At 37.2% G+C, this 288,358-nt stretch overlaps 1 protein-coding gene and 1 pseudogene across 1 annotated transcript; one reads left to right on the top strand and one right to left on the bottom strand.

Moving 5' to 3' along the window:
- Positions 1 to 9,216: 9,216 nt before the first annotated feature.
- Positions 9,217 to 15,134, bottom strand: LOC119540433 (annotated as a pseudogene).
- A 14,088-nt stretch (positions 15,135 to 29,222) lies between these two features.
- COL12A1 (collagen type XII alpha 1 chain) lies at positions 29,223 to 167,389 on the top strand. Its single transcript, XM_037844017.1, is given in 67 exon segments — positions 29,223 to 29,346; positions 34,059 to 34,166; positions 41,091 to 41,207; positions 43,146 to 43,289; positions 43,732 to 43,791; positions 47,393 to 47,656; positions 47,829 to 47,993; positions 48,648 to 48,821; positions 50,836 to 51,126; positions 51,330 to 51,932; positions 54,693 to 54,965; positions 57,970 to 58,242; positions 59,849 to 60,121; positions 68,411 to 68,683; positions 73,580 to 73,846; positions 74,267 to 74,459; positions 75,560 to 75,681; positions 77,439 to 77,588; positions 77,671 to 77,790; positions 77,891 to 78,055; positions 78,627 to 78,773; positions 80,976 to 81,115; positions 81,666 to 81,795; positions 83,254 to 83,396; positions 83,736 to 83,865; positions 85,803 to 85,939; positions 87,057 to 87,186; positions 89,469 to 89,608; positions 89,852 to 89,984; positions 90,091 to 90,117; positions 90,445 to 90,587; positions 93,087 to 93,119; positions 93,121 to 93,217; positions 93,647 to 93,786; positions 94,185 to 94,314; positions 117,874 to 118,016; positions 119,082 to 119,211; positions 119,826 to 119,968; positions 121,487 to 121,616; positions 123,435 to 123,554; positions 124,687 to 124,833; positions 125,590 to 125,706; positions 125,855 to 126,001; positions 127,950 to 128,024; positions 130,003 to 130,142; positions 132,117 to 132,240; positions 132,414 to 132,557; positions 134,008 to 134,172; positions 135,493 to 135,531; positions 135,629 to 135,767; positions 137,833 to 137,975; positions 138,266 to 138,375; positions 142,148 to 142,297; positions 143,675 to 143,752; positions 144,910 to 144,996; positions 146,413 to 146,466; positions 147,512 to 147,607; positions 148,858 to 148,911; positions 149,272 to 149,325; positions 155,665 to 155,718; positions 157,140 to 157,211; positions 160,407 to 160,442; positions 160,558 to 160,624; positions 161,707 to 161,895; positions 162,855 to 162,923; positions 163,948 to 164,118; positions 166,329 to 167,389. Coding segments are annotated over 66 exon segments (9,363 nt in total). The 5' UTR covers positions 29,223 to 29,346; positions 34,059 to 34,093; the 3' UTR covers positions 166,505 to 167,389.
- The last annotated feature ends 120,969 nt before the right edge of the window (positions 167,390 to 288,358 follow it).

Here is a 288,358-nt window from a genome sequence, read left to right on the forward strand (position 1 = left end):
CACAGATTTTAACCTTTGCAAATGAGAAATTAAGTCACACAAAGTTGCTGTTGTTAGAAGCAGAACTAACTAAGCATATTTGACAAGCAACCTCCACAGAAGTTTTAACGAAAGTCTAGAGATGGAAGTTAATGGAATAAAAATATTTTTAAAAGAAAACACAAATCTGCCAAAAGACTAATTTCATAAATATCTTGCTAAATGTTATTTGCATTTGTATAGCATTATTCCACCAAGTATCTCCCCTGATTTTTAACAAGCCTGCCAAGACGCTAAGTGAGTGTGTGTGTGTGTGTGTGAGTGTGTGTGTGTGTGTATGTTTGAGTGTATGAGGAGGGTGGTGGAGATTAGACCAAATCATCTCCTTTGTAGCTATAAGATTCTATGGCTTCATTACAAACCATAAACATAATTGTTAATATTTATCTAACACTCTATGGATTTCCCTATTCTGGATATTTCATATAAATGGAATTATGTGTCTTGCTTCTTTCACTTAGCATGCTGTTTTCAAGGTTCATCCATATTGTAGTATGTATCACTACTTCATTCATTTTTATTGCTGAATAACATTCTAACAACTACATTTTGTTTAGCCATTCATCTGTTGATGGACATTTGGGTTATTTTCACCTTTTGGCTATTGTGAATAGTGTTGCATTTGGTTGGGTCCCTGTTTTCAATTCTTTTGTGTATATATCAAGGAATGGAATTTCTGGGTCATATGGTAATTTTTCGTGTAACTTTTTGAGGAACCATAAAGTGTGCCCATTTCATACTGAATGAAAAAAATAGTTTGAATTCAGGAAAAAATTTTGACAAATTCTAGAGTTCATGTTTTAACTAGAAAATGCATTATGTCTATGGCCTCAGTATCTGAGGGATCAGGGGATTCTCATCTTTGACTCTGGGACTCCTGGCTTTTCCACAGCACACTTGCTTTCCTTTTCCAGCAGCTGATCATGGGACTGCTTGGAATAAAGACTACATTTCCCAGCCTCCCTTGTAGCAGGGTATGGACATGGGAGTAAGTTCTGGCCAAGAGGGTGGAAGCAGAAGTATTGTGAAATAACTTGCAGGAACCTGCTATATGTGACAATATATGTGCTTTAATAAGATAATAACAAAGGTGGGCACTCTTTTTTTTTTTTTTTTTGCCTCTTTGAGAAAGGAATTTGTACGATGAAGTAACATTTATACTAAATGATTTATGCATGTCCCAGGATGATACACCATGGCAGCCAGCCAGCCAGGTTTTTGCATGCTCTATTTTTTTTTAAAGCTGAAAACAATCAAAAGAAGGAAGTTGAAGTCATTGAATCAAGGAATAAGAGTAAGCAGAGAGAATATGAAGTTGTAGTATAGTAGATATCAGAAATGGAGTAGGTCAGTAGGGTCTTGTTGATCTTCGGCTATTTGAAGAATTAACTGGACACTATGTTAAATCAAGGAACTCATGTTCTTAATATGTAACTGTGCTGTTCATTTATGAACTTGGTTTTCAGGATTCTGATCACTTACCACTTCCTTGGAAAGAGAGTCACATTTCAATATGTCTCACTGTCATAGAATTTATTTTCTGACATATTACTTGAATTTTCTCCTTTTCATTCTTTACAGGATGAAAAGTTATTGGTTTTAGAAATTCTCAAAACTAGAGAATTCACAAAACTAAACTAGTTGATTCACAGAAACTTTCTCTACCTCTGTTCTTGCGTTTTTTTTTACTTCCTTAGCTAAGGACATCCTTTTCTCTTATCTGACTGACTCCTGCAGCACTATGGCTCAGCTCAAGCATCTCTCTTTCTGGGAATCAATCATGTCTAGAAATCTGATTTAGATGCCCCACTATGTGCCCCTAACCCCCACAGATACCTCTGCCAATGCTCTTATCTCCAATGTTGTGGTTTTGTTGGCTCCTCTCTCTTCTCCACTGGATTGTAAGCTCCTTAAAATCATGGACTAGATCTCTCACTTCTGTATTCCTAGATCCCAGCAAAGAGCTTGCCTCATAGCAAATATTCAATACATTCCTTCTCCCCCCTTTACACATTTTTCTCAGATATATGATCAGAAAATTTCAAAACCACATTTTTGTTTAATATACTTTTAAAGTCAGGTTTATTGAGGAGCAATCCACATACAATAACATGAACACTTCTAAAGTGTATATAGTTCAATGAATTTTGGCAAATGTATACAATCCCGGAACTACTACCACTATCATGACATCAGACATTTCCATCACCCATTCCCAAATGTTCCATTGTGCTCCTTTGCAGCCCTCCCCTCCCTCATTCTCAGCTCCTGGAAACTGCAGATTTCTCTCTCTGTAGTTTTGCCTGTTGTAGGCTGTCATATAAATGGAATCATATGGTATATAGTCATTTGTGTTTGACTTTTTTCACTTGACATAATGTGTTTGGGTTCCACCCATGTTGCATGTATCAGAAGTTTATTCCTTTTCATGGCTAAGTAGTATCCATTGTATGCTTGCTGTTCCTGATTGTGATTGCTGCTGTTATGCAAAATACCAGAAATGGATTGGCTTTTATAAAGGGGAATTATTAGGTTACAAGTTTACAGGTCTAAGGCCTTGAAAGTGTCAAAATTAAGGCATCAACAAGAGGATACCTTCTCTGAAGAATGGCCAATGACATCCAGAACACCTCTGTCAGCTGGGAAGGCATGTGGCTGGCATCTGCTGGTTCTTTGCTCCCAGGTTGCATTTCAAAATGACTTTCTCCTAAATGTCTCTGGGCCTCTGTTTTTCTCCAAAATGTCTCTGGACATGTTTCTCTTAACCTCTCTCAGCTCTCTGCTTGTTTCTCCTGGAGTGTTTCTCTCTAAGCATCTGGGAGTCCTCTCTTAGCTTCTCTGGGGGCAAACTCTGGGCTTTATCTCTTAGTTTAGCATCTCCAAACATCCTTCTGTCTACATCTTCCAGCGTCTCCAAGTTCCAACTCTTGAACTCTCTTAAGTAATCCAGTGACCCAATCAAGACCCACCCTGCATGGTGGGGTCCACACCTCCATGGAAATAATTTAATCAAAGGTGTCACCCACAGTTGGGTGAGCCACATCTCCATGGAAACACTCAATCGAGAGGTTCTACTCAACATGATTGGGTTAAAAGATCATGACTTTTGTGGGAGACATAATATATCCAAACTAGCACACTTACTCTAAATCTGATTATCTATTTGATGAACATTAAAATTGCTTACACTTTTTGGTTGTTATGGACAATGCTGCTATATGCATTCAAATATAGGTGCTAATAGGATACGTATTGTCATTTCCCTTGGGTAAATATACTAAACTGTCATTTCTGGGTTGTATGGCAAGTATGTGCTTAGCTTTATAATAAAATGCTGAAATTTTCCAAAGTGATTGTACAAATAAACACTTTTACCAACAGTATATACAATTTCCAGTTAATAAGTGCTTTTAAAATGAATATCCTAAATATATTCATAGTTGAGTTTTTGTTTCATGTTTGTTAGTTCTGAGGTTTTTTTTTTTTTTTTTTTTTTTTTAACATACAAAACTAATTTATATAAAAGAGCTGGCTTTCTGTCTTTGCCCCACTCTTACATTTTTATCAGAATTTTGTTCTTGGCAGATAGGACAAGTTGAGGATAATTACTTAATATGAGAGTTAAAACTTTCTAGTTCTGAGGTTTTATTTCATGTTTGTCAGACATTACTAAGTTATTTTAAAAATCAATGTATAAAAAAAATAAATGGATAGCTATTCTGAGGCCTAGCTTTAATTTTTTTTTATTAGAGAAGTTGTAGGTTTACAGAAGTCATGCAGACAATACAAGGTTCCCATATACCTCCCTCACACACACAGGTTTCCCCCTTAACACTTTGCATTACTGTGGTACCTTTGTTACAATTGATGAAAAAATATTATCATTATACTATTGACTACAGTCCATAGTTTATTAGGTTTCACTGTTTATGTTGTACATCCTATGTTGTTGTTTTATTCTAGTAACTTCTCTGCAACTTAAAATTCCCCTTTTAACTATATCCAGATATATAATTCAGTGGTGTTAATTACATTGACAATGTTGTGCTACAGTCACTATTGTCTATTATCAAAACTTTTCCATCTTTTTTTTTTTTTTTTTATTTGCTTGCCAGAGTAGAAAGATGTTGTATAGGATCCATTCCTCCTCAAATATCTCCTCCATTGTTTTAGTCAGTATTCCAGTTTGCTAAAACTGCTGGAATGCAATATACCAGAAATATATCGGCTTTCACAATGGGTATTTATTAGTTTCAAATTTACAGTTCTAAAGCCCTGATCATGTCCCAGTTATGGCATCAACAGGACGATACCTTCTCTGAAGGCATCTGGGGTTCCTCTGTCACATGGGAAGGCACATGGCCAGTATCTGCTGGTCCTTCTCTCCCAGGTTTCATTGCTTTCAGGTTCTGGTTCCTACAGTTTCTGTGTGTCCTTGCTTGCTTCTTCCAGGGCCCTTCCCTCCAAGCTCTCTCAGTGTTTTTCTGTCCTTTATCCTCTCATAAAGGATTAACACCTACCTTAATGGGCCAGGTCACATCTCAGTTGAAATAACCTAATCAAAAGTTCCCACCCAAAATATATCTGCACCCACAGGAATGGATCAAAAGAACATGGGCTTTTCTGGGGTACATAACACGTTCAAGCCTGCACAGCAGTGATACTTGAAATTCCATCACTGCAGGGTCATTAAAATTTTTTTTCAAGTAACTTTTTCTGGAAATACTTTGTTTGAATTCACAGTCCCCAGGCAAGATCAATACAGTAAGCTGGTTATCTGACATTTTCACTCCATCAAGGTTTTTCAAGAGCATTTTCCAAAGGCCCAGCTGAGGGTTGGGTGGGAGAATCATTCAGAGCATGTCCAGGGAAAGGAGGTTGGAAGAGGACCCAGAGTGGGGAGCTGAGGATGGGAAAAAAGGGCCCCACGATGAGGGAGAAGTACAGCAAGTGACCAACCACCAACCTGGAAGGACGCTGGAACAAGTTACCATTTTACTTCTCTGCCAGCTGTGGCATAGAAGATCTGGGTTTAAGAATTAGCTGTACCACTTTCTAATTATGTTTCTTTAAGTGAATCTTGTAACCTCCTATTTAAACATTAGTTTTTTTCCATCTGGGATGCTAAGGAAATAAAACTCCATCTGCATCAAAGAAATTTTGGGGGCATTACATTATGCACATTGTTTATTAAAATGTTAAAGACAATATGTATTCCATGAGTGTCTTTTATTTTTTCAATTTAACCCCCACCCCCACGTAATCTTCTTCTGTTTAACTTTTGACTTTTACTCTGTACTTGCCTTATAAATAGCTTTCCATTCTCACCTTCATTTTATCTCTTTTCCTGCTCTTTTAAATATACTACACACTTTACAACAGGTAATCTGTGGTACTTCCATAAATTTCTTTCCACCATGGCCCATCTCAGATTCAGAGGACAAAATTCTGAGGGTTTAAATGTGACTGGGATGTGCCTTTCAGTTTCAAGTTCTGTGATATGTCAACAAATACTCAAAACACATTTCAATCCCACTTGAAGGGAGATTCAAATTGACCTGAGATACTGGTAGGAGTCTCCTTAATTTCTGAAGAAGTATAAGTGTTCTTCTGTGACTTTTTTGTTGTCTATAAGACAAGTATAAGAGCAGTTCAGTCACAGTCATTTAAAACACATCTTTAGGCAAGATGGCAGAGTGGTGATCTGTGGGTTTTAGTTACTCCTCTGGGGCAGCTGGTAGATATCCAGGAACTGTGTGGAATGGACACCACAGAGGAATCTGACTTTGGACACACATCATATAACACTCATGAGCATGTGGAGCAGCTGAGATCAGTGAAATATGTAAGTTCTCTTGGCCAGGGGGCCTGCACACCTCCCTGCCAGGCACAATCCTGAGGGAGGAGGGGCCATCGGTGCTGGGAACCAGGAGGGAGAACTGCAGTTGCAGAACTGATTAACAAACTCAGACTGCTGAACAAAAACTCCAACGATAGACAACTGAGACTAGACACTCAGACTCTGGGAGCAGTCAGCCTGACAGAGAGGAGATAGGGCTACAAAAACAGCAAAAACAACAACAACAAAAATAAACAAAAATAAAAACAGAGACTTTTGGAGTTGGGGGTGAACACAATATGGAGAAGGGCTGGGCTCAAACAGAATCAGGCACATATGCAAACCCAGGGGGCCAGGGCCCTTCTCTGAAAAGCTATTTTTTCTGGTTTCTTGATTGTTCCTCAATTGTTCTCCAACTCCTTGTCTTTTTGCATTTCAATAGCCCATCAGAACTGCAAGGACTGAATTAAAGAGCTTTTCTTTAAATAGTCTATACTGGGCCCTTCTTTTTCTTTTGTCGTTTTTAAATCTTTTTCTCTTTTTTTTAAAATAACTATTCTAAGTAGCCCAGTACAGAAAACCTCAAAGACTTGCAATTGGGGCCCAGGCAAGAGCAGAGCTAAGATAGCTCTGAGAGACACAGCAATAAGTCTAGTGGGGGAGAAAATTCACTAAAGTCCATAACTTCCCAAGAAAAGGGGGGCGTGGCCCAGCTCCAGTGGCAGCCCTCCTTTGGGGAACTCAGACCCCAGGGGCTGGAAATCAGAAACTAGATTCAGTCAGCCACACCCCCAACAGGGTCAGGGTCACTGGGAGAACTAAAGGCTCCATACCTCCTCACACTGGTGTGGGAGCTGCAGGCTGGCAAGCACCACCTGCTGGTCAGCACAGGAAACTCACAGAGTCTAAAGGCCTCACAGGAGGGTCTCATTATCAAGGAAACTCCATAGCCTCTTCCTGAGACCTGGGTCTCTCTGGACTGGGAAAACCTGACCAGGGTTGACCATATCTGAGGAGACGCTCACATAAAAAGGCTGCATACAGGCAGGGCAAGAAACAGAAAAACAAGAGGTAAAAAACTCTGATCAACTAAGTAGAACCTAAGTTAGAGGCCTAGAATAAGCTGAACTGAACACCAAAGGTTAGAGAACAAAGCCAACCAACAAGAAAACCCTAAGTAGAAGACTGAAAACAAGCTCCAGAATAAACTAATCAAGAAAGTCAGATGCCTAGACAGCTCAAGATAATGAACCATACTAGGAAACATGAAAATATTGACCAGCCAAAGGAACAAACTAATAGTTCTACCAAGATGCAGGAGTTGAGGCAACTAATGCTAAATCATTTCAATGAACTCAAGGAAGAACTAATTAAAGATGTTCAAGCAAATCTCCTAAATCAATTAAAAAATCAAGTCAATGACCTGAGGGAAGATATAGCAAAAGAGAAGAAGGCTATAAGGGAGACACTGGATGACCATAAAGAAGAAATCATAAACTTGAAAAACAAATGGCAGAACTTATGGGAATGAAGGGCATAATTGAGGAGAGAAAAAGACAATGGAGGGATACAACAGTAGATTTGAACAGGCAGAAGAAAGGATCAGAGAATTGGAAGACCAGACATTTGAATTCATATGCACAAAAGAACAGATGGTGAAAAGAATGGAAAAATACAAGCAGGATCTTAGGGAGATGAGTGACAACATGAAGCACAAAAATATACATGTTATGGGTGTCTCTGAGGGAGAAAAGAGGGGAAAGGGGGCAGAAAAAATAATAGAAGAAATATTCACTGAAAACTTCCCAACTCTTATGAGAAAAATTATAGATTCAAGAAGTACTGCATACCAGGACAGACCACCCTGGCTCACATGGTAACATGGAGTGAGGAGAACAGCAGAACAATTTATTGTACAAAAGGCAATTCAGTGCAAACGAAGAAACTCCACTTGGTCAATAGTTTCAAGATTTCTTATTGCCCTTGAGCAACTGAAAGTTTTTCTAAACATTTGATATTCAAATTGGGAGCTATAATGGAGAGCAAATGTATATAAAAGGCAAACACTCCATTTGAAACATTCTAACATTAGTTTTTTTCCCCTTCCTCTCATGGATGTGACAGGATTCCACTAAGAATGAAAAAACTGGTCATTACAAAGTGACTTTCCTGAATTAAAATATATACATCATTTAGACAGCAGATCCAAAAAGGTTATCAGGCATAATCAAGTTTCTTCTATGGCTTTTTACATCACTGAGGTACTATATGATAATCATCACTTCTGATATTTATATGTTTAACTGCTTTCCTATGAAAGCCATATTCAAAAGTGATCCTACTCCATTAGTCTGTAAACGTAACAGACAATCTAAGGAAACCACCTGAGGGGTTGCTACAAAGGACCACAATGGAAATGCTTGGGCCTTGACATCTATTAGAAAAAGGCAAAGCAATTAGTTTCAAATACTGAGAGACTCCAGAAGAATGGAAGCTCCTCTGGATAAACTGAAGAGATCCTCCCAGTTTAACCAAGAGGTTTAGCAGCAAGAAAACTGGGACTATGTACACCAAGTCAGGAATGGCTTGGAGGGATGGTGGCCAGTGGAGCAGGTAGAGGAAAGCCCTGGAGTGTCAGCCAATGAATAATGGCAGTATGGCTGGTTAGCCTACCACCCTCACATGAACTGATACACTCTATGAAGGAGGAAGGGTGGTCTAAAACTTTAGGATGAGTGATACAGGTGGAATTTCCCCAGTTTTTCTACAGGCAAGAGGACCTAGAAAGGAAAAATACCATAAAAGATTTGTTTAAACAAATGCCTTACATCTTGATACCTCTATTTGAATCTTTTAATTCATCATACAAATATGCAGCAAGCTGAACTTGCTCCTAAATGAAATGGGTTATAGAAAAAATTACTATTCCCAATGATTGGATAAATTGTGCTGGCACAGAAAGGATCTGAAGAAAGTATCATATCCAAGACGATCTTAGCAAAGTTCTTTCTAGTAGTACACCAGCCACTGCAGGCTCTGTATAATACTTATGCATCACCAGAAAACAGCCACAATCCTATTATGGGTCAAGTAGTAGCTCCTTTCAATTAGTAACACTAAAGATATGGTTTTAATTGCATAGTCTTTCATGACCGTGAAAAAAAAAAAGAAATGAGAACAAGCTCTTTTCCTGAAGGCCCAGGTTTACTCCAATGCAGCACTGGGCTAAGGACACTGCCAGCATGAAGCTTCAGCATGACACACTACCCAGAGATCAAATGTGTTTGATTACTGTCCCAGTCTTCAACATTCTTTTTTACAGTAACTGTAAAAATAAGTCACACATCCCCTAGATCCACAAACTCATCTTCTCGTTTGGCCAAGTCTTCTTCATCTCCCAAAGCTTTCCAACCGCTGGTAGGTAAGACAGGCTTGGAGGAATGTTGCTGGAGCAAAGCAAAAGGAAACAAGGAGGACAGGCGGACAGAATTCCTCAGCAGGGTGGGGGCCTCTGCCTGGAGGGCCACTACCCTGTGGTGTCACTCATCTATTTTCTCTTGTAAGCTCTGAACTTCCTCCATCATTTCCAAGAGTTTGCTCATAGTGGCCACTCTGCCACCACCTAGGATATGGGCTTCAGGAATCCAACACAAGTACCGCTGGGCCCAGACTTTGATTTCTGGTCCCTCTATGTGAGGCAACAACAAACTGTGGTAGTCAGCAGGTTTGCTGTGCCAGCTGTCATAGAACTCTCGAAGGTTATCGTGCAGCGCATCCGAAGACTTAATAAGTTTGCTTATTCTCTTGCCTAGGTTTTTTTTTTTTTTTTTTTGTGCCAGCCCCATTCATTAAATATAACTTTACTTCCCCACTGATCTGTAGCACCAGCACCATCAGAAAATTCCATATTTGTATGAGTCTGTTTCTGGACTCTTTATGCTGTTTCATCGGTCATTTCGTCTGTCCTTGCACAATTACCTCACTATCTTAGTTATCGGGGCTTTATCATAAGCCTTGATATCTTATTCTTTTCAGAAGCATTTTTACTATTCTTCTTTCAAACTTCACATACAATAAAATTCACTCTTTTGGTTTACAGTTCTGTGAGTTTTGCCAATCATGTAATCACCATCACAATCAAGATACAGAACAGTTCCATCACCTGCCCCCCCAAAACTTCCTTGAGTTGCCCCTTTCTGTTCTTTTTTTTTTATTTTGAAATTCAAAGTTATAGGAACAGTTGCAAAAACAATACTAACCCCATACAAAGAATTCCATCATACCCTGCCCCCCTCCCCTGATAGCTCAATCCACCAACTTTAACATGCTGTCACATTGCTATTTCTTTCCCTCCCTCCCTATCATCCATCATCTATTGCTCTGTCTTCTGAACATATGAAAGCTAGCTGCACACATCCTTGAACATACACTATAATTCACATATACACTTCCCATGAACAAGAACATTCTTTTATGCAATCCCATTAAACGCAGCTAAGAAGTACAAGAGATTCAACAATGATACAAAGCTTACATTCTATATTTCCTTTTCCTTATGTCTCAACTGTGTCCCTTTGAGCCACCTGTCCTCCATCCTCCAATCCCATCCAAGTTCATCCTTGGCATTCAATTGTCATCTGTTTAGACTTTTTTTTTTTTTCCAGTTGTGGAAACATATACAACCTAAATCTTCCCATTCCACCCCCTCCCTAGCCTTCCATTAGTGGGATTAATCACATTTAGAATGTTGTAATGCTCTTTCCCACTATCCATTACTAGAAATTTCCCTTCACCTCAAACAGCAACCCTATACTCATTTCTTAACTCCCCATTGCCCCTTCCCCCATTTCTCTTAAACCATACTCTACTTTTCATCTCTATGGTTATATTCTCTGATAATTTCTTTGTGTTTACTGTGGGGCTTAAAATTAACCTCTTAAATCCATAACAATCTTGTTTTTCTTTGATACCACCTTGACTTCAATAGGACACATAAACTATGTTCCTATACTCCTCCATTCCCCCACCTTTATATAGTTGTCTAAAATTACGTATTTTACATTGAGTTAAAAACCACTGATTTGTCATTAGAGTTTGTGTATTTTATATCATGTAGGAAGTAAATAGTGGAGTTACAGTTCAAAAATTATTGACTTCTATTTGTATTCCGTTGTGGTTGGAGAATGTGCTTTGAGTATATTCAATTTTTTTTTTAATTTCTTGAGGCTTGTTTTATGTCCCAGCTTATGGTCCCTTCTGGAGAAAGATCCGTGACCACTAGAGAAAAATGAGTGTCCTGGTGATTTGGGATGTAAGGTACTATATACGTCTGTTAAAATTTTCTATATCTCTTTCTCCTTTCTTTGTTTCTCTGTTGGTAGGGCTCCCTTTAGTATCTGAAATAAGGCAGGTCTTTTATTGGCAAAGTCTCTCGGCATTTGTTTGTCTGTGAAAAATTTAAGCTCTCCCTCAAATTTGAAGGAGAGTTTTGCTGGATAAAGTATTCTTGGTTGGAAATTTTTCTCTCTCAGAATTTTAAATATGTCATGCCACTGCCTTCTCGCCTCCATGGTGGCCGCTGAGTAGTCACAACTTAGTCTTATGTTGTTTCCTTTGTATGTGGTGAATTGCTTTTCTCTTGCTGCTTTCAGAACTTGCTCCTTCTCTTCAATATTTGACAGTCTGATCAGAATATGTCTCGGAGTGGGTTTATTTGGATTTATTCTATTTGGGGTTCCCTGGGCATTTATACTTTGTGTATTTATATTGTGTATAAGGTTGGGGAAGTTTTCCCCAACAATTTCTTTGAATACTCTTTCTAGACCTTTGCCCTTCTCTTCCCCTTCTGGGACACCAATGAGTCTTAAGTTTGGACATTTTATTTTATCTATTATATCCCTGAGATCCATTTCGATTTTTTCAATTTTTTTCTCCATTCTTTCTTTTGTTCTTTCATTTTCTTTTCTGTGGACTTCTAGGATATTGAGACATTGTTCAGCTTCCTCTAGTCTTGTATTGTGAATATCCAGAGTCCTTTTAATTTGGCCAACAGTTTCTTTTATTTCCAAAAGATCTTTTTTTTTAATTTACTATTGCAATGTCTTCTTTATGCTCTTCTAGGGTCTTCTTTATGTTGCTTATATCCTGGGCCATGGTCTTCTTGATGTCCTTTAAATCCTTTGCCATGTTTTCATTCCTTGATTGTAGTTCTTTGATTAATTTTGCCAGGTACTGTGTCTCTTCAGATATCTTGATTTGTGTGTTTGGAGTTGGATTCTCCATATCATCTGGTTTTATCATATGCATTAAGATTTTCTGTTGTTTTTGGCCTCTTGGCATTTGCTTTGCTTGATAGGGTTCTTTCAAGTTGTAAAAAAAAAATACCGATCTAATTTTTCAGAAACAGTTTGGTGGCGTACACTTTCTCTAACTAACCAGCAGATGGCGTCTGTGAATCACTATACCCCTCAAGGCAGTTCTCCACCTTGTCCCCGCAGTGTGCGGGGAAATGATTCTTGTGGGGTTCAGTTGGAGAACTCAGTTTGGGTGTGTTGCTGGAGCCGTCCACCCTGAATGTGAGGTGTATGTACGGATGGCCAGGGAGGAAGGACAGTTTTAATATTCAAATCCCCCAGGTTCCCGGAGATTCAAGGCCGCCGCAAGAGTCTAAGCCCTCATTTCATTTCAGCCCCAGACCGTCTATCTCACTGTCCCACAAACCACTGGACTTGGCGTAGTGTCCCTGGGTTCTCCGAGCAGGTCCCCCCTCCCAGCTGCAATCTTCCAGGGCCTCTGCCAAGAGGATGCCATGCTACATCACCAGTGCATGCTGTCCTTCTAGGGAAGCCCCGGGCCACCGGGCCGTGGAGGGGCACTTTCAGCCTGATGCAAAAATGGCAGAACGGGGTGTCTCAACACCCCCATCCTCGCACAGTTCTTCCTTCCCAGCTCCAGGACAACTGGCAGGGCTCTGGGCTGTGGGCACAGCCCCGGGCAGGAGTTTATCCAGCCCTGTGGGGAGCCAGCTGCAAGCTGCGGGGTTTCTTTCTGCTTCCGGCTCTTCCCTCCATTTCCCCAGCCCCGAGGGTATCTGCAGTGGGTTATCTTCCAGGCCAGACACCGAGAGGCCAGTCCAGCCCCCTCTTGCTGTGTTTTACTGCATGGTTCCCACTATCGCAACTGCAGCCACTCCTGGGTTTTTCCCTTGTTTTTTTTTCTTTTTTAAAAGAGCCCATCGGTCTCCAAACACCAAACCCTGGCTTCCCCAGATCTCCACGTTGCTGTGGGTCTTCCAGCCAGCTTACCCACTTGTTTCAGAATTCAGACTCCCGGTTTCACCAAGTATACGGCCCCTCTGGAACTAGGAGACCTTGTCCAGCTGGCGCATCACTGTAACCAGAATTCTGGGTCACTTTCTGGTTTTTATCTAGTGTTTTTCACGGAGGTATTTTTTTGCCCTGTCTCACCTAGCCGCCATCTTAGTTTTTCCCTAGAAGGATTTTAATTAAATGATCTGTTTCTTCCCTGAAAAACCCTCTTTCGGGAGATGCTTTAGATTGGGTGAGTGGCAGAGAAAGTTGTCATTGATGTTTGAAATGCCTTCCTTTTCGCTGGCCTCTGTCCAGTTTTGGCTTTTCCACATAAAGAGGGGTTTTGAGCAATGTCTGGGCTTTGGGTTCAGACTGTACAGACCAATCCCAAATGGTGAGCAGATTCAAAGGCTTGCTTTGTGTATCCTGGCTTTCCCTACTCATGTCATCATCTTTTTGATGGGGTGAATTGAAGAAGGTGCTAAAAATTGGTATGCATAGGCTATCTGACAAAACAGGTAAGTCTCTGTGAATTCAAATGCTGGGGGATACTGGTGCACCAGCTGCCACACACAATCTAAGAAAAGCAGGAACACGGGAACCTCTTCTTTGTCACTTTGGCGTAGATGGTTGCAGCGATCTAAGAAACAGTGCCCACCCACAATCCACTCCTTCTGGATGAGGCTCTGGAAACCAAGTCTGGTTCTACAGTGTTTGTCCATCATCACTTGCACCAGGGAGGAAACGACACAGCAGAGGTCAGAAGCATTCTCCTCTAAGAGAAGAACATTCATGTTTTGTGCTTCCATATATTCTGTAATCTCTATTGCTTTTTTTAGACAACGTCTGATTATGTCAAGCCAGCTGCTACTTTCCAAGAGAGAAAACCATTTTATATCTGTGTCCCAAAATTCAGTACTATTATCTATCAGAACTAGCTGCTTAAATTTAGAGTATGCAGTCTGGATTTCCTGCAGGGATAGGAAGTTGCTTGTTGGGTCTTCTGTTTTAACAATTTCATAGGGTGGCCTGTGGATGGTCTTGTAAATTCCATCTAAGAAGCTTTTTGGATTTATAAATTGCCATCATCCTGTTCTTTGGGCAGTGCTGACATTTTCAAAAGGGCACATCCATTGTGGCAAGACCAACACCACATTGGCATTCCATGACCATGAAAGCATGGAATATCCTCTTCAGGAAGAGGGATGGGGACAACAAAGTATGCTGGCAACCTTTCAGACTATATAGCCTTCATTGATGCTCACTGCCCTGTACTTCACGATGCCTTTGGTCCCCTCTAATTCCCAACACCAGTCCTTAAAGGTGTCAAACATTACAGTATGGTTCTTGGGATCTGTGGCTATACTGTTTTGTGCAGCAGTTGCATAGGAAAACAGAAACAAATGTTTAAGCAGTTTAGGAGCCTGGGTATGATGAATTATGCCACTGACAATCCTTTTGACTTCCTCTTCCTTTGTATACCTCAGACAAAAGTGGAATACTTGGAGGTCTTTGCAGTGGATGATGAGTTTCTCAGGATATTTCTTTAGTTGTCCAGAGAGAGTTTTTTTTTTTTCGCATCAAACACTCCATAAAACTGATCAACACAGTGAAGTGTAATGTCATTTTCTCCTATAACCTTATTCTTAAATTGAGTCTCATCATTATCCAGTGCAGATCCATCATTGCTCAAGAAAGCAGTCTTGAAGTCTGTGCAGACAAGTTTCCCAGCAGATCCCATGCTGACACAAATCTTCCTGGACATACCTGAGTACTGTGTTGGCTTCACAAAGCAGCTGTTCTCCTGGCAACAAGTGAAGAGTTACTTCCTTTTCTGTTATTTCCTTTTCATTTGTGTGAATCTCCTCCGGGTGCATGTACGACATGAAGGAGGGCTTGGGCGCCTTGGTGCCACCACCACCGCTGACTACCCCTTTCCCCAGCATACCGCCACCCTGGGAAACAGCGACCTGCAGGAGTAGACAAGGCGGCAGTTTGGGCTTTGGTAACAGCAGCGGCGGTAGCCACCAGCACCAACAGCTGGGGCTCCGCCCATCCCCAGGGCAGCTGTGACCAGGATGCCCTCAACATCCTTTCTTGATGAAAACACTTCAAAGGATAGGAATAGGAGGGAACTTTCTCAATATGATAAAGGCAATATACAAAAAACCCACAGCCAACATTGTACTCAATGGGGAAAGACTGAAAGCTTTCCCTCTAAGATCAGGAACAAGACTGGGATGCCCACTGTCACCATTGTTATTCAGCATTGTGTTAGAAGTGCTAGCTAGACCAATTAGGCAAGAAAAAGAAATAAAAAGCATCCAAATTGGAGAGGAAGAAGTAAAACTTTCACTGCTTGCAGATGATATGATTCTATATGTAGAAATCCAGAAAAATCTACGGCAAAGCTATTAGAGCTAATCAATGAATACAGCAAAGTGGCAGGCCACAAGATCAACATGCAAAAACCTGTAGTGTTCTCATACACAAGTAATGTGCAACAAGCGGAGGAAATCAAGAAAAAAATGCCATTTACAATAGCAACCAAAAGAATCAAGTATTTAGGAATAAACTTAACCAAGGCCACAAAAGACCTATACAAAGAAAACTACAAGAAACTGCTAAAAGAAATTGAACAGGACCTTAAAAAATGAAAGAACATACTGTGTTCTTGGATTGGAAGACTAAATATAATTAATATTTCAATTCTACCAAAACTGCTTTATAGATTCAATGCAATACCAATTAAAATCCCAATGACTTACTTTGCAGAAATAGAAAAACCAATAACCAAATTTATTTGGAAGGGCAACGTGCCCTGAATAGCCAAAAATATCTTGAGAAAGAGGAATGAGGTTGGAGGTCTCATACCACCTGACTTTGAAGCATATTACAAAGCTACAGTGCTCAAAACAACATGGTACTGGCATAAGGATAGATATACTGACCAATGGAATTGAACAGAGTGTTCAGAAATAGACTCTCACATCTATGGACAATTGGTCTTTGATAAGGCAATCAAGCCAAAGCAACTGGGACAGAGCAGCCTCTTTAATAAACGATGTCTGGAGAACTGGATATCCATTTCCAAAAGAATGAAAGAGGACCCCTGTCTTGCACCTTATGCAAAAATTAACTCAAAATGGATCAAAGATCTAAACATTAGTGCTAAGACCATAAAAGATTTTTAGAAGAAAATGTAGGGCAATTTCTTAAAGATCTTGTGATAGGAGGTGGTTTCCTAGACTTCACACCTAAAGCATGAGCAACCAAAGAACAAATAGACAAATGGGATCTCCTCAGAATTAAACACTTTTGTACATCAAAGGACTTTGTCCAAAAAATAAAAAGGCAGCCTACACAATGGGAGACAATATTTGGAAACCACATATCAGATAAGGGTTTAATATCCTGAATATATAAAGCAATCCTACAACTCAACAACAGAAAGACAAACAACCCAATTAAAAAATGGGCAAAAGACATGGACAGACACAATGGCCACTATCCAAAAAATAAAAAATTACAAGTGCTGGAGAGGATGTGGAGAAAGATGTACACTTACTCACTGTTGGTGGGAATGTAGAATGCTGCAACCACTCTGGAAGACAGTGTGGCAGTTCTTCAGGATGTTAAGTATACATTTGCCATATGACTCAGCTATTCTGTTACTAGGTGTGATGGTTAGGTTCATGTGTCAACTTGGCCAGGTAATGGTACCCAGGTGTCTGGTCAAGAAAGCACTGGCCTAACTGTTGCTGCGAGGACGAGATGTTTGTGGCTGGTTAATAAACCAACAGGCTGGTTTATTAAATCATCAGTCAACTGGCTGCAGCTGTGACTGATGATGTCAATGAAGGGCACGTCTTCCACAATGAGACAATGCAGTCAGTTGAAGACTTTTAAGTGAGACAGAGGACCTTCACTTCTTCTTCAGCTGACCAACGAAGTGTTTCCTGAGGAGTTTGTTGAAGTTGCCAGTTCGTTGCCTGAGGAGTTCATTGAACATCTTCATTGGAGTTGCCAGTTTGCTGCCTGCCCAATGGAATTTGGACTCATGCATACCCACAGTTGTGTGAGACACTTTTATAGATCTTATATTTATAGATATCTCTTGTTGATTCTGTTTCACTAGAGAACCCTAATTAATACCCTAGGTATATACTCAGAGGAACTGAAAATTAAGACATGAACACACATTTGTAAACCGATGTTTATCGCGGCATTATTCACAATGGCCAAAAGATGGAAATGGACCAAATGTCCATCAATGGAGGAGTGGATAAACAAACCGTGTTATCTCCACATGATGGAATATTAATGCAGCTGTAAGACAGAACAAAGACACGGAACATATAATAATGTGGATGAAACTTAAAGACATTATGTTGAGCGAAGGTAGCCAGAAACAAAAGGACAAATACTGTATGGTCTCACTAATATGAACTAACATTAAGGAGCAAACTTTGAGAGTTAAAAGCTGATAACATGGGCTACCAGGAGACAGAAAGATAGTAGAGTTCGGGCATTTCATGCTAAAGGACTACAGAACGTTCAGCAGGCTTGACTGTATAGACCCTAGAATAGATAGCATAATACTGTGTGATGGTAGCACAATATTGTAACTACACTGAACAAAGATGTCCATGAGTAAAGCTGAAAGAGGTGGGCTAGGAGCATGTATGACACCTCAGGTAAAGATAGAAGATAACGACTGTGACTGTTTAACTTAGCAAAAACTGGAGTGGTCAATGATTGTGACTAAATGTATAAATATAAAACTGTTCTTGCTTGTGGGAGAACAAATGAATGTCAGTCATACAGAGTGTTGGAAAGGGGATGGTAGTGGGGAAAAAGTATAATCAAAGCCAACTGGAGTCTATGGTCATCAATAACATTGTAATATGGTTCCATTAAATGTAACAAAGGCAATACACCAAAGCTAAATGTGTATGAGGGGGATATAAGGGAGGGATATGGAATTCTTGGTAGTGGGGTTGTTCACTGACCCTACTATTATATTGTATTGCTTGATATTTTATTTTTTCTTTTTATTATATTTTTTATTATTTGTTAAAAAAACTTTTTTTTTCATAGTAATCAATATGTTCAGGTACTGGCTGTGGTGATAAATGATGATACCGTGAACAACTGATTGTATACTGTGGATAATTATATGTATGTGAATATAGCTCTATAAAATTGTATGGAAAAATATAAACAGGAATAAAAGTGCTGGAGAAAACATGGAGAGAGGGATGTACATATTTACTGTTGGTGAGGAGGCAGAATGTTACAGACTTTCTGGAGGTCAGTGGGGTGGTTCCACAAGAAGCTAAGTATATGGGTGCCTATGAGGTACTGCAGCCTCACAAGGGGGCATTTACTTGGAGAATCTGAGAGCATTTGCACACTGGTGTCTATGGAGAGAGTAAGCATGATTTGCAATGGGTGGAGGTGGCCTAAGGGTACATTGACTGAGGAACAGAATGGTGAACTGTTGTGTGTGCATATAATGAAATATTGAACTACTGGGAGAAGGAGTGAAGCTGTGAGACATGCAACGAGGTGAACTATGCCAGAAAGGAAGGCAAACACTATAATGCCTCACCAATATGGACTAACTACAATGCATAAACACAGAATTGAACCTTAGAGCACAGCCTATCAGGAGAACACTTATTGTAATGGTCCCTAGATTGTAAGCTCTTACAGCAGTTACATCAATTCTTGAATTGTAATGGCTATCTCCAGATTCCGAGATGCTGTTCGATCCCTGGAGCTTTGAGTATCTGTGTGACACCTGAAACTCAGAGCTAGAACTCAGTGGATAAGAATGTCAGTATTAGCACATATAGCAACTGTCAAAAAAGCTGAAAAAGAGTTCAGACTTCAACTAGAGATATGAATGAAGCAGATTTGGTTAGCACTAGGGTAAATCGGGCCAAAGGGTAAAGGACAATACTGACTGCATTTTAAAACTGCAAATTCCATGTGAGACCAAGGGAAAGGTTGTTTAGTTGGTGCAAGATCTATATTCCTAAACAATTTAACTCACCATAATTACATGGAGCTTTTAATAGGAAGTGAGACCTGGTAGGTTTGCATAGGTTAGTGTGAAATAGTGACATATCCCAAAGCAATTTGGACAGAGAATAAAAATATATATGCAGGGCTTCCCTGAGGAGCTGGGGGAAAATGCAGAGGTGTTGGACTACCTCGTCTGGATTGTTGCTGATGTTCTCACAAACATTGAGGACTGGCAGTTTGGTGTGCTGAGCCCTCTATCTCAGGACTTGCCCTTATGAAGCTCATCACTGTAATGGAAAGGCTAAACCTGATTATAATTGTGCCTAAGAATCTCCCCCTGAGTACCTCTTTGTTGCTCAGATGTTGATGTGGCCCTCTCTCACTAGCTAAGCCAACTCAGTGAGTGAACTCACTGCCTTCCCCCCTGCGTGGGATCTGACTCTCAGGGGTGTAAATCTCCCTGGCAACACAGGATATGACTCCCAGGGATAAATCTGGACCTGACATTGTGGGATTGGGAACATCTTCTTGACCAAAAGGGGGATGCGAAATGAAACAAAATAGTTTCAGTGGCAGAGAGATTTCAAATGGAGATGAGAGGTCACTCTGGTGGGCATTCTTATGTACTATATAGATAACCCTTTTCAGGTTTTAATGTACTGGAATAGCTAGAAGTAAATACCTGAAACTAACAAACTGCAACCCAGTTGCCTTGACTCTTGAAGATGACTGTATAGCAATGTAGCTTGCAAGAGGCGACAGTGTGATTGTGAAAGCCTTATGGATCACACTCTCTTTAACCAGTATATGGATGGATGAGTAGAAAAATTGGGACAAAAAACTAGATGAAAAATAGGGTGGTGGGGTGTTTAGGGTGTTCTTCTTTACTTTTATTTTTATTCTTATTTTCACTTTTTTCTGGTACAAGGAAAATGTTTAAAAAATAGATTGGGGTGATGAACGCACAACTATATGATGGTACTGTGAACAATTGATTATACACTTTGGATGATTTTATGGTATGTGAATGTATCTCAATAAATTTGAATTAAAAAAAATAGAGGGTCAAAGTGAAGCAGGAGAAAAAACAAAAAAACCACACCTACATTTCCCTGGAAGCCTACATTCATTTCTATTTTTAACCATATTTGTTTTGCCTTCTTAGCCTCCCAGCAGAATGTTTTTTTTTCTAAAAAGGAAAGATGAAATGAAATTTGTTATTAATTTTTAATGGAGTAAATGACTTACAAGAGAAAACATATGTCTATGTAACGACAGATCAGTGATGACACCATGACCCCATTGTTCCCTGGGTACCTGCTGTTTCCACACATGGTTTAGCTCACAGGATGGCTTTGTGTTTAAGTGAGGCCAATCTCAAAACTATGCCAAGAGTGAGGGCCAGGAGTTAAAGAATCTGTTAGAGATGGTAACATGAAGGAGATTCTGCTGAGCTTGGGTGCTGGTTTTCCAGACTGAATGGAATGAGTCAAACTTTCAATTAGTCTTGTTAAATCATATGCCAAAAACCAGGATTATTCAACACCTTAATTCGGTCTTGAGTCAGGCTGCTTTTGAACTACAAAGTGCCCAGCACAGAAAACCAAGAAGGTGACCAATATTTGCAGAAGGAAGGGATCCATGAGAATGTTTTGTCAATCAAATTCATAATGTAAACATGAAGCATTTACTTTCTTAAAGGGAAAAGGTTTCTAAGGGCTTTTTGTGGATTTATTTACTCACTAGAAATGTAGGCTGAACTAGTATTCAATATGCATATAACAAATAATTTTCTATCAGTTCTTTATATTGGTACCTCCACTATGTAAACTTTATCAGCATCAGTTTGAATTCTGGTATGCATTTGAAATGAATAAAACCATATTCCTTTAATTATAGTGTATAATTCAGATTTAATAATTCAGAATCACTTTTCTCCAATCACCCTGAATCAATAACATCTTTTCTGCATCACCCCAAAGCAATTTGAACATTTTGCTTTTCATATGGTGGTACGGATGTTTACTATTGGATTGCTTTCTATAGGTGATAGAGTCTTCTGGTTGTCACCCATGATTCCTTCTCTCCTTCTTCCCTAGCAATAGAATCTCATATCTTTACAAGGGTACATGAGAGGCCAGAATAAGGTACATTTCGAAGCCCCCCTTGCAGCTAGATGTGGCCATATGACTAAGTTCTGGAAAATGAGATATAATCACAATTGTCAAATTGTAGCTTGTGGGAATTTTCTTCAGAAGACAATAGAGATTGCTGTTTGGTACACCATCCCCAACAATTTTTGTCCTGTGTGTCTTCCTTCTGCTAAAATACACATGTTTAAAAGTCTTCAGTTAGAGTGGCTATCTTGGACTATGGGGTACACTGAAATAGAGGCCTCAAATGTGGAGTAATAAGAGAGAAGGAGCTGGGTGTCTGAGGATTTTATGGAACAAAGCCACCACATCAGCTGTTGACTGCCTACCTCTTGTCGTTCATGAGTATGTTAGTCCCTGTTATTTCTGTTCTTTGTTACTAGCAGCAGAACCCTTCTGATGCAGTAGAGTGCTTGTTGTGGCACTCTTGGGAGAGGAGTAATTAAAAGTGGGTGAGGCAATGTTCTCACCCATTCCCAAAGGTAAACTTGCAAGAGTGCAGACACTGCCTGTCACAGGAAACAAACCTACTGTATTGGGTCCAGTCCTTTCACCTACACTCAGTGAACATTTGGACAATGATCTGGTCCTGTTTTATCATTTGCAGCAACTGGACACTGGAGCCACCTCCCCCTCTTGCTTGCTTTGAAGCAGGATTTAATGGCACTGAGATATCTGGTCTCCTTGTTAGCAACTCTGTCAGCTGTACTGGTAGAGCTGGGTGGGCCAACTCTATTTACCAAGTTGCATATGTCACTGCCTATTTGTGGCATGTTTTGTTTTGCTTTAACTTTAAAAGATTGCAGATGTAGATATGTTGAGATAGGTGGCAGCCTTCCACCGCTCTATTCCAACCCCATTCTTGAGACAGTGAGACAATGAGTTCTAACATGTTTTGCAAAATTAATGACACACCCAGGAATAGGGTATTTGGAATAGTGGAAAGAAGACCAACCAGGTAGCCGGCACCTGGATGATAGTCCAGGAACTGCTGATAGAGACCTGACTTTGAGCAAGTGACTTAACTCCTCTAGTTCTGAAGTTTTGTAAATAAGGGGTTACATGATTTCCAAGATCTTTATAGTTCCATCACTCTTTGATAATTCCTTTTGTCATTAGATGAGGCCCATCATATGGTTTCATTTCTTTCTTTAAAAATATGATGCAACTAATGTGTTGTGAATAAATAGAGTAAAAAATTATCAGTGTTTTCAATAGAAGAAAGTAAATTTTTCTCTTCTTTGGATATATTTTAGCATCAACATATTGAGAGCAAGAAATATCATTCTGAGTGCCCTTTGGCAAATGAAACTGTTCCATTTTTTTTTTTTTTTGTCTGACTTAAAACTTTAAAGAAATGACAACAGTGAACCGATTCCCTCCTTGTACTCACCATCAGATCTAGTAGGAAAGTGGGAGGGTTCGAAGCTTGTGACCCAGGTGGGCCTCAGGTTTTGATTCTGGCTGCTCTGCTTAGCTATTCTGTAACTGTGGCCAATCAGCTTTCTTTCTTAGTTCATTCTGGCTTCTTCATAATAATTTTCTGAACAGCTTCTGGCTAGACTGAACCCAAATGTAAAATACTTACCTGGATGATTGATTTGGGGACCAACTCTATAGGCAATTAGTCCTTCTTATCTGATTATTTCTAGATTATATCTAGATTATTCTCTCCCTCTTCCAGAAAACACTTGAGCTTCCAGCAAGGCTCAGCAGGAACTTCATGAGTAGCAAAGGGGGCTTGGTTTAGACGGGTGGGTGTCAATCCTTATTGGGCATCAAAATTACCCAGGCAATTTAAAAAATATACAGCTGGGCAGGCCCCACCCCTGAGGATTCAGACTTAATTGGTCTGAGGGTGGGGCTCAGGCATCAAGCACAGAATGTTTTCAGTCTCCCCTTGTGTTTCTATTGCACAGTCAGGGTTGAGACCCACTGGCTTAGCCCTCTCAGGGCCACCCAAGCCACAGGTGCCCTTGCAGTGGGACAAGCAGTGGGAGACTGAGACAACCACAAAGCCCACACAATGACCGCATGGCAAAAGGCCATGTTGGCTTGCTGGGACCCGTACCTTAGCACCCATATAAAAAATATGAATGAACATCAGGCACTGCTAGAAAATGCAAGACCAGGCATTTCAATTTCATTTTTATAGACAGTAATAAAAATAAAAAAGGCACAAGACTTCATTTCATAAAAGTGTTCACAAAAACATGAGCATGATGTTAATAAAAACATGAGCTAGCAGTACTTCCTTGTAAACACAGCCCTCAGTGTTCCTAATATCAAAGATCGGGCTCTTTTATTTTGGGGGCAGTTAGTGATTGTGTTCCAAAGCTACTGCTACCAGGTAAAAAAACAAAAAACACAAGGAAACAGTCATTCAGTATGTAAAACCACACATTTTTCCTTGAAAAACCAAACCATGAGACTTTGGAAGTGATTTTCTTAACTTAAACAATGAGTGAAAACTTTATGTGCTTTCAGCTTGATGAGCTGAACACTTGGGTAGCAGATAGGCAGAGGGAGGGTGGAGAAAACTGTTTAAGCATTTCCCAGATGCTTCTTGTATCACAGTGTTACATATTCAGCCACCCATGAACAAGCTTGCTGGAGAGCCAAGGGACAACAATGGCTTCGTTTTCCTTTGGAATAAGTATGTCTGTTGCACAGAGTGCAAACGTGTCTCTTGAATACTTTTTCATGGTTTGCAAAATCCTGAAGAAAAGAAAAGGATACATCTCTTGTCAAAAACCTCCCTATTTGAATCTGAGATACTATCCTAATTTTATTAACATACTAGGAAGGTGCCAATAAACTTTCTTTGTTAGGAAAACAATCCAAGGATTTTGATCCTATATAAAGTATGGATAAGGCCATTTTACCATGTCTCCTTAAAACTGGCCCACCTGCCACATTTTACATACATTCTCTAATGTTCCCATGGCATCATCATCATCCTTTCAACCACCTGGCTTTGCTTGGATATTTTCCCATCCTTACTTCCTAATGCCAATCATTATAATTCGCTAATGCTTTCTCTTTCCATCCCACTGTTGTGAGCTCCAGAATGCAGGCCTCAGCATCTCTTTCCTGGACTCTGGCACACCCCCCACCCCTCCTGCTGTCTTCTTGCTGGCAGGCTGTCCTCCCGGCAATTTACTCTTACTTCTGTTGCCAGAATAAGCTTTTTGCTACAAGATTTTGATCATATCATTCCTAAGTTTAACAACCATTCATGATGATACAATGGAAAGGCCATGGACTTAGATGCCAGAGAGCTCTGAGTTCAGATCCTGATTCAAAGCTTATAAGCAAGTCACTTGACTCATGTGAGTCTCAATTCTTTCTCTATACCATAAGGATAATAATTAAATTTAAATTGTATGTAAAATGCTCTGTGTAGTGTCTGGAATAGAATGGGTACTTTGTAAATTATAGTTATAATGGATTAAATTCCATATTCTCAGCTACTTCCAAAACCTACTATTACTCTAATTATGTTCAGAAACTTTCTGCTAAAACCACTTTGCTTTAATTTTGCCCAAGACATTTCTTGCCCTTTGCCATTTTTTCATCTTTCCATTTTGAATCTTGTGCTTAGAGTGCCCACTCCTAGTCCTTTAAAATTTTCTTCCTCTGGAAATTCTTCAGTAACCACTTCAACCCACAGTGCTTTCTCCCTCCCACAAACTCCGAACAATTATTATTATTGGGAGACATTGCTCCTTGGGTCGTCCACGTTTCTGCATATTTTTTGAGCAAAGGCACCGGTTGACCTTGCTCCAGATTATCTCTTCAAGATGGCCTGTGAAGTGAAGAGCCTTGGAAGACAGAGATAATTCCTCCCTCCAGAGCAAAGGGCAGATTTGTTCACTGACCAGTATGACAAAGATAATGTGTCCCTCAAAGGCAAAGGCCAGGCAGGCTTACTGACTTTATAAAATACTCCAGTTCCTTAAACTCAGATTCTGTTCCTTTAATGCAACTCACCACATGTGCAGTGTCACCTGCCCTCTTCGCATTGCCCTGTGGGAACTGGGGCTTGGGGAACTGATGGAAATGATGATACTCTAGCTATTGATATAAGTAATAAAGCCCTTTGTCTCAGACTCAAGTTTCCGTACGTTCTGCCAACATCCACGAAACTGGGGCAAGTAATGCATTAGCTTCCAAGTAGGGTAAAATCTCAGGCCCTTCAAAGTTGATGTAAATTATTATTATTTGGTTGTACTAGTTCTTAACTATATATATATATATTTTTACCTACTCATTTTTCCCTTTGTTCTTGTCATTGGTTTGTGGAGAAACTGAGTCATTTTTTTCTATGGACTATTCCACATTCTGGTTTGAGCTGTTTGTTTCTAGATGATGCCATTTATCTTGTTCCTCTATCCCATGTTTTCCCCAATAAATATTTTAAGCATGGTCCTTTAGCTTTCAATTGCTCACTGTCTCTGCATGTCCTTGAATCATATTTGACTTTTACACATGTTTATTTCTGGTCTCCATTACTACATTTGCATTTCTTAGGGGCAGGATTATTTTGTTTTGCTATTTTAAAATGTCCCAAAATTCCTAGTGGCCATTTCTAGTAGAATAACATCATTTGTAGAATTAATGCTCATGATAAAAATGATTAAATGGAGTCCAATCAGACAATGGTCAGCTCTTTCCTCTTTTCCACCAGAGGGCGCATTCCACATTAGATTGTAAGTAAGCCACAGCCTGGGATCCTCTCTGCTTTGACTACGGGGAAAGGGATGCTCCATAAATGCAGCTGAATGAATTAGTTAATGCATAAAAATGCATTGACAAGTGTAGCCTTGGTCTAGTTATACTCCCCTGTGTACAGTAGTTCTGAGAGCAAAGATACCTCTTTTGTCTATATTATCATTACTACATTTCAGTCTGATAGTTTGAAGGCCAAAATTAAATATTGAAAATGGTTTCCTATGATATTGCATATTTTTCGCCAACTTGAGAGTATATGTGAGTGTACACACCGACCTCCTACACTAGGACGTTGTGTAGGAAGACTAGAAATTCTGGACCTTATGCTACCTTGATAGTTACAAAATAGATTCCAAATCCCTTGCAGTATAAGGATGGCTTGAACAATACTAAACCTTATGGAGACAAAGGAGAAAGTAGCAGAGGGTTGCTTTCTTAACTCTTATTTCATTTTCTCTTGGACACTTTTGCCCAGAAAGGTCAGAGCTAAGTGAATAATCATCTTCCAGAAGTACCTGGCTTTTATTAAATCTAAATGGTTCATCCTTTAGAAGGTACTGTATGTGAATACAATGGTCTTTGAAGCTTCATAGCTTTTCATTCAATCACAACACTCTCAGATCACATGAGGTTGGAGCTAGTCACTTTGTGTATTAAGATAAATATGATGCTGTCTCTGTTTTTGCTGCAAAGTTGCTCACACTCTGGTGGGAGGTTGTTTCAGTACTGGTGAGAAGGTCACACACAAAATCTGTGGACTCCACTGAAACAGCCCTTTGTAAAGAAGCAAAACCTGTCAAAAAGATGGAAGGAGTGAAGCCGGTGCCTTGCTCCTTCCTTTAAGGATGGCATTGGTTTTGGGAGTTCTAAGCTTTGCTAGTGTAAGAGAGAGGTAGTTATTGCTTCAAAGTTTTAATGTTGAAACATCTTGAGGGCACAATCTCCTGGGAGGTGTAAGCAGTTGCTTAAGGTTGCCTCAAGTGTCCCAGAAGTTAGTTACTTGACAGTCAATCTTGAGGACAAGGTCTTCTTTTAGTTATCTTTATATCCACTGTAGAGGTACATGGTGGATGCTCATTAAAGGTATGTTCTCTTGAGTCGCACACAGGAATCTAAAGGAGAAGACTCAGATGCCTCATTTCAGATTCTTCCTGGTCAGGCTGCCTTTCTGAGAATCTGCAGGTGGCGCACTATGCGTCTCTTCACACTCTTCACCTCCAGAGGCCTGTGGGGGCTTTCTTCACCCAAGAACTTTAAAGACAGCGCGAGCTTCTTCCCAGGTTACCCCTCCTCTCCCCTCAAGGTAAATCTTGCAATGGAAACACTCGGAAAAATGTCCTATCTGCCGCCAGCAATGCTGGCCAAGTTAACCAGGAGCAAATCAACGATGCTGCTGCTTTGCCTTTTTACGAGTTAAGGGCGGCGCCAGGATCTTAACTGGTTCCTGGAATCTGCACTTCTGTCTTCTGCACTTCGAAGACAACTGACTGGAACCTCGCAGCTCCCCGGGCAAGAATTTCTGTAGGTGGCCAATTAATGAGCACGAAGAAAGTTTATGACTTCGTTCGCTCTTCCATCCTGCCGCCCCTCAGTCAATCCTTGAAATCAGGTCGATGAAACACATATTTTTCAAAAACCTATCTCACGACTTGTAAGACTCAGCAATTTCCCGGCTTTCTGCGTTTTTTGAACCTTGACTTCCTAAGCCAGGGTTCAAGTTGACCGCTAGGGCGCGCTGTCGGACAAGAAATATGAAGGTCCCGAACCGCCAGGAACCCTGGAGTCAAAGGGAGAAGAGGTGGGAGCAGAAGAGAGGGGACAGAGAGAAAAGGGAGATCCCAGGATATAACGTGAGGAACAAGAACCAAAGGAAGCAACCAAACTGAATAAATCCAACCAGATCTACCTCAGTCGATAAATACCATCAAGTTGTTGCAAACCTTAACGGATTCCAAGGAGTCTCAAGAACTGGACCTAACAGTGAAGGTTGTAGGTTAGAAAGGCGTCTACAACGGTTTATAACCGTCTATCTGCTTACCATCCTGGAAATCTAGTTTTAAAGCACCAGGAGGTCAAACACTGCAGACGTTCTGCTGCGAAACCCCCAAGGCACCACCCCTTTGGGTATATTTGAATTGCACTCGAGTTCCCTGGGGATAGATGCGCTTGAATGAATTTGTATATACAATTCCTGTGCAGCCCACCCGGGTGTGTTCTCCTCTCATACTCCTGCGGAACTTTTGCGTCGAGATCCTTTTTATGAGATAGGGCATTTGCGGCTGATAGTTTGTGTTACCTATCCTCCTTTGAAGCAACTACTCTCAAAATGCATTAAAATCTAAGTATGTAAGCAAGAATACTTCGAGCAAGAAAGGATGCCCATGTGGGCACCGAGCACGCCGCTCTGGAGTGGAGAGCGTTGCAATGTGCACGCTCTCTGGGGCAGCCTCCCCTTCCACCCAGCCTGCGGCTTCCAGCCTTAGGAAGAGGAAGCCGGCGACTGCCTTCGGCTCTTCGGAGGATGACTGTTCGGTTTCCCGACAGACAGATGCTTTTGCAATTCTGAGCCAAATCAACAGAACTCTTTTTTTAAACCAAGACAAACAACACCGAAAGTTATATGCTCCCCAGACAATAATAACACCGCCATCACAAATTTAAAAGTGCATAACGAAAAGCACACAGAGAAAACACCTGGGCCAAACGCAACCCCAACCAGGCTGGGCGTGCGCGCAACGCGGCAGTCTTCCTTTCCTAGACAGGGAGCATCAATGTTCCGGGGCTTCCCTGGGAGTTCCAGGCCTTCGGGCCAGCGAGCACATCCGCGGGCGCGGCTCAGCACGCCCGGGCGCCGCGGGACCTCCTTGTTCCGGGGCTGGGTCTTTGTGGCTGCCACCCGCCCCCGCGCGTCTCTGAGCTTGGGTTGGGCGGGGCTCCCAGACTTGCGCTTATGTGGGTGAAGGGCTGGCCCGGGTTCTGAGGCCCGGTCTCTTCAGGCTCGCAATCGGGGCTTGCTGGTACCGTGGCGATGTCTCCACAAGCCTGACTTGGCTGCATGGCAGCCCGCGCCCTGCAGTGCTCACGTCGGGTTAATCCACTACCAGGACACGCTCGCAAGCACTGGAGTTGTGAGGGTCTGGAGGGAAGAAAGCCTATGCAGTGAGCATGTGTGACCCCTTTGTGCAAGCTACCCAGCTGGACTTCGAGTGGGCCATATATGCTCCGGGAATGTGCAGAGGTGGAGATTCCTGTTTTTCATTTTTCTCCATTCTCTCCCTCTAGTGTTCCCTTTTGCTTCCTCTGGCTCTCGTTGGTGGGAACCTACGTATGGGGCGAAGTGCAGGGAGCAGGGGTGGGGTGGGGGTGGGGTGTTGCTCTACTGGTTCCTGTCCTTCTAAAGCCAAGTTCGGATGCCATTACTCCAGGTGGAGGGAAGGCCAAATTTGCAGATCTTGGACCAAAGAGGGAAGAGAGGTTTGCACTGGAGACAATACCTCCACTTCTACCATTGGGGGCGGTCAATTCCAGGGACCCGGTCCCACCCTAGCCTCGGTACCTCAACTTCGCAGGGATAACCCTGGGTTTCAAGACGCCATAGGGACCAGGGCCTGTGCTGAGCGCACGAATGTCTGTAATCGGAACCCTTCCGGGAGCGCTTTTATTATGCTATAGTGTATGTGCACCGCGCTTCCAAATCCGGTGCTCCCAGTACAGCTTGGCAACCCTGTTGCCAGGCTCTCTGCTCGTGGCCAACGCGCAGGGGAAGCGGTAAAAAGAGGCGACGGTGCTGGCAGGTCAGCCCCTCGTGGCGGCGGCGGGGGACTTGTCTTCGGCTCTCAAACCTACTCCCTTTCGTCCCCTTGGACTCTCGGGGCAGAGCCTTTTATCGGGCGACTCCTCCCGGACCAGGTTTTGCTTCGGCCCCAGTGAGAAATCTCTATGGTGGATGTAACTTGTTCCTAAACGGCTTCCTGTTCTGAAGACCCCGGCTTTCATAGTTTTTTTTCTCGCCCTCCCTTTTGGCTCAAACTAAGCTTCCAGATTCCATGTTGAAGCACCAGGGGAGCGAGACAGGACTGGGAAAGCCATTCCAGTACTGAGTCCCGCGCGGGCTGTTGACCGGGTTTCCAATCGCAGCTTTGAGATCGAAAAAGAAGGCGCGCCGCGTGCGCAGACAGTTAGTTAATGGAAACCCTGTAAATGGCTTTTAAGTGCACCCAGGACGGAGGGGGAGGAAGGTGGAGGTGGAGATGATGGGGGATAGGGTTAGGATAGGGTGCGGGATGTGGGGTTACACGTCCTCGCAGTTGTGAAAATGAGAGTCGCTCTCTTCACATTGTTCTTAATTTAGAAAAACAAATTCATTAAAGGAAATCGCACGGACACAGAAACCCGAGCTCCCGAGCCCGCCCCAAGCGGAGGAGTGTGCGGCTTCCCTTGGCAATGAACCCCGCTGCAGCAGTCCCCGTTTCCCGCCCTCTCCCCCCCTTCCCGTCCCCCGGCGGGGCACTGCTACTACGGCGATCGCCACCTCACGCTGAAGGAATGCTCGAAGTATGCACACGTTCCCAAAAGTAGACCTCCTTCACCGCCGGAGGAGCATACATCACCCTGTGGCAACCGTCCACCTTCTCAGGCGTTTCGTAACCGAGTAAACTGAGAGCTGGGAACAGCCCTCTCTCTATTAAGTAGCCCGCGGCGGGGAGCCTCTTTCCACTCAGCAAAGGCAAGCTGCCCCAGACGCGCCCGCGCGCCGGCAGCTGCCGTCTGGGACCTTCCGCGCCCGCCCAGTCGCGCCCGCCGTTCCTCCCGGGGTCTTCTTCCTCCTTCGCGGCCGCCCTGCCACTGCCCACCGCCCGGGTGCCGCCAGGTGCTCCTGGGCGCAGCGTCAATCCCCGGGGCGCGCGAGGGTCAAACCGAACGCGGGCTTCCCCCACACGGGAAAGCCGCTGCCGCCGACGCTACCTCTGTCACCACCGCCTCAGGTCGGTCCAGGTTCGAGCTCCTTTCTCCCCACCCCATCCTCCTAAAGATAACCAGGGAAACTTACTTCTCCTCGCTCCTTACTCCGCCTGAGCTGTTGGGCTTCTTGGGCAGGGACCGTTTGGACAGATAAGTGTGGAGACGTACATGCCTGAGTTTTGCTCTGGTGTATTAGGGTTTTGTGGTTCGTTTGGGTTATTGAGGGTGAAGGAAATTCGGCTTTTCTTAAAAGCTGATGTAGGGCGGCTGTGTGTGCATAACTAAGCCCTCTGTTTAATGTTTCCGTTTGTAGAGAAATTTCATCTATAGATGCTGTCGATTACAATGAAAAGGGTGCGCCGGTTTCTGTAGCCTGCCGTCCCTCATTATCTCGGGGCTGCAGCTTTGCCGGGGAGTGCCGGCGTGCAGCGAGGGTGCTGGGAAAGTATTCTGGGTGACGAACTCCGCGGAATTCTTTGGAGGGCCGACTGAGTACTCTGCAGCTCGTCGAGGCTGCGCGGGTGTGTGTGGCATCTCAAGACAGATTCCTAGTCGAGTATTCTGGCTCCTTCCTCCTCTGCTTTTCAAAGCATCCGAAGGGTTGGGTTAGGGAAACTGTAGAGGACACAGCCTTGGCCAAAAGTCTGCTTTCCTCAGCTCCCGGAGAAAACTGCCGCCCTTGACGCCTTCTGGGTGCATTGGTCGAGGCCCTACTCGGAGTCTGTGGGACCCGTGAGGCGGTTACCACCCTAAATCTTAGATGGTGAAGTTTCGGGTGCATTTACAGAGCGGGGACTCGGGGCGGGGGAGCGGAAGAGATGCTCCAAATCTGGACCCTCAGATGACTAGTTTGGGGCTTCCGGGACATCCTCTCCCCATTCCCCTTTCCCGGACTCTGCGACCTTCTTTCGTGCGCTTTGTAGGGAGAGATGCGAAAAGAAAGGAAACGAGCGCTAAGCTCGCCCTTGGCTAAGGTCAAGGTCTCAGTGGGGAGGAGAGGAGGTAGGAGACGCGCACGGGATTTTCAGGGACCCTGCCAGAGGGGATTACTATTACTATTTTTAAAAATTTGATGCGGGGGTTAAGAAATTGGCTTCTTCCCGCAGGGGGTGGGGGAAGGGCGAGTTGGCGGAAGAGGAATAGTTCCTCCCTCTCCCCCAACTGACTCATTTTCATTCATGAGGGTGAAGTGAGGGAATCCTCTCTGCCACGTAGGGGTGGCTGCTTTGAGATATTTATGTCTGAGAATGCTCAATGAAGTGTTGCTAAGCATTCAAATAAATGTTTTGGCTAAAAGGAGAGAAAACTTTTCATTTTGTAAAACATATCTGGACGGAATGCCTGGCTGGCTGGCGGGCTGAACTGTGCATTCTGCTACCCCGATGCAGGATAATTCATTCTTGCTGATGATTCAGGTAGTCAATAGGTGGCGCTCTAGACCCAGATAAAAGCGCTTCCAGTGCCCAGGTTTTTGTAGAGTTCAGCGGCTTAAGAAAAAAAAAAATCTGCACATAACTTTTGGTGGGTCGACCATCAGCCTTTAACTTTTCGCGAGCACGACTGCCAACTGAGTTGGAAATTATTATAGCGAACTTGAGGCCAGAAGACGGGAACAATGGGCCAGTCTTACCTCTTGCTTTTTACTGATATAGAAGAGGGTTAAAAATGTCAAAGAGTTGTTAATTAGGAAGAAAGAAATTGCTGGAGCCCTTGGATCCCCGGAGCAGAGCCAAAATTTTAATTTTGGCTTCAAGAAAAGGATCCTTGGGCAATTTGGCATGCCTGCTCATCAGACATTTAAAATGCAATTTACACTTAGGCCAGAGGAAAGCTGACCTAATACACTGTGCCAATAATTTGGAGAGACCTGGTTGGAGCTTGTCAGTTTCTTTTCTCAAAAAGGTCTGGAGCTTTGGCTTATTTTTGAATTCCCAAGTAAGACAGACCCCTCACCTCTGCATTTTCATGAGGCTTAGCCTGTTGCCTTACAATAATTTATGTACTTCAGGATCAACTTTCTTTTTATGTTTTGCCTTTGGAAGCTTCCCAGTTCAGTGCTTTGCTAGTAGCTTTTGTCTCTGGATTGGACCTTAGAAGATTTTAGAAGATCACATCCTCCCAACATGGATTAAGCACCTATTGTGCAAGGAATTAATCTAGTACAGAGTAAGAAAAAATCAGAATAGAATATATTCTCCACTGGAGCATATGTACCTGTAACTTTTCTGGATAAATGAACATGAAATGCAAACATTAATTGTGACTTAGAATTATGATAAAAAAAGTCTTGGGAAAACAGACAAGGGTGTTTCTCTTCTCCTTGTCTCTTTTCATTGTGTATTTTAGAGTTGTTTTCTCCTCGGTTTGAGTAAAGGATTTATCAGATGTGAAAACATCTTAGCTAGCAGCAGGGTCAGGTTTCAGCTGCGCCTTACATATTTCTGTATAATCCATTTCAGACCTTAAAGAGCTGCATATTTGTAGGCAAAACAAAAGAATAAAAAGAGAGTAAAGAGATTATACTTTTCCAAATGACCCTGAGATCATTAAAGTAGTTACCTAAAGAGTTCAGCAGCTGGGAAAAAGCAACCAAATAAAACCCCCAGATGGAGGAGACATTTAGTTGAGACACGGATAAAATGATCTCTGAATTAGCCATCACCCAGGCAGGATGAAGTCTTGTGGGACCTGGTAAGGCCTTCACCAGGATGTTAAGCAGGACCAGCCTTCAGGAAAACAGGACCCTCTTTAAAGTTGAACTCTCTCTCAGTGCCACTATCCAACTTCTGTTGATGAATTTGATTTTCACTTCTCCACAACAGGCCCATTATGTGCCAGGCTGGGCCCTGTGGTTATTAAGGCAGATCTGGCAGGATGCTGGGCCCACTCCAGACTCCAGTTCTAACCTGGTTCCACGCGAGGGCCTGACTGCCTGGCCCCAGGCCTGCCTCGGCCTGGTTCTGATGCGGTCACTGCTTCCTCCCGCAGGTCCCTTCATGCGGCTGTGAGCCCGGAGGCGGAGTATGAAGACCAGGCTTCCCCAAGCACTCGCCGCCCTGGGCGCGGCCCTGCTCCTGTCTTCCATTGAGGCAGAAGGTAAAAGGCTCTTCCTTTCTCCTCCCCCGGTGACAATATAGAATTTGAGAAAGGAAAAAAAAAAAAAAACCAAATCTTTCTTGCCTGCATTGCTTGTTCTGCTTTCCCTACGCTTCGTGTTTTCTCCGGTGGTTTCTCTCCTCCAGAGGAACGCCCCCTTCTCCTGAGGTTTGTCCATTTCCCAGCTCTCAAGTCCAGCTCTTTCGTGTTCTGCTTAGTCCATCCCGTACAGTGCTGTGTGGTCTTCTTGCACTTGTCTCTGCGGTGTGCTGTCCACACCGACGCCTACAATGTCGCCTTCGGAGAGGACCAGCCCCCTCTGGAGAGGGCGGCGGCGCACCTAGCTCTACGGACAGGACACCTCCGGGAGGCACCCAGAAGCGCCGGAGCGCGGCCGCGCCCGCTTGCGAGTCTGGTAATTACCTGGCTCCGGGCTGCGACCTCGGTGACAGCACGAAATAAAAGACTCCAACAGCGCCGGCTCTACACGTGTGTGTGTGTTTTGTGGGGAGCTCAGTCGGCTAGGCAGACGGTGCAGCAAACCAGCCAGCAGCCAGACTGCCCAGGGGATGGGTGGTGAGCAAAGATAGTGGGCCCGGGTGTGTTCGCGTGGTTCAGGGTCGCGGCTTACCCGGTTTGGTTTGCGGGGGTTCCGAGGTGCTTGGCCCAGGCCCAGGCCCAGCCCGGTGCAGATAGATTAGCTCTGAGCCCAGATTCCCAGTCCCCGAAGCAAGCTGGAGCCAGAAGAGCCGGGTCCTCCTTCCAGTACCCTCTGACCTGAGCGCGGAGGTGGTCAGGAGGTTGCAGATGGGTTTCTGGGCTCCTGCTCTACGGCGCGACTCCGTTTGGCCCCGTCCTCTAAGAAATGAAGGACTTTTGTCAGATTTTCAACTTCAGTTTATTCTTTTTGATTGTGAACTTGATGCCTTAATTTTTAATGCATTTTTTTAATTGTGAACTTTAACATATACGTAACTGATAACTTTCGAAGTACGGTTTAACAAGTAGAGAGCAAATTTCAAAGAATGCCATGGTTCACAGTTATACAACTTCATCTATTTCCATCATTGTAAAATACAACTTTTGTCAGATTTTCAACTACATTTTTTTCTTCTTCGTGTGTGAACTTGATGCTTTGATTTTTAGGTTAGAAATGTCTCAGTGTTCAGTATTCACTAATCAATCTACTTACATATATTAACCTATTGTGGGCTTCTGTGGTTCCTCAGTTATCATTGGAGACCTATCAAACCTGTCGAACTACATATATTATTATGCAAGGTAAATGGGGTGATGCCGTTAAAGACATCTTTTAACATTTTTTCCCCCTAAAGAATGTCCCCAGATAGAGTTAAGGGAAAAAATAAATAAATAAATACTCCTTCACATGACAGGTGTAGAAGTTCCAGGGTGGTTTGTGTTTTTTGAGAGGTTATGGAAAAGTAGGTTCTTTCATGTTTTTGGTTTCCCAGGTCCAGGCTGCAGGTACAAAAAATTAAGATTGGGAAAAGCTTACATGCCAAAATATATATGGAATGTTGAAAAAAGTGAGGGAAACAAGCCGATTCTTCCTATGTGATTAGTATTTTGGGAGTGTAGAAGCTCTTTAGAGTGGCCTCTGAAATAATATCCAGATGAGGTTGTCTTGAATATTACTTTCTATGTCATTGTTAGGAAGGAATTTTATTTGATGAATTTCTGGAAGCCCTAGTGAAGATATTTTTAGATAATTCACTGAAAGGGCCCATTTATTGCTCATTAAGAAAATAGTTATTTGAAAATCAGAACTATTTGAGAATTCTTGGGAAAGGAATTAGGTTGGAAATGATGTAAATGGAAAAAATCAATGCTGAATTGGATAGTGGCTGGTTAGTAAAGTGCAGTTATAAGGAACATTTTACTATAGACATTACTTTTCATATTTTATCTCTTTAATGTGTTTGTATTTCTAGATGGTACATATCTTTCTTTTGCTTTCTTAAACTGTATCCTTCCTTGTCTACCCTCACCTTTTCCTCAGGTCAGTATTTAATAAGTATATTTCCATAGGATTCATACTTTTGGCCTTATTCTCTAGTTTGACACCATCCAATAGAAATACAATGTGAACCACAAATGCAAGACATATACGTAGTTTAAAATTTTCTAGTAGCCACATTAAAAGAGAAAAAAGAAATAGGCAAAATTAATTTTTATACTATATTTTATTTAACCTCATATATCCACAATATTATCAACATGTAAATCAATATAAAAACCACTAAGGAGATAGTTTGCATTTCTGATAGTAAGTCTTTGAAATTGGGTGCATATTTTATACTTGTAGCACATCTCAATTTGGACTGGCCACATTTCAAGTGCTCAAGAGCCTCCTGTGACTATTGGCTACTGTACTGGATAGCACAGCTCTAAGTGGCCCCAGGAGCCCACAAAGAGTTAACAAAATTTGTAGCCAAAGACTTTCTGGGGACAGTGGGCTGGAAACAGAATCTCAGTGAAATTTATCTTTTGGGGGTATTTCAAAATTTCAAGTTGTACCCTGTTTCCTACAATGCCATTTTGATCTTTGATCTAAAGTAGCCATAGTTAATTTGCTTCCTCTTTGGCTACTCATATTTGTACTCTTGTACCTTACATATTTTTCTGACCATTTTCTATTTAATTTTTTTTATATGTGGAAAACCCAATATCTTAAAATATTATTTGAACGGTTTTGTCCTTCACTTTTTGCATTTCTTGTTTTTTATAGTGACACCACCTTCACCCTGTTGTTTTTCTCTGGCTATTTATTCCAGGAACTAAATTTTTCATAATAAGTTATTTTGTCCTAATGAAATAGGTGTGAAAATTATTATTTTTTGCCTTCAGTGTTTGTAATCTTTACTCACAGTGTAGATTTTATTGACCTTATAATTTGGCCAGTGCTCTGTATAATCCATAATGTATGGTTTATTTTTGGTCCATGTATCATACTGGATATTACCAATCATCAGTGAATTGAGGCATAAACTTTGCTTTTTGTGTAAGTTAAGAGCTAATTAATATATAGTTCTACAATCCTATATCTAACTAATGTTATAACTGAGATCTCAAACTAGAGGAGAATTTAGAGATCATCTCTTTTAATCCTCTCATTTTTTTCAAATAAGAAAATGAGGCCCAGAGAGGCTGAATAACTAGATCAGCTAATACAGTTACTTAGGAACAAAGCAACAATAAGATCCAGTTCTTTTATTACTACTACTTTAGTGCTGATTTGGCTACATGTGCTTCCTTCTTGCTTGACAAATAATCAACCCAGTAGTTTTAATGAGTGAATACATTTTGTAATGTGTGCAAAATAATCCATTGCTTGGTATCATGTAGACACAAATGAAATGAAAATTTCTATGTCATGTCAGAGATCATTAAATTTCTACTAACTTTGGATGGAAAATACATTATAAATTAATGCTGATCAAGTAGAATAAATTCACTACACTTTGAACATTTCTAAAGGTTTCCATAATATCTTTTCCAGTGTTGTTATCTTAAAGATCAAACTAAAGGTGTTACTTGTTCACCAATATAATGTTTTAGTAGTGTGTTGTAAGCTTTGCTTTATCTGTAGTACATCTTGAACACTTACTAGAACTTACTAGACTATTCTCCTCCCACCATTCATCGTTTCATCCATCAACTCTGCCATTGTTGGTAAGCTCTTGGATGTATCCATAATGGAAACATGCCATCATAGAGAAAAATTAATTGTTTTTTCTTAACTGTATATACAGGTAGACACTTTAGTTTTAAAATTTATTGAGCAAGTGTAAATTTAATATACCAAATTCTATCAATATCTAAATTGGAGACACTGAGTACCACATAGTTATTGCTGACCAGGCATCATTTGTTCTTCTGGTAAGAGAACAGAGAGTAGAGAAATACATATGTGTATAGAAACTAGGTATAAAATATTTGTTACTAAAGTTAATCTTTGACTCAAATACTTCTTCATTTTTACATTAAATCCAGTACAGTAGACCACTGTATTCTTTGGAGTCAGACCCTGGTATTGTTAGTCTTGCTCCTTATTGGCTCAGAGTTTTACTGAGTCACCCATATAATGGACAATTAGGCCCACCATGATGGGTTGCTCTGAGGAACAAAAGAGACAATCTGTGAAGTGATTGCCAATCTGGCTATAACATAGTAGACACTCAGCAAATGTTAGCTATTGTTATCATTCCTGAAATGTTCTAAATCCTGCCAATTTATGTAACAAAATCTCATCAGAATGTGACTTTTATAGTATTGTGTTTTGATAGTCAAAAAGCATTATTCATGAATATGAAATTAAATTACTAGAGTTCTGTATACTTAAAACTTTAATCTCTTCACTATCAGCATTCCAATTTTATAAATCTATATCTTTTTGTTATCTTATTTATATTTTAGTATTTATCTTGGTTCAGATTCTCATTTTATGCAGCTATGACTCTGCAATTCTAAGCCACATGTAGTTGGTTCATATTTGAAATATCCTAGCATCACCATTGTTTTAAGGAACACATAAGACACTGCTTGTCATGATGCAATGGTAGTTGTGAATTACTTTTAGATAAATGAAATAATTACATATAATTATATATAAAATTATATATAATTTTATTCAAAATTAATAAAAAACTTCACATTCATTCAAGTTGACATGGGTCACATGCTCATACCTGCTTTGTAATTTTTTTTTATGAAACAAAAAAGTGTAAATAAAATGGCAAGGCTAAATGGCGGTAGGTGTGATTAAATCAGGAAGAAGAACAGTTGAGTGGACTCTATTGTACACATGCTGGTCAGCCATTCTTTCCTATTTTCGATTGTCAAGTACCACATCTGAGTTTCTATGAACACCTTAAAAATCCGCTGAAATGTTAAAGGCTTTTCCCCACAGTCAATTTTTCAGTTTATCTGGAATCCTGGTCATTTGGAAATCAACAAGGTGGGCTGCTGCTGCCCTTCAGCAGTTTTAAGCTAATGTCTGCTGCATCAGGTCAATTTCCTTCCAAGGTTGGTAGTACTGTTTTTCCATGTACTGATATTTTTAAGCATGCTCAGGCCAGTTGTGTCTGCCTTTGCATTAAATTTGTCCTGAGCCATTGCTACTGGAACAATATTTTATAATGATATTCTCAATACCTATTGTCCTATTAACACCTGTTGCATGCTTGTTATACTAAGTGATGACAACAGCAAAACCTTGCAGTTTGGTTAATGACAGCAGAATGTTGAAAATTAAACTATGCATGTAGATTAATAGTCTAATCTCACTGCCTGTGTATGGATAGTAAGAAAATAACATTCATTCCAGTACTAGAATATACAATAAAAGTAAAAAGCCATATCCTACAGTTGGAAGCAGCAGTTCATTAAAGCAAATGTTTGCTCAATTTGTTTGATTTCCATTAAAATGTGCTATTAACATTACAAATCCCTAACCCCAGTTAAATTCTATGACTCATATCTCAAAGCTACTACTGCATTTCAATTGACCTCTATAAAAACCTAAAAGGAGATGGCAATCTCTCAAAACAGATGCAAAAATTCTGACTCACAAGGACTACGTTCAGACTAAAATATTTACAGAGAGTATGGCTGAAAGTCATCTTACTTTGTTGACCTGCTTAAAAAGTAATAATTTTTAATGCACTGACCATGCACTGACAGTGAGTCAGTACAATGCTGCATGATGAGGCATGAACATTGTAGAGAGAATATCATTATAAAATATTTCTGAAGCGTCTTTGTGTAATGACCATTGTACATGGAGGCTTTTGTTCATTGTGGGAAACTAAAAACAAGTCAGCATTTCATAGATACATGCATGATGCTGTACAGTTTTGTATGTAAACTATTCCTTTCTGTACTTTTCAGTTATTCCTGTCATTTACTTCTCCAAGTTTTTATGCGCAGTCATGTCTTCAGGTCACTGATTCTTCTTCACTGTTTTCTTTAAATTCTGAGAGTAAATGTCCATAAATAGACATTGACGTTGTCTTTTCATAATTAACCATTGTTTTGTAAAGGACCATACTGGCATTTTAATTTAAAATGCCACTTCTAGTATGGAGTACACATGCTGCAAGGAGAATAGTTGTGTTGGTTTACACCGTGGAAACATACAGTAAGTTGGTGTAAACAGGCAGAATATTAATTTTATATACATTTGCTTATCGCTGTTTATATAATTAGAAATTAATATCCCTTATTATTTTTGAATATTTGTCTATATGAATATACATTTAAATGTATATTTTCTTGTGAGATATCACAGTGCTAAGTTTCCCATGAGTCTCCTTTTTATTAAAATAATTTTTTCATCTCTGCCACAGATTGAGATTTATCAAAATACAATTAACAGAGCAGCAATGCAGAGACTGAACTAAAAATACCATTGATTGTTTTCCACATTATGGAAAAAAAGTATTATGTCAATGCTCCAAATTCACTTCTATGGTTGTTAAGCAGGTTGTGATTTGGCATGCTTGTTTGAAATGCACTCAGCATGCATTGAAATTCCTTTAATTGTTATGTGAATTGTTTGCATATGTGGTTATTAAATGTGATTTCATTGTACTTGTATGTACTTGTATCCAGATATGTTTCTACTTGCTTGATTTTGCTGGCCATTCTTGAATGACCTAGCAACTCAAGAATCAAAAGTGTTTTGTGCTGTCTTCTGTAATATGTATACTCTCTGATGTTTCGTCATATCTTGTCAGCTTTTAATTTTATTCTTATCCAACAAGATATCTTTTATATTTGTTGGAAACAAATTTATGCAAAGACAATTTTAGTATGCTTTGCTCAACACATTCTTTATTATTTAAATTCACTATTTTGTGATATTGGAAAATGTAATTAATACCATCGACTCTCTTTTTGCAGTTGACCCTCCTTCAGACTTGAATTTTAAAATTATAGATGAAAATACTGTTCACATGTCATGGGAAAAACCAGCTGATCCAATTGTGGGTTACAGAATAACAGTGGACCCTACAACGGGTAAGTTTCAGGATGATGGGGTTATAGAACAGAGATGTCAGAAATGATATAATCCAGTCTCCTCACTTCCTCCCATTTCATGAAGAAGCTGTGCTTTAGATAGCTCAAGGGATTTGGATATCACCAGATACTTGGTGCACCCAGGTTTCCAGGTTTCCATCCCAATACCCATTATTATACTTGGGTACTGTTGGGTTTTATTAACATGGTTTCCTATGCTAAGCTGATATTATTAAAAACATCCTTTTTAAAAAACCTGGTTAGAATATTGCACACAATCTTTGATATTATAAATTAGAATTCTCAATTCTTGTCATTCTTCTTGAATTATTTAAATTATTTAATGTTGAAAAACATTAAAGTGTCAAGTGATGAAGTGAGTTGTTATGCCTTACCCAGGGTCCTCCACGTTATTCTAGGATAATGGTGTGCTACCATGACAGAAGACAAGAATTTACACATTTCTGGAAACTACTGAACTTTGAAATCAGAGATTCAAATGGTCATTTGTCAGATTTCAGGCCTGCTAAACACTGATCCAAGACCTTAAAAAACATAATTTACTTTGGCTATATGGATTCTTTAGATCCTAGGCTAGGAGTCTTTGAATAAATAACTTGTTTTAGTTGTTCTCAAGAGTCGCATTTAGTGCTAATGTTGTTGCCTGGCTGTGCAGAACCAGTCTCTGTTAATTAACTTTTAGTTCTAACATGGACTGGGAAAGTTCAGTATATCCATTGGCACTGGCCAAGTGGTAGGAGGAAGTCTTGATTGTTTGGCTGAATGTAGAGGTGTAGATTTAGATGATGTCAACATAACTTATCAACAGAGCTGTGGTTATCTTATGGCCCTTAAAAATGCCAAGGATTTTAAATTCTGATTACTAGGGAATTGGAAAACTTAAAAAAAAATCATATCTGGGAACTTATAAAGGGGTCAAGAATTAATTTCTTCTCCCCCTTAAATCTTTTCTTCCCCAATATATTTGCAGTTAACTAATTTATTCCTTTCCAAAGCAGAATAGCAGTTGAAAAAGAATCCATCCAGTTTCCAGATGTTAAAAATTACTGATTCCCAATACTCCCACTGGGACCACCCCAGCCTACAGACTCCTGTGTCTTGGTGACCATAGTGGGAGCCCTAGTTGGTTTTGCAGTCTCCACATGTAAACCAGGCTTTCTATTTCTCAGGGTTCTATTACAACTGTTACCTTTTTTAAATTGTTTATATTTTGATGAAAATTTTTTATAATTAAAGACATTAATATGCATTTGGTCCCCAGGAATACTGTTTCCTGGTTAAATTAGGAATTAAAATAATCTAGAAGGAAGTACATAATTGTCAATATATAAGTGAACACTTGGTACACGGTACTTGAAATGTCTGCTACCTAGTTAAGACAATTCAGAGGATCACTGTTACCCATTCAGGTAATCCAGCCCCGTGAGTGTGGAGGGTGGATTGCTTCCACACAAATTGTGTCCCACTAGAAGTTGATTTGTGACTATGGGGTTTGTTTTCATTGAGTTGATTTTGTTTTCTCTATTTCTGCTCTCCTCCAATGTATCATTTCAAATTAAATTCTTTTCCACTTTATAGCTCATTTATAACATTTTGTCATCTACCATTAGTCATCCAAAAAAAAAAGAGAGGGTTTTTAAATTTGATATTCTGGTGTATTGTTAGAAGAATTCTTGATTTCTTAAACGAGTATTGAATATGATTGTAACAAGTCAAGACATTATCAGTCCATTTACTGAATTTCTTAAATACAAAATTTAAGTGTTGGGAGACAGTAAAAAATAATGTTTGGATGTTCTGAAAGAAATGAGTATTTCAGATTTTGGGAACATCTGAGAATTACATTGCATTGTGCTGCGTTAAATGTGAAAAGTGTTTTGTTATATTCATATTTTTCCTTTTTATATTGTTTTCCAGATGGGCCCACTAGAGAATTTACTCTTGCAGATGATATCACTGAAACTTTATTAACAGATCTTGTACCTGAAACAGAGTATGTGGTGACAATAAATTCATATGACAAATTTGAAGAAAGTGTACCAGTTATAGGCCAACTAACAAGTAAGCACACGGTTGAATTCAAGTACTTTTATAATACTTTTTATTTTGCAGAAGATTTCTCTGGCTTTCAGATTTAATCTGTTATTATATAGAGTTATTTATATCAGCAGTAACTACTCTTTCTATTCACCTAGGTATTAGTGGATGTGAATAATTTGTTTCTGATTTATAACCCTGGTCTCTGGAAGCAGCAGGAATGCTACGAATGTAAACTATTAAAAACATTAAGCTTTGTCAGACAACAATGTTAGTGTCTTTTGGAAATATAGCTAAAATTTTACAAAAACTAATTTATGTGAAAGGGAATGATTATTTGGTGGCATTCTCTGACCAGCTGGGCATGGACCATATGTTTGAAAGGCAAAGATACTGTATTTATTCTCTTTTTAGGAGATATTTGCCTGAGTTCATTTCCTTTTGTAATAATTAGGTTTTGATTCAGTTCAAACAGGTGGTCCGACGAAGCCAGGGAATAAGAAACGTGGAAAAGCGGAGATACAAAGTGAGTGTTTCACTTATTACTTTTGTTGGGATTTTTAGAAGTCATAAATATAGAATATAGGAAATATTCCAATTATATATATAGATCAAGTTTATTCCTATATTAATGTTTATAAGACTTATCTAGGAGAAGCACAGACGGTACAAGAGTGATGTATAACTAAGCAGTTCAGAATTCCTAAGTCCTGATATTCTAACCAATTTTCTATTCTCTTTACTTAATATCCTTCTTACTAGGAGCATTTTGAATTTAATGAGTGTGCAAACTTTTCTGTGGAATTTTGGTGACTGATAGGAATAAAAGCAGATCACTGGACTCAACTCATTTCTCACAGACAAACTGATAGAAATACGTGGTAGCATAGGGATGAATGAGTTATATAAGGGCTGGAGTATGATAGAGATTCCCTCACATTGTGTTTGAAGCAATTCAGTTGTGATGAAGATATATTTCTAAATCTACATGTGTGTCATGCTCAGTGCTAGAATATTTACATGGCCTTAGTTGATGGCAGCTCTAACCTTTTCCAGAGTCTCTCTAGGATCTTCCTAATAAATTGATGCATTTGTAATCAGATGAAAGCAATGTTATTTAGTCTAGATTTTCCAGTTATTAGCCTCCCTTTGTCTTATTCTGCTTTGTCTGACTTACTGGGATGGACCCAATAAGATGAAACCCCTTAAGACTACCCTCTTAAGGGGTTTCTTGGACTGCTAATTTTGACACCTTGTAAAAGTTGGATTTATGACCCAAGATGACAATAAAAAGATTATAAACACAAAGGACCCTTATCTGGGAATTTTTCCTCCAAGTAACTGTTTACTGTTCTTCTGAATTCTAAAAATTTGAAATGAAGTTTATAGTATCAGTTATAATGCTAATACAGCCCCCAAACCATCAATATTTCTTCTAAATCAAAGCATTATGCCAAATATTGGCTTTTTACGAGATTAAAATTTGCCCCCTTAAATAGTGTGCAAAAATTATTAGCTGTGCAATTTGTATTGTCTTGCAAAATTTCCAGGACCTTTTCCTCTTCTTTTCCTAGCCCAGTACTCCTTTATTATCCACCCAACTGCCTGCCAGGGCAAAAACATCTTCAGAAAATCCACTCCAGTCTTGCCTCACAAACACAGATTTTCATGAAAACCCAACTTGCCCCCCAAACACCAAAAGGATAGGAAGGATAATCCCATTCACCTGCATAAGTCAGTCATACTTGTTAGTAGTTAAAAATATCATATGGACTTTTACTTTTGAATTAAATGTTTTTCACCTCTTTGTTAGTAAAAGTTGGCTTTCATTGTCAAATTTAAATACAATTACAATTAGGACAACAAGATCTTTTGCCCTATTTTGATCCTATTTATGCTTTTTATTTCCCTTAGATGCCATTAAACACTCTGACCAACCCTAATGCAAACTTTAGACAATGTATAGTAAATGCAGGGGAATAGTGATGTTGCAATTATTTTGTATATATTTATTGATAAATACTAAGGAATGAAAATACTTTGTTTACATTTCTTTTGTATGTCTCCCAGATGTTTTATACAATTTTTACTGGCAGAGAAGAGTGAGGATATAGTTTATAAAAATAGATAGGTTGATAGCACAAATAAATTCTTGGATTGTATGTTCCTGCAGAGCAAGTCATATAATCTATTTATCTCTTCTCATGTAATGCCTTGTATGATAATTTAAAGGCATATGGTTATATAAATGCATCTTGATGAAGGCTTTAAAAAATGCTTCTATGTGTACTAGTGAAAATTTATATTCTTTTTGTGCATGTTTTGTGTGAATATGTTCTAATGAACAAAATGATTTAAGCAACCATTGCTTTTATTTTTTATTTTTATTTTTTTCCAGTTTTACTGATAACTTTATTTTAATTAGATGCAGATACTTCTATACTGAAAAAATACAAAACAAAAGCCACGCATTTCCTTGTGTAAAGTCATATTATATAGTAACTCGAATACTGTTCAGCACAGTGGCTTATAAACAGTATAACTATGTACAAAATTTAAACAATTTTTGACAAATATCTACAGCTGGATGTAGGATATATTTGAGCTCAACAACTTCTGTGAAATTTAAATGGCAAAGCATGAGCTTTAACATATTTGGTCAAAACTTCAATATATGCTAAGAACAAATGTACAGCACAATTAATACTTAATTTCTCATGAGAATAAAAAACATGCCACTATAAATATCGTACATCAGATTTCATCATCAAAAAGCATATTCAGTCCTTCTTTCTGAAATTGATATTGGTACTATTGCATCATATTGGACAAACAGCAGAGCACAAGATCAGCATATTATGTATGCTAAACCAGATATCAGAAGTTAAATGGAGCTCATATTTATCTTATGGAATGAGGTTTTTCTTCCTTTAACCATATCTACAAATACAGTATTTCATCAAGCCTGAGATTATTAGGGTTAAAGGTTGTAAGCTGCTGAAAGAGCATTTTAAAAGGTTGCCCTTTGAAAATGGCAAAACTAAACTGAGACCTTTTCTCCATGACAGTCTCCTACAATGTAACACTGATTAATTTAAAGGAGCCAGAATGCACCTTCAGGAGAGAATATTACTGCAAACTTTGGTGGAAAGAAGAGAATTGGGGATCATGACAAAATAATACACAGAATACCACACACACACACACACACACACACACACACATATCCGTTTCTTTAAAAAAAATTAATAATGTTGCTTTCTTCTTTATCATCTAATACCTCAGCCTCCTTAGAAGATAAACAAAATGAAAATGTAGGAATAATTGAAAGGAACTGAAATGCTCCCGTAACTGTAGGCACCTTAGTTCCCTAATCCTTAAAAAAAATTGTGTCATACACTTTAGGTGCAAATGAAACAATTCTAGGTTTTATTGAACTAAAAGAAATGGAATAAAATTACAAAATCTTCCTTTTATGCTTGAATATGCGACTATATGTTTTGTGCTGCAGAAAACGATATCTGAAAGTTGAGGTCTCCCACTGACCAAACAGGAATATCTAGGGCTCTCTCTACACTTTGTTGAGAACTTAAGTTAAGTCTGAAACTTAAGTTAAGTCTGAACTTGTCTGAAAGTTCAGGGCTCTTTGCTTGGGTTTATGCTCTATTTTGCATGTCAAAAGTCTTATCAAAACTACTTGTGATGATACTGAGAGGCTTATATGACACAACTTCAGACTCTTGCTTTGTTAAGTAACCAGCTAGCCTGCTTACTTACGTTGCATTACTTTTGAGACCCAAGTATTGTTTGTCTACATGTGAATACAGCTCATGCACCTAAACTGCTGGAAAAAACAAAACTCGAGTGTGTCATTCTTTTAACCAGCAATTAAAGAATTTCCAAAAGAGAAACTAAACATTAATATGCCTTTAGCTAAAACGGTAACATTTCATGACCCTAACAGCCAACTAAAAGCAAAACATAAAACATTGTGTTGCATTTAGTATTGCTTTGTTAGTTTGTTATTTCTAATATATTGTGATATGATACATGATAAAGTTAATATAATGTGTATGTGTAATAAAATTAATAATGGCATCGTTAAAAATATATCAAATATGTTTCAGAATGCTCTGTCAGTGCCTGGACTGATTTAGTTTTCCTCGTGGATGGTTCATGGAGTGTGGGAAGAAATAATTTCAAGTACATTTTAGACTTTATTGCTGCTCTTGTGTCTGCTTTTGACATTGGGGAAGAGAAGACAAGGGTTGGAGTTGTCCAGTACAGCACTGACACCAGGACTGAATTTAACTTAAATCAGTACTACCAAAGGGATGAGCTTCTTGCTGCAATTAAAAAAATCCCATACAAAGGTGGCAACACAATGACAGGTACGTTTTTCAGGTTTTGTTATTGTTTAAAACAAAAGAAATATCTGTTCAGGAAAGAAATTAAGCATTGCACAATTATCACATATTAAATAACTTTGAAATTAATCACATAGTTTTGACTTTGGCAATACTCTAGTGCAGAGTAAATGAACACTCTTGTTTTTCACTTCAGGGGATGCTATTGATTACTTAATTAAAAATACTTTTACGGAATCAGCTGGAGCAAGAGCTGGCTTTCCTAAAGTGGCAATTGTTATTACGGATGGCAAATCCCAGGATGAAGTGGAAATTCCAGCAAGAGAGCTTCGCAATATCGGGGTTGAAGTTTTCTCTTTGGGTAGGTTAAGTTTTTCCTTTTAGTACTACAAAACACTTAATGCTTAGGAAGATAAAGTATTGATTCTTCAAGGAAGGATGCTATTAGAAGTTTATGCTGCATTTTATAGTGTAGTATGAAGCCAAATATTCTTGGAGTAAAAATTTTGCTTATCTATTTCCCTTATGCATTTCCCTTATCGTATGCATTAAATGAAGCAGTATTCACATTCTTGACAAGCTCACTACTTTTCAAAAAATGCTGGGCCAATGACTTTAATAAACAGCCTCCTTGTATGATCATTAGGTGTTTTTTATGGATTTCCTAGCTTATGTAATACTTGAAGAATTCAGAGGCTGCAACACATTCAGAACTCTGGAAGAAAAAAGTATTATCTTTACAGATGGCAGGGACAAGTGTTGGCCTGGTCGGGATGAGAGCCCATTCTGTTTTACTAATCATTTGGTTTCCTATTTGGCTGGCCACTTGATGTGCACTTATAAAGTGCCTTTGTCATATGAACAGTTGCACATTGGTTATGAAGCAAAGCAATCCTGGTTTATGACTTAGTAAGGATTTGAAAATGTCTTTACTCGTGAAAGACTGAGAAAGCAAAGAACTTCCTCAAGTCAGCACGTTTCCCTTTTCTGTATACCCTTGTCTTTTGTTTTTAAGGCATTAAAGCTGCAGATGCAAAAGAACTGAAACAAATTGCCTCTATTCCTTCACTGAGTCATGTTTTCAATGTGGCCAACTTTGATGCAATTGTGGATATTCAGAATGAAATAATCTCCCAGGTGTGCTCAGGGGTTGATGAACAACTTGGTGAATTGGTTAGTGGAGAAGAAGGTAAGTGGATTGTTTGTTGTGTTCACCTGTGTTTAGATGACATTTATAGCTTTAGAGGTAGCCTACAAATAGATGTATTTACTCAAACATATCTTTCAGTGATTCTCCAATTGCATATTCCATTTGTATTGCTTTTCAGTAATTCAACTTTTAGATACCATTTGTATTTCCCCTCCTTCCCAGTAGAACATTCAATGTTTATATGACTCTGAAGTTCTTAAAAAATATTTTTTGGACAAGATTTTATTTGTTCTTTTCTCCAAGACCCTTTTGTGCACTTTGAGTGTCTGTCCATGATCATGGTGCTCTATTAATTGCTTTAATTATCCTGCACTCTGATTTAAACTTTGGCAGGGAAGACACTTATTTAGCTTTCTGCAACTTAAAATACCAGCATGTTTACATTAACCGGCTAAGGAAAAGGGTTTTCCATCATCATACTCTGTGTAATGTTTTCAAAGCTTTTAGGAATATTTCAAAAGATCAGTCAATTTGATCTTCCCAAAATCTGGGAAATTTTCCCATTTCTATCAGTTACTAATTCTAAATACATGTGAGGAAGAAAAGCCACATCCAAAGGCATTTCCTAAGCATCTTTTTGGGTGTTAAAAAGTCACTATTAGAAGCCCTTATATTTTTCCATGATTGTTCTTCTCTTAGCTTAGAATCAAGAAGTGATAAAAAATGTTCTAAACAGCTATGTCTTCAATCTTACAAACTTGTAAGTCTCCAATGCCCATATGTCTTGGCAATGTTCATTGTGCTAATGCTGTCTCAGAACTTTTTTGCTTTATTGCTTGATGTCTCACTTTTTGGCTCTTTATTTTTATATAGTCCATCACCTCACCGTTTCTCTGATTAGCCTCTCTTTACTCAGCCTTTTACAACATTCTGATTCATCCCATGTCTCCACTGGGGTGCACTTGCATGTATGCAAGGGTAGGCCAACCTTTTGTTCTGCCTTTCTGTTTGAACTCTACTTGTATGGAGAGCAGGGCCCTACACCACAGGTGTTCACACTTTTCTTCAAGCCTCCTCTCTTCCCCTGGCTTCAGCCTGAGGCTTCTGTTCCCTGTACTGCCTCCACATCACTCAAAAAGTTTGGCCAAACTTCCAGTTGGCACATCTGTTGCTTCTTTCCCATGAGTTTTCACTTCTTTAGATGTTTTTATACACTATATCTGATTTACTTGTAGAGGAGAGAGTAAACTTATAACTGCTTTTGAATCCACTTTTTGTAGGCTGACTTCTAAAACATTAGAAGTATATCTCCTGGGAATTTGATTCCATTGACAAATCTACAATTTTGAATATTTGATCAGAAATGTCTAAAAATACTTTATATTATCTGCTAAGTGCATGACTATGCTCCACACTGAGTAAGGATGGAAAAGTTTAGATTATCAATATTTACTTGTCAATATGCATTTTACAAACCATTGTTTTCACTTCTGTTTGGTTGTGCTATGAACATAGCTGAACTTTTTTCACCTTGAAATAAGTTGGCAGAAAATTGTTTAAAACTATAGAACCTGTTATTTAAAAACTGCTGAATGCTTTCTTTTTCTTCGCATATAATAAAGTTCTTTTAAAACTGTAGTTTTATGGTATTATTAAAAGAGAAAATCTCTTGGAAGAATTGAGCAATTGATGATTTAACAAATATTTATTGAGTGCCTATTTTGTGCCTGAGTACAAAGGTAATTCATAAAACACCCAAAACCAGAACTGAAAACATGGCCCTAGAGAAGAGTTAGGCATATTATGTCCAAAAATTAATTCTTCCAGGAGCTTCCTCTTTCCTGAAACTTCTCAGCTCCCCCACGGAAAATCAGACACCGAATCACTTTTGGTTTGATGGGTACAGGTGGATTTTGGGGTAGTCATCTCTTCTGGATGTAATCCCAATTAATCTGAATATGGAGAATGAAGACCCAAACCTAAACACTTTATTAATAGGGTTGCATCTCACTGTTTTTCATAACTTCTCTGCTCATTTTTTTTTTTTTTTAAGTTATTGAGCCTCCTTCAAACTTGATGGCTTTGGAAGTCTCATCAAAATACATTAAGCTGAATTGGGATCCATCTCCTAGCCCTGTGAGTGGCTACAAAGTCCTCTTCACTCCAATGAGACCTGGAAGCAGACAGCATGCTCTGAGTGTGGGCCCTCAGACGACCACACTCAGTGTAAGAGACCTCTCAGCAGACACGGAGTACCAGATCAGTGTTTCTGCCTTGAAGGGACTGACATCCAGTGAACCTGTTTCAATAATGGAGAAGACTCAGCCAATGAAAGTTCAAGTGGGTAAGTTAATAGATGTATTGTTAAGTTTGGAATATTGAATGTCCAGTTGACAGTATGCCTTGTTGTTTCAGACTTAGTTTTAAATAAAATATTTGCAATAGATTTTTTTTTAAGAAGCATGCTTTCAAAGAAAAACATTTATCTATGTTTTAATGATTCATTCATATCTGTTGGACTTTAATGGGCTGTCTTTCTCTTTACAGAATGCTCACGTGGTGTGGATATAAAAGCTGATATTGTGTTTTTGGTTGATGGTTCCTACAGCATTGGGATTGCAAACTTTGTTAAAGTTAGAGCTTTTTTGGAAGTTCTCATAAAAAGTTTTGAGATTTCTCCAAATAGGGTACAGATAAGTCTTGTCCAGTATAGTCGGGATCCTCATACTGAGTTCACTTTGAAAAAATTCACCAAAGTTGAAGACATAATTGAAGCAGTAAACACCTTCCCATACAGAGGAGGATCTACTAACACTGGAAAAGCAATGACTTACGTCAGAGAGAAAATATTTGTGCCCAGCAAGGGTTCAAGAAGCAACGTACCGAAGGTCATGATTCTTATCACTGATGGGAAATCATCAGATGCTTTCAGAGATCCTGCTATAAAACTGAGGAACTCAGATGTTGAGATCTTTGCAGTTGGTGTGAAGGATGCCGTTCGCTCTGAATTAGAAGCAATTGCCTCTCCTCCTGTTGAGACCCATGTGTTTACAGTGGAAGATTTTGATGCTTTTCAGAGGATATCTTTTGAACTCACACAGTCTATCTGTCTTAGAATTGAGCAAGAATTGGCAGCCATAAAGAAAAAAAGTAAGTATATTTTGCATATGTTATCTCTCCATGAACAAAGCATTTTTAGTTGTAAAATTGTAAAGAGTATACTTCTTCAATTCCTTTAATATACAGGAAAAAGTGACTCTCCTATGTTATAAAAAACTACTGATCCTGGTTTATTTAGTTCTGACGTGACTCCTTATCAATAAATAAATGATCCATAGAGATTGCATGATCTCTAGTAATCTCTACTGCTCTTTAATTTACTGGTGAAAAAGCTGGGCCCCATAAGGTTCATGAGCACTTTCTGATCCTAGAACCTTAAGCAGAGTTAGGAACCAGTTTTATCACACTTATGGTCATATCCAATTCAACAACCATTTATTGAGTTTCTACTGTGTGCTGGATGCTGAGCTAGGTCCTGGGAATTAAAGGTGACTATGACATAGTCTTGGACTTTTTTTTTAATTATGAACTTTAACATATATGCATAATAATGGTAACTTTCAAAGTACGATTCAACAAGTAGTTAGAGAGCAAATTTCAAAAAATGTCACGGGTCACAGTTCCACAACTTCAGCTATTTCCATTATTGTAAAATGTATCATACATGCAAAAAGGTTTTAACTTTCAATGTGCAGCTTGACAAGCAGTTATATAGGTAATTAAAAAAATTGTGGATTGCAGTTCCATAGTCTCAGTTCTTTCCCCATTATGCAATATAAGGTATATACAGAAAGACGAAGGCTTTCAAAGCACAATTCAATGAGTAGCTATAGAGCAAATTTCAAAGGATGTTACAGGTTATAGTTCCACCATGTCATTTATCTCCTTCCAGCCATTCCAACACCCCAGCATCTAAATATATATGTGTGTGTGTGTGTGTGTGTGTATAAAGTTTCACTATTCATGGACCTTTGCTAAATCTTATCTTGTTTGTTGCTACCCCTTCCTCTCACGTAAATCTCTTTCTTCATCTTCAGGGGTATCTAGGCAGTGAGGACCCTAACTTGTTCATATTGAAAGAATGTGTAGACAATATGTGGAAGGGGGCTGCATCTGATTGTTGATCTTAGAGGCTATTGCCTTTGGGTTTTAGGACTTATCTGGCATAGGAACACTTTGTAGATTTAAGTTTCTGAGAGATAAAACTTAGCAAGTATACCTTTTGTAGAATCTCAGGTAGGGACCTAGGTATTTGGGGACTACTTTTGGTAAGGGCAATGGCATACTGTGGCCATTTGGGATGTCTAGCTGGAGCTTGCATAAGAGAAACCTCCAGGATAGCCTCTCGACTCTATTTGGGATCTCTCAGCCACTGTGACCTTGGCTTGTTACCTCTCTTTTGTTCCCCTTTTGGTCAAGTAGGCATTTTCAATCCCTTGCTGCCAGGACCTGGCTCATTCCTGGGAGTCATGTCACACATCTCCAGGGAGATTCATTCCCCTGGGAGTCATGGAGCTCGTTTGGGAGGAGGGGGGTTTAATATATTTATTTGCCAAGTTGGGCTTAGAGAGAGAAAGGCCACATCTGAGCAACAGAAGAGGTTCCCTGGAAATGCCTCTTAGGCATAATTATAGGAGAGATCAGCCTCCCTTTTACAGCCCTAAATTTCACAAGAGAAAGCCTCAAGCTGAGCACTTGATTTATTAAGTAGTGGGTTCCTAATTTCACTTAGTATATATTCTATACCAAGATAAAAAGTCAGTTTCTTACATTATCTTCACTTAGTAGTACAATCGTCATCACTCTCAGCTTTAAACAATTATAACATAAAACATCCCAGAGCTCTAATCAGCTGCTAATTATTCTTCTCTAGTATTAGTGTAGTGTTGGTAAGATATTCCTATTAAACATAGTCTTTAATATTAATGGGTAGTTTTTCCATACCACTCTGTTGTTAACCCTGTGCACCAGTGTCATACCTTGTAAGTATATCACGCTAACCCTTATTTAGGTTTGTGGTGCTACTCTGCGGGTTACATGCCTTTAAACAACCATTTATGAGCATGTCTTGGACTTTTGAAATCTCTTTTTGCACTCTCATTCCTGTATTATTTTTGGGTATCATTCTTTACATCTGGAATTTCCTATATTATTTTAATTTTCCAAATTCTATTTTTCAAGGTCCAGATAAAAGCCCCATCCCTTCCATCAGTCCTTCCTTACCTGTTCTAGTGCTTTTACTCGTTTAACATTCAATTTGTTTTGTTAATACCTTTGTACTCTCCTCTTGCTCCAATTTGATTGTTAAGTCCTCTGAAGACATGCAATGTGTCTTTAACATCGTCTCTTCTTATGGTTTAGTTTAATGCATACTTAGTTTAAAAGTTATTATTTTGGTAAGAAAAATTCCATAATTATTACCTTGAAATATTCTTCTACCATCAAAGGTTATTATCCAAAGGATGGGATTAATGGGAAAACTTTCATGGTTCATTTTAGTTTTGCTGCTGTTTAAATATTCTCATTTTTGGCAGGGTCGCTCCATTCCTGCTTTATCTTAAGAAGGTAAAATTTGAGTTAAATTTTGATTAGTAATATAAATAGCATAATTTGGTATGGTGAATGGCTAAGGCAAAATGATCAAGACCTCTCATAAGTGAAGTAGCCTAAGTGAGAGGCCTGTAAGTGAGAAGCTTCCTCTCAGTGACTGTATGGGGACTGTTTATTCAGTACATTAGCTCAATGACCATTCCCCAGAAGTATATAAGCCATTCCAGAAACATATAATCATTAGATCTACTATTGTCAGATTAAAAAATTTTACTTATGTTCTTTTTTTTTTCTTTGCAGCTTATGTGCCCCCAAGAGATCTTAGCTTTTCTAATGTGACCTCTTATGGTTTCAAAACCAACTGGTCTCCTGCTGGAGAAAATGTTTTTTCGTACCACATCACTTACAAGGAAGCTGCTGGGGATGACGAGGTGACGGTGGTGGAACCAGCCTTGAGCACCAGTGTTGTTCTCAGCAACCTGAAACCAGAGACTCTATACTTGGTCAATGTGACTGCAGAATATGAGGATGGCTTCAGTGTTCCCTTAGTGGGAGAGGAAACCACTGCAGAAGGTGTGACAAAGTTTCTTGTGCTATTTTTCCAAAAATTATCAATTTATTATAGAACAAAAATATAATTTGAAATCCCTTTCTGTTTAACAGTTCAGCATATGCCATTGTGTTCAGTGGATATAGTTTACTCACTATGCAGTGAAGAGTTCCGTGAATCCTTTTGTAAGATTCAGCAACTTTTAAAGACAGCTATTCATAAATCTTTTCAAAAAGAGAAAACTTTTCGTTAAATCAAAAAAAAAAAACTGATTTATTTTGATAATTTGAGGTCAGGATACATAGAAAGCTGTTAGTTATTATAAAATTAACTCATGAAATATTGCTTATCTATCGTTTTCTGCCCCATATTTCATCAGTTATATTTTAAATACTTTGAAATTACCTTGCTCTATCTATAAGCTGATGGTAAATATATATTGCCAGAATGAATGTTTTAAGCAGTATTTTATTTAGTTGTGCCCTCTTTACTGGATGTATCTGAGTACCTTTTGGCACGTCACATATTTGACATTTAAAGGGCACTATTGTACCTAATTAGGAGAAGACTAAGAGAAGACAATTACTCTTTGAGTAGAAACATAGTGAATATTACAAGAGATGTCAATTGTTCCTTATTTTCACTGAGGATAGGAAGGCAAGGGGTTGAAACAGCAGTGCAAGAAGATTTAGGACGGTATTCTAGTTTGCTAATGCTGCCAGAATGCAAAACACCAGAGATCGATTGGCTTTCACAAAAGGGGGTTTATTTGGTCACACAGTTACAGTCTTAAGGCCATAAAGTGTCCAAGATAATGCATCAACAATCAGGTACCTTCACCAGAGGATGGCCAATGGTGTCTGGAAAACCTCTGTTAGCTGGGAAGGGGATGTGGCTGGCGTCTACTCTGGAATTCTGGTTTCAAAATGGCTTTCTCCCAGGACGTTCCTCTCTAGGCTTCAGCTTCTCTCCAAAATGTCATTCTCAGTTGCTCTTGGGGCATTTGTCCTCTCTTAGCTTCTCCGGAACTAAAGCCTGCTTTCAAGGGCCATCTCCAAAATGTCTCTGTAAACTGCAGTTACCTCTCTCAGCTCCTGGGCATTCTTCAAAATGTCCCTCTTGGCTGTAGCAAGCTTGCTCCTTCTGTCTGAGCTTATATAGTACTCCAGTAATTTAATTCAGACCAACCCTGAATGGCTAGGGCAACACCTCCATGGAAATTATCTAACCAAAGTTCTTGTTCACAGTTGATTGAATCACATCTCTATGGAAACACCCAAAGGATTCCAAAATTTAATCAACACTAATAAGTCTGCCCACACAAGATTGCATCAAAGATAATGGTATTCTGGGGGACATAATACATGAAACTGGCACAGATGGTTACAAAGAAATATTTGTTTCTAATGATGGCCCTTGCTGATAGAGCTAGAGAATATTTTTCTCTGAAAGGTTTTTCAAATAAAGTTTATATTTTTCTGTCATGAGTGGTTTAGGTATATTTCTGACTGAAGGCCAGCAAAAAAAAATGAAAAGACCTAAGATATTTTGCCTTATGATTTTTGTGATTGTCTAACCTAGAAGTCTATACTTAGATATTTCTGCTTTCCTCTGATGATTTACTCTAATGCCCACATTTCTGCTTGCTGATCCTGGTCCTTTGTCTTCAAAATTTGGGGATAGGGATGGGAAATATGTCTCAAGAAGAAATTTAAGTCTAAAGGGTTTTTGAGTAGTCTCTGGCCACTGGGTTACTACAATACAATTTGGTAATGCCTTTCCAATTCTGTTGTCTGTAGTGGAATTTGAGATTTAAACTTTCTTTAGTCAATAAGGAATTTTCTGATTCTATTATCATCGATAAGCCAAAAATTATTGAGTTCTTGCCATGTGTTAGGCATTATGCTAAGTGTTTACTATGAATTCTTTCATTGAACCATTTCAAGAATCCTGTCATCACAGTTTACTGCTGGTTAATCTGAGGCTCAAAATTACATATCTATTAAGATTCAGAGCCAGAATTTAAACCCATCTATCCTGTCTCATTCATTCTGACTAGTTTAGTCTTTTACTTTGCCACACAAAATGAATCGTGAGTGTAAGTCTGTTAACTGCCATGCCTTTTTTTTTTTTTTTTTTTTTGAGAGCTGTCCTTCTTTGCCTCCTGGAGTGATCTATTGATGTGCTGGATATTTAAGTAAACTTCTAATTGTATGTGGATTACATGCAGACATGTGTTCTGTGGCTTCATCCCAGGGGTCTGAGAAGACAATGACCTTTAGTTCACCTTTCCTGAATGTGCTATCCCTATGGAGAGTTTACCCTCTTGAAAAATAGATCATTTAAAAATGTTTACTAAACACAAAGCCAAATGATGCTCTCATTTGGGCTTAATTAAAATTTCACTTAAGACTGTGAGTCTTTAGAGTATTACCTACATTGCAGTTTAACCTCAAGATGTAGATCCTACTAGTGTTCATTAAGCACCTATCATGTGCTTGGTTCATCACATGTATGGTCTAATTATTCTCCAAGTTAAATGACTGTACAGATAAAAAACTTAATTGTGGGACTGACTTGGTAAGACTTTTCAGTTAGTTGAGTAAATATGGTAGACCTGGGTGTTAGGCATTATTTTTCTACTTTTCTGAGAAAGTATAGTAAGAGTGAAAGCCTTGGTTACTTAAAGCCCAAGAAATAAATTGTTTTTATCCTTGAATTTTATGGCAGTACAAATTTACCATTTAACAGAGTATTTATGCTTTTAAAAGTTTACTATCATGTATCTCTTTATTTGATTAAAATTACATAACAGTGCTTAGGTTCTTTCCAGATATTGTATGACATTTGGTGCTATTTCAGAAACTGGTTAATCTCTGGCTAAATGAATGAGGTAACCAGGATATTTGTCCAAGAAATGCTCATGGATTTGTCTGGACAAATGCTGTAATTTAATGATCAAAAGCTAGTTTTGTATTTTTCATATAAAATCAGTCAACCTATTTTTGAATATTCTTTTTATTTCAGTGAAAGGAGTGCCTCGCAACCTAAAGGTGACAGATGAGACTACAGATAGCTTTAAAATTACCTGGACCCAAGCTCCAGGGAGAGTTTTAAGGTATCGGATTATATATAGACCAGTTCCTGGTGGAGAGAGCAAAGAAGTTACCACCCCAGCCAATCAGAGGAGGAAAACACTGGAGAACCTTACTCCAGATACAAAATATGAAGTATCTGTAATTCCTGAATATTTCTCAGGACCTGGCTCTCCATTGACTGGAAATGCAGCCACTGAAGAAGGTAGAGGAAATATGCTGACCATATGCTAACAACCAAAATCTTAGATGAATGGAAAAATTTAGACAGCTATCCAGATAATGCAGACTATATAGCACTTTGTCTCAATTATCTGAATATTTTAGACTATTGTCCTTGTAAGCTTGAATCATTCAAATTGTTTACTTACTCATAATATCATTTATTTGTGTCAAGAGAGTTTGATAATTTATGATCTAAATATTCTTTAAAAATAATATTATTAGATATTCTAATACAAGTTGTGGTATGCCTATCTAGGGATTAAAATTTAAACCACTATGCATCATTAAAACAGTATATTTTAATTCTTCAGAAAGATTTTAAACATTAACCTATTTTTATTTCAATGGGATTATTAGGCTCCCAGGATAGGCTCTGATATTTGTTGCAAAGTATTAATGTTCAATACATTATTTCATTAAGATTAATGCATGCATTATTTTCATTTTATTTTCTAAATTTAAGCTTTTTGTAACAATAATAATGCTAAAAACATGTAAGCAATAATGAACTATTATTGAGTACCTACGTGTGTCTGATTCTATGCTGAGAGCTTTATATATATTTTCTCAAATAATACTTGCATAGATTCTATTATGTTGTTATTATCATTAACCCAGTTTATAAGGAAATTGAGACCAAGGGAAATTAAATGATTAGCTCAGTCATGTAGCTAATAAGTGATGGATCTGGGTTTGTGGGCTTTTCTGCTGGACTATAGACACTCAAATGGAGTATCTATTATAGCTTAGCCCTTATCCCTCTACTTCCCTCCATTTATTGTCTAGCTAATTAGCTTTTCTTCATGAGACCCTTCCCTACTGCTGCTTTCTTCCCTCCCTCTTTCTTTGGGAAGCCACTATTTCACTTTTTCTCTTTCTTTTTGAGTATCTAGGGCTCTTTGTGCTAAGCACCATTAAATGACCTGGTAACTCTTCAACTTGATGTTTTCTGGAGTGAAACTGGGTGGCTATTTGTACCCAAGAAGAGTGCTACAGAATTAGATGCCTTGCAACTCAGAGATAACATGACAACTCAGCCAGGAAAGACATGAAATGTCAAAGGGACAGGCAGCCCCTGGGGAGCTGGACCCAATGCTAGGCCTCATTTGGGCTATTTCTTCTTATATTTTTTCCTAGGGACAGCTTCGCTTTTATCATGAGACAGCTCAGATTATTTCCTGGCTATTACCTTTAGATGCCCATAACATTGCACTGATGAACTCTTTTTACTAAAGATTTCTTAGAGGAGTAACAATCTACATTGTGTTTGCTAATTAACATGTAAACATTTTGTAGAGCTTTGTTCTATTTTTAAGGAAATACTGTGGTTATTTTATACAAAAGATTTTAACCTGTATAAACACAGAAAAGGAACTGGAAGTCTCTTGCTTTGTTTCTACTAACATGAAGGGACTGATTTAGAAATGCTAAAACACTGTTGGCTAGTCAACAGTTACAATTGCCGTAGTCTCACCCAGGATATAAATTTGATTTAACACTCATACCTATGTAAAGTATTAAAATGTTTTTCAAGTCATTTCATTAAATAATGGGTTTTGATATTGTTCTTTTTTAACCTAATGAAGTTAGAGGGAATCCGAGAGACTTACGTGTTTCTGACCCGACAACATCAACTATGAAATTGTCTTGGAGTGGGGCACCAGGAAAAGTAAAACAGTATCTCGTCACATACACCCCGGTGGCAGGAGGTGACACTCAAGAGGTCACTGTGAAGGGAGATACAACCAATACTGTGCTGAGAGGATTAAACCAAGGAACACAATATGCCTTATCTGTGACTGCCTTGTATGCCTCTGGGGCTGGAGATGCACTTTTTGGAGAAGGAACAACACTTGAAGGTAATTTCTGTCCTGTCAATGGGAATACTTGAGTTTGTTTGTGATTCTGCATTCAGGAAGCTTAAAATGTTTTCAGAAAATGAAATATAAGAATGAGCAACCATTCCTCTTAATATGAATTTGTGTTGAAAACAAAAGGCCATAGAGCTACCTCTTATTCAGAGATGTAGAATGTAAGCAACAGAGAGAATTAAAACTGATTGGGAAGCAGAAGTGTGCTGCGGAGTTGACTGCATTACAAGGCCATAGAAATGTGTTTATAGTGCCATGGGTTGGTTAAAAGGAGAATAAGTCTGACATCCAGAGCAGGAAGGGCCTCGGGATGAAGCATGTAGGGATGAAGCATCTGGGGATGAAGAAGCTGTGGCTCAGAGGGCTCAGATTGCCCAAGGCCACCCAGCTGGTTCCCTCCCTTGGGGACTCTCAGCCATGTTCTCTTCATTCAGCGTGCATTAAGACATCACAGTGGCTCGAAGAATATGAGAATCCAAGTGTTTCGTTTGCTTTCTAAAAGGAAACCTCTGAAATTCATTGCTTGCCATACATGTAAGAACCATCGACTAGACTGCAGCTGTTTCCTTGGTTCTCTGGAGTTAATTGCCAGAGGGCTTCGTATTTCATTAGCTCTTTTGAGAGATAATGGCAGCTTAGCATCTCACTACAACTACTAAGTAAGTAGTCGAAGACAGAAAAATACAAATTCAGTTTTAATCACTCTGAGAATGGAATGTAATATTTAAAAAATCAGTGGATAGTTACAATGATGTTGAATCAGAACTATAGTTGGGGGCTTAAATGGGAAATCAGGCAAAAACAAACAAACAGATAAAAAACTCCCCTTCCTTTTATCACAACATTTTCTATGATTTATTTTAAATGATTATAGAATAAAATGAGTCTGAAATATATTTTTTGATGTGAAGTTGTAGTGATGTTAGACAAAACACCCATCAAATTTGGTGGATCTAGGAACAACCCAGGATTCTAGACATTGTGGTAATGTTAGGAACAAGCCCTGTAATAGGTACTTCTGATTGGAAACTTCAAGAATTAGTCAAGAATTTAAAACAAACAAACCAAAATGTAAATTCTAATAAAAATAATGGTGGTGAAGAGTTTAATCCTAATATTCCATGAAATTTATTACAAAATTTAAATAAAAGATTAAATATGTTTGTAGTGATTACCAGAGGAATCCTTGCTTGGCTACTTAGCCATATGACCTTAAAGTAATTCCTAAATGCCCTGAGCCTCAGTTTACCCATCTGTAAAAGGGGAATAATAATCTCTCCTCCTTCTTCTCAGAGTTACTATGGAGATCAAATGGGAAAATGTAAGTGAAACCCTTTGGGAACTGAAAAATATTATATGTATATAAAATATATCAAGAGGAGATAGCAATAATTTTAGGACTGATATCTGAACATATAGCTTTAGTAAGTATTTCAGAGATAGTTGCTGGCTACATGAAAGTCTTGAAAATTATGAGTGGTAGAACCTGAAATTACCTTAACTACACAGGGAAAATTCAAACAATAAGAGCATGTGATCTTTACATCTGTAGAAACACCCAGAAACACATCTGTAGAAAGGTCTTTTGACCTTTTGAAATTCTCTTTCATATGTACTATCCAGAGTCTTTCAGCATAGATTTTCCATACTGTTTTTTAAAGAGTAAATGTTTGAATTTTTATTCTTCACAGAATAATTGTAGATAATTTTGATTTGTGAAAATTTCTCCTTTTTAAAGAGTATGTTGAAAATAGTTTACCTCTGGGTACACCTTTTCATCCTCTGGTGTGCATCTGCATTTTCTTGCTTTCAAAAAAAACTGTTCTACTTGTCAAAATGTTCTTGATTCTAAAAATTAAGGCAGTTTTGCTGAGAATAGTTTGTTAAAAAGTCTTTACACACAAAAAAATACACATTCTATTAGGCTGTGATTTTTTTGAGGCCAGGTGTGTAGTTCATAGCTTTGCACAGTGGTATAGAAAAGCTACCAGCTTGTATTCATACGTAAGTAAACACACACACACACTCACTTACGTACACAAGTATTTGATCAGAAATTATCTCTAAGCGAGATAACACAGGTAGTAAAATAAATTTTAAAAATTACTGTTTCCCATTTCCAGAGAAGGAGGAAAGCTAAACAATTCTCAAGTTTGCTTTAAAAATACAATTAAATTCATAACTAAATTGTAATGAGCAAAATTTTTATAGACTAAAGCTCTTTACTTCACTAAATAGAACATTGCCAGCCTGATTTTATTAACATATTTATCCCATTTCATTAAATGTGGTAAACTTGACAAATATGTGAAAGCATAGTTGTAGCTAAATTAAAATAATAGAAGATTTTTGCCCCTGGTTATTCCATTTCATTTTATTATATCACCTCTGCCAAATCTACATACCATATGCAGGAATAGGATATGATGGTAAATGCAGGGAGTGGAAAGCCCCAGAACAGAGCCAGGCGACTGCGCTTTTTAGGGCTGCTGTTTTTCTAATCTGTTTTCTCTTGAGAGAGGAGGTGGTAAGAGCAGATCTTGAAGGAATGTTTTTTCTATCCAGAGGCATGGATTCAGCCAGCAAGAGCATTCTGTAGGTTGGAAATTTTACAGATTACCTGAAGAGCATTGTAGCTTTCAATTCAAAAAGGACAAAAAAATTCTTTACAATATTTAGTGTAGTCTACAGTCATCTCTGACTTGAATCCATTTTCTAGTGCTGTTTTGAAATGCAGCCAGTGATCAGAAAATTCCTCTGTTGCTGGGTGTGAGATTTATTAGCATTGGAGTCGGGGAAGCTCATGGTTGGCTCTAGTACTATATGCAATAGAATAGCAAAGGCAGAGTTCATTACTATTTCAGATGCAAACTTCAGAGGAATCTGAGCACAAACTATTAGATTTGATTTACATCATTTTTTTCTTCTTGTTGTTAAAATAGATAGGCCTACTGTAATTACTAAACACTGCTGTATGTGCAATGCACTTTAAATCTTGACAAAACCTATGGCTGTGAATGGTAATCCTTAGAGGGAGGAAAAGTTGCTTTTTTTATCTTGTAAATAAATAAAGCCCATTTGTATTTAAGGATTTATCACAAATAAATGAAAATTCAGTTTGGAAATAATATGGTTTCTTTTGTTTTGAGCATTGTTTTTTGGCTACCGAAAACATGACTTTTAAGTTTCCTTTGTTTCAGTTGCTGTAGCAACCTGCCAATGTCTTTGACATGAATGGCTTCCTACAGACCAAACCAAGCTAACTCAGTTAACATTTTGTACAATGAGGTTTTTAGCGTATCACAGGAATTCTGCATGATGTTGAGTAACACGGGGTCTCTCAAAGATGAACTAAACAAGGCTCTCTGTGTTTTCCTAGCTTTGACTGCTGTCTCATGATTTGAAAAATTATACATTCTGGGTGTAACAACCCTGACATTTCCTGGGAATTTTAGCACAATCACCAAGCAGTAATTTGTATTTCCTTTTCTGTGAGCTAATCATTCATCAGAGAAAAATTTAAATGATATTGGAGAGTAACAATTATGGAAGAAATCTGTCTTTGCTCTCACAGGCTTTGAGTTGGAGGATATCAAAATTGTCAGGTGGTAATTTTAAAGAACTGTGTATTGCTTAAAGTAACTAAGTTAACTTATCAATAGTGAATGTTGTGCTTTGAAAGGTGGCTCTAATTTGGTGATTGTAAATCAAGTGCATTTCAACATGAGCATTATCCAAAAGTAGGTCTTCTGTATTGTGCTTTGGAAAATTGGATGACTTTTGTGCTGAGCTCTAAAGGAAAAGACAAATTGATTTAGAAGAGGGTTTACATTACATTTTCAATTTCACTTCTATTTCTGAAAGTGGTATGTGAAACTCAATGGAAGTTGGCTGGAACAATCTATAAGATGAGACATAGTTTCATTTCGTTATGATTAATTTTTCAGTTATAATCATTGGCTAATTCATGTTATAATTATATTTGAATTGGATGATAATTTGCTTTTCAGAAAGCAAATGGGAAAGGTCTAAGGAAACGTAGGAAATTTACTTAAGTGAGGCATTCATTCCTTGGCCCCATATATGGAAAAAAACTGTGTTGCAATCTGCCCCTGGTGGTCATGAGAAATGCACCTGTCTAAATTACTTCCCAAAGCAGCAGCATGAGATGAATACCTTTTCAATACATGTGAACAAGTTTTATAATCAGGACAGAAATATTGAGTGCCATGTTTTTAAAACCTGATAGAATTTTGCATGGTCAAATTTATGACAGAAGTGCGTTGTTATTCCTTTTACCTATATTGGTTCTATACTGGGAAGAACAGGCTATATGGTAAAACCATTAGAGATGAAATCAAAGAAATAAAAATGAAGTCATCATTACAAAAAATTGCCATAGATTCTATTACTGGAGATAAAAGTGTTATAGAAAGCACAGACATGTAGTCTAGAAAGGCAGAAAATAGATGCTGTGAAATTATGTATTTTTTACAATAATGCCATTTATGAAAAAACTTGAACAAACCCAACATCGTAAAGCTACTTATGTAAATTTTGGGAAAGAGGGACAGAAGAGATTTAAGGAAGAGGGGAGCCGTTAGATCAAGGGTGGAGCCAGGTTCAGGGACATGTAGTGACAAAGTGGCAAAAGGTCTCCTGGAGTTTGTTTATGTTCACTGCCACCATTTCTGTGTCTTCTCCTTTTGAGGAACAGTAGTCTTTCCTGTAGAGGGGCTACAGACTGGTTTTCTGACATCTTTACTTCTTTATCCCTCTCTGTTTCTTCCTTCCTCCCAGGTACCTTAAAAAGAACTTCTTTCCTAAATGCATTCTAACCAAACCAAATCAACACAAGATAAGTAATCTCTTCCTGTAGTTAATTGATGTCTGATGTTTCTTGGAGGACAAAAAGTACAATTCAGTATATCAACCCATGACACTTTGATTGAACCTCATTTATACAAAATGTGATCAACTCTTCAACTGTGCAGCATGAGTTGAGAGCCATTTCCTGTTGAGACAGTTTGGATGGGAGAAGAGAGTAGGGAGCATCCCATCTGTTATGAGATGGAAATGGTGTGATTGTAAGCTTAAATCAGCTTCTTTTTTCTCTGGGGGTCAATCTTGAGGTCATTCAGCTACCTAAAGGAGTGATTTGTCATGAATGGCCATATACCCATACAGTATACAAAGCATCAGGCAGTCCGGCACAGCATCACCATGTCCCATGACTTTGGCCAGTTTGGCTTTCACCACACCTGTCTTCATTATGAAGAAGACTCATTCCAAGGTGCAAAAGCCAGCATGAGGGTTCCTTGCAGGCAGAAAGAAGGTAAACGAAAGACATGGGGAAAAGAGTAAAGAATTGAAGAGGAATTAGAATTACAGGGGAGATTTAAAAGATTTTTACAAAGTTCCAAATGCTTAGGCACATCCCTAGATATTCTGGCTTAACTGTTTTGGCAGTACCTAGGCTTTGGCTCTCCAGGGGATTCTAGGTATCTGATAGGGTCCAGTCCAGCTTTTGCTGCTGAGGGATGCAGGATTGAGGAGTGAATGGCTTTCTGGTGCCTGCTCAGCTGATCTCACGCCTAGCCCCAAGGCCAGCTTGGCCATTTGTCAGCCCACTTCCTGCCAATTATACCACAGGGTGCAATCCAGTTGCTTCCTTTTTGGTAATCTAGTACTTGGCCAAGCCAAGATCCCATTTTTAAAAAGATCAAAGGTCACAGAAGTGATAAAATGTACTTTCATGAGTACATCTTATTGTCACCATTCTTAGATGTAATGCAAGCTGGAATCTTTAACCCCTCTGCTTTGTAAAGAAACAAAGTTTGTCAATGTGTTTGACAACAGTATAAACTTAATATTTAGAAATATTCTTATCTAATTGAATGCCTGACATGTAAGAAACCCTTGTGAAGCAGTTTATCTTTTCAGTCTTGGCTTCTGGATTGAGGCATCATTGTCTTTTCTTTGGATTCTGTATATCTGCGACACTAAGGAGGAATGTTGTAATGCCGGTGCCTGAAAATTGTGCCTTTGTGTGGTTACCAGCAGGAACTATTGTTTTTACAGGAGTTTTTCTGTAATTGAGAACTTATACAGTGTTCATTCAAATTAGTGTTGTCATGCAATCCTTTAGAACTCAGGAATATTTTTAATTTAATATTTCATTTGTATCATAAGAATCCTTTTGCAAGTTCTTTTTAGGACATTGATAAACTTTGCAAAGGTCTCTATTGCAATTTTACTAGTATTTAGTTCTGGCTTTGTATGTCCAAGAGTGTTAAAATAGTTTATTAAAATCATGGGGGAGACATATTTAATGATCTAGGTTTTTTTGTTTTCAGCCCACGAATGTCTTTGTGAATGTATTTTAGTTTCATCCACAATTCTCTTCTTATTTTTTTCTCACAGTGAAATCACTAGCCTGTGTTTGTGAGATTGATGTCTGTTGTCATGGAAATAAACAATGTCACAAACATAATACATTAGAAAGTAGGGGTAAAAATAGGCCAAGAGACACAACTTTTGCGAAAAGTAGAAACGGAAATTATTGTTTGTGAATTACTTTAGTGTTAATTTGAAAGAGAATTCCTATATTCTAATTAACTTCAGTTGTCTTTTCCTTTTTTGGGCTGTCATTAATGCAGTATTTATCTCATTTTAATTTAGTCATTTTCAAGTATGATCATTTCAGCAATTTCTGAGGCAACTTAAGAAATTTAAGAGAAGAGGCACATATGGGAAAAGGGTGAATATTAAGAAAAGGAAAAATATGTTGCATATTTGAAACTTAGAGACCAATTGTTGGGATATCAATTAGCAAAACAAAAACAAAAACAATGCTAGCAAACCAAACAAACTAACCAAACCAAACAAATAAACAAAATTGAAAGTTGCACTTTATTCCTGCAAGTAAAGAAAATATAAATAGCCAAACAGAGAGTTAAAAAAGTGCTTCAAATGAGAAATAGCCATAAATACTAAGAGGGAAAAGTCAATATGTTCTTGAAAATAAGTATTCTTGGTTGTAATGAAATATGTAACTGATTTCCCTCCAGAGATGAGATGCCCTGTCAGCAAAGTTATTTATAATGGAGTTACAATTTTCCATTTGGGCTTGAGGTCTGGTAGGATGGCCAGCTCCTGTTTTATTTATTTTCCCCTCTAAATTCAACCACATATGATAGGATTTTGTCTGCCCAGATTTCTTTTCCATTCATTGTTATCTTTACTTTTTGTGCTGAAATTTAATTGTTTAATTATATGTAGCTTTAAGATACTCATTTTCACTCTTGAAGTAAAATAACAATAGCCTTCAGAATTCTCGTAGAAGTATTGTGTATCATTTGTTTGCATATACTAATGTACTATTAATGATAAAATGTATGCTATGGAAGCAGATAGCTTTCTATATATGTCAGACTGTGGCAGTGACCTTTATATTTAACTTACATTTAAAACATGAAAAGGAAGGGTTTAGGGAGAAGACATTTGTACCTCATATTAAGTTGAGGTTTCCATATTTTTCCATTTGGGTTGTTTTTTTTTTTTTTTTGAGCAAACGAGCTAAAATTTAGTAGCAGACATTTTTGATCAGCTAGACAAGTGATGTGTTTTATTTTGATGACTAATTGCTTTTAAGTTTTCCAGAAGAATTGGTGATTTTTAGTTTCATTAGGGTTAGTCTACATTGAAAGTCTGCACTTCTGCCTTTTTAACTGCATGTGTGGATAAAGTTCTACCAAAAAATGATTGTTAGAATTAAGGTTGCAAGTGCTATGAGATTGTTGCAGTTATTGTAAATCTTAAGTGAAATTGAACTTATTTAATTAGAGAAGAAAAGACCATGGTAAAGAAATAACAATCTTTGTGGACAATGGACTATGTCATAAGACAGACTAAAATGGCAAAATGTTAGGATTTAGACACATTTATTTCTTTCGCTAATTATTTTTTTAGGTATGCTATTTTTTTAGGTATGTTCTCTTCTAAAATTTGGACATCATCCTTGTACCTTACAATCTGACTGGACATGTGGGGGCAAGGATGATAGGTAGGAACCAAATATAATTCTAAAGTTTTGTTCCATTGATCTGTTTCACTGACAGAACAGGGCAGTTCAAAAAACAGACATAGTTTAGGAATAGGCAATTATAGACAAGTTGAGTTTGACTCCAGCAAGTCAGTGTGTCTACCAGAAAGAATGAGTATTTATGTATTTAGTAGACATTTTTTCCAACAATTCCTCTTTCAATTATATTCTAGAACGTGGTTCACCTCAGGATTTAATTACTAAAGACATCACTGACACATCGATTGGGGCTTATTGGACGTCGGCTCCAGGAATGGTTCGTGGTTACAGAGTCTCATGGAAATCACTTTACGATGATATTGAGACTGGAGAGAAAAGTCTTCCTGGAGATGCAATTTATACTGTGATAGAGAATCTGCAGCCAGAGACCAAATACAAAATTTCAATATTTGCAACATACAGCAGTGGAGAAGGAGAACCTTTGAGTGGAGAAGCCACAACTGAATGTAGGTAACATCACGGGTGTGAATTGGGAGTTTTACTACCACTTGGTGTTACCTAATAACTGTCAGCTCAAGTGACACAGCTTTATGCAGTTATCCAATTGCATTTTTTTCTTTATGTGATAAATGAGACCTGAACAGTGAAGATCTTTAAGGAATGTGGTTTAAATTCAGGTTAGTTTAGTATCTAAAAATTATATCAAATTTTAAAATATTGAATACCTCCAACTACCTTTATTTATCTTTTTTTGTGTGTGGTGTAATGATTGACTAGACAGGAGTCCCAACTAGTGAAAAGATCAGGAGCCTTAGAGTCAAAGAGAGTTCAGCCTTGTTTATGGCTGTATGATCTTGGGCAAATTACATAACCTTCTTTGAGTCTCAGTTTCTTAATCTGTAGAATGAGGATAATAAATCTTATCTCCTCGAGTTGTCATGGGGATTGAAATAATGTGAACAGCACCAATTATAATGCTTAGCAATTTAGAGCTTATTGATAAATGATAGTAACTATTGAGACATGATTATTGGGCATCCAAGACTAATCCTAGATTCTTTACTAAATTCCTGTTATATTTAATAAGGAATATTGTGGTGGTTCAGATTTACCTCAATCTCATTTGCATATTTTCTTGTGAATACTTGCAAATGACATTTTTTCATTTATCTCCTGGCTGATGAAGGATCTGTCAATGTTTCTTCTCTTTTTAAAAATGTATTTGTTAAGCATGGGTATTTCTAAGAATTTATAGGAGAAAACTTTATTCCTTTTGGTTTGGGAGGATTTCAGGAAAAGAGGGAGAACACATAAGGAAAAAATGGGGCATTCTTTCATTGCCTTCAATTAGAAAGAAGTTGGGGAATTGGGTGATTTTTCTTGCGAAGAAAGAGAGATACGGAAGTTCCTTGAGAAACGTTAGTTAAATGCTGTACACTGGTTTCAAGTTGTCCTTAAACCAAAATCTTTTTGACTGAGTAGTCTGAAGAATTCATATTTTTATCGCTGGTGAGTTCAGTTGTATACGTCAAAGCTTAAATTTGTGCCAAATTTCATCAGATTAAATTTAAATTAAAAATTCAAACTCCTTAAAGGAAATATACATTTGTGAAAAGGCAGATTTCTAAGATATTCACATGATTGATTTCCATGGTAGTAAATGAAATTCTGTGTCTGGAGTATATTGGCTGATGTTTAAGAACCTAGACTTCTCTGTTTTTGGCAGAAAGTCATTTGCTGTAAAGAGAAGCCATGTTGTAAATTTAGGATGTATATGACCCTATATATGAATTTCTTTTATAGGAGTAAAGATCAGCTCAAGTAGTTGAGAAATGATAAAAGTATCTGCAGTTAGAGGGAAACTTTTTCTAGAAATTCTCCATGTGTCTATTTCCAAAAAGTTTGACCTTTCAGATAATTATTTGGGATTAAAAATCTCCATAAGGAATGTGTGTTAGGCAAAAAACAAGTATGTTAGCAAATTTAAATAAACGTTCATCTCTTAGATGCTGAGCATCTAAGACAATTTTAGATATTTCTTGGCCAACTGATTGATTTAAAGGTTGGTGAACAGAAGTCCTCTTTTGAGCTAGAAGCACACTTGTCAGGAATGGTATGTTCACGTTTTAGAGCAGATATGAAAACTGCTCAAACTTGTAAGTAAAAAAGAGAGAACACCTGAAAATTTATTTGTTCTACTACTATAAGTTGTAGTTGTATTTTGCTTTTCCTCTCAGTTGAATAAAGCAGTTTAGAGAAAGTACATTCAAAAATCTGAATCAAGTGTGATGTGTTGCTGGTAGACAAATCCTGAAGTGTGGATAACTTAGTAGACTCACTAGGTCATGCTTTTAGGTTTTCTTATACGTGTCCATTGGGACATTTTGGAAATGTTTTCAGGATTGCTTTCACCTGAAGCTCAGGGCTTTTGAATGTGGGTTGTTGAGATGATAAAAACCGTGAATTGTGCCCAGAAAGCCAGTCAATGGGAAATTTTCTGTTCTCCCTCCGATTTATTGCAGCCGGTTTAGTGGTGGTGTGGTGGGTATTTTTGAAAGGATCTTTTAAGAGTTACCGCACATGAAAAGAATTTACAATGTGAAAGGGTGCTATGGCATTTTATAGTATGTGGCATGCCTATCAATGAAGTGAAAAATCTTGATTTTTAGCTGTGGGAAGGCAACAAGGCTTTTTTTTTGTTTTCTTCCTAGCAACCCAAGTTTCCCATTAAAACTAGTAAGAAATATGCTGTACTCTATTTAACTTCATCCTTTATTTTAAAGAGTTAATTAAAAAGCAGCAATATAAAGTCTGGGTATCTAATTTTTGGGGGAACATAGGTTTCTTTTCAGTTCAGACTCATAAGATTTATATACCTATGTTAACATTTTTCTCAGACTCTGAGTTGTGTGAAATTGGTCTTAGCATTTTGTATAAGAGGGAGAAATTTCTTATATCATTGACTAAAAATTTAAGAGGTAGAAATAAGAGGCTTGAAACATATTTTAGCACAATACTTTCTAGGAACATGTTAGTCACACATCAATTTATTCAATATTTGTGACAATTGGTAATGATAATCCAAATAGAACAAATTCATCTCAATACTATTTTCAATACCTAAGTTAAATTGTATACATTTTTTTTCTTTGGAAATACACATATTTTTTCTTTTAGTAGTTCACACTCCTAGAGAATATAAATAGAGAAGTAAGGATTACTCTGAATAAATTTTAATATTTTCAGTGTATAATGAACTTGGTTGAGTGTTCTTTTAGGTTTTAAACATTAAAAAAAGAAAATTGCTCCACCAATTTACTTTTCTTTGAAATTATACTTTAAAATCTCTCACTTAGAAATGTAATTCATAACCATATCTTGCATTTTTTGCCATGTTATCATTTTTATTTTTGTCCTCTATACATAAAGCATCTTTTTAAAATCAAGATACTTTTAGGATTTTTTAATTATGGTTTTAAGCAATATGATTATGATATATCTTTGTGTAGCTTACTCTACATTTCTTGTGCTTGGGGTTTGTTGAGATTCTTCGATCTGTGAGTTTATACAACAAATTTGAAAATTTTAGGCCATTACTTCTTCTGTTACTTTTTTTCTATTACCTATCTCCCCACCCCCTTCAAGGTTTTCAGTTTCAAAAATATTAGTTTGCTTTAAGTTATTATAAAGCTCATTGATTCTCTACTCATTTTTTTCAGGTTTTTTTTTGTGTGTCCATGTGCTTCATTTCAGATATTTCCAATATCCCATGTTTTCAAGTCCACTAATCTTTTATTTTATAACTTCTAATCTACTGTTAATCCTGTTCTGTGTATTCTTCACTTTACACATTGTATTTTTTTAATCTCTAGAAGTTTGATTTGGGTTTTTTATATGACCTGTATCTTTACTTATCATGTTTAATCTTTCTTCTACCTTTTTTAACACACAGAATATAATCATAATAACTGTATTAATGTCTCCTTTGACCAATCCTATCATATGGGTCACTTCTAATTCCATCTCTATTAATTGATTTTTCTCCTTATCATGGATCATATTTTTATCCTTTGCATTCCTGGTATATTTTAGAGATGCCAGATATTATGAATTTTATTTTTTGTGTATCTCATATTTTATATGCCTATAAATATTCTTGAGCTTATTCTGGGTTGCAGTTAGGTTACTTGGAAATAGTGTGATCTTTTTGATATTTCCTTTTAAGCTCTTTTAGGCAAGACCTGAGCAACCTTTAGTCTAGGGCTAATTTTGCTCCATTTCTGAAACAGTACCCTCCTGAGTAGTTTACATGATGCCCCCCAAATTATAAGATTTTTCCACTCTGGCTGGAGGGGCATTTCAGGCCCTATGTGATCTTTAGGCATTGTTCCCGCCGTTCTTTTCAGGTGGTTCTTTCCCCAGCTTTAGGTAGTTTCCTAACACACATGTGCTGATTAATACTTGGCTGAGTCTTCTGGGGGGCTGCCTGCAGGCTTGTGGAGTTTTGTCCTCTGTGACACACTCTCCTCTAGAGTGCTCTGGCCCGCAACCTCTAGTGGCCTCAGACTCCCGAGAATCGAGATTCTCAACATTATCTCCTTATCTGAGGCACTGTCTAGGTTTCTCCTTCCTGTACTGGGGCCTGAAAACTCTCTTCAGGCAATAAATTGAGTTAGTCATAGGGCCACCCTCATTTGTTTCTCATTTTCCAGGGATCACTGTGCTGCATGATGGCCAATGCCTTAAAACTTTTCATATACTTAATTTTGAAATATTAGTGAAATATAATTTAATAAGTAATATGGATTTATTTACTGATCAAGCACTATTCACATATAGTACTTCCTAAAATTTTCATTTTATACCTATTTATCTTTAAAACCTTTGAGATATTTTTGTCTCTCAGCGTTTCCTATTCATATCTAGCCATTGTCTTTTATGCACATGGCAAGCACACAGATTAGCACTAATCAGAGTCATTCTAGCTAGTCATTATGGATTGAAACTTTTCCTGAAAAGGCCCAAGTAAAATTTTTAATCTTGCAGTCCCAGATTTTAGCATTCCTCATAACACTGTAGTTAGAAAAATTCTTTACAGATGGAAATAGAAAATTTTTAAAAGCTCATCTCCGGAAAAGGATATTTTCTTTTCTAAAGTCTCTAGAATGGAGAGGAAATACCTACAATATGAACTTTCATTTTTAAGTTATTAGGCAGATAAAGAGAAAACACCTTACTGAGCTTAAGCTCACATGCCATCACCATCATGAATTTACGAGAGAGTACAACCCTAAGCAAGAGAACAATGCTCATACTGAAGAAACAACAGATAATTCCTTGTCATATAAATGAGAGACAGACACATTTATGGTATATATTTTAGTCTTCCTTTTATCTTACAGTATCTCATGATTCCAAGACCTTGCAAGTGGATGAAGAAACAGAAAACACAATGAGAGTTACCTGGAAACCAGCACCTGGGAAAGTCATGAACTACCGTGTTGTCTACCGCCCGCGTGGGGGAGGGAGACAAATGGTTGCTAAAGTGCCACCCACCGTCACCTCAACAGTGTTGAAGCGACTTCAGCCCCAGACCACATATGACATCACAGTTCTCCCAGTTTACAAGAAAGGAGAAGGAAAGCTTAGGCAAGGATCAGGAACAACAGGTACGATGTAATTTTTGTTTATGAAAAGTGTGTAATGTATTAAAGGGAGACTTTAATATAGTATATCTACTTTAGTTGTGAATGTTTAAAACTGATTCTGTAATAAACTAAAATGTAATTAATAGAGAGAATGCCTATTTAATATATGCATAATAATGCATACCTCTGAATTGTGAAAATTATTTACATTTCCACTCAGGTGACATTCTGGTGTTAGGACTTTTATTGGGTACGGTGTCTTGTAATATGAGACTTAATCCTTATTGTAAATATTCATTTTAAGGGTAATATTTGTGATAAATCCCACATATATCACAGAACTTTTTTTATTTAGATTTATTGTTATAGGGGCTAGTATGAAATCCTAAAAGCCAGGCTAGTCTTTTGGGTAATTTTTCTCATATCTTTTTTTCTTTACAGTGTCTCGATTTAAGTCACCCAGAAACCTTAGAACATCTGACCCAACAATGTCAAGCTTCCGAGTGACTTGGGAGCCTGCTCCTGGGGAGGTGAAGGGTTATAAAGTCACATTCCACCCAACGGGAGATGACAGAAGCCTGGGGGAGTTAGTGGTTGGTCCATATGACAACACCGTTGTTTTGGAGGAACTTAGGTAGGCATTAACTGTATTCAGTTTGTGCTAAAAGATTGAACAACTTATGTAAATTATTAGGCCTTGGACAAATAATCACTCGTGTCTGTTTGCCATCAGACTGCTTAAAATCAGCTGATGTTGCTTTCTTAGTCTTGGTGCTGCAGAAGACAAGCTAAGGTTAGCAGAAGAATTTAGGCATGAACAAATTTATTTTTGTAATATTTTAATGATTTTATTATAAAGGATCAAGAATGACATCTTTTCAACAACATGCAGCTATTTATACATTAACATCCCTATTGCATAGTTTCATGAAAAGCCACTTGCAGCCAGCCAGCCATGTGGAAATGTGGTGGTTCCTGTCCTTCTGGAAGGGCCTGGTGACTCACGATGAGATCCTGAGTGTAAATCCTCCTCCAGTATGAGACATGGGAGAGACAAAGCAGGGCTTTATATTTGATGCCAGTTGGCAAGAGAGGGGAAGAGTGGGATGATTAAAGGTCTAGCTTCAGGCTGTGTGGTGGAAAACAAGGTCTAGCCAGAGTTCAAAGAGTGCCCCACATCCATTACTGCAAAAAAGAAGGGACTACTGTGTGTTACCTTTGGGGAAGTTTATTTGTCCAACCATTCATTCAACAATGTTACAATCTAAATAAATCCTTTACTATTTACTTTTACAAGAGTAGAGCAGATGAAATTTGTTGAGCCTACTATGTGCCAGGCATTGGGCTTGGTGCCTTCTGTTATCTTGCAAAGTACAGCATTTTGGTTATTTTCTTCAAGCCCATTACTTAGAAGCAGTAAGAGTAAAGAGCCTGATCCTTCCCTTACACACTTGGTGGCATGGCAGGGACTCTACATGTGATAATAAGGCTAGTAGAAACTGGTGCTGTGAACCCCTAGTATTCTTGGGAGAGCTTGCTGGGTAGTTTCCCTTGATACCTTGCACATTAAGCATAAGCTAGCATGCATTGGGAATTAATTTATTTGTCTTACAATGTTGTGCATTATAACTGTAAGTGAAAGGTGTTAAATTAAGATGAATGTCTATAAAGAAGCAAAAAATGTTATCGTTCGAGCCAAATTATCCATGCGTAGTATATATTTTAATATTTCAGGGCAGGTACCACCTATAAAGTAAATGTTTTTGGAGTGTTTGATGGAGGAGAAAGTTCACCACTCGTTGGACAAGAAATGACAACGCTTTCTGACACAACTGTAATGCCGATTTTATCCTCGGGTAAGAAATTGAATTATATTCCTGTAGGAAAACGTAACATTATGAAACTATTTCAAATGTGAACTGTTAGGGTAATCATACAGTGAAAAGCAACCACAAAAATTTTAAACTGAAATTGATTTAAATAATGTGTATACTTAAAGAAAATCTTCAACCATTTAGCCAAGCATACTTTTGACAGCATTTTTCAGGCTTCTCTCATTGGCATTGCATTAGTTACATAATGCTGTATTATTTAAAGATGAGTGTTTAGTAAGGGTAGATTGTGTACATTTTCTATCTTTTTAGTGACAGCAATGCAGTTTTCTTTTGTTAAAGCAATTGCAGAAATGATTTATTTGGGCCGGGTAAGCAGAGTTAGATTACATAAGTAGGTGAGAAAGCATGGTTTGAAAAGCGAAATGGTAACATAAGCCTCTTGGGTTTTCTGCCTTCTAGGATTATAGCCTTGTTGTGCATGAAGCTAGTTTTTAACATTCTTAGAGGTAGAAATGGTAGATAGAGTTTATTTCTAAATATTTTCCATCATTTGCTAAAAAAGAGTAGATCTGGGCAGAGGAGGAACAAGCTTGCAAAAGCTCAGGTGCTTGAAGAATATTTGGGAACCCAAAATCCTGATGGATTGTATAACACATGAATGACAACTTCTTAGTGCTATGAGCGCAACTTAATTTTAATTTTTCTCAGTGGGGGTTTTCTTTTTTTAAATAAAAAACTAAGATGCTAACATGGCAAGAAAAGGAATATAAATAGCTAGAAAATGAAGTGTTTTAAAAAGTGGATGTGGATAAAGAAATGAAAGAGTCAAATCTTGCTATTTTGCATTAATGCTCTATTGTTTCTCCTATGATGATATTAACTGACTTATATTTTTATTTTGTAGCTTGTGCACTGAGGATATTGGGATTATTTTCACTTTCCAAAGCACCTTTAGCTTTATATCAGTGTTTGTGTTTGTTGTCTCTACAGCTCTCAACTTTTATATTTGTTTGCATTTGTTTTTCTAAATTGTGTTCCTTCTGTCTTGATTTCTTAAATGTGCAAATTTCACCATTTGTATTTACCTGATTGTTGTTATACATAGTAGGTGAAAACTTAGACAATCAATAACTGATTAAGGAATAATACTGCATCTAGTTTTTAACAATATGACTTTACTTCAAAAAGGTCTAATTTTCAGAGTTATGCATAGAATCCTTCAATATGTATAATAGTTTTATGGTAATTTAATTATTTTTAAAAACATTTTTGGCTCTCTAAAACATTTTCTAATTTATACGTTTGTCAGTCCACCTCATAGTTGTCTGCTTGTTTGACCACTAAGTATTGCAGAAAAATGCAATATCTAATCTTTAGATCATATTAAAATTTTATTAAAATTATTAATACCTTGTACTCAAATGGCTGTACATTTTCACTAATTTATTTCAGCTCTTGAGTTTGTAAGCCCATCCTAATTTGCACCAATGTCTTAATTCAAATTCTCCAGGTTTGTGACTGTGTAAGGAAATAGTAAAGATGAAGGAGATTTGCCACAGAAATAATTGTTGGAGGAACTAATGATTCTTGTGACTTGTTTGAGATTAGTAAAGCATAAGGACATGTTTTCAGAGTCTTGTACTCCAAATCAACGAGCTACAGAACTGAAACAGTCAGGCAACACTTGAGTATCCAGGGGGTGGTAGAGTCACGGTTAGGAAGTAACCCTCCCAACAATTTGCTCCTTACTCTGTCCTGTCTCACGATTGCCGTGTCAGGAATGGAGTGCCTCACCAGAGCTGAAGCAGATATTGTGTTGCTGGTGGATGGATCGTGGAGCATTGGCCGGGCAAATTTTAAAACCGTGAGGAGTTTTATTTCTCGTATCGTGGAAGTCTTTGAGATTGGCCCCAAAAGAGTACAAATTGGTAGGTTCTGACAGTATTGAAGATATTTAGTCATTTTCGTTGTGCTCTTTTATGTATGCTAATGCCAATGGTGTTATTTTAGCCCTTGCTCAATATAGTGGGGACCCCAGAACCGAGTGGCAGTTAAATGCTCACAGAGACAAGAAGAGCTTGTTGCAAGCCGTGGCAAACTTACCATACAAAGGAGGCAATACTCTCACAGGTGAGTAAGGAGGGGCTGGTGGCTCTTTCAGTTCCTGCTTTTGGCTAAAGCATGTGGCTGAGTAGTGATGAAACTGATTCTCTTTTAAAAATCCCACTAGGCATGGCTTTGAATTTCATTCGCCAGCAAAACTTCAAGACTCAAGCTGGCATGAGGCTTCGAGCTCGCAAAATTGGTGTTCTCATCACTGATGGAAAATCACAAGATGATGTAGAAGCACCTTCAAAGAAACTCAAGGATGAAGGCGTGGAGCTATTTGCTGTTGGTAAGCACTGGAAAGTATACCAGTGCTCTGGGGTTACAGATGTGTTGAGAATATATTTGTAGCTGAAAATATTATGCAAAGCATGAAAAAATAAATGACCCACATTTCCCCTATCACATCATTTGTCATATCTCTTGTCAAGAAGTTAAATTCATTTTTTATCTTTTCTCCTCATAATGAGACAAAACTACATGGTTTCTTAGGAGAAAAGTAATGGATCAAGGGCAGAAATGTACTATTAACAGGATTCAGGAAAATTCCTGTTTGGTTTTCCACAGCACCATGTTTATTTTTAATATCCATTATAATGCTTTCCAGGAAAACACTGAAAACACTCTCTTTGGGGATAGGAAATTGGTGCTAGAAGCATTATAAGAAGCTAAGTTAGAATAGCCTTCAGTCTAAATTCTTTTTAATTTGTAACTATATATAGTCATTTATTATTGAGGAAAATAATAGATATGTTATAGTTAACATAGAATGCATAAGGGTAGCACCTAAATTATTTGTTTCATTATATTAATTGTTTTTATAAGACATGCTTTTAATTTGTATATATCCATATTTCAAGGTATTAAAAATGCTGATGAAGTTGAGTTAAAGATGATTGCAACGGATCCTGATGACACACATGCATACAATGTGGCAGATTTTGACTCACTTTCTCGGATAGTGGATGACCTTACCATTAACTTGTGTAACAGTGTCAAAGGTCCAGGTAAGTTTAGCCCAGAGTTTCTCACCCTTCACATTATTGACATTTTGGACCATATAAGATGACTTTGTAAGATGTTTAACAGCATCCCTGGCCTCTGCCTTTCGGATGCCAGTAGCACCCCCTAAGTTGTGACAACGAAAAATATCTCTAGATGGTGCCAAATGTTCCCTGGGGGGGCAAAATTTTCCATAGTTAAGAAACCACTAGTTTAGTTCCTGACTTTTTTCTGATTTGTTTCTTGGGATAGCACTAAACTAAAAATGACTTCTACCTTATTTGACAATATACTTAGTTCACATATGCCTGAACCACATACATATAGATACACAAATACACAAGGTACATACACACACTTGTATACATAAATACATGAGAGAAAAAAGAAAAAGGAGACACTCTCTATTTTGGTGTATATCTACTCTCTTGAAAAGTATATTTACTCTACGTAATTGCTAAGTTGCCATTAATTTGTTGCTCCCAGACTTTCGTTTTTTCCAGTTTTGTAACTTTCTGATTTCCCAATATGATTGGGAATGGAAGAGAGGCTTATATCTGATTTACTTTACTTTAACTATGAATGGTCAGATTTGATATTTTATACTTGTGACCCCTAACTATAAAGGGAAATTACAATCTTAGATTTGTATATTTAAGGAAGCACCTTATCTCCCTTTACCAGTGAAGAAACTGAGAGAGAAGTTGAAGTACTTATTAAAGGTTAAATGATTAAAGATATATTTAGGGGTCTTTTTAAAAAGTAGTTTTGGATAAGGAATTAGGATTGGAAAATAAAATTATTTGTGCATTTGTAGTGATAAAGGTGATACATAGTGAAGGCTTTTGAGAAATTAATGGTAAAATTGATAGTTCTTTTTACATGAAGAAGAAAATTCATTCTAAATATGTGTATATTATGATGAAACTGTCTTTCATTAATTTATTTTGTTTGGAACAGTTGAAATGAGTTTAACAAATAATGTTGTATAATATGCTTTGGGTTTGGGGGATACATTTATTTGAATGTTCCTTCTTGAGTTTCTCTCTCCAAAGTTTGCAGATTTTTAAATTTTTATTTATTTTTTTAATTTTAAACAACAGGCTGATCTTTTCCCTAGAGAAATAGACCAGCCAGGCAGCCAGATTTTGTAGGCTCTGGCTCTGGATTAAATGATAAAGTTGCAGTGTTATTCAATCAAAGAGAATTTTGAATAGGAATGAAACACCTTTTTTTTCTGTTTTCCTTTATTATTTTTTTTTATCAACTATGTAATGGTTGCATTCATTCTGTTTCCCCAGATGGAAAAATTGCTTGCTAATTTTGTAGGCTCGATTATGACCCAAGTACAATAAACATTAGGATACTAAGAATGGAAATGCTTTCCCTGTTATTGGCTTACAAAGAAAGTAGAAAAGTTTATATGAGAATGATTTGCCATGCTAATGGAGTCACTGGATTAATTCCTTTCTATTTAAACTATTATTTGGGACATCTTCCTAATGGTTATATTGAACTTAATATTTTTATTTTATAGATATTTAATCCAGATATTTTTCTCTACTAGTCATTTCAACTATGCCTACCCACAGAGAGCACAATCATGAGTGGTAGGGTATTTCTAAATTTTACAACACTTACTTGTTTTCATTATCTTATTCTTAGCTTCTCTTACCACTGAACTAGGTTTTGTAGGGGAACTAAATACAAATAAGAAAACCAATTCTGTACTTAGGGAGTTTAAACTTTCATTGAGGACGTAAGACATGAATTAAATAATCAAAATAAGTGGGCAGTGAACTTGGGTGGTGGTGATGGTGAGAGCACAATGGTGAAATTGTATTGTTAGAATTCAAATATTTATTGATTATATGGACAAGTTTAGAGAGAAGAGAGTATCCAAGGATGATTCAGAGGCTTTGAGTCTAGTTGACTGACAAAGTGGTGCTTCCATAGGGAAAAGGGAGACCAAGTATTAAGGGAAAGGAAATGAACTCAGTTTTGAATATTCTGAATCTGAAAGACCCTTTGACTACATATTCAGAGATATCTCAGGGACAAGCTTTATATTGATTTATTGTAGCTACTTAGTATGTGAAAGGAAGTGTAAACACTGGGATATGGAAAGTAATACCATGTCATTCTAATTTCAAATTTCATCACATCATTACAATAATGAAAAAATTTGCACTTTATTTCCATGTTAGGTGACTTGGAAGCACCTTCTAACCTAGTTACTTCTGAACGAACCCATCGTTCCTTTAGAGTTAGCTGGACACCTCCTACTGATAATGTGGATAGATATAAGGTGGAGTACTACCCGGTTTCTGGAGGGAAACATCAAGAAGTGAGTAGACAATAATTACAACTCACTATTTACTAATGTTGCCATTGGGTCCTCATTGGAGCTTTGGGGAAAATGTGGGGTGATAGACAAAACGGATGTAGGGAAAGGCTGAATTGAGTCAATAATGGTGCTTTCTAATCCTTGCTAGGCATACATTTCCATTTGGTTTGATTAAAGGGAAAGAGCTTTTTCCTAAATTCTTATGGATTTCTAGGAATTGCAGAGTATCAATATGATTTTTATTAAAATTTATTTAAAAGATGCTTGATTTATTCAGGAGTTCATACTAGAATCATAGATTTGGAAGAGAACATTAAAGTTGATCTAGTTTTACCCATTCATTTTACAAATAAGGAAAACAAAAACTGGGCAAATAATGTGAGTTTGTCCAAGATCTCATTGTAACCTAGTAGTTTCCAAAAACAAAAGAATAATGGCCTTATTCAAAAACAATTCCTAGGCTCACTGCAGTTAATTAGTTTATAAGTATAGTAGAAAAAAGGGATCTGATTTTAACATAGTTTTTATTAATTTTCACTTTTTTCCCTAGTTTTATGTAAGTCGACTGGAAACTAGCACAGTGCTGAAAGATCTGAAACCTGAAACTGAGTATGTTGTTAATGTGTATTCTGTGGTAGAAGATGAATATAGTGAGCCTCTGAAGGGCACAGAAAAAACCTGTAAGTCAAATTTGAAAGACTTCTCATTGTTTTTTTTTCCAAGATAAAGAATTGATGTTCTATGTGGGATTTTTGCCAGCCTTCTAAATCATCCCTTTATTCAATATCCATTCAATAAACATTTAGCAAGGGCCTTCTTTGTGCAGGTACCCCATAAATACTCAGTGTTTTTCTGATCTTACTAGCTGCCCCTGCCATCTTGGGACCCTACTGGTGGAATGGGAGGTTATGGCTATTAGTCAGAGATAATTTAGAGAGAAATATACTTCTAACAGGGTTCACATCATAGAATTTAAAAATTTTCTGATTTTAAGAATATCTCTTAAAATGCAAATATACTCTTCAGAGGGATAATAATTTAAACATTATTCTGGTTGTTACATGGTGAAATTTTATTGATGACCAGAGCTCTTCAGGAATAAGATACCAGGGAGGGTCCATGTGGGGAGCGGGACTAAGAATAGGAAAAGCTGCTATACAGAGGTGATGACCTATTTCAGTTATGCCGATGACCGTATCTCCCTGGTGACATTGAAATCTCCCCCTTTCTTTCTGGTCTCTGGACCCTGACTTTTAATAGAGAAGCTCTAATGGCTTTGACTTAGAATAGAGTCCTTGGGGGAGATGTTTCTTGCTCCTGTTCCTGGTAGGGTTTCCAAGACCATATGAAAAGAAAATACCCTTTCCTTCTTCCCTCCTCTCGTCTGGGGCTCCAGCATGAAGAGAGGCCACTTGTAAGGAAGGAGTGGGCATCTCACGCTCCAGAACAAGAACAGATTCCACTTACTGCTCAGTTTCTTAGGTCCTTATCTCTTCTCTTACATACCTTCATACTAGACGATAGGTGCCTAGAGATAATATATTTCAAAATTGCAAGGATTAACCTGATAATTCCTTAAAACTTTAAACTCAATCTTTGAATGAAAAATAGAAAGCTATATGATGTTATGTGAAGAAAATTTCACTTTTTATTCTGCTTCATGTGCTTGTCTTAAAAAGTCTATAAATCCCCTAAATTCCAGTTATTAATATATACTGCTTCCATTACAATTTTTTTTAAAAGAAATAAATACTGTTTTGACTACTTAGGAATGAAGTTCTATGGCTGAAGAATGAAAATGGTCAACTTAGAGATATTCCAGGAAAAGACTTAATGAGATCTCAGGAAGCTAATGTCTCTTCGGCTTCCAGATAGACTCACTGGAATGCCGTTTGAAATTTAAATTAAAAAAATTTTCCCTCTATGAAATAGTTGTAACATGCAGTCATGAATGATGAGGTGGCAATGAAAAATGAAGCTGGATTTTTTTGTGTGTGAAAAGATTGTGTTAGCTACCATTGATTTCTCACAGCAAACGATTCTCTAGCATATACCAATGTCAGTAATTAAGTAGGAGACGAAAATTTAAAAATGAGTGGAATTACAGAAATTAGATTGTTACTTTTATGTTCCAACAGTACCAGTCCCTATAGTCAGCCTGAACATCTACGATGTTGGACCGACCACCATGCACGTGCAGTGGCAGCCAGTGGGAGGAGCTACTGGCTACACCTTGTCATACGAACCTACCAACGCCACAGAACCAACGACAGCCAAAGAGGTGGGAGGCATTTGTTTCTTTATTGTTGGGTCTTCCTGAGATTACAGTTTTAAAGCGTCTTCACTAAACTCCAATTACATATGAACTCATATCTAACTTTACCCACAATGCAGAAAAATAGAAAATTAGATCTGTGGCCTATGACACGTTTCAGAAAACATAAGCATGAAAAAGGAAATGCAGTTCTTATAAATGAAAAATAAAGGCTGTTTTGTTATAATTCATTGGTTAAAAATAGGCTTCAATTGGCTATCTTCAGTAATTGTAAACGTTTGGTTTGAATGTCTTATTTCCCTTTGGCTTTACGAGAGCTAACTCCTGATGTATTTCCATGTGCAGGTACGTGTGGGGCCAGCAGTGAACGATGTGCCATTGACCAACCTCCTCCCCAACACAGAGTACGCTGTCACAGTCCAGGCCGTTCTGCATGACCTCACTAGTGAGCCTGTCACTGCTCGAGAAGTCACCTGTAAGATATTGCTAGTTTTCCCTCCCCTCTTATTGCTGGAAATGTAATGTTCACTAGGTTTTTTTCTTCTACTTGATGCTAATAATAGTTTGATAATTTGTGCATAAACTTATGGAGTTATTACTTGTGACTATCAAGTTTAAGAATAAATATCTTAATTCTGGACTTTGCCTAGCATATTAAATTGATTCTAGGATGCACAGTTTTTTCACATTTAACATTCCTGATGTTGGGGTGTTTCTTACAATCAATGGTGTCTTACAATTGCTCTTAGCCAGTGTCAAATAGGGCACAGAACTTAAAATAATCATGCATCTTTCAATGTACTTTGTTTTAGATCCATGAAATAGGGTATATAGCATTGATGAGAATGGTAATGTTGGCTCAAGAAGATGATAGGTTTAGGATCAAGATGTCCCAAGTTCTTGTTGAAGTAGAAGCTCTATGGCATGTATGAATAAGTCAGCTTCCAGTAAGTGAATTAATCAATTCACTCAATCCAAATAACATACTGAACATCTGTTACATGTCAGTCTCTATGCTAGTTGTTGGGAATACAAAAATGCCTTCAAGTGTATGAAACATCAATAAATAATACAAAACAGTGTAGTGTACAGGGTCACCTTCAAGGTTTGCTCTTTTCGAGTGTGTTGGTTAGCCTTTTTTTGGGCTTCAGGCTTCTTTCACTAGCTTTTAGGTCCTTTTTTGGGGGGAAAGTGACAATGATTGCATTTAGGACCCTTGCCTTACCTAGCTGGTAGTTTCGTTTTATGCTCAAAGAAGTGGGCCTGCTGGGGCAGAGGCCTTGGCTTACATTTAGTGAGTCCCAGCTAACATTTCTAAAGAAATAAAGAAGACGAAAGGAGTTCAAGGGAGTAAAAGGCACTGAGGCAATAGAAGCACACTGGGGCAGAGAAGAGAAAGAACTCTGGAGTGATCAGTATAAATACGTTGATTAACAAATACGTATTTATTAATCCACTTCTATGTGTTAGGCTGTGTCTGGAGCTGGTGATTCTGTAACAGTGGAGTAGTGAAGGATGAAAAGGGTGGGGAGCCAGCCAGGGGAGGAGGCGTGATTTGAGTGTGATGGGTGAGGAGAGCCAAGGTTCACAGTAGGGTGAAAGGCAAACTCAGTCACGGATTTGGATATGGTGTTGGGATGCATCAGTGGAGGAAGACGACGCAGAGAGACATAGGGAGACAGAAGTATTGAAGGGGTGGAGGTGTAGGAACATGGAAGTGGAGATGGAGATACAGGAAGAGAGATGTACAGATCCAAATGAGAGACAGGAAAATGGTCAACCAGCAGCTAGAGGGAGGGTGCTGCATCTCACATAAGAGAAAAACTCGCCATTCATTACCCCCTCTCTGCCTGTTTAAACTAAAGCTTTGTTTAACTTGATAGATTTATCATTTGGATTTTCTTCTAACCATTTAAACTTCTGTGGGCCTTCTTTTATAAGCTTACTGAATGTTTAGCTTTGGCCCATCTTTATTCCTCACTCTTTTAACCATTGTTTTTCTATCATGTTCTTAGGGGAGCTTAACTCTATGATTTTGTTTTCTATCTTAACTTATTTTAAATAGCTGATAAAAAAGAAACATTAGCTGTACATTTACAATAAAGAGGTATGGCTGAACAGCAAGTAAGAGCTTATTTAAATAGAGGGGAAGAAGGTTAAAATATAAATGAAGAGTTAGAGTTGCAATAACAAAATTTAAAGTTACCCTATATATTTTTTAAAAAGCTTCTTAAACAGAATTCAGCTGTATCTGGTAGAATTATGGTACTTTTATTGTTGTAACCATTTTTCAGTTGTTTGGCTGCACACCTGTAAGTTTTTCTTCCAACAACTTCTTGAAAGCGTATGTGGATGCTTTAGAGCTCTGTGGTTGAGAACCACATCTGGTCCTAATATCTTGTGCTTCTACAGTGCCTTTACCTGGGCCTCGAGACTTGAAACTCAGAGATGTGACTCATAGCACCATGAACATCTTTTGGGAACCAGCACCTGGAAAAGTACGTAAATATATCGTACAATACAAAACACCAGAAGAGGATGTCAAAGAGGTAAGTTGGAGATTAGAAAGGATTTGGAAATATTTGTTTTCCTAGTAGGTTTAACAAAAGAATTCTTTTGTTATAGATGAATCATGTTTTGAATACTTGTCACTTTATTAATATAGTTTTGAAAACTTGTGAGATTAATAAAGCCACTTTTTGAAAATCTGATGATATATTGGACTGTCTTGAATTTTAGTTTAGAAATGTTTTGCCGTGTGATATTAATCTCAGAAACATCATCCCTTAGGAGATAAAGAGTTATAAAATCTAAGTGGTATTTCCTTCTCATCCAGATGCCTTATATGGTGCTCTGCATTCTATGAATTACTGAAAAATGTTGTAATAATGTTTCTAAACATGAAAGATAGCAAGGGGAAGCAGGAAAGAAGAGGGGCCAGAGAATGGGAAGATAAGATCGTTGAACAGAACAGAGAAAAAGGACGAATGTATTGTTAGGCAAAAGTCCCTTTGGGAGTGAGCTTTTTTGAGATGAAGCTAGCTGTTTCCATGACAATCAGATTCAAAGTGGGAGCAAGTTGAGGGGCGTTTACTGGCTAATGAGCTTAAAATTTGTGTGTGCTTGGAGGGACATTAATGTCAGAACCTCAGAGGCATTTGTGGAACATCGAGATAGTTTCTCTAAGCACTCAGTTACTGATTCTGCTGGGTCATTTGTGGATTATGTGAAAGGAAATTTATACCTACATGCACACACATTCACTTCACGCTGTGTTTCAATTTCAAAAGGAGTGTAATGGCCAGTGGGTCTGACAGGTTTCTTGTGCATTGCAAATGAGAAAATGCACAAGAGAATATTTCTGAAGAAACATGATAATGATACATAGGGAAACCGGTGAAAATTTGTTGCCTTGTCTGAATCCATAAGCAGTCACCATTTACCATGCACTAGTGTAAGGTGTGAGCCTAGTATATGTATTTTTTCTATATTGGTAATATTTAAATTGCGTCCAGTTTGTGGATTTTTATGCAAATTGGAAAACATTACATTTTTTGGTATCACAGTTCTTATGCTCTTGTGCTAAAGGTATAATACATAAAGAACAAAGAGACGTCATTACTAAACCCTTTGTGAAAATAGTTCAGCACTCTGTTTGTGTTATAGATAGAGGTGGATAGATCACGGACCAGCATCACCCTCAAAGACCTCATTTCACAAACCCCGTACACAGTCAGTGTTTCTGCAGTATATGATGAGGGGTCATCTCCTCCAGTGACTGCTCAAGAAACTACCCGTGAGTTGTGATCTCATTTTATTTATCATTGGGAAACAACACTTTACATGCATGTGTAAGTGAACTTACTTGGTCATTTTAGTTCTTAATGCTATTTTTGTCATTGTTTAATAATGTTTGAATTTACAGATTGTTTTTTACTTGTTTTATTTGGAACAAAGTGTCCTATCTTCTTTGTATTGTTCCTTTTTTGATACTTATTTTTCTATTCTACGTTGTCACTAACTCATGTTCTAAATACTTAACTGGTGTGGGTGGGGTATGGAGCAGGGGGAAGTGCACATTGGACATTTTCTCTGGAAAAGATGTATTAATTATCACATATTTTTGAGCTGTTACTATAGGTAGAGTGCTGTCAGGGGAACTAAAATATAAACATCTTTGCCCTCACAGTTCGTGATTGAGTTATGAAGATATAAAAATTTAATTAACAATATAAGGAAGGTCAGGTTAGTGACTACTACGGTTTACTAAAGCTGCTGAAATGCAATATACCAGGAATGGATATTTAACAATGGCGACATTAGCTTACAAATTTACAGTTCTAAGCCCATGAAAATGTCCAAATTAAGGCATCAACAGGATGATAACCTTCTCTGAAGAAAGGCTGATGGCATCTGGGGTTCTTCTGTCAGCGGGGAAGGCACATGGCCTGCATCTGCTGCTCCTTTGCTCCCGTTTTCATTGCTTTCATCTCCTGGTTCCAGTGGCCTCCTCTCTGAGCTTCTGTGGGTCCTCTCTTAACATGTCCAGAGCTTTTCTCTCTAAAACCTCTCTCCAAACTTCTCTGGGTGTTTCTCTGTGAGCTCTCTCAGCTTTCTGTCCTTTATCCTCTCATAAAGGACACCAGTAAAAATAGTTAAGACCCACCTTGCTTTGAATGAATCTCAGTTGAAATAACCTATCCAAAAGTTCCCACCCGCAACAGGTCTGCTCCCATAGGAATGGATTAAAAGAACACGGCCGTTTCTGGGGTACATAACAGCTTCAAACCAGCAAAAGTGGCACTCAGATTGTGCGTTCTCGGATTTCAGAGGAGGGGGGACTGCCACAGTGGAATATTGGGAGAGACACAGGGCAGCCTGCCTGGGACCTTCCGTCTAATATCTAAATTTTAGAAATCCGAAAAGGACATCTTTAACAGTTGATTTGTTTTGCTGTTGTTCTTGTGAAAGTGGAGCTACTTTCTTAATCTCAATAGACCTTTTCATTGTAATTATTAGGAACAAATTTTCACTGGCTCTGGGTTTGTGTGGTTCACTCTGGTTACCAAGACAGAGAATTAATTGACAGTGAAAGCTCAGGACTGGTGTAAGATGTTCCAAATTGCTTGGGCTGAAAACCCACCGGAGTCAACTGAGGGGCACTTAATTGGGATTTCAGTTGTCATCAGTGCCTCCGGGGTTGTCCCTGTTCTCTGGTGAGATTCAGTGTGGTCTACTTTATATTGTGTTTGAAGTTAGAGTTCTGGAGGGAAGAGTTTTTGCATAGATTACTTAAAGCATTACATTTTCAAAGTATCTCTCCTGTGGTAAAACTCCCAGTCTGGAATTTACTGGATGTTTTAAGGCAGTTATGTTCTAATCAATCATCAAAACAATAATTTTAGCATTGTTTAAAGCAAGGTAGACATTCTCACTTTTAACCTGCAGTGATTTACTCTTTTTTTTAAAAATTAAAAATGAAGCTTTTCTTTTGGATATTAGAACAACAAATTCCCAAGTTTACATACAACAATATAACCATCTCCTTGCGTATCATCTTGAATGCAGAATGGTGCTACACATGTAGTTTATGTCATTCTTGGATAAGAAGCAGGGATTCTTAACGCAGGGTCCATGTATCTCCTTGTGGTCATTGATGGACTCAAGAAGGTCCATGAACTTTCTGATATTAAGTGCCAGACTTAGTGCTTATGTGCTTATGTGTATTGTTGTATGAAAAAGTCCATGACTTTCATTAGGTTCTCAAAAAATTTTAAGGCACAAAAATGTGAGGGACCACTGAGTTCAAAGAGCATTACTAAATGATATCTTTTAAAAAATCACCATTATAATGGGATAGAATTAATAACCTATTATATCCATGCAGTGCTCTGTGGTATTCAGAGCACTATCTTATATTTATTTTTCAAATGAACTGAATTGGTAAGATATTTGGTTCTAAGCAATATATTCAATCATTTTCCCATGTCCATTAGAATAAAACAATGCAGTTTTATTATATTAAATTAAGTTTGTAGACCACATTTAAAAACTTAGTCCCACCTTTTCTCATGATAGGAACTGTGCCAGCCCCAACAAACCTAAAGATTACTGAAGTAACACCTGAGAGTTTCAGGGGAACTTGGGATCATGGAGCTTCAGATGTGTCTCTCTACAGAATAACCTGGGCACCTTTTGGAAGTCCAGATAAGATGGAGGTAGAGTTTATTCTCTTTATTATTTCTTGTCACATCCCATTTCATATATACGGAATCTTGTTTGAAGCATGTGTTACCTCTGTTGCTGGTCAGCACCCTTTCTAACTAGTGATGTTTGAGCTCATGACATGCATTAAATCAGGAGGAACATCTGGCTAAATGATTTAAACAAAATGCCTTTGTGTGTGTTTGATATAGGTAGTGATAATTTTGCGTGGGTATGTTTTTTCCTCTTCCCCCAAGACAATCCTAAACGGAGATGAAAATACTTTGGTGTTTGAAAACCTGAACCCGAACACTCTCTATGACGTTACAATTACTGCCATCTATCCCGATGAGTCAGAAAGCGATGACCTGATTGGCAGTGAGCGCACATGTAGGTTTTCAGTTTTCAAATAGGGCATTGTAATTTTAAAGTTAATATAAAAAGGTAGAGCTATAGTCATATTAGTAACGTTTTCCCAAACTCTGTTTTCTTTTAGTACGTTTGATACCCTTAACAACACAAGGTGAGAATTTACTTTGCTGAACACTATGTACGAGTAAGTAATGAATGAATGAATGAAAAATACGGCAGTAGATTCCTTCAGGAACAGGACTTCTTTTAAATTGTAAGGTGTTGAATGGAGCCTCTTTTAAACAAGACTATCTTGAAAAGCTTTGCTTTGCTATACTACTTGTTGAGTTGTCATTTCAGGTTTACTGACCACTGTTTATGATGGGCTCAAATTTAATTCTAAACCTACAATCTCCATTGATTTCCTTGGGAACACTGCATATTTTTTTGGAGGTATTCTTCTATGTGCTTACTCTGTTTTTCAACAATCCTTTTACAGCTCCAAAAAGTGGCCCACGAAATCTTCAGGTATACAATGCAACCTCTAACAGCTTGACTGTTAAGTGGGATCCTGCTAGTGGTCGTGTGCAGAAATACAGAATCACTTACCAGCCTTCCACAGGGGAAGGCAATGAACAAACGGTAATTTACTTTGTAAAAATGATAAGAAGTTGGACAAAGTCTACCTTTTACCCTTATAACTCCTTTCACTCCCAATGTTTAGTTGGTCATTCTTATTTTTTAAGGGACTTGGATTTACCAAATTTAATGAAACTATTTGACTCAGTTTCCACTGATGGAGACTCAGTGGATGTTTTCATGAGATGCAATGGTTGCTCCTCATGGTAGCCTCAAAGCATCGTACATGGGCCTCATTGCATCCACATGTCTCTTAAAATCTATTAGTGTTGGATTATCTATAAAGGTATCAAGGCACTTTTTAAAGATGAGATTTTCGATCTACACGTCTTTAATTTAATCAGATGTCGAAAGTTTGAAATTATAAAGTTTAATTTCTTTTATTGATTATATTTTTTTCTGTTTTTTGCATGTTGTAGGGTATCTCCTAGATCTTGTGTTTCCAGATCTGGGAACCTGTTCACTTGGTTCTTGCTATTTATCATTTTTTAAATTATCCGAATGGAATTACCCTAGAAAGACAGTAGGACTGTAAACTCAGCCTTCATCTTTATCTGTCCGGGCTTCCTTTATTTAACAAGCCCCTTGTCAATTCCCCTTGCTTGCTTTTTTTGTCTGTCTTTGGACCTTCTTCACCTTTACCTTTTTTGAAGTGTATCACTAGAACTGCACATGTCATGCGAGATAAGGAAGCACCATAATTTTTACACAATTTCTCAAAAATGTTTCAATTTATTTTGAATATCTTTCTTGGTGAGGTCCAGAATTTTGTTGACTTTTTGTTACAGTGTTTCTTCAAATAGCTGTAGAGAGACATGCATTATTAACCTTTAATCATCTGACTTGTTGAGCTCCAGCAAATGGATCATGCCTCTTACCTCTTGAGAGGTCTTTGCAGAGGTATAAAGTGGCAGTGGTTAATGGAGTGTGAGAAGTTTCTGATAATACATGGTAAGCAGCCAAACGAGAAATCCTTCCGCCCCCAGAACAATTTTGGGGTTGGTGTTTTGAAGCTTCCATAGTCCAGTCTTAGGTAGTATGATGCATTTGAATTGAGAATTTTATCTATTTTAGTTAAATAGTTTTTCAACTATAAACTACACATCAACTATGAGCAATTGACTTGTATGTAAATAAGATAAAATAATTTAGATGAACTGATATTTTAATTTTAGAAACAGAATTTCTTATTTTCTGAGCCAGGTCAGATTTAGGTGAAACTATAAAGTAGGTGAAGTTCGTCTTTTGCATTTGCCTTCTTTGTGATACTCACCAATCAACTACTTCTCCTTCCTCTTTTATTGTCTCTCAGTTGTTTGTTATAATTAGAAAGAGTCTCATAAAAGTGTCTTCTGGAAAGTAGCAACTGATAATACCTTAAGGTTTATTATTCTTAGGGTTATTTCTGTTTTAATGCCAGTCCATGAAATAAGCAAAGCAATGAATCACTAATGCTAGAATTCTTTGGAGGGTAGAATGTCCCAGGGAGAAATTGGTAGGTACCTCTCTACTTATTCTTCTTCAAAATATATGCTTTCATATTTGTGAAGTATGAAATTTTTATAACAATGGCTTGTACTGATATTGATGCTTTTTTCTCATAACCTCAAATATTAAATTTATTGAAATTAGCCACTGTAGTTCAGTTTTCTCATCTTGAGGATGACTACAGTGATTCACTGAGGTTTTCCCTGAAACTCAGACCATTTGAGCAGATGGGTGCTAAGTTAGAAACATCTGGACTGGACCAGTGCATCCAGCTGTCCACATATGCTCTCATTGTGGGCAGCATGCCATTTTCATGTGATTTTAATTGGTATGGCATAAACATCTGAATTCAGTAGACTGTTAACAAATGTACAAATTTTCTTTCAACAAGATAGCTAGTTGGCCTTAAGCAATGAATGAAAAACTTCAAACTCTGTAATTGGAGGGAATTGCAATGCTTCATACCACAAGGCTGGTATCCCAGAGTTATTGGGAAGCCCTGCCTGAGTGTGGCCTGGCGAAGAGTCCGGCCACGTAGTTTACACAGCTAATGCTGTCAGAGTGGCAGTTTTTTGGGGGAAACACCAAGAGCTTTAGATCTTTTGCTGAATCATTTTAATGTGTTTCAAAACAAATAAAAAACATCTGTAAAAAATAATACTGAATGGTGTGGAGTCTAATATTATGCAGTTCTTTGGTATCTTAAAGTCCTTTGTAGCTCAGTTTTGATTAAAACATTTTTTTTTTTTTTTGGAAGAATTCTGTGAAGTGTGCTTTGGATGAAATCTTGCAGTGCTGGCGGTAGCAAGTTGAGATCATCAGTTTAAAACTTAGAATCCTTTTTATGATTTGAGGTGCATATTTAACATTTAAAATTATACCATAAGATATATTCTAAACCTTCAGTTGGTATTGTTTCTGCTTGGCAAAGGTCTCAAACAGCTTTGTAGAAAGAGATTTTCCTAACAGATAGTGGAGAGATCAAGGCTAACACTTGTCCCCGGTTTGCTCAAGACTACAATAGGGGACGGCAGAAACAGTGTGGTCCCTGCAGAAACTGAAGCCTGACACTCCTTACACAATCACTGTCTCCTCCCTGTATCCTGATGGTGAAGGAGGACGGATGACAGGAAGAGGCAAGACCAGTAAGTGAAACCAGAGTTCCTGTAGCCTCTTTAATAGTTACCTACAGAATGGAATTACATCTTTATCTAGAAACACTGGGGTGACACAAAGTTTTACTAATCTTTTAAAACGTTTTATAAAATTGGTATTAATTGTATTTAACATCCTTCAAGCATTCAGTCTCTGTATGAGGAAAAAGATGTTTATTGTCTTCTAGGATGAAAAAATATACTCAGAGCCAAAATGTTTCATGGTGGTGGAGAGACAAGATATGAGCAACTGATAATTACAGACATTCATTCATTTATTTTCTACTTCAACAGATAATTGTAGCATACTGGCTAAGGGTGGGCAGTGTTCTAGGGTAACTGGGAGACACCAGTGAATCTGTGTTTCATGCATGCTTGGTTGGCAGGATCGTACTATGATGTGATTTTTGTGCATTTCAGAACCTCTGAATACTGTAAGGAACCTGAGAGTGTATGACCCATCTACCAGCACCCTGAGTGTTCGCTGGGACCATGCAGAGGGAAATCCTCGTCAGTACAAGCTCTTCTATGCACCAACAGCAGGTGGTCCAGAGGAAATGGTAATCATTTATTGTAGTGAAAAATGCTAGTTTGTTTAAACTATGGCCAAATGATTTAAAAGTGGAACTAATGGAGCTAACCAATTTGCTTTAGAGCTGAAGAAACAGCTTTTATTCATCTAATAGAACTTGACATAAATATGTTGGTGCCTTAGTGCCTGAGTGGTAGGAGGGTTACATGATTGGGTAATTTCTAAAGGGGGAGCATAAGGTGAGAGTAGGGGGCTAGAGGAGTCTTTACCATCTCTTGTAACAGTTTACTTGGGGGTACAAAAATATATCCCAGTGTATTTTTTATTTGATCTTGAGTTACTATCTTGAGTATTATAGTGTTTGAAGTATGATTCCTTTTACAAGTTTTTCAAGTGAAGTGCTTTATGTTTTGTCAAAATCTTTAGGTACCAATCCCTGGGAATACCAATTATGCTATTCTTAGGAATCTGCAGCCTGATACCCCATACACTGTTACAGTAGTTCCTGTTTATACTGAAGGTGATGGGGGACGCACATCAGATACTGGAAGGACATGTAAGTGAAAAGGCAGAAAAATTTCATTTTTCATTATAAATTTTGTTTTTCATTATACAGGCACTATAAACCCATTAAAGAAAATTTGGAAAATTCAGAATGACAAAATAAAAACATAAAAATTATTGAGATTAAAAAAAAAAAAAAAAATTATTGAGAATTCAGCTCCAAAATGCCATCACTTATTGACATTTTGGCTGATGAAATAAATTCATAATGATATTCTTATTTTAAAATGATCATTTCAGGATCTAAAAGTTTGTATATAATCATAGTAAGCCACTTTAGTTACTCTCTTTCACTACAAAAATTCATTTAGCTTTGCTTTGTGCCTTATAAATTTGTGTGAAACAGTGTTTTATAAATGGCATTCATAGTGTGAATTGTTGAAATTTGTTCATCACATTTATTAATTTGCTGATTAAGTGCTTTGTGGCATTAAAAATCTGTATGCTTTTATTTGCCATTAACATCCTGAGAAAGTAATTTATAGCAGTTTTACTATTCTTTGTAAAACAGTTTAAAGACTTTTTAAAAGACCTTTTTAGCTTTTTTTTTTAGAGAAGTTGTAGGTTTAGAGAAATGTCATGCATAAACAACATAAAATGTTGAATTCCCATATACTACCGTATTATTAACACCTTGCATTAGTATGGCATATTTGTTACAATTCATGAAAGAACATTTTTATAATTGTACTATTAATTATAATTATATATTAACTATAGTTCATCATTTGCAGTAGGGGTCACTGTGTTGTACAGTTGTATGTTTTTAAAAAGTTTTTATTCTAGTAACATATGAAACCTAAAATTTCCCCTTTGAACCACATTTTCATATATAATTCAGTGCTATTAATTACATTCACAATGTTTTGCTACCATCACCCCTCCCCCCCATCCATTACCAAAACTTTACAATCAACCTAAATAGAAACTGTGTACAACTCGAGTAGTAACTCCCCGTTCCCTGCCACCAACCCAGCCCCTGGTATCTTATACTCCAGATTCTGACTCTATGAGATTGCTTATTCTAATTGTTTTGTATCAGTGAGATCATAAAAAATATTTGTCCATTTGTGTCTGGCTTATTTCATTCAACATGATGTCTTCGAGGTTCATCCATGTTGTTGCATATATCAGAATTTCATTCCTTTTTAGGGCTGAATAATATTCCATTGTATGTATATACCACATTTTATTTATCCCTTCATTGGACACTTGAGTTGCTCCCATCTTTTGACAATAGTAAATAATACTGCTGTGAACATCAGTATGAAAATACCTGTTCAGGTCCCTACCTTCAGGTATATGCCTAGAAGTGGAATTGCCAGGCCATATGGTATTTCTATGCTTAACTTTCTGAGGAACCACCAAACTGTCTTCCACAGAGACTGCAGCATTTTACATCCCCACCAGCAATGAATGAGTTTCCTATTTCTCTACATACTCTCCAACAGTTGTAATTTTCTGTTTATTTTTTGAATAGTAGCCATTCTAATGGGTGGGAAATGTTATCTCATTGTGGTTTTGATTTGCATTTCCCTAATAGCTAATGATGTGGAGCATTTGTATATCCTCTTTGAGAGAAGTCTCTTCAAGTCTTTTGTCCATTTTTAAATTGGGTTGTTCTGGAGGATTTCTTGATGCATTCTAGATATTAAACCCTTATTGGATATGTGGTTTTCAAATATTTTCTCCCATTGAGTGGGTTTCTTTTCACTTTCATGGTAAAGTCCTTTGATGCATGGAAGTTTTTAATATTGATGAGGTTCAATTTATTTATTTTTTTCTTTCATTGCTTGGGCTTTGGGTTTAAAGTCCAAGAAACCATTGTCTAACACAAGAACCTAAAGATGCTTCCTTATGCTTTTTTGTAGTTTTATAGTCCTGGTTCTTATGTGCAGGTCTTTGATCCATTTTGAGCTAATTTTTGCATATGGTTGTGGAGATAGGGGTCCATCTTTACTTTTGCATGTGGATATCCAGTTCCAGTTCTCCCAGCACCATCTGTTGAAGAGACTGTTCTTTCCAATTAAGTGGACTTTGCAGCCTTGTCAAAAATCAATTGGCCATAGATGTGAGGATCTATTCCTGAGCTCTCAATTCATCTTCATTGGTCTATATATATATCCTGTACCAGTACCATGCTGTTTTTACCACTGTAGCATTGTAATAAGTTTTAAAGTCAGGAAGCGTGAGTCCCCAACTTAGTTCTTTTTGTCAAGATGGTTTTGATAATTTGGGTCCCCTTACCCTTCCGAAAAAATTTGATGTTTGGCTTTTCCATTTCTGTAAAGAAGGCTGTTGGAATTTTGATTGGATTGCATTGTATCTGCAAACTGTTTTGGGTAGTACTGACATCTTAACAATATTTAGTCTTCTAATCCATGAGCATGGAATGTCCTTCTATTTATTTATCTCTTCTTTGATTTCCTTTAGCAAAGTTTTGTAGTTTCCTGGATATAAGTCCTTTACATTCTTGGTTAAATTAATTCGTAGATATTTGATTCTTTTAGTCGCTATTGTAAATGGATTTTTTAATTGATTTACTCAGATTGCTCATTACTAGTATATAGAAACGCAACTGATTTTTTGCATGTTGATCTTGAACACTGCCACTTTGCTGAATTTGTTTATTAGCTCTGGTAGTAGCTTTACTGTAGGTTTTTTTTTTTTTGAGATTTTCTATATATTGGATCAGGTCACCTGTAAACAGTGAAACTTTTAGTTCTTCCTTTCCAATTTGATGCCTTTTATTTCTTTTTGTTGCTTACTTGCTCTGGCTAGACCTTCCAGTACAATGTTGAATAACAGTGGTGGCAGTGGTCATGTTGTCTTGCCTCTGATCTTCAAGGGAAAGCTTTGAGTCTTTCACTATTGAGTATGATGTTAGCAGTGGGTTTTTCATATACGTCCTTTATCATGTTAAGGAAGTTTCCTTCTATTCCTATCTTTTGAAAAGGTTTTATCAAGAAAGGATGCTGGATTTTTTCAGATCTCTTTGTTGCATCAATTAAGATGATCATGTGTTTTTTTTTTTCTTCATTTTGTTAACGTTATATATTGCATTAATTGATTTTGTTTTGAACCGCCCTTGCATACATGGGATAAATCCCACTTTATCATGGTTTATAATTCTATTAATGTGCTGTTGGATTTGATTTGCAAGTATTTTGTTGAGGATTTTGGCATCTATATTCGTAAAAGAAATTGGTCTATAAGTTTCTTGTAGTAGCTTTGTTGGGCTTTGGTATTAGGGTGATGTTGGCTTCATAGAATGAGTTAGGTAGTGTTCCCTTCTCTTCAATTTTTTGTACAAATTTGAGCAGGACTGTTATTAATTATTCTTAGTATGTTTGGTAGAATTAACCTATGAAGTCATCTTGTACTGGGCTGTTCTTGGTTGGGAGGTTTTTGACGACCAATTCCATATTTTTACTTGTATTTGGTCTGTTGAAATCTTCTATTTCTTCTAGAGTCAATGAAGTTTGTGTGTTTCTAGGAATTTGCCCATTTCATCCCAGGTTGCCTAATTTTTTGGCATACAGTTGTTCCTAGTATACTTTTATGATCCTTTTTATTTCTGTGTGTTGAGTAGAATTGTTCCCCCTCTCATTTTTTTTAATTAAATTAAGTTTTATTGAAATACATTCACACACCATACAATCATCCATGGTATACAATCCACTGTCCACAGTATGATAACATAGTTATGCATTCATCACCACAATCTATCTCTGAACATTTTCCTTACATCAGAAAGAACCAGAACAAGAATAAAAAATAAAAGTGAGAAAAGAACACCCAAATCATCCCCCCATCCCACCCCATTTGTCCTTTAGTTTTTATCCCCATTTTTCTACTCATCCATACACTAGATAAAGGGGGTGTGATCCACAAGGCCTTCACAATCACACTGTCACCCCTTGTAATCTACGTTATTATATAATTGTCTTCAGGAGTCCAGACTGCTGGGTTGGAGTTTGGTAGTTTCAGGTATTTACTTCTAGCTATTCCAATACATTAAAACCTAAGAGATGTTATCTATATAGTGCATAAGAATGTCCACCAGAGTGACCTCTCGACTCCATTTGAAATCTCTCAGCCACTGAAACTATTTCGTCTCATTTTGCATCCCCCTTTTGGTCAAGAAGATATTCTCAGTCCCACGATGCCAGGTCCACATTCATCCCCGGGAGTCATATTCTGCATTGCCAGGGAGATTTACAACCCTGGGAGTCGGGTCCCACGTAGAGGGGAGGGCAGTGAGTTCACCTATCGAGATGGCTCAGTCAGAGAGAGAGAGGGCCACATCTGAGCAACAAAGAGGTACTCAGGGGGAGACTCTTAGGCACAATTACATGCAAGTTTAGACTCTCCTTTGCAGTAACGAGCTTCATAAGGGCCAGTCCCATGCTCGAGGGCTCAGCACATCAAACCACCAGTCCCAATGTTTGTGACAACATCAACACCAGTCCAGGTGAGGATGTCCAACACATCCTCACCTTCCCCCAGATCCTTGGGGCTGGGGAGGGGTTCCCCCTCTCATTTTAAATTTTATTTGTTTGCATCCTTCCTCTTTTTTAATTTGTCCCTCTAGCTTAATGTTTGTCAATCTTGGTAGTCTTTCCAAAGAACCAAATTTTGGTTTTGTGAATGCTCTTTATTGTTTTCTTAGTCTATATTTCATTTATTTCTTTTCTAATCTTTGTTATCTTTCCTTCTACTAGCTTTGGGTTTACTTTGCTGTTATTATTATTTTTTTTAATTTCCTCCAGGTGTGCAGTTAAGTCTTTGAATTTACTTCTTCCTATGTTTTTAATATAAGCATTTAGGGCTATAAATCTCAGCACTACCTTAGTTGATTCCCGTAAGTTTTGATATAGGGTGTTCTTGTTTTCATTCTTCACAAGACATTTACTGATTTCCCTTGTGATTTTGTCTTTGTTCCAGTGATTGTTTAAGAGTGTGTTATTTAACTTCTATGTTTTTGTGGATTTTCCAGTTTTTTGCCAGTTATTGATTTCCAGCTTCATTCAATTGTTGTTGGAGAAGATGCTTTGTATAATTTCAATTTATTAAGGCTGAGTTTGTGACACATCATGTGGTCTATCTTGGAGAATGATTCATAAGCACTTGAGGAGAATGTGTATCCTGTAGTTTGGGGGTGCAAAGTTCTGTATATCCTGTTAGGTCCAGTTCATTTATCATAATCTTCAAGTTCTCTGTTTCCTTATTTGACCTTCTGTCTAGATGTTCTATCTTTTGATTAGAGTGGTGTATTCAAGTCTCCAGCTATCATTGTAGAGGTGTCTATTTCTCCCTTCAGTTTTGCCAGTGTTTGCCTCCAGTATTTTGGGGGCACTGAGGTTAGGTGCATAAATACTTATGATTGTTATTTCTTCTTGGTGGATTGACCCTTTTATTAATACACAGTGTCTTTCTTTCTTTCTTATAACAAGCTTTTGACTTAAAATCTATTTTGTCCAATATTAGTTTAGCTATTCCAGCTCTCCTTTGGGTTACTATTTGCATGGATTATTATTATTTTTTTTTAATCATCATTTTATTGAGATATATTCACATACCACACAGTCATACAAAACAAATTGTACTTTCGATTGTTTACAGTACCATTACATAGTTGTACATTCATCACCTAAATCAATCCCTGACACCTTCATTAGCACACACACAAAAAATAACAAGAATAATAATTAGAGTGAAAAAGAGCAATTGAAGTAAAAAAGAACACTGGGTACCTTTGTCTGTTTGTTTCCTTCCCCTATTTTTCTACTCATCCATCCATAAACTAGACAAAGTGGAGTGTGGTCCTTATGGCTTTCCCAATCCCATTGTCACCCCTCATAAGCTACATTTTTATACAACTGTTTTCGAGATTCATGGGTTCTGGGTTGTAGTTTGATAGTTTCAGGTATCCACCACCAGCTACCCCAATTCTTTGGAACCTAAAAAGGGTTGTCTAAAGTGTGCGTAAGAGTGCCCTCCAGAGTGACCTCTCGGCTCATTTTGGAATCTCTCTGCCACTGAAGCTTATTTCATTTCCTTTCACATCCCCCTTTTGGTCAAGAAGATGTTCTCCGTCCCACGATGCTGGGTCTACATTCCTCCCCGGGAGTCATATTCTACGTTGCCAGGGATATTCACTCCCCTGGGTGTCTGATCCCACGTAGGGGGGAGGGCATTGATTTCACCTTTCAAGTTGGCTTAGCCAGAGAGAGAGGGCCACATCTGAGCAACAAAGAGGCATTCAGGAGGAGACTCTTAGGCACAAATATAGGGAGGCCTAGCCTCTCCTTTGCAGCAACCGTCTTCCCAAGGGTAAAACTTATGGTAGAGGGCTCAACCCATCAAACCACCAGTCCCCTATGTCTGTGGTCATGTTAGCAACCATGGAGGTGGGTTAGACGAATACCCCTGCACTCTCCACAGGCTCCTCAAGGGGGCACTACATCTTTTTTTTTTTCCTTGTTTTTCTTTCTTTTTTTTTTTTTTTTTTAACTTTCCCTTCTTTTTTAAATCAACTGTATGAAAAAAAAAGTTAAAAAGAAAACAAACATACAATAAAAGAACATTTCAAACAGACCATAACAAGGGAGTAAGAAAAAGACAACTAACCTAAGATAACTGCTTAACTTCCAACATGTTCCTACTTTACCCCAAGAAAGTTACATAATATAGCAACATTTCTGTGAACTTGTTCCTACTATATCCATCAGAAATTAACAGACCATAGTCATTTCTGGGCATCCCCAGAACGTTAAATAGCTTATCTGTTCTTCTTGGATTATTGTTCCCCTTCCTTAATTGCTCTCTACTGCTAGTTCCCCTACATTCTACATTATAAACCATTTGTTTTACATTTTTCAAAGTTCACATTAGTGGTAGCATATAATATTTCTCTTTTTGTGCCTGGCTTATTTCGCTCAGCATTATGTCCTCAAGGTTCATCCATTTTGTCATATGTTTCACGAGATCGTTCCTTCTTACTGCCGTGTAGTATTCCATCGTGTGTATATACCACATTTTATTTATCCACTCATCTGTTGAAGGACATTTGGGTTGTTTCCATCTCTTGGCAATTGTGAATAATGCTGCTATGAACATTGGCGTGCAGATATCTGTTCGTGTCACTGCTTTCCGATCTTCCGGGTATATACCGAGAAGTGCAATCGCTGGATCGAATGGTAGCTCTATATCTAGTTTTCTAAGGAACTGCCAGACTGACTTCCAGAGTGGCTGAACCATTATACAGTCCCACCAACAATGAATAAGAGTTCCAATTTCTCCACATCCCCTCCAGCATTTGTAGTTTCCTGTTTGTTTAATGGCAGCCATTCTAACCGGTGTTAGATGGTATCTCATTGTGGTTTTAATTTGCATCTCTCTAATAGCTAGTGAAGCTGAACATTTTTTCATGTTTTCTTGGCCATTTGTATTTCCTCTTCAGAGAACTGTCTTTTCATATCTTTTGCCCATTTTATAATTGGGCTGTCTGTACTATTGTCATTGAGTTGTAGGATTTCTTTGTATATGCAACATATCAGTCTTTTGTCAGATACATGGTTTCCAAAAATTTTTTCCCATTGAGTTGGCTGCCTCTTTACCTTTTTGAGAAATTCCTTTGAGGTGCAGAAACTTCTAAGCTTGAGGAGTTCCCATTTATCTATTTTCTCTTTTGTTGCTTGTGCTTTGGGTGTAAAGTCTAGGAAGTGGCCACCTAATACAAGGTCTTGAAGATGTTTTCCTACATTATCTTCTAGGAGTTTTATGGTACTTTCTTTTATATTGAGATCTTTGGTCCATTTTGAGTTAATTTTTGTGTAGGGGGTGAGGTAGGGGTCCTCTTTCATTCTTTCATTCTTTTGGATATGGATATCCAACTCTCCCAGCCCCATTTGTTGAAAAGACCATTATGGCTCAGTTCAGTGACTTTGGGGGCCTTATCAAAGATCAGTCGGCCATAGATCTGAGGTTCTATCTCTGAATTCTCAATTTGATTCCATTGTATCTATCATATGTCTATCTCTGTGCCAGTACCATGCTGTTTTGGCAACTGTGGCTTTGTAATAAGCTTCAAAGTCAGGGAGTGTAAGTCCTCCCACTTTTTTTTTTTAGAGTGTCTTTAGCAATTGAGGCATCTTCCCTTTCCAAATAAATTTGATAACTAGCTTTTCCAAGTCTGCAAAGTAGGTTGTTGGAATTTTGATTGGGATTGCATTGAATCTGTAGATGAGTTTGGGTAGAATTGACATCTTAATGACATTTAGCCTTCCTATCCATGAACATGGAATATTTTTCCATCTTTTAAGGTCCCCTTCTATTTCTTTTAGTAGAGTTATGTAGTTTTCTTTGTATAGGTCTTTAACATCTTTGGTTAAGTTTATTCCTAGGTACTTGATTTTTTTAGTTGCTATTGAAAATGGTATCTTTTTCTTGAGTGTCTCTTCAGTTTGTTCATTTCTAGCATATAGAAACATTACTGACTTATGTGCATTAATCTTGTATCCCGCTACTTTGCTAAATTTGTTTATTAGCTCTAGGCTGTATCGTCGATTTCTCAGGGTTTTCTAGATATAAGATCATATCATCTGCAAACAATGACAGTTTTACTTCTTTTCCAATTTGGATGCCTTTTATTTCTTTGTCTTGCCGGATTGCCCTGGCAAGCACTTCCAGCACAATGTTGAATAACAGTGGTGACAGCGGGCATCCTTGTCTTGTTCCTGATCATAGAGGGAAGGCTTTCAGTCTCTCACCATTGAGTACTATGCTGGCTGTGGGTTTTTCATATATGCTCTTTATCATGTTGAGGAAGTTTCCTTCAATTCCTACCTTTTGAAGTGTTTTTATCAAAAAGGGATGTTGGATTTTGTCAAATGCTTTTTCAGCATCTATTGAGATGATCAATTGATTTTTCCCTTTTGACTTGTTAATGTGTTGTAATACATTGATTGTTTTTCTTATGTTGAACCATCCTTGCATGCCTGGAATGAACCCCACTTGGTCATGGTGTATGATTTTTTTAATGTGTCTTTGGATTCGATTTGCAAGTATTTTGTTGAGGATTTTTGCATCTATATTCATTAGGGACATTGGCCGGTAGTTTTCCTTTTTTGTAGCATCTTTGCCTGGTTTTGGTATTAGATTGATGTTAGCTTCATAAAATGAATTAGGTAGTGTTCCCTTTTCTTCAATGTTTTGAAAGAGTTTGAGTAAGATTGGTGTCAGTTCTTTCTGGAAAGTTTGGTAGAATTCCCCTGTGAAGCCATCTGGCCCTGGGCATTTATTTGTGGGAAGCTTTTTGATGACTGATTGGATCTCTTTGCTTGTGATGGGTTGGTTGAGGTCTTCTATTTCTTCTCTGGTCAGTCTAGGTTGTTCATATGTTTCCAGGAAATTGTCCATTTCTTCTACATTGTCCAGTTTGTTGCCATACAGTTGTTCATAATATCCTCTTATAATTTTTTTAATTTCTTCAGGATCTGCAGTTATGTCACCTTTTCATTCATTATTTTGTTTATATGGGTCTTCTCTCTTTTTTTTTGTCAGTCTAGCTAGGGGCTTGTCAATCTTGTTGATCTTCTCAAAGAACCAACTTTTGGTGATATTTATCCTCTCTATTGTTTTTTTCTTCTCTATGTCATTTATTTCTGCTTTAATCCTTGTTATTTCTTTTCTTCTACTTGGTTTAGGATTGGTTTGCTGTTCATTTTCTAGCTTCTTCAGTTGATCCATTAGTTCTTTGATTTTGGCTCTTTCTTCCTTTTTAATATATGCGTTTAGTGCTATAAATTTCCCCCTTAGCACAGCTTTTGCTGCATCCCATAGGTTTTGGTATGTTGTGTTCTCATTTTCATTCGTCTCTATATATTTAGCAATTTCTCCTGCTATTTCTTCTTTAACCCACTGATTGTTTAGGAGTGTGTTGTTTAACCTCCAGGTATTTGTGAATTTTCTAAGTCTCTGATGGTTATTGACTTCTAATTGTATTCCATTGTGGTCAGAGAATGTGCTTTGAATAATTTCAATCTTTTTAAATTTATTGAGGCTTGTTTATGTCCCAGCATATGATCTATTCTGGAGAAAGTTCCGTGAGCACTAGAAAAGTATGTGTATCCTGGTGATTTGGGATGTAATGTCCTGTATATGTCTGTTAAATCTAATTCATTTATCAGATTGTTTAGGTTTTCAATTTCCTTATTGGTCTTCTGTCTGGTTGATGTATCTATAGGAGAGAGTGATGTGTTGAAGTCTCCCACAATTATTGTGGAAACATCAATTGCTTCCTTTAGTTTTGCCAGTGTTTCTCTCATGTATTTTGTGGCACCTTGATTGGGTGCATAGACATTTACGATTGTTATTTCTTCTTGCTGAATTGCCCGTTTTATTAGTATGTAGTGGCCTTCTTTGTCTCTCAAAACATCCCTGCATTTGAAGTCTATTTTATCTGAGATTAATATTGCTACATCTGCTTTCTTTTGGCTGTAGCTTGCATGAAATATTTTTTTCCATCCTTTCACTTTCAGTTTCTTTGTGTCCCTGTGTCTAAGATGAGTCTCTTGTATGCAACATATTGATGGTTCATTTTTTTTGATCCATTCTGCGAATCTATATCTTCTAATTGGGGAGTTTAATCCATTTACATTCAACATTATAACCGTGAAGGCATTTCTTGAATCGGCCATCTTATCCTTTGGTTTATGTTTGCCATATTTTTCCCTCTCTCTATTAATATCCTTTATTGTACCCATACCGAATCTCTTTAGTACTGAACCTTTCTCCAAGTCTCTCTGTCCTGTCTTTGTTTCTCTGTCTGTAGGGCTCCCTTTAGTATCTCCAGTAGGGCAGGTCTCTTGTTAGCAAATTCTCTCAGCATTTGTTTGTCTGTGAAAAATTTAAGCTCTCCCTCAAATTTGAAGGAGAGCTATGCTGGATAAAGTATTCTTGGCTGGAAATTTTTCTCACTCAGAATTTTAAATATATCGTGCCACTGCCTTCTCGCCTCCATGGTGGCTGCTGAGTAGTCACTACTTAGTCTTATGCTGTTTCCTTTGTATGTGGTGAATTGCTTTTCTCTTGCTGCTTTCAGAACTTGCTCCTTCTCTTCTGTGTTTGACAGTGTGGTCAGTATATGTCTCGGAGTGGGTTTATTTGGATTTATTCTATTTGGAGTTCGCTGAGCATTTATGATTTGTGTATTTATGTTGTTTAGAAGATTTGGGAAGTTTTCCCCAACAATTTCTTTGAATACTCTTCCTAGACCTTTACCCTTTTCTTCCCCTTCTGGGACACCAATAAGTCTTATATTTGGACGTTTCATATTATCTATCATATCCCTGAGGTCCATTTCGATTTTTTCGATTTTTTTCCCCATTCTTTCTTTTATGCTTTCATTTTCCATTCTGTCATCTTCCAGGTCACTGATTCGTTGTTCAACTTCCTCTAGTCTTGTACTATGAGTGTCCAGAATCTTTTTAATTTGGTCAACAGTTTCTTTAATTTCCATAAGATCATCCATTTTTTTATTTAGTCTTGCAATGTCTTCTTTATGCTCTTCTAGGGTCTTCTTGATTTCCTTTATCTCCCGTACTATGGTCTCATTGTTCATCTTTAGTTCTTTGAGTAGTTGCTCTAGGTGCTGTGTCTCTTCTGGTCTTTTGATTTGGGTGCTTGGGCTTGGGTTATCCATATCGTCTGGTTTTTTCATATGCTTTATAATTTTCTGTTGTTTTTGGCCTTGTGGCATTTGCTGAACTTGATAGGGTTCTTTTAGGATTTGTAGACCAATTGAAGTCCTTATCTCTAATTTATCAGATCTACAGCTTCGTGGAGTACACTTTCTCTAACAAACCAGCAGGTGGCGTCCACGAGCCACCTGTTCTCCACAAGCCAGTTCTCCCCTGCTTAGCTTTTTTGGTGCGTGGGGGAGTGAGTCTTGTGGGGCCCAATTGGTGTACCAAGCTTGCGTGTGTAGTTGGTGTTGCCTGCCCTGTATGTGGGGCGTGTTTCTGGGCAGTCGGGGAGGGGGGTGGCCCTAACAATCAAATCTCCCTGGTGATCCTAGAGTTTTAAAGCTGCTGCAATAGTCTAATCCTGCAGTTCAGTCCTGCCACAGTTTGTCTCTGCCATTGACCCACAAGTCCTTGGTATTGGCGTCTGGCTCCTGAGACTTGCAAGTGGGCCCCTGTTCCAGGCTGTGCACCCCGGGTCCTCTGTTGAGGGATGACTGTGCTATGTCACAGGTGAGTGCCGTCCCCCCAGGGCAGTTCTGGGCTGCTGGGCTGTGGAGGGAGGCTCCCAGTCTGCTCAAATGATGGCTGAGTGGGGCTTTGTTAATTCACACTGCTCCACCTTCCCAACTCCGGGACAATCAGCTGAGGTTGCAGGGAAGGCTAATGTCCACGCCCAGTTTTGTGGTGTGTGCCTGTTATTTGAAGCACTTCCGTCACACTGGGTTGTCTGGGGCAGCTCTGGGCTATGGGGCTGGCGATGGGCAGGAGTGTTTCCTGTCCACCAGGATGGTGGCTGTGAGCGGACACCCCCCTTTTCTTGGGAAGTTGTGGTGTTTAGTGAATTTTCTCAGCCACTGGATTATTGCTTTTTGTCTCAGAGCTCTCTTAGTTCTGCTCTTGACTTGACGTGCCCAAATTGCAATTCTTTGAAGCTTTCTGTATTGGGCTTCTTAGAGTAATTGTTTTAGAAAAAGAAAAAAGGATTAAAAAAAAAAAAAAAAAAGGGCCCTCCTCAGAGATCTAATGGGTTATTGAAATGCTAATAGACAAAGCAACCAGGGCCATTAAGGAAAGGTCCACAGGGCAGAGAGATCAGCTTTTCTTCGGGATTTGCATATGTGCCTCAAGGCCTGAGCTCCGCCCTTCCCCTTTCTATGTTCACCAGAACTCCAAAAATCCTCTGCTTTTATTTTGGAGTTTTTCGTGTTGTTTTTTTTTTTCTATGCCTGTCTCCTCTCTGCTGGGCTGGCTGCTCTCAGATTCTCTGGTGTCTGGTCTCAGTCTATCTATGGTTGGAGTCTGCATCAGTAGAATGAGTTTCCGATAAGGGCTGCCACTGCAGTTCTCCCTTCTCCTTCCCGGAGCTGACAGCCCCTCCTCCCACGGGACTGAGCCTGGCAGGGAGGGGCGCGGGTCCCCTGGCCACAAAAACTTACAGATTTCGCTAGTCTCAGCAGTTCGACATTTTCATGAGTGTTGTATGAAGTATGCCCAAAGACAGATTGCTCTGTGGTGTCCAGTCCACGCAGTTCCTGGCTTTCTACCTACTTTCCTGGAGGAGTAACTAAAACATACAGCTCACCAGTCTGCCATCTTGCCCCGCCTCCTGCATGGATTATTTTTTATCACCCCTTCAATTTCAACCTATTTGTGTCTTTGGGTATAAGGTGAATCTCTTATCAATGATCTATAGTTGAATAATGCTTTTAAATCTGTTCTGAAAATCTGTGTCCTTTGATTTGGAACTTTAATCCATTAACATTCAGTGTTATTACTGTTCTAGCAGTACTTCAGCCATTTTTTCCTTTGGTTTTTAGATGGCTTATATCTTGTTTGACTCCATTCCTTTTTTGCTCTCTCCTTTTCTGGAAAGTTGATCTTTTGTGAGGCATTTGACTGATCTCTTTCTCATCTCCGTTTCTGAATATTTTTCAGATACTTTCTTGGTGGTTACCATGGGATTTGTTTTCTTACACTACCTAAGTCTATAACCAACTAATTTGGAAAGACACCAATTTAGCTTCAATCGCATACACATTCTCTGCATTCGTATCCTTCCTTTTCCCCCTTTTATGTTGTTTGTGTCCCACATTACCTGTTTATATTTTGCCTGTGCCTTATTAGGAAATATGACTTTTTCTTATTCAATTGTATTCTGACTCTTACAGGAATTAAAGAGGAGTTATATATCGAGGATACAGTAATCTTGGGTTTTGAATTTACCCTTTATTACTCTTACTGAAGATGTTCACTTTTTTACAGTGATCCAAGCCTTTCTTTCCTGTACTTTCCTTTGAACCTGAAGAACTCCCGTTAGCAATTCTTGTAGGGTAGGTCTTTTGGTGATGAACTCTCTCAATTTCTGTTTGTTGTTTAAAACTCTCCATCATTTTTGAAAGGAAGTTTTGTCAGATAAAGATTTTTGCCAGCTGGCAGTTTTTCTCTTTCAGTATCTTAAATATATCATACTACTACCTTCTTGCTTCCATGGTTTTTGAAGAGAAATCAGCACTTACTTTTATTGAGAACTCCTTGTATCTGATCAAGTGCTTTTCTCTTGCTGCTTTCAGAATTCTCTCTTTATCTTTGGAATTTGACATGCTGATTAGTATGTATCTCAGAGTTGATCTGTTAGGATTTATTCTATTTGGAATATGTTGCACTTCTTAGACATGTATATTTTTGTCTATCGTAAGAGTTGGGAAATTTTCAGCCATTATTTCCTCAAATATTCCTTCTGTTCTTTTTCCCTTCTCTTCTTCTCTGGTACAACCATTGTTGGTATGATTCATGCTGTCACTCAAATCCCTGAGACAGGGCTCATTTTTTTTCTATTTTTTTCTCTATCTGTTGTTCTGACTGTATGATTTTGATTTTCCTGTCTTCTAGTTCACTGATTCTTTCTTCTGCCTGTCCAAATAGGTGATTTTATGCCTCTAGAGTATGTTTTTCTTTCACTTAGCATAACATTTTCTTAATTATTGTAATTTTTTTATTAGAGAAGTTGTAGGTTTGCATGAAAATCATGTAAACATTACTGCATTCCCATATACCTCCCTATTGCTGACATTTTGCATTGGTATGTTACCTTTATTACAATTGATTGAAAGAATATTAAAATATTACTAACCTTTGTCTATAGTTTATATTAGGTGTATTTTTCCTATATGCCACCCTATTATTAACACCTTGTAGTAGGAACATATAGTTGTTATAATTCATGAAAGAACATTCTTATGTTTGTACTATTAACCAGAGTAATCATCCACAACTGGGTTCACTGTGTTATACAGTCCTATGTTTTATCTTTTAACTTTCCTTTAAGTAACATACATGACCTAAAACTTCCCTTCTCAACCGCCTTTTAAAACATAATTTACTGGTGTTAATTAAGCTAACGATAATGTCATACCATCACCACTATCCATTTCCAAACATTTACAATCAACCTAAATAGAAATTCTGCACAAATTAAGCATCAGATCCCTGTTCTCTTCCCTCATTCTCCCCTGGTAACCTGTATTCTTGATTCTAACTCTGTGAGTTTACTTATTATAATTAGTTCATATCAATGAGATCATACAATATTTTTCTTTTTGTGTCTGGCTTATTTCACTCTACACACTGTCCTCGAGGTTCAATCCATGTTGTTGCATGTATCAGGACTTCATTCTTTTTTACAGCTGAATAATATCCCATTTTATGTATATATACTACATTTTATTTATCTGTTCATCAGTTGGTGACACTTGGGTTGCCTACATCTTTTGGAAATTGTGAATAACACCACTATGAATAGAGTCCCTGCTTTCAATTCTTCTGGGTATATACCTAGTAGTGGGATTGCCAGATCATATGGCAACTTTATACTTAGCTTCCTGAGGAGCTGCCAAATTGTCTTCCACAGCAACTGTACCATTTTACATTCCCAATAGCAATGAATGAGTGTTCCTATTTTTCCACATCCATTTCAACACTTGGAGTTTTCTGTTTTTTTAATAGTGGCAATTCTAGTAGGTGTAAATGATATCTCATTGTTTTGATTTCCATTTCCCTAATAGTAGTGCTATTGAGCATCTTTTATTGTACTTTTTAGCCATTCATATTTCCTCTTTAGAAAAAAATGTCTATTCCTGTCTTTTGCCCATTTTTAAATTATGCTGTTTGTCTTTTTATTGTTGAGTTGAAGGATTTCTTTATATATTCTGGATATCAGACCCTTATTGGATATATGGCTTCCAAATATTTTTTCCCATTGTGTAGATTGCCCTTCTTGACAAATTTCCTTGAAGTTCAAAAGTTTTTAATTTTGAGGAGTCCCGTTTATCTATTTTTTCTTTTGTTATTTGTACTTTGGGTGTAAAGTCTAAGAAACCATTGCCTACCTCAAGATTTTGGAGATGCTTCCCAACATTTTCCTCTAGGAATTTCATGGTCCTTGCTCTTATAGTTAGGTCTTTCATCCATTTTAAGGTAATTTTTGTATGTGGTGTGAAATGGGGTCCTGTTTCCTTCTTGTGTATATTGATATCCCAGTTCTCCCGGCACTGTTTGTTGAAGAGAGTATCATGTCCCAGTTGACTGTAATTGACAGCCTTGTCAAATATCAATTGGCCATAGATGTGAGGATCTATTTCTGTACTCTCAGTTTGATTCCATTTGTCAATTTATCTATCTTTGTGCCAGTACCTTGCTGTTTTGACCACTGTAGCTTTATAATATGCTTTAAAGTTAGGAAATGTGAGTCTTCCAATTTTGTTCTTTTTCACAATGTTTTTGGCTATTCCAGGCCCCTTCTCCTTCCAATAAATTTGATAATTGGCTTTTCCGATTCTGCAAAGTAGGCTGTTGGAACTTTGATTGGGATTGCTTTGAATATGTAAATAAATTTGCGTAGAACAGGCATCTTAATGATATTTAGTCTTCCAATCCATGAACATGGAATGTCCTTCCATTTATTTAGTTCTTCCTTTATTTCTTATAGCAATGTTTTGTAGATTGTGTACAGGTCCTGTCCATTACCGTAATAACAAAGCCAGATACTACAAGAAAGGAAAATTTCAGACTAAATTCTCTTATGATATAGATTCAAACATACTCAATAAAATACTTGAAAATCAAATCCAACAGCATATTAAAAATTTATACACCATGATCAAGTGGGTTTCATCCCAAGTATGCAAGATGGTTCATCATAAAAGAATCAGTTAACGTAATACACCACATTAACAAAATGAAGGGGAAAATCACATTATATCTGGATTAACACAGAAAAGTCATTTGAATAAAATCCAGCATCCTTTCTTGATAAAAACACTTCAAAAGATAAGAATAGAAGGAAACTTCCTCAATATGGTCAAGGGCATATATGAAAAACCCACAGCTAACATCATACTGAATTGTTAAAGGCTGAAAGCTTTCCATCTAAGATCTGGAACAAGACAAAGATGCCACTGTCACTACTTTTATGTGTGTTATGCTAGAAGTTCTAGCTAGAGCAGTTAGGCTCTTATGATCTGTTTTATTTCTGAACGGTCATTAGTACTATGTTCCTCCTCTCATTTCTGATTTTATTTATTTTCATTACCTCTTTTTTTTTTCTTTTTCAGTTTAGCTAAGGGTTTGTCAATTTTATTGACTTTTCTAAAAGAACCAAGTTTTGGTTTTGTTAATTCTCTTTATTATTTTTATTCTCAATTTCATTTATTTCTGCTCCTTCTGCTTGCTTTGGGATTAGTTTGCTGTTCTTTTTCTGGTTCCTCCACTTGTGGAGTTATGTCTTTGATTTTAGCTCTTTCTTCTCTTTTAATGTAGGCATTTAGGGGTAAAAATTTCCCTCACAACACTGCCTTCACTGCATCCCAGAATTTTTGGTATGTTTTGCTCTCATTTTCATCCATCTCATGATATTTAATGAATTCTCTTGTAGTTTCTTATTTGACCCACTGATTGTCTGAGTGTTTTGTTTTACTTCCATATATTTGTGAATTTTCTGGCTCTCTACCTGTTATTTATTTCCACATTCATTCTATTTTGGTTAGCAAAAATTGTTACTATAGTTTCAGTCTTTTTAAATTTATTGACACTTGTTTTGCGACCCACCATGTGATCTCTCCTGGAGAGTGATCCATGAGCACTTTAGAAGAATGTGTATCCTGTTGTTTTGGGGTGCAATGTTCTGTATATCCTGTTAGATGTAGTTCATTTATCATATCATTCAAGTATTCTGTTTCCTTATTGATCCTCTGTCTAGATAGTCTACCTGTTGATGAGAGTGGTATATTGAAGTCTCTAAATATTATTGTAGAGACATCTGTTTCTCCCTTCAGTTTTGCCGATGTTTGCCTCATGTATTTTGGGGAACGATGGTTAGGTGCATAAATATTTATGATTGTTATTTCTTTTTGGTGGATTGCCCCTTTTATTAATAGATGGTGTCCTTCTTTGTCTCTTATAACAGTTTTGCATTTAAAGTCTGTTTTGTCCAATATGAGGATAGCTACCCCAGCTCTTTTTTGGTTACTGTTTGTGTTGAATATGTTTTTCCTACCTTCCACTTTCAACCTATTTATGTCTTTGGGTCTAAGGTGAGTATCTTGTATATGGCATATAGTTGAATAATACTTTTTTAATCCATTCTGCAAATCTGTATCTTTTGATTGGTATGTTTAATCCATTAACATTCAATATTATTGCTGTAAAGGCAGTACTTATTTCAACCATTTTATCTTTTGGTTTTTATAATGTCATATCTTATTTTTGTCTCTCTACCCTTTTGGTTACACTTACTGATAATCTCTATTTTTACACTCTACTACAAAACTCTTTCTCCTGTGTTTCCTTTCAGCCTGCAGAAGTCCCTTTAGTATTTATTGTAGGGTAGGTCTCTTGTTGATGAACTCTCAGTTTCTGTTCATATGTGAATGTTTCCAAATATCCCTCATTTTTTTAAAAATTAAATTCAGTTTTATTGGAATATTTTCACATACCATACAGTCATCTATGGTGTACAATCAACTGTTCACAGTACCATCATATAGTCATGCATTCATCACCCCAATCTATTTTTGAACATTTTCCTTACAACAGAAAGAATCAGAATCAGAATAAAGAATAAAAGTAAAAAAGAACACCCCAATCCCCCCCCATCCCACCCTATTTTTCATTCAGTTTTTGTCCCCATTTTTCTACTCATCCATCCATACACTAGGTAAAGGGAGTGCGATCCACAAGGTTTTCACAATCACACTGTCACCCTTTGGAAGCTTCATTGTTGTACAATTGTCTTCAGGAGTCCAGACTACTGGGTTGGAGTTTGATAGTTTCAGGTATTTACTTTTAGCTATTCCAATACATTAAAACCTAAGAGGTGTTATCTATCTAGTGCATAGAATGTCCACCAGAGTGACCTCTTGACTCCACTTGAAATCTCTCAGCCACTGAAACTTTATTTCATTTCATTTTGCATCCCCCTTTTGGTCAAGGAGATATTCTCAATCCGATGATGCCAGGTCCAGGTTCATCCCCATCTCCCTCATTTTTGAAGGACAGTTTTGCCAGATGAATAATTTTTGGCTGGCAGTTTTACTCTTTCAGTACCTTAAATATATCATACCACTACCTTCTCACCTCCATGGTTCCTGATGAGAAATTGGCACTTTATTGCAGTTTCCATTTTTGTGTTGAATCTCTTTTCTCTGGTTGCTTTCAGGATTCTCTCTTTATCTTTGGCATTTGACATTCTGATTAGTATATGTCTCAGAGTAGGTTTATTAGGATTTATTCTGTTTGGAGTACATTGCACATCTTGGACATATTTATGTCTTTCATAAGTGTTGGGAAATTTTCAGCCATCATTTCCTCAAATATTCTTTCTGCCCCTTCTCCCTTCTCTTCTCCTTCTGATACACACATGATGCATTTGTTGGTATGCTTCATGTTGTCACTCAAGTCCATGAGACAGTGCTCAATTTTTTCTATTCTTTTCTCCATCTGTTATTCTGACTGTATGATTTTGTTTTTCTGTCTTCTAGTTCACTGAGTCTTTCTTCTGCCTGTTCAAATCTGCTATTGTATGCCTCTAGGATATTTTTGATCTCTTCCATTTTGCCTTTCATTTCCATAATTTCTTTTTTTTTTCATACTTTAAAATTTGTCTTTATATTCACCCAGTGTTTTCTTAATATCCATTATCTCTTTTTCTCTATTTTCCTTCATCTCCTTTAATTGATTTAGGAGATTTGTTTGAACACCTTTATTAATTTTTCCACATTCTGTGTCTCCTCTGATGTTTTAATTTGTTCCTTTGGGCCATGGTTTCCTATTTCTTAGTATGGCTTGTAATTTTTGCTGTTGTCTAGACTACTGATTATCTTGATGAGTTTATTCTGAAGGTCAGTTTCTCTCTATTGCCTAGTACTTTATTGTTTGACTTTGTGTTACATCTTTTCTTTGACACTTTGTTCAATTTATTCTTGACCTTTAGAATTACCTGTGTTTAGCTTATCAGATTTTTTCGTCTCTTCTTTATCATATTCTTACCCTGGATATGTGGTACAATTTTTAACATTGCAGTATTTGTGCATTTGTTTCACCCCCAGGAGAAAACTTCTTTTCCTCTGTTCCTTCTCCCATAATCTTGATCTGTACTCTTTGTTTTTGTTTTGCCTTTTACACTCCTTTTATTGCCTCTATCTGCTTTTCCCTGGATGGCAAATTCTAGGAGAGGGTTATTCTGGGGGAGGACTGGGGTGCAAACCAGCTCCAAAGAACCCTGGGGAGTTGGTCAGGAAAGACACCAAAAGCCTTTTTGATTTCTCCACAAAGCTGCACTCTTCTGGCCTGCCCAGAAGAAGGCACCCTTCAGCGAACTGTTCCCCAAGCCCTAAGGAGGTACTATGTTTTTAAACCTCCGCTGCCTCTGCCCTTGTCAAGAGTGGGGTTCAAACAATGGCCATGATGGTTCCTGTCCAGGGTGAGATAAGAGAGCATCTCAGAGTCAGACCTAGCAATCCAATTCACTGTTCAAAAGCTGTGATCAGTGTTTGGCTGGGACTCCCCCATTCTTGGGGAAGAGGACTTCCATGTCCCTCTCCATGTGCAGCAGCCAGGGACTGGACCCGAGGTGGCCTGCCTTGGGAGTGGGGGAGTGGTGCCGGCAGCTGTCCTACAGCCATCTACTCATGGTTCTTTGCCACGATTTCTCAGCCTCTTTCCCCCACTTTTCCCTGGATGCTCTGCAGTGCTCCCCTGGCCTCCAGAGCCCCAGAACAGTTGTTTCAGACAGTTCCTGCCTGTCCACCAGCTGCTTTTGTAGGAGGAGTCTGAAGCTCTGTACTCCAGCATCTTTCCTGGAAGTCCCTCTAGTGTATTTTGACTCTATTATTTTACCTTTCATTTGCATAGTTTCTGTTATGCTTCTTTTATACTTTCTAATTCTTCTTTTTGCTCACATGTTGTCTTCTTAGTATCCTTTGCTGTATATCCAACCTCAGTTCATTTCTATCCATATATTCCTTCCTATCCCTGAATTGATTTAGGAGATTTGTCTGACCTTCTGTGATTAGTTGTTTCACAGTCTGTGTCTCCTGTGAAGTTTTAATTTGTTCCTTTGGCTGAGCCACATCTTCATGTTTATTAGTATGGTCTGTAATGTTTTTGCCGAGTTTAGTCCTCTGATTATTTTGATATGCTAACTCTGCAGTTCAGTTTGCCCCTATTGCATAGAGTTTTGTTGTAGTTTGGTTATGTGCTAAGGCTCTTCCTTGATGCTTTGTCCAACTTATAGTAGACCTTTAGAGTAGCTCATGTTTAACTATTGAGAGTTTCTCAGGTATTCTGTACTTGATTCTTGCCCTGGATATTTGGTACAATTTTTATGATTGCTGTTTTATGTGCAATTATTTCATGTCCAGAAGAAGGCTTCCTTTCCTCTTTTCCTTCTGTGGGAATTCTGATCTGTTCTGTTTGTTTTTGTGCAGAATTGTTTCCCTGGCCCCTATGATTTGTTTCATTTCTCTCCCTCACACAGTGCTCCCTTTTATTATACTTTCCATTCTGGAACCCACCCTGCCTTACAGCAGTTCGGCCCCCTCCCCCCCTTTATTTTTCCCCTTAGGCTTTTCTGCTTCCAGTTACTTCCCCACTAGGGTATCCGGCCCAGGGAGACATATTGGGTCAATCCATAAAGGTTTGTGTTTTCTTTTTGGTGTTCCAGCGATCTGAGCCTGGGCTGAATGTGTTCATCTCTTGCCAACAGTTCTGCCATGGTCTCTTTTTACCCTGGGAGCAATTATGTGTGTGGCACTCCTTAGACGTTTATTTTCTGTCCTGGGTCTCTGTGGACTTGGGTACTTGTGTGTGGATATGTGTGGAATTCTAACTCACTGCTGTGAGCGGCTGCATTGTTTGCATCCAAGAGGTACCTGGGCTGTGCTTCTTTTGTGTAACAACCACACTTCTTGCAACTGAGTGAGGTCGATGGGTCTGGATTGGCAGTTCCATGTCATAGATCTAACTTTTCTGTTTCTTTTTCTTCAATTCAGCATTTGAGAATTCCTTTTGAAGTCTCTATTATCTTCCAGAGTTCCAAGCAAATGGGATTCATCCTTCTATTCATTGATTTTGATAGGAGTCTTTTCCAGGGGATGTCTTATGTCATTGTGTTGATGACATTACTCATGTTTAAATAATTTTGTGCATACTTATAAATATTTCTTTGGCTTTAAGATATACTTGCTGGTAGCTAAAGGGAAGCAAGCATGGACAGTTCCTTTTGATAAAAGATTAGTAATCTGGAAAGATGATGTTATTGGCTAAACTAGAGTTTCATGTTAATATTTGGATTTAATTTATATGGTTTTCTAGGTCTACTGGTTCAGTTAATTAACAACTGAGTGCATCTTTTATTTCTTCCCCCTTTTTTGCCTTTTTTCTATTCACAGAAGGCAATCAGTAACTATTTGTTGGGTGAAGAGTGAATGAAAGAAAAAATGACTGATTTTAACTAGCTGACTGAATTATGTGTCTCATAGCTGTTGTCAGGTTTTACTTAGAAGGCAAACACTGTAACATTCCTCTTCTCCTATCTTTCCATTATCCATGTTGGAAAATGAAATCTCCTTTTCCTGTTTCTTTTCTCTTGCTCCTTTCTTGGCAGTCCTGTTCTATTTTTAGTAAATTATTTTTAAACAACTTTTCTTCCATATAGACAAAGTTGGCTAACTTTGGCTAAATTTGGATTTGGAGAGTTTTACTCTGCTTTCCCATACAGACAATCGTAAGTTTAGAGAGGTGTTTGGTTTCCTTGAGAATTTACTAGTTCATGGTTTGGAGGTGAGGAAAAGTCCAAATCAAAGTGTCCTCAAAGAGATGCTTTCTTCCCAAAGACTGGCATTCTGGGGTTGGCTGCTGGTCATCCTTGTTCCTGAGATCCATATTCTCGGGCCTCCTCTTCTGGCCTCTCTCTTCTCTTCCTGGTTCTTTTAACCTTCAGCATCTTGCATCCCATGGTTTTTTTCTTTCTGTCTGAATCTCATTCTGTTTTTAAAAGACTCCAGTGATAAGATTAAGACCCATCCTGATTGAGTAACGTCATCAAAAAGACCTACTTACAATAGGTTCACACCCAAAGGAATGGATTTAGTTTAAGAACATGTTTTTCTGGGGTCCATTTAGCTCCAAACTACCACAGGAAGGTGGTATTATAGCTTATTACAGGTTGTATGTTCTGAAAAAGTGATAATAAAAGCTTGGCATGTATAAACAGACTTAAGAAATATACATTGGTTTCCTTTCCTCAGTGATGAGAGGACTGGCTAGAAATATCCAAGTGTACAATCCTACGCCTAACAGCCTTGATGTTCGCTGGGACCCTGCCCCTGGGCCTGTGCAGCAGTATCGCATTGTGTATTCTCCCAAGGCTGGCACGAGTCCTTCCAAATCTGTAAGTAATTTTATCTTTGTCAAGTCTCCTGCGCCTCCTGCCGTGGCTGCTGGCTAGGAACAATGAGCCGATTATTGATAGGGGACTACCTCTCATGGAAACTTCATTTCCTGATGAATGTAGTCTCGTGTTTGCATAATGTTTGGTAGCCTGTCAGAGTACAAACCACAAACATGCTGGATTCCATGAGTTTAATACTTAAACAGTTGTCTTTAATGAGTTAAGGGAGGTGTATTAATTATAGGCTTAGTTAACAAAACTGAAATTTGGGAAAATGCAAATTAGCTCTATGAGGTGAAAATGCAAATCATTGCTAAAGCTCATGAATACGGACTTTTATTGTAAAGCACACATGCTTCTGTTATGAAAATATCTTAAAAATTGCCTTCACTGGCTCTTAAAGTTGTCCAATCTGTATTCATTTCATAGTACTATTCCATTTTCTAGGTAAATAATAATTTAGAAATAAGAAATTAATAATTTGAATAAGTATAGCATCAGAACATCTCAGTGAAAGTAAATTTATAGACTAATTTAAATGCCAAGTCTTTACAAAGAGATACACTGATGATGAACAAAGATAAACAAATGATAAGCAATATGCTTGTTCTGTAGGAATATCAGTTTTCACGTGCCTGTGTATTGTTAAGACATATTCAGGCAACTTTTGCTCTCACATATTATATGGAGTTGCTTTCTGTTTTAATACAAAATCAGCTTCCAGTGTGTGAATCCCTTCTCTAATGTGTATCTAACATTCAAGATGTTCTTTTGGTAAATACCATGAGCAGAATATATAGTATTTGAGAATCTTTATAATAAACATAAATGGGAGAAAATTGAAGCTGCTTAGGGTCAAGTGTGCAGCAACCTTTTTGCAAAAAGAATTTCTACAAATAATTTGAATCTAATGGTGTAGTCTGGGCAGATCTCATGGGAAAGCACAGTTGGCTTCTGATGTGTCTGGGCTCAGCCTTTTAGTGTAAATATTATTGTGCTGACTAACCAAAGACTTCATGCGTATTTGGGTTGTTGTCAGGCAGAATTTGGCATTTCCCCCTCCAGATTGTAGTGCCAGGAAACACTCGCACGGTGCACCTGGAGCAGCTGATTCCTGACACACCCTATTCTTTGAACATTGTGGCTGTCTACTCGGACGGAGAGGGGAATCCCAGCCCCGGCCAGGGCCAAACACGTGAGGCGGAAATCCTCTCTCTACCCCATCCCCTTGTAACCAGGGTGGGGCTTCCCCAGGAGGTGGGTGCTGAGTGAGTGATTGGTGAGAGCTCTCTCCACCTTTGTGTCCAGACCAAAGCTCTGGGCCAGTAACTGCCCTCTTTGCCTAGTGAACTGCATTCAGTCATTTCTTTTTATTTGGGATGTAAAACTAAGTTAAGGAAGGGTTTCCTCCAAACATTTTCTGCCCTGCAAATTAGGTCTTGTAGCTGAGTGGGCACTTTGGCTTCTATGTTTCATTAAACAGGAGGTGGCTATAGAAGTTATGATAATCCCTTTCTTTCCCAGTCTGTGAATTTGTGTTGAAACCCACCTCTGTGTCACTGGAAGTCCAGTATGTAACCAGCTGGAACTCTGAAATGATGTAGCACTTTATACTTTTTATGATTTCACATTAAAATCATAGAATATGTGCATTTGATAATAAGGGAGTAAACATCATTGTAAATGGTGAAACAGCTGCAAGTAACTTCCTTAATTTGATTGGGTAAAATTCCTTGATATTCCTCACCCATCCCACATCCCCCTTGCTCATAGGCAAGCAACTAACCTTATTGTATTTTATTTATTAAGTACCACGAAGTGGACCAAGAAACCTGAGAGTCTTTGGGGAGACAACCAATAGCCTCTCTGTAAGCTGGGATCATGCTGATGGGACAGTTCATCAGTACAGAATTATTTATTCCCCTACTGTTGGTGACCCAATTGATGAATATGTAAGTCCAATACATATTTATTGGTGCATTTTATAACTTCTTACCTGGTTGCTGGAGGATGAAGTTAAATTTGTCCTTTAGGAGCATGCTATGATTAGAGACCTTGACTTTCGTGTGACAGTCACATTTATGGGACTGTGATTGGAAAACCCATCTTATTGCATGATCACCTGCCTATTTGTAACCACCCAGTTACACCATGGGAACGAAGTGTAGTGAAACATGATACCTTTTATTCTAGGATATTTAAATTAATGCTCAAGTGGTCATATTATCCAAATCCTACCATTTCTTCAAATCTAGTTCCTCTGCAAGATCTTCCTTAAATACTCTAGTGCTAATTGATCTCTTTTTTTCCCTAAATTTAATATTTTACAGTGTGCTTTCATTTTATAATGTAAGTACTCTTGTATTAGCTTAAAATTTTTGAGTGTCATATGTTGTCTCTCCAGAGCTAGATTCAAATTTCTTGTAGCTTTCTTATGACCCACACTATGCATATCCATTTGCTAAGCCTGGAAAAACTCACCACTTCATTTGAGATTTAAAGCAGTTAAGTCTGGGATTTGTTACCTTTTCACCACACACAACCCCTTTAATCATTCTGCCTCCATGAACTCTATGTGATGAAACATTTTATCTACTTGTACTTGATATATTAAGCTTTAGTTTAAGCCCTCATTTTTATTAATCACAAACCCATATAACTACCATTTAGAGTATCTTATCAAATTGAAATAAACAGTAATATAATAATTCGCTGATGTAGACTGAAGCTAAAGCAAAGAAGCTGTGTGTTTCAGTGTTTGTTTAGCCTTTCCATGGAAAAATATGCAATTTCCCTTGACTCTCTGAAAATATTAAATATATAATCTCCTCCCCCAATTTACCATTTGGAGTCAGTGGGCTCCAGGCTGGGAATCACTGGCCTGATGTATAACTGTTTTTTTTAGAAGCAAAGTATAGGGTGAAGGAGAGACTCTATGAATATAACGAAAGGTATATTCCCAATTTATGGAAGTAGTTGAATGTATTCTGCATTTCCTCTTTTCAGTCGTTTTAGCCTATTAATATCAGTCGAATTGACATTCTTTAAGGTAGAGCCTCAGTCCACTTTTGCTCACCAATGTATTCCCAGTAACTAGCACTGTCTTTAGCCCATAGTGGGAATGCAGTCCATATTTGTTGAAGGAATACATGAAAATGTAACACATAACAATGTGAGATAGAGACCAGCATATATGACTGAGTCCTGCAGTATTCAGTCATGCGTGTCTAAACCTTTAATTGACTTTAATCCTCACAACTTCCTTCAGAGATGATTGGCGTGTGACTTGAGCTCAGATCTGTCTGATTCTGCACAGACTGTATAGATGATTTGTATTGCCAAGAGTGTTGTGCAACAAAAAGAAAATATGAAGAAACTATTACTGTTTATGAGAAAACATAAAACGATATTGTCTTTGACCTAGCAGTCCTCTAGCTAAAAATAAATATATAATTTAATTTCTCATGTAGACCACAGTTCCAGGCAGAAGAAATAATGTAATTCTGCAACCTCTGCAATCTGATACTCCATATAAAGTTACTGTTGTAGCTGTTTATGAAGATGGAGATGGTGGCCATCTAACCGGAAATGGAAGAACTGGTAAATGTCTTATGCCTTTTATAATGTTTAAAGTTTTGTTTTTACTGATAAGTCTCAAATACTACATTAATACAGCACCAACATTTATATTAATGATTATATATGAACACAAATTTGTTTTTAACATTTTAAAGGTCGATTCTCAGAAGAAAAGGAGGTAAAAATCTATATATTTACTTTGCCTGAGATAGCTATATTTCTTCTTTGGAAACCACTGCATATTTTCTGAAAAATATTTTCATCGTGTGTTGTTGGTTAAGGCTGTAGCTGTTTACTCTGTCAATATAATATCAGTACCATACAATCTATGGTGATTAAATCATAAATAAACACAATGGTTAGTTACCGTTTTCTGTCTTACACATTTAGCTTTTTTACAGAAGTATTTTTTCTATTGTGTACCAATAGAAATTCACAAAGAATTACTGGTATTCAGGCCCCTTTTTTGACCTACTCTGGTGGGAGCAGTTTCTTACAGTTTAGAGCTAAAGTTCTCCAACTTGTCTGCTTATTGGAATCACCTAATGCTTTAAAAAAACATGCCTATGCCTGGGTGCTACTTCCAGAGATTCTGATGTAACAGTTTGAGATGCAGCAGACTGGACCTGGGGATGTTCTAATTTGCAGCCAAGGTTGTGAACCAGAAGGGCAGGCTGGGCTCTAGGCCCGAGTTCTGTTACTAGTAAGTACTGGCATTCTAGTTTTCCATTTCATTCTAGTTTTCCATTTCATTCAGCAAAAATCTACCAGGGTAACATGATTTTTAGATTCTCTGTTAGTACTCACTTTCCCAAACTGTCTTTGTGCTTAAATGATTCTGACAACATTACAGAATTTGGGAGAGGTAACATTTGAAAGCTCCTAAGATAATACAGGAGGAGAGTTGATTCACCTTAGTCCCTGAAGTCCAGGAATCTAAGTATTACTGATATTTATTGTCTGCAGGACCAAGGCAATGGACATTCAGTCTTGTCCTCAAGAACATTTTAATTTAACAACTTCCAATTTCTCTTCCTTAGATTTTAGAATATATTTAGGTACTTGGGAAATGTCATATTTCAGATATTTTAGATTATCAAAATAGAAAAAAATTTTTACTAGATCTTTAATTTTCCAGGAAGGGCCAAGGCCATTTCTCTTGTGAGAAAAGTTTTCCAGGTTGGATTTTTGTCTCTTAGCCTTTCTTTTTTTCTTATTTGTTTAATGCTATCAATAGTAACTTGGCAGCTACTTAACATGCTACCTTAATAGTGTTGATTTTTCAGGATGTGGGGTTGAGAGCAGCCCCCCTGGAGGCTTGACAATTTACTTGAGGTTATGTTGGTGGAAGATAGAGTAGTGCAGAGAAACAACAATGTATTTGCCACTACCTACCTGTGTGGCCTTTCACAGATCGTATCTTCTCATTTATGTGATCAGGTGGTTTGACTAGATGGTCTCTACATTTGCCTTGTGCTCCAAACATCTAAATTTATAACACTCCAAAATGGTCTGAGATCTCTTTTATTTTCTGTAATTCTGAGCCATATAACATACCAGCTCTGTATCTTGCCTTCTACTGAGGGGGCTGCTCTGGAAATCAGCAGTTTCTGAGTCCATCTGAGTTGCTATTTGACTCTGGAAAACTTCCAGTTGATCTGTTGAACACTTAAGTGCCCTTTTCTCTTTTTTCCAATGCCTTTTTTATCATGTGTTGGATAAAGACATTATGGAATATTATTAAAGTGCTCTCATGGGACTGCACTGTCAATTCTCATAAAGGTCTGTGCTCTCTTTGTGTGTCAATGGTCAGTAATGTGTGCCAATGTTTGTTTTCAGTGGGACTTCTTCCTCCTCAGAATATACACATCTCTGATGAATGGTATACGAGATTCAGGGTATCTTGGGATCCTTCACCATCTCCAGTTCTTGGATACAAAATTGTGTATAAGCCCGTGGGTAAGAAAGCACTCTTATCATCATAGGAATGCACTGGCGAGTGATTTGCATGTGGGGTGTTATCTTTTGCATCTGTTATGACTGGATTCTCCTGATAGTTCATTGATCACATGGAGTCCCCTCCACCAGAGGTAATGCTTCTGGATATAACCTTTTAAACCACTGACCTAAAGTATCCTTGTTACTATGGATGTAGTTAAGACTCTAATTATATTGCATGATTTCAAAAGTCAGATCTGGTCCATAAAAGTGCACAAATTAAAACTGTTTTCAGACATCCTATATGTTATTACAATCATGAAACAATGCATACTTAGTCAGCATCAACTTCCATATTTTTCACATTATGCACAGATATTATTGCATTTGGGGCATAGATTGTATGCATTTTAGTTTATTCATGACTGACTTGCTTTTAACTTTCCATTGACATTTTCACCTAACTTGACATCACCTTGATTAAATTATTTGCTGTCTTTGCTTCTGTGCTTTGTTAATATGCTTAGCAAAGTTGGAAGAAAAATGCTCTTTCTACCCAATTTGCTAGGGCATCTTCCATGTACCTAGGAAGGATATGAACTAGAAAAAAATAAAAGATAGAAGGCAAGAGAAGGGGAGTGTGAACCTGTGCCAGACATGGAGAAAGAACTTAAAGATGAGGTGGGAAGGGGGCAGGGATTGGCGTTTGTTTGTAATTGAGTAACTAAACTGTGTGGACTAAGGTCCAGGACAGAAGTGCTTAAATCATATCTACAGTAAAATGAAAAAAATTTTATTGTTTACCTACTATGTTCAAAACATTAAGCTGACAGAGTGGGGCCTGGAAAGGAGATTGGATAATCATGCATAGTTGACCATGTGATTGATTTATTCACTAAAAGAACCTTGATTACACACCCAACTACATTCTAGGCACTAGAATTAAAGGATGATGAATTCAGTCTCCACGTACAGTTTTGTATTTGCCATATAATGTAGTATGTATTTCAATGAACAAATGCCTAAGGGGCTATGGAAATTAAGGATGTTTGCAATATCATTTGACTATAAGTTAATATCTTTAATTTTATTAAATTTTGGAGCATTTGAAGTGATGGCATATTTCTGTGTATATTTGTGATTGTTATTAAAGGTTCCAGTGAGCCCATGGAAGCCTTTGTTGGGGAAGTGACATCATACACGTTACACAATCTCAATCCTAGTACCACCTATGATGTGAATGTTTATGCTCAGTATGATTCGGGAATCAGTGTCCCCCTGACTGATAAAGGCACTACATGTGAGTCATGGAGTTTTGATGCTTGTAAGAAAAAGTGTAGTATAATTTACCAGGCCAGCCTGTTTTAATTTTACTTCTTCTTAAGATATGCATGATTTCTCAGCTCTTAGTAAATAGGTCCTTTGGTATACAGTTGAACAAACCTTTCTGAACCCTTAAGCAATATAATTGAGTATGCAAAAATTGTTTAAGATGAGGAAGTGTTTATTTTCCATAAAATAAATTTTGAATTTTAAAAGATAAGAGCTAGAAATTGTCATTGCATGAATGAATGGTCCATAAAACTAGAGTTATGATACTATTTAGTTTTTCTTGACATTAAATGTGAAAACATATATTACTTAAATGCATTGACTTAATTTGAAGTTTTCACAGAAATGCCATGATTATTGACTTCAGCCTACCAGTAGATTTTGCCGTCAACAAATGCTTCGATAATTTAAAGACTTAGCAAATAGCCTTTCAGAAGTATTTCTTATTTTCCATGAGACATCTTTGACATTCATAGTGTTGAGAGGTAGTCCTTAAAAAGCAGTGATGGAAACAGTGGTCTGTTTTGCCTGTACCACATTTCCATGTATGTTTCATGATGTTTATTTCAAGGAAACGTAGTAAGATTTCAGACATTTTATTTTTCAGCCACAGTAGCAGTTTTAAAACTGTGTTGTGGTTAAAAGTATGTTTTTTTGCCTTTCATTTATAGAGTAAATCTATTTTTTCCTTTCTTTTGTTCTTTCTTCTTCTTTTCTTCTGTAGTGTATTTGAATGTAACAGATCTGAAAACTTACCAGGTAGGGTGGGATACGTTCTGTGTCAGATGGTCACCTCACCGGGCAGCCACCTCTTACAGACTCAAACTAAACCTTGCTGATGGTATGTACAAACAAACAAACCAAAAGAACTGTAGCAATATTTTAAATTTTGGTAAAGAGAATGTCATTTTGTTTATAAAAGGATATATAAAAATGTTTTAAAATATAATTAATGATGGATCAGCATTTTCCTTTGTTATCATAATCAGGAACCAGAGGACAAGAAATTACAGTGCGTGGATCAGAAACCAGTCACTGCTTCACTGGCCTTTCACCAGACACTGATTATGGAGTCACTGTTTTTGTGCAGACACCAAATCTCGAAGGACCGGGAGTCCCTGTCAAAGAACATACCAGTAAGTTTTTGAGTCCTCTGGAAAGCCTCTGTAGAGGCTTCTGACTAGAATGCTGTCAGTGTGGGAGACTTGAAAGACTCCTGTGCTGCCATCCCTCTGATGGAGAGCAGTAATGATGTAAAGAAGGTGGAATCTATGGCTGGTTTAGGACCTTTATCTGCAGCAGCTCCATGTTGTCCCTGTGAGGGAGCTGGTGTTATTTTAAGGAAAGGGCTAAAGGAGGGAGAGATGGTTCTAGTCAACAATGAGAAGGTGAATCTCCATCCCTATTAGTGAATTTTACTGACTTGACCTATCTGATGGCCTGAAGTTCTCCCTTTGAACCTTTCCTTTAATTTTTTAATACTTTTTCTTAATTGTGAAATTCAACATTTATACAGAATAGTGATAACTTTCAAGTATGACTTAACAAGTAGTTAGAAAGCAAATTTCAAAGAATGTTATGGGTTATAGTACCACAATTTCTGTTATTTCCTTATTGTGATATTTAACATGTGTACATTTATGTGATAATGTAACATATGTGATAACTTTCAAAGTACATTTTAACAAGTAACTATAGAGCAAATTTCAAAGAATGTTATGAGTTATAGTTCCACAGTTTCAGTTATTTTCTTATTGTGAAATATAAGACACATACAGAAAGGTAATAACTTTCAAAGTACATTTTAACAAGTAACTATAGAGCAAATTTCAAAGCATGTTATGGTTTACAGTTCTACAATTTCAGTTATTTCCTTCTAGCTCCTCTAATACCCTAGCATCTGAAAAAATTTATCTATATAAAGATTCAGTGTTCATAATCCGTTGTTAAATCCTGTCTTGTCTGTTGCTATCTATTCTTCTCACTTAATCACTTTCTCAATCTTCAGGGATGTCTAGGCAGTGACCACTTTAACTTGTTCATATCGAAAAGGGATGTTGACATTATGGGGAATGGGGCTGCATCTGGTTGATGTTCTTAAAGAGGCTGTTGCCTCTGGGTTTTAGGACTTGTCTGGCATAGGAACACTGGTGGATTTAAGTTTCTGAAAAATATACTTAGTGAGCGAAAGTTTTATAGAGTCTCAAATAGTGACCTAGGTATTTTGAGACTACTGTTGGGTAGGGCTTGGCATACTGTGGCCATTTGGGATATCTAGCTGGTGCTTGCATAAGAGAAACCTCCAAGATAACCTCTTGACTCCATTTGGAATCTCTTAGCCGCTGTGACCTTATTTTGTTATCTTTCTTTTCCCCACTTTGGTCAAGAAGGCATTTTCAATCCCTTGATGCCAGGGGGCCAGGCTCATTCCCGGGAGCTGTGTCCCACATCGCCATGGAGATTCACTCCTCTGAAGTCATGTCCTATGTAGGGGGGAGGTTAATGAATTTATTTGCAGAGTTGGGCTTAGAGAGACAAAGGCCACATCTGAGCAACAAAAGAGGTTTTCTGAATGTGCCTCTTAGGCAAAAATTATGGGAAGACTTAGCCTCCTTTTTACAGCCACAAGTTTCACAAGAGCAGGCCTCAAGATCGAGGACTTGACGTATTAAGTAGGGGGTTCCTCATTTCACATAGCATATATTCTGTCCAAGGTAAGCAATCAGTAGTTCACATTATCTTCACTTAGTTGTACAATCATCATCATTCTCAATGTTAAACAATTATCATAACACAAAACATCCCAAAGCTCTTATCAGCCCCTAATTATTCATCCCTAGTATTAGTGTATACTGGTAAGGTATTCCTTTCCATTATTTTTTGCAGCTGTAGTAGATGTTGAAATGGCTTCAATGATACCAAATTTGAATTGTGTAGAAGTCCTAGTATATCAGTGCCACTGAGACTGGATCCTTATAATAAGACTTGATTTGTGATTGAAGAATTAAATTGCCCTTAAACTTTATGTTCTGTGATATGAAATGTGCATGTTTTGTTTTTCTAATTACTGTTTTTTAATTCTAGCTGTGAAACCGACAGAAGCCCCTACAGAGCCACCCACACCTCCCCCGCCTCCTACCATTCCACCGGCACGGGATGGTAAGTTCAGCCAATTAGGCAATACATTAAGCAGATGGGGCTATATGGACTTCTTATTTATGCTACATATACATAATTTACGATATATATAGAACATTTCTGATTTATTGTTTCTGCTGGAGGGTTTTTAGATTTTTAAAAAATTGCTATTAATTTGTTCCTCCCTATCCCCTGGCACATTTTGGTGTGAATAAACTCAGTCATAAACAATTCTAGTTGTTCATTTGGGACTCTTTATTTCCTCAGCTTTGCAGATCATATTTGTTCTAGTTTGCTAATGCTGCCGCAATGCAAAACACCAGAAATGCACTGGCTTTTATAAAGGGGGTTTATTTGGTTACACAGTTACAGTCTTAAGGCCATAAAGTATACATCAACAAAGGGTATCTTGACTGGAGAAAAGCCATTGGCATCCGGAAAACCTCTGTTAGCTGGGAAGGCACGTGGCTGGCATCTGCTTGCTTCCAGGTTATGTTTCAAAATGGCCTTCTCCAGAATGTTGGCATCAGCTTCCAACGGCCGTCTTCAAAATGTCTCTCAGCTCCAGCTAGCTGTGGGCTCCTTCAGTCTGAGCTTATATAGTGCTCCAGTAAACTAAACAAGGCCCATGCTCAATGGGTGGGGCTATGCCTCCACAGAAATTGTCCAATCAGAGTTATCACCTGCAGATGGATGGGTCACATCTCCATGGACACTGAACCAACAGGTTCCAACCCAATCCACACTAATACGTCTGCCTCCACAAGAATGCATTAAAGTATATGGCTTTTTCTGGGGGACATCATATACACAAACTAGCACAATATTAATATCAAAATACTTTACATATTCTACAGTCACATGGTGGGCATTTATTTCTTCTGGCTCCTGGCATTGATAGTCACTGTGAAACTTTTTGGCTTTATCTGTGTCCTAACTCCTGAAGCCTTTGGTTTTGGAATTCTTGGTTTCTGACCTAAGTGCCCTGGTTACACAAAGCTAAAAAGTATTTTACATTTACCAAAGTTGGAGAAGTAATTGACCCTTGCAGTGAAGTACTAAAAAGACTTACTGAGCTAACAAGGCTGGTCTGTCAGTAATTTGGAACAATTCTTTAGTGCTTTATCAAATTAAATTTAAGCTTATTATCCATTGTTTTATTCTTTTCCCACATTCTGTTTCCAGGGTTTTACAGGAAGCTTTTCAGATTTTAAAAGTATTTTATTTCATTTTAGAAGGGTCTAGAATTTACAACTTCATTATACCTATTAAATGTGTCAAGCTAAAAAAAAACCAAAATTGTATTATTATAGGGTAAAATAATAATGGGTTTCTTTAAATTAGACAATTTAAAGAAATTTAAAGAAAATTAGAGCATTTCTAAATTAGAAATTTAGTAAATAATCTTGGTTTAAAAACATGCTAAGTTTCTGTACATTAAAATATTGTTTGAAAAAGCCTCCAAGTCTGGAGATTCAAATTAAAGATATTTATTTTCTCTTCCCATCCCCCCATATTATAATTCTAGTGGCCTAACATAAAATTTAAAATGTATTTTTGCACCAAATCATTGGTATTTATTATACAATCCAAACCCACTGGTGGCTCTTCTTAAACCCTGAACATCTTTCCCTTTCATTTACTTTCCCTTCATTTATTGTTTGAAGCCATCTGAACAGTTCAAGGAGGAAGGAGCCTTGCATAATGGATCTACATAGATGGAGTAATTCCAGAGCAGGAATTGAGAGTCAGTTAGAACAGCATTTCTCATACTTTTTTATTCATGTGAATCATCTGGGTATCTTATTATTGCTGGTTCTAATTCAGAAAGTCTGGACTAAGATTCTGCATTTCTAACAAGCTCCCAAGCGACGCTGTTGCTTCTGGGCCACACTTTGAGTAGCGAGCGGTTAGACTACATTTCTCAACTATGTAATTTCATTCGAATGAAAGAATTAATGAGATTTGGGACTACTTCTGGTTTTTTTTTTTTTCCTAGTATGCAAAGGCGCAAAGGCAGATATTGTGTTCCTGACTGATGCCTCTTGGAGCATTGGGGATGACAATTTTAACAAAGTTGTAAAATTCATTTTCAATACTGTGGGAGCCTTTGATGAAATCAGTCCTGCTGGAATTCAGGTGATTGTCATTCCACAATGGGCTCTTCATTTGTAATGTCTTGCTATTTATTTGTACTGTAGAATGATCTTTCAATATAAACTACATTTAATCTTCACTATTTGCTTATTCCTTTTATGCATGTATTGTTGGAAAGGTGTGGGCTGTATATGATAAATAAATAGAAAATTAAATATTCTCTAGTTACTGTCTTTGGAAAGATAATATTCCAGTTTGAGAATTTGGGGGATTTTTACTCTAACTTCCTGCTTAAAATTTCCAACAGTGATACATTCCTATGAAAGGTCATCCATTGCTCTGGAAATGAAATGCATTGATTACCAAACCCTATTAAGTCAGAAGAATCAGTGATGAATAGAATGGGTAATAAGTAGAACAGATGACTGGAATGGGTGTCTGGGACCATGCTGCTTTCTATATTATTACATTTCAGATATTACCTTTACCAGAAGAATGTTCATTAATGAGTCAAAGGGTATTTCATTTGTTTTCCTAAAACTATAACTGCCAGTTGTCTTACCATGGCAAGACTCCAAATTCATTTGTTTTATTAGAATAGAAACTTAGTTAGAAAAGTTTATACTTCTGACCCTAACCTACCTATAAAGCAAGAATCTCCTCCACCACATCCAAAATACTCCTGAACGGAACTGAACACCTAGATCCAGTGGCTCTAAACTATTTGGGGCGGGGGGGGGTGGGGGTGGGAAGTCTTTCCAGACCTCTCTGAAAATCTGATTAAAGCTATTATTAGCTCGGTGTCCTTTAAGACCCACTTCAAATTCCACCCCTTTTGGAGAGGCTCCCTTGATGGCTTTAGGCATTCCATGCTTCTGAAGTACTTTGTCTGTATTGCTATTATAGTACCACATTATACTGTCATTATTTATTTGTGGAACTGTCTTCTATTTAACATGTTGGTCCCTTAAAGCATGAGACTGTCTTATTTTAAAAAAATTCTCTCCAACTTTTCTTCCCTAGTCTTCTTGGTGAATTTTCTTTTTATTTTGGCAGTTTGTACCTCTTAATTGTATCATATTAGAGACATTATTAAAATAGATTTTTTCATAAACCACAAATAATTTCATACACAAATTATATTGGCCTTCCTTTTCATGGGATACTACTTTATTGAATTTACTTGATTTCACATCTCCAAATAATCCTGTGGACATTGTGCCAACCCAAGAAGAATAAAAATTCAGCCTAATTATATTCTTAATTTAATGGGTGAAAAATTAAGCCCTTTTAAATCCTTTTGAAAATTAAGTTTTCTAAGACACTAATAAAAAATACCTACCATATTTTATTAACTTCTGCCTACAAGTTAGTATACACAATTATTAGTCTTTAAAACAACTCTAGAAAGTAAGTGTAATTATTACCATTTTATTGATAGGAAACCTGAGTCCAGAGATTTAGGAAATTTCTCCAATGTTACATGGCTATTAATTGGCAGAGTCAGAATTTAAGCCCGTGAATCCTGACTATATGTCTGTAAACATTCCACTAAATAACACTGTCACTAAATTTGTGATGTGTTGATTATTATCACAGCATTTTTATATTACCATGAGAATGGACATGGTTAATGAGAAGGAGCAGTAAGTTGAGAACCAGAGCATTGAGTTCAAGGTGGTACATTCTCATTTCTAATCCCTGACATCATTGCTCTCCAGCTTTTCCCATGCCTTCCTACATCCCAGAGAAAGGCACCATATTAATACAGTGTATTTTAATTATCAATATCAATTATTGACATTTTCCTTTTTCATATTAGCATGGAAAACTTAGAAATTGGAGAATGTGATCAGACAAAAGCATTCAGTGTGATAATATTAGCTATAGAGAGTTATAATGTGTTGTCATGTTTGAGACATTTTATTCCCCATTCTACAGCTGGAGGAATCACTTGAAGATTGAAATACAAAAAGACATGACTTAAACTTATTGCCAAACCACATTTCCTTTCAGGTCTCATTTGTGCAGTACAGTGACGAGGTCAAGTCTGAATTTAAGCTGAACACGTACAACTACAAGGCCCAAGCCCTTGGAGCCCTCGAGAATATTAGGTACAGAGGAGGAAACACAAGAACAGGTAGTTAAACAGAGTATATATAGACCTTCACTTTCCAATGTGTTTGGAGCGGTAGAACTGAATGTGCCATCTCACACATTCAAATAGCCAAATTCTTACCATTGGGAGTGGCTAATGGCATTAGGACAGCTTTCTCTGAGGTGACACTAAAGCGTTCCATGCACTTTCTATAGGCAAGGCCCTGACATTTATCAAGGAGAAGGTCCTGACTTGGGAGAGTGGCATGAGGAAGAACGTCCCCAAGGTGCTGGTTGTGGTCACCGATGGTCGGTCGCAGGATGAGGTCAAGAAGGCAGCTTTGGTCATCCAGCAGTCAGGTAAACATGGGCATGATTTTAATGCCTAGTGATTTTGTTCATTATTTTAAAAGTTGTAAATGTTCAGGAATGGTTACAGTAGACCAAAATAGCTCACTCTATTTTACTGTTCCTGTTTTACTCTGTACTCTGTACCCTTGTTATATTAGTTTTTATTTAATTGTGGAATGGTTTGGTAATTTTGTTCATAAAGGATGTGGTGTACTCTTTTTATAAGAAGTAATACAGTGTCAATTAAGGGCAAACCAAATTTCCCCTGAAGCTACAGAAAGCAATAGTATAATCCCAGAGCAGGCTTCCTGATATAGCAGAAATGAATCTTGATGCCATTTCCTGGGCAAGGAGAGGAATAGGGAAGCCTTTAGCTTTAGCACATCCTTGCAGATACAGACCGAATGCAGATCTCTGAAAGGTCCGCTGTAGAGGGAGGTATCTCTGAGGCAGATCTTATAAACCAAACATCCTGAGAACCTACCAGCAATACTGCCCTTTGGATTGGTTATTTAGGACTAGAAGAGATGAAACTAGGTCTTTCCAGTATTCTCAGTAAATCACTCCTCCCCACCAATGCAGGCAGGGTCCAAGGTGGACTGACTTTAGAGAGAATTCTATGCTATACATGAACAATTGTAGTAAACTGTAAAAGTACTTTGTTACATGGAAATAGGTAAAATTATGGCTTGGAATGGAATTTAATACCAAGTCATGTTGTCTTCTTCCAACAGAGGTTTTCATTTGAGCTGATCTTTTCATAATTTGTTGCCATTATGTTAGTACTACACTTTGAGGAGATTTATGCATCTTTTGGCTCCTGTATGATTAAATTGGGGATTATGAATTGCTCAAGTTACTTCATTGATCTCTGATTATATCCCTAGTGCTTTTCTGTATGCCTTATTTTTTTCTGATGTTAAAATAAATTTTTTTTCTGATGTGCAATGAAACTTTATTTGCATTTTGCTAATAATGAACATTTATTTCCAGGGGGAGTTGTAGGTTCTATTTCAAAGGTGGCCAAAGTGCTGCTTTCAAGCTGAGGTAGTTGGGAAAATTCGTCTCAAGAACTCAGATTTAAAAATGAGCCCATTCTTGGTTTCTGAGTCACATAAGCTTAAAATATAAATGGTGCCCAAGAGAGCTGAAGAATTCTTGTGTATATTAGTGCTGTGGATCTGTGGAAGGAAATGTGCACCACATTGTCTTTCTGCTGTTAAAATCATCATCTTTTAATTGTTAGGATTGTATTTCAGGAAATACAATTAATTGAATTTCATAAGCCAGAAAATAAGAAAGAGTACATATTCATGAAGGAAAGTTTATGTCAAATAAAAGCACTTGTTGAACACATTCAGAAAATATAGCGCTATTCCCAAAAAGATTTTTTGAATTGTTCAGACAAGAAAGGAGGGTAAAAAGGGATATGCAAGTCACTGTGAATGCTACTCTGCAGGTTTCAGTGTCTTTGTAGTTGGTGTGGCTGATGTTGACTACAATGAGCTTGCCAACATTGCCAGCAAACCAAGTGAACGGCACGTGTTCATTGTGGATGACTTTGAATCTTTTGAGAAGATCGAAGACAACCTTATTACATTTGTTTGTGAAACTGCCACTTCAAGTAAGTCATGGTCAACATGGACCCAGAATCTCACTTACTTTGAAAAGTAATTACTTACTGAGCCGTTCTCTATACTATATGGGATCAAGTCTGTGCATAAATAGATCCTGGAAAATCATTTGGGAATCTGATAAATAATTTTTCCTCCTGAGATGTGTGCTTGTCAGGAGTCCATTTTTAGCCTTGAAGATGTAATATTCCTTGTATGGAAATAAAGTGTTTTCATATATCCTTTCCCACCATCCCCACATCCTGTGACCTTTGAATAAATTAATCTGCAGCTTAGAACTGCATATTTAGAAGCATTTCTGCAAGATAGTTTTGCCTGTTAGTAATCAGTTGGTATTTGATCTGTCAAAAAATGTCCTTCAAGAGAGCAATGAAAAACCTGACTTGTATATGTGCTCCATAGAAATTCAGGTGGTTCCCATTTGTTTTTCTGAATTTAGAGTTTTTTTCTGTTTTGTTTTGTTTTTGTTTTTTGTTTTTTAATTATACCAAACCCCTATTGGTATAAGTTCAGCTTATAACATACATTGAAGAACCAAAGGCTTAGGGTATTAGATTGTGGAGATAGTTAGGTGGCCAGTCTAGCTCCTGATTTTATGCAGGGCTTTGCTTTACAAGTATATTATTTCCCCCATTAAACACTATGTTAAAAACTCAGAACTCTGTTTAGAGGGAGTAGGAGTAAAGAACCCATTGTTCAAATGAAAATTTATGCTGAAGCCCAGAGTGGAGCTGCACTGGTGAAAGTGGGGAGGGGGCTGGAAGGGGGCCACATTAGTGAAAGTGCACAGAGGGTTGGAGTTGTCTCTTTTTCACCCCAGAGGGCCCTGGATGTGGCCCTCTGGGAACCTTGTGCTCTTGGGGGCATGAAAACTACCGTATACTTGTCACCAATGTGTGATATTTGGTAGCAGCCTGGAGGCTCCCGTGCTTGGCAGAGAAGAGGGTTGGATAGGGACAAACTCCTCCTTCCTCTGCATAAACCTAAAAGTTCCTGGGAGGGGAGTTCTTCAATCTGTTGAAAAGGTCTGAAAAATTTCCTCTTTAATTCTATTTTAATATTTGTATTAACATTGAAATATTCCAAATGGACTAGAGAATGTTTAGGAAACATTTGTCACACTGCTTAATAGTATAACTTCCCTTACAGTGAATTGCAAGAAATATATAACAGGTTAGATCGATAGGTTACTTTTTTTTATAAATGAATGAGCAGTCTCATTACTTGATATTCATAGCTGCTTTTTGTGTACATACAATGTTTGTATATTATGTCAGTGAATCATACTTAAAGAACACTGTACATTCCAGGTTGTCCCCTCATTTATTTGGATGGCTACACCTCACCAGGTAAGCATTTACACTCTTGGGCTAATTTATTTTAAGGTTTAAATAACAAAATAATTAAAATAAATTCATTTTTAATATCTTATTTTCTGATGTGAAGGTTTTAAGATGCTAGAAGCATACAACTTGACAGAAAAGAATTTTGCTTCTGTACAAGGAGTCTCTTTGGAATCAGGGTCTTTTCCCAGCTACTCAGCATACAGGCTTCAGAAAAATGCTTTTGTGAGTCAGCCTACAGCGTAAGTATGACAACAAGAGGTTCTTTGTCTTATAATGGGCAAGATGCTTCTTCGAGGTTCTTGGAATGTTTGTTGACTTTCCAGAACCCTAGAACTTTAGAATTGTCAGAAGACTCCTTATAGATGACCTAGTCTGGTTTCCTTAAACACAGTCACACAATCTTAGGCCCAGAGAGATTAAACGTCTTCTGTAAGTTCACATGGTGGTTCAGACTGGACATCTGGGCTTGTTATTCTCAGAGCCAAGACATCTAATCCTGACGCTGGAGTATTGTGGATTGCTGACCATGTTAGGAGTGTAGTTAGGCTTCTTCTAAGGGAGGCTGTTTAAACAGGAAGACAGCTTATCATTTGGAACATCTCTCCCTGTGGTGCAGAAGGACTGGCTGGAAGACATGCAGAATGACAGCAGGCATTCTTTTTAGTGTTTCAGACCTCCAGAAAACTAAAGTCTGTGATAGTTTTGCTTGTCCAGGATCAGACAGACAGTGGTTAGTGTTTGTTGGTCGATGCTACAGCAATCTGTTGGGTAGCTCTGGATGTTGTTATTTGTTTTTTTCCTGAAAGTTTGCAGCTGGGTACAAAAAACAAAATATGTATTTCTTATTCATTAAAATGAAAACCTTTTATGTTGAAAAAATATGTGTTTGGCAATTTATGGAGAGAAAAGAACAAGAAGAAATAAAGCTTTCAGAAACTTAGGACAGGGTGATAAAATATTTCTGAAAGTTGAAATGCTCTGGGAAAGCTGATGGAAAATTCAGAGTAAGACCAGTGCTAATCTCTTTTAAGGAAGCACAGATCACATTGTAGTTCGACCACACTGTTAGTTCCTAACTCTTTTATGGTTAACTACATTGGTTCATAGTTTAGATTTTTTAACTAACCACAATACTCAGTGTTTAACCCTTTTAGTCATCTCAAGATATGATTCCTACATTTTAACTCATGACAGCCTATTGTCCTCTCAAGAGTCAGAATTTGTGGTTGAAAGGGAAGAAGCATCGATGCAATTAAAAAAATTTTTTTTTTCGTGAGCACCAGTTAAAAAGGAAGAGTAAGAAAAATAGGCTAGGTGAGAGATGAGTTGATAGGGAAAAGTATGTTTTTAAAAAAATGGAATCTTATTAAGACAGTTTCTTCTTGAATATATAAAAAGTACTGCATCAGCTTACGCAAAGCATATGTTTTAAAAAGCAAGGCAGACTGATATTCCATAAGTCTTTCTTTATGGTATTAGCCATGTGGTACTAGCACATGGAACCTCAGGAGACATTCTGTTCTCTCTGCCAAAATTCATGAAGGAATAGCTCACAGTGGATCAAAGCCCTTTTCCTGCCTTCAGGGAGAAAAAGTTATTAAATGGTCTCAGACAGAAAACCATCAATTCTGCTTCAAAGATTCCCCCTGAGCAAGGATAGACTCAGCTCTTGAAGGACACATAGGACTGCAATTTTTGTCAAACAGAGCCAAGAAACATTTCCTTTTAATTGAATCACATCCCTTCATCATCATTAAATGTTTACACATGTACATGGCCATAACATTTATTATTATTTTTGTTTTGGGGAATATGTGAGCTTCTGGAGGTTAGTTGATTTATTTGATTTCAGGGAAGGAATTTGGAAGTGTAAAAATTATTAGAGCTAGGGAAGGAGAGATTAAAATTATAAACTGTTTTACATATGATCTCGTATCCTTGGCACTGGAAGTTAGTATTTAGGAAAATTCAGTGTCTCTAAATTACATCCACAGTTATAACGTTTATCACTCTAAAGTTATACAATTTCATAATCCTCTATGTATCTAGAAAAAATTATTTAAGAGTTGGATAAAAGATCATTTTGTAATTTCTCAGAATTTGTGACTTTATAAGATTTTTAAATAATCTTTTACCACTTACATAATGGGTCTTTAGTGTTTGTTCTTTTGAAGATTTCCTAAAATTTTCCAGAGTATAAATATTTCCTACTACTACCCATAATGAGGCTTTGGTCCCAGGATGAGAAATCCTTATTTATTTATTTATTTTGTTTGTTTGTTTGTTGTTTGCTTTATCCAACAGAGATCTACACCCAAATGGACTCCCCCCTTCATACACGATAATATTATTGTTTAAACTTCTCCCAGAAACTCCCAGCGACCCTTTTGCAATTTGGCAAATCACAGACAGAGACTACAGACCACAAGTTGGAGTGATTGTGGATCGTAAGGATTTTTATCTTATTTTAAGGCACAAGAGTGTATACTTTTGTGTTCTCCCTTTACCTTCCCTTTTCTCTTTAAAAGCCTTCTGAATATACTTACTTGATATATGCTTTTATATTTAAACTTTTCAAAACATAACACATAAGTAAATATTCTAGTTACATTTTATATCAACTGAAATTATTGAAATTTTTGAACTCTCTCTAGCAAGAATTATTTGCTAATATTAATATGTGCAATATAAGGTATACTGTGCATGTGATTTAATAACAATTTTATGTTGACTACAGCTTCTAGCAAGACATTATCATTCTTTAACAAGGATACAAGAGGGGAGGTGCAAACCATTACATTTGATACAGATGAAGTAAAGACATTATTTTATGGAAGTTTTCATAAGGTAAAAACATAAGATTACATGAGTCTTTTTTCTAGAAAAAAGAATATGACTTAGAAATTTAAATTATTTTCTTTTTATTATTTATCAAATGTCATGTTAAATGGTAGAACAACATAGCTGTCTTTTAAAAACAAAATCTTGTTCTAAAGAATTTGATTAATTCAAAGAAGAAAATTTAAAATAAAATCATAATTCCACTAATCAAGAGATAACTACTATTAACATTTTGATATATTTTCAATCCTTCTTTTGAAAATTTGAATCATATAGTATATACAGTATTTTGTTACCTACCATTTTATTGTAAACCTTTATGTTATTTAGTTTCAAAAGCTTACTTTTATTGGATTATATTTTAATTTAGAAAATATATTCTTTATTTTTTAACTTTTCAATTTTATAAAGCACATTAACCTTCTTCTGCTTGCTCTTTTATTGGAAAGTTACAGAAATTTCAGTGAAATGTAGAGTTAACATTTTATCAATCCAAAAGTTACCAACATCTACCAAAACAAGGCAAATGTTAATGAAATTATTGTTTATGTGAATACACATAGGGATTCTCTAAAAATATCATACTAAAAGTTCTAAGATGCATTCTTAGGGGATTGTCTAATTTTGGTGATCATAATTTTTTGTATGTCAAAGGATAGTAAGAGTACTGAAGTTGGGAGCATAAGAAATGAAAAGAAAATCTAGTTTAATAATGGACTTTTTGCACAAATAATCTAAAATTTCTCCAGTATGACAGACAGGAAGATTATCCCCTATACATAAAAGGTAAATATTTCCAGTTCAATCTGATTTTCAAGTGAAAATGAATACCCTGCCTCTACTTCAGTAGATTTAGCAGCATTTCTTGCTGTTTCTGCTTCTGAGGAATCTTGGCTTCTTTCCAGAATGTTTTCCTGTTCATGAATCAGATTGTTGATAAGGAAGGCAAAGTACTCTTTGTTGAACTCAAAGTTAATTCATTGTCACGTTAGGGAGAACCAAAAAACACATTGAAGAAAAAAAGATCTCTGAGTACAATAGTATATAATTCCTTAGCAATTGTCAGACTCTCATGGTAAGGTACAGCAAAATAAATGTTCAGTGGGAAAGGAAATTCCAGTTTGGTGAATATTATTGGCTTAAAGTTATCCTTACTCAGTAAAAGAAGTTGAATACAGCAAAGATCTTATGAAATTTTGGGGCTTATTAATATATCTATTAAGCTTACATTTGAGGATCTTGCTGAGAAGGACTATTTTTTCTTTCATATCCACTGAAGATATTAAGACTCTAATCTTCTAGTAATCAACATAGCCATTTAGTAACTGCTATTTCTTCATTTCCAGTTTTTGTGGAATGCTTCATTTTATTCTAATCCAAAAAGGCAGGATTTTACAGAAGTCCATAGTGACAGTCATTAGTTTTTATTGTATTCTTTTTATTTCTGATAGAAGATAAAAATCAGGTTAGAATTTTATTTGTGTCCAGTAATTAGGAAAAATGTTTCAAATGAAGAGACTTATTAAAGAATTAATTTTGTCTACCTGCTATGCCCTCTATTTTTCATCATATTTGTATTGTAACTTTTTTCTTTTAATTTTTTTCTTTATATTTTTCTATCTGTATCTTTTGTATTGAAACTTTTTTTAAGATTTACTTTCCCTATTCCTTTGTGCAGCAGGTACTCATTTTTTTTTTCAAATCAAGGCATTATTTTCTTGAAATTCCCTTTTTCATACCATTGAACTTTCAGTGAGATGTTTGTTTTCTTGGCCTTTATGTAATGCCTCTTCTGTCTTTTTTTTCTCCCTCATGTTTCTTCATGCTCTCTCTTCTCTCCCCAAATTCTCTACCTTCTTTTGTCATAATTCTGTTTTTTAGTTTCTCCTCCTCTTTTTCACTGTGCTGTTTTTTTTCCCTACCATTCTCCCACCCCAATTCTTTTAACCCATTCCCTTTACCCTATCAGTTTGAGTACCAGATTCAATCACTATCAGCCCTTTATATTCTTTACCTATCCAAGAATTCAAGTACTCACTTTCATTTTTCCATCTAATTCCTTCAGTCCTTCAGTCCATAGGATTAGAATGAACAGTACTCTGAGAGCAGAAAATTAGTGAAAAGGATAGGGAGGGTGCTCTTCGGAGAGAGGAGATAGGCTAAAAGAGCTCAAGCAAGGAATGGCAGACATTTTTCACTTCTGTGGCTTCTCTCTAAAATAGTGTGCATGTCCCTTCTATTCTAATAGTTGACATGGATCCAGCTGAGAAATTTTTATCAAGGGAAGGAAATGGAATAGATAAAAAAATAAAGTTTGAGGTTATGGTAGAAACTGGAAAGGGAGATGAGTGACAAGGGGGTCCCCACTTCTTTTACTGGTCAAATACTAACAATATCTGACAGTTGAGAAAAAGACTGGGTACCCTACATACTTGAGGCAATGGTTTACAGATGAAGAGCCCATTCTGAAATATAATTATGCATGTGTTTAAAAATGTGATAACACATTGAATAAATTGTGGCAAAACATGTTTTTAAGATGTGTCTCTTGATGGTTAGCATTGAATGACAAGTGTATTTGGAATAATTTTGATAAAAATTGGAATTTTGGATTTTTAAATAATTTTTATGTATACTATGGTTTTTCAAATATTTCATGAATATTTGCTTCAGTGATTGTCCATACAAAAGCCAACAAATGTTTTAGTTTTTGTAAGATAATAAATATCCTAGGAATGCTTGTATAATGTTCTTAAATTCAATATTAGATGATTGCCTAGGAGAATTTAAAGCCTTTAAATTTTTTAGTAAGCTGAATAGCTATTTTTATATAACAACAATATGTAACTTCTATTTACTAACTTATAGATGCATTAAACTAATGCTTTGATAGTAATTCCACGTGGGAAAAGAGAGGTTGTCTAGAGATTGTCTAGAGATTGTCCTTATGCCGATTGACTCAGAGCATTTAAGAGAATTCATGTTCCTTTTAACTTAGAGCCAAACTTTTCAAAGTAATCATCAAGTGCTTACTTGAGCTTTGTGCTGTGATAAGTGGAAACTAAGAGCGTAAATATAAACTCAAGGAGAACCCACAGACATTCTTTACATTGTTAAAATACAAATATTTTAATAATTATCTGTACTAATAGATTTCTTAAGATCCTGAGTGTCAGGCAAAAAAATCATGTAAACTTTTTTCCTTAAAAGGAAATTAAATCCTGAATTCTGTTGCTTTCTAGAGTTGACTCTCTGTAGAAGACATGTGATAACTCTTTACCATGTTAGATAGTTATAAGGTGTGCAAGTTATTTCTGGCTGAGATTGGAGAATAATGAATAAATTAATGAATTTAGCAAAATCAGTGGAAGATATTTAAGACTCTTTTGCTCTAAGTAATTATATATATATAATGTATATGTTTCATTAACCTCTATTTGAATAATGCTTCATAGTTTGCAAAGTCCTTTCATCTACCACTTCTTCTTTGGTCATCTAAGTTAGAGTACATTTTGGGAAAATAAGAAATTATGCATGTTTATGTGGATGAAGGAAACTGAGACCCAGAGAAGATAAGTGGCTTATCTAATTTCATATTTTTAATAAGTGACATCACTGACACTGCAGCCCATTTTTTAGATTTTTAGTCCAAGACTCTTGATTTGTGATGAAAATGGTTTTAAAAACATGTTTCTTTACCTGTGATTGAAATATGCAGAAGTCTGCCATTTTTTTTTTTTTGGTAGAAACATTATAATGGAAATGAATTATTTTTTAGGTTCATATTGTAGTGACCTCAAAGAGTGTTAAGATTTACATTGACTGCTATGAAATTATAGAAAAAGACATCAAGGAAGCTGGAAATATCACAACAGATGGTTATGAAATTCTTGGAAAACTACTTAAAGGGGAGAGGAAATCAGCCACAGTAAGTGACACATTTTTATTTTTCTTGATGCCTTGTGTTAAGATTATATTTCCTAAGTAACTCAGTGAGTTTTAAATTGTCAAATTTCTTGGTCAGATCTAAACATTAGAACAGTTACATGGAGTCAGTGCTACTGACAGAACTATATTATGTGCTTTAAAGCTAGAAAGTAAATAAGATATCAAAGCACCTGAGAACATCATGTAGTCATCCTGAAACAGGAGAGTATTACACAAATATTTGCCAAGATAACCTGTGAAATCTAAAATAATTCTTTTTTTTTTTTTATTCTTCAAAGATAATGACTGTTAATACAAATTTGTGCAATCAGGACATTAAGCATTTGTGGACACTAGCTGTGGCTTCAGTAAAGCCTCTGTCCCCTCACAGAGGAATCACTTGTCTTGTCTGTCTCGGAAGGAAAGCAGTGTAGAAGGGCACCAAACTGACCACATTACTCACATAGTTTTATTGATTTACGTTTGAGACAGGAGTATGCCAACCCTACTTACAAAGCTGCCTAGTAGTAAAATTTTAAATCTAACGTCATCATATCAAGCTAATTAATTTCATATTACATGTAATTAAATAAGTATATTGTTCCAAAAGCAAAGCTAGTATTTACACAAATAGATTTGGCTTCTATTTTTTAAAATGTCATTATTTATTAAAATAAACTTTCTTTGAGGGACAGGATTTTCTTCATCTAGATTCAAAAGTGAAATATTTTATTCTACAATATAGAAACAATTAGTGCAAATTTAATAAAATTGTGATAAAAATCCAGACTTCTTGTTGAATATTGGATTTGATGTTTAGATAGTACAAAAATAGTGAAACGGTAAATAGTAATAAAAACCACAACATTTTTAAATTAAAAAATAGTACAATTATATCAAATTTTTAAAAGAATGACTATGTCTGAACAACCTTTTTATTATTAGAAGAGCTTTATTTTTAAACTTTAGAAATATAAAATGGGTATGCTAGGTTGAATTAGTTGAGGGCTATTAGAAAAGTTAGTAGTCAACCCGTTAGTAAGAATTTCTGAAAAAAGAGTATCAATTTTAGAATAATTGAGAAATAATTTCTTTAATGTTACTTTTCTACATGGGTAATCTCTTTAAAGTTGATTTGAATGTGTGGAGTCTTCAAATTCATTTAAATATATTCACAAAAACATGTATTTCACTTTACTATCTTTCTCTTAGGCAAAGGTTATGTTCTTTCCTTATGAAGTAAGGATCATATTGCTCTCAAGGGCAGACACCATTGAGAGAGTCTGTGTGAGAAGCTGGAAAAGGTTAAAATGAGGAATTGTTAATATAAAATGTTTCCCATGCATCTTTAGCTGATGTTGCTGTTGGTTGTTTGCAGTTCCAAATCCAGAGTTTTGACATTGTCTGCAGTCCAGTGTGGACCAGTAGAGACAGATGCTGTGATATTCCCTCTAGGGTAAGTAAAACAGAACTGAATCCTGTTGTTGTTTTCATAGTCCCCCTGGAATAAATTCTTGTTCTGGGGGGTGGTCTCGGACAGGAAGTAGCACTCAGCAGCTGCATCTTCAGGGCGAAGCCAAAGGACACACAATATGCATGTGCTCATTAGGTACCACAGCTCAGCCAGGGTCTCTGTAACCCCTCCTTTGCAAGCTAGAAATGCACAAGACCATATTTGGAAATTCTTCCTGATAAGGAGCATTGTTGTGCATAGTCAGAAAAGTCCTACTGCATCAGTGTGTTTGGTCGACCTACATACTACAAAGTCCTCCTATTGCTTTTAAAATATTAGGTTTTTACGCTATAAACCATGACATCCTTGGATAGCTAAGGTTTTTTAGATGGTGGAAATAACCATATTTCTATGTGAGATGATGGCTTTCCCCATATTAGTTGTATAGTTAATAGTTGCAGAGTTGAATGCTGAGGATGAATTTGAAACTTTAGACAAGCAAAGAACCACAAACATTCACAAGATGACTGTGCATTACTTATTCAACAGATATTTATTGTGCACCTATTGTAAGTCCAGCACTATTCCAAGTGCCAGGATTACAACAGTGAAAAAAATGTATAATCAAGTGGGATCAGGAGAAAGAAACAAACAATTAAATATACACTATGTTATAAAGTGAAGAGTCCTGGATATAAAACAAATCAGGGCAAGGGGATGCCAAAGGTTAGCACCATCATCAACCCTCAGAGATATAGTGAGATTTAAACAAAGACCTGAATGAAGTGAGGGAGCAAACAATGTGATAACTGGAGGAAAGGCTTTCCATCTAGAGAGATCTGTAAATGCAAAGGCCCCAGGGCAAAGCGTGTTCTAAACATTTGAGAAACAGTAGGTAGATCAATGGGTCTAGAACAGAGTAAAAGCAAGGGAGGAAAGTGGTAGGCAATGAGATGGGGAGGGTGTGGGTACAGCCTTACAGATCACCTAGGGCCTTGCAGGCCATGGAGTGGGTTTTCAAGTTTATTATGGATGAAATGGGAGTCAGTTATCTGAGATATGCAGTGTTTCTCTAATATTAAAGAAATTTGTATTAAATGACCAGTGGGAAGTTGTTTTCCCCTTAAATTCATAGGTAAATATTCTTTTCAAAACTTTAGAGAGATGAAGCCAAATGCCCTGCACTTCCAAATGCTTGCACATGTACACAGGACAGTGTTGGACCTCCGGGACCACCAGGCCCTGCGGTAAGAAAACTGAAATAGTCCTTTGGTTTTTCTTTTGAAAGCTTTGGAGTGATCATCCTTTTGCCAGTATGGAGTCCATAAAATGCTTGCAGCCATCCATATTTTCTAGGATAGAATAAGCTGAATTGCAGACCATTTTTACAGTATGTTAGGGATCTGAAAAGGAATAAATCAAGAAGAAAGTTTGATTCTATATTTGAACAATTTCTCCAGCCACACAAGGATGATTTTACCAGGTAGTCTTTAAGAGTTTTTGTCTTAAAGATATGAACTTGTGTTTCCATGTGTAATTATATGATTCTGAAAATTCCTTATGTTGACTGAAAGCTTTTTGTATATACATTGTGGAGCAATGGTTTGGGCCTGACCCAAGAATAACTTGTTTAGAAACTAGGACATGTGCACCTTATGTAGCAGATATAGCCTTAGAATAACATACAGAGAGGGTAAATTTTACATATGTGATGATATCATAAATCCTGGTGAAAGTGGTGGGTTTTGGAATAACTTGACGAGAGGACTATCATCAAATCTGTTCATGCGGAGAGGGGAGAATAGGAAAATTCAAGGCAAACAGTGAAGATTGCATGAAACCCCTTGATTTGATCAATCTGATTTCTAACCTGGGCCAATTTTACTGAAAGGCTGTGACATCTCCAAGCCCTGTAGACCTCCTCATCTAAGAAAATGGGTAATTAACATAGGAACAGTTCAGGGATTCCAGAATATGAAATTTTACTATATTTGAGTTATAACAAATAATGTAAATTGATTTTAGGTTAGCTACAATCCAATTCCTCACACAGAATCAAAATGTCACTGGAATTAGTATCATTTATTTTTTATTCACAGTGACTTTTTACCTAATTTAAACTTGTAACCACAAAATTGTATACTAGCTGTTACTCAGATGGCTTTGAGATATAAGAATTTTTTTTTCTAATTATGAGGTAACATTGGTGTCACTGTCATATTTATTTCCTCTTTGTTCAGTGGTCTATGAATTCCCATTACTTAAGTACACATTCTGAGGTTCTGAGGGATTTAAGACACTCTTCCTTTTGTGTATTATTTTCCATGAAGAATGCAGTTCACTTAATTCCAAAACAGATTTTTCTCTTGCTGTATTCAAGTAATATTTGCTTTTTACAATAAACCTTAATTTAGGTTTAAAAAACTTGCTAATGATAAGTAAAAGTCAGAATATAAAAACCAGGCACTTAGAATGCACAGTTTTTCAATTCTCTGTCCCCACATATTTATATGACATGAAATATTTGCTTAATATTTTGCATGCAGCTGCAGAATTGTTGATTGTCTGAAGAATGTACTACTTCTTAAAGCAATTTTGATAGATTAATGTCTTCCTATTTCCCTCATGTTCACACTAAAATGTACTCTTAATATGTATTTTAGGGAGGACCAGGTGCTAAAGGTCCCCGAGGTGAAAGAGGTATCAGTGGGGCAGTTGTAAGTATATTTTAGAGTGCATTTAAATTTTCATTTATTTGTTGTCTGGTTGTTCAAATTTCCACTAAGTTTTGTGACCCTGAGCAAGTTAGCTCAGGTTTAGTGTGCTTTACATAAAATAATTACTTCTTGTCATGTCTCTGAATGTCAAAATGATGAATTAGACTAGTCAGAGAAAGAAATGTGTACATTACATCTTACAGCTCTAGGAATTAATTGTGCATGGGAAATCTGCGGAAGTACCTTGAGGGCTCTGCCAGAACATGGGGAAGCAAAGAAGATGACCCAGCCATCTACTGGAAGAGCCTACAGGGAGTGGAGTCCCCCTGGAGAGTGGGAGGTTGCTGGGCACTGTTCTGCTGCTCCTTTATTCATCTGCCTAAGAAAGTTTTGAGCGGTCAAAGATGCTTTCACTCAGGGGGTCTCTGGCTCCTTCTGCCGGTTCCACACTGATCTGGCATAAAAACGCAAAATTCTCAAAGGAGTATCTTGCGAAGAGAATGTGTAATTTTTGTCATAATATCACTAATGAGTAAATAACCCAGTTAGTAAGGAGGCTGGGATGCTGACCCAGGTCTGTCTGCAAATTTGTGCCCTTTCCACCTAAATACATTGCAAAGAAACCCCAGCATGGAGCATCTACTCAGTGGATATCTGTTCTTCACTTGCTTGATTTATGTATACTTTAGTCACAGACAGGCCAAAGACAAATCAGGACTAGCTTAATATAAATCAAATCCGATGAAATGTGTGCACGGATCTATATTCAATATATATCAGTTCTTTTTAATGCACTTCTACTAGGACTTTTTTATCAATGTAAGTGCTCTTCTGTGAATGTATTTCACTTTCCAATTGTTCTTCTAATGAGTAGTAAAGGGAAGAAAGAAATGACATTAATGAATGCTTTTATGTATGTACAGATTTCTAAAAATGTTTGCAAAGATATGATTGGTCTCTTAGAGTTATGTAGACCAGTTTCTGACTGGATATTAGCACAGGAAGGGCCTTATATGACTATGGTTGTCTTTCTTTCCTGTTTTAGGGGCCCCCTGGTCCTCGAGGAGATACAGGTCCACCAGGCCCCCAGGGTCCCCCAGGCCCTCAGGGACCCAATGGACTCTCTATTCCAGGAGAACAAGTAAGCACAAAGGCTCCCTATAGTAAATGAGGCTGGTAGGTTAACACTGAGTTTAATTGACACCGAGTTGAAATGAAACATTTTCCACTATTTTTTTGCCAAAATCTAATGTTTTCTCAGGGAACTCAACAAGGTTAGTCATTGAGATGACTTCCTTTTATGACTATAATTTCAGATACATAAATAGTGTATGTAATAATATATAACTCAGAGAAGCACTCTGTAGAAGAAATTATTGCAGCATATTTGACCTTTTCTTTTTAAAAATGCTTATATCTTTCAATGTTCTAAAAGTTTTAAAACTGTTTTCAGTCTGTGGCAGCCCTGGAGTCCTTTTCTAATATTTATGACCTAAAGACGAGTTTACATGAATTTACCTAGATCCTTACTTCTTTTAAAAAATCCTTTTGTGAAATGTTTCCCTTTTGTTCTAAATGCTAATATGAAGTTATAAAAGGTGTTTCATATTTTAAGGATCATGTTTTATTTTGCTACTAACTGTTTTCTATACTTTAAGATTGAACTAAATGAATATTTGACTAAGGACACAATATATACATAGTTCTTAAATTTAGGTGAGATGTGTTAATAAGGAGAGATTTCTTTTTATTTATTTTTTGGTATATAGAGGAAAGCATAAATAATCTATAGCAAATCTAGCTAGAAATGAGATATGTGAAGGAACAGTACTTCCTTGATCAAAAGGTTTGATGGGTTTAGAGGCTTTTCCTTTTTCTTACCACTACCATGAATAAATTAAGTTTATCAGTTTTAATTAATTTTGTTTTGCCATTGTAATAATAAATGTCTTCAAGTAGGTAGATATAAAAACCAAAATCATGTTATTTTGTTACAGTATTTTACTGAATATCCTTCCATTCAGAAACAGTACCAAATTAAAGATATTAAAGTGAACATTAGTTTTTCCCTTCATATCTTGTTTCTATGGAAATCTCTTGTTAAATTATGTTCTTTAAAAGATTGCTATACTATAGGTATATATAAAATTACCCCATAACATTATTGTAAGTAGAAATGATAATATAACATTTGAAGTTTAAAAGGTAGGATCAATCCAAAGAAATGATTTATATTCATTCATCCTCCTTCAGAAATACCCCATGTGCTCATCTTAAGACCTTTACATTGGATTTATGAAGTGATGGAGATTTCATAAATGACTCATGTCTTCCCTTTTCACTTAGTCTCTGAAAAATGCCTAAGAACTGTTTTCCCGTTGCTCGCTGTAGGGTCGCCAAGGGATGAAAGGTGATGCTGGAGAGCCAGGCCTTCCAGGCCGAACAGTGAGTTGGTCTTGAAGTTGCCTTTTCTTTTACTTGTCATATGTTATACTACTTTGTAGTGCCTCAAAAGGTGAACCAACGTTAAGCAGCAAAGCAGAAGCCTGGATATGTGCTCCATGTTATTTCCTTTACATTTGCTACTTTTAGTCTTCAAGTTTGTGCTGTTCAGTTCAGATATCCACTGGTTGACTGAGCATCTGCATGCATGCCTAGCTCTGATTTCCTGCTTCTTTTCAGAGTTCCTTGCACTTAAAAAAATTTAGGGAATAATAAATATCATTTCCCATCCAGAAAGTATATTAAATGTTATTTCCTTTGGGAGAACTTCCAGTGCTTCACTTGTTTGTTTATTTTGTATAGGGAACCCCCGGCATACCTGGCCCAGCAGGACCATTGGGACCTCCAGGAGACAGAGTAAGTTTCTTGAGCAGGCTGTAATGATATTGGAAATGATATCACACTTTGCCTATTAATTAAGAACCTCCATAATTCAATCTGCATGGCTGGAAATGCAGAGTTTGTATATCTTGTGGAAGACTGAAAAGCTAATATCAGTGGACTATCCAACACCAAACCAGTCTCAAGGCCTATAAAACAAAATGGTGGGGCTTTAAGTGAGTTCTCAAAATTTTAATTTTGGTAATTTTTTTATTTTTTTTATTTTATCAGATTCAGAAAAAGACAGCTGGGAAAAGAGTTCAGCTGTTTAGAAAGAGATTCAAGAATCCTATCAAAGGTTTTAAACCTTCATATTAGTTGTTGCTATGGATCAGCTTTTTTGTAACTAAATGCAGCCTTAACTTTTATGGTCTTGCTATGAAATCAGGACATCTTCTCCTCACTTTAAGACTCAGATAAAATTTCTGGGCCTTGAGGATGTGGCACACAGCTCATACTAAGTAGGGGCTTTGCCCATTGATGGAAACTTTCAGGTTTGCTCTTGACTTGGAATGGAAACTGCACAGGAGATCCAGTCTTTCCTAGGACAAGTAAATGAGAAGTACAGTGACCCTGGTGCTATGCTCTGTTCATCAAAGTTATGGAAACATCTGGTTCCATAGGAGACCACGAATGCTCTAATAAGAACCCAGAGATTTTTTACTTGATCAAAACAAAGGTTCAGACAATAGACTCAGAGTAGTCTATATCCTGACCAAACAATCAAGTTAAAATGTATGACTAGCAGCAGAATCTGAGAAGACTAGTGCTGCAACAGCTGTCACATCAATCTGTTGACCTTAGTACTTCCAAGATACCACTGTGCAAAAGAGGTGGGTCATTCAGATGGAGAAAAAAAATTTTCCTAGATAATACAAAATGGTGGATGATATGCCAGTGAACTTTATTTGCTTCCATGCCTACTTTTGAATTTGGGTGAGAGAAATACTCTTTGGGAGTCTGGGATCTGGAGGTGGTAATTATATCTACATTCTTCTGAATGTTTTGAGACTGGCACTTTAGTTTTTTTTTTTTTTTTTTTTTTTTTTTCCATTTTTATTGAGATTGTTCAGATACCATACAATTATCCAAAGATCCAAAGTGTACAATCACTTGCCCCTGGGTACCCTCATACAGCTGTGCATCCATCACACTTAATTTTTGTTCAGTTTTTACAAACTTTTCATTACTCCAGACAGGAAATAAAGTGAAAGATGAAAAAAGAAAAGGAAACTCTAAACCTCCCCTATCCCTAACCAACCCCCCTCAATTGTTGACTCCTAGTATTGATATAGTACATTTGTTACTGTTTATGAAAAAATGTTGAAATACTACTAACTGTAGTATATAGTTTGTAATAGGTATATAGTTCTTCCCTATATGCCCCTCTATTATTAACTTCTAATTGTATTGTCATACATTTGTTCTGGTTCATGGAAGCGATTTCTAGTATTTGTGCAGTTGATCATGGACATTGCCCACCATAGGATTCAGTTTTATACATTTCCATCTTTTGACCTCCAACTTTCCTTCTGGTGACATATGACTCTGAGCTTCCCCTTTCCACCTCATTCACACACCATTTGGCGCTGTTAGTTATTCTCACATCTTGCTACCAACACCCCTGTTCATTTCCAAACATTTAAGTTCATCCTAATTGAACATTCTGCTCATAATAAGCAAGAGCATCTACATTCCTTCCACAAGGCAGGAGGGAGAGTCAAAGAAGGTAGAGAGGAAAAAGAAAGAGGAAACAAAAAAAAAATGACAGCTAGGAAGCAGCAAAAGGAAAAATAACCTTAAATCAAAGTAGAATAAAGAATCAGACAATACCACCAATGTCAAGTGTCTGACATGCCTCCCCTATCCACCCCTCTTATCTGCATTTACCTTGGTGTATCACCTTTGTTACATTAAAAGAAGCATAATACAATGATTCTATTAGTTACAGTCTCTAGTTTATGCTGATTGTATCCTTCCCCCAATGCCTCCCCATTTTTAACACCTTGCAGGGTTGACATTTGCTTGTTCTCCCTCGTAAAAGAACATATTTGTACATTGATCACAATTGTTGAATACTCTAGATTTCACCAAGTTACACAGTCCCAGTTGTTATCTTTCCTCCTTTCTTGTGGTGTCTCACATGCTCCCCATCTTCCTCTCTCAGCCGCATTCATAGTTACCTTTGTTCAGTGTACTTACATTGTTGTGCTACCATCTCCCAAAATTGTGTTCCAAACCACACACTCCTGTCTTCTATCACCCTGTAGTGCTCCCTTTAGTATTTCCTGTAGGGCAGGTGTCTTGTTCACAAAGTCTCTCATTGTCTGTTTGTCAGAAAATATTTTGAGCTCTCCCTCATATTTGAAGGACAGCTTTGCTGGATACAGGATTCTTGGTTGGTGGTTTTTCTCTTTCAGTATCTTAAATATATCACACCACTTCCTTCTTGCCTCCATGGTTTCTTCCGAGAGATCCGCACATAGTCTTATTAAGCTTCCTTTGTATGTAATGGATAGCTTTTCTCTTGCTGCTTTCAGGATTCTCTCTCTGTCTTTGATATTTGATAATCTGATTATTAAGTGTCTTGGCGTAGGCCTATTCATATCTCTTCTGTTTGGAGTACGCTGCGCTTCTTGGATCTGTAATTTTATGTCTTTCATAAGAGATGGGAAGTTTTCATTAATTATTTCCTCTATTATTGCTTCTGCCCCCTTTCCCTTCTCTTCTCCTTCTGGGACACCAATGATACGTACATTATTGTACTTTGTTTCATCCTTGAGTTCCCGGAGACGTTGCTCATATTTTTTCATTCTTTTCTCCATCTGCTCCTTTGTGTGTAGGCTTTCAGGTGTTTTGTTCTCCAGTTCCTGAGTGTTTTCTTCTGCCTCTTGAGATCTGCTGTTGTATGTTTCCATTGTGTCTTTCATCTCTTGTGTTGTGCCTTTCATTTCCATAGATTCTACTAGCAGGTTTTTTGAACTTTTGATTTCTGCCGTATACATGTCCAGTTCTTCCTTTACAGCCTCTATCTCTTTTGCAATATCTTCTCTAAACTTTTTGAATTGATTTAGCATTAGTTGTTTAAATTCCTGTATCTCAGTTGAAGTGTACGTTTGTTCCTTTGACTGGGCCATAACTTTGTTTTTCTTAGTGTAGGTTGTAATTTTCTGTTGTCTAGGCATGGTTTCCTTGGTTATCCAAATCGGGTTTTCTCAGACCAGAACAGGCTCAGGTCCCAGAGGGAAGAAATATTCAGTATCTGGTTTCCCTGCGGGTGTGTCTTAGAAAATTGCTCCACCCTTTGATGCCTCAGGTCACTGTGCTTTTCTGCCCAGCAAGTGACGCCTGTTAACCTATAATTCTTGACTGGTATGAGGAGGTATGGCCGTGTTCCCCCAGGCTCTGGGGTCTGGTTCTGAATGGAAAGGGCCCCACCCCTTTCCTCCTAGGGAAGACAGACCCCTCAGGTGGAGGTCATTAGCATTTCAATGGTCTCGCTCTCTGCTTGTGGTGTCTCCACCCTTCCCAGAGTCACAGCCCTGGAGACTGAAAATGACTGGGGCTTTCTCCACTGAGCCAAAAAAGAAACAGATAGTCCCCTTCAGACCCAGTCCAAGGCAACCCTCCGGCTCTCCCAGGTCAGTCGTCACCCAAAGCCTCTGTCTGTTTTTTGGGGCTGCGTACCTGTAGTGAGCAGTTCACACTCGCTACTTAAAACCCCAGTTGGAGCTCAGCTGAGCTGTATTCGCTTGCTGGGAGAGAGCTTCTCTGTGGCACCACGCGGCTCCGCAGCTCGGGCTATGGGGGAGGGGGTCTCCCAACCTGGTTCCGCAGGTTTTACTTACAGATTTTATGCTGTGTTCTCAGGCATTCCTCCCAATTCAGGTTGGTGTATGATGAGTGGATGGTCTCGTTTGTCCCCCCGCAGTTATTCTGGATTATTTACTAGTTGTTTCTGGTTTTTTGTAGTTGTTCCAGGGGGACTACTTAGCTTCCACTCCTCTCTATGCCGCCATCTTGCCCCTGAAACCCCCACTTTAGTTTTTTTGAACTTTTATTCCACAAAAACACAAGTGAGATTGCAAATGTGACAAGTCAACTTGTCGATTACAAAATAAAACCCAAACCACTGCAATCAAGAAATGCTGATGGGCTGACTTACTTGCCCTGCTATCAATGAAGACTTAACAGGAGTTTGGGCTCATGCAGGTACTTGTGAGTTGTGAGTGCACTTGCCATCAGCATTCTCTCTCTGAACTGGCAGTCATGCAGCCATCACCACCATCACTGCTTCTCTGAAAAATGAGGGAGTAGGAGGGACTGTGCTTTTCCACTCTCAAATTCTAATTTGTGAATCCAGCTCTGTGGTGAGGACACAAAGGTCTCCTGGGATAAGGGCAAGGAAACTTTTCAGGAACTCATTCCCTTCTTCCTTTTCTAACTTCTTAACTCATCTATCATAGCCTTGTACATTTAGTTTCTTAATTTTGGAAAGTTACAGAGACTTTGAGAAGGGGGAAGGGGATGAAAAAAACTTGAACTCTGTGGAAGAGAAGAAAACACAACAGAACAAGCCCAAGGCCCATGATGAGGAAGGAAGACTTGTTGCCAGGATGCAGCTAGTACAAACAGGATGCATGGATTTTCGTCAGCATAATTGATTTTCAAAACACAAGAAGGCCATGCTTTGGGGACTGTTCCCAGGTAATAAAAGAAAACTATACAGGTATTTAGTGTAAAAACAACCAACGGTCTTCTCAGCCTTCCTCACGTGGGTGGAAGCAACAATAACTGCTGCAGCTTTGAAAATGAAGAATAAAATAAAATTATAGGCCAAAGTTCTGCAGATGTTACGGGAGGTTGTTCTTCTGAGAACACCAGAATAAAATCCTCATCACAACAAATGAAAATGGTTGATGAGGAAGTTTCTAGGCTGATTGAAGGATTGTTCAGAAATACAATATCCAAAAAATAAAAATACAAAAAGAGTGTCCTAATAGCAGTTGAAGAAATGTAGATGCCATTCAAAACTGCTCATGGAAATACTATCATAGCATTTTGCTTCTTAAGTGAGTCTCAGAGGCAATGTTGATGCTACATCAGATGAACTTGAGATCAGGTTTTTGTTAAGCAGATCTACCAGAAAGCAGTCTGACATCTTTATTCTTGTAAGTTTCTGAATTTTTTTTTTCCTGGAAGGTGGAATATTTTCTAAGACAATTTTAAAGAGGTAATTTAAACTGCTTCCATTTTAAGATCAGTGGATTAATAAGCATAGATAGTTCATGCAGGCAGTGATCTAAATGATCCTGATTTTTGCTAAAATCCAAGAATATGGATAAAATCGTCACTCTTATTTTCTGCAGAAAGTGAGACAAAAATCTCCTTTGACAGAGGAATACAACAAACATAAAAAACAACCTGACTCAGAACTCCTAGGCTGGATTTCAGAGATGTGCTGTTATGAAGGAGTGCTAACCGGGTAGTAAAGTGACTCATTCCAAGCAGAGGTCATTTAGCACTGTACGGAGAGAAAAAAAAGTGGGGTGCAAGAGCCAAAGAGTGAGGCTGCACAGAGCTGCACTCTGCTTCTGGGGCACATGTCTCCTTCCCAGTCAACCCATGGCTGCCGCAGTTCTGGCCTTATGCGTGCATTGAGGAGGGATGGGCTAATAAAACATTAACTACTTTTCATGAGAGTTAAGGGTTTCCTCTTTCTTGAGTGGAGGGCATTTAAGACAGCTTTGCCTCTTGTTACTTTTACTTGGAAGAAATTCTCCAGGAATAACAATATAAATAGTCCTGCCTTAACTGTCTGGCAGTTACTTAGGAAATGGGGAAGGGATTTCTCTAATTGGGTGGTCAGCCTCTCCATCTTTTATGACACTACGTTTTGTTTTCAGCAACATTTCTTTGATCCTACCTTGTTCCCACTTTTCCTGGGCAAGTTTGTGGTCATTGCCTTTTCGGTAGAAAGGGTCATACTTCCTTTTGACTTCTTACCTTTTACAGAAGTGAAAACCAATAAATTCACAAAAGGAATCTGTGTTCTTTGGTAAGTAGTTTAGTTTGAACTCTTGAAATGTTTTTAATTATAACTATGTAAATAACTGAGTATAGATATTAATTATTCCATAGTAAACATAGTTAAATTGGAAAGATTTTTTTTTGTCTTTATATTGACAGGTTTCTTGCCATTTAAACCGCAAATTGGGCTGTCTTTTTCTTCACCCTTAGCAACCTCTTTAGCATCTTTTCTCTTCAATTGCTCATTGTCTCACTAATCATTAATTAATTCCATCTTTACAATAGGGTTTCACTGGAAAAGATGGTGCGATGGGACCCAGGGGCCCACCTGGGCCACCGGTAAGAAATGAATGGGTTACATTATTGCTTCCCCCTTCCATTTTGCTGGAGAAGAACCAGGCAACCTTGCCTTTGAGGAACGTTCCACCTGTGCTGTGGGATATTTTATTTCTCTTTACCCAAATTAAAATGTGCTAGAAGAAACATGTCTTAAAATACAGAGTCTTGCTGTTTAATCAAAAATAGAAAAATATCCCAAACTGGTTAGTACTTGAGTCCTTTCATTCCCACAGGGAGGAGAGATGGGTTTTATGACCTTTCTGGATTCTTACTGCTCTAGAATTTTAAGAATCTGTGGCCTATGACTTTTGAATTTTAAGTAATTTATTACTGAGCAAACAGTTGCTCTGAGGAAGTAAGTTTTATATGTAATTAAAACAAAGGGTCTTTTTATTACAATCTTTGGAAACAACACTGAAACCAATGGTTTTGAACTTGCGTCTGTATACCTATGCCTAGGTGGGATCGCAATTAAATTATTTGAAGTGACAGATATTCTCCATGTCTATATGGCAGGATAGGAAGACTTAAGAGCATATATTAAAATAATTTTATTATTTATATTTAATGCATAAGTTCTCAGATATGGTTTTTTTTAAATGAATGGCAAACTTTTATTTCAAGAATTTATTACAGATTTTAACTTGCATAATTGATGAAGTAAGGGATTCATTGTTCTACAAAATCTGATGACTCCATTGTAAGGAAATTTTAAGCTCTGGAACATGATGAGTTGGCTCTATTAGATGTTATAAATATTTTGCTACAAATACAGCTAAAATGTTCTTGAAGCTGTGTTAAAAGTAACAGGGAGAAATTCTTCAGGTTGATGGGGTGAAGGGTGCTAATGTGGTCAAGGAGAATGGAAGTCTGTGGCAGATGCACCCCGGGAAACAATGGATTGCTGGGCTGAGAGCAGTTCCCAGAAAACAAGGAAAGACTCCACCACTACGGTGCCCAACTTAGCATTAAACTGGCCACCTTCTACTCCAGCCAAAGTTTGCAATTCTGTCTTTTGATGGAATTTCTGATTTTATAATAGAAAGAAGCAAAAAAATAGGAATTGTTTTCTGCAAATTCAAGTTATAACCAATTTACTGGGATTAGAGTCTGTTAATTGTGACACTGACTATATATATAAATAGATATACATAACTGATTTTGTATATATATAAACAATATAAATAGTTTTTTTTTTCAATTGGCCTCCAGATATATAACAATGGAGTACATAAAGATTGAACTGGAATTTTCAAGATTCTTTTTCCATGTTGTCTTAAAATCTGGTTTTACTCTTTCTTACTAGTGATTATGTGTTGTTTCTTTTTAAAACTTTAAAAACTGGCCACGCTTTGTTAGTTTACTTTAGACGGGATTTTTCCTTCATCACAACATCACCTTTCTTGTCCTTTGTATTGTAGGGAAGCCCAGGCTCTCCAGGAGTCGCCGGACCTAGTGGGAAACCAGGAAAACCTGGAGACCACGGCAGACCAGTAAGAGGATGATTTGCGATCTAGAGTCATTTCATTGTGGATGTAAATCATAAGGAGAACTGCAAGTCTTTGACGTATTTATATTATCTCTGCTGTAGTATGCTTGAAGCATTTGTTGAAACCATGATAAACCCATGGATTTAATTTGGTGCCAGTTCTAAAGATTTTCTCTCTGAGTTGTTATAATATTCTGGGAAGAAAACTGTGGTCATTGGTTTCTTTAAGGAGAATGGAATTATGAGCCAAGGCTCACATTTCTGCATTGTGTAAACACTCAGAGCTGGCTCAGCAGAATGACTATTTAGCAGGGGCATGCTGCTTAATTCAGAAAAATACATGATGATGGTGCGAGACACGTCCATTCTTTGCAGATGTTAACCCTTTGACAGCCTCATTCAGCCACTGCCATTTGTTCTTTACTCTTTCATGGAGAATGCTAGAACATTAGTACCAGAATGAAAAGAATTTACATACTTTGAACAGTTAGTTTACTTTTCTATACTGCCCTTTCCCAATTTACATCCATTTTAATTTTCTTTTAGTCATATATTTTGGTTAAAATAATAATTAAGATGTTATTATGCACATATTGTATTTGAAATTCCCAAAGTATCTGTAAATATTTGTAATGACTGCTAGGCATCATATTCTTCTTACAAGCTTTTCCTTATTTGTGTGCATGCAGTGTGAATTTATTTGTAAGCATTTCTTTTTTGTCTGATAGCCTTCTGAAATATAAAAATTTATCTTAAAGATAATTAAGTCCAACTATTAACAATGGAAAAAAAATATCAGGGCTGATGTCTGGACAGAGCTTCTCTTTTCTTAAACATTGCACAAGTTATATAAGCCCAAGTTTAAACTAAAATTTTTAATTTGGACAAACTTATGGTAGTACCTTTATGTAACATGGTCTGCCTTGTATGTTTGCTTAAAATTAAGCAAGTGGCATAAAGATGGAAGGACTCCTGAGATACCGAATAACCTGTGTGTGCACTAGCGCATGACCTTATTGCTCTCTTTTCTCCCATGGATTATGGCAGAAACTTCACAAGAGCAGTTAAAAGTACATAGAACTTTTGTACCCATCCAAAGTTGTATTGTTTATACTCTGACTTCAGTAGAGTCTTACATAAGAATATTATTGTTGGAATTGATAACTGTAGCTAGAACCATGAAAGGAAAGTCTCCTGCCCTTTACCAGAACCTGATCTCTAAATCCTGGCAATAAAGATGACTTCTACAAATTATACACATTAGAACAATCTCAGAGTGGCAGCATATTAAAAAACAAGCCAGAAGAATTCAAAGTAGAAGTAAATATAAAAAATGAAAAATACCTGAAATTTGCATAAAGCTCCAAATTCAATAATAGTAGTGTTTCTACAAAGGTCTAGTATTTTTATTGAAGGAAGAACCAAACTCCAGTTTTTGGTGTACTATATTGGACCCTCATCTACCCTCTTTTTCTTCATTTCTGTCATCCTTATTAAGGGGCAAATTTCCCTTCTTTTGCTTCTCCATTTTAACTTACCTTCCTCTAATTTCTCAAATAAAAGGAGCAGATGGGGTATATAGGTCTTAGCAGAGAGCTTGTCTCCCTAAATGTTAGCTATGCATTAGCTATTAAAACCAGTTGACATCTTCTTGCTAGCTTATAATACTTGATGTTGTATAGTAGTTGCTTGCAGGCACCGCCTGTGGAATCTTTTTATTCATTTCCTCAACACGTATTTGTTTACTGCCTACAGTGTGCCACTGAGTGTTCTTGGGTTTTTGGATACAACAGTGAGCAAGCCAACATCCTTTCCCTTATTCCAGTTATGGGTGGGTGGGGGGGGTATAAACAAAAAACAAGTAAATAAATAATATGGTTTCTGGTGATGATAAGTGATATGAAGAAAACTGAAACAGGCTAAAAGGTTAGAGAGAGAGTGCCTGTGGTGGTAGGAAGGTGGCTGTTTTACATATTGTAGCTAGGGGGAGCCTCTCTAAGGATGTGACGTTGGAATGAAGTGACAGAGCGAGCTGTTTAAGATCTGTGGGATGAGGGTCCCAGGCAGAGGGAACAGATGAGCTAAAGCCCTGAGTGAGGAATGAGTCTGGCATGTGAAAAGATCAGTAAGAAGGTCAGTGCACCTGACGTGGAGGGAGTGAAGGGGGGAGGGATAGAAGATGAAGTCAGATATGTGGGCTGAGGTGATAAGGAATTCTGCTTTTGTTCCATGTGTAATAGAAAGCCCTTGGGGATCTGGAAGCAAAGGAGTGTTACACGATCTAATTTTCCTTTTAAAAATATCTCTCTGGCTTCTATGTGGAGAATAGACTATAGAGGTGCAAAACTGGAAGCAAGGAGACTAGTTGGGAGGATATTGGAGGCTGTGATATCCTTGGAGATGGTGAGAAGTAGTATGATTTGGGATCTTATTTGAACATCCAGTGGTTTGGATATTCCTTTTCTGATAGCAGTTGACAGACTGGAGATATATTATTGAAAGACAAAAGCCACCTGCACTTTTCCAAGACTCTCTCATGGCCAGTATGAGGCCTTTGACAAAGTAGGAACAAATACTCTGTGGTTGTGTTTGGATATGGGACCATTTGATTTGTCATTTAACAAGGGAAACACCAAGTCTCTTTTATACCCAATGCACAGAGAATCACTGGAAGAGGTTAGAGATATATTTTTAGCTAAGTAGTTGACAAAAGCCCACTGGTTCTTACTGTAACAGAACTGAGGCTATCTTCATGGGCAGTCTACATTCCACAGTAGCCAGCTGAATTAACCAGCCAGGAAGAAAGTATAATGGTTCAAGCGTAATTTTTCTGCGTATTTCAGTTCTAAGCTATATTATGAATAGCATTCTAAAAGTGTGCATGGTACATAACTTTTAAATTTGTGACCAGATTCACCTCAGCACTGTTTTGGAGGACATGTTCTTCTCTGGCGGAGAGAGAAAGAGAGAGAGAGAGACAGAGAGAGAGGAGGGAGGGAGGGAGAAAGGGAGGGAGAGAAGTTGATTCTGTTTCTTTTTATGGAAAGCAAATAGTAACATGGATATAAATGTGATGTGGCATATTTACTAATTTATTAGAAAGCAGACCTCATTCTTTTCATTGTCATGTCCATTCATGCATTACTCTAGACCATATTTGTCGGTAGTTTCTAATGTATGTAATTCCTTATCTCTTCAGGGTTCATCTGGATTGAAAGGAGAGAAAGGCGATAGGGTATGTATTTCTTAAAATGTGATTTACATTTATTTTGTGTGTTAAACTTTGGAGTCTGAAGTTATAATACTATAAAAACAATATACTAACGATTCTCATTGATTTAATTAACAAGGGAGACATTGCTTCCCAGAACATGATGCGAGCAGTTGCAAGACAAGTCTGTGAACAAATGATAAGTGGTAAAATTTCTTTTCTTTTAAATCTAAGAATAGTTTTTTTTAATTAACTGCAAGGAAATGCATAGTTTGAGTCAGAGAGTTTCTAAGATATATGTTTGTATTTCATTTTTGATGAGCTTTTATTTTTATACATTTTCAGTTCAGTATTTGATTAGATAAAGCTACATTAAAGAGGATTATTAAGGTAAAATAATAGTCTTATCTTTTAGTCTAATACAAAATCATTTTAAAAGGACTTTTCAGTTTCTGCATTAGGATTCTTAATGAGCCTTGTCAGTGAATATCTGGAAGCAGCAAACTTCTGAAGTACTAAGTAGTTTGATCCTTCAAATTATGATCTTTAAGTTATTCTATGACCTTAGGGGTGGGGACCCAACAAGATTAATTTGATCATAGAAGATCCATTTTGGAAAGACCTTTTTCTTGTCCCCCTATTTTTCACATACCTCTTTTCATTCCTTGAGGCTCATTAAGTAATAAAACTCAGTGCCTGCAGTCTGAGTATGGACTTAAACCTTTCATCAGTCCTAAACAGTGTTTCTCGAAGTGTGGAACACCTGCTTTAGAATCACCTACCGTGCTTGTTAAAAATGTCGGTTCCTGGACCACATCCTAAACCGAGTAAATCACTGTTTTTGAAGATGAGGCTCAGACATCTCTATTGCTCAATATATCCCACAGGTGATTCATGTTTACACTAAGGCAGATTATCATTGTCTTAGGTGTACACAAAAATAGTTTAATTTCTTAATCTAAAAATGATTCTCTTTTGAGTGTTACCAGCTGGCAAACCTCAAGGCTTTATCAGAGCCATGTTAAACTTTTACAATTCTTTTATGTTCATAGTAATGCTTGTGGCTTATGAGTCAGCATTTCATGGAAACAGTTATTTATCAGGGATCATTTTGTACTGGGTGATTGGAATGTTTTATTTTTATTTTTAGGATTTTAATTTGAATGTTTTGGGGATGGTGGTGGCGGTGGTAGCACGGAATAGAGATGGGTTTCACTAGACACTAAGAGAAAACAGTTCTACCCTCTCATCCCTCTCTGATTGGATTTCTTATTATGTCTATTTGTAGGTCAGATGAACAGATTCAATCAAATGCTGAATCAGATTCCAAATGATTACCACTCTAATCGCAACCAGCCGGGCCCACCAGGTCCCCCAGGACCTCCTGGCAGTGAGGGAGCCAGAGGAGAACCAGGAGCTGGGGGGCAACCAGGTTTCCCAGGCACGCCAGGGATGCAGGGACCCCCTGGTGAACGAGGTGGGTGTTTCAGGATGTTGCACAGGGATAAAGGAAGGAATTTGCAAGTATGGAATCTGGGTCTAGTTGGAAAGCACGTGGAAGACTGAATCTGGCAAACCACTGTTGTCTTGTTTAGGCAGCCCCAGAAGAGCAGTTGTTCCAGGAACTTGTCTCCCTTTTCAGGCAATCCTCAGGCCATAGAGATCCATATCTTAGAAAAAGGATGGTTTTGTCAGGAGATCTCATTAAAGAGAATACTATTTTCTGATTTTTTTGTTGTTAATGGGAAAAACTGTATTTCAGCAAACTAAATCAGGCACTAAAACCTTATTAATTGTTATGACTGTGGCAAGAGCCGACCAGCAACTAGAATGTACTGTAAGCAGTCCTATAGTTTTAGGTCCAAATTCTTTTGCTGCCTTTATTCAGTATCTGGCATGTTTGTTTGACTTTAATTTCATGGTAGATAAGTATAATTGAAAGAAAGGAAGAAAAATAGGATTATCTGATTCCAAATGTTTCAGGACTCAAGAGTAACCACTTTTGTCAAACTAGTAGTTAAAAGTCCAGAGAAAACTTCAGTATTTCTATAAATCTGATGGTTTGATTGCTGAACTAAACAAGAATACTAAAGATAAGATACCTTTAAGATATTGTTCAATGGGTTTTAACTGTTTATTCAATATTTCTTTTCTTAATTACTAATCCTTTTAAAATTTTTAAATATATTAGACATGTTGGTTTCCTCAAATATTATTTCCCCTGACTTGTGGCCAGATTTGTTTCTTGGCCATGGATCTGGAATTACACACAAATGTCTAGAAAGAATTTGGCTTCAAGATTGAACTTCTGTGAAAAATTAGGTTTTGATTTCACTAAGGAGATGTACTATTTGAACCAAGTATTATTGGTTAAGATGAAAACTACATGTTTCCAGATAATTTTTCCAGGTGTTCCCTCTTTTTGTCCTCCCTTAGGTTTGCCAGGGGAGAAAGGTGAAAGAGGTATTGGATCTCCAGGACCTCGAGGGTTACCTGGTCCTCCAGGTAGGTTTGCTCATACATCAAATAAGGAAATGTTGTAAATATGAAAGAGTACACAGTCTCCAAGAGAGCCATAACTTCATTCTGTCAGCTTAGGACATGCATACAATCATGGTGTATGTTTTAGCAAGAAGTTAACTTGCATAACCTCTTCATTTTTATGTTCCCTTTGTTCGAAAAATGCTTGCATGTGTTCTATTAGGTACTGACTGTAATATCTGAGGGTGTGAAGTTTTAGTGATCTAGAGAGTTGGTTGCTATATTCCTTTTTTAGGGAAATTCTGTTTATTTTGTTTGCCCCCATAGTCTTCAAGGACAATTCCATTTCCTATTTTTTTTTCTAGTATCCTTCATGATGGAGCCATGAGACTGAGAATATATGTTCTTGCTAAAAGACCCATTGTAAAATTCCATTCACAGATGCTATACTGACGTTTTGGCAAGAAATAATATTTGTCCAGTTGTTTTCTACATTTTGTTTACTAGATTGAAAGTGATTTTTATTTTCATTGTCAGGTCCATCAGACATTTGGCAACTAAGGTCAGCCCTAGTGGTTAAATTTTTACATTTATATTAACCATAGTTCACTTGGTCCAAAATAGCATTGCTTCACATAGTCTGGAGCTGCAGAGCAGATACTCAGGCACTCCTGTGTTTTCACTGAAGTCCAGCGTGGCTGCCCAATATAGCCTTTTCCTTGAGGTGCTTGGATCTCCGTGAAAGCAGGAGCAAAGCAGGGAATTCATCAATGTCTTTAGTTTGGCTTAATTCTTGCTAAATCAGTTTTCCTTGAATAAAGTCACTGAAGTCGATGGATGGCTGGAGTTAATTCTTGATGAGTCGTGGGAAAGAAGCCTCCATCATACTTTTGGTTCATACTGGTGATTTCTTAAAGAAAATATTTTCTCACCATACATTGTGAATACTGGTTTCAAGGCAGTGGAGGTGCCGGTTAAAATATTGTTGGCTGCCTCAGGAGCAAGATCTAATAAGAGGGAAAACATATTTGTTTTAACCCCATACCAGGTCCACAAGGAGAGTCCAGAACGGGTCCACCGGGGTCCACAGGTTCAAGAGGTCCCCCTGGCCCCCCTGGTCGTCCTGGAAACTTAGGAATCCGGGGCCCCCCAGGTCCTCCTGGATATTGTGATTCTTCTCAGTGTGCCAGCATCCCATACAATGGACAAGGATATCCAGGTGGGTTACTGCCATTGTAGGAAATCAAATTCACCGAAATTAAAGAATATTATGGAAATGAAGTTCTCTGGGATTGAAGGGAGATTGATTTGAGGGTTTCTTGAGTTTATCAACTCTCTCTGTTGTGTGTTTTGATTATGCAAATAATAGGGCTGTCTCCTAAATTGTAAAACATTATTTCACTGTTAGGACTTCCATAATTATTTTCTCTTCCTTCCCATATTCCCACATTTACCAAATCACATCACATATCTCTGCTTATTTCCCTTGAAAGTACAAAGAATGCTACCCATTGACGATATTGTTTAACCTGAAGGTTGGGAACAGGGATTAGTGAATCCAATCATAGAATGCCAATAATATATGCCAAAAGTTTAACCTGGGAATCTAATTTGTAGGTAAACTATCTGACAACATGGTGCAGACAACTGAAACAAATTCACTGTCCCACCTGTTCATTGAATTGATACTCAACATCCAGAACTTAACACTTTTTTATAAAGGGCCAGTAGTGAAATTGTACTGTGTGACAATTTTAGTGAGCAGAAGTCTCTTATGCCTGATTTTGTGGGATGTAGGACTGGGGGAGATATATGCATATCTGGAAGTAAATTCACTCTGTGATCAACGGTGACCTTTTCATTAGTGCAACTTCAAGCATCTTGCAAGTTTTAAAAATGATACTGCTGTTTGGTATGGTTGGCTACTAGCAAATAGTGCATGAGTAGTTGAATTCTGATATCTATATATCTATATATTTATGTACATACTTATATATAACCAAAAGTAATATTTAATTTTAATGTATATTTCTCATGTAGCCCATTCACAAAATTATAATTTAATTCTTTATAAAATAAATGCAAATTACCTTGCCTTGTGGTATGTGTGTGAATAACTGAAAATATATGGATATATATATATGTATACTTTAACCATTACAAACTTAGATGGATGTGTATATATATTTTTGCATAGTAATTCAACTTTTAAAAACTATCATCTTTGACCTGTTTCAGGTTCCGGCTAACAAATTTTCTAAGTCGCCAGTGCTGCTTACAGTTTGAATACATGAAAATCCTGTTTCTGAGATGTTTGCGCACGTGCTTATTAGAAAATGAGTCTGTATGGAAATCTCACCACAGATATGGTTAACGAACCGGGTTGACATCATAAGGCGGGTGGAGACTCTTCATACTAACTTGAATGAGACAAAAGCAGTTTATAAGCCAGATGCATTTCAGTAATAATGTAGAAAAATATTTTTTAAAAGGTTCAGTCACAAGAGGCCTCATTTGTGAGAGAGGCACATAATAAAACTACTAACCAGCAGAGATGATGGCATTTTGAGAAAAAAACAATTAACCTGGTAAAAGAGAAATGTCTTATGTAAATAATAAACTAATTATGGCTTGTAAATGATTTGTATGTCATCCTGTCCACTAAAATCACTTAACAATTCTACAACAAGCTTCTGCATCCAAGCCTGCTGCTTGCTCAATGCCGGAATAACACCGAATGGAAGCTCCTCATTTCTTGCTTGTTAGCGATGTGTCTGATTCAGGGCTTGTGTCATTACTTCTTTTTTTGTACACATTCTCTCATTTGGGTTTTGTAATTGCCATTTTCAAACCAAAGTTTATAACCACATTTTTGTTTTTTTGTTTTGTTTTTTTTCTGTCTTGTTGTAGTTACTTGTGTTCCTTCCCCACCAGCTGTAACTCAGTCTGTGTGAGGGACAGTCACAGCAATTGTCATGTACTGTATATTACCTGGTGATAGCTTTTCACCTCCAGAGTTCAGTTTCTAGGAGCCAATAAACTTCCCTTCACCTCCTTATCTTTCCAAGTTGTTCTCTGAATTAAGGAGTTTGAAGTCATGAACAGTTACTTGGGGATTTGTGAAAATCCTACCTAAGTACTGCGTTTACAGTTCTTTGGCCCAGTCTCTGACCCTTCCCAGGTATTTGTGCAATGATTGTATTTACTGCTGGATCTTTGAAGGTTGTTTGTTTTTTGTTTTTCTTTCATTTCATTTCATTATTTGATCACCAAATTCTCTCTGCAAATGGAAGTAATCAAAACATTGTAACTTATCTATTTATAGTTATAAGATTAAGACTGGAGTGCCATCACCTAGGGTGATGATTTAGCTTTGGCTGTGTATGTGCCTTCTAAGTCATGCCATAACTGTAATGTTGAATCGGACAGAGCCCTACGTGCCCGAGGGCGGGGCCTACCTGCCTGAGCGCGAGCCCTTCGTCGTGCCGGTGGAACCCGAGCGGACGGCAGAGGAGTACGAGGACTACCGCGCGGACGAGCCCGCAGAGCAGCGCCCTCTCCACGCGCGCTGGCGGCGCGCCCTGCCCCGCGGTCTGGGGCTGTGAACCGTGGATGGCGCGCGCTGGGAGACGAAGCTGGGAGGGAGGTGTTGGGATTCTCATTTACAGATCAGAGAGAGCAGCGTACATCTTTTCTGCGGTGTGTCTTCCGGCGTTGCTTTATCCAAGAGCACTCTTTCTGACTGTAGAGAACCTTGTTTCTGCAAGAAGACAAGCTGGCATCTCTCAGTCTGTAGACACCTTTGCCTTTGCCCTTAAAATGCTTGCAAGATACTTTGTTCACAGAAGCTGCAAGGAGAGAACACGCCATGTGCCTTCAGTTAGCACAGCGGGCAGCCTCGGTGAAACTCTTAGGTTAAGCAGTAAGTCCTGGAGCCCAGAGCTACTGTATATTTTGAGAAGGCAGTTTATCTTTTCCAGTACTTATTTGCAATTCAATTACACCACGATTCAAGTAATCCCCCCCCCCAAAAAAAAACCAAAAGAGAGGGGAAAATCAACTCCATTGCAATTATATATCTTCCTCTTCTATCTTCTGTTATACATTAGGGCATAGAATACTCTTATCCATCTCCTTAAACAACCACAAAACCTAAGCCATGTAGCTGAAATTATTGTATCAACTGGATGCAGTTTCATATTGCCTTAAACCTCCTTGTTTTAGACACATTAACATTTATGCCAAATTGCAGATAATTCTGCAGAGATGGAATTGCATGTTTGTGTTGTATATTTAGTATGAACTTTTTTTTTTTTTTCCCAGAGCATAATGTTTCTTAGTTATCAAAAGCAGTTGGGAAATGTTTGCAAGACTATGAACATAGAATTGCTGCTTTTATATTTTAACTGCAGATTGTGAATTTCACTGCCTTATATTATTTATTTCTGAAACAAAAGAGGCATTTTTCAATAAAACTACTGAAAATTTGACATGGTATATTTATTCTTTGAAGGGCCTTTTGGACTGTTCAGGCGGTCGTTACAACAAACAAGTTCATATCCTTGGATACAATTACAAAATCTTGTTAATACTATTAAATTATGCTAAATAACTTTAGATTTTTAATGATATAGTGAGGTCATAGAAAGAATGGTTAGAGCCTTAAAAAGCCCAGCAGATTCCAAAAGCTTTATTAGGAATGCAGAGGATGTGTGGGTTGGTGGAAAAACAACTAGGTATCCTAGGAGACCCCAAACCAAATAATCTCTAACAATCCACGTGATTTCTTATGCACTCAATCGCTTTCCTATACTATACCCAATAGCATGTTTAATTGCAAAAAATTCCTTAATGCAAATTTTTACATTTAGCAGTACCTTCCTTTTGCACTTGTAAATGCAATTAAAACATTCTGAATATCTAAGAAAACTACATAAGTATTCATTTCAAAGAACCAACATCAACTGAAGAAAAAGGGATAGTGACAGGAAGTTTTCCACAGAACAAAACATCTGAGTTAAATGTTTCCTGGAGACCAAGACCAAAGGAATAGGTGATAAGTGGATAAATTGAGTTTAGGAGGCTTCAAGCAGAATACAAAACTCATTGCATTCACCTGTAAATCTCAACATATACATTTTTTAAGCTAGATGATACCACTGAGATGACCTCAGTCTAGCTCGTTTGTTTCACACATGAAAAAACAGACTCAGCTAGTTAGTATTAGATCAAGACTAAGACTCTAGGTTGTGTGATTCTTAACCCAATTTATCACTAGATGCTTCATCCCCCAAAACCCCATCCCCCAGCCCACCAACACTCTCTGGGCAGAAGCTCTCAGAACTCCAAGTTCTAAGAGTTTATTTGATTAATTTATAATTCATGAGTCTCTGTATTGGGAACCTGAAGATAGGTTCAGTCCTCCTGTCACTGATCGATCCTGGTCCCAGGGCCATGGATTAGACACAGTGGACTTCCACCTCTCACAGGCTAGATACAGGCTTGATTCTTGGTGCTGGCAATGGGATGATTCTCTCACAACATTCCATTCTGTGCCAAGAGAGGGGATGAGAGGCTAAGGAAATCCTAACCCAGGGATAAGCATAAAATTAATAACTCATTGAGGTACATGTGCTTATTATTTTCATAGTACATTTCCCTCTTAATCATGTTTGCTGAATCCTGTGTTAAAATTATTTTTGTGTTCTCTGATTGAGTGCACACTGACTAATCTGTAGGAAGAGGCTAGCTTCAGCCTGGGTTTAAAACTCATGGCAAAACCCCACAAAGTTTCTTTTTCTATGGGAAGCCTGTTTTTGCTCTTAATGCCTTCAACTGACTGGATGAGGCCCATGCACATATCAAGGGCAATCTTCTTTACTTTGTAGATGTTAATCACATCCAAAATACCTTCATAGCAACTTCTAGATTAGTGTTTGCTTAAATAACTAGGTATTATAACCTAGCCAAGTGACACATAAAACAAACTGTCACAGTCCACCCCTTGTCCACCTGGCACCCATACACAAACTCCTAAACCATACTTAATCTCCAAAAATCAAGAGAGTAATGAAGCCATACTTCTGCTTACATGATACAATTCTCCTGTGTTCAAATGAAAATGCACTAATGCTTTCCCCAGAAGAGGATGCAAAGGCCTTGGGTGATGTTCACTTTTCTCCCTTGATATCCTGTAGCTTAAATACTCTGATGTAATGTTGACAATACTTAAATACTGTGATGTAAAACCAATGCATCTATCATCTATGTTATATGATAAGGGGACAAGTGAGGGAAGAAAACAAACATATTCAAAACAAAATCAGGAAGAAATGCTCATAATGATTACAGTCCTCAGTCATCTCTGCAACTGGTCACATAGTTGTAACCGGGACTCATAATTACCTTCTTCCAATATCCATTCCACGTTCACTTTGCCCTCACCAAGTACCTCAACTTGTCATAGTTCCTTGCCTCATGGGGTGACCCAAACCCTCATTTCTGAAGGGTCTGGGTCATTAGTAGTCCTGCTTGATTGGGTTGCTGTAGTTTTCCTTTGACTGTAAGCACAGGGCATGGTAGTACTAAGAGGTACTCTAACAGATCTCTTGTCTCCAGACATACTTTTCATTACTTCCATTGTGTAATAGCAACTTCCCCTTGGTAATCAAGATCAATCACCCAAGCTAGTACAGTAACCCCCTTCTTTGACTGTTGAATCAGAAGCATGAAGAGCCCAAAGTGGCTGAATGGCAGTCTTAACTTCCAGTTCACTGGAAAAATTGTTAGGTCTCCTGGTGGAAGCACTGCTCCCTTTAGAACTAAGATCTCTAGCTCAGCAGGGAATAGGGTCATGGAGACAAGAAGCAAAAATTTTGCTAGTGAATCACTATGTCTAATAGTGATGCCACACCCCTCTCCACTCCTTGATTCCTGGACCCATGAACCTTACTATGGGAGAAAGAGCACTGTAGACTGGACACTGATTTAGAGCATATATACAGCCTCTTGGAGAACATTGCCACAGCTTTTCAATGTATTGGCCTCTAGTTGTGCTGTAACTGAGTCTTCACAATGGCATTTCACTGTTCTTCAGCTGCTTCAGGAACATAGCGAACATGGTAAGACCAGTGAATTCCTAGAGCATGGGCCCATTGTCACACTTCATTTGCTGTGAAGTGAGTTCCTTGATCAGAAGCAATGCTGTTTGGATTGATGATGGATAAGGCATTCTGTAAGTTCACAGATGGTAATTTTGGCAGAAGCATTGTGTGCAGGGAAGACAAAGCTATATCCAGAGTAAGTGTGTATTCCACTGAGAACAAAACACTGTCCTTTCTATGATGGAAGTGGTCCAATGTAATTAACCTGCCACCAGGTAACTGGCTGATCACCTCAGGGAATCATGTCATATCAGGGACTCAGTGTTGGTCTCTGCTGCTGGCACATTGGGCACCTCTGGGCATCATTTCTCCTTCCAAGGAAAATGAACAACCAGATGCACTGCTCAAAGTTCCATCCATTGTGAGGTTTCCCCTCACCACTGTCTGATGTTCCAGAAAGGAGCTGTAGTACTGCAACTGTCCACTTTTGGGTGGTGCCTGCATATTGTGCAGAACCATCTGTAAGCCAGACCTGAGTTTTCTCTTTCTCAGTCAACTCTTGTGGGGAACTCCCTATAAAGCCACAAGTGCCGGCTCGGAGAGAGAAGGCAATGTAGTAAACATGGAGACCAGGGCATTTGAGCCACTTTCTAAAATAACTTGTGCTTTCAGGGTCTGCTCAAGTCCCATCTCATATATACCATTTCCATTTGATGACTGAGTGCTCTCTGTACACCCAAATTTATGGCTTGGTGGGTTAGTCAATACCAAGTTCATAGTGGGCATCTTTGGTAGCATGGAAACTCAGTAGCCCATGGTTAAGTGTTCAGTCTCTACTAAAGCCCAGTAGAAAGCCAAAAGCTGTTTTTCAAAAGGAGAGTAGTTATTCACAGAGGATGGTAGGACTTTACTTTTGCTCCAAAATTATAAGGGTCTGTGTGGTGGTTCTCCTATAAGGGCCTGCCAAAGGCTCCAAACAGTATCTCTTTCTGCCACAGACACTTCAGGCACCATAGGATCTGCTTATCTGCTGGATCATATGGCCCAAGTAGTGGGGCAGCTTGCATGACGGACTGAACCTGTTGCAGGGCTTTCTCTTGTTCTTAGCGCCACTCAAAACTAGCAGCTTTTCAGGTCATTTAATAAATGGGCCAGAGTAGCACATCCAAATAAGGAATATGTTGCTTCCAAAATACAAAGAGGCCCACTAGGCATTGCTCTTTCACCTCCTTTTTGGTTGTAGGTGGGACTAGATGCAACAACTTATCTTTCACCTTAGAAGGGATATCTAGACATGCTCCACTCCACTGGACCCCCAGAAATTTCACTAAAGTGCAAAGCTCCTGAACTTTTGTTGGATTTATTTCCATTCTCTTACGCACAAATGTCTTCCTAATAAGTCTAGACTAGTTGCTAATTCTTGCTCACTAGGTCCAATCAGCATAATATCATCAGTGTAATGGACCAGTATGATGTATCATGGAAGGGAAAGTTCCCTGAGGACTAAATTATAGGGCTAGAGAGTTTGTATACAACTGAGAGGGGACAGTGAAGATGTATTTCTGGCCTTGCCAGGTGAAAGCACATTAATGGTGGTCTTAATTAACAAGTATCAAGAAAAAAAGCATTTACAAGATCAATAGTTTGATACCAGGTACCAGCAGATGTATTAATTTGCTCAAGCAATGAAACCATGTCTGTAACAGTAGCTGCAATTGGAGTCACCACCTGGTTAAGTTTATAGTCACCGTCATTCTCCAAGACCTATCTGCTTTATGCACAGGCCAAATAGGAGAGTTAATTGGGAATATCGTGGGAATCACCACTCCTGAATCCTTCAAAGAAGACTGTACTAATCTCTGCAATCCCTCCAGCAATGTGGTATTGCTTTTGGTTTACTGTTTTCCTAGATAGAGACAATTCTAATGGCTTCCACTTGGCTTTTTCTAACATGTTTGTGTTCACTCCACAGGTCTGGGAACCACTATGGGGATTGTGCCAGTTTCTGAGTATGTCTATTTCAATTATGCATTCCAGAACTTAGGCAATAACACAGGATAAGTTGGGAGATCCACTAGACCCACTATGAAATGGATCTGAGCTAAAACTCCATTGATCACCTAACCTCCATAAGTCACTACTCTGTTGGACCACAATGATATTTTGGGTCTCAAGGAATTAATATCACTTCAGAGCCAGTACCCAGTAATCCCTCAAAGCCTAAGTATTTCCTTTTCCCTAATGCATAGTTACCCTGGTAAAAGGCTGTAGGTCCCTTTGGAGGAGGCTGGGAGAAAGATTAACAGTATAAATTTTTGACAGTGTAGTGGGGCCCTCCTCAAAGACACCAGCCCACCCTTTATTCGGGTTCCTGGTCTATAAACTGGCTCAGTTTGGAAATTGATTGAGGGGTTTTAACTTTTTGTTTTTGTGATTAAAGTAATACTTCCATTCACTTTACCTGGAACTCTTCTGCTTACTCATGTCAAGTAAGAATTTAGTAGACTGTACACCTGTTTCTTTCCTAGGGACACTATACCAACTATAGCCTGTGCCATAAGCCTTGGTGAGTCAGACTATTGTGGTTATCGCTCTGACTCTGTTGTCCATTATGGTTATCATGCTTACCTTGCCTTGGTGATCAAGTGCTGCTATGTGTCCCCTGCTATCCCAGGATGCAATTATTTCCACTGCATTTAAGGATCCCCATTGTTTGGCAGCAGTTCCTACTGACCTACAAATATGAATTACCACAGAGTTCTTCAAGGATGCTGGGGCTGGCCTCACAAATTTATTCCTCACAGTTATGGTGAAAGACATGTCATCTGGACTCTGCCAGGGTGGGCGAGGAGGTCTTAAATGATAAATCCACCCTAACATTCCAATCTCTCTTAATATTTGAATACCTTCTTGTACAGCATACCAAGGCAGTACTGGTATTTCAACTGCATTTATAGTAGGCCACCTCTGGGTCCATGTTTCAGCCAATCAACCAAATCAACTGTTAGAGTCCTTTCTAACTCCTCAAGCTATAATACTGAATCCAGAATCTCTGCTTACTGGGCTCATATCAATAAATATGGCCTGATGCAACTTTGTGTTCATTCCACCATTATTCCACACTCTAAACATCCATTACTGTATATTCCCCAGGTTATATGGGGAATGTCTGTATAAATGGGAAAAATCATGGAGTTCTTTTGGAGTATAATGTGCTTCCTCATGGGTCACACTTTGCAGCTCACCTTTTGATGACTGCTGGGCTTTAAGTCTAGTTATAGTTCTAGAAGCAAAGAGGAGCAGTGCTGGTAGGTACTGAGGAGAATTAGCAGTGTCTCAGAAGGCAACAACCTCAGGCAAGGCCAATACAGTTTCCTTAGGCAATTAAGTGTTAACCTTTGTAGACAGGGTGGGAAGTCTGCTTCTTTTGGCAAGAAGACTCAGCAGAATTTATGGGTTCAATGTCCCTGGCTTCATCAGGATCTGCCAATTTGTCTATATTCCAATATTCAGGATCCCATTCTTTCCCAAGCAATGTCCTCACTCTAAAAGCAGGCACCCTGTGAAGATGGGAATCAAACTGTGTTGTAATTCATCCACTTGCAGAGTAGGTTTGGGTTTCAGAAATCTCAGGTCTGTGGCTACAGGAGAGAAAGTTTTCTTTCAGGGCAGACAGAAATTTTCAGGTCATTTACATGGTACTTGAGCAAGGAATTTGAAACCCTGCACGCATCCTTTTCTTTCTCCACTTTTCTGAACACAATTAGGAGCAAGCAGCCAATTTAATTATACTCATTAACTTGATAAAAATGTCCTAAGGTATCAAATACCTGGTGACCGAGTACCTTACATGTTTTTTTTTTTTTTTTTATTAGAGAAGTTTGGGTTTACAGAACAATTGTGCAAAAATTTTAGGACTGTGCAATGGTGATGCCTTGCATAGCTATATTGGCATATTACAACATGGAATATTGGTACCCTCTTTACCACTAAAAATAGAGTCATTAGTGTCTTTAAATCTAATCAGATTAGAGAATTAATCCCAGAAACTCCATAACTAATTCAAAAAACTCACATTTAAGATTCTGTTCCAGTGGAACTACTCTCTGTTATCAAAACCTGTATCAGTCAGGGTTCTGCAGGGAGCTATAACCAGTAGGATATATGTATACATATATTCGGAGATTTATTTTAGGGAATTGGCTCATGTGATTGTCGTGGCTGGCAAGTTTGAAATCAGTAGAGCAGGCTGGCAGGCTGCTAACACAGACAAGAGCTGATGTTGAGGTCTTAAGTCTGAAGTCTTTAGGACAGGCTGGCAGGTTGAAAAGTCAGGTAGAGTTTGATTTATAGTAATATTATTATCTTTTTTTGGTATTATAAAGTAGGAAATGGTTTATTTTCTTTAAAAAATGCATTGAATATAACTTTAATAAAAGCAATCTAATAATTGAAAGGAAAGTCAACATTCTCTTAAAGAGTTTACAAAACCACCATAGATTTTCTTTTTGTCAATTCAAATATTCAGAGGTCATCCATCCTGGCCTTTTGCCACAGTGCACCTGTAATTCCTTATTTTTAAATGGTAATTAACTATTTTTAAAAATGATAACATGTTTATTTTGTTGTTGTTTGTTCTTGTGTTTGTTTTTAAACTTTTTATCATAGTAACACATATGCAACTCAACATTTCCCATTTTACCACTTTCAATGGTATTAATTCCATTCCCAATATTGTACAACCAACACCAACATCCATCACCCTAAGTTTTTCATTTTACCTCAGACAGAAATGACAGTTTTTATATATTAGGCATGAGGTATTTTTTTTCTCTCTGAGGAGTTATAATTACATTTTTTAACAGTTTTATTCACACACCATCCAACCCCTCCAAGATGTACAATCAATGGTTCTTGGTGTAATCAGAGAGTTGTGCATTCATCATTGCAATCAACTTGAGAACATTCTCATTGCACCAAAAAAAAAAATCTCATGTCCCTTTTACCCTCCTATTATTGATGCTTAGCTTTGGTATAGTATCTTTGTTAAAATTAATGAAAGAGTATTACAATATTACCATTAACTATAGTCCTTAGTTTGCATTAATTGTATTTTTTCTCACATACCACCCTATTATTAACACCTTATAATAATGACATATATTTGTTCTAGTTCATTTAAGAACTTTCTTATATTTGTACAATAAACAGTCATTGTCTACAACAGCTTTTGCTATGTTACACAGTCCATGTTTTATCGTCTACCTTTCCTTCTAGTGACATACATGACCCTAGACTTCCCCTTTCAACCATATTCACACTCAGAATTGTTAATTACACTTACAGTATTGTGCTACTGTCCATTTCCAATGAAGGCTATAGTCTTGAGGATGAATTTATTCTTTTCTGGTAAGCTGCAGTTTTTGTTCTTAAGCCTTTCAACTGGTTGGAGGGGACCCAAGCGCATTATTGAAGGTAATCTCCTTTACTTAAGGGAAACCGATTATAAGATGTTAACTGCATATATTAGTCAGTGTTCTCCAGAGAAACAGAATTGACAGAATATATATACGTGTGTAAATTTGAGATTTATTTTAGGAATTGGCTCACTCAGTTGTGGGAACTGGCAAATTCGAATTCATAGGGCAGACCACAATTTGAGAACTCCGATGCAGGTTTTGATGAATTCCCCTGGAGAAGCTGGCTGACTGAAGTAGGGATAGAAATTCCTCTTTATGACTACTGAAATAAACAGTTATACCTTTAAGGTTTAACAACTTTATTGATTGGATGAGACTTCTCTTATTTCTGAACAGAAGCTCCTTTGTTGGTTGTTGATGTAATCAAACATGGATGCAATCAACTGATTAAGGATTTAAGTCCAGGAACTACCCCCATAGTAACAATTAGGCCAGCGCTTGCTTGACCAAACAAGCTGGAACCTTAACCTAGCCAAATTTACACATGAACTTAAACATTCTACCACATCTACAAAACACCTCCACAGCACATCTAGATGGGTGTTTGATCAAATAACTGAATACTATAGCCCAGTCAAGTTGACACATATAATTATCTAGCCCACTCTTCCACTGGACCATTTGGAATTCCTATTCCATTATTAACAAATTCCCCCAAATCCTTAGCCTCTTCAGTGAATAATCCCATCATCTCTTGTTTAAAAAAGAGATAATGGCAATTAATTGTAATACATGATACTGGATAGAATCTGGGAATGCAGGATAAAAGGCTCAAAAGCATATTATTGGGACATAAGAAAAAATTGGACTATGGAATGTAAGCTTTATATCAATGTTAAATTTCTTGAACTTGACAACTGCATATAAGGTGATTATGTAAGTGAATATCCTTGTTTGTAGGAAATGTACATGGAAGTATTATGCATTCAAGAAGTATGAAATGCACAACCTGCTCTCAAAAGCTCAGAAAATAGATAGATAGATAGATAGATAGATAGATAGATAGATAGATGATAGATAGATAGATGGATGGCAATGGTGGAAAAATGTTAAAATTGGTGTATCCAGCATCTGAAGGTGGTGGGGGTATGTTGAGTTTCTCTATATGTGTTTTGTATTATTCCTGTAAGCTTGAAATTATTACAAAATATAAAGTAAAACACAGAGAACTATTTACTTAAAGTGTGCTGGTTATTTTCCTTTCTCCCACCCTCCACTGACATTCCCCAGGTCTATTCTCCACTTTCTGGTCTCTGGAAGCTGATCCCTTGATGAGTACATCATTTCAGATCTTTTGCTGGTGGGCTCTGGGTTTGGTTCAGGCAATGAAAAGCAACAGCAGATCAAATGGAGAGGAGACACCTTGCCTTAGATGTCACATCTCTGGCAGTAGCTATGTCCTCCTACACCGTCCCTCCTGCTGGATGGCTTTCCCTCCTCAGATCCAGTTCTCTTTGAACTCTGACAACAATGTTTTCTCCCCATGCCTCTTCAGTGCTAGGGTCGGTAATGTCCTCCCACTAGAAATTTCCTGTTGCTAGTTTCTGGATGCTTCACCATTTCTTTTGTTTATTTTTAATTGCTTTTCTGAACTTCTATTTTGCTTTGTGTAAACAGGGCAGGAAATTATTCTCTGATTAGAAGTCAAATGTGGCATAAATAGCTGAAAGAAAGTGGAGGGTAGGGTTGAATGACAAGTGTTGTCGTTTTTAGATAGTGGAAATAGACACAAGCCCAAACAGGCTGCATTTTAAAGCACTTTGGGTGTTGCAGGGAAATTTTAACTTTACAAGAGAAAAATATCAAGGGAAAACATGTCTTTCAAGCCACATCCAGAGGCTGGATCTCCTCTAGATGATGAAAATGGACACAATGGCCCAGGTAGTTGGGGAGAAATGGAATTGTAAGAAGTACATGTGGGAAAAGGCAGCCTTTACCTTGATTCCAAATGATATAATTAAATCACCGACTAAATGTGAGTGGGTTGCCATCATTGCTTAACAACATATTCTGGGAGTTGTGGGCTGAAAATCCTGGAGTCTCTGTAGACTTTATCTTTTAGAAGGGACTCTAGATTCCCTTTTAGGAAAGTTCTTAGGCTTTGTCAGTTTCCACTTTGCCACCCCTATTGAATTCTTTTTTTAAATTTACTTTTACATTACTAGTTCTCAGAAAACATAAAAGAAGAATTGAAGTTGAAAACCATTCATTACTTTATATTATTTTTTATTGAAAAATCAGTTAAATTTTGAGTAAAACCAGATTTATTCATTAGGATTACAGAATTACGTTTCCCTGGAGGGCTCTAAAGTGCTATTAGGATGCTTTCAGAAGACACTAAAATGTCAAGTGTGAGGAAGGAAAAGAGAATAGTGAGGGAAATTAAGCAGAGAAAGACAAAAGAAACTGGTGGAAAAGGAAATGTGTGTGTGTGTGTGTGTGTGTGTGTGTGTGTGTGTGTACTATCTCAGTGACATCTCATTAACTTGGAAGTAAGAGCCCCCAAAGAAATGCTGATAATGATGACTTACAAAATGTAATATTCATGTAAACATTGAATGAAGGCACTTATGAAAAGGCTCAAGGATCGTTGTCGAAGACAATTTGGTAAATTTTGAAAATATGAAAAAATGGAATAATACCTACCTCTAGATTTTGGTCACTGTTTTCGATTCATCATGAGATAAGAAGAAGGTCAATTGAGATGATCATAGGTATTCTCTTTGAAAATGAGAACAATCATTTAATTGACGTCTAGACTTAGAACCTCTTCTCTAGTTGTAAGAATCCTTCAGCTTCCAAAGCTAAGGAATATTCTCATTATAGCTCCAGCACTACATGGTTTCCTTTTTAAAGTTCTCCCAGCTTTTATCAGTCATGTTTGATTTTATTTGAGGTATTATTTTTGTTTTTCCAACCAGTGTCATCTGTCCATTAAGGTTTCAGGAGATCTTGATTCTTTGATTCAAAAACAAAAACAACTTGAATCAATTCACCTCGAGCCAGACCCTCACATATCATTCTGCTATCATGTCATCTTTTGACATGTGTATTGTCATTACTCATGGCACTTTGTTCTGTAGTCATCTCCATTTTTTGTGTTGTCTTATCCATAGCTCATGTTATCCCTGTACAAAAATGCCAAGAAATTATCTTGTGAAAGCCAATAGAAGTCCTGATTTTTAGTACAGAAGCCATCAAAATCTGGGGGGTTAAGGAAGAAAAGTATTGGGAGAAACACAAAAGAAGAGATTGGTGGACCAATACTCTAACTTATGATGAGTATCATGAATGTTTGTTGTCTCCTATTTTTTATCATGGATTATAAGGAAATGCCAGTGATTCCTTATCTAGACAAAACACCAGCTCTGTTAACTAGTAGAATATAAATAATTTCTAGCCATTCTGGTGCTATGGTCATCTTTATAGAAATGATAAGTAATATGCAGGAGAATTGATCTGAAATGAATTTCTTGAATCATTTCAAGGGCCTCAGAAGCTTAAGTTATAGTTTCCAAAGACATTTAAAATGATAGGCTTTAATTACACTTTTCAAATGGCTTTTTACTTAAAAAAACTTTTGATGGCATTCGTTGACACTGATAAGCTTCTCAGCAATAGTGGCTTCAAATATGAGCTCACTTAATGAAATCCAATTCATAGTTAAGCTGAAAGTCAAATTGTACTCATCATTTGTCCAGTGTTAGTTATTTCTCTTGATGTTTTATCTGTGTTATTCTTGTTTTTATTAGGATTCTAATTGTCTATCAATTCAAAGCAGATTACTGAGGACAGAACTTCCCTATGAAAGACCAAAAGTAAAACCTTAGACTGAAACGTAGTCTCAGTTTGTAGGTGGCAAGAAAGACCAATGAGGCACTCTTTTTGGGGTTTTACACTTTTCTCAGAAGAGAACATCACAGCATAACAAAGAGACTTTAGTTTCATAGAGGAAAGTCTTTCCTGGAAGATGGAGCCACTAGTTAAAGGATGTGAGGGGCATGGAATGAAGAAAAGGGGTGGTGGGCAAACACAGGGATGGGTTAGGAGAGGGAAATGGGAATCAGATGGCAAATTAGATGGCAGCAGGGCTCAGAACCAGAGAGGAGAGGAGATAGGGCCACCAGGGTTCTTATAATTCCTTTCTTGCTTGGGGGATATTGACTATTTCCTAAGTCTGACAAAGAGACAAAACGTCCTTACAAAATTTCTATTAGATGACCTGCCAACATATTTGTTTGTATAGTGTCAACAGGCCAAATGGCAATAGCCCTTTCTCATTGTGTATCTGTTTCTGTGTTCTTTGCAGTGCTTAAGGCACATTTGAATCTCCTAGTCAATTCTGACTAAATGGAAACTCAAATTGTACAAATCCTGACGGAGGTATTATATTGCTATTAAGGGGTTTTTATTCTCTTGTTCCTCACTTTCGTTTTTCATCAGGATTTTATAGATGAAGACTTAACAAGTGCTCTCTTGAGTATACAGCTATGTTCACCGTTCAAACGGGCAATCATCCTTCTAAACCTGTCATACTCTTAAGGAAGGAGAGCAGAAATGAGGAGAGAATGAGAGAATGTGTTAAGATTGATGAACTGAATTATTTTCCCAGTGATTAATATTTTTAGAATATACTGAAAAGTCAGAGAAGTTGTCTGAAAAGCAATCAGATAATACGGAAAGTCATATTATACTTGCATTTTTATTGAAGCAAGTAGTAGGTGCTCAAATATGTGTTGAATAAATGATTGAACAAATATCCTCCTGAGAATTGAATGACTCACCTTGTAGATACATGATTTCTAGTGCAAAGACTAAGCTACTTGTATGTATCTCTCTGTGGGATTTTCACAGCTTTGGCCAGTTGTTTTGCTTGCTCCTATTTGCTGGATAATGAAAATTTGACGAAATCTGAGGCTTTTCATGTGCAATTAATCAATTTTGAGCCCTTTATTTCAACAGAGCATGCTTAAAATACGGCTTTTATCTTAATTACTTTATTTAGATATCCCGTGTCAGCCTCTTTGGATAAACTGTCCAACAAAACACTCCCTGCCCTTCCCAAGCTCTCAGTTTACAGTACAGGGTAATTTCTTAGGAAATACAAAAGTAACACTATTTGAAACACAGCCTAAATAGTAACCAATTAGCTATCTAACCTCTTTTATTGGAACAATTTCCAGAGAATTCTTGCATGTGGCACAATTTACTAGCTCCTTACAATCTACCTTTAAAATAATCATGCCTTCACCCACCTTATCCTGATCCTTCCTTTCACTGCCAGATTTTGTGACAAAGGAATCTTTGCTTGTTGTATCCAACTCTTCACTATCCACTCAAAACACAAGTCTCTGGAATGTGACCTGCCTTCCCATGATGGTTTTTAAGGGCTCTCAGCAAGGTCACAATTTGTTGACTATCTGAAGGCTTTTTTCTTTTTGTAATATTCTCTTTGATGTTTATAGCATAACCCATTTTGGGGTTTCCCCTCTTTCTTAAAACTCTCTCCCCTTGTGTTCCATGGCTTTGATGTGTTCCAGTTTTGTTATCTGAATGGCTGCTCTTTCTTACTTCTTTTAATAGATCTATTCTGCCTTGTTTCCTAAATATGTGGGTACCTGCAGGGTTTTCTTGCCTTGCACCCATTTTCCTTTCTTCTGCTCCTTGTACCTTGGTTTCCCTTTAGAGAACCACCTTTCACTTTATTCTTAGCCCATGTGAGCCTGGAGGCGCTGCCCTGAATTCCTGGTTCCAGGGCTCAGCACCTGGCCCAGGTTTGCATAATCAGCATGTTCCATCCCCATTTTCCACGTTTCACAGCAACTCTAGAGATTGGCTCAAGAATGGTCCCACCGTTTGCTGGAATGATTAGGAAAGAAAAGCTTTTTGTCTTTGGCAATGTTGAGCTCTAAAAATATAAGCCTGGAACTGCTGGTGACAATTTTGTCTCTACAAAGGGAAACATGGCAGGCATCCATACAGGGAGAAGGAAGGCAAGAAGGGGTGCCAGAGCCCAAGCATAGTGAAGATGGGGAGGCAGGGAAAGCAGCACCCTGATGCAGGCTATCAGGGTCAAAGCAGAGTTAAGAGAGTATCTTTTCAGGGCTGCAGTGTTCCAGAGTGGTGCGTTCAAGACCAAGTGGCAAGTTTGAGTCTTTGTTAGCTTTTTTTTTTATATATATATATACCTTTAATTGAGATTGTTCACATCCCATACAACTATCCAAAGATCGAAAGTGTATAGTCATTTGCCTATGGCAACACTATAAAGCTGTGCATCCATCAACACAATTAATTTATTTTCAATTTTTTAGAACATTTTCACTACTCCAGAAAAGAAATAAAGACAAAAAAAAAAGGAAACTCAGATCCTCCCATATCCCTAACCACACCCCCTCCATTATTGATTCATAGTTTTGGTGTAGTACATTTGTTACTGTTGATAAAAGAATGTTAAAATACTACTAACTTTAGTATATAGTTTGCAATAGGTATATATTTTTTTCCTATATACCTCTCTATTATTAACTTCTAGATATAGTGTCATACATTTGTTCTAGTTTGTGAGAGAAATTTCTAATATTTGCATTGTTAATCACAAACGTTCACCACAAGATTCACTGTTTTATACATTCCCATCTTTTAATCTCCAACTTTTCTTCTGGTGACATATGTGACCCTGAACTTACCCTTTCCACCACCTTTACACACCTTTCAGCACTGTTAGTTATTCTCACAACATGCTACCATCACCCCTGTCCATTTCCAAACATTTACGTTCACCCTAGTTGAACATTCTGCTCATAATAAACAACCGCTCCCCATTCTTTAGCCTCATTTCTATATCCTGGTAACTCATATTTCATGTCTATGAGTTTACATATTATAATTAGTTCATATCAGTGAGACCCTGCAATATTTGCCTTTATGTGTCTGTCTTATTTCACTCAATATAGTGCCCTCAAGTTTTCTTCATCAACTCCTTTCCTTTAAGATGGTTTTGTACACACACCATACATTCCGTCCTAAGTAAACAATCATTGGTTCCTTGTATAGTCACATATTTATGTATTCAGCACCATCGCCACTCTCTATATAAGGACATCTCCATTTCTTCCACAAAGATGGAGGAAGAGTCAAAGAAGGCTTAGAGGCAAAAGAAAAAGAAAAGATAAAGAGAATAACAAACAGACAAAAAAATACAAAACTTGATAGCTAGAAAGTGACAAAAGGAAAGATAGCATCAACCTAAAGTAGAATAAAGAGTCAGACAACATCACCAATGCCAGAAGTCCCATACCCTTCCCCTATTCTCTATCCTGCCATATGCATTTAGCTTTGGTATATTGCCTTTGTTATATTAAAAGCAGTATAATACAATGTTTCTAGTAATTATAGTCTCTAGTTTGCATTGATTTTATTTTCCCCTCAATCCCACCCTATTTTTAACACCTTGCAATGTTGATATTCATTTGTTCTACCTCATGTAAAAACATATTTGTAACTTTTATTACAATCATTGGGCACCCTAGGTTTCCCTGAGTTACGCAGTCCCAGTCTTTATCGTTCGTCTTTTGTTCTGGTGTCTTGTCCCACATGGTCCCAGCCTTCCTCTTTCAACTATATTCACAGTCATCTTTGTTCAGTGTACTTACATTGCTTTGCTACTATCTCCCAAAATTGTTTTCCAAACCTCTCACTCCTGTCTTTTCCTTTCTGTCTGCAGTGCTTCCTCTAATATTTCCTGTAGAGCAGGTATCCTGTTCACAAACTCTGTCATTGTCTGTTTGTCAGAGAATATTTTAAGCTTTACCTCATATCTGTTGGATAGTTTTGCCACATATAGGATTCTTGGTTGGTGGTTTTTCTCTTTCAGTATCTTAAATATATCACCCCACTTCTTTCTTGCCTCCATGGTTTCTACTCAGAAAATCCCACATAGTCTTATCAAGCTTCCTTTGTAAGTGATAGATTGCTTTTCTCTTGCTGCTTTCAGGATTCTCTCTTTATCTTTGACATTTGATAATCTGATTATCAAGTGTCTTGGTATAGGCCTATTCAGATCTATATTGTTTGGGGAATGCCATGCTTCTTGGATCTGTAATTTTATGTCTTTCATAAGAGATGGGAAATTTTCATTGATTATTTCCTCTATTATTTCTTCTGCCCCCTTTCCCTTCTCTTCTCCTTCTGGGACACCAATGACATGAACATTCTTGCTCTCTACTTTGTCCTTAAGTTCCCAGAGACATTGCTCATATTTTTCCATTCTTTTCTCTATCTATTCTTTTGTGTGTAGGCTTTCAAGGTACCTTGTTCCCCAGTTCCTGAGTGTTTTCTTCTGCCTCTTGAGATCTGCTGTTTTATGTTTCCATTGTGTCTTTCATCTCTTGTGTTGTGCCTTTCATTTCCATAGATTCTGCCAGTTGGTTTATCAAACATTCAGTTTCTACTTTATGTACATCCAGTGTTTTCATTATACAGTTCAGCTCTTTCACCATATCTTCCCTAAACTTTTTGAATTGACTTATTATTAGTTGTTTCAATTCCTGAATCTCAGTTGAGGTGTAAGTTTGTTCCTTTGACTGAGCCATAACTTCATTTTTCTCAGTGTATTTTGTAGTTTTCTGTTGACTAGGCATGGTTTCCTTGGTTACCCCAATCAGGTTTTCCCAGATCAGAATGGGCTCAGGCCCCAGAAGGAAGAAATACTGAGTATCCAGTTTCCCTGAGGGTATGTCTGGAAAATTGGTACACCCTGTGATGCCTCAGGTCACTGTGCTTTTCTGTCCAGCATATGGCACCTGTCAGCCTATAATTCCAGACTGGTATAAGAAGGTGTGGCCTGTGGCTATTTTTCCCCAGGTTCTTGGGTGTGGTTCTGAATGGAAGGCAGGTAGTAGAGCTGGGCCCACCCCTTTCCTCTTAGAGAAGACAGACCCCCTAGGGGGATGTCATTAGCATTTCAATGGTCTCTCTCTGCCTGTGCTATCTCCACCCTTGTCTAGGTCAGAGCACTGGGAACTGAAAATGGCTGAGGTATTCTCCACTTTGCAGAAAAAGGAGCAGAAAGTCCCCTTCAGGGCTAGTCCGTGGTGACCCTCTGGCTCTCCAAGGTTTAGTCACCAAAAGCTTCTGCTTTTTGGGGAATTGTAGATTGTAGTGAGCAGTTCACACTTGCTAATTAAAACCCCTGTTGCTCAGCTATATTTGCTTGCTGGGAGAGAGCTTCTCTCTAGCACCATGAGGCTTTGCAGCTTGGGCTGTGGGGGGAGGGGTCTCCCGGCTTGGATCCACAGTTTTTACTTACAGATTTTATGCTGTAATCTTCGGCATTCCTCCCAACTCAGGTTGGTTTATGATGAGTGGATGGTCACATTTGTCCCCCCCCAGTTATTCTGGATTATTTACTAGTTGTTTCTGTGTTTTTTTAGTTTTTAGTTGTTTTAGCTTCCACTCCTTTCTATGCTGCCAGCTTAGATCCTCCCCTGTTAGCTTTGTTTTTAATATAATTTATTTAATTGCACATTCATAAAAATTAGTTTTTAATAATGGCTCTGTTTTACAACTGACATTCAAAATTCCTGAAAATTCAACAATTGACTCTTGTGAGCCAGTATGAACTGGCTCTAGCACAACAATGCCTCTAGTTTTAATATCCATTGATGTTTCTTGGTGGTATTATTTATTACTAATTATGGCTGGCAAATAGTGATTTTTCTAATTCAATTATTTCTCCTATGCTTACCAGTTGGCCTTTGAGTCTAAGGAAAAGTTTTCTCTTCTCTTCATTTATTTATCCCTTCATTTATTTATATAAGTATGGACTTATCAATACTCATTTTTATTAAATGGCTTATAATTCTTTGATATCATTATTTATTTACTGGTAAAGGGGTCAATTCAAAAAGAAGACATAAAAATTATAAATATATATGCATCTAATGGCAGAGCCCCAAAATATAAGAAAGAAATGTTGACAGATTTGAAGGGCGAAATATACGTTAATGGTAGGAGTCTCCAAAACACCACTTTCAATAATGGATAGAACATCTAGACAGAAGATCAATAAGTAAATAGAAGACTAGAACAATACTATCAACCACCTAGATCTAACAGACATGTATAGAGCACTTCACCCAACAGCAGCAGAATACACATTCTTCTCTATTACACATGGATCATTCACCAGGAGTGAGCATATGTTAGGTCATAAAACAAGTCTCTATAAATTTAACAATATTGAAATCATACAATGTATCTTCCCCAACCACAATAGAATGAAGCTAGAAATCAATAACAGAGTGAGACCTGGAAAATTAACAAATATGTGGAAATTAAACAATGTACATTTAAACAACCAATGGATCAAAGAAGAAATCACAGGGAAATTAGGAAATATCTTGAGGTAAATGAAAACAAAACTATAATAATAGCAAAATTTATGGGATGCAGCAAAGGCAGTAGTGAGAGGGAAATTTATAGCTCTAAATGCTTACATCAAAAAAGAAGAGAGATCTCAAATCTGAGACCTAACTTCACAACTGAAGTATCTAGAAAAAGAAGATCAAACTAAACCCAAAGTGAACAAAGGGAAGGAAATAACAAAGATTAGAAAGGAGATAAATAAGACAGAGAATTAAAAAAACAGCAGATAGAAACAACAAAATCAAAGTTGGTTTTTTGAAAAAAATCAATAAAATTGACAAACTGTTAGAGAGACTGACAAGGAAGAAAAGAAAGGATTCAAATAACTAAAATCAGAAATGCAAGTGGGATGTTTCTACTGATCCCACAGAAATATAAAGATTATAAGAGGATACTATGAAGAACTGTATGCCAACAAAGTACATAACCTAAATAAAATGGACAAATTCATAGAAACCACAAACTACCTACACTGACTCAAGAAGAAATAGGTCTCAACAGAACAATACAATAAAAGAGATTGAATCAGTCATCAAAAATCTCCCAACAAAGAAAAACCCAAAAAACCAAAGAAGAGGAAACACTTTCCAAGTCATAATATGAGGCCAGCATCATGTACCAAACCCCAGATAAAGATATTTCAAGAAAATAAAATTACAGACAAATATCCCTTATGAATATAGATGCAAAAATCCTCCACAGATTCTACCAAATCGAATGAAACAGCACATTAAAATAATTATGCACCATGATCAATTGGGATTTTTCCTGGGCATGCAAGCATGGCTGAACATAAAAAAAAGAAATCAATTAATATATACACTACATTAATAGAACAAAAGAAAAAAGAAACATACTATAATTTTGACACAGAAAAGGCATTTGACAAAATCCAGTACCCTTCTTGATAAAAACACTTAGAAAGCTAGGAATAAATGGAAATTTCCTCAGCATGACAAAAAGCATATAAGAAAAACCTACAGTTGACATTATCCTCAATGATGAAAGGCTTAAAGCTTTCACGCTCAGATCAGGAACAAGACAAGGATGCCCACTGTAACCACTATTATTCAACATTGTACTGGAAGTTCTAGTCAGAAGAATTAGGCAAGAATATGAAATAAAAGGCATCCAAATTGTAAAGGAAGATGGAAAACTTTCCCTATTAGCAGAAACATGATCCTATATATAGAAAATCTAAAAAAATCTACACCAAAGCTACTAGAATTAATAAACAAATTCAGCATAGTGGTGGAGTACAACATAAAAAAAATCAGTATTGTCTTTATACACTAGAAATGAAAAATCTGAAGAGGAAATTAAGAAAACAATTCCACTTGCAATAACAGCTAAAGGAATCATATATTTAGGAATAATTAACCAAGGATGTAGAGGAGTTATTCGTGGAAAACTACAAACATTGCTAAAAGAAATTAGAGGAGATCTAAGTAAATGGAAGGAGAGTCCATGCTTATAGATTGGAAGACTAAATATGGCCAAGATGACAATTCTACCCAAAGTGATTTAAAGATTAAATGCAATCCTAATAAAAATTCCAACAGCTGTCTTTGAAGAAATAGAAAAGCCAAGCATCAAATTTATATGGAAAAGTAAGGGGCATTGAATAGCTAAAACCATCTTAAGATAGAAGTTTGAAATTGGAAGACTCTCATTTCCTGATTTTAAAATGTATTACAAAGGTGCAGAGGTCAAAACAGCATTGCACTGGCACAAGGTCAGTCTTAGAGACTAATGGAATCTAAATGAGAGTTCATAAATAGCCCTTCATATCTATGGCCAATTGATTTTTGCCAAGTCCACTCAATTGGGTAAGAATAGTCTCCAACAAATGCTGCCAGGAAAACTGGATATCCATATGTGAAAGAATGAAGATGGACCCCCGTCTCACATCATATTCAAAATTTAACTTAAAATGGAACAAAGATCTACATATGTTCTAATTTGCTAATGCTGCAGGAACACAAAACACCAGAAATGGATTGGTTTTCATAAAGGGGGTTTATTTGGTTACACAGTTACAGTCTTAAGGCCATAAAGTGTCCAAGGCAATGCATCAACAATCAGGTACCTTCACTGGAGAATGGCCAATGGTGTCTGGAAACCTCTGTTAGCTGGGAAGGCATGTGGCTGGCGTCTACTCAAGAGTTCTGGTTTCAAAATGGCTTTCTCCCAGGACGTTCCTTTCTAGGCTGCAGTTCCTCAAAAATGTCACTCTTGGTTGCTCTTGGGGTCTTTGTCCTCTCTTAGCTTCTCCGGTGCAAGAGTCTGCTTTCACTGGCCATCTGCATACTGTCTCTCATCTGCAGCTACTCTCTGAGTTCCTATGTGTTCTTCAGAGTGTCCCTTTGGCTATACAAAATGTCACTCTCAGCTGCACTGAGTTCCTTCTGTTTGTCAGCTCATTTATATGGCTCCAGTGATTTAATTTAAACCCACCCTGAATGGGTGGGGTAACACCTCCATGGAAATTATCCAATCAGAGTCATCACCCACAGTTGGGTGGGGCACATCTCCACAGAAACACTAAAAGAATTACAATCTAATCAACACTGATGTGTCTGTCTACACAAAATCACATCAAAGATAATGGCATTTTGGGGGACATAATACATTCAAACCGGAACAACATAAAAGAACCAAGATCATAAGACTCCTAGAAGAAAATATAGGGAAACATCTTTGGGACCTTTTGATAGGCAACAGTTACTTAGACTTTACATTAAAAGCATGAGCAACAAAGGAAAAAAAATAGATAAATGGAACCTCAACAAAATTAAAAACTTTTGTGCATCAAAGGGTTTTATCATGAAAGTAAAAAAGACAACTTTTACAGTGGGAGAAAATATTTGGAAACAATGTATCTGATAAGGGATTGAGAATTTATAAAGAAATCCTACAACTCAATAACAAAAAGACAAATAATCCAATTAAAAAATGGGCAAAAGACTTGAATAGACATTTCTCCCAAGAAGATACAGAAGACCAAAAAACATGTGAAAAGATGCTCAACATCATTAGCCATTAGGGAAATGCAAATCAAAACCACAATGGGATACCGTTTCACTCACTCGAATGGATACTATTAGAAAATGAAGAATAACAAAGTGTTGACAAGGATGTGGAGAATTGAACACTTGCTCATTATTTGTGGGAATGTAAAGTGGAGCAGCTGCTGTGGAAACAGTTTGGCAGTTCCTCTGAGAATTAAGTATAGGATTACCATATAACCCAGTAATCACATTTCTGGGTATATACAACAAAGAATGAAAGCAGGGACTCAAATAGATATTTGACACCGATGTGCATAGAAGCATTATTCACAATTGCCTAAGGATGGAAACAATCCAAGTGTTCATCAGCAGGTGAATGGATAAACAAAATGGGGTATAAACATACAGTGAAATTTTATTCAGCCATGAAAAGGAACAATGATCTGACACATGCTAAAGCATGAATGGACCTTGAAGACATCATGTTTAGTGAGGTAAGCCATACACAAAAGCAAAAATTGTATGATCTCACAGATAGGAAATAATTAGAATAAGTAAAATTCATAGGGTCAGAAACTAGAGTACAGGTGTTTCAGTTTGCTAAAGCTGCCAAAATGCAATATACCAGGAACAGACTGGCTTTTAACAGTGGGGATTTATTGACTTACAAATTTACAGTTCTACAGCTGTTGAAATGTCCAAATTAAGGCATCAAGAGGAAGACGACTTCTCTGAAAAAAAGCTGCTGGCATCTGGGGTTTCTCTGTCATATGGGAAGGCTCATGGCCAATGTCTACTGGTCCTTTACTTCTAGGTCTTGTTGCTTTCAGCTTCTGGCTCCAGTGGCTTTTTCTCTGGGCTTCTGTGGGTTCTCTCCTAGCATCTCTGGGGCTTTTCTCTCTTAGCTTTCTCCTAACTTCTCTGGGTGTTTCTCTTTCTGAGCTCTCTGAGCTTCATCTGTCTTTTATTCTCAAAGGACTAAGACCACCTTGAATGGGGCGGGTCACATCTCAGTTGAAACAACCTAATCCAAAGGTCCCAACCACAACAGGTCTGCACCCACAAGAGTGGATTAAAAGAACCTGGCAATTTCTGGGGTACATGAAGCCTCAAACCAGCACAGCAGGTTACCAGGGACCAGTGAGGGAGTAGGGGTGTTAATTTTAATTGATGCAGAGTTTCTGTCTCTGTTTGGGGTGATGAAAAAGTTTCGGTAATGTAGAGTGATAGTAAGATAACATTGTGAATGCGACTAACCCCACTGAATTATATATCTGAATATGATTAAAAGGGAAATTTTAGCTGTTATGTTTGTTTTTAGAAAACAAAAACAACCAGAGGATTCTACAACACAGTGAACCCCAATAATTATACTATTAACTATATGGGCTATAGTTAATAGTATAATTATAATAATACTCTCTCATCAGTTTTTAACAAAAGTACCACACTAATGCAAAATGTTAAAAATGGAGGCAGGTATATGGGAACTCTGTTTTCTTCATGATCTTTCTGTAAACCTCCAACTTCTCTAATAAAAGAATTACGATAAAAAACAAGGAGTGGTGTCTGGTGATGCCTTGGCAGCAAATCTTTCTCTGACCAACATTTTATTAAAAAAATGTTTTCAACCAAGAAACTGACTTCTCAAAGGGGATTTAAATTTTTTTATTTTTAGTACAGTACTAGCACCTCTCTAAAATTCATAGATGGAAGTGTGATCTCCTTAGCATAAGAAATCAGCCATGTTTTATTTTTCTAAGTTGAAAAACAATGCAAGAAAGTATTTAAGTAAAGCGTGTGTGTATATATATGTATACACCACGAAGATCTTGCAAATCGTAGTAAGCAGACATTATAAAAGATGTTATGGTATCCTTTTCATTGCAGAGGTGTTAAAGTATATGACACTCTTAGGTTAACATTTTGGACTCACCGTACATTAAAATGTTATAGTGACATATCATCTCCTATACATCCATTGAGATTGCCCTTGAAATATTCCAGTGAGAAGAAATTGATTCCAGGTCCTTCATACTGTGCTGATAATTTGCCAGTGGCATACCCAGGAAAATGAAACTTCTTGACACAAGGAAAGATTACTGGCTCAGTGGAAACCATCACAATACTCTTTCCTACACAGAGCCAGCAACATACCCTTGACCTATTGGAAACAAGTAGTATATGCATATATGGCCTATAATAATCTTAAAGACTTTCATTTTTCCTTTGTTCTCTGCCTTCCCAGTTCATTTTCTCTCCAAGCCAGGTGCTGTAATGAAGCTATTAAGGAAATGGGCTCACAGGTTTATACTGACTCTGCAATGTGTATGCTTTTGGTGCATTTGGTTCCTACAAACAGATTAGGAGATGCCAAGTCCACAATTAAGGATATTTTTGTTCTTGGGAAGGATTCCCTACTAGTGAATGAATCCCTGTCTTCTGATATTACTGCAAAAAGCATGTTTGTGCTGCTGGGTTTGTGATCTGAATAAGATATTTCTGTTCCATGGATTATGCCAAAAAAATACTGTATGTTTCCTCAAGCATCATCAGCCTAGCATGCCACAGGCATTGAGCTGTAAGACAGATGCTGTTCTAGATATCTTTCATCTGTTCCTTCAGAATCACTCTCCCTTATCTCCAACCTGCTGTGGCAACCAGGCTGGCATTCTTGCATTACATCAATGGTCTTCCTTACACTCTGGTTACAAGATGAGTTTGGTTACCGGGAGATTAGAGGGACAGAGGGCCCCTAGCTACTCTCCCCATCCTTACCATTGAGTTCTTTGCTGGCTGAATATCTTTCTCAATTGAGGGCAACAGCTGCTGTCATATGGCTTTCTTCACACAGCTCTCTCCTGGTGACTACTGCCTTCAGGCTAAGGAGTGTAACTAGAATTACCAGCCCTGAGGCTCTTGTCATTTCCTCACACTGTCCACATCTTTGTAAATAGTCTTTTTATTAAAGTTTTTTCAAATTTCCTTTATTTGAGCATGCCATCTCTTTCCTACTGGAAACTTGATTGATACAGAAAGATCATTGTAACAAATCTCTTTCCAATCTTTTTTATCTCTCTGATGCCATGCCATAATCCTTCTTAGCTTGGCTCCTATAGATTGAAATCAATTCATCAGAAAACCCCTGAGGGCTTTAAAAAAGCAGGAAAGTCTACCTTGTACTTCCAGTAGGCACTTTGTTCTGTATATCTGCAAAGTTAATTTAGTATAAGCTGGTTGAAGCTCTTTGCCCAAGAGTCTGTTCTGTAAGTTTTTGGAGTTTTCTGTATCTGTGATTAAAGATTATCCTAAAGCACTTTAATGTCATACTTGACTCTCACATTCTAAATAGAATGAACTTCTTTCTTTAAAGCTTGTTCCCAAAGAAGAATTAAAAGATGAGGAAGAGTCCTCCAAACTTCTGCATATGAGAACATCTAGATCAGATCTAAGGAAGTTTCAGCAGCAGTAATTATTGTGGTCAAAACAGGGTAAATATAATAGTTACAATGAAACTTTGCCCTCAATCTTACCTACCACATGGAAGCTCATGTCTGTTTTTTCATGTCCAGTTTTTCCCCTATCTTGCTCTGGTACATGGCATGATCTTTCTTACCTCGTATCTGTTAATGGTCTCTAAACCATGGGGCTTGTGGTTTGCTCCTGGGGAGTGGATGTCCAATGTCCATAGCAGTGCTGTGCAGATTCAAGGTCTATTCATGCCTCATTTTTCAGTGGTCAATGGGAATATTAATGGTTCTATTCTTATACTATTTACCTGCTTATTTATTACAGCCTTTTTGGTGTAGGATTTAGATTATGAAGTCCAAATTCATTGTTTGGCAGACAGCTCATTGTCCTTGAATCTATCTTGTCAACCCTAAATTGAGTGTACCTTCAGGAACATCTGTAGTCCTATCTATTAAAAGTCCCCTGGCTTCACTAGTTGTTTTGCCAGTCCTTGGACATTCTTAGTGAGACCAAGTTCAAGTTGGGACCTCTGCTACTCTGTAGGGAGGCTGTAGTCTCCCTAATGGCCAAGCCAATACCTGGGTGCATCCCTTTGTATAGGTTATTTGGAATCTCTAAGCCTCCACTTCTTCATTTGTAAAATGGGACTTATAATAATATTTACCTAATGGAATTGTTGTGATAATGAAATGAAATACGTATATGAAGCACTTAAAACAGTGTCTGGCACAAAGTAAGCATTAAATAAATGTTAGTAAATTTTTATATTACTACAAAAGTACTTAAGACTTTGAAAATTGTGAAAGTATTTGAAAAATGAGACTTTTATCAGTATTGTGTATAAAAATCCTCATATAGTTTTGAGTTATTACTGAGTGCCCTTTCCTTTCAAAATGAAAGCCTCCCTTTAGCATTTCTTGTAAGGTCTAGTGGTAATGGACTCCTTTAGCTTTTGTTTATCTGGAAATGTCTTAATGTCTTCCTCACTTTTGGGGGACAGTCCTGCTGGATTTTTATACTTTATCAACTTTTTTTTCTTTCAGCTGTTTAATATGCCATCCCACTGCCTTCTGGCTTTCATGGTTTCTAATGAGAAATTGGATGCTAGTATTACTAAGGATCCCTTGTACCCTTGTATGTGATAGGTTCTTCTCTCTTGTTCTTTCCATGTTTCTCTCTTTATTCTTTAGGTTTCGACAATTTCATTGTAATTTGTCTTAGTGTGGGTCTTTCTGAGTTTATCCTGCTTGGGGGTGGTTGAGCTTCTTGGATTTGTGTATTTGAATATATCATCAGATTTGGAAAGTTTTCAGCCATTTTTACTTCAAATATTCTTCTGTTTTAATTCTCTCTCTCCTCCTTCTGAGACTCCTATGATGCATATATTGGTTAACTTTATGATGCCCTAATGGTTGCTCAGACTCTGTTCATTTGTTTTAATAATTTTTTCTTTTTTTTCTTCAGACTGGGTAATTTCATTTGTCTTGTCTTCAAATTCACTGAGTCTCTCTTCTGCATGTCCCAGTATTCCAGTTATTGTACTTCTCATCTCCAGAATTTCTATTTGGTTCTTCTTTATAATTTCTATGTCATGATTGAAATTCTCATTTTGTTCATGTATTATTTTCCTGATTTCCTTTAGTTCTTTGTCTATTTTTCCTTGAGTCCATTAATCCTATTTAAGAGAGGTGATCTATTAGTATTTCCAGTAATTGGGATTCCTCTGGAATAGTTTCTGTTGAGTTATTTTTTTCCATATGACTAGTGCATACTTTCTTGTCTTCTTGTGTGTTCATAATATATTTTGTTGACAGCTTGAAATTCTGAGTATTATGTGTGGTCACTCTGGAAATCTAGTTCTCTTAACCCTCAGTCAGTCACTGATCAAGAAAAAGAAAAAAAGAGAGTAGGAAAAAAGGAAAGAAAGAGAGATTGAGAGAGAGAGAAAAAGGGGAAAAAATGCTAACAAAATACCCCCCAAAGGTGCACTGCCTCTCTAAGTCTCTTGTCAGTTGCTGATGGAAAGTGAGAAGCGGCTGATGTTGCAGCCAAAACTGAGACCAGCACTGGCACTGGTCCCTCAGGGATCTGCCGTACCAAACACACAGAAATAAAGAAAAATAAAGAAAACCAGCAAAGTATCCTGGTAGATGCTGGTGGGAGGCTGGACTCCTCACTGCTGAGAGGGCTAAAACAGAGCTTATCATCTATGCTGGTCCCTCAGGGATCCACCAGAACAAAAACACAGAAAAACAGAAGAAAGAGTAGGAAAGAAATCCAACCAAAAAAAAGGTGCACTAGCTCTTTACCTCCAGGTAGATGCTGATCAGAATGTGCTATTGCCAAGAAGGCTGAAACCAAAACTAGTCTCCACACTGAGCCCTTGGGGATTCACCAGACCAACAAACACTCACACACAAAATAAAACCAACTGGAAAAAAGATGTGCTGGCTCTTTACATGGTGGATACCGGTGGGAGGTCAAAACCAAGGCTAGCATCCATACTGGTCCCTCAGGACTCTCCCAGACTGACCTCAATTTTCCATTCCAATTTTGGAGGATGAAATTTCCTCTGCTCACCGTAGCCCCAGCCATCTGCTCCCTGAATCTGGACTGTGTTTTGGTAGCTGTCATCATTTCCATAGCCAAGGCTGTGGGACTGAGGAATGGAGGCTTGTTGCTGATTCATGCTCACTTTTTACTTACAAAAGCTGGACTCTTAGCAGCCTTTCCTTTCATCTGGAATTCTCGTGGTTGTTCTATATATCTAGTCTGGTTCCACAGTTACCATCTAACCAATTCCAAACTCTTTTTCAAGCTCATTCATTTTTGTGTTGCAGGGAGTATTTTAGTTTGCTAAGCTGCTCAAAGCAGATACCATAAAATGGGTTGGCTTTTAACAATGGGGATTTATTAGCTTGCAAGCTTATAGTTTTGAGGCCATGAAAATGTCCACATCAAGGTATCATCAAGATGACGTTTTCTTCCTGAAGGCTGGCTGCCAGTGATCCTGGACTCCTGGACTCTGTCACTTGGTGGTGTCTGCTGGTCTCTCCCTCTCTTTTGGGTTTCATTGCTTTTAGCTTCTTGCTTCTGTGGCTTCCTTTTTCTCTCTCTGTATTCACCCCATTTATAAAGGACTCCCTAAGAGGATTAAGATCCACCCTGGGCCACACCTTAACAGAAGTAACTTAATCAAAAAGTGCTACTTACAATAGGTTTGCACCCACAGGAATGGATAAGCTTTAAGATGATTTTTTGGGGGTGCATGCAGTTCCAAACCACCACAGAGAGTGATCTATAAAACTTTCTATTCATCTATTTTGCATTTGTGTTCTTTTCTGTCTCTAGCTTCTTAATTTTCTTTAAAAATTTCTTGGCAATTTCCATTTATTTTTCATTCATATACATTTTTATCACATGAAAAAAATATTTTTTTTTTTATCAATTTCAAATAATGTCCCATTGGGATTCTGATTGGAATTTCTCAAATTGTATTTTATTTTAAGGTAAAATTGTCATTTTAATCGTAGTAAATCCTCCCATCTGTAATATAGTATGTTCTTATTACTCACTTCAAATCTTGTTTTAAGACCTTTAAATATTACCCATGAAGTCATTGTAATATATAGTTATGATCCAGAAATGCATATAGAAAATTAGTCATCTTTCCTTTGTAATTAAAAAATGTTAGAAATAAGGATTGATATGGTTCTCTCAGAATGTTGTGGATTGGAGATTATTAGATGGCTGGGTATTCCTACATTGTCATATACTTAACTAAGTTGTTTTTCCAAAGTAATAGACCAGAAATGGAATTCATTTATCTGTAGAAATGCTCGCATCTCTGATTTTCAATGGAATGTTAGTTTTGCATAAGGATTATGGAATGCCATCTTTTGATGTATGTGTTTTGGAATCAATAAGGTTTTTTTTCTGTCTGTTTTTTTTTTGGGGGGGGGGTACATTTATTAAAAAACAGCATGCTCTCTTTATTTACCAGTTAATATTACTTTGGATACAAAGAATTTTTCCTGCAACTACTTATAGTTATTTTTTTCAAAGTTTGGAATTAAAAAGAAAAATGGTATAATTTGCTTCATGTAGCTTTTACACTTTTGCTTCCATTCATTTCTTCATCCGATTCATAAGAAGGTATAGAGACTGTGATGTACAAAGGTGATAGGAGTTCTCACAACCAGGAAAGGAAATGCTCCTGTAAGAGACTGGAAGAGTTATGCATAGATTTGTTCTTTTATTTTCTTGTCTGAAGTTGTAAGATGGAGAGAAATTTTTGAGTACTAAAGATTTTAGAGCAGCACTCATGATGTTTCTATTTATCTCAATTTATGAATTATTACCCCACATTGTGCACATCCCATATCTTTCCAAAGGATTCCTGAGTGAACTTTGTTTACTATCTGTAGACATATGGACTTATGTTGCCTTTTCAATCATATTTTTTTCAGGGTTTGTATGGAACAAACTGCACATGTAGAGTTTTATGGATTAATTTAAACAGTGTGAGGGAAATGCCCAGACCTTCCTAGTTATAGGACCTCATTTATTGTAATAGCAGCAGTAACCATCACTTTCATTGAAAACTCATTTTCTGCTCTCTAGGTCATGAGTTTGTCAGCAACTTTATTAGTGCCATTTTAATGTCCTTTTTTGGGGGGGGGGTTTAAAGAATTGAGGGCTGAAGTTAGTGGAGAATCTCTGTATTTAATTAAAATAGTTGTTTTATGAGACTGAGAAATTAAAGCTCGAGTGTTGTCTGGAGCCCTTAAGAGATTCCTTATAGATTTGTACAAGGCAAAAATCAGTTCAAGACATTTGTTTCCATTTTCTTGGGGGAGAATATTAACTTTTTCTTCTTAAAATTGATAGCCATAAACTGGAACCCCAAACCTCTTCTTAGTGAAGTACTTGTCTAAAAAAGCATTTATTATATTTTTATTCTTTATAAAATAATATTTAAGGAAGTATTTGGGCCTGAATATAGGCAGGTAACTCAGAGATTTCATAGGTTCATGCAGTCTGAATAAAGGGCCAGATTAAGAGGTATATTAAAAAATTCACTAAAACAAGTTAAAAACATGGTGCCAGTAAACTCAGGTTTCTACTCTGACTCATATATCTGATGAAACGTTAGTGGGTCCCGATACAGCATATAGTGACAGTGACTCACATAGAAATTAAAAATAAAACAATTTTCACTGACAGCTATCCATCTCTGTTAAGAATTTGAGAGAACTTCATGGAGCAATGCCAAGCCACCTCACCGAGAGACAAGAAAACTTCCCTCCTCTGGGGTTGTAAAGCAGTCTGTTGTTATTCTGAAACCAAATGATGTGTGACACAAGGCTCTTTCCCAATATGATTGGTTTGTTTTGTTATTTAATTTCATATGTCTCTGTTCTGGTTTGCTAATGCTGCCATTTTGCAAAACACCAGAAATGGATTGGCTTTTATAAAGGGGGTTTATTTGGTTACAAAGTTATAGTCTTAAGGCCATTAAGTGTCCAAGGTAAGGCATCAAAAATAGGATACCTCCACTGGAGAAAAGACATTGGCATTCGGAAAACCTCTGTTAGCTGCGAAGGCATGTGACTGACGTCTGCATGTTCCCAGGTTGCATTTCAAAATGGCACTCTCCAAAATGTCAGCATCAGCTTTCAGTGGCCATCTTCAAAATGTCTCTCTTGGCTGTAGCACTGAGCTCCTTCTGTCTGAGCTTTTATAGGGCTCCAGTGATTTAATTAAGACCCAGGCTGAATGGGCAGGGCCACACCTCCCTGGAAATAATCCAATCAGAGTTATCAACTACAGTTGGGTGGGTCACATCTCCACGGAAACAACCCAATCCAAAAGTTCCAACCTAATCAAGACTAAATATGTCTGCCCCTACAAGATTGTATCAAAGAACATGGCGTTTTGGGGTACATGATACATCCAAACCAGCACAGCCTCCCAAGGTGCTGACTGGCTCAGAAACACCTGAAGTAAATGCATTTAACAAATCCCTTGTTTTGAAAGTGAGGGGAGAACCTAAGTTTGAAGAAAAATCTGAATCTCTTTATCTGACTAAACAAAGGTTCAAAAGAGATTTACAAATTCATGGTTTGAAGGAGTGCTAAATGTTTAGCCTGTTCAGGGCACTCTTATGTTTCTGTCTGGTACTAACGTAAGTGGTTCCCCATCTTTAACTCATGGACTGGTCTTACTAGGCTGCAGAGAATCAATCCTACCCAGGATTTCTGCATCCAAATTTAACTTCAGGGAAACACAAAAAGTAATCTTCAGAGAACACTTGGTCTCTGCAGTTAAAAGGGAAAAGATGCATCAAGTAAAGACTATTCCAGGCATATAAATCAATTTTCCTGTCCTATTCATCTTTGTCCTGTAGTTCAATCCAACACCCATCAGGCAGGGAAAGATTTTATTCAGATGTGGCCACTGATTGAAACAAAAATGAGCACTTACTCATGTGTTTCCCTGGAGCAAAGAGTTGTGTCCACGCCTACTGATCTTATCTGATCAGATTTCATGTTGTAAAAATTTGAAATAACAGATGTAGTGGGAAGTAGATAGTTGAGCTTGAGATCACAGCATAGCAGTGGAGCTGGTGATCTTGTTAAACCACAGGCTTACACTTAACTACTGTGTGATTAAGAGAAGAAAGAAGGTGAAGGGATGAGTTAGAAGGAAGCCAGGGTGGGGAACCATTAGGGCTGAGAGTAAGCATGAGGTCTTACTGGGTCTTGACTCCTGGGCTTTCACGATGTCTGCCAGTGTCTGCTATCCTTTGGATCTGTGAGTGTCCCTTGTCATTTTAACTTGACTCAGTTTGGGAAGCTTCTGTATTTTGTAGCCCAAAGAGCCTTATCTGGAGCAAAGGTAAAAACATAAAATCTGAAAGAACCAAAGGTGGAGGGATAAAAATTTATGCTTTAGAAAGAATTTGGTCCAGGACCTTGGTTTGAGATCTACCATCCAACAGAATGGTCTTCAGAAAGAACTTTAATTTCTTGGTTTACAGTTTGTTCATCTGCAAAACGGGAATGGGTTTGGGTGGGTTGAATTACATCATCTGTGAGTTCTCCTTAAATGCTGACATTCTTGGAATCTCTTGATTTTGTTGAATTCCAACTGCTTGTTTGTTTGGGGTTGGGTACAATTATTTGATTGCTATGAGTTCTAGAGATTAGAGAAAGAAAGGCAAAGCAAGGAAGTGATTGAGGCATAGGAGTAGAAGCTTCTGGAATGAACATATAAGGACCCTCAATTTTGAATATAGCATTTAAAAGCAACCATCACCTGATAGAACTAAAGAATGTCCCTCTCCTCTGGGTACTTGTTCCACATTAGAGAAGAGACAGGCTGGAATAAGAAATGGAAGTTCCTGTGTGTTTCAGTTACCCAGTGCTGAAGTCCCTTCTTTGGGATGTGGAAACTTCTGCTCAATGTACCTTCTGTTCTCTGACTTCCGTGGCTACTAGAAGGTAAATTCTTCAGGTAAAGAAGTTGGAAGGGGATAGTTTCTGGCTAGGGATGGCTTTATGAAGATAGAGTGGGTTTTAAGAATACTTACAGGGAAGCTAGAGGGTTCTCTTTTTCCCCTTGCCCATAGCATACCCAACTTTTATAACCAAAATTCCATTAGAGGTGCTAAGCACTGCCCTCTAGACACCAGAGTCTTGAGATATCAATATAAAATTAAAATTCTCCCTGGGGATGGGGGAGTAGCAGATTTTTCCTTCTTTCTAATCATATTTTCCAAAATAATGATGAGGATTACAGATGTTAGGGAGCTAGAGGAAGGGGAAGAAATAGGCAATGGGGAGTGGTAGGGAGAAGAAATGGAAATAAGGAAGGCTGAAGACAAGTGCTCCTGTCTGCATAAGTGTACCAAAGGCTTGTGTAGTAGGCAGAATTATAACCCCCTAAAATGTCCTCACTCTAATCCCTGGAATTTGTACATATGTTACCTTACATGGCAAAAGGGACTTTGCAGATGTGATTAAGAGTACACACCTTGAGATGGGGAGATTATCCTGGATTATCCAGGTGAGCCCAATGTAATTGGATAAATCCTTAAAAGCAGGGAAACTTTCCTGGCTGTAGTGAGAGTGAGATATGAGACTATGTAAGAAGGGTTGGAAAGATGCAATGTTGTTCACGTTGAAGATGGAGAAAGGGGTCATGAGCCAAGGAATGTGGGCAGCCTCTAGAAGCTGGAGAGGCAAGGAAATGGATTCTTTCCTAGAGTCTCCAGAAAGAAATGCAGCTCTGTGACATCTTTATTTCAGTTCTGTGATACTCATGTTGGACTTCTAACTACAGAACCATAAGATAATAAATTTGTATTGTTTCAGGCCACAAAGGTCATGGAAGTTTGTTATAGCAGCAACAGAAAACTAATACAGCCTGCATGATTGTGAGCACTGCTGTGTATACCTTGTTATGAGAATCATAGTCCTCATTTCAGATGATCTAAATAAGCAGTCATTTGTGATATGTGGTCTGGAGCTCTTCCCACTGAACTAGACTAAAGAGCGTACAGTGGAAAGAGGCTCAGGCCAGAAGTTGAGCTATGTGGGTTCATGTACAGGCTCTGTCACTTGGTAATTATGTAATCTGGAATGAGTTACTTTAAACCTCTGATTCCAGTTTCCTCAAGTCTACAATGAGGAGTTGGACTAATTCCTATTAGTGCTGGCCGTTGATTTCTCTGAGTGCCTGTGTCACTGTCTAACATGGCCCTATCCACTAGGAAGTGGCATTTTAAGGAAGGTTTCATGAGTAAGAGTTCTATGTAGTTTTGCTTGTTTGGTGAAGGATGAGTGTTTAATATGTTCTATCCTAATTTTTATGATTCCTCAAGAGGGAGTGAGATTTGAGGACTATTTTGAGAAGAGGTAGCTTGAATCCAGGACAAATGCTTCCATTTTAATTTTCAGTGTAACATTTATTTTCTATTACAGTTATTGGAAGAAAAAAATAACTGATGATGCAAACTTTTTCATTATGAAATATAGATTCTTTACTAATATATCATCTTTTTCTTATTTTTACCTCCAGAGATTTGCCTTTGATGTTTGCATAGTAATTTTTCTTTTTCACTTAGAACAGTCCATTTATGTTTTTGACTTGATTATATTTGCTTTGTCTCAATATATTTATTTACCTCTTTTACTCATTTGATTACTTTCATTAACTTCTTACTCATAGATTTTTTTTAAGTCTATCAACAAAATCTACATCTTCCTTAAGTTCTTTTCAGTCGTTATGCCAATACCAATATATGTTAAATGGTTGTTTGTTTATTATATGTTGGATGGCTTTAGTTACTGAGGTAGAGAAAATATCTGTTTTAGTTTTAGAGTTATTTTATGTATTAATTATACAACGTTTCCTCTGAGAATTCTTGTTCTCCTTTATTGTCAGGCAAGTGAACATTAGGCTACTAAACATGTTAAAGAAGAACCTCACTTTTATTATTATTATGATTATTATGATTATTATTGCCAAAACTCAAGTGCACATTTTATTGTATGTAAATTGTACCCAATACAGGTGATGAATAAATGGAAATTCCCTCTGAACCAGTTCCTCTCAGCAGCCAAGCCCACATGGTGCCACTCCCATCCGACATTGTCTTCCTTCCCAAACGTCAGCACCCTACTTCTACTTTAATTATTTTTTTATCTAATAATCAAGAATTTGTATGAAATATACAAAACATACCTTAAAATCATGCTGAGATTAATTTAAATTGGTATATAATATTCAGGAACATATAATCCTAGAACATCAGAGATGGAAGAGACCCTAAGCTATAGTTATTATCATTATTATTATAGACATTTATTTCACATCATTTTGAATCAAACTAAACCTATTAAAATAATTAGATAAAAAATTAAATCCTAAGTATAAAATAAGCTTCAGAGTAGACAGTCTAGTGTATCTAAACAGTAAAAACAATTCTAAGAGAGTTTGTTTTTAATTTATTGCCCTCTTTCGACTTTGGTTTGCTGGTATTCCATGGTGTCCCCAATTCTAAAATAAACCAGGAAATTGACCATTTAGGGCCTGACTCACAGTGGGAATGACCTCAGGTGCTGAGCCCAAAGGCTGAGTTAAATGTCCTAGTTATATGTTCTTAGCTGTGCAATTTTATGTAAGTCCTTTCATTTCTCTTGTCCTTAGTTTTCTCATCCACCAAATAAGGCTATTATTGATCACTAGCTTAGAGCCTCATCAATAATAAATGATTTAGAAAGGAAGTTCCTGGAACACGGTAAGCATTCAATAGATAATTATGGTTTCTGCATATATATCATTTGGTTCCTAAAACACGTGCTTCTTTAGTACATTTCAAGAAAAGTGTCAGGTTTTATATGGAACAATCCTGAATCTTACGCAAACATTATATTCTGTGAGGCTTCATGCTTTATGTCACTTGATGGCCTGCATGTTAGAATATAATTTGAGTCGTGAATTACCTTACCTGCATTGCAGCACACCACTAATAACAAGGTAATCTATATAATAGTGCTCCAGATAGGAGGCTACCGCATTGTTTGCTAGAAATCTTAGATGCATTTTTGTTGTCCATCATTACCAAGTGACATAATGCAATTCATGACACACTTTTTATATTTTCTTCATTCTAGAGTTTAATTTTTCTTTTTTTCTACTTATTTTCAATTTATGCTATTTTGCTGAATTTCATATAACCTTGAATTATGCCATCACTACATTTCACAAGATAGAATACTAACAAATGCATGTGTGTATGTGTGTGTGTATATATGTATATATATATATATGTCAGCACACACACGTATGTTAGATGCGATTATTAGTTTTAAAACTTATACACCACAAAGAAAGAAGGAGTAAGATTTTACTTACCTGATTTGTCTATGGTGTATCTCAGATTGTCCTTGCCAGCTGGATGTATTAAGGGTTTAATTATGAAGAAGAATTCAATGTAGGCAGCAGTTTTCTTCCTTAAAAGCACTGTAGCCTTAGTTTGTGAAGGATTGAGCCAGTATTATCAATGTTCATAATTATGTGAATGAGGAAACTTGACCCTATAGGCCTTCCTGGGTCTTTCCAGTTCTCCCAGGCAAGGCATAATTCTCAAGCTCATTGTTTGGTTACATCTGAAATATGTTGCTACAGGAGAGCATGGGGATCTTACTGAAGTCTGGGTTTTAGGAGATATGACGTCTGAAGCAAATGATATTTGTTGCATCTTAATATTGACCCATTTATGAATTTGGGCCCAATGATACTTGCCAGATGATTATAGAACCCAAGGCTTCATTCTGAGTGGCTCTCCTCTTCCTGACCATTTTTTCTGTTTGCATTCAGAGTTTGTGACTGTGTGATGCTTGAAGGGATTGTTTTCCTCAGAATTATTTTAAGAGCCTTAGAATTTGTGCTATACTAGAATCTTAATTCTTAGGAATTGAAGAATCACTGAATAAACACAGAAGAGTCCAGGGTTTTAAGAATACTTTGTATTTAACAATTCCTTTGCATTTAAGATATTGCCAGATAACTGGCTTGGATGTTCTGTTGATTTGCGACTAATCTGGTGATTGGCACTGGTTTACAAAAAAGCAATTCAGTTATTGACTTTTCCATGAGTGGAACACTTTGGGCTTTAATTACTGAAGAATACATAAGTTAAACCAAATCAAACAGTATTTATGTCTGGTAAAGAAAGAAAATGTAAAAAAAAAAAGTTTATTTAAATTTAAATATTTACTTATTTTCCTAGATATCCTTAAGATGCTATAAAGTCTCTGTGATCAAATCAACAGATGTTAATATAAGAATAGAAGATAAGTAGAAGAAATAGCGTAGATAAAGCAGGAATAGATCCCATTATGTATGAGAAGTTAGCATATGATAAAGTTGGTATTTTAATTCCATGGAAAATTATGCCATTTAATAACTGCCTAGTCATATGGACGAGAATAAAATTGAACGCTTATCTTGCAGTGCACACACAAAAAATTCCAGATAGATTTGCAACTCAAAAATGAAAAATAAAATAAATAATTGCAGGAAAATCTGGGAGACACATGTGCTATCCAGGGGAAAGGGAAACCTTCTCAACCAAGACTAGAAACTAAGAAAGTATAAAAGAAAAGAGAGTTATTTGACTGCATAAAAATTAAAACCTGTTCTAGAGTTATGCTGCTGTTCTTCATTTCCACTCTTGAATTTAATCCAGGGTCATTTGATTAAGCTCCTTGGAAAACACACCACATTTGAAATGCAGCTCCCTGCAGAGAAAAATTGGTGGCTAAATGGCCAAGAAATGCTCTAAAATATTGACACATAGTAAAGGACACATTTTAATTGCTTTAGCTCAGTGGAAAGGAAAGGTCATTACAATGATTATTATAATGATTATTATATTCCCCATATTCCAAGTTCTCTTGCTCTACAAGGGAGCAGTATATGTCTAAGGAACAACACAAAAAGGAAATCAGGAGTCCTGAAAATCTCAGAAATTGTTCCAAAACAAAGCAAGGCAAAGAATGGAGAACAAGTATTAATTCCTATAATCAGAGGTGCTACCATTTTCCTGACAGAAGCATTGGTGACTTGGTCCTTCTTGGGATTGATGGAACTCTAAATTAAATTTTATTGAAATTATGGAAAGGAAGCCTTAAAATAAATAATTTATTTTGAGTAATTATTTTTTTTTCAAAATGAGTCACAACAAATAATATATTAAATTCTAAAGTATTTAAATAATATAGACATGTATTAGATATAATGCAAATTATCCTTCATTGATCTGCCCAGTTTTATTGTCCTCCCCAATGGTAACCACTCCTAACAATCTGCTGTGTATTCTTTCTGTGTTTTATCTATGCATTTGTATGCATACATATATGTATATATTTGTATATAGAAGTATATATATACCATGAACATTTTAAATACTTTTTATTGTAATAACAAATATACAACTCAGAATTTCCCATTTTAACCACATTCAGGTGTACAATTCAACAGTATTAATTACATTCACGTTATTGTGCTAACCTTCTTTTTCATCACCCTTCTTTTTTGTCACCTCAAGCCGAAACTCTTCACCCATTAAGGTATAACTCCTTCTTTCTGCTCCACCCTCAACTTTCCCCCACCCCAGCCTCTGGTAACCTATAAACTACTATCTGTCTCTAAAAAGTTTGCTTCTTATAGGTATTTCATACAAACAAGAATCCTACAATGTTTATCTTTTGTGTCTGGCTTATTTCACTCAATGTGATGTCTTCAAGATTCATCCATGTTGTAGTGTGCATTAGAACTTCATTCCTTTTTAAGCTAGGTAATATTCCAGTGAGTGTATATACCACATTTTGTTTGACCATTCATCTGTTGATTAACACTTGGGTTGCTTCCACCTTTTGGCTATTGTGAATAATGTTACTATAAATACTGGTGTACAAATATCTATTCAAGTCTCTGTTTCCAGTTCTTTTGAGCATATACCAAGAAGTGGGATTGCCATGTCATATGGTAATTCTATTTTCAACTTTCTGAGGAACTGCCAAACTGAATTCCATGGTGGCTGCACCAATCTATAGTGCCACCAGCAATGTTTAAGGGTCCCTATTTCTCCACATCCTTGCCAAAACTTATTATCTTATGTTGTTTGTTTTTTAAATAATAGCCATCCTAGAGGGCATGAAATGGTATCTCACTGTGGTTTTGATTTGCCTTTCCCTGATGACCATGTGTTTAGTGGCCATATGTATATCTTCTTTAAAGAAATATCTCCCCAAATCTTTTGCCCAATTTTAAATTAAGTTGTCTTTTTGTTGTTGAGTTATAACAGTTTCTTATATATTTGGGGTATTAAAACCTTATCAGATGTATGGTTCACAATTATTTTCTCCCATTTGGTAGATTGTCTTTTCACTTTCTTGATAGTGTTCTTTGATGCACAAAAGTTTTAAATTTTGAAAAGTTCCATTTTATCTATTTTTCTTTTGCTGTTTGTACTTTTGGTGTCATATTTAAGAAATCACTACCAAATTCAAGATTATAATGGTTCCCCACCATGTTTTCTTCTAGGAGTTTTATGGTTTAAGCTCTTATGCTTAGATCTTTGATCTATTTAGAGTTAATTTTTGCATATGGTATATAAAGTAGGGATCCAATTTCCTTTTTTGCAAGTGGCTATCCAGTTTCCCCATCCCTCCAGACAATTCTTTCCTCAATTAATATATGTGACACCTCTGTCAAAAATCATTTGGGTATGGAAGTATTGGTTTATTTCTGTACTCTCAATTCTATTCCATTAGTCTATTTGTCTGTCTTTATGCCAGAACACCACTGTTTTGTTTCTATGGCTTTATAGTGAATTTTGAAATTGGTGTATGTGAGATCTCCAAATTTTTTTATTCCTTTGCATTATTGATTTAGCGATTTAGAGTGCTTAAGACTCATATGAATTTGAGGATTGACTTTTCTGTTTCTGTAGAAAAGGTTGTTGGAATTTTGATAGGTATTGTGTTGCATCTGTAGATATCTCAATCAATCTGTCACTTCCATTTAGAGATTTCTAAAGGTATTAATCACAATCAGATGTAACGGAAAATGCAAAGGTTTTGGAGTCAGAAACCAAGTTTGAATCCTTGTTTTGCTATTTATTGACTTTTTAATAGTCCTTTTTGTTTCTTTGATGCACAGTTGCTTTATTTTCAAGAGAGTAATGCAACTACCCACTTGTCCAATTGTTGTGAAGATTAAACTGAACCTAAGTGAAATATAGAGACTGATAAGTAGTTTATATTCAGTAAATGAGAACTTCTATTTTCATTTCTGCCAATGACTCTGAGAAAACAGGTACTATGGGTTCCTTGTGCCCCTGATCTTGTGCCACTTAAACCTTATTGGAATAAAGGGGGGCACATTAGGGATAATGGTATCTCTCTAAGAGCCAAAATAGTCAAGCAAGATTCCTTTATACTGTATTTTAAAGGAACACCCAGGTTCACTGAGACATACAGAGTTTAGGGCAGTTTCCATGGGCTGCATTTGAAAAGGGGGAATAGCAATCTTTGTGGGAGGGGAGGATGAAGTGATGCAAAGATAATTGTTGAGGACTTACCAATCTTAACTCTTCCCTGAGGTCTGAAACCATCTCCTTCTTCAACAATATATATCACCACAACTCCCCACCATGGGTCCACATTTGTCTCCATCCAGAAGTCTGAGCTTCTGGGAGCACCCCCCTCCCCCACCCCTGCCACACCTACACCCACACCCACACACACACCACACTCTAAGTATTTAAGTAGGCATATATTCAGTGTAAATCATTTTGTCTTCTTTTAAACTTCAAAAGAGGTATTCATGACAATAATGAAAACTGAGAAGGTATTTCATGTTTCTTTTGCTTTCCTTAACCATAAATGAAATAAACATGTTAACAGAATATACCTGATTTGATGTTTTGTTTGAGTATATGTTATTTATTTTAATCCTATCAGAAAAATATATGTAACTTGTTGTGGTTTTCAGCTATGTTCCCCAGAAAAAAAACTCTCTTAAACTTAATCCATTCCTGTGAGTGTGAACCCATTTTAAGTAGGACCTTTTGATGAGGTTACTTCAGTTAAACTGTGGCACAACCTGATCTGGATGGGTCCTAATCCTATTACTGGAGTCCTTTATAAGCAGAATAAAATTCAGACAGAGAGAAAGCTACAGAGATAGCAGACAGAAGCAGAAATCAGTAGAACCTGGAAGAAAAGGGAGAGGCCAGGAGAGGCCGCCATGTGCATTGCTGGGTGACAGAGGAGCCCAGGACCAAGGATCACCAGCAGCCAGCCCCAGACTGCCACAGTCTTCAGGAGAAGGCCGCATCACTCAAAACCATGAGTTAATAAATTCCCATTGTTTAAGCCAATCCATTCCACGGTGTTAGCCAAGGAAACTAAAACATAACTGTAAGCACATTTTTGTTGGTGGATAATCTTTTTAAAAGTATTCCTTCTGTTTTCCTTCTTTCATTTTCCTAGTTTACATGCTACCCATTACATTGTCCTATTAATTGCATTTTAATTAATCTGGAAACTGCATTAAAATGACTAATTCAGAATGTTTATGGGACCCTGAGAACTTAAGGAACAGTTCCATTTTATGGGTTAGAAAAATAGCCTGTAGATGATGAGTGCTTACAATTTTAATCAATTTCAAGAAAGCCAGCATCCTCAGAGAGAGGCGGAATTCATACAATTTATTTTCTTTAACGTCTCTGAAAAGCTTCTTGATCCTTTGGCCTATTATAGCAAATTTCAAATATCAGTTTCCCCATGCCCTCCCCCAAAAGCGTGAGCTCTCATCACTGGAAATATTAAAGCAGAGACCAGATAACTATGTTAAGAATATAGATGATCTCTTGATATATATGTGTAAAAATATTTTGAATCTGTAAAGCATTAAGCAAAATAGTATTAAGAACATGAGTATAACTTTATTCTATTAGTTTGTATACCATGGTCCTTCTTAAGACCAAGATTCAATACTTGAGACTTTAGCCATTTTTTCTTCTTAATATGGATAGCTAAAAGTGCTTTCTATTCATAATGTCAGCCACCTCTGCCTCCTAACTAGAATTTATGTCTTAAATATTAAAATATCAAAATATGTGTGTCATGTTCCAATAAAAATATTTGAAATTTTAGGAAAGAGATATTGGAAGTCCTTTCGGATGCATAAATGAACAGGAAGACTAAGTTTATTTGTAACTTCCAATTTGGTTGAATGCCTGGGCAAATTCAATTCCTATTATGTATGAAGTAAAGCTTTGGGAGACTGATGGCGTCTTATTGGTTCAATTATTCTTGAAATTTCTTAATTTTTTATATATTAGAAATCATAAATCAGAAAAATATTTTCATGGAAATGAAGATAATGCAACAATGATAATAGCTAGTATGTAATGAGAAGTTGCTATTTGCAAAGCACTGTCCTAAGGACTTCCCATGTCCTATTTCATTTAATTTCTACAATGTTCCTGTAAGATTATTAATTTGATTACCTCCATTTTATTAATTAGAAATCTAACGCACAGAGAAGGGAATCAACTTACCTAAGATCATTTAGAAAGGGGACAGCCAGGATTCAAACACTGGCAGTCTTCAACTAGTATCTGTGCCATGCTACCTCCCATATAATTTGAACACAAAAGGACTTGTATTCACATCCTGGCTAGGTCACATATTAACTGAGAAACCTGTCATTTGTGAAATAGGGACAATAATGCCTAACCTACTGGGTTGCTCTGAAGATTAAATGAAATAATCTATATAAAGGTATATAGCAAATTACCTGGCACAAAGTAGACAGCAAACAAATGACAGGTCATTTTCCTTCCCGAATTGCAGTGTTGTGGTTTTTTTTTTTTAAATATTGTATAAACCCCACCCCCTATTTTTTTTTCAAATGCGGCCTCCACGAAACCCAGTTAAAGTATTTAACAGCAGATGGCTTACTCACTCTCCACATCCATTAAGAATATTGTAAAGAAAAAAGAAATGTTACCTGTGAGCATGGAAAATTATCTAATATCTTTTTCACCTTATGTTTCTTTTCCTTTTGTTTACTACTGCTTAACAGTGATGTTTTTATGGTAGAGTGAGGTGGGATTGGGAAAGAGGTTGAAGTAGCTGAATTTGTGGTTCTTTCTGGAATTTTAATTATAAGCTGAGAATGTTCCTTTGATTAAGTATTGTTATAAATTTTCTTGAAAAGAACTTTTCTGACTCTTGAGTGAAGAATTATATAACACACATTCCACCTCTTGTAACAAGCTAAAACCCTAGTGAAAATTACTCTAAGAAAAAAACCGTATATCAAGGATTTTGTGGTGGTATCTGGTGTGTGGAGGAGGGATCTATTTCTTAGCAGACATCGCTCAGCAATAGCTGGGCTTGTTTATTTAGATGAAGGGTTCAGGCATCTCTGATATCTAAATCTGAGGGCTGTGACTAGAGGAAAGAACAATCAACTTGGTGAACTTGAAACCACATTCCTCCGTCTGTTCAGTTCCCCAGCGTCAGGCTATGACAAGCCAATGCTGTGGTAAAAGGGGCAAAACAACAGATTGTTGAAAAATGTGCCCTTCTCCCTCTACTGCTGTCCTTTAGAACAGTTTAACTTGAACATCTTTAACATATAATACACTTATCTGGTATTGGATACATGGAAAAAACTCAGCCTTGTGCTTTGTGGGTCATGGGCTGTGGGTTTGGCAGTACATGTGCATGGATGGATTTCTGGGCCTCTCAAACCCACGTGAGTAATGGCAACTGAACCCCTTTTCCATTTCCCATCCATGCACATGTCTGCAGGAGAAAAAGACTAAACAAAATGTTCTTTTTTTATCCTAAATGAAAACAAATAGAAGTATGAGTGGGAGAATGATCTGGTTAAATTTGCCGTAAATGTCCCAGGAGAGAGGCCCTGTCACAGTAAATAAGAAATCCTTTGTCCCAGTTTTAAATGTGTATACTTTCAGTGAAAATTTAATCTGGAAGTTCTTCTCAATATAAATCATGTTCTTCCTGGATAACTCCCAGCTGCGATAGGTGCTGTGGGTAAACTGGGGTGGGAGGCTGGCCTTCAGAGAACTTAAAATTTCCTTTCACTTCTTTTGTTTCTAAGTTTTATATTTATCTTCTGGATAAACATAGAAGTAATTTAAGTGCTTATATCTGCTCTTCTTTAAAACCTTACTGAAATAAAGATAAGGGGACAGAAAAGGTGTACACCCAAAAAGATGAAGAGACAGAGGGAGGAGATGACAGCAGGTGAGAGAGGTAAACACATTTTTGGAAGGTAGAAAGTAGATGGAGGAATAGGATCTTAAAGAAAAATGCAGTTTAAGTGCCCACATAAGGGATACCTTAGAAAAACAAGCTAAGTTTTCCTACAGAACCTAGCAAAGACTCAGAAGTTGGAGGTGCCAAATTCTTCAAAAGGCAGGGGCTGAAAACAGGATGGTTAACAAAAAAATCTGCATAAGAAGTGATTAAATTCCTACATCTTTGCTTCTTCCTGGAGCACTGGAGATTACTTTTCCTCTATCCTTGCAGAAAATTGGAGATTAATTTCTTTGTAGAACCCAAATCAAATTGGCTCTTGATTTATGGAGAGAGGGATGCAAGAGTGAGTTGCTGGACTGAGAAAGGGAATTACGTGAAAGGCTTTATACTGAATGGTAAATCACTCTCCACCCACTGTCTGTCTCTCAGATTGACAACTCCCCCTGCCCCTCTCTCCATATTGCCCTTCTTCACCTAGTTCTGCAGGGAAAATATCTAAACACTGTTTTTATCTTCACACTTAAACATTAACTGATAGCTAAGAATCACCAATAAGTGTTTAATAACAGCCTCCTACATTTAATAGAGACTATGATAAACATAAAAAAGGAAATAACTACAATGAAGAGGATAGAAAAACTTTTCTTGTTGGTGGAGTTGGGAATAGTGGTCATGGTATAAAAGATTAGAATCCTGATTTTCCATTATAGGAAATACTGTTTAAAATTGATAAATCAAGTAATAGCAATAGAAGCACATTATTTAGCGTCACAGAGTTGAGTACTGTAAAATTTGCAAAAGGTGTGAAATTAGTTGCTTAAGGGGAAGGGAATTGGTTTTGGTAAGGGTGAGGCAAAAATTTTTTAAATAAGCTTTTTAGAGGAAAATTTTAAGCCATGTATCTGCATAAAATAAAAAATATATAAAAGAAAACATTTTATGTCATTTGTACTGTATCAGTCAGGATATGGTAGATTATACTGCAGTAACAAACAACTCTAAACTTTCAGTAGCTTAATGCAAGAAAAGTTTATTTCTTACATATGACTCATTCCAACATGGATTAGTAGGGGTCTATGATTTCTGTACTTCCGTATTAACTCAGGAACCCAAGGATGGAGGCTATACGTCAACTGTACTTTTGCAGTCATGACAGTAGTGGGAAGGAACTCTGGAGACAATTTAGTGCTTTGGCCCAGAAGTGTCACACATTACTCTGGCTCACAACTTATCTGCCAGAGCTTGCCACATGGCCCCACCCAACCACAGGAATGCTGGGAGTTCAGTGCTTCGTATGTGCAAAGGGTGAGGGGAACCAATATCAGTGGGCAGAATTAATGACTACCATGTGTGCTTTTCCATTTTGCTTCAGTCTTTTTTTGCCTCAATTTCTGTCCTTTCAATTTTCTAACCTCAAAACAAGTAATATGTGTTAATCTAGTGGCTACCTTTCTGCTCTTTGTTTTCATAAAAAAAAAAACAACCATTATATATATATATTCTTCAACTTGCTTTTCTTACTTAGCAACATATTATGAATGTTCTCTGTGGTCAGAACATTTTGATCTAACTGCTTCATAATATGGCATGAATGTACTACGATTTATTTAATCGATCTCCTACTAGTAGACATTTAGGATATTTCTAGTCTTTTGTCACAGCAAAAAGAACGACAGTGAACATTCTTTTTCATACATCCTTCCATATTAGAACTTTATTCTTTTATGATGATTCCCAGAAGTAGTATTGCTGGGTCAAAGGGTAAGGTGTTGTTTAAATTTTAGAGTTATCACCAACTTAACTTTCTTACGAGGTTGTAGGAATTCATATTCCTGCCAGCAATACAGATTAATATTTTCATGTCTCTTCACCAACACCATCTTATCTTTCTTTTCCCATTGTTCTAAACATATGGTTTACAATTTAATCAAAGAGATATGACAAACGTACTTGAAATTATTGGTGATTAAGAAAATGTGTTTACTAATGCTGAGGCAATAAGAGAAACTTCCAAGGGGAGGGTAGCTCTTGAATTATAAGGCAGTCAATGAACTTTGCCAAGTAGGAGAGCAACACAAAGAACCCTCCCAAGACAGGGATGCTGCTGCCAAGTTTGCTGAACAGAAGATAGTTTTGCCTAAAGTGAAAAACACATGCCGGAGAGTGGGAAGAAATTGTGTTGGCTTGCAGGTGAGAGAAGACTGTATTAGATCTCATGGTAGGGGAAAGACATTTTGACTTGCAATGGGAGGAAACAGTCAGTCAGGATAAATCCCAAGAGAAAAGTGACATGGTAAAAAGTGCTTAAAAAAAGAGCATTTCAGCAGGAGGCTGTAGATGGAACAAGGGAGTAGAGCTAGGTTGCTGTTATAATAATACAGATACAGTGTGGATTTTAAATGTCCACATTTTCCTGATATATAGCACATACGATCTTGCTAAAAGAAGGAATACAGGAACACTTAGCTAAACCATAATTTTTGTTTGTTTATTTTTAAATCCTTAAAATCTTTCAGAAAGGCAAAAATCAGAAGAGCATAAATATTGGAGAAATAGAGGCTATCAGAAAAAGTGAAGGAATGAAGAAGATTAATTCAGAACATGAGATCTGAGTAAAAAGAAAGCAACTTTAAACAGCAGAAATCAACAAATAATTTGGCAAGGACTTCCTCTGTACAAACACAGCTGTCACAGAACAGGGACCTAAAAGCAAAACTACCTCTGTAGATGAGTAATACAATACAGCAATTCCATGAAGGACAACTACAATGTAGGCTAAACATTTGAGTACATTTTTTGGCTTGTGAATACAATGCTACTATATTTCCTTCAAAATTTGAATTTTTTAGATAGTGTTTTATTGGCCTTTGTTTTAGATTGTTAGGAAAACAGAAATGCTGATTTTAGAAAGTGGAATGGGGTAGGAATGAAACAAGAAAAAAAAATACATGGTCTTCATTATGTAGGCTAATGGAAGGAAGAAGAGATGCAAATAATACACAGCTTTGTTTGTCAAGATGTATATTGCATGTATAGATACACACATAGACCCTTTCTAGGCCAATAAAGTAGCCAAGACATTCACAGACCAATAAAAGTTGAGTAAGTTTAGAAATGGAACATAAAGCAGCTTTCATTTTTTATTACGGATATGTAACTAACGACCTTCTGGAATTTCTGTTTTCTGTATCTCTTAAACAGTTAACATTTTAAGAACAAATTTTATGCCTCTTCAAAAGATTGTGCATTTTAATGTAGACTTTGTTCTTCTCCCCTTAATCAGCTAAAGCCCATGTGTAAAGGGGAGTTCTAGACCTTATTCTGGCAATGATGCAGGAAGAATAATTTTGACCTTCAATTTTTTCATTCCTGTCTGACACTGAGCTGTCGATTAAAATAGAATAGTGCATAATTAATTTTACCCAGTAATTCTGAAAGGGATTTAATTGAATACTTTGTTTCACTTTTTTTTCTTAGAAAGGCTAATGTAATGTTCATGATGAGGACTCCCAGTTTTCCTTTCTGCAGACAGATTTGGTGTACCTGGTGTAGGTTATGGTTGGATATTAGCTGTGAGGGATGTATGTAGCAAGTCATCTCTTTTCTCTAAGAGCCCACGTTCTTTGGGTCACACCCTCTCTCTGCGTGTTATAATATGTAGCATTCACAATCTTTCCCTACTCTGTCCTTCTGGATCAGTGCAAGATATTAAGGCGTTAACAAATGTCACGCTGGGGAAGTTCTGTCATTCAATCAGCTCATAATCTTAATTCTGACAGTGGCATAAAAGGGTATTTTGTGGAAAGTCATGGTTCCCTTCATGACACTGACATTAGGAGCTTAGAAGTCTTATCTCCAAAGCAAAGCTTCCCAAAATATCTTGGTTTCTAACATTGTTCCCTATAACTAAGTATCCATGGCTTTATATAAACAGTATATATAAACATCTTAAACTGCAAAGAGAAAAAAGGACAAAGTAGAAAGGAATTTAATTCCCTTTTACATCTCTTTTTCATTTCAGCATTCCAGAGTTAAGTGGATAATTCTTTTTTGCATGGTTAATTTCAGAACCAGTTGAACATTATAGGGAAATATTACATTCTGGTGTGGAAATCTGGGGTGGACAAGAATTTGTTTTTTAAAATTGTATCTTAATTCTACCTTCTAGATTAGTGCCTCTTGAACTATCTATGGTGAAGGACTAGCTTCTACCTGCCCCCCATCTTTGTAAAGATACAATGAAAACTTGTGATGGTTCATTTCATGTGTCAGCTTGGCAAGGTTAGGGTGTCCAGTTGTTTGGTCAAGCAAGCACTGGCCTGATTGTTACAGTAAGGGTATTTCTTGGATGGATTTGAATCATTAGTCAGTTGATTGCATGTAGGACTGATTACATCTATAATAAACAAAGGAGATTGCCTTCAGCAATGAGAGGAGTCTCCTTATCTGATTGGTTGAAGGCCTGGGAGGGAGACCTGAGGACTTCAGCAGTTAGAAAGAATTTCTATCTCTACTTCTGCCAGCCAGCATCTCCTGGAGAATTCAGCATCACCTTCATCGGAGTTTTCAACTTGTGGCCTGTCCTACAGAATTCAGATTGCTGATCCCCATTGTCATGTGAGCCAATTCCCATAATAAATCTCTTAATATTTACATATATATCTGCAGTTCTTTAGCTCTGGAGTATCCTAACACAAAATTAATAACAAAAATCAAAATAAAACCAAAATGAAAATATATTTAAGCCTGCAAATTTTAATGTTAAAGTCAACAAAGAAACAAAATTACTCTGTCAAGTTGCTCTACAAGTTTGTAAACATTAATTCTCAAGTCTGGACCTGATCTTATCATGGAGGGTAGCAAAAAGCTCAGAGATATGCACCATATGGCAGCAAACCACACTTGGGGGAGCACTACCCTTGACATTCACTTTTCCAGGAAAGCGTTCTCCCTGGTGTGGAGTTGAACATTGTCAAGAGAACAGAATTAAATGAAAACCAAAAGAGAGGAACAGCACATACTTGGTTCTGAGATATAGACATTTCTCAAAGCACCAAGACAGGAGGCATAATTAAGGACTGTTATAATATGGCTCAGGTGGTGTGAGAAGACTGAACTAAAGCCAAATGTAAATGGACCAAAAAACTTTTATGTATGGAATGTGATTTCTTATGCTTTCGTCTTGTAAGGAGGTGGATGATAATGTAGCCACCCAAACTGCTTCCTGAATTTTTCAGAAGAAAGCCCATGATAAGTCAGCTTGGAGTAGAAGATAATACCTTAAGAAACCAATAGTGAGTAGACTGTTCCATGTAGTACTGTGTAATCAGTAAAGTCTGCGAACTTTGGAGAATGTATCTGAGCTCTGACACTTATTAGATCTGTGAACCTGAAAATGCAACTTCTTTAAGTCTCTTTTTCTTTGCATGGAAAAAAGGGAATGATATAATAGTCTACCTGATAAGGTTGCTGGGAGGATTAAAAGTGAAGTGCTAAATATACATGACTTATTGTTACTATTATTAATAAATTATTTCATCAGTCAATGATGTTACTTCAGACTCTAAGGTTGTGGGGCAGGTGTACATTTAAGTACATTTACTTTGTACTACATATGATGGGATTCCCAAAATCTTGTACAGAAATTGTGTTCCACACAAAAAGGATTCTATAGCCTAATATCTGTGGGAAACTTTTCATGTTTTGAAATTTGCAAGACACATTATTATATCAAGGTCTCTGGGGAGTCCTGTGTAAATATGCCTGTTAGATTTGTTTAACATACTTCTTCCTAAACTTATTTGGTCATGCAATTTTTTTTAGAAAAGCACAATTGCTAAGAAAAATGAACATATATTACATGTTTATTGCACGTCAGGTTCAAACTCAGAATCATACTATCATACTACCCCTGCATCTTATCGATCCACTCACTTGCTGGGATCTAGTGCTGAATGAAGATACTTTAGAAAACGCTGATCTTAAACAATCTCTTGTTCAGGCTGGTGTACTGACAGTGGTCTGTGTGCACCAAGCCATCCACACCCCCAATCCTTTCCTTACACTGGGCCACTCATTCTTCTCTTTTTCCTTCTTCACATTCTGCACCTCATCTAAGGCTTTAGTCAAACCACATGTCCTTTCCATGCAGTCTTCCTTCTAGTTTCAGCCATAGCAGTCTCACTTTCTCTGAATTTCTAGACATTTACCAACTGTTTCATTCAATTCATACTTCATTATTGGACAGAGGTCCTACTGAACTCTGTATATGTCATTTTATGTGAATCTTGTCCTATTAACTAGTATGTAGATCTTTAAAAATGAGAACTATTTTTTTTTGGCTGGAAATTATAAGACTGTAACAGATATATGATGATTAAAATTTTTACTTAACATCTGGAGCTGTTTTAAGTTTACTTGGTATGTGTCCTGCATTCCCAACTGGAAGAAAAGGACTCCCTCTTTAGCTCTACAATGACCATACAAATTGGAAATGATCACCCTTGCTCTTTCATGGAAGTGAGTCACAATTTCAATTAAAAATGACAGTTTTGTAGTTGTAAATTATAGCAAATGATTAAGCATATAATCTTTAAATTGATAGCAAATGTCATTAAAATACCTATAGGGAACAGAAGGTACTTTCTTTTTTAACTTTTTTTTAAAATTGTGATTGTTCACATACCATCCAAAGATCCAAAGTGTCAGTTGCCCTTGGTACCATCATACAGCTGTGCATCCATCACCACAATTAATTTTTTTTCGATTTTTAGAACATTTTCATTACTCCAGAAAATAAAGACCAAAAAGAAAAAAGGAAACTCAAATCCTCCCATATCCCTAACCACCACCCCCATTGTTGACTCATAGTATTGTCATAGTACATTTCTTACTGTTTATGAAAGAAAGTTAAAATACTACTAACTGTAGTATATAGTTTGCAATAGGTATGTGTGTGTGTGTATATATATATACACACATATATATGTATACTATATACCCCTCTATTATTAACTTCTAGTTGTAGTGTCAAACATTTGTTCTGGTTCATGAAGGAGATTTCTAATATTTATACAGTTAATCTCGCACATTGCCTACCACAAGGTTCACTGTTTTATACATTCCCATCTTTTAACCTCCAACTTTCCTTCTGGTGACATATATGACTGAGCTTCCCCTTTCCACCACATTCACGCACCATTCAGCACTGTTAGTTATTCTCACAATGTGCTACTGTCACCTCTGTGCATTTCCAAACATTTAAGTTCAACCTAGTTGAACATTCTGCTCATAATAAGCAACTACTCCCCATTCTTTAGCCTCGTTCTAAATCCTGGTAACTTATATTTCATGTCTATGAGTTTACATTTTATAATTTGTTCCTATCAGTGAGACCCTGCAGTATTTGTCCTTATGTGTCTGGCTTATTTCATTCAGTATATGGCCCTCATTTTTTTTTTAAGGTGGTTTTGTTCACACCAAATACATTCCACCCTAAATAAACAATTGGTGGTTCTCTGTATAGTCACATATTTATGTATTTACTACCCTCACCACTATCTATATAAGGACATCTACATTTCTTCCACAAAGCAGGAGGAAGAGTCAAAGAAGGTAGAAAGGCAAAAGAAAATGAAGAAAGAGAGAGAGAAAACAAAACAAAACAACATGACAGCTAGGAAGCAGCAAAAGGAAAGATAACCTTAAATTAAAGTAGAATAAACAGTCAGACAACATTACCAATGCCAAGAGTCCCATACCCCTTCCTTAAGAAAAATGAATGTATGTTACATGCTTATTGCACATCAGGTACTCGTTCAAACTGAGAATCATACTATCATACTACCCCTGCAGCTTATCGATCCACTCACTTCCTGGGATCTAGTGCTGAATGAAGATACTTTAGAAAATGCTGATTTTAAACAATCTCTTGTCCAGGCTGGTGATTTATATGCATTTACCTTGGTATACTGCCTTTGTTAATTAAAGGAAGCATAATACAATGATTCTGTTATTATAGCTCTAGTTTACATTGATTGTATTTTTCCCCCAATACCTCCCTATTTTTAACACCTTGCAAGGTTGGCATTCATTTGTTCTCCTTCATGAAAAAACATATTTGTATATTTTATCACAATTGTGCAGAGAGATTAGAATTCATGCTTTTGTTGGATTGGACATGACCCATGTAAGGGTAATCTTTTTAGAACAGAAAACACTCTAGTCTTTCTCTACCCCTTAATTGTATCTTCAAATATCTGTTTGCTGTTATTTGGCCATTGCCTAAGAAATATCAGTATATGGTAGTGAAATTTTTATAAAAAATAATCTTAAATAGGCTATCAAACTAAAAGAAAAGGCCTGCAAAATCATAAATTTAATAAAATGAAAACCATTATATAATACTGAGTATGGAAGTGTTTGTAAAAATTCTTCAACAAATTAGTGGAACTAGTCCAATCCGATAAACCCAACTGGTGAGTTGCTCTGAATGCTTGAAAATGGGGTTTACCACGAAAATTCACTCATTACCCATAGTTTCATCAAATTCACACTTTAGTATTGGACAGGACAGATAGTTCTGAGATGGGCTACATTTGACCTGATGTAACTCTTTATATGTTCCAGAGGAAAGCCCTCATTGGTTTTGAGAAGCACATGCTTGTCCTTGGTGTGGAAGGCCATGCATGTCTCTTGCCTCATACTCCAGCAAGGATGTCCCTATACTTCCCAGCTGCCACATGCCCTGTTCAGCACTAATTTCCATTTGGAAGACCTGGATATCACAGTATTCAACTCAGTTGCAGCCAAAGCAAAATTTCCACATTGCTCTGAATTTGACCGTGATGTGTGCAGGGTTTGCATTTATACTCCCAGTACCAGATGCTGTAGATGTAGAGACAGACTGTGGCTGCTGCCCAAGGAGACTTACAGTCTGTCAACTGAGAGATGTAAAATACACAGTGACAGCAATGTGACAGGTGCTGCAATAATGCCCACAAAAAACTGGGGGAAGAGTCAGAAAAGGCTGCACGAAAGAGTTAGTTTTTGAGGTGGAGAAGAGCAGGTGGAGATGGGTAGGGCATCTTAGGAAGTGGAAACAGAATGAGCCAAGGCACCAGAACATGAAAGGTGTGCGCTCAAGGAAAGAGCAAGATGTGGGTAGAGGGGCATTAGTCAGAAGATGAAGTTGTAAAGACAGGCCAAGTTCCATTTTTGTGTTTCACCACTGTTTTCCTATATATTTTAATTAGTATTTGCTCTGTGCCTCCTATAAATCAGTGCAAGCCTAGAAAATAGAGAGAGATTCCTCCTTCATCTATAATTTCCTATCATTCACCAAAGAAGTATTTGTTGGGTGACTACTATCCATGCACTATCATGTTAAACTCAGATCAGTTGATAACAGGTTGCACATATGGGGGTTACATGAAAGAACCTCTGCCATTTTTTATGTCAATTAATTTTAAGATATGAAGACTCTGTAGCTCTTTAAATAGATTTTTATATAAGTAATTGAAGATACCCCATTGATAAAATGATACTATATGAATATTTATTTATTTATTTTTGTAATTTTCAATTGAAAATTTTTTTTGATTCACAGGGCAGGAAGTATCTATAATTTTAGAATATATCTTGTTACCCACCCTCATCATCACAATATCTGTTATAAAATTTATCATTGTTCAGACAATAAATAAATGTTATTCTTTGACTGTTTAATTATGTTTTCTTATGGAGACACTTAGCATACTACATATATATATTTCAGAAACATAAAAAGTCACAGATATTGTAAAACACAAGGGGAATAAGGTATTTAACAGATCTCTAGCTTGACTACTCTAGTAATGTGTCACTCTCCAATTGGCTTTTGTTGTAAATCTAGGTTTTTTACCCATCATTTGCACTCAATGGGTGGTTTATATCCTCTTTAAACAACATTCAAGAGATTTCTCATGACCTGGTGCATACCATCCTAAAACTTAGAAAAAAATCAAAGTGTTTTTAAGTCAGGTTGCCAATGAAATGTAAATTAATTTCATATTATCCAAAAGAAATAGAATGGAAATTGTTCAGATGCAGTTTTATTGATTTTTTTTTAAGGGATGAGTTCATAAAAGACCTTTGTCAACCCTGATGGAAGGATTTATTAAATAAGTGTTGTTATAGAAATGCAAAGGACAGTATTTTAACAATGACAAAAAGATTGGGCAGACTGAAACTTTCAAGAATTAAAGGATAGGAGAATCTGATTTATCCAGACACTGACTCTCAGCCCATTCGAGTCAGCAGCTTCCATTTAATCCAAAGTTTCTATCTTTAAAATGAGGAAATTTGCCAGCCCTCTGGTGGTTAGCCTGTGACTGCCAACGTAAACTCAGGCCCACTGTTGAGGCAGGAGCCAGGCAGGATGAAAGAATTGCAAAAATAAGTGTGAACTCCTTATACTCAACCTAATGACCGGCTAAATCTGAGGCTTAATTAGCCCATGTATTTATATTCCATTTTCACAAAATGGTAGCTGGAAACCTTTAGGTAAAAGCGGAACTACTTCCTGCAAATCCATCTGGAGATTGTTAAATAGAACATATTGACTTTTTCAATGAACATTTCTTCTTGTTCTTCCTCTTCCTTGGAAATATAAACATTTATGTATGGTCCCTGGCACTCTCATCACCATCAAACTCTTTCATTCTGCAACCGGTGTCCTATGCTAGTATTTTTAAAACTCCAAAAATTGAAAAGATATTTAAAGAAAATCAGCCAACACAGTATGCTTGCAAACCTGATATTAAAAAAAAAAAAAAAAAAAAAAAAAAAAAAGTCAGGTATGCACCACTTGAGAAACAGAAAATAATTTTTACCTATATTGAATAAAGGAAAATGTTGTTTAATAAGTGCATTGATAATAGTGCATTTTCAAAAAGCAATTTTATTTTTGTCTATGTCTTTCTTTTAAGCTCCATATTATTCCATATTATTGCTGTCGAATTTATTTCCTGAGTTTCTCTAGGCTCTTTGGGGAGTAATAGCTGCTTGAGCGATCCATTTGGTTTCCTGGATGTCACTGGGTGCCTTGTGAGAGCAGGGAGTTTTCCTTGTGGGAAAGTTTTTACTTGCAGGTTCAGGTTTTTTTTTGATAGATACATGAATATTCACATTTTCTTTTTCTTCTTGTGTTGTGTTTTTCTATTTCATCTAAATGGTCAAATTTATGAAATCTGGCATAAAGCTATTGAAAATATCTCTTATCTTTTTAACGTCTAAAGGATATGTAGTAGTATCTCCCCTTTTCATTCATGTTATTGACAATTTGTGCTTTCTTCCCCATTCTTTTTTTTGAACAGTCTTTTTAGGGGCTTTAGTCATCTTTCGAAGAACCAGTTTTTGTTTTTGCAGATTTTCTGCATTTTACTTTATCTATTTTATTATTTTTGGCTCCTGTCTTTCTATTTCCTTCCTTCTACTTTCTCTGGGCTTAATTTTCTGTTCTTTCTTTTAACTTTTTGAGACAAATACTTTGTAATTGATCTTCAGCCTTTCTTTTTTTTCTAATATATGCATTTAAATCTATAAATTTCCCTCTAGGGTTTAGCTGTATCTCACAAGTTTTGGTTGTATTTCCATTATCATTTATATTAAACATTTTTAAATTCCTACTGTGATTTCTTCTTGGACCCTGTTTTATTTAGCATTATATTGCTTATTGAATCAAGATTTATTTTAAATTTCATATTTCCCATTTATTAGCTTTTTATTACACATTCTTTTAGTTGTTAACCTATGTCAAAACATGTTTCCTTTAATTATTAGGTTCTAATTTAAATTAATACTTTTACAAGTTTCCATATAATGCCAAGACCTTAGAACTCCATTTACCAATTGCCAAGTTTTATGTTATTGCTGTTGTCTGTTATTTATTTTAATTCTGCATACAGTTTAAACCCCATTATTATTATTTTCTACAGTCATATTAATTTAGATTTAGTCCTTCCTGAATCATCATCCTACTTTTTTTTGATCAAAATGTTTTCTCTTTGCCTGAAAAGTCTAGTTAGTTTTTTTTTTTTTTTAATGTGGGTGTTCTGAGGATGAAATAACTCAGTTTTTGTTTGTCTAGATATTCTTCATTTTGACTTAATATTTGAAGGGTGTCTCATGTGCAGAATTTAAAGTTGGCAGCTATTTTTTTTGGCCGTTTAAAGTTGTGATTCCATCATCTTCTGGCTTGCATCATTTCTGTCAAGGAGTAAATTTAAAGTCCCCTTGTTTGCTTAAAATCTATGGCTGCTTTTAAGATTATCCTTTTTCAGCAGTTTTATTAAGTTGTGCATGGACATTGTTTTGTTTGTGTTCTGCTTCCTGTTTGTGGTGCTTTTCATTCTCTTTCTTACTGACTTTCATCAGTTTTGGAGAATTCTCAGCTGTTACCTCTTCAAATATTGCTTTTATCCTACTCACTATTTCTTTTGTTTTAACAGAGAAGTTGAATGTTTTATGTTATTATTAAATGGTTTCTTATTTTACTGCAAGACTGTTGCGTCAATGTATGAAAATAGCACCAGCAAACATGATACATTGCAAAATTAAGATAGTATTGTCCCTCATCTGACACTGTATAACTAACAAAAACTTATCTCTACTTCTAGTTATTTACAATGAAAATATCATTAAGTATTCTGACCCAAATCCAGGGATGGATGTAAGCAAGTTACACTGTAATATGAGGCTTAAGATAAATAACAATGTTACCCTTGAATTACATAATTTTTACAAGTAGTTTTTACCTCAGATAATTTCATAAATTCTGAATCTAATAACTTGATCCTAATCTAAATCACAGGATGATATGCAAAAGATGCATATTGTGTTTATCTGCTATCCTTAGAAAGTTATGGCATATTTTCTTTCAATAGCATAGCTGGAATGAGTAGTATCTGTTTTCCTATTGGTATCGCTAAAAGTTGCTATTATAAATCTTTACCTACCAGTAATTTAAAATATTGCTGGGTTAAGTTGTTTCAAACTAGTTTATTTAGGTGTTCCGTTTTCAGTCCTCAATAGATTTTATGTATTTCTCATATTCTTCACTCATTAGTTCATCTAGTTCTGAAGGTTAACTCATTGTCATCTTGATGGGCAAACCATCTTCATAACAAGATTGTTGACCAGTCCTGGATATTGGGCAAGAGCTTCATTACTTTCTTCTACTTCTCCTGACAAGAGGAGAATAAAGTTCACTAGCAGCTTTCACACTTTCCAAAGCACCAAACTCATCTTGTCTGTTCAATTTTGTCCCAACCTCGGGAAGACTACAGTAAACAACATTTCCCAAAGCTTCCTGTGCTAAATTGCTGATTCGCACTGTTCAAGTACCATTTTCTGTTGTTATCCATTCATGTTTGCGCAGCCGGGCAACTGCGCAGCGTCCAGGCAGCGCCGGCCCCCAGGTCCCAGGGCCGTGCGGGCAGGCTGGGCTGTCCGGGCAGGACGGGGCTGGCGCCAAGGCGCGCTCAGGCTGCAGACCGCGACCCGCAGGCTCCGCGCCGCCTGCGGCGCCTTGTTCGCCGGGGGAGGGGGGGTCGCCCTGCCCGGACTGACGCCTGGCCTGTGGGGACAGAGCGGGGACGGCCCCTACTCACCTGTCCTTCTTCTAAAATTCTAATTACGCACGCGTTAGGCTTTTTCATCTTGTGTCATGTATATCTTATTCTCTTTCGGTATTTCCCAACTTTTTTCCTCTCCATGTTTCAGTTTGCATAGTTTCTACGGAAACGATCTCCCTCCCATTTCTCCTCAAATCAATCCAATCTGTTTTTAAAGCCATCAATTGAATTATTAACTTTAATTATTATCCTTGAGTTGGAGAATATCCATTAGATTATTTTTCATATATTACAGTTTTATGGCAAATTCCTCTATGTTGTCGTTTACTCTAATAAATTGATCAGTTATTTCAAAGTCAAATATCCAATAATCCAGCAGATGATTTGTCTGTGGAGCTATTTCTATTGTTTATTTTCTTTAATGGTTCCAATTTAGGTTTTCCTGGTAATTTTTAATTTAATGCCTGATATTTGGTGTGAAAAATTATGGAAGCTCAGGAGACTATTATCTTATTCCTGAGAGGATTAACTTCCTTTTCTGTCAGATAGCTAGAATCATGGAAAATCATCTTCATACAAAGATAGAGTCATTTCCAGTATGGGTTTCAGTCTTTATTAGGCCTATCTATTTACAGTTTGTTTTTACTCTTTGGGTGTGGTCCTTCAAAAGTCTCAACAGAAAGTCTGGAGAGTTTACTAAGATCCTACACACCTTTTAACATTTGGTATTTGCCACTAGAGAAAAGGAGGCACAGAATGTCAGGCAAGGTTATTCCTATCTCTTTGGAATTTTTGCCTTCAAATTCTCCTGCCTCGGTAGCCTTGAACTCCAATTTTTGCCTCCTCAGTGTAGCCATACTATGGACAGCTGTTTCCTTTCTTGGTTTTTTGGTCACCTTACTTAACAGCAAACGTCTTATGGGAGAAAGCATTTGAAATGTTCGAGTCTCTTTAATGTGTTGTCCACTTCTCTAGGATCTTGACTCCTTAAGGCTTTGCTGTCATGATGTCTCTGTGATGTCTTCAAACATATATATTTTTCATATTATGCAGCTTTCCTGGTTGTTATGGTGAGTGGGCTTGTTTGCTGCAAGCTAGTTTATAATAGAAGTCCTCTGAAATTGCTTTTAAGTTAAACCTTCTCAACTTAATACAATATGATTTTAAACCCATCAGTTGAGTTATTATTTTTTTATCTTTATTTTATTGAGATATATTCACATACCACGCAGTCATACAAAACAAATCGTACATTCGATTGTTCACAGTACCATTACATAGTTGTACATTCATCACCTAAATCAATCCCTGACACCTTCATTAGCTCACACACAAAAATAACAAGAATAATAATTAGAGTGAAAAAGAGCAATTGAAGTAAAAAAGAACACTGGGTACCTTTGTCTGTTTGTTTGTTTGTTCCCTTCCCCTATTTTTCTACTCATCCATCCATAAACTAGACAAAGTGGAGTGTGGTCCTTATGGCTTTCCCAATCCCATTGTCACCCCTCATAAGCTACATTTTTATACAACTGTCTTCGAGATTCATGGGTTCTGGGTTGTAGTTTGATAGTTTCAGGTATCCACCACCAGCTACCCCAATTCTTTAGAATGTGAAGAGGGTTGTCTAAATTGTGCGTAAGAGTGCCCACCAACCTCTCGGCTCCTTTTGGAATCTCTCTGCCACTGAAGCTTATTTCATTTCCTTTCACATCCCCCTTTTGGTCAAGAAGATGTTCTCCGTCCCACGATGCCAGGTCTACATTCCTCCCTGGGAGTCATATTCCACGTTGCCAGAGAGATTCACTCCCCTGGGTGTCTGATCCCACGTAGGGGGGAGGGCAGTGATTTCACCTTTCAAGTTGGCTTAGCTAGAGAGAGAGGGCCACATCTGAGCAATGAAGAGGCATCCGGGAGGAGGCTCTTAGGCACAATTATAGGGAGGCCTAGCCTCTCCTTTGCAGCAACCGTCTTCCCAAGGGTAAAACCTATGGTAGAGGGCTCGACCCATCAAACCACCAGTCCCCTATGTCTGTGGTCATGTTAGCAACCATCGAGGTGGGGTAGGCCAATACCCCTGCATTCTCCACAGGCTTCTCAAGGGGGCACTACATATTTTTTTCCTTTTTTTTTTTTTTTTTAACTTTTTTTTCTTTTTTAAATCAAATGTATGAAAAAAAATTAAAAAACAAAACAAAACAAACATACAATAAAAGAACATTTCAAAGAGACCATAACAAGGGAGTAAGAAAAAGACAACTAACCTAAGATAACTGCTTTACTTCCAACCTGTTCCTACTTTACCCCAAGAAAGTTACCTAATATAGCAACATTTCTGTGAACTTGTTCCTACTATATCCATCAGAAATTAACAGACCATAGTCATTCCTGGGCATCCCCAGAACATTAAATAGCTTATCTGTTCTTCTCGGATTGTTGTTCCCCCTTCCTTAATTGCTCTCTATTGCTAGTTCCCCTACATTCTACATTATAAACCATTTGTTTTACATTTTTCAAAGTTCACATTAGTGGTAGCATATACTGTTTCTCTTTTTGTGCCTGGCTTATTTCGCTCAGCATTATGTCTTCAAGGTTCATCCATGTTGTCATATGTTTCACGAGATCGTTCCTTCTTATTGCCGTGTAGTATTCCACCGTGTGTATATACCACATTTATCCACTCATCTGTTGAAGGACATTTGGGTTGTTTCCATCTCTTGGCAATTGTGAATAATGCTGTTGTGAACATTGACGTGCAGATATCTGTTCGTGTCACTGCTTTCCGATCTTCTGGGTATATACCGAGAAGTGCAATCGCTGGATCGAATGGTAACTCTATATCTAGTTTTCTAAGGAACTGCCAGACTGACTTCCAGAGTGGCTGAACCATTATACAGTCCCACCAACAATGAATAAGAGTTCCAATTTCTCCACGTCCCCTCCAGCATTTGTAGTTTCCTGTTTGTTTAATGGCAGCCACTCTAATCGGTGTTAGATGGCATCTCATTGTGGTCTTAATTTGTATCTCTCTAGTAGCTAGTGAAGCTGAACATTTTTTCATGTGTTTCTTGGCCATTTGTATTTCCTCTTCAGAGAAATGTTTTTTCATGTCTTTTGCCCATTTTATAATTGGGCTGTCTGTACTATCGTCTTTGAGTTGTAGGATTTCTTTATATATGCAAGATACCAGTTTTTGTCAGAAAAATAGTTTCCAAAAATTTTTTCCCATTGAGTTGGCTGCCTCTTTACCTTTTTGAGAAATTCCTTTGAGGTACAGAAACTTCTAAGCTTGAGTTCCCATTTATCTATTTTTTGTTTTGTTGCTTGTGCTTTGGGTGTAAAGTCTAGGAAGTGGCCGCCTAATACAAGGTCTTGAAGATGTTTTCCTACATTATCTTCTAGGAGTTTTATGGTACTTTCTTTTATATTGAGATCTTTGGTCCATTTTGAGTTAATTTTTGTGTAGGGTGTGAGGTAGGGGTCCTCTTTCATTCTTTTGGATATGGATATCCAACTCTCCCAGCCCCATTTGTTGAAAAGACCATTATGACTCAGTTCAGTGACTTTGGGGGCCTTATCAAAGATCAGTCGGCCATAGATCTGAGGGTCTATCTCTGAATTCTCAATTTGATTCCATTGATCTATATGTCTATCTTTGTGCCAGTACCATGCTGTTTTGACAACTGTGGCTTTATAATAAGCTTCAAAGTCAAGGAGTGTAAGTCCTCCCACTTGGTTTTTCTTTTTTTAGAGTGTCTTTAGCAATTCGAGGCATCTTCCCTTTCCAAATAAATTTGATAACTAGCTTTTCCAAGTCTGCAAAGTAGGTTGTTGGAATTTTGATTGGGATTGCATTGAATCTGTAGATGAGTTTGGGTAGAATTGACATCTTAATGACATTTAGCCTTCCTATCCATGAACATGGAATATTTTTCCATCTTTTAAGGTCCCCTTCTATTTCTTTTAGTAGAGTTATGTAGTTTTCTTTGTATAGGTCTTTTACATCTTTGGTTAAGTTTATTCCTAGGTACTTGATTTTTTTAGTTGCTATTGAAAATGGTATCTTTTTCTTGAGTGTCTCTTCAGTTTGTTCATTTCTAGCATATAGAAACATTACTGACTTATGTGCATTAATCTTGTATCCCGCTACTTTGCTAAATTTGTTTATTAGCTCTAGTAGCTGTATTGTCGATTTCTCAGGGTTTTCTAGATATAAGATCATATCATCTGCAAACAATGACAGTTTTACTTCTTCTTTTCCAATTTGGATGCCTTTTATTTCTTTGTCTTGCCGGATTGCCCTGGCTAGCACTTCCAGCACAATGTTGAATAACAGTGGTGACAGCGGGCATCCTTGTCTTGTTCCTGATCTTAGAGGGAAGGCTTTCAGTCTCTCACCATTGAGTACTATGCTGGCTGTGGGTTTTTCATATATGCTCTTTATCATGTTGAGGAAGTTTCCTTCAATTCCTACCTTTTGAAGCATTTTTATCAAAAACGGATGTTGGATTTTGTCAAATGCTTTTTCAGCATCTATTGAGATGATCATTTGATTTTTCCTTTTCAAATTTTTAATGTGTTGTAATACATTGATTGATTTTCTTATGTTGAACCATCCTTGCATGCCTGGAATGAACCCCACTTGGTCATGGTGTATGATTTTTTTAATGTGTCTTTGGATTCGATTTGCAAGTATTTTGTTGAGGATTTTTGCATCTATATTCATTAGGGAGATTGGCCGGTAGTTTTCCTTTTTTTTGTAGCATCTTTGCCTGGTTTTGGTATTAGATTGATGTTAGTTTCATAAAATGAGTTAGGTAGTGTTCCATTTTCTTCAATGTTTTGAAAGAGTTTGAGTAAGATTGGTGTCAATTCTTTCTGGAAAGTTTGGTAGAATTCTCCTGTGAAGCCAACTGGCCCTGGGCATTTATTTGTGGGAAGATTTTTGATGACTGATTGGATCTCTTTGCTAGTGATGGGTTGATTGAGGTCTTCTATTTCTTCTCTGGTCAGTCTAGGTTGTTCATATGTTTCCAGGAAATTGTCCATTTCCTCTACATTATCCAGTTGGTTGGCATACAGTTGTTCATAGTATCCTCTTATAATTTTTTTAATTTCTTCAGGATCTGCAGTTATGTCACCTTTTTCATTCATTATTTTGTTTATATGGGTCTTCTCTCTTTTTGATTTTGTCAGTCTAGCTAGGGGCTTGTCAATCTTGTTGATCTTCTCAAAGAACCAACTTTTGGTGATATCTATCCTCTTTTTTGTTTTTTTGCTCTCTATGTCATTTATTTCTGCTTTAATCCTTGTTATTTCTTTTCTTGTACTTGGTTTAGGATTGGTTTGCTGTTCATTTTCTAGCTTCTTCAGTTGATCCATTAGTTCTTTGATTTTGGCTCTTTCTTCCTTTTTGATATATGCATTTAGTGCTATAAATTCCCCCCTCAGCACTGCTTTTGCTGCATCCCATAGGTTTTGGTATGTTGTGTTCTCATTTTCATTCGTCTCTATATATTTAGCAATTTATCTTGCTATTTCTTCTTTAACCCACTGATTGTTTAGGAGTGTGTTGTTTAACCTCCAGGTATTTGTGAGTTTTCTAAGTCTCTGATGGTTATTGACTTCTAACTGTATTTCATTGTGGTCAGAGAATGTGCTTTAAATAATTTCAATCTTTTTAAATTTATTGAGGCTTGTTTTATGTCCCAGCATATGATCTATTCTGGAGAAAGTTCTGTGAGCACTAGAAAAGTATGTGTATCCTGGTGATTTGGGATGTAATGTCCTGTATATGTCTGTTAAATCTAATTCATTTATCAGATTGTTTAGGTTTTCAATTTCCTTATTGGTCTTCTGTCTGGTTGATCTATCTATAGGAGAGAGTGATGTGTTGAAGTCTCCCACAATTATTGTGGAAACATCAATTGCTTCCTTTAGTTTTGCCAGTGTTTCTCTCATGTATTTTGTGGCACCTTGATTGGGTGCATAGACATTTATGATTGTTATTTCTTCTTGTTAAATTGCCCCTTTTATTAGTATGTAGTGGCCTTCTTTGTCTCTCAAAACATCCCTGCATTTAAAGTCTATTTTATCTGAGATTAATATTGCTACACCTGCTTTCTTTTGGCTGTAGCTTGCATGAAATATTTTTTTCCATCCTGTCACTTTCAATTTCTTTGTGTCCCTGTGTCTAAGATGAGTCTCTTGTATGCAACATATTGATGGTTCATTTTTTTTGATTCATTCTGCGAATCTATATCTTTTAATTGGGGAGTTTAATCCATTTACATTCAACGTTATAACCGTGAAGGCATTTCTTGAATCAGCCATCTTATCCTTTGGTTTATGTTTGTCATATATATTTTTCCCCTCTCTCTATTAATATCCTTTATTCTACCCATACCGAATCTCTTTAGTACTGAACCTTTCTCCAAGTCTCTCTGTCCTTTGTTTCTCTGTCTGTAGGGCTCCCTTTAGTATCTCCAGTAAGGCAGGTCTCTTGTTAGCAAATTCTCTCAGCATTTGTTTGTCTGTGAAAAATTTAAGCTCTCCCTCAAATTTGAAGGAGAGCTTTGCTGGATAAAGTATTCTTGGCTGGAAATTTTTCTCACTCAGAATTTTAAATATATCGTGCCACTGCCTTCTCGCCTCCATGGTGGCTGCTGAGTAGTCACTACTTAGTCTTATGATGGTTCCTTTGTATGTGGTGAATTGCATTTCTCTTGCTGCTTTCAGAACTTGCTCCTTCTCTTCTGTGTTTGACAGTGTGATCAGAATATGTCTCAGAGTGGGTTTATTTGGATTTATTCTATTTGGAGTTTGCTGAGCATTTATGATTTGTGTATTTATGGTGTTTAGAAGATTTGGGAAGTTTTCCCCAACAATTTCTTTGAATACTCTTCCTAGACCTTTACCCTTTTCTTTCCCTTGTGGAACACCAATGAGTCTTATATTCGGATGTTTTATATTATCTACCATATCCCTGAGGTCCATTTCGATTTTTTCAATTTTTTCCCCATTCTTTCTTTTATGCTTTCATTTTCCATTCTGTCATCTTCCAGGTCACTGATTCGTTGTTCAACTTCCTCTAGTCTTGTACTATGAGTGTCCAGAATCTTTTTAATTTGGTCAACAGTTTCTTTAATTTCCATAAGATCATCTATTTTTTCATTTAGTCTTGCAATGTCTTCTTTATGCTCTTCTAGGGTCTTCTTGATCTCCTTTGTATCCCGTACTATGGTCTCATTGTTCATCTTTAGTTCTTTGAGTAGCTGCTCTAGGTGCTGTGTCTGTTCTGATCTTTTGATTTGGGTGCTTGGGCTTGGGTTATCCAAATTCCCTGGTTTTTTCATATGCTTTATAATTTTCTGTTGTTTTTGGCCTCTTGGCATTTGCTGAACTTGATAGGGTTCTTTTAGGATGTGTAGACCAATTGAAGTCCTTATCTCTAATTTATCAGATCTACAGCTTTGTGGAGTACACTTTCTCTAACTAACCAGCAGGTGTCGTCCATGAGCCACCTGTTCTCCACAAGCCAGTTCTTCCCTGCTTTGCCTTTTTGGTGAGTGGGGGAGTGAGTCTTGTGGGGTCCAATTGGTGTACCAAGCTTGCGTGTGTAGTTGGTGTTGCCAGCCCTGTATATGGGGCATATTTCTGGGCGGTCAGGGAGGTGGGGGTGGCTCTAACAATCAAATCTCCCTGGTGATCCAGGAGTTTTAAAGTTGCTGCAATAGTCTAATCCTTCAGTTCAGTCCTGCCACAGTTTGTCTCTGCCACTGACCCACAAGTCCTTGGTATTGGTGTATGGCTCCTGATACTTGCGAGTGGGTCCCTCTTCCAGGCGGTGTACCCCGTGGTCCTCTGTTGAGGGATGACTGTGCTATGTTACAGGTGAGTGCCATCCCCCCAGGGTGGTTCTGGGCTTCTGGGCTGTGTAGGGAGGCTCCCAGTCTGCTGAAATGATGGCTGAATGGGGCTTTGTTAATTCACACTGCTCCACCTTCCCAACTCTGGGACAATCAGCTGAGGTTGTAGGGAAGGCTAATGTCCATGCCCAGTTTTGTGGTGTGTGCCTGTTATTTGAAGCACTTTTGTCACACTGGGTTGTCTGGGGCAGCTCTGGGCTATGGGGCTGGCGATGGGCAGGAGTGTTTCCTATCCACCAGGATTGTGGAAAGCCGCCTCCCGAATCGGGCCTAGCGTATGCGCTGCAGCCTGCTCTAGAGTTACCCCCGCCCATCGAGTGAGCCAAGATGGCGCCTGCATCCTGTTTCCGCATAGTGACGCATGTATCCGCCACCCGCTCCTACCAATCGAAATCCTGTATACGCGATACTAGCCTAGAAGCTTATTGGTTGTTAATTGTGTATAAAAGGTCTTACCCGGACGGGGTAGGGTGAGACAGCCCACAAGGAGCCGTGCCTGACGGCCACATCGAGGCTGCTCTCCCACGAGGCGCCGTGCCCCGTGTGGGAACCAGTAACACAGAATGTTCATCTAGCTGTAGTAAAGGGCTTGCTTTCACAACTGCCGTGTGGTTCGAGTCGTGATTCATGACCAGGTTAGTTCGCGCAGTCTGCATCTCTCTCTCTCCTTCCCTGTTTCCCCTCGCCGGCCGGGAACCGGGGACCGAGCGGGGCAGCGCCGGACACAGGATGATGGCTGTGAGTGGACACCCCCCTTTTCTTGGGAAGTTGTGGTGTTTAGTGAATTTTCTCAGCCAGTGGATTATTGCCTTTTGTCTCAGAGCTCTCAGTTCTGCTCTTGTCTTGACCTGCCCAAATTGCAAGTCTTTGAGGCTTTCTGTATTGGGCTTCTTAGAGTAATTGTTTTAGAAAAAGAAAAAAGGATTAAAAAAAAAAAAGGGGGCCCTCCTAACAGATCTAATGGGTTATTGAAATGCTAAGAGACAAAGCAGTTAGGGCCATTAAGGAAAGGTCCACAGGGCAGAGAGATCAGCTTTTCTTCGGGATTTGCATATGAGCCTCAGGGCCTGAGCTCTGCCCTTCCCCTTTCTATGTTCACCAGAACTCCAAAAATCCTCCGCTTTTATTTTGGAGTTTTTCGTGTTGTTTTTTTTTTTCTATGCCTGTCTCCTCTCTGCTGGGCTGGCTGCTCTCAAATGCTCTGGTGTCTGGTCTCAGTCTATCTATGGTTGGAGTTTGGATCAGTAGAATGAGTTTCCCATAAGGGCTGCCACTGCAGTTCTCCCTTCTCCTTCCTGGAGCTGACAGCCCCTCCTCGCAAGGGACTGAGCCTGGCAGGGAGGGGTGCGGGTCCCCTGGCCACAAAAACTTACAGATTTCGCTGATCTCAGCAGATCCACGTTTTCATGAGTGTTGTATGAAGTATGCCCAAAGTCAGATTGCTCTGTGGTGTCCAGTCCACTCAGTTCCTGGCTTTCTACCTATTTTCCTGGAGGAGTAACTAAAACATACAGCTCACCAGTCTGCCATCTTGCCCTGCCTCCGAGTTATTATTTTTAATTATTGTCATTGAATTGGAGAATTTTCATTACATACTTTTCTTCAAACCCCATCAACCCTAGAATTGAATTCCTTCAATTAATTTATTCCAAAACTTACCTTGCTATGTGTTGTGTAACTTGGGCACTTCTGTTGAAACTTCTAATTAGCACTCTGGTTGAATATTAATTGAACTACATCTTTATACGTTAAAATGCCACTAATGAACACTATTGGTTAATAATGGTTTAGACATCATATGAACAATAAAAGAATTTTTAAAAATTCAGGAGACACTTATGAGATTTTTTTTTTTAACAAAAGATAACTTTAATTTTAAGTTAGAATTTTTGGAAAGAGATAATAAAATTTAATTTTCTGATGTTGTGTGACTAAGTAATTTTAAGGACAATATATCTCATTCTGAGTCATCTCAAGAAATTTTAGTTGTAGAAAACTGAAAATAAAAAGGCATATTCTAAATGTAATGATATTTCCATAGCTATGAAGTTTGACAATACCATAAATAAATCTTGTTGTTGATACATTAGTGATAAGTATAATTATACAACTTCTCCAATGGAATTTTCTGAGTAATTTCACATTTGAGCTTTATCACATAGCAAAAATGAAAGCATTTTAATGAGAAATTTATAATAGACCAGAAAATACACTTGGGCAAAAAATTAAAAAGCATTTATGAAAGAATTCTGAATTTACAAACTGGATTTCTATGAACTAGTAAGAAAGACAAGACTCTTCAGTGTTTATTTGGCAAATGTTGGAAAATAAATTAAGGAAAATTATTAACCAGTATGGGTCATAGGGTTTGAAGGGAGACAGCCTGGCTATGCAGCCATTTGCAGAAAAGTTTAGAATTAATGAATGTATCAAATATTCAAAGATAATTTACATGTTTAAATACTTATAGCACTAGTATAACAAAAAAGTAGACTTCTCACCCCATTCCACTTTCAAGAGACAGCAAATTTTAATTCTCTCTGTTTTTCTTCAAGAATTTACCTCCATAATGTGCATAAGTCATGTGCATATTATAATGCTTTGTCTTGTTTCAGCACTTTTACACATTGTCTATTGAGTTTCTATTATGATACACAAAATCTTAATTCTGTTGCATCCCACTGTTCCAATATTTTCCCCAATAATTATATCACAATTTTAGGTAAATTTTTCATTATTATGAGACTAAATATCATTCACTGTTCAATCAAAAATGTACATGACTGTATTACCTTTTGTGCCTTTTTGGATGTATTATGGCCCCCCAAATGCCATTATCTTTGATGCAGTCTTGTGGGGGCAGATGCATTAGTGTTGATTAGGTTGGAACCTTTAGATTTGGTTGTTTCTATGGAGATGTGACCCACCCAACTGTAGGTGATAACTCTGATTAATTTCCATGGAGGTGTGGCCCCACCCATTCAACATGGGCCTTGATTAGTTCACTGGAACCCTAAAAAGCTCAGACAGAAGGAGCTCACAGCTAGCTGAAGCTGAGAGATATTTTTTGAAGATGGCTGTTGGAAGCTGACACTGACATTTTGGAGAATGCCATTTTGAAATGCAGCCTGGATCCAGCAGACACCAGCCACATGCCTTCCCAGCTAACAGAGGTTTTTGGTCGCCATTGGCCATCCTTCAGTGAAGGTGCCCTGTTGTTGATGCCTTACCTTGGACACTTTATGGCCTTAAGACTGAAACTATGTAACCAAATAAACCCCCTTTATAAAAAGGGGTTTATTTTTATAAAAGCCAATCCATTTCTGGTGTTTTGCAAAATGGCAGCATTAGCAAACTGGAACACCTTGCGTTTACTCTTTTTTGCATTTCCTGGAGTTAATTGTTGTCTCAATTATATTTTTCATTTGTTTAGTTTGCTTTGAATCTAAGACTGAGCTTCCCCACATTTTCCAATAGCTTTCTAGATTACCTGTCTTTACATTTTTTAGATGTTCAAACTGGAATGGCAATTTATAATTTGAATTTTTGTTCTCCTGGGGACTTCCCTTCTGGTGTTTTCCATACTACTGCTTCAATCTGGACTTGCTGCACTCTGTGTGGGATACCTAGTTATCATCCTGAGACTTTCCTTTGCAAACATCCCAGGAACTCCCCAGACCTTAATCCTGTGTTAGATTCTCAATTCCTGTTCCATATCATTCTTGTCCTTAGTTTATTTCCTCATTTTGGTGGAGCACATTTTCCAATAGCTTTCTGAAAAGTGATGCATAGAAAATAAATATTTAGACACATGCATTATCCATTTTACCCTTACACAATATTGATAGTTTGGACGTAAACTTCTAAGTAGAAAATTATTTTTCTTACTAATTTTGTAGGTGTTACTTCATTATTTTTTGGTTTCCAATGTTGTTGACAATTCCAGCACCATTCTTTTTTTTTTTTTTTAATTTTTTTTTTTTTGGTGGAAGTTTTTAGGATCTTTTCTTTCTCCCTAAAATATCATCATGGTGTGTCAAAATGAATATTTTTAAAAAATCGTCACTGTCTTTAATATTTTCAGTTGGGAGACTTGTGCTTCACAGTTTTATAAAATTGTCTTATATTATTTCTTCTGTGTGTTCTGAAAATCCTTATATTTTGGACATCCTGGATTGATTTGCTAATCCTATTATCTTCTTTTTCCTTTTGTCTATCTCTGTGTTTTAGTTTTAGAATGATTTCCTTTATATTTTCCAATTTATGTTTATAATTTTTACTTTAGCTATTATATGTTGTTTCTATGAGCTCTATCTTATTTTCTGAATGTCCCTTCAAAATAACCTCCTCTTCTTATTTCATAAATAGAATATACTCTCTCATCTTGCAGGGTGGATGGTATAATTTTGTTTTGTTTTCTATTGTTTTATTTTCTTCTGCTCCCTGCTCATCTCACTTTCTTTTAATTCCCTTACACAATCTCTCTTGTTAACATAAATGACTGTACAAAAATGTTTATTGGTGATTCCTGGCTGTTCATTCACAATTAAAAGTGAGGGGCAGGATAAATGATATTTCATTGCTGCTAAAACTGGCAACTTCCTCTGTGTCCTATTTTTTTTCTTAACTCCCAGTTTGCAAGTGGAAATCTGGATACAAGACCATACAGTAACAAATAAGAAATGCTATCTTATCTGAAACATGTAAATTGGGTAAAGTTCTACTCTTAAGAGAGTAGATTGAAGAGTGTGGCTAAAGATCTATATATGCAGTCTATTAAAAGAATTTAATTCAGTTAAAATGTCTTTTGATTTGATTGCAGGGCTTTTCCCTAATTATAAATTTTATTTTTCCTCATTGGCCTGTTTTTATCCTGGACCTAGAAGAGGTACACACTTAAAATTTGACAATCAACATTTCCCCACTCCCTTTTCTTCCTTACCCTTCATGTTGATTGTGGTATCTGATCTAAAAGACAGAGACTGAAGGCACACATGTTCCCTCCAAAAACTAGTATTGATACCACTGCAAAAGCAAGCAAGCAGCAAGACAGTATAGAGAGGTTGGTTTGCTTCCCTCACTACTACCTGCATGCTGAAAAATAAGCCTTAAATGATCTTAAACAGCTGTTAGATCAGTCATATACTGGGTTATTTTTTATATACATATACACACACAATGTTTCAAATTGAAAGCAACATCTCTTAGTGGAATCAAAACTATTAAATGCTGTTTTCTGAAACAGACTAGAAAATTTGTAATTGTAAAAATGAAACATGCACATATTGATATTTAAAATGCAAAATTAAGATCCCCCCAATCATCCACCCCCCCCCCCCAAAAAAAAAAAAACAAAGTGAGGGACTAATTCATTGTACAGCAAATGAGTAGTCATTCAAGTTTGAGGCTGAAACCTACATATCAGAATTTTTGGGCATTTCTTCTGAGTACGTTAAATTTCTCCAGCTTATCCAATCTGACAGAAGTTCCACAAACAGTACTGATACCAAACAGTATTGAGAGTGGCAGTCTCGATCTGTGCCAGAGAATGAGCACGGAGTAGTTTCATCGGCTATTCAGTGAAGACATTTTCACTTAATGAGCTTGCTTTCAGCCTAACACCCTACTCTACCCGCTTTTCTGCGTGTCCCTGAGTCCAGAACATCTCACTTTGGGGTGGAGATGGGAACTTGGAAATCTGATTGCTCCCTATATAGATTTTCAAACTTTCCCCTTGTTTTTGGTCTTTCTTCACTTGTGCCATCTGCCTTGCCTGATGTTTCCAACTCTAGTACTGCTTTGAATTCTGTGGCTTATGTCTAATTAGTGTCTGCTTCTCCAGCTATTTCACTTAGACCTCGCTTTCTTCTGCTAAGGAATTCACCAGTCTTCCATCTTCTTTTAGTCTGTATATTGAGGTTCAGTGTTTAAAATATCACTGTATTTAATTGAAAATGATGTTGTGTTTCTCATTGTTTTAGGGAAAGCTTCAACAGGATAGTAAATCTGGAAGGCCAGGCCACTATTTGAAGGTCAATATTCATTTGCCAGATGCAAGCGTAGGATTAAGTATATAAATCATATTTAAAAATAACTATCAGCCAACTCTCTAATTGCAGGACTCTCAGGCAAATAGGGTGCCTTTTACTCTTGAAATGCTAGTTTGCAATTGATTAAGGTTAAAAGTCTCTTATTAACATTTTTGATCCATTGTCTGGGATCCTGCTATGCTGAGTAACTTCCCAATGTTAGCTACTATGTTCTAGAGTGAATTTTTTGAGAAGTTGGTGATTCACATCCTTAATTAATTCAACAACGGATGTGTGGTTCTGTTTATTAAATTAAATGGTCTTTAAATTAGAAAGGTCTTTTATTTTTTTCAGAATTTTCTGGAGCTACACATCAATCTAATGGCTTCTTTCACCATAGTTTTTCTCAAACAGAGTTTTCATCCTGTCCACCAAATCAGTTATAAAGTTTGGAACACTATATATACATTTTTGTTTTGGAAATCCATTTCACCATGACATCTGTTGGATTTGGATACGTTCCTTTCTGGCAGCATATGAGGTCTCTTTGCTCGGAAATTACCCTAGTGCTTTAATCTCCCAATGAAGCTATAAACTTCTCAATAGACACTTTATGCATATTTGGCAGCTATGATTTTAAAAAGTGGAGTGGATAGCAAAAAATAGGAATTTAGAGTAGCAGCTTTTGGGTGATCCTAAAAATAATGCATGTATAGAATATTTCATGTGAGACAGTGGTTTAGGGAATATTACAAGCTGCACTGGGGCCCCCAAAAGATGTATTCAAGTCCTAACACCCAGTATCTCAGAACGTGACCTTATTTGGAAATAGGGCTGCTGCAGTTGGAATTAGTTAAGATGAGGTCATACTGGGGTAGGGTGGGCCCTTAATTCAGTATTCCTGCTGACCTTAGAAGAAGAGAGGAGATGCAGAGCAGAGACACACAGGAGAGAAGGCCAGAAGGCCATGTGGCAATGGAGACAGAGACTGCAGTTACGCAGCTGCAAGCATTGGAGTGGCAAGGATTGCTGGCCACCTCCAGAAGCTAAAAAGAGGCAGAATGCATCTTTATAGCCATTGGAGACAGCATGGCCCTGCTAACACCCTTGACTTTGAACTTCTGGCCTCCTAACTGTGAGAGAATACATTTCTGAGTCTTTAAAAAACTTTTTACTTTGAAATTCTTTCAAACTTATAGGACAGTTACAAAAAGAATACAAACCCCATACAAAGAACTCCAGCATACCCTTACTCTCCCAGATTCCCAGTTCTACCAATTTTAACATTTTTCCAAATTTACCATACCATTCCCCACTCCCTTCCTCCTTCCTTCTCCCTCCCTGCCCCCCACCTCTCCGTCTCCCTCTCCCTCTCCATTATCTATCCATTTTATGAACACTTGAGTGTAGGTTGTGTACATCATGCTCCTTGAACACTTAATATTGCCATGTATATTTACTTTTGTAACTACCTTAAAAGCAGTTATCAAGTTCAAGAAATTTAACACTGATATAAAGCTTACAGTCTATATTCCACTTTTTTTTTTTGTATGTCACAATGACGTCCCTTTCAGCCTTTTCCTCTTCCCTTGCTAGATTGCATTCAGGATCATATATTACATTTAATGCCATTGCTCTTTTGTTGCTCTCGCTTTCTTCTTCTTTTTATTTTTAATTGTGGGAACATATATACAAGCATAAACTCTCCCATCTCTTTTCTTGATTTCTTCTGATTGTTCATTACTAGTGTATAGAAACACTACTGATTTTTGGGTATTGATCTTGTACCCCACCACTTTGCCAAGTTCGTTTATTAGCTCTAGTAGTTTGTTGTGGATTTTTCATGATTTTCTATAAATAGGATCCTGTCATCTGCAAATAGGGAAAGTTTTACATCTTCTTTTCTAATTTGGATGACATTTATTTATTTTTCTTGCCTAACTGCTTTGGCTAGAACTTCCAGTTCAATGTTGAATAACAGTGGTGACAGTGGGCATCCTTGTCCTGTTCCTGATTTTAGAGGGAAAGCCTTCAGTCTTTCACCATTAACTATGAAATTAACTGTGGGTTTCTTGTATATGTCCTCTATCATGTTGAGGAACTTTCCTTTTAGACTTGGTTTCTAAGTGTTTTTATCAAGAAGAGTTACTGGATTTTGTCAAATGCTTTTTCTGCATCATTTGAGATGGTCATGTGTTTTTTTTTTCCCATTGTTCTGTTAATGTGATGCATTACATTAATAGATTTTCTTATATTGAGCCACCCTTGCATACCTAGGATAAATCTTACTTGATCATGGTGTATAATTCTTGTAAGGTGCTAGTATTTTAGGTATTTCATTTTCCTGCTAATCTGTGCCTCCCTGGGGCTATTTGATTTATTCTAGATATTGTAATTTTTACCTTGTTGGATGTTGGATATTTTTGTATTCCTGTAAATATTCTTGTGCTTTATTCTGGGAAGCAGAATAGTTTGGAGACAGTTTGGTTCTTTTATGTCTTGCTTTTAAGATATATTAGATGGGCCCAGTCTAGAGCTTATTATTCCCTGTCTCTGAGGCTACATTCTTCTTGAGTATTCTGCCCAGTGCTGACAGATTAGGTTGTTTTCCTTTCTGCCTGCAAAAACATGCACTATTTCCAGACATATGTGAGCACTGGTCACTTTTTATATAGTCCTCTTGGATGGTTCTTTCCCTGGCCAAGGGTAGTTTTCTCATATGCAAGTGTCAGTCATTGATCTGTTAACTTCTGAAGGGCAAACTCCTCTGTAGAACCCTCGAGTTCTTTTTCTGTACAGCCCTCTTCTTTCTAGCACCCTGTCTTGTAAAGTATAGCCACCTTAGTCTTCCTGGATTTTCAGTTCCATCTCCTCAACTCAGGGAATCTTTTGGGTTCAATTTGAGGTTCCTTTTCCCTGCACTGTTGCCTGGAAACTTGCCCAAGGAAGTCAGCACAACTATTGGCTCACCTCCTTTATTTTGTCTCTCAGGGAATATTGTCTGTTGTTGCCTGATAGCTAGTATCTTGAAAACTGTTTTTTCAAATATTTTGTTTGGATATTTTGTTAGGTTCAGGCAGTAGAGTAAATCTAGTCCATTTTACATTTGTCTAAATATCTCAACCAGATACGGTATCTTTAATTTCCAAACTCTCACAGTGCCTTGCATCTCTCTATGACACTGACATGTGCCTATCTTTATTATAATTACACATGCAATTATTTTATTTTCCCCAGTAAACAACAGGCTCCTTGAGAGCAGAGACTACTAGGGTACTTGTCTATGTTTTCTCTCTTTTCTACAGGTAGTTATTACCTATGAAGCTTCCAATAAATATACTTTGAATTGAATTAATGGAAAAGATACTGAATTGATAGACAAGAGGCCTTAGCCTCTTATTTCAGAAGATGAATTTTTAAACTCGTTAATTCTAAGTGTATATCTGGATTAGCGGTACCATAATTTTTCTTTTTATAAGTGGCAGAATAATGTAAGCTATTATGTTCATTTTATATATACATATATAAACATAATACATTTTGCCTGTATTAAATGTTGTATAGCAGCTAAGTTCTGGACATTGTTTGGAACTATTGTGGTTTTTAGAAATTAACTCAACTTTTAAGATAATGTTACAGATATCAGATTTACCAAGGGTGCCTTATATGTCTGATAAGTACATTGACATAGCTTTCACTAATATACAACATGAAAAGGGACCAGGGACATGGTTACGTCACAAGACATACTTTATTGATATTCTTCATGATTTAAATTTTTAGAAGTGCCCTTCTGTCCTTTACCAAACTCTGTGTGATTTTTTGACATCTTTATTAAATGTACGTGTCTCTGATGGTCTATTTGGCTTATTTTGCATGAGCTGTATTATTGTTATAAGAGAGGCCAGGGATAATAGAACCAACATCTGGAGTGAGGACCCATATTCAAGTCTTGACACTATCACTTAGTTGCAAAAAGCCTTTGAAAAATTAAATTAGGAATATTTAATTCTTTTAAATAATAAGGATAATAATGTGTTCTTCAGAGGGTTCCTGTGAGGATCCAATAAGAAAATTTTTTGTAAGGCATTAAACAAATCCTAGCTCCTATTGTCTTCTCAAGATTTCTGTACCTTGACTAGAGCTTGAGTTCTGAGGTCCTCAAAGTTGTATGCCACAGTGTTCATATGAGTTGATCTACTGGGAAGTGGGAAGAATGTTTTTGAAACTTGTTTTACATTTACTTTTAAAAAATTCCCTTTTTGGGGTGTTTGATTTGCAACATATGTGATGAATTTATCATAAATTGACACACATGCCCCCAATATTTTTTACTGTTCTGGGGTGTGTGGTCAAATTTCCAGCACCATTTAATACATGGGTGACATCTGTGAGCTGGTGGTAGAAAAGTATTAATCTTCTTGGATCTTCTTTGATAACAGATTTGTGTGTGTTTGTGTGCATGTATGAAGTTGGGTTTTCATAGATATAAATATAGAAATAAATAAATAAATATATAGTTCCATGAAAAAATAGTGGCTGAATTTTGATCTATAGCAATATTTTTCACACCAATACCTGATTTCTTCAAATGCCAGAAAAAACAACAAACACATTTCTTCGTCAAAGTAAATGGATGCCTCCTTTAAATCGGAAAGAGTTTTCAAGGAATTAAGTAATTAAGCTGCTGGTGGGCAGACTTGATGATTGAGAGGAAATATCTCAGTTCCCTTGCTAGGCTCCTTTCCACTTTAATGATATTTTTTTTCCAGTTATGATTTTATGTAATTTTATCTGAAAAAATGAGTTTTAATCAATAATTACGTTATTAATTGTGCTTACCAGATGAATATGTTCCTTTTCAAAGTTTAATGACACTTGAAATAGAAATTATTTAATTTTCTAAAAGTGATATAAAAATTTTGACTGGTGTCAACTGCCAACACATGTTTTTCATTTGATATAAAAATATAATATTGTGCATGGTATTATGCTCTTAAGCTTAATTCAACTTTAGATATTTATTTACTTTTCAATAGGTAAAAGATTGACAAATTAGAGGAAACTCATGGGCTCAGAGCCTGAAATAAATGCAGTCAATTAAATTTTGGGGGGTTACAAAGGACTTTTTATTAAAGTGGAAAAATGCCCCAGGACTATCTTTCAGGCGGTTCTGGGACTGAGGGTCAGACCACCTCCACATGATATACCTCACTGTGCCCTATCCCTGCCCCAGAATGCAAAAGGGCCAGAAGTACAGCTCACTCGAAGGGGCACAAGGTTTACATTCAATTCAATCACATTTTTCAGCAACCAATCTTTTTGGTGGTGGAAGCATAATTGCTTTAATAGTGAGAGGCTTTCAAAGAAGCTTGAAATTGTAAACATGTGGTGGAAAAATTGCAGATATGTCTACAACTGGAGCTGGGATGGAACTGCAAGCAGCATTGATCTTGTCTGTCCCATTATCAGCAATGAGCATTACTCCAAAATCTGACCTAACCATGACGTGATGGTGGCCTAAGTTATGTTCAGGCCTCAAATGTGTGTTAATTTCAACAGGTTGTATTATTCTAGCCACTTCAAGGTTCTCCCTTAAAAGGAAATGCTAATATTTTAGTAATTAATTAATTCAGAAATATGTATTGCACGACGACTATGCCCCAGGTAATGTTCTGGTGCTTAAGGTCAATCAATCAATCAATATAACAAAAATCTCTGCCTTCACACTTGAGAAGGATGAGAACACAACAAGCAATGGCCATAATAAATGAGTGAATGATACAGCTTATTAGAAGGTGATAAGTATTGTAAGAAGAGATTAAAATATAGCAAGATAAGGGGGATCAGGGGTGTGGGGTAGGTGGGTATTGAATCTTCGAATAAGGTTATTATGAAGGACTCACTGAGAAGGTGACAGTTAAACAAAGATGTGAAGAGTGGTTATTACGGGGCTTGTAGATATTTGGGGAGAGTATTTCAGGCATTGAGGAAGGCTGGTGCAAATGTCCTAAGATGGTGAGACACAAGGGGTGGGGCAGATCTCCGGGTAAGGACTCTACCCTTTACTCTCAGTGAGATGGGAGCCATTGAAGGATTTTGAGCAGAGGAGTGACATGACCTGATGTTTAAACAGAAGCTCTGCCTTTGGCTGCAATATCTGTGGTAAGCTGATCAATGGTTTATACCATTGAAACCACTTTGAAATATCAATTTTCAGCACAGTAGTTTGGTTAAATAATTTTCAATGATAGATTCACAAAATTTTTCAAACTGAAGGTTTTCGTCTCTGTGCTTAGTCATATTCCAGTGATGCCTTATAGGAAATCCTTGTGGTTGAAAATTACTATTCAAGCCAGATTTCGGAAGTGGAGTTAGGCCTGTGGTTGGTCCAGAGACCAGAAGACACTCTGGATGTGGGACCCCCCTCTGAATGGCAGGTTTATCAGCCTTTGATTCTGCCTTCACAGCTTAGGCTGTGAGATGGAGCCCCGGCCAGAAAACGTCAAATAGATGCAGCCAAGTGTTTGGCTCTCTCCTGACATTGAAAAAAAGGGAGATTTTTTTTTCTTTTTTCACTTACTCTCCTGCAAGAGTGTGAACTTGTTTTCTGCAGCCAAAACAAACAAGCTTGAAGATGATGATGCATGTCATACCCAACCACAAAAGGAGGGGTTTATCTGAATCAGAACAAATGGCTTTGGCATGGTCCCTGGTTTCTGCCTTTACACGAGCTGTACACACCTGATTAACTACAAAGATAGTCCTGCAAGCTGTGGACCGCTCTCTCTTTTTTTCTGTATGAATTTGGGTGTGGACAAAGTAATTCTAATTGGACAGCCCAAATAATGGGTCTGTATGAAGAGAGATTACAGGGGCCTGCACTTACATGCAAAGCCCTGGGGTGCAGGGAACCACCCCGTCTATTGCAGACAGAGCACAAATCCTGCAAGGAGTGAGCAATAACTTTTTGGCATGAATATTAGCCACATCCACATGCAATAAGTGTTAGTGATACCCATCAACACTCTATTTTTTTCTAAAGACAATGCATAAAACACATAGCCCTGTTTCAGAATTTTAATCAGAAAGATGATTATTTTATATCCTCTGAATGGAAGGTAATTGAGATTAATAGTTTCTTGTCTTATTGTGTTTGAAAAACCACAGTAGATATTTTTGCAATATGAATATCTTGAGCTGTAATGAATCCTATTCCTGAAGAAGCTATTAATGGGCCTTTACTCCCAAACAGGTATTTGAAGCAGGAGATCAATTTCTAGTATCCTCAGAGCATTCAAGGGCCCCTGACAAGCTCAATCTACCAAGCCATCACTCATCAGTTTGCAAGGACCATTGGAGAACTTTTATTTGTAAAATTGTGAAGTGAGTAATGTATCAATGAGAATAACCACTCTCCTGGCATTTTAGAATAAATTTTTAATGAAGTATAACATACACATATAAAAGCATACAATTTTTAAGTTTATATGTGGATAAATTTTCATAAAACGCACATACTTCTATAACCACTCTGCATCAAGAAGTTGAACATTGCAACCCTTATTTGTCCTCTCCCAATGAGGTAACCACTACTCTGATATGTAATACCTTTGGTTAATTTTACTTGTTTTGGAGGTTTATACAATGAAGACATACAGCATTTTTTTATGTTTGTAAGATTCATCCATGCTGATGTGTGAAATTTATTTTATCATTGCAGAATAGTACTCCATTGTAGTTGTGTGCCACAATTTTCCATTCTTCTGTTGATGGATATTTGCTTTTTCTAGTACTCTCTACCTTTTCATACATGGTTTTTGGTATACATAAGAATGCATTTCTGATGGGCATTATACCAAGGGGAGGAAATGCTGTTTCATAAGATATGCATATATATTCAGCTTTAGTAAATATGACCAAAGGGTTAGCACATATTTTTGCTTTCTGTTGCCCCTCAGCAGGACAGATTCTAGCACAATGCTTCTCAATACATGTAACACATACATGCATTCCATGTTTCCTTCTATGATTGTTTTCCTTCTGCCTCTTAGCAAAAAAATCAGTTTTTGTTTGCCTGAAAACATCTTTATTTCACCTTTATTTTAAATAACATATTTGCTAGGTATAGAATTCTAGGCAGTTTTATTACTTTCAGCATTTAAAGTTGTGATTACCTTCTCTTACCATTTCCATCCTTTCTGTTCGTAAGTGGCATGTCAGCCTTAATGTTGCTCCTTTAAATATAATGTATCATTTTAAAATGATTTAATGTAAGATTTTGTCTTTGTCTTTGGTTTTCAGTTGTTTTATGCTGAAAAACCATGTCTAAGTATAGTTTTCTTTATATTTATCTTCCTTGGGTTTTTTGAATCAATGACTTGATAGTTATGGAAATCTCTAAGTCATTCTATCTTAACGAATTCCTTAGGATTTTCTTTATGTAAGGTCATGACACTGGCAAATAGGGATAGTATTACTTGTTTCATTTTAATTCGGATGCTTTTAATTTCTTTTTCTTGCCTAATTTCCCTGGTTAGAACCTCCAGTACATTGTTGAATAGAAGTGGCGAGAACAAACATCCTTGTCTTGATTCTTTTTTAGGGGAAAAACATTCAGTCTTTTACCATTAAGTACAGTAGGTTTTCATGGATGGCCTTTATCATGTTGAGGAAGTTTTCCTCTATTCCTAATTTGTTGACTATTTCTATCATTAAAGGCCATTGGGTTTTGTCAAATGTTCTTTCTGTGCCTATCAAAATGATAATACTTTTTGTCTTTTATTTTATTAATATGGTGTATTATATTAATTTATTTTTAAATATTAAATCAGCTTTGTATTCCTGGTACATCCCACTTGGTCATGGTGTATAATACTTTATAGATTGCTGGGTTCATACTGGTAGAGTTTTTTGCATCTATATTCACAATGGTTGTTTGTGTGTAGTTATGTTTTTTCTTTTGAGGTCTGCCTAGTTTTGGCATCAGGGTAGTATACTGGCCTCATAGAATGAAATCCAATGACACATTTGTAGATATTTGCATTATGAGCCATATGTTTCTTTCTCATCCTGCTTCAGTTTCACAATTTTCTACTGACCTGTCTTGTAGTTCACTAATTCTTTTCCTAGCTAAAACTAATCTGCAGATTAAACTCATTTATTGTGTTCCTAATTTCAGTTATTTTTAAGTCCTAGAATTTCTATCTTATTTTTTGTTATCAATTTCAATTCTCTGGTTAACGTTGCCATTTGTCATCCATTTTCTTCAAGATATTTATCACAGTTATTTTAAAGTCCATATCTGATAACTCTAAAATATGAATCACCTGTGAGTCAGTTTTTAGTCTATTTATTCTCTTGGTCCTATTTCTTGGGAGAACTGGTAATTTTTGATTGGATGCCAGACACTGTGTACAAAAGAGTAGCGAAGTCTTGGGCAATATTATCTTATATGTCAAGGGAAGATTTACTCTATCCTCTGTCAGACAGCTGGAGCAAGGGCACTCCACTTCCATCCAATCCAGGAGTGGGGTCCCTTGATTTTGGGTCATTAAGTATAAAATAATGCATTTAGGAAACAAAAACCCTTTATTTTAAATGCAGTAGATTTTTATTTGCAAGAGACAATCCAGGAAATGAATCTTTGAAGATTGTACTTCAATATCCATGCTGTACGAAAGTCAACACAGTGTTGATTAAGAAGGATCAATAGAAAAGATTACTGTATACATTTTAAGTGATGAGGTACTTGAAACCGGAATACTGTAGAGCATTTTACTAATTGCCCTTCAGCAGGACAAGGTCTAGCAGAAGGTGCTAATTAATGCTTGTTCACTAAATTGGACATCAGACATGTTTGTTTTGAGGATAATAATATTATTGTAAAGATTATTATAAGGTTTAATTGCAGGACCAAGCAAACACTTAACAAATAGTCACATTTGATACCTAGAAAAAATTCACTCTTCTCCTTTATCTCTCCTTCCCCACACCTTCATTGTTGCCTGTCCCCTGGCTACTCTGGGCTCTGGGCACCCAGCTCTCCCCTTAGCTAACTTGTCCTACAGGTAGGTCAACTCATTCTATTAGCTGATGCTTCTACATTATAGCTGGCTTACCCCATTCAATACTTAACACTTTTCAGGCCACCGTGAATCTCTTGAAAGTTCTTATGTAAACTTCCAGCCTGAATGTTATTTGAGAAGAAACTATAGAAGTTTATTATTAAGCAAATGTCAAAGTCAGTTCAAACAAATTCCAAATAATTGCTGGTTTATCAGAAGTTTTGGACCAGTGATGTTGGCTTTTAAAGTGTGGCCTGATTAAACCTTAGGCATTAAACATGGTGACAAAGAAATGTTAAATATGGCTTTAAAGTTTCTCTTGCAATAAAATAGAATTGAAAATTAAATGATGAAAGGGAATTTTATCCCCTGCAAGCTTTGTGTTTTCTGAATAAACAGAAACTAAGTTCCCTCCAATGCTTTTGCAAATAAAATGAAGAGGAACACTGAATCCAATAAAATACTCACATATTTTTATTTTTGAATTTATGTCTTAGGATTGTTTATTGAAGCATCTTGAAACAGGGAGGCCATAAACTTCTATAATGAGCCAAAATTTTTGCTTTCTCCTTTCAGACACAGGGTTATTTTTCCAGGTTAAACAGTCTTAATGTTTTTAGATGGAAACAATCTCATTGTAATATAAATTCCTGAGTTTTCCTTACAAGAAAGCACTTTACTAAGCTGGTAGAGAATGCTGACATTGGATTGCACATGAATGGTTAGTCACTGATATGTTTAGACTGGATTAATTTAAGGGAAGAGAAATTTTAGATTGTGCACTAACCAATAAAGTCAAAGAAGTGACCTGGCAAGGTCTGAGCTTGCAATTTGCTGATATCCAGAAGACAATTTGCTCATGCTATGTCTTGATTAAAGAAACACATCCCCAACAAAATGGCTGTGAACGTTAATTTTTTTCTTCTCTTTTGGGAAACTGCTCGAGGCCCTTCTTTGGATCATTACCAACTTGAGTGAACTGCACATTTTCAGTAAATAACGATTGTGTTTCTGCTTCTTTCCAGGAAGAAATGATCTCCTAAATACAATTTACTCTGCCAAAGAAAGATTTCACTTGTGAGAATCAATCTGGAAAATGATTTGGAATCACTTTTTTAGGTGCTTTATACTAATTAAGGGAACTTAATTCAACAAGTTAAAAATAGTAATTAGTATAAACACAATGCAGCTTCTTATTTTCACAAGACCAATTAGCAGACTGAATATACCTTGTAGAACACTTTAATGAGGAGAAAGAAACAGTTGTCTTATTTAACTATATAAAATAGGAATAGACCGATTCCAAGACACTTAATAATCAGATTATCAAATGTCAAAGACAAAAGAATTCTGAAAGCATAAAGAGCAAAGTAATCCATCACATACAAGGGAAGCTCGATAAGGCTATGTGCAGATTTTTCAGTAGAAACCATGGATATAAGAAGGCAGTAGTATGCTATATTTAAGACACTGAAAGAGAAAAACTGCCAACCAAGAATTCTGTATCTGGCAAAGGTGTCCTTCAGAAATTAGGGAGAGACTTCATTCCTGGTGGACCCACTGGAGAAGGAGTCCATGTCTCTGGGACTACCTTTTGTTTCTGACTTACTTCACTCCACATAGTGTCCTCATGGTTCATTCACCTAGTTGCATGCCGTACGACTTCATTCCTTCCTGAAGCTGCTCAATATTCTGTCATATGAATACATCATAGTTTGCCCTTCCATTCTTCTGTCAGCGTACCCTTAGGCCACTTCAATCCATTGCAAATGGAAAATTCTCTGATACATAGAGGCTAAACAACTCATTATTAAACAACCAGTGTGTCAAGGAAGAAATTACATGAGAAATCAGTAAATATCTTGAGGCAAATGAAAATTTGAACCCAACATACCAAAACTTATGGGATGCTGCAAGGACAGTGCTGAGAGGGAAATTTATTGCCCTAAATTCCTATATTAAAAAAGAAGAAATAGCAAAAATTGAGGTCTTAACTGCTCACCTGGAGGAACTAGAGAAAAGAACAGCAAATTAACTCCAAAGCAAACAGAAGGAAAGAAATAGCAAAGAACAGAGCAGAAATAAATGAAATTGAGAACATGAAAACAATACAGAGAATCAACAAAACCAGAAGTTGGTTCTTGAGAAAATCAATAATATCAATGGACCCTTAGCTAGGCTGACAAAGAAAAATAGAGTATGCAAATAAATAAAATCAGAAGTGGAGGGGGTACATAACTACTGATCCCACAGAAATAAAGGATACTATGAGCAACTCTATGCTAACAAACGAGACAACTTAGAAGAAAGCATAAACTTCCTAGAAAAGCATGAACAAGCAACACTGACTCCAGAGGAAATAGAAGGCCTCAACAGACCAGCACAGATAAGGAGATTGAATCAGTCATCAAAAAACTCCCAAAAGAGAACATTTCAGGGCTAGACTTGTTTTTGATAAGGAGAAATTAAGTAAAAATTCTAGTGCATAACACCGTATAGGACATAATTTTATTGCCATTTCATTTAAAATCAAATTTAACATTTGAAAGGAATTCCAGGGCTTCCTTTTTAATTTGCTATTTTTCATTTATTTTTCTCTGAATATGGTGCCTTTTTATATGAAAAACAAATATGAGAAACAGGAGTTCATTTACATTTTAAACTATCAGTGTTTATATTCACTTGGATACATTAAATATGCTTTGTTTCAAAAGTAAACTGAATTCCTTTGAATAAAACAGCATGCAATGTTAAAAAAATGAGGGAGAGTTTAAAATATTTCCAGACAAACAGACACTGAGAGAGTTTGTGAACAAGATACCTGTTCTAAAAGAAATACTAAATAGCACTACAGGCAGATAGGAACAGATAGGAGAGAGAGGTTCAGAGAAGAGTGTAGAAATGAAGACTATTAGTTAGGTTAAAAAGAGAGAGAGAAAAAATAAAAGAAGATATGACATATAAAGTCCAAAAGACAAAATGGTAGACTGTAGGTATTACGTTGAGTGAAATTATCCGGAAACAAAAGACAAACATTGTGTGGTCTCACTAATATGAATTTATATTAATGAGTGAAACTTGAAAGTTAAAGTTGAGAACACAGGTTATCAGGAGATAGAAAGAGGGTAGAGATCAGGCATCTGAAGCTGAAGGAGTACAGAATGTTCAACAGGAGTGATTGTATAGATCCAGAAATAGTACAATACTGTGTGATGGTGGCACTACTTTGTAAGTACTCTGAACAAAGAGGACTGTGAGTATGGGTGAAAGAGGAAAGTTAGGGGCATGTGTGATACCAGAAAGAAAGATAGAAGATAAAGATTGGATTGTATAACTTAGTGAAACCTATAGTGGTCAATGATAGTGATTAAATGTATTGATGTAAGAATGTTTTTACGTGAGGGAGAACGAATGAATTTCAACACTGCAAGATGTTGAAAACTGGATGTTATAGGGGAAAAATACAATCAATGCAAACTAGAATCTATAGTTACCAGTAACATTGTAATATGCTTCCATTAATTGTAACAGAAGCAATATACCAAAGCTAAATGTCTATAAGAGGGAGGGGTATGGATTCTTGGCGGTGGTATTGTTGTATGACCTTTTCATTGTATTTTATTTTATTTTTTCTTCTATATTTTTTCTTTTTCATGTTTTTCTTTCTCCTTTTCCTCTTTCATTGCAGAAGAAATGGAAATATCCTCATATAGATTTTGGTGGTGAATGCATAACTATGTGATTATACCAGGAATCACTGATTGTTTACTTAGGATGGATTGTATGGTGTGTGAATAAAACTGCTTTAAAAAAAAATTGTTACAGTACCAGCACCAGCACCAGAATCAATAAACAGATGAATGGAGCAGAATAGAAAATATAGAAATATACATTAGTAGGTAGATAATACTTCCTTGTATTATCCATAAAGGTGGTACCACAAATCAGTAGTAGAGAGGATTATTGGATTTTTCTTCAATAAAATAGTGCTGTGATGACTGGGTAATATTTGGAAAATTTGAAATTCAAACGAACTCATTTTCTATACCAAAGTAAACACCTTCTAGATTAAAGAGTTAAAGATAAAATATAAAACCATGATTTAAAAGGAAAATACGAATAAAATCCATTGATCTAGATGGGGGAAAATATTTCTAAGAATAAAAGCCATGAAGAATTTCAAGTGTTTGAAGTACATTAGCATTCAGATGTGGAAAGTTAAACCATATAAAATTTTAGCAATGTAAGAATGTAAAACTCCATCGAAACTAAAAATCAAATAAATACGGCAGTGAAGGGTTGTGTTTAATATCTTTCTTAGAAGGAGAGCTATTAAAATCATTAAGAAAAACACCAAGGCTTTAATAAAATAATGGTCAAACAACACAAAAACAAGAAATTTAAATGGACAATTGTAATGGCGTAAAAGAAATTACATTTGGTGCCTCATCATCTTGCCTGGCTTAGTTGTGAGTTTCCTTATTGGTGACCACCCCAGTTAGCCCTGCCCTGGGAATAACTGCAACTAGCAGGGCCTGTACCTCCTTACGGTTTGGATGATAAGACCACTCTTAGCTTTTCCAAACGGCCCCTGCCAATTTTCTCCAAAGGACCCTTGTTTCTTCTTCTACAAATGGTCTCTTGCCCTTTCGTACCACTCAACTTACTAGAAAGGCCTGTAGTTCCATATGGCTTAGATGATAAGAGGTTGCCCTCAGCTTCTCCAAAGGACCCTTGCCCCTTCCCTCTGGGTCATAATAAAGGCAGGAGCCCAAGACCTACACGTACTTCTCCACCCCCACCCCCTCCACAGACCCTCCCAGGAGCCTAGGTTAGGTAAGCCCAGTGGGCCCCTCCACCACCCCATCATGCCCTCTTCCCCTCCAGGGTCTCTGATCTAACCGTGCTGCCCTTTCATGCATTTCTGGCTGGTTAGCTGCTATATTTGTGCCTCATCACCCAAAGAACTTGCATATAACATCCCAAACAACTGTACACATATGAAAAAGGTTCACATTCATTAGTAAATGAAAATGAAAAATGGCATTCATAAATCACATATCATATGAAAAATGATACTAGGAATGATGGAAAAGGTGGGTTTGGGAGATTGGTCCAATCCCACATCGCTGGTAGCAGTGTCAATTGTTAATAACTTCCTGGAAGATAATATAGCAATGTGCGTTTTCAGATGAGGAGCACGTAGAGGCTGTAATCTTCTTATGAATCCATTCGTAGGAAATTTGCCGACTTAGAATCAAATGCTGACAGACAAGGAGGTTTGTTGCAGCATTATTTATAGAGGCAAATACATTGGGAAAAAAACCCCATAAGTGTCCAACAAAAATAAAATTATTAAATAAAATAAGTGGAATATTATATAATTACTATAAATCATGCTTTTAAGGACATGGATAAATATTAATGGTATGATATCGAGTGAGACAAGACAGCATAGAAAGTTTGTATAGTGTATGCTATAAATTTTGCAAAAATATGCATGTGCATGTGTGTATGCTCACATGTACATGCAGGAAAAAACCTGGTTGTAAATACATTAAAATATCAACAATACTTATTTTTAGGTGATAAGATTACAAGAGATTTCAATTTTTTAATTTTTACAACTTGTAATTTTTACAGTTTCTATGTGAAGTTTGATTTAGTTTTATAATTAGAAAAAGACCATCTTTTAAAATTTAACATGGAACTTAGAAATGAATCAATTTACCTGGGATTTTTAAACCTGCGACGTCTCATGATGAGCTATGTAAAACTGACTAATGTCTTGATTAATATCTCTGACTCAAACTGTTAATACATTCCTTACAAGTTTTAGCAAGCGGGTGACATCTCTGCTATGCCCTCTCCATGTCTATCTCCTCACCTTTAATATGTGGCAAGAATAGTGGAACAATGGACGTCTTCAAGTAAATGGAGCAATGAAAAAAAAAATCAGACATTCCCCATAAGATGTTGTCACCTTTTTATTCTTGGCAAGACACTGGCAATTAACAAATAGAGAAAGTGGCTCCAGGGGACAAGCAATTCTTTCCTCCAGAAGGGAAACACTGAAGTGATTAGGAAACTAAACCCAGGAGAATTCTCTTTCTTCTCTTAACCTCCATTACACTTGGACCTGTCCATTCACTGCCAAATGTCTTGAGGGGCTGGTCTGTTCCTATGTCCTGATTTCCTCACCACTCCTTCAAGTTACTCCACTCCCAGAAATGTGACTTCTTTGTGTCCATTTCACTGAAACTGCACTCTCAAATATATCAGTGCCCAAACCCAAAGCCTTGACTCAGTTTTCTGTCTCCTTGACCTCTCCAAAACAGGTAAAACTAATCACTATTCCCCTTTACTTTGAAACAGTTTCTTCCTTTGCCCCTGCGACACCCTTGTTAATGGTGGGTCTCTCCAGCGTTTCACTGGTTCTATGAACTTCTCTCTTCTTAGTCTTGGAGGTGGGGATGGGGACAAAATTACATTTTCCTGATTTAAATATTGCTTCCATAAAGATTGCTAGTTCATTAATTTCTTCCAGAAATAGCATATACCATGTGCTTAACTGGAAACTGAAACTATAGAGCTGCTGCTGCTGAAGTAGGAGAAGAAGAGGAAGAAAAAGAGAAAAAGGAGGAAGAGGAGGTCATTCAAGGTGACTTAGTTGTATTAACTCATTTAGTTCCCCAATAATCTTATGAGGTAGATACTAGTATTTCCCTTATCTTTTCAAATGAGGAAATTGATGTGCAGAGAATTAATTAACTTAACCAAATCATGGAATTAGTAAAAGGTGGAGTTGGGATTCAAACCCAGGGAGTCTGTGATCTTAACACTCTGTTGCAATACTGTCCATACCCTTAAACAAATTCATACTCCAGTGGGAGAGACAGATAACTAACAAAAAGTGGAGAATGGTATGGTGATTTTCATAAGATACAGAAAAAATCCTGAAAGCACAAAGGAAGGGCATGGAAGCCATTCCAGGGATATAGGGAAGGCATCCAGGCATTGAGTGTATAACGTGAAGTTGGGAGAAAGGCAGAGGGGAGCACACCAGGCAGACAGAGCTGCATGTGCAAAGATATGTGAGAAGCAAGCAACACATTTTGAGGAACTGTACATCATTTGGTTTCTCTTTATGTAGTGGATTCTCCAGAACGGCAGAAATGAAACGAAAGAGAGAGAGAGGCAGTTTCCAGATAATGCAAAACATGGAAATCACTCTTAAAATTCTGGCTGCTTTTCTGAAAGGAATGGGGTGTTACTGATGGGTCCTAAACTGAGCAGGGACATGAACAGGCTTTCATTTTATAAAGGCTACCCTGGCAGCAATACAGAGGATGGAGCAGGCAGGCTGAGAGCATTGAGATGGCTGCAACCAAGACACCTGCACTTACAATGGAAGGGAGGGTCTGGCATGAACTTTGGGAGGTGGAATCCACAGAAGTGGATTTTGATTGTATGTGGGGAAAGATGAAAGGAAAGAATAGTAGTCAAAGATGAATTCTATGCTGCTAGACTGGTTGATTGCTGGAAGGTGATTCCATTTCCTAAGATGAGAAATGGTGAGTTATCGTAGGTGACTGAGTAGAAAGAAGATTGAAAAGAGAGCTGCAAATATAGATTTTGAGCTAGGGCAAGAATTCAGGGAATATAAAATACAGAGGCCAGGGAATATAGATTTTGGAGTCCTGAGTGTGTGAAAAAAAAATGGTAGATGAGTTCATTTTGTAGGAGAGAACAGAGAAGAGGAGCGGTCAGACAATGGATTTCCCAGAAAATATGGATATTTAAGCGGTGAGGGGAAGCAGAGAAGGCAGAGAAGGAATCAGATAAATAACTGCCAGAGAAGCTTTTCTGCAGTTTTGTTAAGTCCCTCCAAATTCATAAAGGGTTGCTCAATGGGTCTCCTGTTTACATAAAGGAAGTCTAAATTCCTTGGAGTCCTGTTGGGAAAGTGTGTCAGGGAAAGAAGTGCTGGAGGAGACTAGTTGGATTTCTTGCTTGTATTGTTTTCTAAATTGGAAAGAAAAGGACTTTCTCAAAGGATAAAGCAAAGTTTCCACCCTGTGATGTGTGGTAGTTCCACTGGGCTGAGCATTAGGAGGAGGAGAACTGAAAATGTAAAAATAAACGATGGACTTGCCTGAAAAGAGGATGACAGTTTGGGAGAGATTCTAGCTACTTTTTATTCTTTGATTCCATGTTTCCAAAATTTCTTTTCTTTGATCACCTTTCAATTTAGACTTTGCTATTAAAATCATAGAACCATATGACATAGTGATTCAACTCCAAGGTGTCTGATACTTAAGAGAAATGAAAGTATATGTCTATATGCAGGCTTGGAATGTGAATGTTAATGGCAGTGCTATTCAGAATAGTTTAAAACTGGAAGCAATCCAAATGTCTATCAGCTAGTGAATGGATAGACAAAATGTGGTATATTCATACAACATAATACTATTCAGCAATAAATAGGAACAAACTGGTGAAATATGATATAGCACAGATGAACCTCAAAAATTATGTTCTGAGAAAAAAGCCAGACACAAAAGACTGTGTATTGTATAATTCCATTTACATAAAATTTCTAGAAAATGCAAATTTATAGAAACAGAAATCAAAGCAGTGGTTGCCTGGGACTGGGCATTGGAACACAAATTTGCTGCAAATGAACTAAGGGAATTTTAGTGGTAATAAAAATGTTCCAACACTATATACTTAAAAAAACTTACTTAAAAAAATTATTGATCCCTATATACACTTAGAATGGGTGGGTTTTATGGTATGTAAATTATACCTCAACAAAGTTTTACATACCATTATTTTATAGCTGAAAGGAATCATCTACTCAACTCTTATTTTGTCTCAGATTCTTCCAGGGTTTCACCCCCTCTTTTTTCCAGTTAGTCCTCTTACTTCATTCACGAGCTTCTAGACACGGTTCTTGATTTAAACTGATGAGGAGACGGAATAGATCATAGACACTTATAACAGGTTGAAACCTTAAGTAATTTCCAAATGGCTAAATTGATTTGTTTGAATTTCATCTCCAATAGCACTTACAGGGTATGTGAACTAAACCAAATCAAATTTTCAAAGTTTGTGCACAACTAGGGAGTTGGGTGAGAGAAGGTTTATGCTTTGTTGATTTTCTCACTTCCTTCTTTGTGTAAATCTCAGTATTGCAGACTCATTAAGAAACTGAACTTAAAGAATTCTTACAGTTTTGTTATTCCTCTTTCAGACTTTTTCTTCCTACAAAGCTAAATCTCTTTCATTCTTGAAATGCAACGTATTTCTTGTGAATATTACAGATAGCAATTGTCAAAGGGAAGGTCCTTGAAAATTGAATGTATTGTGCAATACTCTTATTTCACCTATGAGTATTCTTAGTTTCCCAAAGTCTAACACTCATTAATAATAAATGTAGGCCCAGAGCTCAAGTATTGTTTTTAAATTCTCAAGTGGTTGATTATATTCTTCAAAGATTTTGCTCTAGTTACCTAAACCCACATCTCTTGACTTCTCTTCTGAGAGTCACACTCATTTATCTAAATTCTAATGGAAGAGGTTCATTTGGCTGACCCATGCACACCTGTCCTTCCAGAGATCTAAAACTGAAATCATTATCTTCTCTCTCAAAGTTGTTTGGAGCCAGATCGTTGCCTTTCAAGTCACAGCTCTGCTATGTAAATTTTGTGACCTTGGACAAGTAATTTAACTGTTATTAGTCTTTTCTATAAAATGAGGATTTTAATGGTACCAATTTCAATAGTTTGTGGTAATTAACAAGTGAAGTCTTTCATTAAAGTACTTTACATAGGGCTTCAACAACTGTAAGTATTCAATAAATATTATTTTTCTCCTCTTTCTTCTTTGTTTCCTACCTCAGTAAATGTCACCAGATTCTGTAAGTGAGAGCCTCCTGTTTGTGCCTCATTCTTCATATCCTAAATAGGATCAATTTCTGCTGTAATATATTTCCCCACATTTCTTATTCTTTATGCTCATTCCTTAATTAAGGCTCTTATCAGCAACCCTATCCCTTCCTATTTTTCTTGCCTCCAATTTCTAGCCACAGCAACCCATACGAAAAGCAAATCCATCTTCAATGGCTCCCCATTTCCTTCCATGTGCCCACTTCTCAGATGAGCCTTTCATGGCAGGAACCCATCCTCCTTCTCTTACCTCGTCACCTCCTCCTTTGGCTCCTAGATGCAAATCTTTTGCTTCAGGTTTCCACTAAGTTAACAAGGGGAGAAAAAAACAAACTCATTGCATATACTCTTCTCTCTGTCTAGAGCATTCTTTACCATTCCTCTTTTCTGGCTAACTGTACATATCTTAAATAATCAGTCTAAATATTACATCCTTTAAAAAGCCTGTACCCTGGTTTTACCTGCCCATTCCTCCAGCTGGACTAAGGATTTTTCTTAAGGTCCATGGCACCCTGTGCAAGGTCTAACTTCTCAATTGATGCAATGTATTGAAACGATTTCTTACTCCAGACTGTAAATATCTTGATGATAGAATCACATCTTACTCTCTTTCTCTTCAGTGCCTGGCCCAATGCTAGATTCAATAAATCTTCATTAAACCAAACTGAAATGAATTTGGATACCGTATTATAATATCTATTGCACTGTTACATTGTAAAAATGTGTCAACTTCAGACCGTTGGCTGACTTTCTCTCTCCTGCTCAGGAGGCTCTTTAATTGCTAGCCCATCTCACATCCCTCTCCCCAGGAAGACAACTTCCCTCTAATATTATGTTGCTTAGAACATTTAAGAGCATTTGGAAGAAAGAGCAGAGAATTTAAACTGAATGCAAGAGGAGGCTGGGGCATAGTAAAAGATAGTTAAGTTAATCTACATAAAATGAGAGCAGAGAGAGAGAGAGGTATAGGAAAGGAGAGAGGAAGAGATGGGGGTGGCGTGGGCTTTATGCACAATGAGAGTAAAAAGGAAAGTTGGGGTTGTGGAGTGGAAGTTTCCAGAGTCCAGTGTGTGATCATTGGCGAGGAGACTGAAAAGTGTTGCTGGATGTTAGGAACTGCATTCCTTTTTAATTTTGTGAGACAGAAGTAAATATTGTAATTTTCTAATTTTTTAAATAGCCATATTGCCCCACACCTGAGCCCCTAGTTCTAGGACTCTATTAGAGTTACAGTTGTATGCATTTTATTTAAAAATGACTACAAAAGGAAAGACTGCTAAAAGTGGGTGGGAGATACTTAATGAACTTTCAATTTTTCAGTACTCAATCTAAGAACTCAAGAAATATTTGATTACTGCCAAACTAATCCCAGGAGGATGAAGTACCCTTATCACTCATTAGCAGGCAGTTTGAAGATGAACAGGACATACTGTGAGTAAAAATCACTTTAAGTTTTTAAAAATAAAAATATTAAGAGAAAATACAACTTTTCTCAAAGGATAGCCTGAATCTTAATATTCATACAGCTTTAAAAATCACAATTTAAATTTCACATGAGACATGTCTAGGAGACAATGTCCTCTAAATATCCTTTGTCTCAACATATATACCTTTAGGGTCAATTTCTTGATGACATTGTTTCTTAGTAATACATAAAAAAACTTGGAAATACAAATTAAAAAGAGAAGGAAAATGAAATCACCCATAAGCCTACCACCCAGAAATAGTGACAGTTAATTTTGAAATATCTTCTCCCAGTCTTCAGTCAATAAATGTGTGCATGTGTCTGTGTGCAGGTGTGTGAGTGAGACAATTACTCACAATAAATTAAGATCACAGTAGTCATACTATTGAGTCACCTGGTTTTTTCATTTAGCAAGAAATGTGAGCATTTTCTCATTCTGAATATTTTTCAAAACATTATTTTGTGTGGACGAATGTGGATACATTTAAACCATTTTTTATTCCATATTTTCTTCCAAATCATTGGATTTTTGAATTGAGATGATAATAATTCGAGCGATTTTTTTTGAAGTTCAAATTTTTTTATCTTCCTGTCTTTGACATCTTATATATACCACGGGTTTTATTTGTGATAGGTTGTGTAATCTCTTTGTAGCTGTAAGCACAATTTGTCCAATTATAAGCAAATTTAATTAATTTGGTATAAATTATAGAGATAAAAATTCTGTATGACTTATAAGAAAGTCTGAATTGTAGACTATTTGAAAAGAAATTTAGCTTTTCATTTATAATAACCACATGCAGGTATAACTAGGATAATAAAAATACAGTTTCCAATTGTTCAAACTAGTGACAAGAAGAGAAAGGGGTAAAGGAAACTTTTCTGACTAAAGGCGGTGGAAGTAAGTGGCAGCCACATCCGGTTTTCTGTGCACCAGTGTCCAGCTGTGCTGCCATCAATGGGGTGAGCATGGGCCTAATGGTGGCTGTGGTGGCTTCACCAGAGCAGTTCTGAGCTTTGGTACTGGGTGTTGTTTCTGGCTGTAGCCTCTATTCTTGGTTCTTTAGCCATCTTAAAGATCCTGTGAGCTGGAAAGTATCCTTTAAAAAAAAATCCTCGACTTTTTTTTCTCAAATGGTTCCTGTTGCTTGTCATTAAAAACCCTGACTGATAGAGCTGTAGAACCCTTCCATCAAATGAAAGCTTACCTAGACATGGAAAAAAAAATCTGTCTATCATCTATCTATCTATCTGTCTATCTATCTAAATAACATATAAGAGTTCTTTAAAAATGAAATCCAAAGCCAGACAAGCTAATTAACTTGCAGAAAGTTGATACAAATTTTATGGCGATTTTGGGAAAGGTGTTTCGATGGCATGGAATTATGGAATCTGCCTAGGTATGTTGGCCCAACCTCTTTGGTCCTGAGTAATTGAGGTAGCTGTTGCCTTAGGGAAGTGGTAGAAAGAGAATAATTTTGCCCACTTTTTCATTTATCTGGGGGAAGGCCTCGTAGTCTGATATACAGACTTCACTGCGGTGCTCTGTGGGCTTTCTGTGTGGGACTATCCCTTTGTGGAAGGCATGGGAGGTGGAGGTGGTGAGGCCTGGTTAGGAGCTGATGCTGCAGTTTGTTAAGCCTTCCCAACTAGGTCATTCAAATAGAAAATATGTTTGTTTTCATGCTCTTAAAGACAGAAAAAGGCCCAGGGCTACAGGATTTAATAGGATAATTCAGGCGCCAGGCCAGTCTTAGTCTTTGGAAGGAGGGTACATATGGACCATGCCTTCTACATCACAGATTATTTGATAATTACCAATTGTAACTGGTTGCACTCCCCATCGCAGAGCAAGGGGACCTCTTTTGCCAAATTGTCCAGAAGTGTTCACCCACAGTCATGACAGGTGTTTTTATTTCTTTGAGAAAAACCCTTGGCATGAATAAATTCTTGGCATACAAGATTAACCTGAAGGGAGTTCCAAGTTGCAGAAAGCCTTTTCTTTGGCTAATAAAATTCCGCCATCTCTTTCATCACCAACCTCCTTCCTCTGCTTCCAAGAATTTCTTATTTTAAGAGGTCTCAGACTGGCTCACACCAGCATCTGAACACGGACAGCCTGATTCTGTTCCTTTGATGATTTTAGAGGCTGATACTGTGTATCCTCCCTTCCTCTCCCATATTAAATCCGTGCCATTCTCAGACTCTGGGTTCTCCCTGCTCTTGGTGGGCCTGCAAGTGGCCTGCAGATATTTATAGGACTTGCTTATCTGTGGAATACAGGTATTTATAGGATTTGCAAATCCATTGGCTTTGGTGCATTTATTTTAAAGTGTTTTTTACAAGTCTCTTGTTCCTCTGTTTGGTCACCGTTCCATTCCTGATGAGTTACTTCATTGTTTCTAGCTCCCTTTCAGGCTGCTTCTCTTTCTTTTCCCTCTGCATCCTCACCACTCTTCCGGGTGATGGAGCAGTGACTGTTTCACCTTGTCCCCCTTTCTATTATGATTTTTACACTCCCGTTAAATAAAAGCATAAATACATGTCAAGACCCGTAATAGAAGTGCCCGTGACCGTGAGCAGCGCAGTCCTCTCCTGAGAGCTCGAGTTCTGAGTAGCATTCACTGCTATGTCATGGGACCTGAGGGACTTTTCAATGGCCATCCCTTGCCTCAGGGCAGACTCTCATTGACCTCATCCCACACAAATCCTGTGCCAATGAGAATTCCAGAACCTCCTCTGTGTCTCAATGAGGTCTCTTAAGAAATTCTGCCTTCTGTTTAAACAGGCATATAGATATGAACTGATAAGACATCAGATCCTGTCTCTTCTTTCTGGAGGATAGTTTGATGATGAGATAAACTGGGATTTCCAGATTCAGCTCCAGGTCAAATTGGAGAGGATGGGTTGTTAACTCCTTAGGATTATTTTAAGCAAGCCCTTAATACCAAGATGGCTTTAGAAATGACCCCACCTACAGACTTTTTTACGCTGGGTATGCAAAGACTGCTATTTAACTTGAAGAAGTTGGCCTCAGTAAATATCCCTAAAGCTGGGACAGAATTTAAGTCATTTCTGGGGGTGGGAAAATACTATCCTTTCCTCAAAATCACCTTGGTTTTAGACTGCCATGAAAATTCATCTGTTTTTGTTTTTGTTTTCTATATTCAGAGAAAGGAGAATTACTAGTCAGAATTCTCTTTTTAATAGCAATTGATATGCTTAGTGGATGGATCAAGTTGTGGATATAACAGACATATAATTCTTATCACTTATCTGCTGAAAAGCCATTACATGCAGGGCCAATCTAGGCAAATTTTGAGGTTTTTGTTTCTCTAATCTCCCTACCCAGGCCTTGTCCTATCTTCTTTAGTATTCGTTAATATGAATTTCCACACTCTGCGTATACCCAGTGCATTCATATACTCCCTACTCTCCTTTTCAGAACTTGCCCTCAGGAAGAGATGAAGAAAGCATTCACACCATGTTAGCACTACCAGGACTATTCACACTTAGCAAGGCTAAATAAAAGCAATTATGAAACTTTCTGTGAAAATTTAATCAATGAGTGGTATGGGAAATATAATCCTGTGCAGTGGATTCTACTCCATGGAAATTAAACCACATAGGAACTTGGGTGATAATTTCTAACTTGAAACAATGCTAAATATTTTGATAAGTGCTTATGGGATGACAAAATAAGAAACAGTGATTGTCCTGGGAAAATCAAGACAGAAGATCATTGTGCACTGGAGCGGTATCCCATCATATCTTCATAAATTCTGCTTTTCCTGTATTAATTCTAAGTCTAAATCTTGCTTAACATGACCTCTCTCTCTCTCTCTCTCTCTCTCTCTCCCTCTCTCTTTCTCTCACCCTCTCTCTGTCTACTCTGAGTTTACAGTGGATCTAGACAATACCAATTCTGGAAATTTGTTAAACATGTTACATTGATGAAGAAGCTAAAATATTCTTAAAAATTCTTAGAATTTACTTTCATTTCAGTAAATAGTCATAATATAGGCCTTGGGTAAGTATACTTCAGGATATGATTACTGAATTTATTTGAAAAAGAATTTCAACAAACACAAAAAACCAACAGTCCTCTATAATATTTTTATGGAACTGCTTTCCTACAGGGAGTACATGGGAAGAAAGAGGAATAGTTAGTATTCACTTCTTGCCTGTAACAAATTTCTACTTTTCTTAAGTGTTTATGTAAGTGCTCATTTATGAAACTATTCTAGAAGAAACCTGATAAAATAAGTCTATTTGAAATGCAATCTTCTCAAAACTCCAATTTTGAGGCAAGAACACTTGATCTGAATTTAAATAATTGTTTTTCTTTTTGTACCTTCTGTTCCTCACTAATATTCAACTCTACTTTTCGTTATGGAATATTTATTTTCTTTTCAAGGGGAAAATGTATTTTCATATAAAGGATGGGCATATAAAAGACAGCTTTCATAGGACCACTCTAGTCCTGCAGACTTATATCTTAAATAATCTGTAAGATTTCCTATCTTTGAGGGTAGGAAAGGCATATCTTCAATGCCACCCAGAGTGTTCTGCCTAGAACACTACCTAACTCATTTTATGAAGCCAACATCTCTCTAATACCAAAATCAGATAAAGATGATACGAGAAAGGAACACTACAGGCCAATTTCCCTAATGAATATAAGTGCAAAAATTCTCAACAAAATGCTTGCAAATTGAATTCAAAGACACATTAAAAAAATTATACCCTGACCAAGTGGAGTTCATCCCAGGCATGCAAGGATGGTTCAACATAAGAAAATCCATAAGCGTAATACAACACATTAACAAATCAGAAGGGAAAGATCAAATGATCATCTCAATAGATGTTGAAAAAGCATTCAACAAATCCATCATCCTTTTATGATAAAAACACTTCAAAATTTAGGAATTGAAGGAAACTTCCTCAATATGATAAAGGGCATATATGAAAAACCCACAGCCAGTATAGTATTTAATGGTGAGAGACTGAAAGCCTTCCCTCTAAAATCAGGAACGAGACAAGGATTCCTGTTGTCATCACTATTATTCAACATTGTGCTAGAAGTTTTAGCCAGAGCAAGTCGGCAAGAAAAAGAAATAAACAGCATCCAAATTAGAAAGAAAGAGGCAAAACTCTCATTATTTGCAGATGATATAATCTTATAGCTGGAAAATCCTGAGAAATTTAACTCTTATTCATTGATGGTGGGACTGTATAATGGTTCAGCCACTCTGGAAGACAGTTTGGCCATTCCTTAGAAAACTAGGTCTTGAGTTACCCTACAATCCAACAATTTCACCTCTTGGCATTTACCCAGAAGACTTGAAAGCAGTGACACAAACAGATATTTGCACACCAATATTCATAGCAGCATTCTTCACAATTGTCAAGAGATGGAAACAACCTAAATGTCCTACATCTGATGAGTGGATAAACAAAACATGTTACATACGTGCTATGGAAAACTATACAGCAGTGAGAAGGAATGAGGTCGTGAAGCCTATGACAACATGGATGAAACTTGAGGACATAATATTGGGTGAAATAAATCAGTTACAAAAGGAGAGATACTGTATGTTACCACTAATGTGAACTCTGTGAAAAATGTAAAACAAGTTGTTCTGATTTGCTAATGTTGTCATTATGCAAAATACCAGAAATGGATTAGCTTTTATAAAGGGGGTTTATTTGGTTATAAAGTCAAAGTCATATGGCCATAAAAGTGTCCTAACAAAGACATCAACAATAGGCTACCTTCACTGAAGAATACCAATGGCATCCAGAAAACCTCTGTTAACTGGGAAGGCATGTGGCTGGTGTCTGCTTGCTCTCAGGTTGCATTTCAAAATGGTGTTCTCCAAAATGTCAGCGTCGGCTTTCAATGGCCATCTTCAAAATGCCTTGCTAAGCTGCAGCAGCACTGAGCTCCTTTCTCTGAGCTTTTTTAGGGCTCCGGTAAACTAATCAAGACCCACGCTGAATGGGCAGGGCCACACCTCCTTGGAAATAATGTATTCAAAGGTATTACCCACAGTTGGGCGGATCACATCCCCATGAAAACAACCTAATTCAATGATTCTAACCTAATCAACACTAACACGTCTGCCCCCCACAAGATTGCATTAAAGAACATGGCATTTTGGGGAACATAATACATCCAAACCAGCACACAAGTGTTTTATATTGTAGAATATAGGGGACCTATAGAGAGATAGAAGCTAGTGAAGGAGGAACAATAATCTAATAAGAACAGATCAGATATTGAGGATAATCTTTAATGATATGGGAATGCTCAGGCATGACTATGGTTCAGCAATTTTTTTTTGTGGTATAATAGGAGCATACTGGAAGTAATGAAGTTATTTTAGGATATGTGTTTTTCTTATTCCTTTGCTTTGTTTTGTTTTGCAATTTTTTTTTTTTACTTTTTTTGACAAATAAAGTTAATAAAAAAAGAGAGTAGATTCTCAGTAAATACTGGTTTAATGAACAGAAGCTAAAGCAAATGAATGACTAATTTAAAGGACAGAAAGACATTTTGCTTTGAAAAGGAGCACAAATGTATGGTTTAAGATGACATCTGCCTAAAAGGCCTTGATGCAACATTTTCCAACTACTTTTAAAATAGTTCAAAAAATTACTATGCAGTGGAGATCAAAAGGCAGTCCAAATGTAACCCATAGAGACAACCTACTGCAGAACCTTGGAGGAATTCCAAAGACAATAAGGTTGCCAATGTCTGGAATGATAACAAGACAGTTATTAGCTTAGCCTCATGGAACAAAATAAATCCCACCCACCTGAAACAATGGAAGATGTCTCCCGCACTTATTAGTTTCAGATTCAGAACCATGAGATGAAGAGGCTAGAAAACCTGGCAAGCTATTCTTCTATCCATGGTTTAGAAGGAGGCCAAAATATTGATCATCTGCTCCCATTTTTCTCCATGTTTAAAAAAAATGCGAAGTTATGGATGCTATGGATTGTAAATGCACCCTATCTTATAGGAATAGCACATATCTAGGGAGTGGGGTTTGAAGACAATTGCACCTAAGATTAGCTGTGCTACATGAAGGCCTGCAAGACACTGGGAATTGGGTTGGTAACAACTACACACATCATTCTGCCCCTTTGCAGTAAGTTTCCAGTGGAATTTTGACTGGCACCAAATTGAAGAATGAGCACAGCCAAGGACTGGCTGTTTCCCAAGGTTTTAGAAAATACCAGGTCTTCATAAGTATCTTGTCTGTGGACAAGTACACAGAACAAAACTTGCATAGAGCCAATAGCAATACAATAAAACTGTGGAATAACATAACTGAAGACCCATGGCAGGACATACTGATCAAAAATATTTACCTTTGAAGTCAGAGAAAAGCTTTATATGCTATTTGGCATCCGTGGTAGGGTGCAGAATGACCTGACCACTATGAAAAAGGAGCAGAAAATTATAGGTATTAAGAGGCTCAGATAAATGGAAAACTATGTAAAATAAAGAGATAAGAAGACAAGATAAAGAAGGGAGAAGAAAATAATTAAGATTAATAGACTAATAACAGATTGTTTTTCTACAGGTTGAACTTGTTGAAGAATAAACAAAGTTTTGAGTTATATTAAAGGATTTGTGACTTTAGAAGCAGTTTTTGTTTTAAATATGTCAGATCAGAGACAGAGAGCAGCTGTTTCAAACAGCATGTTTAGTTAGTTTCCAAGAACTAACACAATAGTTTTTATGATATTGGTGGAGATATGGAGAGGAAGACTAAAAAATTTTAAATTACATTTTAAGTAAACTTATGCCTTAATTAATCAGTAAAGTATATGAAATCTTATTTTTTCCGTTACTAGTTATGGTTTGTGAATTCCCACAATCACACAAAACATGTTGCAAGATTCTTTTTTCTTTTAAATATAAAATTTTTTTATCAAAGAAATTGTTGGTTTACAAAACAATCATGGAGAAAATACAGGATTTCCATACACCACTCCACCACCGACACCCTGCATTGGTGTGGAACATTTGTTAAAATTGATGATAGCACTTTTTTTTATAATTGTACTTTTTTTTTTAACAGTAGTTACCTTTGTTACAATTGATGAAAGATTATTAAAATCATACTACTATCATCTATAATTTACATTAGGTGTATTTTTCCCCATATACCACTCTATAATTAACACCTTGTATTAGTATCATACACCTGATGTAATTAATGAAAAACATTCTTATACTTGCACTATTAACTATAGTCCTTCATCTACAGTAGGATTCACTGTGTTGCACAATCCTGTTTTATCTTTTAGGTTTTATTCTAGTAATACACACTTCCTAAAGTTTCCCCTGTTAATCACATGCATTTCTATAGTTCAGAACTGTTGATTACACTCACAGTAATGTGCTACTATCACCACCACCCATTTCCAAATCTTTACCATCAACCTAAGTAGGAATTCTGTATAAGGTAAGCATCAATTCCTGATTCTCTAAACCCCAATATATCTCCTGATAACTGTATACTAGATTTTAATTCTGTGATTTCACTTATTATAATTAGTTCATATCAGTACAATCATACTATATTTTCTTTTGTGCCTGGTGTATTTCACTCGGCATAATGTCCTTAAGATTTATGCATATTGTTGCATTCATCAGGACTTCATTCTTACAGAGGAATAATATTCCATCAAATGTATATACAACATTTTGTTTATCCATTCATTGGTTTATGGACATTTGTGTTGCTTCCATCTTTTGGTCATTGGATATCTTTTGTTTATGAACATCAGTGTGCAAATATCTGTTTTGAGTATCTGCTTTCAATTCTTCTGGGTATATGCCTACTAGTGGCATTGCAGGGTCATATGATAAGGCTATATTTAGCTTCCTGAGGAACTGCCAAACTGCTTTGTACACTGCTACACCATTTGACATTCCTACCAGCAATGAATAAGTGTTCCTATTTCTCTACACTCTTTTCAACACTTGTAATTTTCTATTTTTTTAAAAATAGTATCATTTTAGTGGGTGTAAAATGATATCTCATTGTGGTTTTGATTTGCATTTCCCTAATAGCTAGTGATGTTCAGCATCTTTTCATGTGCTTTTTATCCATTTGTAATTCCTCTTTGGAGAAATGTCTATTTGAGATTTTTGCACATTTTTTAATTTGGGTTATTTGTCTTTTTATTGTTGAACTGTAGGATTTCTTTACATATTCTGGATATTAAACCCTTATTGGATATGTGGTTTCCAAATATTTTCTCCCATTGAGTTGGTTGTCTTTTTACTTTTGTGACAAAGTCCTTTGATACCCAAAAGTTTTTAATTTTGAGGAGGTCATATTTATCTATTTTTCTCTTTCATTGCTTGTGCTTTGAGTGTGATATCTAAGAAACCATTGCCTACCACAAAATCTTAAAGATGCTTCCCTGTGTTTTCTTCTAGGAGTTTTATAGTTCTGGTTCTTAATTTAGAGCGTTGATCCATTTAAAGTTAATTTTTGCATATGGTGTGAGATATGGGTCCTGTTTCATTCTTTTGCATATGAATACCCAGTTTCCCAACACCATTTGTTGAGGAGACTACTCTTTCTCAGTTGATTTGACTTGGTAGCCTTGTCAAATATCAATTGGCTATTATGCTGGTTTCACTCTGTTATGTATCCCAGAAAAGACTATATTCTTTCAATTCAATCTTGTGGGGGCAGCCCTATTGTGGATGGGACCTCTTGATTAGGATGTTTATATGGAGATGTGACCCTTCCCATTCAAGGTGGATATTAATCCCCTCACTCGAGTACTCTATGAGAAGATAAAAGGCAGAGACATTTTGGAGAGAGCTCAGAGAAGCCAAGAAAGAAAAATGCCCTGGGAGAAACCCATTTTGGAAACAGAACCTGGGAGAAGGACCAGCAGACATCACCATGTGACAGAGGAACCCTGGATGCCATTGGCCTTTCCTCAGAGAAGCTTAGCAAACTGAACAGCTATAGATGTGAGGATCTATTTCTGAACTCTCAACTCAATTCAATTGGTCAATATAGCTATCCCCATGCCAGGACCATGGTGTTTTGACCACTGTAGCTTTGTAATATGCTTTAAGTCAGGAAGTATGAATCCTCTAACTTTGTTCTTCTTTTTCATGATGTTTTTGGCTATTCAGGGCCCCTTACACTTCCAAATAAATTTGATAATTATCTTTTACATTTCTGCAAAGAAGGCTGTTGGAATTTTGATTGGGATTGCATTGAATCTGAAAATTAATTTGGGTAGAATTTATATCTTAACAGTATTTAGTCTTCCAATCCACGAACACAGAATGTCCTTCCATTTATTTAGGTCTTCTTTGATTTCTTTTAACATTGTTTTTTAGTTTTCTGTGCACAAATCCTTTATATCCTCGGTTAAATTTATTCCTAGATATTGATTCTTTTAGTTGCTGTTAAAAATGGATTTTTTTTTCTTGATTTCTTCCTCAAATTGCTCATTACTAGTGTATAGAAACACTACTGACTTTTGCATGTTGACCTTATATCTGGCCACTTTGCTGAACTGGTTATTAGCTCAAGTAGCTTCATTCTAGATTTCTTGGGACTTTCTCTATATAGGATCATGTCAGCTGCAAATAGTGAAAGATTTACTTCTTCCTTTCCAATTTGTATGCCTTTTACTTCTTTTTCTTGCCTAATTGCTCTGGCTAGAACTTCCAGCACAATGTTGAATCACAGTGGCAACAGTGGGCATCCTTGTCTTTTTCCAGATCTTAGAACAATTTCAGTCTTTCACCACTGAGTATGATATTAGCTATGTGATTTTCATATATACCCTTTATCATGTTGAAGATGTTTCCTTCTATTCCTATTTTTTGAAGTGTTTTTATCAAGAAATGATGCTGGATTTTGTCAGAGGCGTTTTTTTTTTTTTTTTCCCTCATTAGTTGAGATGATCATTTTGGTTTTCCCCTTCATTTTGTTAATGTGGTGTAGTTCATCAATTGGTTTTCTTATGTTGAACCACACTTGCATACCTGGGATGAAATCCACTTGATCAGGGTACATTATGATTTTAATGTGCTGCTGGATTCAATTTTCAAGTATTTTGTTGAGGATTTTGGCATCTATACCCATAAGGGAAAGTGGTCTGAAATTTTCTTTTCATGTAGTATCTTTATTGGCCTTTGGTATTAGTGTGATGTTGGCCTTGTAGAATGAGTTAGGTAGTGTTCCCTCCTCTTTAATTTTTTGGAAGAGTTGATTGGTATTCCTCTTGGAATGATTGTTAGAATTCATCTGTGAAGGGATCTGGTACTGGACTTTTCTCTGTTAGGAGGTTTTTGATGACTGATTCAATTTCTTTACCTGTAAATGACATGTTGATGTCTTCTACTTCTTCTAGAATCAGTATTGGTTGTTCATGTGTTTCTGGGAGTTTTTCCATTTCATCTAGGTTGTCTAATTTGTTGGCATACAGTTTTTCATATTATCCTCTTTTGATCCTCTTTATTTCTGTCTGGTCAGTAATCATGCTCCCCCTGTCATTTCTGATTTTATTTATTTGCATCTCCTCTCTTTTAGTCTTTGTCAGTCTACCTAACTCAGTCAATTTTATTGATCTCAAAGAAACAATTTTGGGTTTTATTTATTCTCTCTATTGTGGTTTCAGTTTCCAAATTCATTTATTTCTGTTCTAATTTTTGTTATTTCTTTCCTTCTGCTTGCTTTGGGATTAGTTTACTATTTTTTCAAGTTTCTCCAGGTGTACAGTTAGGTCTTTGATTTTAGCTCTTTCTTCCTTATTAATGTAAACATTTAGGGCTATAAATTTCCCTCTCACCATTGTCTTTGCTGCATATCATAGGTTTTGATATGTTGTGTTCTTGTTTTCATTCATCTCTAGATATTTACTGATTTCCCTTGCAATTTCTTCTTTGACCCACTGGTTGTTTAAGAGTCTCTTATTTAACTTCCATATATTTGTGAATTCTCCGGTTCTCTGCCTGTTATTGATTTCCAACTTTATTGCATTATGGTCAGGAAAAATGCCTAGTATAACTTCAACCTTTTAAAATTATTGGGACTTGTTTTGTGAACCAATATGTGGTCTATCCTGCATAATAATCCATGCAGCCTTGAGAAGAATGTGTATCCTGCTGTTTTGGTATAATATTCTATATATGTCTCTTAGGTCTTGTTCATTTATAATATCATTCAAATTCTCTGTTTCCTTATTTTTCCTCTGTCTAGAGGAAAAATATATTGTTGAGAGTGGTGTATTGAAGTCTTGAACTATTATTGTAGAGATGTTTATTTCAGCTTTGCCAGTGTCTGCCTCATGTATTTCTGGATGCCATGGTTAGGTGCATAAATATTTATAATTGTTGCTCTTTCTTGGTGGATTGTTCCTTTTATTAATATATAGTGGCCTTTGCCTCCTGTACCAGATTTGTATTTAAAGTTTGTATTTTTTTTTCTGATATTAGTATAGCTACCCCAACTCTTTTTTTCATTACTATTTGTATGGAATATCTTTTTCCAACCTTTCACTTTCAACTTATTTGTGTCTTTGGGTCTAAGGTGAGTCTCTTGTAGACAACATATAGTTGGATCTTGCTTTTTTTTTGTATCCATTTTGCCAATCTGTGTCTTGATTGGGGAGTTAAATCCATTAACGTTCAATGTTATTACTGTAAAGGTGGTACTTACTTCAAACATTTTATCTTTTTGTTTTTATATTTCATATCTTTTTTTGGTCTCTTTTTAACCCTTTTAGTTACCCTTACTGATAATCTTCATTTCCTCACACTACTTCAAGCCACTCTCTCTTGTCTTTTTCCTTTCAAACTGCAGAACTCCCTTCACTCTTTTTTCTGGGTAGGTCTCTTGTTGATGAACTCTCTCAATTTCTGTTCATTTGTGAGTATTTTAAACTGTCCCTCATTTTAGAAGGACAGTTTTTCTGAATAAAGAATTGACCGGCTATTTCTCTCTTCAATTCTTTAAATATATCATACCACTGCTTTCTTGCCACCATGGTTTCTGATAAGAAGTAGACACTTAGTCTTATTGTACAGCCCTTGTATGTAATGAATCACTTTTCTCTTGCTGCTTTTAGAATTCTCTTTGGTGTTTGACATTCTGATTAGTATATGACTTGGAGTAGGTCTATTAAGGTTTATTCTGTTTAGAATACATTGTAATTCTTGGACAGGTAAATTTATGTCTTTCATAATAGTTGGGAAATTTGGGGATATTATTTCCTCAAATATTCTTTCTGCCCTTTTCCCCTTCTCTTTTACTTTTGGGGCTCATGATGAGTATGTTTGTGTGCTTCATGCTGTCACTCTCGTCCCTGAGACACTGCTCTATTTTTTCTATTCTTTTCTCTATCTGTTCTTCTGTCTATGAAATTTTGATTGTCCTGTCTTCTAGCCACAGATTCTTTCTTCTGCCTGTTCAAATGTGCTATGGTATGCTTCTAGTGTATTTTTAATCTCTTCTATTGTGCCTTTCATCCCCATAATTTGTTATTTTTATATTTATACTTACAAATTCTTCTTTATGTTCACACAGTGTCTTCCTAATGTCTTGCCTAGGGTTTTATTGTTGATTGACTTTGTGTTAAGGCTCTTCTTTGATGCTTAGTCAGCCTTATTCTAGACTTTTAGAATAGCTCATGTTTAATTGATCAGATTTTTTCAGCTCTTCTTCATCTGATTCTTATACCCTGGATATGCAGTACAATTTTTGAGATTGAACTTTTTGTGTAATTATTTCACCTCCAGGAGAAAGCTTCCTTTCCTCTGTTCCTTCTCTGGTAATCTTAATCTGTTCTGTTTGTTTTTGTAGAGAATTTTCTCTCTGGTTCCTATGATTTGTTTAAATTCTCTCCCTTGCCCAGTTTCCTGTTTTCCTTGCACTTTTCAGTTCTAATAACCTCCTGTTTTACAGCGGTTCAGTTATCCCCTCCCTCCCTGTCTTTGTGGCTTTTTTTTTTTTTTTCTCCTTGAGGCTTTTCTGCCTTTGGTTTCTTCCTTGTTAGGGTATCCCACCCTGAGGAGCCTGATGGGGTCAATCTAGAAAGTTGGGTCCCTCCAGAAAAGTCCATTTTGTATTTAGGTGGTCCAGCCAAAAGAAACTGAATTGACTGAGTGCACCACTTTCTAGTAGCAGCTTCCTTTTCCTTTCATCCCTGGGGGCCCTTATGCATGCAGCACTCCCAGGCAGCTTGTGTTCCACCCTGGATCTCTGCAGACTTGCAACCTGGTATATGGGTTTCTAATATGCTCCTGCAAGTGGCTCTAACTAAAGTCTGTGACTGCAGGAGGAGGGTGGGATCCTGGCCTATCTCTGAGGGACTCCCAAGCTGCACAGGACCAAGTGAGGGGAGGCAATTTTCTACCTAGTATTTTTCTTTTTCTTAACTTCAGTGATTGTAGAGTGATTCTTCAGTGTCTACCATTTTTCAGAGTTTTAAGCAAGTGGGGTTTGTCCTTTTATCACTGAATCTTGAGGTTTTTTTTCAGGGGTTGTCTTACATTGGCCTGTTAATGATGTTACCTGTTTTCCTCTCAAGGGTCCTGATACTCATAAAAACATTTAGCTGTTTACAGCTCAGATGGCTAAAAATAGGTCCTTTTTTTAAAATAATTTAATAGTTGAAAATTCTTTTTTCTTTACATTTAATAGTGGGAAAACACAGAAGAAAATAATTTCAGTTAAATTAGATCATAGTTAATAAACAGTCACAAGCATTCTACCCCCTCTAGCTTCTCTCATGAGGAAAGAGAAGATATATACAACATAGTGCTGGAATAAAGAAAAGTTCTTTTAGCATCAGGTAAATGGCTTTACAGCTTCACTTTAATTAAAGCTGGCTCCTTTCTTAAAAGTAGATTCACATTCTTGTTTTTGTATTTTTTCTTTCTCCAAGTGGGAACTTAATTTCATTCAGAGTCTCCAGGTTGGATAAATGTAAGAAGTTCTACAACTAGATTTTAGAAAAGTTATTGTGCTAGAGAGAACTATTTAAACATAAAGTTAGATACAAATAATTCTCATAAACTTAGTTCTCTTAGAATTTAAGAGAAATTTCCTGGATAAAATAGTGAAATGAAGCTTCTTCATAGAATCTCTCCCTACTCCAATTCATAATGAAGTGAATAACATCAAAAACAAAAATAACAGCCCGCCCCCCCAAAAAATCCCCATCAGCAATAACAAAAGCAAACTAAACCCAGTGCTTCAAAGAGGTGCGGCTAAAGAAAGAAATGATTCTGGAATGGTAAGGCTAAACTCACTCCCACTCCCTAGGAGTCATACTGATGAGTTCATGAAATCCTGAGAATTTTCTTTAATACCCCCCAATATGGAAAGAAGCAACGTAAGTAGCAAACAGTGTATGAACAGTTTAGTTTGTAATGAAGTTATTTATTGTAAACTGGATATATCTGACAGAAATTGTGAAAAAGACATAAAATTTACTTCTTAAAAAAATACATGGAATAAAGACAATTAAAAATCTTCCACAAACTCATTAATTCCAATGAAATCTAGGTAGCAGCAATCACAAAATCTTGACAAGTGAATCACAACTTTGATGGGATTCAAAATGATAATTTCTAAGTGATGATTTTTAAATGAAAAATAACAACCTAATTTTACTATATTTTGCTGCAGATATTTTTCCTTCATGGCTCTATATTTTCTAGAAAATAAACATTATTTACATTATTTTACTATACTAATATAACTGGCTAGAATATACAAATTATTAGTTAGGCAAAACTTCCAATTTATAAGGGCAAAGAACTGTATTTTGAATAAGAGCAAGGTGACTAATATTTTTCACATATCAATTAAGGGAGCTTGGCTAGGACTCCTCATGTTCCTCTAGCTTCTGATTTCTAGATTGGAGTGAGTGTCACTTCCAGAGATTTACAAAATACAGGACCCCTTTACTTCTCTCTCTATCCCCTACCAATTGAAGTTGGGAGCTTCACATACATATTTACAAAAGTGTTTTTCACAAATGATTATGATATGCATACTTCGTTTTAACAAACACTGCTTTACAATAAGATTTGTTTTGTGAAAATGTGCTGTAAAATAAAAATATAACTTATCATCTTGTTAAATAAATTTAAATTACATAAGGTGAAACAAGTTTTAGTAGCACTTGAGTAAAAAGTAAATACATTTTGATTAAAAAAGGGAAACAAATTTCTTTCCTGGACAATTATATACAGATTTTAGTATACTAATGTGATTGTGAAATTCCAAACAGGGTTATTTTATTAGCAAAGTCTGGAAACAATTGAAAAAAAGGGCCATGCTGAATTCTTTATAAAGACTATTTCAGTGCAGCCCAAACTTTTATCTTCAGGTTCAGCAGGAAAATTGCAATCTATTAAATATGGTTATAATATGCCAGATCACAATATATCATAAGTAGCAAATGGTTATTCCTATTATGACTTAAAGAAAATCTGAGAGGATAAATGCAGTAATATTTTTAGCATGTAATTCTTTGTTCCTCTAATACTCTGCTTTTGCAGTAAGCAGAACCCGGATTTCCTCTGGGGAATTACTATTGTATATGGACTTGATGTGAAGGAGGTTCCCATTTTTTCCCCTCCCACTACAATATGGAAGGGGGCTCAGATGCTTCTATTTACCCTTGGTGCAGCCAGTGTGCAGGCTTGCAACCCACACCATGCCAATCAGAAGTTAATCTCAGGACTTTAGAGTGTGTTGTAAAATCTAAGGGATGGTTAGAATTCAGATCACTCTTCAAAGCTTCTAGAAAATTCATTGATTAATAATCAGCATTTTAGAAATTTGCAGAAGGTCTTATTATTCATGATGAGTTTTCCTAGATGAGGGATGGTTATTTTACTGAAGCCACTGACTCAATTTGGAAAGTCACGTGGTTCCCACTAGTGATTTCCTGTCAGCAGTGGGATGCCCCAGCTTAAAAACTGAGTCAACATAATTAGTGTGTAAAAGAAAGGACAATTAAGAATATGTGAAAAAAAAAAGGAAATAAAAGACTAAGTGCCCTGACCGAAGCTTATTTTGTGCAACGAACATTTTTCCAGAACCTATATTTGCACTTGGTACTCTGTCATATGAATTATTAGAAGCTTAACGATTTTTCTTTTCAAGAAATCTGCCTGATCCATTTATTTTTGAGATAAGAGTTAGACCCCAAGAGATTAAGGGTCTTCTCTAAGCTCACTAAGCTGGTTAGTGAAGAGCCACTATAGAAACTCGCTTATATCAGTGCCTGATTCAGGGCTGCTTCCTCTGCTGCTGTTTGGCTCTCCATGACGGGCTGCTCAGAAGCAGGCAGCCATCCTCTGTGTGCAGTGAAGACAAATGGAGAAGCAGTGATCAGAAATGCATGCTTAGACAGGATGTAAAATTGGACTTGACAGTAAGGGCTGTCAAACATTCCTGTGAGTTATTAAATCTCCTTTGGGAGGCATTCAAATATAAATATCATGGTCTATTTGCAGGTATTGGCAATGCTGTACCCAAATTTATAAAACAAGAGTGTTGACCTTGGGAAGTGCAGACTCTGCTCTCTGACTTCAAGAAGTCAGTGAACCTCAGTGAGTCTCAGACTTCTCACTTGTTAAAGGAGCAGCTTGAGCCAAGTTGTAGGAGGATGCCCTGGGTCAGCGCACAGCCTCTGTAGCCATATTATCTGAGTTCAAATCCTGGTTCTGTCACTTAACAGTCACATGGCCCTGATCATGTTATTTCTTAACTCTTCTTTGTTGTAAAATTAGGATAATAATAGGGCCTGGCATGTAGGATTTTTGTGAATATTAAGTAAGTAATAACTGAGGAGCTCTTAGTACAGTGACTGCCACATCTATTCACAATGTAAATGTTGGCTCTTATTATTACTTTAGGTCTGCTAAAGTCTCTTCAAGCTAAAAAAAAGTGCATCTATAATTTAGTGCTATATAAATTCATTAGAATTATTGGTTATAGTCTAAGAACAAGAACAAACACACCTGCAAATTGGCAGAGTCAATTTAGCTGTGTTTAAGGCACCTTACAGAGTGTCTATTACGTGCCTAGCATAGCTCTGAATGAATGAGCTAAATTTTTACCTGCAGTTGGGAAGAACAAGTAAAGTAACAGTGTCCTTTGATTTATGATGCCCATTTTTTTCTTTAATTTCACTGTAAAAGAACTATTTAGAAGGATAAAGGTATGGAAAATTCATGCTCTCAAATCCAAATTAGGAAAATGACAGGGTTAAGGTCTCCAGAACTGTCAGGGGAATCTGATGTTTCTTGTGGGAGGTCTGAGGTGTCCTTACCAGGCCAAATTACCCTCCTATTCTCATAGAAAAGAAAAGCAAACACATATTTGGCTTTAAGAACATATATGCTGTCGTAAATAGCATAACATGAGCATGAATTCTGCCTGAATTCCATTCCCCTTATCTGGGTCAGAAGTTGGAGAATGTTGAGTAACAAGATTTTCTCAGTTCTATGCTTGCCTCTTTGGATGAGCTGGCACACTTAGCCATCTTGATGAAAATTAATTATTGTACCCACTGAAAACTCCTTTGATTGTGCCAGGGTTGTTGAGAAATTTACCATGATTACTGTTGACGATTCTGTCCTAGGATGGATAGACTCCTGAGTGGAAGCTTATTTTTGTTTTAAATTTTAGTGTCAATATTTTCTTTGTTCAGAACCAATCGTCCCCAACCCCAGATGTTTAGATTTTTTTTTTAAAGTAACCTTGAAAGACTTCTACATAACACTTTGACTAAGCTTGAGTCACGGGTCTGTGACGCCACCCTGCGCTAAGGTTTTCTTGCCCTTGAGGTCTTTGGCAGCACACCCTCTGATATGAATACCATTTGTAGTTTGCCTACACTTTTAAGAAAACCTTCTTGCTAGAATCAGCATTGCTTTTTCCAAGTTGCTGCTTGCCCAAGAAAGCAATGCCCATAAGTGCCACCATATGAGCAAAGCTCTTGCTAAACTTGTGTCTTTGGTTTTGTTCACAGATACTGATGAAGAGATTTCTCCCCTAGGAACTAAAGTTATTCAGGCTAAGCTGAATTTTTTCTGAGTTGAAGCTTATTTTAAACTGTTTCTAAAGTTTCTTTCAGCAAGTACAGGGAAAGAAGTTTATGTAAATAAAAGTGAAATACATTTGTTTTAAGAAAAAAATCAAGGACAAATTTTCCTTGAATAATATTCCTCCTACAGCACTGCTAGGAAGAGGTTACACAAACAGAGTCCTTAGGGAAGTGATCAGAGGCTGAACATAGAATGGTGGGCGGGAAAACTTGTCTATTACAATCTAACCTGTCCAGCTGTCCGTCAATCCATTCTTCCTCATCTCTGCATTTCCCTCTTTCCCCTTGCCTCATGGGGCAGCTCCTCTTGCTGGGGAACCTCTAGTGATTGGGTCAGCACACAAATGCATACTCCAGCACTTGAGAAACGAGTGGGCCAGAATCACTCCAAATCCACCCATGTGACTAGAAGAATAATTCCAGATTATGTCAATACCATCTTTGATTACAAAACAAATGTCATTAATGTTTTCATGATAATTTATTTTTAAGACCCCTATATTTGGTTTGCATAATACCTTTTCCTCTTATTTTCAAAATGAAAAATGTTATATTATTTATTCTAATTGTAAAGATAAACTTAGCGCAACTTCTGTAGAGTGTCACATAGGGATCTGGGTATTCTTTAGGGTTTTCAGGACTACTGTTGACTTGGGCTTATCATACTGTGGTCATTTGGCCTATCTAGGTGAAGCTTGCATAGGAGTCACCTCCAGGACAGCCTCTTGACTCTATTTGAATTCTCTTAGCTACTGAAACCTTGTTTTGTTGCCTTTCTTTTCCCCCTTTTGGTCAAAAAAGGCATTCTCAATCCCTCAATGCCAGGATCAGGCTTGTTCCCGGAATCCATGTCCCATGCTGCCAGGGAGACTCACTCACCTGGCGGGTCCTGTCCTGCACTGGGGGGAGGGTGATGAATTCATTTGCAGATCTAGGGAGAAAGTCCACATCTGAGCTCTCTAACTACTTATTAAATTGCACATGGAAAGTTATCACTTCTATGTATATATGTTATATTCTACAATAAAAAATGTGATCTAAAAAAACTAAAAAAAAATGCTTATTGTTTAAAAAAAAATCCAGACATTAAAGGAAAATATTAACATAAATTAAAAGTTACCTAAATCTCAATAACCAGAGATAATCATTCCTACCATTTTGGTGAGTGTCCTTCAGAATGGTTTTCCATGCTAGATATCTCAAATTATACTCCAAAGAACCCTGGCTCCTTAGATTATATATTCCTTTTTAATGAAAAGAGTTTGGTTGCCAAGTAAGAGAGCAAAATTAAGCATTTTTCTCCATTGTAAGCCTCCTCAGAGGCTTTAATAAATGGTTGTGCTATAAACACATCTAGCAAAGGGTTAGGATTCAGTATTTCTTAAAATTAGAGATTGGAATTCCTTTTTGGAAACCAAAAAAGAATTTGAAAAATATTTCTCTTTGAGCACTTACCCATACATGTGCATACTTCATACAGATGGGATCACAAAACTCAAGTCAAATTATAACATGTTTTCATGTAAAGTTAACAGTGTGCCATGAACATGTGTCCATATCCATGAACAGAGATCTATGTTATCATTTTTAATGGCTGCATAATGCATATGTATTACCTTCCATCATGTATATATATTATCTTCTAGTGAACCAAATTCTCTGTTAGTAAACATTGGGGTTCTGAAGCAAAAATAAAGCACACACACTAAATTCACAAAAATAGTTGCAAAAGTTATATCAAAATTAGTAAGCAAAAAGATGATCATGTCATTAAGAAAATGATCAAAGGACACAGACGATTCACAGAAAGAAAAACAATAGGTCGACATACATATGAAATTACGTTCAACCTCACATCTATGGCATGCAAATAACATTTTGTTGATTAGGTTGGCAAAGATTAGAAAGAGTAACAAAATCCAGCATTGGTAGGGGTACACTATTGCCCTGTTGGTAAAAAGTGTAAATTGCCACCAACATTTTTGGTGGTAGTGTGGCCATACCCTTTAATATTTTCAACTAACATATCCTTGGAATCAGCAGGCCCACTTTAGATTAATTTTTGCCCCCTCCACTATCTCCTTTTATGAACATTCCCTTATTTAGGTGTTGATGAGTGCTGCACGCTGTGCTAGATGCTGTGGACAAGACAAATCCCTGTTCTCTACTTTTCCTGAAGAAACTTATGATATACACAAGTTGAGCAAATCATGCTCACTTAAAGAAACCACTGGGCTTTCAAACAAAAATTCTTGAATATACAGCAATAATAATACATATGACTAAAACCATGATTAGATGCTGAAATTAATCAAACTCTCTAAACAGAATTTTTCCACTTTCAGTAGTGATTAGAGAAAAATCATATTCCCAGAAACTGTTGGCAGAACTAGCGTATGGTACAACTGGAAATCCTTTGGGTGAGTATAAGCTAATGAAGGACAGGTTTCAAAAATCAGGATTTTATATTCTGAGACATGCTCACTATGTTTTCCTTCTTGCACGTAGTAACACATCTGTTCCCTTTCAGGTTTCTGTATTCCAGTCACTGAGTAGTAGCTTTTTCCTTCAGAAAAGTCAATTCTCTTGTACAGAGAGAAGTCAGCTGGAAGCTCACTGAAGGAGCAGACTGTGTCTTACTCATCCTAGTATCCTGAGCACAGATTACTGACCAGACTACTGAGGGAATACAGTAAATACTTGTTGACTGTATGTAGTTACGGATGAACCTTAGCAAAGGTGACACCAAAAATTTAGCCCCATGAAAGTGAGCTGTAGATGGAAAGCCTAGCCAAGATAGCCACTCGACATCCATGTACTCTTTAAAAATAGTATTTTGGGATAAAGAGAATAGAAACTTCTTGGAAAAATGAATGCTAGAGCAGAATTATAAAAAGCCAATATTTGTAAATGATCCTGTGTCTAAATAGACTGTATCATTAAGATGGAGTATCAAGGAATAGGTGATTCACTAAAAATATGAAAAAAAAATGGAAGGAAAAGGAAAGGGGATGAGTACAGATGAGTGTTAAGTACCTTAAGTATAGCTAGTGCCTTTATGTATATTTTGCATTTAACTATCCTTCTAATGCTGCAAGGTTAGAGATGAAGGCAGACTGGGTCTAAGGGTATAAATAATTTGCTAAAGACCACCCAGCTTATACATGGAATAAATTGGAAATAACTCTGCAAATCGTATTACAAGGAAAGACTGGCCATACACAATGAGGATAGCAAAATCAAAGGAACAGCACCAGAATTACCAGTTTGATAAGCTAGAGCAATTGTTCTCAAACTTAGCATGCATTAGAACCACTTGGGGGACTTGTTAAAACCAGCCTACTGGGTCCCACCTTCAGAATTTCTTATTCAATAGGTCTGGTGTGAGGCCATAAATCTGCATTTCTCACCAGTCCCCAGATGCTGCTGCTGCTTGCCCTGAGATCACACTTTGAGAACCACTGGATTAGAGGACTTTCATTGATACCATCTGTCTTGATTTTAACAAAGCATTTGGTAAGTTTTCTTTCATTATATGCTTTTGGTCAAGATTACTCCAATATTAATTCATAATTCATTTATTCATTCAGTAAGAAACTCATCCAGTAAAATATTTACTCAACAAAGGAAAAAATGCCAGAGATAGAACATGGGATTGCAGGTTAAAACCTGCTCCAAACCAACAGTAAAATGTGATTTAATAGGACTAAAAGCCAATGCCTGATCATAAAGTCAATAAATGATTAATGAGAAAAAGGAGCTCTGAAAAAATCCTCAGGTTACCTCATGGTATGTTAATTTAGGTATAATGTTACAATTATGGGAAGAACGTACTATTGTACCCTGGGTTGCAGATAATATCTGGATTAATGAGTTTAATTCTTGGTGATACTTCCTATGAGAGTTGAGGAGAGTCCAGGGCAGGGAGACATCCAGGAATGCCAGGTGAAATGCTAAGACAAAGGGAAGCTCACATTACTGAAAATCTTTAGGGGATGGAGTAGTGATTCCAATACTGGTAGGAGTTGTACCAAATAAACTCTATCTGCTCCTGAACCAAGATTCAATTCAACTTATGGGATGAAGGCACCTAAGAAACTATTATATTACAAAGCAGAAGGATTTTAGTACCACAGCAGAACTCAGCCTCAATGGGCCAGAGTGTACAAGAAGATTATAGATAGGACCGTGGGGAATCTGCAAGTTTCCACCAGGACATGGCATCTGAGATGCATCTTGAAAAAGTAGCAGAATTTCAAAATGTGGAATTTAAATGTGTTCAATTCAGTCAGCATTTGTTGGGCATTACTGCATGCCAGGCTAGGCACTGAGGATGCAAAGATAAATGACATGGTCTTTGACCTCCAGGAACACTGGCCATGGCAGACATTGTGTCAGCTGCTAGGCATAGGGTGGTTAGAAGAAAACAGATATGGGTCACTGGTCTCATGAGGTTCACAGTACAGTGGAGAGAAATTTGCAGTACAGTGGGGATAGAAATTTTGGAAGAGGGTGGAAAGGGAATGTAAGGAAAGACCACGAACAGAAACACTGGTAGGCTGTGAAATGGCAAGACCTCCGTGACTGCGCAGTCCAATGGAGTGTGAATTATAGGAGTGAATACTGTGAATAAATGCAGTGGGAGATAATGCTGGTGAGTAAAAATGTAGATTTATGAAGTGAACCTGCCTGGTGAAGTTCTGACCTAATTGTTTGGGTAATGGGATTTACAAAATATGTTGGAGAATGGGGTGATGTGTTTTGAGAGGATAGCTGGTAACCGAACAAAGGATAGATTTGATGATCAGGTCAGGTAAGAGGTCATCCAGAGGGAACATGTGAGAGATGAGGTCTTTTGTTATCATCATATTAGGAAGTTCAAAGATGAACCCAGGTTAAATAATTTTTAAAGGAAACATATATATGGTGTATACTTAAAAATATGTCCTTTCTTCCTTCTTTCTTCCCTCTCTCTTCTCTCTATTACAAACCATTTGGAAGGATGTTTCTAAGCCCAAGAAAAGAGATTCCAGTGGCCATATTGCTAAACTATATCTGATAGCAGCTGGTAAAAACTAAATATATACATATTTATGGCATTCATTATGATTTGAACCACAGGAACAAGAGCAAGCATTACTTATTTTTGTTTCCTTTTTTGGTATGCTGCATGCTAAAACTGTTTTCTTATTGAGCCCTACTTTTAAATATATTATTCCAGTTTTATGCTGGGGTATTTTAAAGGGTCCTTTCAACCTGCCGTACCAAATCAGGGAGTTTTCTATATAATGTACTGGTCATTTGTTTAACATACCAGTGTCCTTTCCTCTGATGTGGAGGGATGAGGGGAAACATGTAAAGTATTGGCTAAATTGTTTTAAAGCCAATGGCATTCCTGGTTTCAAACAGGAGAACAGACTCACTAAGAAACAAATGTAAAATACTCAACCAGGGGTGCTAAAATGTTAAATATATAAATATAACAGTCTGATCTCACTTACCTCCACACTAAACTGCTCTCAAATTTAACACAGGTCATCCTCTTATTTTGACTATACTTTATCAATAAAAACCAAAAGAATAACAGAAAGAAATCTAACTTGTTGATAATGAACATATGGTAATGATTACAATTTGTAACATAATTCGTTTATTTGCAGAGTGGATATTTGATGTGGCCTTTGAGTCATTCTTTGAAAAGATTCCATTTACCAAAAGAGTGTTTTCAGTGGCTTTGGATTCAAGCAGCTATTATTTGTACATAAGGTCAATCATATTACTTCCACTAATTTTAAATGAGCAAGTCAGCTGATAGGACATTTGAGTGTGTGTGTGTGTGTGTGGTAAAGTTCACTTTATTATCTTGGCTAAAATAAATAAATCTGAGCAGGGAAAAGGAATGAAGTAATACTCCTATTAGCTGCTAGGATAGGAGTTAGTGATAATTATTGAGGGGCCATAGGTTTGGTATTTAACAACTGAAAAATAAGAATACACATCACTGTTATGGAGCAATATCGGTGGCAGTGTTCTTGTGGCTGTTTCTGTAACTGCAGCCCGTGGTGCCAGTGCTGGAGATGCTATTTCTTGGTATCGCAAGAAAGGCACTTGCAGCTACAAACAGGTGGGCAAGAAATGGGACTCACGTAAATGGTCTCAGCTAAGACCTGTCTAGAGACCCTCACTGTATAAATGCAAAGGGCATTCAAATTCAGTTACTTCTTTGGACTGTCTCCCCTCCCAAGTACACACCAGAATCCGGAAGGTTTAAAGGGGTCTGAAAAAGAGGAGAGAGCCTTGAAACTTCAGTCCTTCTGCGTGGTTGCTGAAGTCCTCATGGATGAGACTGGCTTGGTCCCTGGGAGTCTATGGTGCTGCTGCTTCTGGACTAATTTGAATGTGGCCGTCTTGGCCCCAGCTGAGAGTCCTGGTGTCTAAGAGGCACCTTGTGCCACGCAGTCCTCCGCTCTGAAACATCTCCACTTCCCTGGGTTCCTGGCACTTGATGGAAGTGGCTTTCCAATCACAATAATAGATCTCACAAATTCTAGGTCCTTCCCAGCCTCTGGGAATCTCTCCTTTCTTTTTTCTTTCTCTTAAGTCCACTTTCTCCTTTTGGGATACCTAGAACAATTTTCAACTAGTACACTTTGATGAAAGATAGGATGAACCCTTTTGCCCAAGTTCAAGGAAATACTAAACGACTTCTTTGCTGCCTGCTTGGAATGGGAGAAGAAATTATAAAGCAAACAATCACAAAATAGTGTCTTGGTATGTTCCAGATTATCTTATGTGGCTTCCTTCATCTGGTAATGTAGATATGGGTCTTGTTGGTATGGACTGGTTAGGCCTCTTTATGACTTTCCATGGCCTCTGGGATTTACCACTCCCATCAGAGTCTATGTGCATGGTGCACCCTGGAGCTGGACAGGTGGAACCAGCTTGGCTGTACAGGGCCCGGCTTCTTGGTTGGCAAAGCAGAATATCCTGGCTAACATGATGGGTTGTACATTTAATCCTGAATCTTGCTGACTCTGTGTAGCACCCCCCCACCCTGTTCCCAACAGCCCCTAAGGTGTGCCTCTTACATGCTTCTCTTTATTTGCCTTTCCCTACTTCCAATATTCACATTCTTCTGATTTTTAGATGTCAAGTTTCTCTTAGGAAGCAACATTTCCAGGAGCAGAAATGCCAATTCCCCCTGTCAACATGGCAGTGACTGCCCTGCTGTGGCTCACCTCTAAAGGATATATCTCATTTTACTCCTAACTGTAAATATTTAGGAGGGAGTGAAGAAAGAAAATGCTAATATTACATTTTCAAGTTTATAAAAACTGTTTGAACATATTCAACTGATTAGGTTTTTTTTTTTTTTTTTTCACATTTGGCAACATGCAGATGCGGCTTATGCTCAAATTGCTGCTTTGACAGGTATCTCTTAAAGTAGGCATGAGATCAGTTTCATTAAGACTTGCCTAATACACTTTCTGAAGCTTCAATGTATAATAGCATTATTGTCATGGCTGATATGACTGGTGTGCCAGGACTGCACTCCAGACCAAAATCCCAAACAAACACAGAAGATCTATGAAATTCCTTATACAATTGCATAGGATTTTGTTTATTGGTTATAGTTTTAATAAGTAAATGAAATGTTACCTCAAATCAAAGCATCCACATAAAATTCCAAGCAGATGAAAGTCAAAGATCAAAACTGAGTTAGTGACCAAGAAGTATTTATTTGAGAACATGTGATGTGCCTAATACTGTTTTAAATGATTTATAAGAACCATCTCTATCTTTACATCTAGATAGAGAAACTATGCCTAGGAAAAAACTCAATAATAGTGCAGAAAATAACAATGTAGGCAAAAACAGCAAGTACAATAATAACCAGGCAATAGGCTCATAGTAGGTTAAATTAGGAAATTAAAGCCCCAGTGGAGTCTGCAGGCTTGCGGTCAAAGAAAAAATTTTCCATTTTCCATTTGAAATCTTGCTGGTGGTTGGAAAAAGATACACTGATTCTAAATAGCCTTTATTAAAATGAAGCTACCATGTGGGAACCATGGGTACCACGGGTCATGCTCCCAAATCAGGCCAAATTCACAGCAAGGAAAACATTCTGTCTTGGTAGGAGAATGAGATGAAAGTTGAAACAATAAGGCACTCTCCAGGTTCAACAAAGATCTATATAAACTGAAGAAGTTAGCAAAAGAACAAGACGGAAGTATGAAATTATCAAATAGAAAAGAAATTGTGTACCAGCTTGTCTCCCTGATTCACCTAGGAGAGAAACCACTATCACACAAACTGTTTCCTGAAGTCTTTTAAAAGCATCAGGTCCATCTGCCTCCAAAACCTGTGTTCTACATCCCTCATCTTGCTGTGAACAGCCTCTGGAGGTGTTGTTGGGAAAGTAGCATCATGGGATGGCTTGAGGCTCTTCCAGGAGACTGGAGACATTGGGGAGCCAGAGGTTTTAACTCCAATGCCTTTTGGAGTCAGGAAGATAATATGAATGAATGATGCTGTATGTCTCGTAGTCACCTGGGGATGATGGTGATTGTGGAGAACTGGAGAGCACACACTGGGTCTCAAGGCACAGCTGCTGCCAACTGTTTTCAGAAGGAGATGTGGATATTCCAATTCTTCCAGTGTTTTGCAGTGAGTCAGAAATCCAGTTGTTTATATAAAGATGTCTCCTGTGTTTTAAATACTAGTATTTAATTCAAGTATGTTAAAAATTAATTTCTGTGTAGCTGAATAAAACACATCTCTAGTCAATAGGTGGCCTGTTGAGTAGCAGGTTACAAACTGAAATGGTACACCATGCTAAGCAAGCTTTATTACTTAAGGGTTTCTGCCCCTCTTTTACCACAGTCAGACTTTAGGGGGAAAAGGG

Source organism: Choloepus didactylus, chromosome 7 (genome assembly GCF_015220235.1).
Source record: "Choloepus didactylus isolate mChoDid1 chromosome 7, mChoDid1.pri, whole genome shotgun sequence".
Lineage (NCBI taxonomy): Eukaryota > Metazoa > Chordata > Mammalia > Pilosa > Megalonychidae > Choloepus > Choloepus didactylus.